The sequence below is a fragment of the Plectropomus leopardus genome, chromosome 5, assembly GCF_008729295.1.
Source record: "Plectropomus leopardus isolate mb chromosome 5, YSFRI_Pleo_2.0, whole genome shotgun sequence".
In the NCBI taxonomy this organism is placed as follows: Eukaryota; Metazoa; Chordata; class Actinopteri; order Perciformes; family Serranidae; genus Plectropomus; species Plectropomus leopardus.
This window is the reverse complement of record NC_056467.1, coordinates 22114563-22402920: the sequence shown is the minus strand read 5'-3', so window position 1 is coordinate 22402920 and position 288358 is coordinate 22114563. Positions and strand designations below refer to the sequence as shown.

At 38.8% G+C, this 288358-nt stretch overlaps 3 protein-coding genes across 6 annotated transcripts in view; 1 reads left to right on the top strand and 2 right to left on the bottom strand.

The window, feature by feature from the left end:
• Window positions 1-12023, bottom strand: part of ncam1b (neural cell adhesion molecule 1b) — a 96455-nt gene extending 84432 nt beyond the window's left edge. For all 3 annotated transcript variants that reach the window (XM_042486712.1, XM_042486714.1, XM_042486713.1), the window contains exon 1: window positions 11794-12023. In XM_042486712.1, coding sequence (XP_042342646.1) covers window positions 11794-11845 — 52 coding nt within the window. In that variant the 5' untranslated portion in view covers window positions 11846-12023. The remainder of the gene's footprint in view (window positions 1-11793) is intronic.
• A 46962-nt stretch (window positions 12024-58985) lies between these two features.
• Window positions 58986-224459, top strand: cadm1b (cell adhesion molecule 1b). Of its 2 annotated transcripts, XM_042486747.1 has the most exons (11): window positions 58986-59076; window positions 176421-176441; window positions 183508-183654; window positions 189961-190113; window positions 191781-191918; window positions 200148-200306; window positions 201570-201666; window positions 203197-203369; window positions 212639-212689; window positions 223078-223206; window positions 223358-224459. In XM_042486747.1, exons 1-11 carry the CDS (start codon window positions 59001-59003, stop codon window positions 223474-223476), a joined length of 1263 nt encoding a protein of 420 aa, XP_042342681.1. In that variant the 5' UTR covers window positions 58986-59000; the 3' UTR covers window positions 223477-224459. The 2 variants fall into 2 exon arrangements, with proteins under 2 accessions (XP_042342681.1, XP_042342680.1); XM_042486746.1 differs by lacking the exon at window positions 176421-176441 and having other exon boundaries at window positions 58989-59076.
• A 22484-nt stretch (window positions 224460-246943) lies between these two features.
• On the bottom strand, window positions 246944-280821 carry arhgap32a (Rho GTPase activating protein 32a). Its single transcript, XM_042487002.1, is given in 22 exon segments — window positions 246944-250119; window positions 250295-250966; window positions 251054-251128; window positions 251348-251496; window positions 252963-253176; window positions 253252-253397; window positions 253564-253671; window positions 254060-254142; window positions 254533-254677; window positions 255778-255880; window positions 258018-258279; window positions 258281-258361; window positions 260461-260538; window positions 260710-260832; window positions 262039-262131; window positions 262743-262880; window positions 262985-263071; window positions 268411-268495; window positions 268764-268855; window positions 270052-270157; window positions 270994-271107; window positions 280602-280821. Coding segments are annotated over 21 exon segments (5151 nt in total). The 5' UTR covers window positions 271083-271107; window positions 280602-280821; the 3' UTR covers window positions 246944-247897.
• Window positions 280822-288358: the final 7537 nt, after the last annotated feature.

The following is a 288358-nucleotide window of genomic DNA, read 5'->3' as shown; positions in this document are numbered from 1 at the left end:
CATTATTCTGCATCACAGCAAAAGAACACAACCAAAGCATCCCAGTTGAAAAAAACACTTCGCTCCTTATTGCTCCTCATTACCCTTCTGTGTTCTGCATTTAACAATGAACAAGTATTCAAATGGTTCTAAAACTGTCATATTTGTCTTTTAAAAATCAGCAATGTTTCTAATAAGAGCTTGACAACATCATTACAAAGCACTAAAATCGGATAAATAAATTAGATTTGTAAAAAATGGCGGCAATACTGCATATTGCCCTAATGAGACACCCTTGAGGCTCATTTATACTCCCTTTACATACACACAGATATGTCAGTTTCAAATGTTGGAAACGTCAATGCCCTCACTCGACCTTTATGATGGCATAAATATCATCATCATTGTCATCATCAGACGTAGCTCATTGTAACTACGCTACACCACATTCACAATTTCCAGTGGCATTTCTTCATTCTGTCCATACGTGTAAGTTTTCCCAAAAACATGCCGACAAATACCAACAAAATAAACGCAAAGTACAGGCAGAGCGCTTGTATGTAATGTTGAGTATAAATGAGCCCTTAATCACAGCAGGGAAACTTTACTACAACAGCCCCGCCATAAGCCTCTCCAGTCACTGCAATGGGAAATCCTCAATAATCTGTCAAAGGGTTAAAAGATGACCAACTGTTCCACATGAAGGCAAATCTGTGGTTCAACAAGACATAGGCAAGAGCACACTGGAATAAATATGGTTTCAAGAGGGACTAAACAGTGCAATTACACAGTAATTGTACATTCCAGTAATGGGGACGTGGTTGTGCACTGGTCCAAGGGTGCTCCTACCAAGCAAACCAATATCCAAACAGCCTTCAGCACTTCAGAACAAAACTGATTCACTGCCAGCACTCTGCCACTGAGGAGTAACTGTAGTACTCCAGTGACCTCTGACTCACAGATGGACTCTAATCCCCTCCAATCTTCCTGCAGCACCTCTTGTCTGTTGCATTCAGGAATTCTGCAAACTGCTCCACTCAGCTCCTGATGAGATTGCCTGTTAATGTTAGCAATTCAGTGGTCTCATTGAAAAAACACCTTCACATTACTCTTTACGGCCTCTAAAAATTCCGTGCACACCCAAGCTTTGGTGGTTACATATCAATGGTTGTGGTGTCTGTGTGTGAAAAGGGAAAGGGTAGGTATTCTGAATCTGTGTGTGAATATCCTCCTGGGGAAGCTACTGTTGGGGGGTGGGGGGTTGTCGTGACTTGATGTGGATTAGAAGAAATACATGGCTAAATACATTCCAGTTAGCAGTCACACCTCTCTTTAAAAGAAAACTGGCTGTCAAAATGAGAAAAAAAAGACATGTAAACATTAATGTCACAGTGCCATCTGTTACAAGGCTGCTGACAACAGAAATATTTCTCCACTTTCTGCTGGCAAATGTTGGTATGAGATGGTGTAACATCCTTAACATTAGTCATTACTTATTCATTGGTATCAACCACCACAGGCCTACATGTGCTGTCTGGACTAAAAAACACAAAAAAGGTTTCAGTGGATGTCAAGCTCTAATCTTGTACTATGTCACAATAATCACTCTGGTGTAATGCTCAAATCTGAAAAACAATATATTTCCAATATAACATGTATAATAATAATTATGTATGGATGTATAATATATAAAACAATATAAATTTAGCTGGTTATGTTTACGGTGTTTTGCTGAGAACTTTAATGCTGAAAGCTATAGAAAACGTCAATAATGATGAAATGAAGAGATCTGAAAATATATCAAAATATTTCATATTCAACAGAGTTTCCACACATTCACTTATTTCCGGCAGCCTGCCATGATTAAAACATATGCTGCCACACACAGATTTCCTATTTTTGGAACTGGACTGTTCATTAGGACCACTTCTGAAATGTATTTACCTTTCCATTCTTCATTGCACCACATTCACGGATAGGGTTGGGAACCAAAACTTGTTACTATATGGGCTATATCTACAGGACCCGACAATTAAGCAGATTTCAGTGTCTCACTTCGGTGCTAGATAGAAAGACAGCAAGTGTGTGCACCTGCCGTCTGTAGGTGACGGTGTCAGTGAGACCATAGAGACCAGAGCAGAGAGTAAAATGTTAAAGGTGGGAACGCAGTCTGTGTACAGTTGAGACTATTAGTCCATGAATAGCCTACATGCTACAACTCAGCAAGACCCAAGCTATGCTCCCATGTTTTGCTTTCCATCTGCTAATTAAAGTTGAAGAAGGTTACCTCCGAAGTTAGTAAGCCAAGTTAGCCTTACATTGAAAACTGACCAAATTTTCTTACAGTGAACTGTAAGGTGGAGCAGCCATTCTTGTTGAAATGATAATCTTAACAGATAATGAAGAAAAATCTGGCCACTGAGTCTCTTCTGAGGTAGGGAGACCATTATTGATCCCGATAATTTTGCTGTTAATATTACTGTAAATATTTCAAATAAAATTATTGTTGTTGGGTCAGGTTTTATTGATTATGTGAATGTGTTATATGACATTTGTTAGTGTTTTGTCGCAATTCATATTTATATATGGGAGTGTATTTTAAATAATCAAGAGATAATGTTAAATTTCAAGATCAAATTTGCCTTTGCAAGAAAAAAAATCCATTCTTTCAAGCTGCTGACGGTGATTTGGTGCTTCATTTCGAAAAATTGATTCACGCACCGTTTAGGCATTGGTATCAGAAAAAAACCTAAACAGTACCCACTGGGCACAGACCGAGCAGCAGAACGTCAGGTGCAGTGAAAATGAAAATCATCTGTTCATTCTGCTGTGTCTAAAAGTTTGTATTCACTTGCAGCGGCTGCTCTTTCATCCACTGATCTGATCTGATCAGCTCTGAACGGATTCAACCTTTGAGTCACAAACTGTATAATTCATGGAGAGCTCTACGTTTAAAGACCCACAAAAATCACTGAATTTGGAGAGTGGACACAGAATAACACAAAGGGACATACACATTTAGAAGAAAAACAACAATGCCCTCTCTGCCATTAGCTCCCGCCACACATACACTCTTATTCTGTGGGAAAAACTGTAAACCACATTACAGAAACAGGTCAGCGTGATCCATGCACTTGCATACAGAGAAGCAGCACAGTTTTGCCACAAAATTAAAAATAGGTGCCATGTTGCCATGTAGGTTTCTTTCTATCTTTGGACATATCTGTTACATAATTTTAGATTACTCTGCACGAACAAGGATTAAATGAGGTTAATTCCCTCCCCCGATGATATCACTTTCAAAATGTTTCTTTTCCTTCTAGTCTTCTAAAAATACTGAGACATGTACTCATAAAATATGATCAGTTAGAGAATTATGTGACAGCGGAGTGATCTCGGGGGCTGTAGGCTATAATACATTTATAAAAAGGTGATTATATATCACCTTTTCATGAGTTGGCAAATTTCCTTTGAATAAAGAGCCTTTGAATAACAAGTGTGTGAGGGTCATTTGTGTGTGATTTCATATTAAACACTTGTGACGCACTTCTTTCGCTGCTATGAATCAAATCAGAAAAAAACATTAATATGTAAAATTGTTTAATGGGTAAAAATATACCTGAATGACTGTTAAAATATGTCTGCTGGCTGCTCAAGTAGAGCCTATCTTTGAGAATCACTGACATCCTTTCAGAGTGGATCCTGCACAGTTAATGGATAAGAAACAGCTATAGCCACCAATGCTCCTTGGAAGATAGTGCCTTCTTAGTGTGATCTAATTAGAGATTAAAAATAACTTTTTTTTTTTTTTTTACCAAAATGAGTATCACTTTTCCACTTTAATGATTTTTTTTGTAATATTAATGCATGTCATGACTTTGTGTAAAAACAGAGGTATCTCCAAGTTGCCAGGCGATGACTAAGCCGGTAGAGGAGAATAACGTTATAGAGGAGATGGTGACACACTATGGTAAATGCATAAAAAGAAAGCCTGGGGCATAGCAATCTGAATTTTTCCTTGCTCCGTGCATGGTGATGCATCCTATAGTGTTTCAATAATGAATGCACCATGATGTGCATGGATGCATGAGAAGACACACACACATGCTGCTTCCCTTTACACTTTATAAAAGAAGTGGAGAGCTAAATCCTAGCTAGCGGCATATTGCTTTATCACGGTAAGATGAGACATGCACTCATTTTCTGAAAATCAGACATAGTGTAAAGCTCGCTTTTAGGAGTTTGCATTGAAAAGGCTCATCTGTGTATCGTGTAAATTGGGACACAGTTGCTTCCAGCATAGACAGCGACATAGCTGTAAGCTCATTTCCTCCTTCAAGGGCCACATGGGCCATGGACAAGGCTGTGATGACTTAGTTTGGGTCACAGGAGTCTTGTTTTTCCCCTGCATCTCTCACACCCAAATAAGATTGGGTAAGGCACAAAAGGAGCCAGGAGGAGCTCTCAGTTCATAACAGCCTGTGCAAGAGGATAAATCAGTCTCTGTTTGCAAGTGAATAGCTCAGAGAGTAAAGGTGATACATTTTGCCAAGTGCAGCAAGCATTTACATACCTGAAGGTGACTGGTCAGATCTGATCAAATGAGAATCAAAAACAAAACAGCCACATTTGAAATGGCTCAAAGTTGTTTTCACTATTGTCAGGAGGAGATGGTATCCTGAGCAAACCAGCATTTATACCTAGGAGATACTTTACAAAAACTTTGTAAAGTATCTTGTGCAACACCCTGTCACGGCTCCTTTTGTCCCACAGAGCAAATGCTTCAAAGCGGAGAGAGGCCACATAATGCCTAAAGGTTTGCCAATCTAGGGTTACATGTCCACAGGGATCCTGTGTTCACAGAGCTGGCCTCTTTTTTTATAATTTGATGAATGACAAGGACATGCTGTTCTAATTTCTTCATAGCTCTGAGATCTTAACATGTTTTCAATTTTGAGCGAAGCAGACATTTTGTAGTATAAAGCAGAGGTTCCCAACTGGTGGGTCGTGGTCCAAAATTGAATGAATGGCAAGTGACTTGTGAATATATCAAGTTTGTAAAAAATAAAAACATGATAAAAAATATATCTTTATTTGAAAGTACAGACGTATAAACATTGTTAAGGGACTCATTTATCACACCAATCTGTTTTTTCCCAGTACAGCAATGATTTATTTCTCCTGTTCTTGGTATTATTTGGCCTTTTTTATCATGTTGTGCCTTTGCAGTGTTACTGGTCTTGAAACAATAATATGCATTTTCCTGACTGCAGTGCTATCTATTTAAGTTTTAGGTAATTGCATGTTATTTTTGCAATATGTTTTTTTTTCATTGTGTTATAACTCCAAGTGTCATTTGCATTTTGTGAAATGTGGTCATTTGTCTTATGTGTGCACCTTGACATAATGACTGAGGACAAATCTGGACCTCGTGGCTTGACTAGTTGGGAACACCTGGTATATAGTGAGTAGGACTGCAATCTTAAATTAAAAAGCAAAGTGTCAAAGGCAGGTTGTCAGCACTCACGTACAGCAGTAACAAGATACAAAACAAGCTCGTCTCCCAGGCCTCAGTGCCGTGTTCAACCTGTTTTCTGCTCTTAAATTAACCCTGATTAATTATATAATAGCTCAAACCTCACAGGAATGACATAAGAAAGCTACCAACACAAAAGCTAATCACTGAAAAAACAACCACTAACCCTTATATCCTGTGCCACCTCTGAGCAGCCCTCAGGAAAGGATGTTTACGTTCCTCCCACAATGCGTTGAGGTCACATGCATGTGTAATGTCATCTTTTTAGCATCCTTGGGCAATGCAGCTCCTCTCAACTCTCTCAGACCTGGATCTGTCTGATCTACTCCCCATCACTATTAGAGTCAAGTAGTCCTGGCTGCAACAAAACCACAGTCTCTCTTGCTTTCCCTATGCATGGAAACCTTAGCATCTATGAGATTTAAAAAAAAAAATGGATTTGGAAGAGCTATGGGAGCTTTAAAACTAGTCTGCAGTGATTTATGGAGAATGTGTATTTCACTGACTGTTTCACGGTTAAGATAACATGAATATGTCGAAATCACTAGTCTGAATAGATAGAATATCCAAAACATGCATGGCTGACAGTTGCTTCCTAGAAAATGTCTCCCAATCCAGCAGTTGTGTTTTTCCATCATCAGCTCCTGTCTGAAACATATTCTGGTTCAATAAACATCCTCAGTGTCCTGTCAGTAGACACTGTTCTTGGCAGATTTGGTTATTTAATAAGACACAACTAAAATCACAAAAAAATGGGGGTGAAAAGATACACTGGTATGAGCACTTCACCTTTTTTAGCTGGATTTCCCAAATGGACCTTTTTCTAAATGTCTGTCTGGCTTTAATATGATTTTGCAGAGTACTGCTCGACACTCGAAGGCGAAGGCAGGTTCGGAAATGTCTGCAAATGCACATGACAGCATTTCTCTTCTGTTTATAAGCAATTACTACTGGTTCCCACACTAAGACTTGCTTTCCAACATGGTTTTAAACGAATGCTTAATTGTGTTTTGCATTACTGGACTAATGAAGCACCAAATCACCATCGTAGTGTTGAAAGGATGAACGGTCTGATGGAAAAATTAACTGGCAATAACGGTAAGAAACTGTTAATCTTATCAGTCATTTATTAAGCAAAATGCCAAACATTTACTGGTTACTGGCTGCTTTTCAAAAGTCATTTATTTTCAGTTAGATTTTGCTGCTAGGTGACAAAAGAAGAATTTTAAAAAATCAACAATAGAAATTGTGGCAGGCAATTTTTACTATTTTCAATTAGGGTTGCAGCAATATACTGGTTTCAAGGTGTATCATATTATGAAAATTGATGGTTATCATACCACGTACATTAATTTAGCTACGTAATTTAAAAAAAAAAAAACCCAACTGGACAGAAAATCTGCCATTTATTTGAGCTATTTTCAAAAGGGAGACTTTTTACACATACTTCCATGTAAAAAAATGGTTTCAAGTAGGGCTGGGCAATAAAAAGATAACTATAATTATCTCATTATATTTTCCTTGATATGGTTATATAACAAATATTTGATAAATCCTCCAAATAATGAAACCACCCAGACACTGATAGAGGAGGATGGTAATGCACCCTTGATGCCAGTTACCACCTGCCATTAATCAGGAGAAGACTGAGCAGCAACCGTAGTAAAAAGAAGAGGACTGGCTACCTCTCGACTACCACTAATGCGTACAGCAACGTTTCAACGTCACAGTACTCAACCTGTGCATTAAATAATTTATAACAGATTTTTTTGACAATGGATAATGTCTCAACATGACTGAATTCGCCACAGCTGCTATATATTTTACTAATCTAATGCTAATGGTATGTCACAAGTTAACGTGACTAACCAGCTATTTCATATAATGATATGATTTAATGTGACTAAAGGTAATGTGAATAAATAAAATATAACTCTTCTGTAAACATGAACTAAAAGGAAAAGAAACAGAAAGAAATACTGTGGGTGTAAAACTTGTGCAGAAAATACTGATCACAGTTGAGGTTTCTGTCTGTCCAAAGAGTTTGACATGCTGCTGACCAGAATTAAGATCTCTCTGTCTATTTTTACTGTTTAATTTAATAACATTATTGTGATTATAATTATATTTAATCTACCTCATATTTGTAAAACGTCCCACTGTTTGGCAAATGTTGTCATGTTCTGACAATGAATAATAGTTAAGTTGAGTTTTCAGTGGTTTTGAGTTTCAATAACAGTACTGAAACGTTTGATCAAATCCCTCTGTCTCAATTCATTTAAGGCTCATTGTAACTAACAATAAAAACAATTCTGTAATATCCTGATACCATAAAGCCACTTTGATTTCTGAGAAAGTTATTATACCATGAAAATCTCAAACAGTAACAACCCTATTTCAAGTCATTTTAAAGGCAGAATGATCAATTTACTAATGGAAGAAATAAAGACATTCATTCATTTAAGAAAAAAACATTTGCTGCAGCCCTAATCGTATGGATTTCCACTGCAGCCTCTGCGATCTATGATCATGGCCAAAAATAACTGTAAAGGTCTTTGCAATCAATCGTGCTTTATAAACTGATTGGCTGAGGTCATGCATGAAGAAAAATCATAAAAGACTTTTTGTGTCTCTTTTGGGTATAAGGGAATCTAGTTTGGTGGACCTCCTAAATAAATTCTAAACACGGGAAACACTGCTGGCAGTACACAATGTGAACACAGTGTTCTGAAATAATCATTCTATCAAGTTGGAGCTGTTGGACTAGCAGCCATCGCTTTTGGCGGTGTTGGTTTCCATCCTCATGAAGCTAAGTCAGACGTAAAACAAGTGTGGAGCTCATTGTAAGTCAGCCTGCAGTCAGCCACGCTTCCATCTTGCTTTGTAAATGGGGCAGCGTGGAGCTACGTCATCACTCCCACATGAGCTGACTGATGATGTAACACAGGCTATGTGAAACAATCCTACTGTAAACTACAGAGCCGCATAATACCACTGAAGACAGAGCCGTATGGTGAGATGAAGAGTGCAATTCATTCATCATGTCCCACAGGTTAAGGACATTGGGAATTTATCGCTTATCCCACCCAAGTTTGCTTCACTTCTCTCAGTTTGATTTTTGGAGGTTATATTTCATTTTATGTCAGAAACGTAGTCTTGAAATTCTTCCATATTCCAGTTATCAGTTCGAAGGGGATCAATTAATAATTATGTCAAGAGGCTCAACGGGACCATGGAGCTGAGAGGAAAAGGAAGATGGTTAATTCCTCCCAAATCTCAGTTCAGTCATAAAACTTGCAACGGTGCCATATACTCATCTATTAAAAGATTTACAATTTTCTTTGATATGCATTCAGCTACAGAGGTGACAGTAGTATTTCTGACATTTGTATAGCGCCAAACACTACAAAAGTAGATTTATTAAAGGAATACAAAACAAGCGTTTTAATTTTAGCCTTAGTGGAGGCGTATGAGTTATGAAAGAAAGTTATCAATCTACTAAAAGGTCATAATCATGAAGTTTTATCTTTGTTATATCCATATTCAACATAACTATAACACAGTTCCCTAACTATTGTTTATGTTGTATATTTGTCTGCAATGCTTGTCAAGTTGCTTGTCAGTGCTTGTCAAGTGTTTTCCTATTTAGGTAGTACAATAGAGTTAAGCTGATCGGCGAATTTAGCTTATCGCAAGTGATGCCCATAAATAACAAGAAGCTGCAGGGCAGAAATGCCAAGATACATTTTTTAAAAGGCATGTAGGAAGAGTGCCACCTAGGGTTGGGTGATGTGGAGAATATCAAAATATTTTGACCAAAAACCTCAACATCGATGTTGCTACGACTTTGTAGGAATAACCATTGGTAATTTCATAAAATACGTACAAAATTAGATTTTTGATTTTTTAAATGTGCATAATGACAAAGTGAGTAAAGGCAAATAATGGAAAACCTAAACAGTCAGGTCAGGTCAGTTCAGAAAAAAATTACACCACCTTACTGTAATGCAGCCTAAGACCAGGAAAAGACAACACTTATGATATTGCAAAGTCCAAAACATGAGACAATATAAAGTCTCGTTCCACGCCAGATATATTGTTAGACTGCCCAGCACTACTGCCACCATCACATTGTTTGTCCAAGTTAGATAAATTTGATTTTCAACTTGGAAAAAAAAAAAAAAATCAATATCAACCCCATAAATTCAATACTGACCACTAAAAAGATAGTTGTATAACCTTATTGCACGTTTGTTATATTATATTCAGATGTTCTGACAAGATTATGCAAATAAATAAATAAAATCAAAAAGATGTTTTCTCTCAAACAGAAACCAGAATTTTCAAAGGTCACAGCTTCTCAATTTATTCTAAATCATTTTTTGACTTCATCGCATGTTTCCATTAAACTGATGTTTACAGACAGCCAATAATTTTTAAGGGGTTAAGTGTAATTGGTGGTTGATATATAACACAATAACATGTCAAATGCATTGGAATTAAATTATAGCACAAGAGTGAATCCCATCAAAAGGGTTTTGCAAATTGACATTTTTACATAAAATGTTCCATCAAACCCAGGAGAAATTGCATTAACATTACAATGCAGGAAGGGCTACACTCGCTGTGCGTTTTCCTCTCCTGCCTGAGGAACACCCCTGCACATATTGGATTGTACATAAAGGATTAAAAGGCTATCCCACGAAAACCCTGAGCCTGAGTGTAGCTCAGAGTACTACTACTCCAACTGTAATCGCCTCACATGTCAAATTACTGATTTTAATCAAAAAATAGCCGTGCAAAGGCTATTAAAAATGTAATTTGTCACAAAACTCCCTCAATTAGACTTACATAACGACAAATTTCACCAACTTAGAGGATCTCATTTCAAAGCCTTTATCGTGGCATCAGATTACATAACAGATGATTCAGAGTAGAAGTTGTGCTTGCTGTGCATCAGTGTGCCAGAGAGACCAAATAAACCCACATTGTCCCTAAAAAAATATGTGGGCTCTTGTGCAAACCAGCATACATTGTTAATAACCTCTCCTTTGGCCCTTTAACGCCTGGATCCACATCAGGTTTTTTGTGCTGCATTCAGACGTTCTTCCACAAGTATTTAAACCTCTGAAACACATGAGAAAACTGCTTCAATTTCTTTCTTTCAAGTTCTTTTAACACATAATGATCAATGTGGCAAGAAACCTCCCGCAATAGGTGACAAGGAAATAATGCAAAAATTAGCATTTATTTTTAATTATCATTAATCTAATTTAATATTATTATTATTATTATTATTATTATTTACATAGATATTATAAAAAAAACAAGGGGAAATGTCCATAAAACTGGATCTACAAATCTGTTAATCATATATCTAATTTTTTTTTAAAGAAAGGAGACAACAAAAAAAAAAACCCATAAAGAATGAGATTTATTTTAGCACTTTATTTAGTCATTTTCTTGTTTGCTTTGTCTGTTTTGGCAAATTTCTTGCAAATATTTGGGCTGGTCACCCTTCCATGTTTTTGAAAGAAATCGAGCCTAATTATTCAGGTTTTAAAGGGTTAATGCCATCACACCTGCCAGGTGCACTCACAAATGTCACGTGCTTTGTTGTGCACAATGTACCTTTAACAGGGAGACCGTGACTCAACCCAGGAGGCTGTGTTTGTGTGTGTGTGTGTGTGTGTGTGTGTGTGTGTGTACAAATGCAAGGCGCTCAGCATCACTCCCCATCAACAACAAACACGTCCCATCCAAGCTGAGACCAAACGGCCGAGACCAACACGACTTCAAATGGGAGAGAAATTAAATCCCCATGTCACATTCCCATTCACATAATGCCCACATTCATGCTGATATAATTTTAAAGCTTGTCCTTCCTCAGTATCATGTTTAATTTAATGCACAATAACGCTAAGTCAGCGTGCAGGCTGGTCACGCAAAGAGTATATGCAGCCCGTTGAGTGTCTCCGGGGGAAGATGGTACCCTGACACATTAGCAGCAAGCTGTCTTTACTTAAAAAACACATCACCGAGCTCGCCAGTAAGCTAATTAGCGGCAGACGCAGTACCGTTACCGTTGCACCTTCTAAACAGAGCGCCTGCGGGCGGAGGGAGGAGGAGGAGGAGGAGGACGAGGAGGAGAGGGAGGAGGAAGACCAGGAGGCGAGTGGACGCCTGCCTGCCGTCCTGTGACCACTATTAAAAGGTGGCGAAATATTCAAAGCAAAACGTTAACATTTAGCTTAAGTGGTGAATGGGAGGTTCCTTACCTGTATAGCCCACTAGAAGCAAGGCTATGAAAATATCCCTTGACTGGACCATCGCAACTCCCGAGTAAATGTTAAACGGCGTAGCTAACGTTTAATCTCCGCTCGGTCCCTACGGTGTTGCCCTCGGGGTTTCCTGCCTTATCTCAGCAACTGCTCATCCTAATCTATATTGGTAAAGCTGGTCGGTGATGACTGTCAGCAGCAGCAGCGTCGTTGATGACAAGCAGCGGCCGGAGATTAGCAGTGATGAGCGCCAGTGCACTGTTCAAAGTCTGACTGACAAGCAGAGCCTGCTCACACACGGAGATCAATGCGCCGAGGAGAGGACCTCCTGTTAAATAGTGCGCGGATCTCAAAGGAGCCCAGTGTCACGGGGAAACCCCTGCAATAATAATAATTATCTAGAAATAACTATACTCATACTGTGCCTGCTTCATCTGCAATTTGGATTTTATCCACTCATATTGTGTAACTGTACTATATATTCTTAAGTCGTGCATGTTTTAACAGTATTGTGTGCTTTTTTTTTTTATCTTTACCCTTTAACAGGTAATGTAGCACGGCTGACATTTTTTGCAATCAAATTCCCTCACTAAAAAAATATCAAAACCCAATTTCATTTTATACACTGTATTTCAGTATTTTGAGTATACCTTAATTCTATTCAATATATATATTATTATATTATATGTTTTATAGTCTTTTTTACCATATATTTTAAAACAGATTTTGTTACGAGATTCTTTATTATTTGTATTTATTTTTATTTGTTTACTTTTTATATTTATGTTGTTGGTTTAGCTGTTTATTTTATGAAGCTACTTTTTATTTTCATATTTCTATTATATTACATTGACTTTTGCACTTTTATACATTATACTCGGAATTTTTCCCCCCTTTTCTCTTTGTCAATGCCTTTTATACTCCTTTCCACATGAAATTAGTGTATGCACGCGGGTTTTCCAAACACGGGTAAACCTGCTAAAAATAGGCTATAGACTGCTTTCCGATTACCAGGAGAGCAGAGCTTGTACACAGCCCTGCAGCAGACAAGTGTGCCTTTTGTGTGTGTGTGGCATATTGTTTTAGTGTGTCCATGTACTGTCATAAAAAACAATGTCAAAAAAAAGTGTAATTCTTAGTATATTCCCTTACGTGACATGTAAGCACAAAAAAAGAGATAATGAAAGATTGAACTTTCAGTTTTTACATTTTTTTTTTCTCTGTGATATCAATATGTGTTAGGGTAAGATAGTGTGAGATGCCACCACCCACTGGCACTAAATCTGCTCTCAACACATCTATTGACTGGTTATGCTACAGAGAAACTGTGACATTTACTCTGTATTCTTGAGATTTATTCCACCAGAACTAGGGATACACAGTAATACCAGCACACCATCAGTATCCGCAGATATTGTATTATATATATTTATTTATTTATTAGATTTTTTTGTTTATTTGTTTGTTTGTTTTTTGAGAACGTGAACATTGACAAAACAATACCTATAAATTGAGGTATTATTCTTAATTTCCACTATGAATGATTATTAAATACATTGAAAAACATTGTATCTGCAGGTGGGCCATACAGTAAAAATATGCATAATACGATGTTCACCACAGAAGAGCCTTGATGATCACTAAAACCAAGTGGGGAAAAAGTGAATATAAGGGGCAGCTTGCCTCAATAGTGTGGCAAGATGTCCATTTACAAGACATTCATTTTTGTGCTATAACATCAAAATCAGCTACACTTCCAATTTACCTCTGCCAACAGTGTGGCATATTCATCCTGCACCTGCTAAAGGTATATCCCAATATTACAATAATACAGTAGGGGGCATCTTCTCCCATCTTACCCTATGCTTCTTATTCAGTCAGAATATAACCTATATAGGGTGCACACTCGTAAGTTAGGGATGCCACTCCTCTTATTAACTTTTTAAAATTGCATTTAAATGCCCTTTTATAATGTGTTAGTTTTGCACGTCTGCATGTCTTTTGCATGTCTCCATGCGTTTCATGTTTTATGCACAGCACTTTAAATTGGCTTGTTTTAAAAATCTGCTTTATAAATAACTTTGCCTTGCCTCTATGAAAGTAGCAGATTCCTTTTATTTTGACAAAATTTAAGACATTTGCACCATGACTTGATGCAGAAAAGGCCTAAATTGGTACATAAAAACTCATAATCGAGAAATTATTTGATGCTCAAAGTTTTCTTGCAGAGAACCTCAACATCCCCTGTTTCGTGTATCCCTGCAATGTTGAGACAAAACCTACGCCTTTGATGAAAGGTTTATTATTAATGGCTTTAAAGATTTATTTGGACTAATTAAAGCTTCACAGAACTACCAGTATCTTGTTATAAGCCCTTAATAAGAACCACTTTGGGTAGTCATTTAATCGATTAATTGACCAACAAATACACAAAAATTGGCAATTATTTTGATAATTAAGTATTCACTACAGCGATTGTTTTTTGTTTTTTTGGGTTTTTTTTTGAGTAAATAAAAGTGCCAATAGCTCACCAGTCCCATCTTGGGATAGGTGAAGATTTGCTGCTTTTCTTAGTCTTAAGTGATGGGAGATTGCATATCTTTGGATTCTGAACTGAATTTAATGACAACACCTACAGCTTTAAGAAACTGTAATGATAGCCACCCCCACTATTTTCAAACATTTTACAAACTAAAATTGAGAAAAAAAACCTGCAGCTTAGTCAATTGTGAAAAGAATTGTTAGTTGCAGGTCACCAGGTCGTAAAAAAAATCCCTTTGAATATGACTACTTAGGAAAGGGGCTCAAGGAAACCTTGACCAAAATTTATTATTTAAAGCTTGTTAAGCATTTATTGATGGATACCAATAAGAACTCCATTATTACTACACTGAAGAGATAAACACAAATCAAAGGGATATTTTACAACAGGGCAACCCCTACTTGACAACCCAAAGTGGTACTTTGTAGCTGCTGTCGTGGATGTTTTACTGGATGTGACTACCAGGCACAGGCCCGGGGGCTCTGAGTGTCAGGGGCCCCTCCCCTGACCTTCAACAGCAAAATGTCACTCGAAGAGACACGTAGCAACCAGTAAGAGACTAAAAATGACCACAAAGACATTCAAGGGAACTGCAAAGACACAAAAAATAGCAATAAAGATACAAAAGACCATAAAGGGAGGCAAAACCACAAAATATGTATGACTACAAAGAGATACAGAAAAGGCAACAGCAAAAAAAAAAAAAAAAGTCTGTGTGTCTCGCTCCTATGTAGGTGAGGTGGTGGAGCCCTCTGCATATCTGTGCCCAGGGGCCCCTTGTGTCATAATGCGCCAATGGCTGCTATCATCAGTCATAATCAGGGCCATTGTCAGGATTTAAAAAAATACTGAGGTTGTGAATCCGTATTCCACCATGTAACCTGCAAACCACTTATCATCCCAACTCTTTTTTATCATGCAGCGATTTTTTCACGATTTTTTTCATTTAACTCATCAGTTATGTTCACCTCCCAACTAATGGTTCAAAGGCACTTTCAAAGCTTTTATCACACCGCCAGGAGTATAAATTTGGTGGAGAAAAATTAAATCCATCTATTTAGTGTTAATTTAATGATTTAATTTTTTCTTCCCTAAAGACAGTCAAAGCTGAGCGTGAAAACATTTAGAATCAGCCTTCAAAACCAATCAAGTGCAATTTCTTTGTAACGGCAGAATGAAAACTCCTCCACAGGAGAAACAATATGATGTGACCTCTGTGCTCTCAACGCTGTGTAGCCATGACAAACTCTGATGATAAAGGCTTTACACAATGAAAATCAATTGTGCCATCATGAGTTGGGGTACCAGTTTGAAGTGTAATCTATTATACTGGGTCCCCACACATTTTCAGGGACAAAATTTTCATACTTTTCAACAACTTTCAAGGACCCATAAAAAAGATTGTTTTTCCTTGCCCCACAGGCCTGGTGTTTTCAAACACACTAGATTCAAAATGATTTAAACTCGCCGGCTTAAAGAAAGGAAGAAACCAACCAACGGAGAAAATGACAAAATGAAGGTGATGGTAAATAAACCCTGTCACGCATTGATGCATATCTGAGCTACGTTGCATGAAGGGCTACAGAAAAATAATTTGCTGTTATGTTACATTATGTGGAAGGAAGTCAAGGAAGATTATTGTTACAATATGATTATATACAAGACAATTCCATGACTTTTCCAAAACTTTCAGGGTTTTTGACTACCTCCATTATTTTCCAGGCCTGGAAAATGTCATTTTGAAATTCCATGACTTTTCCAGGATTTTAATCATGACCATTTGAACCCTGTTTATAATATATTTATTGTTATTATTATCTATTGCATGTACAGTTTTAGAACAGATTTTCAGATCCAGAATACAGATCAACTGTTATACAGTGGAATTTGTAATAAAATACTTATTAATAATTATTATTAATATTTATCTTATTTACCTCTGTGTTGCAGGAGAACAAAGCGGTGCTTTTATCAAAATACTGTTAAACAGTCTCATAGAAATACAACACTTTAAAAAATGCACAACAAAACCCACACTCGTTGCCTCTACATACTTTTGTACAACACTGCTGTGAGTCAAATACTCCACAGACCCCCTTCAGCCCTCCAATCACCAAAGAGAGCCTTATGCAACACACTTTTATCTATGCTTTAAAGTGAATGGTACCTGAGAGAACAAGGATGCAAAGGGAAGAGAAGGTTGTTTGCTCGCACCGCGGGGAAGAACTGTAGCATTTGGCACCCTGAGAGGTCGTTTGCCTTTGATTTGCACTTTTGGCCAGCGGAGAGATGCAATGGGCCAAAATTTAATAAACCCAAATCAATCTGTGGGCTGGCTGTGAATGTATTGTGGTCGGATCTCGCTCATTTGCTGCAACCCATCCATCTACAGTAATTCTCTCCACACATACCACCTCAGGGAGTGTAGCCCCAAAAATGTTCACAGACATTTTTCTCCTTTCCTCTTTTAACCATCTACTAAGAAATAATCAGAGGAAGCAGGGGGGAAGAGCTAGATGGGTTAAGGGCACAGGGGTGGGGGGGTTGATGGGGTGTCTGACTGGCGTTTTTGCATCAGCATCATAGATAGGAAAAGTATGACTCAGCGGATGACTCATGCATATAAAGGCCCTCCGAAAAAAAAAAAAATACTAGTGTTTTATTCAGTGTGCATTGAAGTTGAAAAGCTGATGTGGCTTGTTTTGTTTGGGGTTTTTTTTTTGGGGGGGGGGGGGTATCTTTTTCGTGTAACCTCACGCTCACTCAACATAAACATTTCCAAGAATTTTTTCAAGCCGTATACTTTTAAAAGGATGAAAATCAGGATGAAGTGTAAACCTTCTGCTCAAGCAATCTTTTATGGTTATGAAATCTCACTGGAACCGTCAGCTAAATTCCTTGCAGTTAATTAATAAGAAGCTTAACTGCAGATATCATTTTCAATTAGTCTGTAGAAAACTGACAAAATCCTATCATCAAAAAAATCTCTCCAGCAGTTTAACAGAGCATTTTTAACTTTATGCAACAGTTTTATTTATATTCTTTTCATCTATTATGAGGCAGTCTAGCAGCGACAGAGTAAAAGTAGACTAAAGACTAAAGGGATAGTTCAGATTTTTTCATGTGGGGTTGTGAGGTACTTCCTATGGTACTATCCATAGTCAGTGTGTCACTTACAATATGATGTTTTGTCAATACACCCCCAGTTTGGAGATAAAGCAGGAAAAAAATGGAAGTTTGGCAATGTACTGCTGTCTGCTGATGGGGGTCAGTAGCAAAACTTAATTTTAACCACCTAAAAACCTTTGCATCCGACAGCCTGTTCCAACAGGACGCCAATAGTTGCATCAGTTCCACATGTATGCTCTACTAAAAGCCACCATCAACCATTAAAAAACAGTTATTTTAGCTGGCTGAGCATAAGAGCTGCTCATCTACTGCTGCCTTGATCAGTTCGTTCACGTTACTGTGTGACTTTGGTAACTCAAACTAACCCCTTTTAAACGCCACAGCTACAGAATAATACAAACGAAATAACTGATTGAGGCAGCGGCAGACCAGCAGCTCCTGTGTTCAGCAATGTTAAATCACTATTTTTCTCAAAAGAGATACAACAGCTTCAGTTTAGGGGAAAGCAGTGAAAATACTCTCAATACACTTAAAGTGATATTGATTGTTTTAGGCAGCTAAAATACATTTTGTTGTTGACCCCTTCACAGAGACATGGTTAACCCCTAACATGTCGGATCAAGTTGTTGCACTGGATGGGCGGACCTTGTTCAGAGCAGACAGGTCACAAGACTCCGGGACGAGGAGAGGAGGAGGGCTTTGTGTCTATATAAATGATGCTTGGTGCTCAAGTTAAAGCAGTTAAAGCAAATGGACCGTGCTCACCAGATGTTGAGGTTTTGGTGCTAAGATGTCATCCATACTATCTGTCCATATTATCTGTCCAAAGAATTCACCAGTGTTTTTATTGTTGCTGTTTACATTCCCCCAGATGCAAATTCAACAAATGCACTGCAGGAATTGTATGATGCCATCAGCAGCAACATCAGCAAGTAACCGGATGGAATTTTCATAGTAGCTGGTGACTTTAATCAAACAGACCTCAGATCTGTCTTACCTAAATTCCACCAGCATGTCCAGATCCCCACGAGAGGAGGAAATATCCTGGACCACGTGTATACAAATATTTCTGACAGCTACAAAGCCCTCCCACGCCCCCACTTTGGCATGTCAGATCATATTTCACTGCTCCCTCTGCAGAAATATTGTCAGCTGATTAAAAGGGTCAAACCAACAGTTAAAACTGTTAAAGTGTGGACAGATGAAGCCTCAGCAGCTCTACAGAACTGTTTTGAGCGCACAGATTGGCAAATGTTTAAAGATGCTGCCACTCAAGATAACAAGATCAATCTTGATGAATATGCATCTTCTGTCAGCAAATGTATTGATGACATGGTGATAACAAAGACGGTGAATTATTCCCCAACCAGAAAGCTTGGATGAATGGAGAGGTGAACGCTCTTCTCAGAGCAAAACAAGCTGCCTTTCAGTCAGGGAAAAAGGAGGCATATATGATCACCAAAATACGACTGAGAGATGGCATCAAGGAGGCTAAGAGGAGACACCAGCAAAGACTGAAGACAGACCTCAATAGCAACAACACTTCAGATATGTGGCAGGCTATTCAAAATGTCACAGGCCACAAAAGCAGGAGCACCCCATCATATGTGAGGCCACGCTGCAGCATGAGCTGAACACATTTTACACTCGCTTTGACCTCCTCAATAAGTACTCAGCTGTAATGTCTACTCCACCTCCAGAGGGCTGGCCGCTCTCAGTGACCACAGCAGATGTGAGAAAACTAGTGCTGAGAGTGAATATAAACAAGTCCGCTGGCCCTGACAACATTCCTGGACGTGTACTTAAAACTTGCGCTGATCAGCTTGTTAATGTTAACAAACATTTTGACATAACTTATATTTTTAACATCTCACTCTCACAAGAGACTGTTCCCTCCTGCCTCAACACAGCCAATGTAGTTCCTGTACCTAAAAACTCTGGTGTCTAGTCTTAATGACCACCGCCCTGTGGCTCTTACCCTCATCCTGATAAGTGCTTTGAGAAACTGGTTCTCCAGCACATCAGAGACAACATCCCTGCCAGCCTGGACCCTCACCAGATCTACAGAGGATGCCATATCTACTGCTCCTCACTCAGTCTTCACTCACCTGGAGAATAAGAATAGTTACATCAGGATGTTGTAATGCTGACTTCAGCTCAGCATTCAACACAATCTCTCATGACGCTGATTGGAAAACCTAACACTCTGAGCTTCAGTACAACACTCTGCAGTTGGATACTGGACTTTCTCACATGCATGTACAAGAACAATACATTCCATCTTCAATCTATTACTGTTTTGTGCATTACTGTGTGTGTGTGTGTGTGTGTGTGTGTGTGTGTGTGTGTGTGTGTGTGTGTGTTTACAGGTGTTTACAAACAATTTTACCAGACAACTGTGACATATCTTAATCCTCTTAATAGAAAAATAGTTCTGCAGAAAAAAATTGCATCTATGTACCCTACTAGGAGCCATCAACTCCTTTTCTATTAAACTAAATATGCTGTCTATTTGTGGTAAAGCACACAACACATGCTCTTTCATCTACTCAAATCAACCAGAATCCCTTTGAAAACATTGCCAAGATCTATTCGGCTGTATTTCTCATGTTCAATCACACATGAGTATTAGTGGTGGTAGTAGTAGTAGTAGACTGTCCATGCTGATAAATCTCATCTTCATTTGTCTCATTCTCCTAAATTCAACAAAAAGAAGTCATTTTAAAACCATGTACTTCTCTCTGAAACTTCAAACGTACGTTTTATTACAGACCAGATCTGTCTGAAGTTATTCCGTGCTCTCTATCTCTCTGTTTCTCTCTGTGCAATATATCTCCCCCTCTTTCTTCTGCCTCCTCTCATCCTCTCTCACCCATTAGAGCGGTGACCACACATGCATACTCTGTGAAGCTCACGCCTACATGCAAAAACACACACGTGCAGCACATCTACTTTTTCAGAGTTAAACACTACTACTACTGTATATTTTGTCTGTCTGTCTTTTCTATGAATTGTGAAGCAAAACTCCATCTATAGATCTATCATTTGATGTGTCTATACTGGCCATATCAGCATTTCCTGGAGAGGATACATGTGAACATCCTCCACTGTAGGAGGTTTTAAAATAGCTTCTCTTACCTCCTCCACTACAGTAACAGAAGGCACCATACAGTACTGGTATGAACATCGGTTTCCGGTTCATGGGAGAAAAGTAGAGGTCAGTTGTGCAGTGAGGGGGATGCATAATCATATTCAGCGGATATCACTGTGACTAATGAGAAAAATAGGGAAGCTATGGTTTGCATTGTTTAAGAAGAACCTCTCCCTCTCTTACTGACTCTTGCAGTGTATGTTACGTAATCAATTGCTGTTTAAATCAGGCGGAAATAAATCAAACACACTGTGTTGTTATTGTGCATCAACAGGCTAGTCTGAATGCAGCATCATGGCCTGGCAGTAGATTTGAATCAGGCTCAACTTTCTCATTTTGTGTCCTACCTTTTGCAACATATTCTGTTTTTTTTAAATAAGAACATAACAGTCCTTTGACCATAATGTCCACCAAAATACAAAAGCCACAAGTTAATGAACAAGCTATTGGCTCCTCTAATTCAATGTTCCACAGACTCGATGAATGACTCAGTGACAAGCTTCGAGAAAGCTTGGAGCATGGCTCCTACATTCAATTATCACCTTTAGTGCAGAAAGACTGAGCTCTCTATAATCTCAGGAGGACTAAGGGGTGCATATCAGTTAGCTTGAGAGGGCGATGGTGTTGTCAGACAGTGGATTCATTGTCCTGAGACTCTGTCCTGCAAGGCACACAGGGCTCCTTTGTGGACTGCAGATATTAATCTGCGTAGGCAGAGATCTGGAGGAGTCTGACTAAGCTCACATACAACCACACACATCAGCACACACAGAGACACACAGAGACAGACTCAGCCATATGCATATTCATTATGTAAGAGCAAAAAGAGAGGATGCAGTGTCCGATCCCATTCAGCATCCCCCGTCATAGAGATTTCATTCTTTTGAGATGATTTACACAATACATTCAGGCTTGTCGTCAGCGCTGCAGACATGAGGCGTCATTGCCAGATGTCACTGTAATGCTCCAACCAACTTTCATCATCAGCAAGCACAAAGAAGGGTTAGTTCCACTGATACTTCAGTGTTTGACAGCCAGACCAGTAATCACCTCTGCCTCATCAGTATAACCCAGAATGCAAGGAAAATACTCTTTGACCACAGAATGACAGTCAACAGTCACACAAAGAACTCTATTGAAATAAGCCAAATGTAATTTCCCAAATGAAAATTGTTAAACTGTTTGGACAGTGACGCCCAGAGTTCACACTTTTGTTTCTTTTCAATATTGAATATGTTCTATATTAGTCAAACTGCAAAATTCTCCAAACACAATTTCTGCACTTAAGTATTTTTGTTGGATGAAAGAACGCAATCCAATGCAAGAACACCACAAACTGAAGCTGTCTCAGCATCGTTAAATTGTTGCTGTATAAATCCTTGTATTTTTTTGCATTAGACTGTACAAGTGGTTGTGTTACTTTCTCAATCTCCTGAACATCAGCAAGAAAACCTAAAACTATAGATGGATTATTAAATGGGCCTCCAGGACACACGCCTGAGGGCCCAAAGTGTCAGGGCCCTGCTATGGCCTTCACTTTTTAAATGCCACTCACTACATACTGACCAGGAGGAAGAGACTCAAAATGAGTACAAATAGGCACAAAAAATAAATAAATGAGCAAAGCAACTGCAGGGGGACACAAGATAACAACAAAAACAGACTAAATTACCTCAGAAATACAAAAATGACCTCAAAGACACACAAAACAACCACAGAGACACAAATCAAGTAAAATCAGACACAACATGACTATAACAATACACCAATTAACCAAAAAGACACAAAATTAGCTCAGAGAAACTGTCATATAAAAATATTACGTATTAAAGTATATAAATGTAATCATGAACAATTATATGATAGTATGACTCATCCATGGTCACGATTCAGGTATCTTCAGGGGCCTCAGAGTCCTTCACTGTCTGCATGCAGGCATGTGAGGAGGCCCCAGGGTGTCTGATGGTTAAGCTACTGTAAGCTTAAGACCTTGCAGATTTTTAGAGTCCAATATTAGACACAGCTGTTTGACATATGAATTATAATTTATAAGAGTGAATCATTGGGCCTCGTGCAAGAAAATAGATACAAACATTTTTTCTCTTATTTTGCTTGTATACAGGATTTTTTTCTTATTTTGTTAGTACCCACTGTTTTTTGGGATTCACCATTGTTTTCTTATTTTTGTTTTTCTTTTATGTAAGAGAAAATTTTATGAGGGGTCCAGAGCACTCTTTCCAAGTTAAGAGAAAAACAGTATGTTTTTACTGTCCAGAAATTGTTGTCCAACACAAATACATTTTGCATTTGAGGAACATTCAAAAAATGCATGAATATCATTTAATCAAATTTAGATGAAGTTTTAGAGTAATCATTATGACTGGATTATTAAATTTTAGTGCAAAAGGGATACTACTATAGTTGGTGCTTTAATTCAAATTACTGTAATTTCACATACTCTGTCTGTCTGCTGACCTGTGCTGAATGTAATTAAGTACATTTACTAAAGTACTGTACTAAAGTACAAATCTGAGGTCACTTTTATGTTACTTGAGTATCTTAATCTTATGCCACTTTCTACCTCTACCCCACGACACTTTGGAGGAAAATATTGTACTTTCTACTCCACGATTATTATTTGACAACTACTCTATAAATTAAGATTTTTGTGCACAAACCAAAAGTATGAAAATATGCAAGTGCACCTTAAACAAGTAGCCGATTCATTAGGAAATTAATTGGGAACTATTTTTTTTTATAATTGTACAAGTCATTTTTCATTCAAAAAACGTTTTATGGTTCCAGCTACTCATATATACTATATGTATGAGAAATTCCTGCTTTTTCTTTTAATCATTTTAATTACTTTGATTTCTTAAATTTTTAAAAACCTTTTTATACGAATACTTAGTCATCACATTTACTTTATTTAGGTTTATTTCAAAGTAGGCCCATGTCAATTTCACTGCTGCAGAAGTTCTTCTTACAACCTTTTATGGTCTCTCTGGTCTTGTTCATGTGCCAGAGTCTTTGCACACGGCACAAAACCTGCCCTTATATAGTGTTTAGGGGGCGTTACAATGCTATTAGGTGACTTATGATGAAGTGAGAGTCATCATTGAGCACACTATGGTAAGTGCAGATTTGGATGGTTAAGAACATTTTGTGCATCTGGAGTTGACTCCTTAAGCGAAGGTTGCTGCATGAGGCCCATTGTTCTGTTTCTTTCAGTTGCTGGTGTGTCTTTGCCCATGTTCATGCTGTACCAAGTGCTCTTCTGATCCAATTTATGTTGTCACTAAACCTTTATATTCATGTAAGATCAATTGTGGCTGATCAAGTTCATTCTATTATTCATTAAAATAAAGTCTGACCATTTTTTCTACATCAGACACAAAAATTACCTCAAAGAGACAAAAAATTACGACACACTAATTGACCAAAACAACCCACAAAAGAGAGACAAGGCAACTACAAGGTGACACAAAGCAACCACAAGAAAACCCCAAATGACTACAAAGATAAACAAATTGACAAAAAAAGACACAATTGCCTCAGAGACACAAAAAGACACAAGATGACTACAAAGAGACACCAATCAACCAAAACAACACACAAGATTCATTTAGAGACACAAAATGACCATAAATGGGAACAAATCAACCACAAGGAGACACAAAATTACTACAAAGACTGACAAAAAAAGGCACAAAATTACCGCAGAAAAACACAAAACAGCTACAAGGAGATACAAAACAACCAAGAAACACACAAAATTCAGTCAAAGAGAATAAAAACAAAATCATGCCTAAAAACTTCAAAAAGACACAAAACCACCACAAGCTCTGTGTTTTTTGCTCCTAGGAGAGGAGGTGGGGCCTATCTGTTCCCAAGGGCTCCTTATCTCATAATCTGCCCATGTTTAAGACAAGTATAAATAATTTGTAGGATCTAACTACTTTCAGCTTTTAATGTTCTGTTTTAGCTTGAAATTAAATTAAGAGATACACAAAAGCACCACTAAGCATAATCACTTCAGAGAAATCACATACTAAGTCAAACAAAACCAGCCAAAAGGATGCAATTGTACAGATATCCTGGATATCTGCTGCCACCTGGTGTTTTAAAAGCATTAAAACATGCAAATGGAAGTTTTAGAAATGATGGCGTCACATCCTGAAGCAGCACTTTGTGTAATGTGGCCTCTCCAACATGTGGGGGCAGCATATCTCTACTTTACATAGGCTCTGCAAATTTCACCTCGCCATATAATTAATGCATGGACAGTGTACAAACGCAATTAAGAATTAATGAGAACTAATGTTGATCACTTTTATACTGTAAAAGTGGTGTAATTTGCTAAATAGAAGATAATAGATTTTCATCATGTGCCCATGGTGTCTGGCCCCCAAAACCTGACTGTTTGACTCTGACCCAACACTCCAGCTGGATCGGAGGTTTAGCACACTGTCTGACGCAACAGCAGTGATATTTATTAAATTTGGTTGGACTGGGGTTTGATTTTTTTGCTTCTCAGTTATTTTCTAAAGACAGTCACCTGCACAGAGTTCATTTTGTAGTGGTCTGTCACTATTTCTCACACATCATTTGCATGTATGTTTTCTCATCTGACAGCTGTGGTACATGAGGCTGTTTTCATTCATACAGCACTGGTTCTCCAGGCTATATTGAATAAAACGTTTTGCAGCAGGTTGTAAAAGCTCAATTTCCAATATATTTTACATGATCACTTAAGTCCATCACTTGTGTTTTAATTACTTTTAAAATCCGATCCAAATTAGACAGAATACAAAATACTCAGAATTTGTTTTGTATTTCTGTTAAATGTGACCGTTTTAATGACATTTGACCATGGTATCAGATGATTAAAATTCACTCTGTTTTTGGTACCTTAGTTGTAATTGAAAAAGAGCCTTCACTGTAATCATCAGCGACACACGCTGACACTTTTCCTCATTTACACGACACAAACAACAAATTGCTGTAATTGATTCCTGAAATACACCTAAATAACACAAGCAAGCAGCCTCCTCTCCAAATGCACTTGTCGTTATTTACAGGCTAGAGGGTATTAACAATAAGAGTAACAGACTCATTTTAAGACTTTCACTGCAGACTACTCAAACATCCCGTAAACCAAGCTTAGCATGCACCCACTTCTGTAATGTGCAGTGACAGTTCGCATCAGATCCTCAGTCTTTCAAGAAGCCTGTCACTTTGGATTTCACTCAAAATGTATGACAAGCCTCTAACATACTCAAACCCCATTCCAAACCCGAGGCTATGCAGAACATCGCTCTCAGTCATCAAACTGCCTTCAAAATGCTCTCTGCGATACTGAAACACCAAAGAGCGCTCAAGTGAAAAGATGAAAGATGCATGAAATGTGAGATTGATCAAAAGGATAATATATTTTACATGTATGGTATGAGATCAATAAATGACTAAACAAACGATACGTCAACAGGTAGATGTATGATTTGAACGAAAGTAGGTCATTGCTTTGCTTCTTTGTGCACCCTGTATATAGGTGCTACACCTTTAAAAGCAATGTTTTATTTTTCACTGTATGTGTTAGTAAGGACTGGGGTGACGCATCAACGTAAATGACAAAATCAATTACGTAAATACGTCGATTCACGTAACGTGCGTCGACGCGTTGCACCGTTTCACACAGCGCGAGTAATGAGAGCGTGAGCAGCGCCGGCCGTGTTGTTTTTGTTTTGGCGCTCATGTTATCAAGGTAGAGCGTGCACACTGCTCGCCTGAGCAGCGCTTATCAGGCACGTTTGTTGACTCTATACCACTTTATACTGCAGTTTAAAGTCTCTCTCTGTCACAGAGATGAGGAAATACAAAGATGTTTGTCTTACCTCAACTTCCTTGCTTCCCTTTCAAAACAAAAGCTATATGTCTGTGTTTCTGTGGACAGAATGCCATAAGTTGCTGATACAATGCATTTTATTTTGAAACACAACAGGGTTGTAGGCTGTGCAGGAGTTTGTTTAACTTCATAAATGAGTGGAATATGTGCTTATAAATATGAAAATACAGCACTCATATCAGCAGGCTGCGGTTTGCCTTAAGGCCCAGTTACGGCTGGAATATTATGATGCAGAAAGAATGTACCAGTTATAGTTATTTCTGTCAGAGAAAAGTTATTGTGTTATACACATTGCATTCATTTTAATGTAAGATGTTTTGCTGGACTGCTACATTTGAGGTTTGTTACTGTAACAAAGACTTAACTGTTTTGTTACTCCTCCTCCTAAAAGTAACATGAATTTTACATTGTTTTATTTATTTCGCTGTTGGATCGCTAAATGTAGATTTCACTACATTCCTTTTACTTGAGTGGAACAAGCTCTTGCATAAAATTTATTTTGTAGAGTCTTTATATCAGACTGTAAAACACAGATTACCAGTCAAGACTGGGCTATTTTTTGTAGAGGAATAATGCCCTGCAGTGTATGACAAGTTTTAAAATGTTATTTTCAGTAAATTTGTTGTTTTATTTATTGAGTAATAAAAAAATTAGAGTTAGATCAATTAAAAAAATAATCGATGGATTAATTGATAAAAAAAAATAATAGTTAGGTGCTGCCCTAGTGTTACTACCTACTTTGGGACTACTGGTGTTATTAGGTGCCAGGTAGGAGCCCTCGAATAAGAGCTGGCCTAAGAGTGTTTGCTCATTCCGTCTTCCTCCAACAAGGTTTTCAATGTTCATGTGAATACTGTTAAATTAGCTAAATTCTTTTGCTCCCTTCTGCATCCTGCATATAAGTGCTAGACCTTTAAAAGCAATGTATTATTTTCTCTGCATGTGTTAGCACCTTCTTTGGGACTACTGGTGTTATTAGGTGCCAGGTAGGAGCCCTCGAATAAGAGCTGAGCTCAGTGTGTTTGCTTTTTCCGTCTTCCTCCAACAAGGTTTTCAATGTTCATGTGAATACTGTTTTAAATTAGCTAAATTCTTTTGCTCCCTTCTGCATCCTGCATATAAGTGCTAGACCTTTAAAAGCAATGTATTATTTTCTCTGCATGTGTTAGCACCTTCTTTGGGACTACTGGTGTTATTAGGTGCCAGGTAGGAGCCCTCGAATAAGAGCTGAGCTCAGTGTGTTTGCTTTTTCCGTCTTCCTCCAACAAGGTTTTCAATGTTCATGTGAATACTGTTAAATTAGCTAAATTCTTTTGCTCCCTTCTGCATCCTGCATATAAGTGCTAGACCTTTAAAAGCAATGTATTATTTTCTCTGCATGTGTTAGCACCTTCTTTGGGACTACTGGTGTTATTAGGTGCCAGGTAGGAGCCCTCGAATAAGAGCTGAGCTCAGTGTGTTTTGCTTTTTCCGTCTTCCTCCAACAAGGTTTTCAATGTTCATGTGAATACTGTTAAATTAGCTAAATTCTTTTGCTCCCTTCTGCATCCTGCATATAAGTGCTAGACCTTTAAAAGCAATGTATTATTTTCTCTGCATGTGTTAGCACCTTCTTTGGGACTACTGGTGTTATTAGGTGCCAGGTAGGAGCCCTCGAATAAGAGCTGAGCTCAGTGTGTTTGCTTTTTCCGTCTTCCTCCAACAAGGTTTTCAATGTTCATGTGAATACTGTTAAATTAGCTAAATTCTTTTGCTCCCTTCTGCATCCTGCATATAAGTGCTAGACCTTTAAAAGCAATGTATTATTTTCTCTGCATGTGTTAGCACCTTCTTTGGGACTACTGGTGTTATTAGGTGCCAGGTAGGAGCCCTCGAATAAGAGCTGAGCTCAGTGTGTTTGCTTTTTTCCGTCTTCCTCCAACAAGGTTTTCAATGTTCATGTGAATACTGTTAAATTAGCTAAATTCTTTTGCTCCCTTCTGCATCCTGCATATAAGTGCTAGACCTTTAAAAGCAATGTATTATTTTCTCTGCATGTGTTAGCACCTTCTTTGGGACTACTGGTGTTATTAGGTGCCAGGTAGGAGCCCTCGAATAAGAGCTGAGCTCAGTGTGTTTGCTTTTTCCGTCTTCCTCCAACAAGGTTTTCAATGTTCATGTGAATACTGTTAAATTAGCTAAATTCTTTTGCTCCCTTCTGCATCCTGCATATAAGTGCTAGACCTTTAAAAGCAATGTATTATTTTCTCTGCATGTGTTAGCACCTTCTTTGGGACTACTGGTGTTATTAGGTGCCAGGTAGGAGCCCTCGAATAAGAGCTGAGCTCAGTGTGTTTGCTTTTTCCATCTTCCTCCAACAAGGTTTTCAATGTTCATGTGAATACTGTTAAATTAGCTAAATTCTTTTGCTCCCTTCTGCATCCTGCATATAAGTGCTAGACCTTTAAAAGCAATGTATTATTTTCTCTGCATGTGTTAGCACCTTCTTTGGGACTACTGGTGTTATTAGGTGCCAGGTAGGAGCCCTCGAATAAGAGCTGAGCTCAGTGTGTTTGCTTTTTCCGTCTTCCTCCAACAAGGTTTTCAATGTTCATGTGAATACTGTTAAATTAGCTAAATTCTTTTGCTCCCTTCTGCATCCTGCATATAAGTGCTAGACCTTTAAAAGCAATGTATTATTTTCTCTGCATGTGTTAGCACCTTCTTTGGGACTACTGGTGTTATTAGGTGCCGGGTAGGAGCCCTCGAATAAGAGCTGAGCTCAGTGTGTTTGCTTTTTCCGTCTTCCTCCAACAAGGTTTTCAATGTTCATGTGAATACTGTTAAATTAGCTAAATTCTTTTGCTCCCTTCTGCATCCTGCATATAAGTGCTAGACCTTTAAAAGCAATGTATTATTTTCTCTGCATGTGTTAGCACCTTCTTTGGGACTACTGGTGTTATTAGGTGCCAGGTAGGAGCCCTCGAATAAGAGCTGGACTGTGTGTGTGCTCATTCTGTCTTACTTTAACAGGTTTTTCAATGTGCAGTGTTTATGTGAATGATGTTATGGCCTCGACAAGCCTCTCGAGTCCAGCAAGGCTGTTATCCTGCAAGCCAACCTGGTAGTCAACTCTGGCACGGTTCGTTGGCTGCAGCCCCCGCTATAACTTCAGCAGAGGTCTGAATGTGCCTTTAGATTGATGCTGGAAATAAGGTGTGTGTGTTTAACATAGGCAGACAACAGCTGAAATACAACTGAGGTTGCATTCATGTCACACTCAGGGCAGTGCAATAGCACCATGCTAGCAAATCTCTCTGTGTGTTCCAATACCCAAAATCCAAATACTATTTAGTATGCCAAAAAAAAATAGTTGTCCAGATACATAGTATGTCAAATGCAGTACAGTGTCCCACAGAAATCAGTCAGAGTTGATCAGATCAGTGAACAAGATAACCAGATATGGCAGAAGCGGAAATGTTAAGACCAGCACAAGACCGGTTAAGTTTCACTTTCACTGTGTCTGGCATTAGACTGCTCCATCTGTGCCCAGTATACACTGTGTGCTCAGACAGTGTGCAGCAACAAACAACCAAAAGGAAGATATATGGCCACATTCTCACTGCAAAAAATGCCCACTAATACCTGCTAACACTTGGCTTTTTAACGCAATGAGAATACATATGATCGGCATTCGCACCCGGGTCAAAAAAAAAAAAATTCAATTTGGGGGGGCAGATATTATAAACAAGGTAGGCTGCCAAAACTTAATGAAAGTGTGGGAAATCCTGCAGTATGCCAAAAATACCAGGATGTTCTACATCATCTGGTCACATTTTGCAGTATTCAAGCCAGTGTGCTTCTCCAGGTTATCTGAGCCACAATTCTCTGTGCAGAATTACGACCAGTCAAATAGCAATAGTGAGTAGAGTATTCAATGTTTAGGTGAATAAAATAATCAAAAAGATTACTAACAACAAAGGGTCATGAATATAAAAATAAAAATGACAGAGAAATGAATAGCCTATGTAGATTTAATGTCATGAATATAATTTGTTATAGTCTGAAATGCATGTGGTTAAAGGTTAAAGCTACATTCTTTGTAAACCAAAAACATCAGTGCTCTCTGAGTCAACCTTAATTTCTGGCGTGCTTGGCGAATGGCGTTTTGTTTTATCACCAAGAGGGCCAAAGTTCAGAGCAGACTATAATGACAATGTCATAAGAAGTATGTCCAGATTGTGTGCATACTGCATACAACAATATACCTATATACTTTGTAAGGGCAGCTGCAATACATATAAAAGTTTTTAAACAAGTATGCAATTCGTAACGCAGCTTTAATCTCTTAAATAGGATTAGAAAACATACACATCTGAAAGTTTAGACAAGAAAATCAATTTTAAATGAACTGCAATAAGCGCAATCTTTTTGAAGAATAGCCAATAAATTGTCACGTAAAGATTTAAAGAGAGAGCTGACGTAATTGCATTTCAAAGACAGCTATTTGCCAGCAGCTAATTTGACAGTCATTTGCTTTCTGTTCGCCAAATATGAGGCCACATCCAGCAGCCAGCTGGCTTGGCTTGGTTTAAGTTAGCTCAGCTTAGCTTAGCTTAGTTTAGCTTAGCCAGCTAGCCTGGCTCTGTCCAAAAACAACTAAATCCTTTAACCTGGCCTGGGTTTTAAAAAAAGCTAGGCACCCACCCTTCCAAATAAATTATGTGTTTCAGCAAAACTTGTGTATAGGAGGAAATAGCGTACTGTTGTAACATGCTGCCATTAATGTGTCATCCATAAACAAACCCTTTTAAATGTCTGTTGTAGTTATCACTGAAAAAGATACAAATGAATCATATTAAGACCATGGTAGAAAAATTTATTTGACACAGTTTGTTTTTCTTTATATTTCAAACGTGCTACTACAATATTGCATTACTCTAACTTCAAGTCCAACAGGAGCTGAGGGCAGAGTGCTACCTCTGGCATTCTCATTTTGAAGTACAATATGGACTTCAAACAGAATAAGGTGGACTTTGAAGGGGAGGTGTTCAAAATTTCCCCCCTTTTCACTTCTATTGATTGTGTGAGAAAGATAAGAACAAAGAAACGTTGCCTGTTGCTCATTTCCTTTGACCCCACTCGCAATCCACTGCCTTTCAGTCATATCTTGTCTTTGCTTTTCATCTCAAAGTTAGGTAAGAAACCAGAACAACTTTGCTCCTGCACCTTAGTCTGAGGTCAGAGATGTTATATGGTTTATTTTTAATCTCCAGACTACAACACTGTTGCATTTTAACTACACTCTCAAACACTATGCTCCTGAATTTCTTGTAATTGTCTTCACACTGGACTTTTATATCACTACACGGGAAATGTGTCTACATCAATGGGATGAAAGGAGGAAATCAGGTGGAATAACTAAAAAAAGACGCCATGCGCTCACTTGCAATGAATCGTTTTGAGACTGGGTGCTAAATCCTCAAAGTGGATATCAATGCAGTGCTGATCTTGACTATAGAAATGTAATATAAAATAATAAGCATGTTTTCTAAAGTTTATTATCGCCTGAAAATGAGAATAGTTGTTTTCCTTACCTTAGAGTGTACCGTTTTCATCTACATAGAGAGCTGGTCATCATCTACGAGGTCCGTCATGTTGCACCGCCATGTTTCTGCAATAGCCCAGAATAGACAAGCCAAAAACTGGCTCCAGATAGGGGGATTCACATTGTCTCATCGGCCGTTGTGGTTAATAGCCCCTCTGCAACAAGACTGTTGGAAAAACAGAGACTTTTTTTTAGCAGGATGCTGGATGCCAAGAAATCCCCGAAAAATCTTACATGTGCACAAAAATAACATCTACACTTAAAACATAGACATAGACATAGACACACAAAATATTTACACTTAAGAAAAGCAATCACAAGTGTGAACGCAAGTACAAACTTTTAAAATGTCCAATTGGAATAACAGAACAAAAAAAAGACTTTCTTTTGAAAAACATTTGACTTAGAGGTTGATAAAGCAATTCCATCAATTTTCAACCTATCTAAGAGAAACGTGAAAATATGAAAGCATATGCTATCTTTGAAGCGATTCCATAAATGTTTCATGCCATTCTTCATTACACTCTCTATCATGTGGTGAGAGGGAGGTCTGTCTCACTAAAGTCTATTACAGTGGTATTTCTTTGGCACTTTGAAGTTAACATGTTATTTTTTTACTCCAGTGAGTGTGACTGAGAGACAGGATCATTAGCATCAATTTATCTCTGAAGTCCACTTAAATCCCATGTGTCATGTATGTGTTTCATGGCTGTATTTGAGTGTGTGGGGGCCAATTTATTGTAAGATTCTTTGGTATGTATTTAGTGTCAGTAATATTTCTTTTGTGATTTTCCCCAGCTGTTTCAAATAGATAATAGATAACCACTAACTTTGATTTAGATTTTAAATAAATATTTTTAAAAACCCAGAACAAATGAAAGAGGGAATTTGAGGCATCTAGCTGAGTTACAAAACTGTTTCATCATATGATTGCTATTACAGGTGTGAGGGTGACTCATAGTAAAGCAGTAATTGCAGATGGTGTGACAGGGACTGGGATAATCTGTGAAATTGTGAATACTTTCAGCCAAATATGGTGCAAAGACGAGCATATCCAAAACAAATGAATATAGTTAGAAGACTGACGACATCCCTCTCAGAAAGGATGAAAGCCCTCATATATCCCTGACAGCCTGACCTTCATTAAAGCGACATTTTGCTGATTTTTATCCAGCGCTGTAATGTAACAATGAGTAGTACATGTGTACATGAACTATGGTTCCCTTTATTTTACAAGCGCCCAAATCTTCCTGCTCATATCATATTCCTGTCTCTGTCCAAAGACAGACTAACCTGCCTCTCCGGCCAAAGACAGGCTAGCCTCTCTCTGTCCAAAGGTGACAAAATCAGCCTACCAGCTCCTCTAAAGCTCACTGATTAACACGTTATCAGGCACATCGAACAGAATCACAATCCTTAAATTGCATTTTCGATGTGACAGGAGCATCTGTCTGAGATCATAATGTTCCTGTGTTTTCAAACGTCTCGGACATGAAGAATCAGACTTTCTCTTGTTATACTATCTTGTGATGAGATGAGAATCAATAAAAGAGCGCCAGTCAAGACAAACAGTGCATAATAATGATATTCTGTAATCTTGGTACCCATTTCACACTGCAAAAATGTCCTTGTGTCACGATTTAGCCCATTTTGACGGAGAAGAAACAAGAATGCAAATGCTTTGTGCTAATTAATTACACTGTGTGATGGCTCGGCTGTCCGATCGTATCCACCTGGCCCATTAACTTTCAATTCAGGCAGTGGAATTTTCCACACCATTTATACAATTAAATATGTCAGTACATATACTTCTCAATTCATTCTGCTGACAATTCTCAAAACTGATTGCCCTCATTAAGATATTTAATTGCCTTTTTTAAAAATCAAAAAACTTTAATGACCCCTGCAACAGCAAGTCAATACAGAGCGCTTTAACTAAGCTCGTTGTTGATGCTGTGGGTTGAAATTAGCCCACATCAGTTCGATTCTTTTTCCAAAACAATATTCATATGCATGTCACTTCGGCCTAATTCAATTCATCACAAGAGGAAAAGACAGAACCATCACACTGGGCCCTTTCTGCCAGATACTTACATTTGAGTCATGGTTAATACCCAACAGAACAAAGACTGACATGGCATATGTCAAGCAGAAAAATAGCCCAAGTGATGGTCCTAAATTTAGCCGTTGCATAGTTTTGTGCTGCCCATCACTCACACAGGTTTCTGTTTTTTTCATGAATGAAAAGGCCAAACTGGTTGTACAGGCAACCTTTGCAAGGTTACATGAGCTGTCACGTTAAGGGCCACATCCAGAACTGCCAGAACACAGTCCACAAACAAAAAGTCCACTGTAGCTGTGTTGTTGGGTTTTACTGGCCCCTGTTATAAATAATAAGACAGCTTACTGCCCTATACCTAAGCATGTGAGGTTATTTCTAGCCCCAGTTTACATTTGAGACTTCTGTGTTCATGTTTATTTCTGCAAAAAAAAGTGGACTAAACGATTTCCGGTAGGTCTAGGTGTTAAACTGGTGCTGACAACAAGCAGAAAAGTTCCTAGTAGACTTATCACCACCGGGATAGAAACTCACTAGGTTAGCCGCAACCACAATGCAATCTTTGCTCACAGACTCCCTAAATGCAAGAGATGACTTAGGCTGAAATCTTTGCAAAACCCCGACAGACAGACTTTCAACTTGACAAAAATAGTTAAAAATATTCCTTACCCGAAACAACCAGAACTCGTAACCTGGACGTGCCTTTAAATACTAATAAAAATATAATCCAGAAGATACTTTCAATGTAAACAGTGAACGTTCACGGTATTATGTCATTGATTCAGTGAAGTTTTCCTGACTTGAGCCTTATTTATGTTATGCTATATTTGCGAACATTTTGGCAATTTGCCATCGCCACAAGTATGCCGATTTAACTATTAGCATATCTTATTTGCAATGTATCAGTGTATTCACAAACGACAATCGATTTAGTACTTTAACACGGACAAAAACGTAAAAACGCCATGATTCTCAGGCGGGTTCGGTAGTTGTAGCGTTTCGGTTTTATTGCCGTCTATTCGCGATCGACGTCGAAGATAAAGACAGCCGCGGAAAGTTTAGTTCATACCGAATATAATACATGTATGTTTACCTTACCTGCCTCCATGAACATTGTTGCACAGCCAAAACCCGAAGGACTTCAGCTGCAGGACGCGCCGATCAGCTGGTGATATTAGCGCGCCAAATTACAAAAAAAGACAACTTCCTGTTTTTGGAGCATGCGCCTGAACTTTCACCTCTGTCAAAGGTGAACGGGGCCCCGCCCAATACCCCCGCCACCCCTTAGAGATAAATTGGAAGTTTTAAGTTCCCGTACTTAAGAAGAAGTACTAATACTACACCATAAAGATACTCTGGTAAAGTAAAGGTCCTACATTGAAAATGTTAAGATTAAGTAGGTATAATCACAAATGTGTACATGTATTTGCAAAAGACGATTCTAAAACACGTCCCTGAAGAAATAAATAATTTAAAAATTAATGAATAAATGTCAGTCAAAATCGTTAGTAACTCATTTTCTGTCATTTAGTTAATTGATAAATCAAGTAATCGATTCAGCTGTACTTTTATGAAGCCACAGTGGGTTTCATTTATAGGGAAACAAAATATTTTATAAACTCTTCTCATGCTTTTATGCAAAAATCCTAGTTTTAGTTTTAAAATAAATTTTATTTAATTAAAAAGTACAATATTTACCTTTGAAATGTTTGATATTGTGATAAAAAAAAAAAAAGACGAGGTATGAAAGTACAGCTACCTCAAATTTGTACCTAAGTCCAAGTAAGTTAGATTCACAGCTCTGGAATATACGTTGGAGAATATGAGAGCTTTAAACATGTTAAACAGCTTATGTTTTATGTCATATGTTTTTATGACATACTCCATCTCTAAAATGGCATTTATATTATTTTAATCGGTCAATTTATGTCCTACCCATTCATGCATATTGCATATGGCCTAATAATCTAATGCTATGTGCTAATGTATAGCATTGGTAACTTTTCCTTTTAATGTGAGCATCACCTGTAGACTAAAAATCCCCAGAATATGGAGTTCTTCATCACATATGGCTGTGTGGTTGGTATTTGAGTTCCTTTACCTTTTATTAAGTGCAGTGAAGCGTAATTAGCATAAACAAACATCATGCAGCATCTTGTTTTCTGCAAATGTTGCGCCAACTGCCCGAGGACTTTAAGTGCTATGAGTCATTTTTAAGTTTTTATTGCTTAGAATAAAAGACCACAATAAGTCGAACATAAACACACACTTCAACCCCTAATTGTCTTTGTTCTGCTTGTGCATGGGTAGTTATCAGTGCCCAGAGCCAGACAATGTGACTGGCAGCGCTTATGCAAGCACAGACTTCTTGTTCATAAATTTTATGATTAATACAGACTGTGTTGTAATCTGGAAAAGCATCCTGGCATGAAGGATGAGGATTATATATTTTTCATCTCAGAAACTAATTGAAAAGGCCCATGATGGTGCTGTTATCACTCATGTCCCCAGCTGAGTTATGGCCAGGGTGAGATATGACTGACAGAAAAAAGGGAGACTTAATGAACAGCATGTGACTGTTAAATAGGCAGGTGCTGGATTGTAGACCTGGACATGTTTTAATAAAGATATCTCATATGAGTCAGTATTCAGACATTCAGATTAAGTGATAATACCTGCAGTGTGTTGCGAGCACCTTTGTAATGGATGAATGAGCAGGCAAAATCATTCTTTTGCTAGAATATATGAAATATTACTCCATATCAGTAACATTGGCAGCACAAGAAAATGTAACCAGTTTTATCAAAATTGAATTATACATTTGTGCTGGAAAAAAAACATTAATTATTTATCTCATTATAGTAACGAAGAACATAGGGGTTTAAGTTAATGATTTGGTTAATGTAACATTCATTTCATGTACCTTGATAATATTATACAGCAGCAGTTTGTATATTGACGCTCATTTCGTTAGCTGTAGATGGACACAACTATCATCTGATTCCAACCTGTAATCACTGCCCATTGTGTTGAGCAGGATGTTCTCACCCAAAAACCACCATTTATTATTGTAAGGCGGCACCTTCTAGTGGCCATAATAATTATTAAAGCAGCAGGGGAGGAAGAGATGTGGCATGATATAAAATAAAAAATGACACAATCTGCGTAATGTTGTACAAATATCGAAGAAGCCTGTATTATAGAGTGGGCAAGAGGAGTGCTGGATGGGTCACATAAACACAGGACTTCCACCTCAGAAAACAGTATTCGAGACCCCAAAGTCAAGGTTGACTTTTTTAAATAATAATGAGCCTAGTATGCTAGTGAGTGTAGCATGCTTTACGAGTGTGATGTGTCATATATAATGTTACGTTACTGACAAAACTACTTATTTAATGCCAAACCATGATGTTTTTCTGAAACTTAACCACATGGTTTTGTTGCTTAAACCCAACCAGGTATTTTTGGAGCAGAAATGTGATCATTTCATAATGTTAGAGAAGAATTTAAAACTCTGAACACTAATTATTAGCCTAAATGTTGTTTGGAGACTGGTCATACAGCCAAGTTGTATAAAGAGTCAGTGGAAACCGACCTATTCAGAATATAAATATGTAAAAACGCTTGTTAACTTTCTTTCTGAGCGTTAAATGGGTAGTATAATGCACTCTTTTGTTTGTATGGTGAATATGAGCCAGTGGCTGGCTCCCCTAGCTAAGCATAAGATTAAATGTTTGTAAAAGAAAAAAAATTAATTAACTAAAAATGTCAAACAACTGTCAATACCTGCTTGTGACCCATTACCGCAGGTTTTCTGGCCTTATTCTGTAATCTATTGTACATGAAATTCACTAAAACAAACAAACAAACAAACAAACAAACAAACAAACAAAAAACCCAACAGGGAAAAATGCAGTGGAATGGTACCTTTTTTTTCGGTACCTGTTGACACAGTTTTGAGCTGTTGTACAATATTTTTATGAGCCCAGATGAGCAAGACAGATTTCTGTTAATACGTCATTTCTCTTAGCCAATGTTGCTGTGGTAACTGTTAGGTCCTCTGTAGGCACTTGTGAAGCTTAGAGGCTTGACATGAAAATATACATTTGCTGTGTATGTTCATGTTTTCTTTGACAGAGAAACTGAGATGCATTTTGACTGAAGTCGAGAATACCAGCAATTATTGACTTTTGACTTGCAATGGATTGCACAGTTAATATGGATGTCAGTTATGAGCAAGTATCCAGTATTTTCAAGAAAAAGTTAAAAAAAAAAAAAAAAAAGGGAGAAATAAAATAATTTAGTGTGACAGAAATCCGCATTCTCTTCTTGTCTCTGGGATTGATCTCGAGACCCAACCCCCAGTTTGGGAAAAAGAATAAACACCAGTGTCCTGCTCTGGTTACGCTGTTGAATGATCTTACATAACTTTACCAACCCTGTCCAGCTTGAATTGCATTCTGATGTGATGTAACTTGGAGAATCTTTGAATACAGTTTAGTAGATACTCTGTGAAACTGACTACAACAAGCAACTCAGGCCTGAATCTCTGACTAGCTGTTGAAATCATTAACACTTACAGATTGCTACAGTGACTTATATATATCTGTATGTAAAGGCAGGTGCTGAGGCAGGCGTTAAGTCATCTGCATATCAATCATCCATGAACAAACGCAGATGAGGGAACGTTTCAGCCGCGAATAAAGTGTCATTTTCATCATTATTTCTCACAGTGACCTGTTATCTCACACAGAGGAAATATAAAGCAGAATGCATCCCCAGCTGAGTGTTCATTGATGGCGTGTGAGCCACTCTGATGGCTTTTATTAAGTTCCACTGAAGAGGGAAGTGCATATTTAATTCAATTCAATTTTCTCACTTAGTGTGGATTAGAGTAGGTTAGCTCATTTACTCCTTGTCAGACACAGAGGCAGAGCCCTTATAGGCCAAGCGTTGGTTAAATAAAGTCAGAATTAAGTATTTATTTATTACTGATTTTCAATATGGAAACAGATAAACAAAAGACAGTTGATCAACATGCAAGTGAGTCCTGCCATTTCTAATCCCCTCCTTATCAACTTATAAATCTAAAGAAACTCTTTACCAATGTACCCCACATAAAATATTGGTCATAAACATGGATAGATTTCTGAAAGGGCCAACCAGTCACAGGCCCAGGGGCCCAACGTGTCTGGGTCCTCCTTGCCTTCACATGCATAATGTCACTCAAATTAACAAATTAACAACCAGGAAGAGACTGAAAATGACCACAAAGAGATGCAAGCAAACCACCAAGAGACACAAATTTACAACAAAAAGGGGCAAAACAACCACAGAGACACTACTACAAGGAGACATAAAACAACCACAAAAAGACACAAGCCCACCTTTTTTGCTCATACAGAAAGGCAGCGGGGCCTTAATTTAATTTTTCAAAATTTAATTTAATTCATTAGCACACAAGATTAGGTAAAAGCAAGTAGATAATAACAAACATAACAAGAAAGCGTATAGTAAAAGCTTACAATAAAAATCTATTAAAATACTAACGGTCATTTTCTCCTTACCATGACAATATAATAAACTACAGTAAACATAAACAGAGCAGACGTATACACAATAAACATCAGCACAGCTAATACATTAATAACAGCACTGGTGTTTTTTCATGTAAGACTTAAATGAAAACAATGATGGACAAGTTTTAATAAAGTGAGGACTGGTGCTCCACAGTAGCGGCTCTATTATATTGTCCGAGAGTTGTGCTGTAGTGGGGGAGACAAATGTCCTCTGCTTGGCTTGTTGGATATGAATGAATATCAGAGGTCATTATAAATAAGTTATGAGATATATCTGGGAAGCTGTACTTTTGAAACATATTTATACATAAAAATATTTGTTTGATATATATTAATATTCGAAATGGACAGAAGATTCTAATTACTTGGACAGAGGAGCCGATGATTCCCAGCAATTTGACGCAGGACTGACATTATTTTTGCAGGGAAGAAGGATATGTACCGGCCCAAACGATATTACAGTATGATATATATGGATGCATTAACTATAGTACAGTGTTAGTAGATTTGATTGATTCAGTACTAAGCTAAGTTTTCCTGTGATACCAAAAGACTTTTGTACTTTTTTTTTACACACAAACTCAATGTGGTCTTTCCAAGACAGCTGTTCATCTTCATTTACATATCATTTTTATTCATTTGACCTCTGTTTAACCAGGTTGGTCCCATTGAGATAAAGAATCTCTTTTACAAGGGAAACCTGGCCAAGACAGTCAGCAGTGAAGACACAAAGTTTCAGACAGAGACACCAGGGAGACAAAATTACCATTCACAAACACTAAAACGTGAAATAAAAAAGAAATTTCTATTAATCAAGGAGAACTGTACAACTGATTGTGAGTCAGTTGTACAACTAGGCAACATTGCTCAGGGGCCCATTGTCTCATTTTACGCCCATGATCATAGGAACTGTTATTTTGCTTACATTTTCTCTGTATTTTCATCTTACGGCACAGGTAACATTCTATGCTATACAACAGCACTGACAGAAAAAAACAGTAATTATTAAATTTGTTTAGATTTTAAATTAGAGTATTAGAATTACTATAAATAGGCCAATCTAATCCCCCGTCCTTTTTTTGCCTTCCTCTCCATTTAGTGAGATTTGGTACTTTCAGCTGTTGTCCATGTTTCAGCTGACAGTATTCTGTCTCTTCTCTCAAAGCTTGTGTCATATTTTCAGTCAGAGGACCAGAAAGATACCAAGTACTATAAATGTGACTTAAAGTAGGTGGAATTTCTAAAAAATAAATAAAATAAAATAAAATGTGCTTTTCTCTCAGTTGGTCCAGCAACTATTCAATAAGTATAAATGGATTGCCCTAAAATTTTGAAGAGATATTAGTGGTCCTCAGACATTGAATCCTATTGACCATGAAGATCCCTTGACCTTTTCTCTGGCACCACCACAAGGCAATTGACAATTGTGGTTTTGAGTGAAATACTGCATCTCAAAAACTATTAGATGGATTACCTTGAAATTTAGCACACAGATTGATGCCGCCTTTTGAATGAATAGAAACTTTTCACCAAGCTGCAGTTTCAGGTCAAAAAGTGTGTCCAATACTTTGGTTCAAGACCAAATCCACAAATGGCAAAGCTGTTAACATGATGGTGAACTCTTAGTTTTGATTCTACACTGTCATTATGCAGATATTCTGTAGCCATGTGCTTGTATCAAGCTTACACAGAATGGTATATTCAAACCAAACAAACACTTTTTGAACCATTAAACCAAATTAAATAAAACATTTGAGTGTCACTTTTTCCTAGAACTCAACAGCTCAACAAGATAGAGCAGTAGTTCTCTTTTTGTAAAGCAGCAGTCTTCATACTTGTTGGTGGATTTGACATCATGGTGACTGACCTTGAGCTTTACCAAAAACAGCCTGGTGGAGGAGTGTATCTTTGCCCCTCATCAGTATGAATCTACTGAAGCATTTGATCAAGCCTAGCCATGTGAAAAGTACTATTGAATGGAATAATTGTACAAAGCTCCATCACTGCAAAAGGGACTCAAGAAAAACTCAGTTTTCACAGCAAAAGTCAATTCAGGTCTGCCAGCAGCATCCACTACTTTATCTTGCCTTTAAAGCCTGCCACTGGACATCCAGCTGGAAGACATCAAACCAAAGGTCAGGTCGAGGATGAGTGCAGGAGTATCTGGAGGCCGCGCAGAGAATGAGAGAGCTGAGCAGAGGCCAGCTCGCATCACCATGTCAATGCAGATGACCTCCCATAATGTTTAATTTTTATTTTGCAGAAGAAAATGTTTGGAGAAATATTTTATGATAAAACTCGAGAACACAGAAAAACAACCAGTAAGTGTTAAGGCGGTAACTGTTCTGGGACTAAAATTATGTACAGAATAAAACACAAGCAAAGCGTTTTGATTATCAGGTTTTGGCTTATGCAGTGCGTGGTTGTAAAGCAGAATATTTTATGACTTAAAGCCAATTCCCCTCCATTTGTGCTGTAGTTACACTAAATAAAAATATGTTTTCCCTGTTAAAATTTGGTGAAAACATTCATGAAGCCACTAGATTTTGCTGGTTGTTTTTTTTATTTACACTCATTAACGTGCAGATTAGAGTTGTTCCAGTACCAATGCCAGTATCAGAAAAACCTCCAACAATGCCCAAAATGCTGGATCGGGTACTGGCTAGTACACAAGTCCATGTATTGATTTGTGACTTTTTAATAAACGTTATCCTCCTCAGGTTGTGGATATTGTACATAATAAAAAATAAAATAAAAAGTAAAATAAAAAATGGAACAAATTTGCCATTTAACTTTGATCTTGATTTCTTTTTTCAAATTTTTCAAAATAAATACATTAGAGTTGTATTTATAGTAAAACCTTAAACATTACATTTTGTTATATATAATTAAATAAATACTCATGTTTTGAACAAAATAAGAAGCCGTCAACTAACATTGAAGTAGAAATATTATGTCAACGACGTGGAGTGTAGCCTGTTCATTCAGCTACTTGCCGATCTATAACACTTTTAGATGAAATGACTCTACACACATATCAACATACGACTGTCTGTGGGCTTGAAAGCAGGGGCAAGAAATACTCTTTGGAGGTTTAAAAGATGTTATTATTCATGTCATCATTATAGCACCATGATGTCTGGATACCAGGGGGACTGTGTCCAAACTGCTGAGGCTTTGAGAGTACTGAAAATATGTGAACACAATTTTAAAATGCTTAATTAGTGTGTACTCAGTCAAACACCGGGGCATTATACATGATGTTATTCTGATAGAGCTCACAAGTGTTTATTTTGCCGACATGACAAACATGATGAGGCCAACATACCAGGACAGTGCATGTTGCTAATGAAGTATTTTGATAATTAGGGTCACTGTATAAACACAGGCCATCATTCTCCCCTGCTTGTGATTTGAATAATTCAGTGTGCAAATGAGTTAATGAAATCTATTGCATCGCCTCAGCAAACTGTACCTCATTTTTAATGTGGCCTCTTTTAATTTACAATGATTTCCTGTCTGCTCCATTTTTATTAACGGAGTGATAATGAAAAGGTAGCACTGCACTTTTTAATATTAGTAACTTATGTGGGTCGTCATGATCCAGTTGTTCTTCACAGAGGCCCTGCAGAGATCACTCTGCACAGAGAATACTTGCTTATATATACAGTGGGTGAATGTAAGTACATTAACTAATGTGCGGTACTTACAAATCTGAGGTACTTGTACTTAACTTGAGTATATCCAAGCTTTAGATGCTATGGTGTTCAGATTGCAGTTTTTCTATCTCTTCCTTTCCAGTGAAAACCACATATTCCAAAACTATAGTTATTTTGCAGCCCAGCCTCCAGAATAAAATGTTGGCATTGTACACTTCTGCAAACCATAGATACATTATATTTGTATGTTTCAGACATACTGTTTCAACATTTCTAAAGTGAGATACTTCAGATATGAGCTGTGGGAAGAGGGGATGTGTGAGACCGTGGTGACATGACTGCCAAACAGCAGAATGATATCGGAGACCAGTGATATTTGCAGCTGTGTTTGTGGCGACCGGACCGATTGCTTTTAAATAAGATGTCAAGACATTTTCAGCCATGTTTGCGTTGACTAAACCTGGTATTTTTATTAAAACATCTGGACATTTCCAGCTGTTTATGGTGACCAAACTTATTATTTTTTTTAACTAGACATTAGGACATTTCCAGCAGTTTGTGGTCGGTAAACCAGTAATTTTTTAACAAGACTTTAGGACATTTCCAGAGGCGTCATGAGGCCTAAACTGGATATCCTACAACGAGACATGGATTTTTCTGGCTGTTTATGGTGACCAAACCAATTATTATTAAACTAGACTTTTAGACATTTCCAGTTGTTTTGTGGTGACCAAACCAAGTATTTTTTGAAGAAACGTTGGGACATTTCCATGGTGACTAAACCGAGTATTTATTAACAAGACTTCAGGACATGTCCAGCCACATTTGTGTCAACCAAACCTGGTATTTGGGGACATTCCCAGTCCTGTTTGTGATGACCAAACTGGGTATTTTTTTAAGAGACATCTGGACATTTCCAGCTGAATCTGTGGAAGCAAGACCTGGTATTTTATGCCAAAGGATGAAGTTTTCCTTTAATGTGAATTTAATGCTTAAACCTAGTTAACGGAGCACTATAACAAGATAAAATTATAAACTGAAATGTAAACATATCTGCTACATATAAAACACACAAATTCAACATATGAAATGTACAAATTTAATTTACCATGGTTTGCGGAGATTTATAATGCCAGCATTTATTCTTGAAATTTGGTAAGACATTGAGTTTGAATTTTTCTGATAGACTGAAGGGTTAAAAGTTGCTTTAAATGTTGAAAAAAACTTCTCATTTCTTAAGTTAAGTAAACTATTAAAAATGCACTTGGATCAGCTGGAAAATGCATCATCAGGCTGAAAATGGAGCTGTTTTTCTGACACCATGAAATATATTTTTAAAGATTTGTGGTTCTCACAGGAACGCTGCAAACATATGATGATCTTATGAAAATGATGAATTGAAGTAGCTCAAACTGCAACAGTATATAAAATTGACACAACCTAAAACATCCACCGCGGTAAAATACAACATAAACATTCATGCAACCGTGATATGAATTCAAACACATTACATATAATAAATGATAAATATTATCATTATTATTATTAATAATGATAATAACTTTATTTATAGGCCCCTTTAAAAACAGTTGTTTACAAAGTGCTTTGACAGACAAAGCAAAAGCAGGAGCTCAGGGAATAACAAAAAAAGACATCAACAATCATGCCAAACAGAGAAAGCAAAAAGGCCAGACCAGAATACATATTCAAAGGTCAACAAGAATAAAGCAAATTTTTAGAAGTTTTTAAAATAATTTGACAATAAATGCAATTAAAGATGATAAAAATTATAAAAGAGGAAATCTAAGAAGACGACAAGACAACATTGCATCATGGGGCTAAAATAAAGATAGGATGATACAAACAGATGAATAAGAGATAGATGAGCAAGTAGATAAACGAAAACGTGACAAGATGGTAAAAGCAGGCTATAAGAAGAATGGGGTACGAGTAAATAGTGTAAGAGCACTTGAACAGAGAGAGATTTAAAAATAGAATACAATAAGATAATAAGTAAATAACGGTGACATTAAATAAAAGCAAGTCTGAAAACGTGTGTGTGTTTTAAGAGGTGATTTAAGTAGTGAGTACTGGCTGAGTGTTTTTGCTTTTAATACTTTAAGTGCATTTTGCAGATAATAATTACATATTTTAACAATATTTTAATGAAGGACTTTGACATTATGAAAACCTGTTTCCCATTGGCATGCAGAAAAAGGATTGTTGAATCAACCTTCATGGTGATTCTGGACTATGGAGATGTAATATACAGACATGCTGCAGCCTCCACACTCAGGTCTTTAGACTCCGTTTACCACTCAGCCCTGAGGTTTATTACCGGTGACAATTACAGCACTCACCGCTGTGTACTGTATGATAAGGTTGGCTGGTCCTCTCTATCTGACAGATGCAATAATCACTGGTATCTGTTTATTTACAAAGTCTACTTGGTAATCTGCCACTTTATCTCTCATCTGTGCTCCTCTGGAATACTGGTCCACGCGTGACACACTCCAGTGAGTGTTTAGTTCCTCAGGTTCCCCGTGCTCAAACTAATCTTGGCAAGACTGCTTTCTGTATAAGTGCAGCAGAATCCTGGAATCTGTTACAAAGTGACTTAAATCTAAGCACTCTTGTTTCTTTTGGAAATTTTAGAACCTCACACAATAATCGTCCACTGTCACCATGTAATTGTTTTTGCCAATAGCTCTAATTTATGAACTGCATTTATTTATTCATCTGTTATGATTATTATTTTGAATATGTATTGGTGCTTATTCTGTTTTTTTAAATTGAATGTGTGTGCCCTGTCAATGAAATGCCATGTACACTCGGCGCCATTGAAAATGAGGGTCTCCCTCAGTAGCTCCCGAGTTTAAATAAATAAAAAATAAAATAAAAATTTTCACTTTGTGGTTTTTGCACTTTTATTTACGTAAATGTTCTGAATACTTCTTCCACCACTGCTAGTACATGCATAAATATCAGGCTGAGCCCATTCATCTGTGGAGGCTACGGTATACAGTATGAACTGGCAGCATGGCTCTCCTGTCGATCCTCTGTTGTTGAAACAAGAAAACAGTTGAGGGGACTGACTCATTCTCTACATTCTGCTTCTCTTACTCTGGGTTGCTTACTGGTGTGTATCCTCTTTGCTTACAGTATGTGTCACCTGCCTCTTTGCAATGCGCCGCAAGCCTAATGACACACAGGGCTCTGCCTATGGAGACCGTATGTTGTGACTGTTCTTTTAGCAGCCGTCTCCCCATTTGGAGCTTTTACGACAGTGTGCCTCACTACTCTTTCAGTGTTTGTGGATGCAGCATTTGAGATGCAACAGTTTCAAGGATTTGAGTAGACCATGTTTCACACCCTCCACGTGCATTAGCTAAGGCTGTAAAAGAATGTTCAGAATGAGCTAAAAATGACATTTTATTCGAGATACTTGACTTTGTCTTGAATGTGTTTCAACTTGTGTGAAAGACTCAAAGCTAAGATGCAAAATGCTGAAAGAAATAATTCTGTACCGATCACAGAAATCCCACAAAGGTCTGTCCTCGGTGGAGATGAAGATGAGCCATTTGATTGGAAAACAACCATTCATGGTGCAACTTTCCTGAGTTGTGAAAAAGACTGTTTGTTAGTGCAAAAACACTGTTCGAGCATCTGTAGAAATGAACACGACACGAGTGGTTTTCTAAATGGCCTTGAGATCTGACTTGTAAACTGTGATGTATTTGGTACAAATGTGGTGGGGGACATTTTCTCGAACTGTTTTTGCTGCTTTTGACAGTTACATAATCTAATTTAACAAATAAGGAAAAAATCCACCGCAAAGCTATTAGTTTGACAATTTAAAACGCCAGTTTGAACATGAAGCACATCCAGATTAACTGATAAACCTGAAAATGTCACTGACCAGTTCCTTGGCATGATCTGTAATCAAATCCTCCTCTTTACTCATTTTAGTTAATACAGTGTGTAAGTCATTAATAATGCATACAAATATATTAATATGGAATCGTCTGTGCTCAACCATGTTTCTTATCCAAAGCCATTCTGTTCTGTGCCTTTTTAATGTCGTCTTTCTGTTTGTGTTCTGGGATGTTGGGGGGCCTGGAAAGGGGGGGTTGGTTTATATGTTTAGATGTTTTTTATGTTTTTAACTTGTGAAGGACTTTGCGCTACATTAAATGTACGAAAAGTGCTCTACAAATAAAGTTTGATTTGATTTGATTTTAAACTAATTAGCAGGCACAGTCAAAAACAATATGCTATTTCAGTGACAGAAACTTTAACCTATCAACACAGTGTAAACAAACTACAAATGCAGTGTTTAGTAATATATTTGATAGTGTGTTAAAAGTTTTGTTGGCTTTATACTGTGCTATATGATCTGATAATTAGTAAAAGTATTTCTTAGAGAGAATTGAATCTCTTGTCTTGGTATAAGAACAAACATGATTTGAACATCATCATATCCATATCATGTTTAACACACCACTGGTTAAATTATGGTACATTATATTGGAGAGAAAAAGACATCTGTTCGGCCGATATCTCAACACTAGATAACTCAAAAAAAAAAAAAAAAAAAAATCCACTTTGACAAATAGCACTACAGGTGAGAGTAAAAATGTTTGTTTTTTATTTTGGGGTGAACTGTCCCTTTAATACACCCTTTACCGACACAGTGCAATAAAATATGAGATCCAATTAAACACGGCTGAAATACTCCCTTTCACACCTGATGAAATCCTGTCTGTTTTCATAAAGAACCCCATACAGCAGTTCCAATTCATTTGTTAAATAAGGGAACTTTTTAAACAGCGGGGAGGAAAAGTAATCTGTAATGCTAAGACTGTTGCTCGATGAGCTGTGTCCTCCACACACAGGAACTGATTTAAAGAGTGAATAACAGCAGCCTTATAACACGGGGTGCATTATTGAAACTGGATTGTATATTGTAATTTATTGTTGAGTTCATTTAACAGGGACAACACAAATAAGGGTAGATACACGGGAAAAATTAATGCAATGGTTGCAATGTTTATAGGGCATCTATCTGAAGCTAATTTGCCTTCCTGGTTAAGTCTTGATGTTGAGTGTAAGCCGCAGAATCCAAGGCTGAAGAAATGAAACCATGGAAATACTAAAACGAACTCAAGTTCCTCTAATGGCTACCTAAGGCTGGCCCCAAGGCCAGTTAAACCCCATAGACCCCTCATTTCAAAATGCTTAACCCTTACAGTGGAAATAAACATGTTAACAGTATACAATTTTGGTCTCTATTGCTAATTTCAGCATTCATGATAACTGTACTGGGGATGATTTTTTTTTAAAAAAAATAAACCTGTTTACATTTTGTTAAGGCTTAAACTTATGCAATATTAAGTATGTGGCTCCTTTTGTTAAAAAGCATGTGTGTTTGGGTGTTATACATGACAATATATGCATTGACATAGAAATATCACACAATAAATCACTATGCTGTCTGGTTAGAAGAGCATAAGTAAAAGCCACAAGCAAGTCAGAAAGTTCAATTAAATACACATCTAAAAAAACAATTCCCTAAAATATCAGGATATATATGAATTTCAACAAAATATAGTGTGTAATAGAGGATGTTCCTGTTGTTGTGGTTTCCTTTCAGCCCTGCTCAGACATCACAAGACATTGCAGTGTGATATTATCATAACAATGAAGATTTACATACAAATTAGGACACTATAAAGCCCACTTGGCAGTTTACAGGCCACTAACTATCTAATTAAACCATCAAATTAAAGCTGAGATAATAACTCATATAATCTTTCTTCCATGATACCTACTCAGCAAAATATTTAAAAAGAAATCATAAATAAAGAAGGAAGCAACAAGGTTTCAGCTAAATGCAAATTAAGGGGAGACACCACAGCTGAGTAGGGTACAACTGTTAACTACTATCACCATGAAACTTGATTACTTACATTAGACAATTATTTTTTGTACTACAAGATTCTTAAAATATTATGCTTGTATATGCAAATTAGGGCATTACCTGACTAGATTTGTGCTCATTTGCATATATTTCCAAAACAGAAATCTGAACACTGGATAATTTATAGTCAGGTTCAAAATTATTTTCAAAAATTATTTTCAAAAATCTGTCATGTAGTTGACATAATAGTATCAAAGATTTTTACAAAAGGGAATTCTGGATATCTCTGTCCACAGTGATTAAAAAAACAAATCATTTTTTCCCATTATTTAGGAATAAAATGTTATATAATGAATAGTATTTGAACAAAACTTCAAAATATAGTCAGGAATGAAACTGGAAAGGTGGGTTTATATTATTGCTGCTGCATGGCTCAGTATATGAGGGGAAAAAACCCTCTTAGCATGAATTGTATGTCACAGTGAAACTTCACCCGTTGATTACTTAGAGTAAGACAATTCTTTTAAATTACATGTTTTCTGAATATCATGTTTAAATATGAAAATAAGCCATTATTTAATTAAAAACGCAGCTTTTGCATTTGGAACTATTATGAACACCTAAATATGTATTTTGGGTGTTATTTTGTTTTGTTTAGTTTTTTGAAGGAAGATTATGCAAGTGATTTAGCCTGAAATCTAGAAACTGACCAGTGCATGAAAAAAAAACATGTTTTCACCAGTAGCAGACGATTCAGAGATTTGTTATCACATCTTGTTATCTTCAGTTTAAGGTACTTGAGTGCAAATGCTCCATCACCTTTTGTCTTTAGGCAGGAGACCTTCAGGCTTTCTGGATCGGAGAGTTCAATTAAGCTCTAATGTATCTGAGGTTAAACAGTCAGCGCTTCGGAGGCAGTCAATGAAATCTATAGAAAATTAACCACAGTGGAGACAATAAAATGATACGATCTCTCTTTTTAATTACAGTTGACAGTCTATTGTTTCTTTCTGCGTGCAGAAAATTGAAGTTGTGTCTCTCACTTGAAAAATGATAGTTTGAATATGTTGAACTGATTAAGTGATGCACTGACACCAGTTTGACTCTTCTATGAGCATCTGCTGTCTTCTCAAGAACAGGTTGAGAGACATTAACCTCTCCCTGTGTTTCAAAACATTTTCAGTAAGGGTTAGAAAAAATATTAACAGGTGATTGGATGTTCCTAAGCCATTTTATTGTCTCTTTGATTTCAGTAATTGAAAAATGAAATCATTTTGCTGTGTGAAGGCATATAGTCTTAGAGACTAATTTGTGTATCCAATAGGATTATAGATGATTGCTACATGCACTGTCAAGGTTAAAGCATTTTATTGGATTTTCCGAGGTTTGATTCCTGCTCGGTTGGTCTTTGGTGTGTCTCTTGCAGTGTAATCTTTGGAAATGAACAGTGCAGACCTGGGGAAAATATTGGTTTAGTTTGTTTTGGATGGTGAAAAAAACAGATATAATGAAGTAATAGTGATTTTTACTTCATTTTTGATTCAATTTAAGTGTCTGACAAGATGAATTAATGTGTGCACAAGCAGATCAAGAGTCCTAATCCTGATCTTAAATGGCAGAGCAGGTTTAGTTCCTGAACAGCACCTCCGGGGCTTTGGGATTTACCTCTGGGTGACTGCTGCTGACATGGGCTTGAACCCACATATACGGTCAGGGGTGGATTATGAGATAGTGAGCCCCTGGGCACAGTTACGCAAAAGGCCCCACCACCTCTCCTACACAGGAGCAAGATACAGACTTTGTGGTGGTTTTGTCTCTTTTTGTTGTTGTTTTGCATCTCTTTATATCTGTCAGCATTTTTTTTAAAAATGTTTTTGTGTCCCTTTGCGGTACATATGTGTTTTTGTGGTTGTTTTGTGTGTCTTTTTGTCTCCTTTTAGCCATTTTTTGTCTCTTAGTAGTATTTTTGTCTTTTTTGGTGGTTTTCTTTCTATTTGTAATTGTTTGTTAGTCTTTTTGCAGTGTTTCTGTACATGTTTCTTTGCACCTCTTTGGGTTATTTTGTTACTCTTTGAAGTCAGTTTGTGTGTCTTTAGTATATTTGTGTCTTTTTTGGTTGTTTTATGTGCATCTGTGTAGTCATTTTGTTTCTCTTTGTAGTTCCTTAGCATGTTTTTATTGTTGTTTTGTGTTTCTTCAAAAGTGTATTTGTAACTCTTTGAGGTATATTCATATCTATTTTGGTCATTATTGTCTCTTTACAGTTGTTTTGGGTTTATCTGTAGTCATTCTTTGTCTCTTTAGGATGTATTTGTGTCACTTTGTGTCTCTGCAGTTCCTCATGCAGCTCTTTGTAGTTGTATTATGTATCTCTGGGGTCATTTTGTGTCTCTTTGAGGTTAATTATTTTTTTTGGTTGTTGTTCTGCCCTGTTGTTCCTTTGCATCTCTTAATATTCGTTTTGTGTCTCTTTGTTGTTCCTTTGCATATCTTTGTTGTTGTTTTGTATCTTTCTGATGTCAATTTGTGTCTCTTTGATGTATTTTTGTCTTTTTTGGTCATTTTGCATCTTGTAGTGGTCATTTTGAGTCTACACTTGGTATGTATGTGTTAATTTAAATGACATTTTGCAGGGGTATCCTGGATACTTTGGACTGCTAGACCTGTGCCCAGTAGGCCTGGTCAGTAATACACTCATACATATTTAGTCTTAAGTGGCCTCTGTATGTCAAGCCAGTTTGGCATATGTATCAAATCATGCATCTGGGAGATAAATGCATGGTTTTTGGGATCTTTTTGCCTAATTAATATACAAATGTGTCTTAATCCATATTTGATTCAATGTTATTCTGAGGAACAGCAGTAATATTTTTAAATAGACTGAATCCAGGGACTTCAACATTACACCCCAGGTTGAAATTCCAAGAAAATGAAGGGTTGAAGTGGTTTGGCCATTCTGAACCTAGTGCGGAGAATAAGCAGCAGAAATAGTCATGGACAGTTTAATGCTAATGACCCAGTTCCTGCATTATGCTGCCCAGTGTACTGCATCAGTATTTTCAGACATGTGCCCCAGCTTTTCTTATACTTCCAGTGAAGTAGAGCTCGCAATACTGTACGTCCACCGGGTGCTATGCTAACATGAAATCACAGAGCTTTGTCCTGTTTTCTTTTTTATTCCCATAATCCCTGTTAAGATGTTTTTTCATTGTGTTTAGGAGTGTGTCTCTGCTTTCCATAATAATGAAAAAGCATTGTACGTTAATAGTGTATTATCCCAGGGGTAAATAATCCATGTAAAGGTCTACAATCCATCCTATAGTATAATAGTGGAATGCCCTCGAAACCCTTTCATGCATGAATTATAACCTGCTCGGTCATGATTTATACACACACACACACACACACACACACACACACATATATATATATATAGATAGATAGATACATATATCAGGTGTATTTTGATGCCCTGGGAGTTATACCAGGCTGAGCAGGATGCACTATGGTCCACTGTAGTAGCTTTTGTGCAACTATAACAGCATCAAACCCATGCATATGCAAAAATTGGCTTTTAAGCTGTCTGCTGCAGTGATCACCATAGAAAGAGTTTAACAGATGTTTGTGTGTGGGCTATGTGCTGTAAAATTTCTGATGTGATTTTGCAACTAACTGTACCACAAGAAGCATCTGCATCCAGGAGATTTATTGAAAGATAGACAAATAAAAAGGATTTCAATCTGACTAGAAATATATCAATCTACAGTTATTAAGCTTTAACACCTGAACGCCAAAGTTTCAGTATAGATTGTGTAAAAACTAGCAATCTATCCATTCTCTGGGTTAAAAGTAATGGATTAAAGGTAAAAAAAAAAATAATTAGTTAAAAGTAATGAATAAACAGTTGAAATAATTAGCTAAAAGTAAGCCTAATGGATTAAAGTTCAATATACATAGCGAAAATAAATGGTTGTCATGTCAATGTTATGTTGAAGGAGTAATGCAAACTTGAGCAAATCGATGGACAGTTCAATTGTATATAAAAAAAAAGGTAACAATATACAATTTCTTTACAAAATCACATTTGGAATATGGCCCATGTTGCTGTAGGCGCATGCGCGTTCCTCTGACTGAATACAGGTTGAGGGGTAGATCAGACAGAAAAGATGCCTTATGTGTTGGATAAGATCTTAAGAACTTAAAGCAGATTTTTTAAAAAAGGAAGAAATGGGTCAATACCATCCTTTCAAGGTCCAAAAAGGGGGTTGATGTGGCTGAAAAATGCAGAGAGCGAGGGTCTTTCAGAGTTCAGACTAATATAAATGGGAGGACTGAAACAATATTTCTCTTCCACACATATATAGACACAAGAAAGGCACACTCAGGCCCATCCAGCCAACTTGACATACACTATACCCTGAGAAATTTATTACCATTAAGGCTCTGTAAGGTACCATGTGACTCGTGATTTATTACAATCACCTGCTGTATGTCTGTGGGCTTGGTGGCATGCAAAATTGACTGTGCGTGCATTGGCTGATAAAATGTGAAGCATGTGTCTGACAATTAACTGTTTACATGTTGTCTGTTGGGGAAAAGACCGATAATGATGGAGATCATTAGTGTATGCCATTTACAGACATTTATTGAGTTTTGAAAAAAAGCCTGTTGCTTTAAAAGAACAGAATACACTATTATTTGTACTGTGTGTATTTATGCATGTCCATAATCCATACATGCCAAAGTCTGGGGGAAGGGGGGTCAGTTGGTGACAAAAGCTGCCTCCATGTCACATGGCACCAGATGAGCCAGTAGCACAGTTCTATTCAATGCAATAGCCAGGTTTCAACCTGTAGAGGGAAATTATTATGTATATTTATAATACAATATGTACAATTCAAATACTTTGCACTAAAATGGCAAAATTTGTCCTTAAATCTATCAATAACACCAATATATATCCACATTGATTGCAGCCTTCCAAAATACTCCATTTATGCACGGATTTCTGGTTCATAATTACACGGAATATGCACAAATTTTGGTGCATTAATTATTGAAGGGCACAAACAGTGCATGTTGGGCAGTAATGCATTACTAGTAGCATGTTATAGTAAAGTCATTACTTTTCTCAGTAATGAGCGGTGTAAAAAATTAATACAATTTCAGTAATAATAGTACAGTTACCCCTAAAACAAACAACTTACAACAACAACTACAATATTACTTTTGTTGTCACCCCCTTATTGATTTTGTCAATAACATCCCAGATTACTTTTCGTAATTATTGTGCTGTGCAAAGACTTACAGTCAGCAGTGGCTGGAAATACACAATTACACATTTTATGAGGCGTAAATAAAAGGCAATATAACGTGTAGTGTGAGAATTACTGCAGGCAAGGAGAAATAAGTAAAGTAATTCAATTACTTTTTAAAAGAGTCATGATTAATAAGTAATATATTCGAATTTTTGAGTAATGTGCCCAACACTGATAACAGCCTGTTTAATTGCACATGTTTTGAATATTGAGGGGAACATGTCTCCTGGGTCCCCCCAAAATCTACACCTGTTTTGGCAAATCATGAACTCAATGTAACTAACTGATCTAAATATCAAGAAAATAAGTTGAAACATACTTTAAACCATCATGAAACAATTATTTTTGTCACTGATCAATTTCCTTTCTCAAAAACGTGTAAATGTGACTCATCAACGTGTCCTACATGTATATAAGTGTAACAAAAAATAAATAAATCAGGAAACCATCTGAGAGCACATGTTTCATCCCTCTAAGGCATTAAGAACTGATGACCTGTGGTGATATATTTGGAATGTAATTTCCTCTAATAATTTTCTATGGGAAGGGATAGAGGACGGAAATTTGCTGTAATACTTTATAAATGCTGTTGTGATAAAAGAAGTGAAGTAAAAGAAGAAGAAGAAATGTGACTTTGGGCACATGTGTGACCAGAGCAGAGGCTTGCAAACACACATCTTCACACATAACTGCAGCCAATTATTCTCCCCTGGGCTCTATCTTGCTACAATATGTTACATATCATACGCATGGGAATCTATGCAACACATTATGTGTGGTAAATGGAATTATACATAGCCCTGCCTTTTCGCTTACGTGTCCTAAGCATGAGAAAATCTACATTTTATTTCAATATGCCTTGTTCTTGCTCAGCCATTGGGGGTCACTTACAAGGGTCTGATTCAATTATTCTTCCGTTCACAACAGGAGGAAAACATTTTCATGGTGAATGGTTTGCCTAAATAGATTACCATCTCAAATAATTCAATTTCCGTTAATTTGATTGATTTCATACCAAGGGGGGGAAGAAAGCTTAATTTAAAACCATTGCATTTCTAATCAAACATTAACTGAGAAAGAGGCCCGGGTGAAAATCTTTTATTACCACGTTCCCCACTAATTTAAATAGAAAATGCTGATGGCTGTCCTATTAAATGGCACCAACAGTTCGCAGTGTATACACAAAATCTCAAAAAATAAACTAACCGTCTGCAAGCTGCATGACCATCCCTCGCATGATGCACAGATTGAGCAAACACAAAGATATATAGAGAATCTATGCCTGTCCGTTACTACAGAGGATCCAAATGAAGCAGTTCAGTCATCTGATCCATTCCCATCCATTATTCATCCTGCTTGGGGAGACAGAGACGCTGGGCTTCTCTTCTCAGAGAGACCCAGGAACCCCATCTATTCTCATGAGCAAAGGAAATGCCATGCAGAAGTGAAGTGAATCACCAGAGAGTGAAAACAAAAAAAAGTTGTGAGTAGTGTGGGGTATCGTGAGTGCACGAGAACTGAGATGAACCACCGGGCGTACTGTAAATCAAATTATTACAAATCCCACAAAAATACAAAATGTGGAAATATTATTTATTGAGCACATCTCCACCAGGTGCAGCCGGCTGATGCCCACCGATGCTATGCTGTCGGAAAATAAAGCAGCTCGGTCAGAGCTGTGAGGGGAAAACACCTTGTGGAGACATTGTGTGAGTGGCAGGCAGAACTGGCAAGCTGCCACAGATAATAACATCTGAAATAAATTTGATGTGTGGAATTCAATCTGTAGTGATAGGGACGGCTGCAGCATTAGAGTGAAGCTCTAAATGCTATCTACTCATCCATGGAATGAGGACTGACACACAGTCTCAGAGAATAGATTGTGCAATTAGCAGCCTTTGTGCTGTTTTGACACAATGAAAAAGGGAAATGAGATTCAACGTTGTCATGCACGGTTCTCTCTGCAGCCCTGTGATTCCCAGAAGATATTCCAAATGGACTGTTTCAGGTGAGGATAAGTTGGAGAGGGTTGAGACATTAAAAAATGCAGTAAGGCACACACACAGAGAGTGGAGGAGAGAGTTGGACTGGTTTATAATAATCTTTCATTTCCATTCTAGAAGTATGATTTTAAAATGTAAAATTCAAATGTGATTTCAACCCCTAATTTTGAGGAGCTCTTCAGCACCGTCAGCTTTATATTGTAATACACCATTCAAAGAAAAGGGGGCGCTCTTTGTGTAGACATTGAACAAAATGGCTTGAGAACTGAAACTTAACCAAACTTTCCTGGTTATTCCTTAAACATACTTGTCAGCCAAACACTTCTATATAAAAATACATTGATTGTATTTCCTGGTGGCACACTATAAAGGGTACAAATGTTGTACAAACCTGCAAAGCACTATAAAAAAGTAAAAGTAGAAATACCACAGTCAACAAATGCAAAGTATAAAGTACAAAGTATTATCTGCAAAATACACTTAAAGTAACAAAAGTAAAAGTACTCATTTTGCAGAATGGCTCCTTTAACAGTGTTATATTGTCATAGATAGTGATGGATGAAGTACTGAAAAGACACACCAGAGTAAAAGTACAGAAATCTTATCAAAAAATTACTCTGACAAAAGTCATAGTCACCTATTGGAATATTACTGGAGTAAAAGTCTGAAAGTATGTGATATTTACTGTACTCATATAGCAAAAGTAATATATTAAATATACTTAAATATTAAAAGTAAAAGGAAGAAGATGCTGGTAAAAAAAAAAAAAGCTGTCGGAAATTGGACAATTATGAAGTGTTTTTTTTTTGGTAACCTAAACCACCTTAAAAATGTATCCTACATTACACTTGAAGAAAAATTAGGTCTTTTTTGAAGCTTTTCTTCCCTCCCTATTGCTTCATTAGACCGTCTGTCCTCTCCTGCCTTCCTCAGGTCATTCCCTGTTTTGTGCATTAACCACTTCAAACATTTTATTAAGGACATGTACTGGAGTACAAGTGAAAAAGAAACGTAAAAACTCAACTAATGCACAGATACTCCCAAAAATACTTAAGTACAGCCACAAATCATCACTACTTCATTATATTAGAATTAGAAAATCAGAATTAGAGTTATTCTCTTTGTCTCTTTTTCTATTACAATTTTGTACAGTACTGGCTGCATTATATTATGTAAGCACGCCATATGTCATGTGAAAAAAAGCAATTATTTTTGTCAAATAAATGCAATGGAATAAAAAGTACAATATTTCTCTCTATATTGTAGTCAAGTCCTCTTTCCTCATTAAATGGCCTTAATTTAGTATTTATTTGATCTAATTTTAACTTCTTTAAAAAAATCAGTTCTGACTCACTTGTCTCTGTATCTCTTATTGGTTTATTAGTTATTATTTTATGAGTTTTTTATTTGAATAGATTTGATTGTTATTGTGTGCATGCAACTTGCTGCACTTTGTGCATCACATTGTGCATCCACCTGGAATGAAAATAAAGTTTTGCTTGCTTGATGTAAATGTGTACAGTTGTATAAGACAGAAGAAAGTACCTCAAAATTGTACTCAAGTACAGTACCTATAGTAAATATACTTTTAACCACTCTAAGTAACATGGCTGAGCAGACATTGCCCACATATTATTATTACTATTTTTTGTTATTTAAACCTCAGTGAATACATTTTTAACTCAACATTTTTCTGTTTCATTTAAATTACCTTCACAAAAAGCTGCATGCACGTTTTTCCACAAAAAGTGTGAACTAGACGCTTCCCTTCTTTATCTTCAGCCTTTAAAGTGTCCTAAAAAGTGCAAAAAAATGAACTCCCCGTTTAACCAACACTGCTATCGACTTACAGTATAATAAACATAAACTAAATGCTGTTTTTATCTCGTTTGTGCTTCAGCTATAAAACCAAAGCGCAGCAGAAGAGTATAGGTTGGTCTCACCCACATGAACTAACAGACTATAACCATAAAAGAAAATTACTATAATATTCCTATAAAGTGTCTGTGGTTCTCGGTGGTGAGTTTATGGTTACCTCACCGCACTCCATTGTACAGTATTTTACACTTCCCATGGAATCACTATAACATCCTTTCTATATTCCTACTGGGAATAACACTGTGACTTTGGCATCCAGTGGGAATCTATGCGCACAGTTTTGACATCTTTAAGGTATCACTGTAATATTCCTACGTGATTTCATAGGCCTAGGTGTCATTGCAACATAATGTTGCCCAATATGATAGCAGGCTCTCTGTTTGAGCCCTCCCTCCGCCTCTCATGTGTCTACATTTTCATCCCATGGCCGTCTCTAGGTGATTTAGCGCCGCCAGTCTCAAGCAGGTGTCCAACATGGCGATCACGGGGAGCGGATCTCTCGCTATTTCTCTCTCTGTTTTTGTGATTTCAGCGGCGTTTCTTCCTAAAGGTAAGTTTTCGACTGTCTTGTGCGCGCGCGTGTGTGTGTGTGTTTTGCTGGGATGCAGAATTACCCCCTTCACAAAGCCAGAGGAGTACCGGGGAAAGAAGTTGTGGTGCGTTTGCGCGCTAGATGCGCACAAGCTTCCCCTTAAATCTCAGCATCACTTTCTAATGATAACCGACTCAAAAACGTGCACGCTGTTACTCGACACTAAAGGGCTACTTGTGTGGTAAATTGAGCTGTGAGTGAAAGGGTGTTGTCCTGAGATGTGCTGCAAAAGGCTACAGAGTAGTGATACATATATAAAAAAAAGTAGTGTTGCACAATTGTAAAGGCGGCGAGAAAGTGTTAGCAGTGATAATAGACTGAAATGCTCCTACAGTATTTAGACGTATAGCGCAAGTTGGCGCACAGTGGCTGTTTATTGCGAAATAAGACCGACTCTCCGGTCACTAGAGAGCACGCACAGTATCCTTTTAGTCATACCGCATAAACCATCACAGTCCAAACTCATCACTATCTACAAATCTCTCAAGTCTGCGCTTCAGGTGCGCTTTGGAGGAAAAACACGCATTGCAGCTCTAGTCTCGCACAGTGTCCTCTGGCCGCACAACTGCAGCCTGTGATGCCAGTGTGTGTTCCAGTCCGCAGTCTTCACTTCTGCTGCTGTCAGAGAGTCTGGAGATGTAAATCTGCCATGTCTCTGGCTTTTTTGTCATTTTTTTAAAACTGCACGAACCACCTAAATGTGCACGACCATTGCAGTCCCACAGTCCAAACACCCTTATTCCGCCGCGGTTGCATCAGAGTTGCATGCGTCAGTGTTTTTTTTTTTTTTTTTTTCTTGGAAAACGTATCTGCTGACAATACTGACGCATGTGAAGCGGTTAAAATGTCAGCTTGCAGCCGCTTTAAATCCCTCCCAGCGGTAGGATGGACATGTTGTTGTGTTGTCAATCCGCGGGGTTGTTAAAATGGCAAGCAACAGTTGCGATGACAGGTTTACACGTGAAGTCTACTACTTACTGATTTAATTTCGGTTTCTGGTGTTGCCACCTATCTGCATCAGCCATCAACAGGTCTGCAGAAAGTCATCAAAGCCTGTGTGTGTGTGTGTGTGTGTGTGTGTGTCAGAGACAGACAGACAGTGAGAGAGAGAGAGAGAGAGAGAGAGAGAGAGAGAGAGAGGTGTGATTGGCACCCCGCCCCCAGAGGGGGGACTCGTTATAGTTTTTATTTTTTTTTTTTTTAACTGTGGGATTTTTTTTACAGCTCACTGCTTATAAGGCTTTCATTTAACAGTTGTTGAATTTATTATGGTCTGTGTTGAATAACAGTTGAATGACATTTACAGCATTGTCTAGCGTCTCCTTGTCACATTAAGTTAATTAACCTCTCAGTCAAATAAAATAATGCATCATGAATGCGCAATAACCTCGAGCTCAAAACGCCGAGGGTTGTAGCAGCGGGAAACTCATGCTGTCTCTCGGTTCAGGTAAAAAATCCCCAAAGCCAGAGGAGGTCTGATCTGACCTCAGGCTTTTCATTTGTTTGATTGTCTTTGTGCCAGCTGCTGCTAGCGGGGAAAGAAGGCCCGAGCTCTTGCTTTGTGAAGTGCTGACAGTCTGTTTTTTGACAGCTCACAATTTTTCTTTGTTAATAATCCAGGATCGGTGAGTTTGAACTTTGTCTCTGTATCTGGTGAACGGAGAACAGTCTCACTGACTGGATGCTTCTTGTAAGTGTAGGTGTTGAGTTTGTTATAAAGACAAAAAGAAAAAGGGCTAAGTTAGGAAAGACATCTGATCCTGGGCATCATGTATTTTAGGCCGAGAGATACCAAACTGACATCGAAGTCGAGCAGCAATGAAGGCGGCATCACCTCACGTTGCCTGTGTCTTGGCCAAAAACTTGCACTTGGAAACACTGCAAAGACTACAGCCAACAGACAAGTAGCACATACGTGCAACACATTCTCATCCCAACTCGTCAAATATCACAGCTTGGTCCGTGGACTTTCATGACGTGCTAGGTGTCCTGCTGTTGTTGTCGTGCCAATCTATGCCTGTTACTTTGCATGTGTCTTTTCAAAATATCCTTCCATTTTCACATGAAATGTACAGTTTGTGCTAGATGCATAAGGTCTTTTTTTGAAAAAATACACTTATGAGGTCGAAAAAAACACCTCTTATTTACATATGGCTCCTTGTGCAGAAAAAGCATGTGGCTACGCTTAGAAAAAGAAACTCATGGTTTGGCTCAACATTCACAGAGGAAGCGAAAAGCCGACACGTTCTCTTCCCAACTCATCTTGACTTCTGCGTCTACAATTCATACTCTCGGTGTCCTTTTGCGTGTGTTCTTTACTTTCCAGGATGCTGCTACTGTGATGTCAACAAATGCACACAGTGGGTTGATGCTGCATGTGCTTATGTTTAGGTAACAACAACACATGGCAGCCAACGCAGGGATGTCATAAAATGCACATGTTAGCACAGGTGGTTAGAATTAGGGGAAGGAGGCACATGGTAAGGCGTAGATAGTCAGACACCACACTCCCACATGAACGTCCATTGTTCTGGCCACATTCTCAAGTGATGCGTGTCATGATGCCCTGACTGGTTTTGTCCGGCCATGTTCTCAGCTGACACCATCAAGCGGTGTTTGATGAGCATGTGAAAGGTGCCTTTTGGTATCACGCACTTATGTCAAAAGCATTGACAAAGCAGTCAGAATGAGAACTGATTGGAACAGCTGACTCCCAGGTGAAAGTCCACCTGTCCCACCTGCCCTATGGGGACTTTCCAGCTCCTTATATCACGTTGTTGCTCGTGGCATTTCAAACTGATGCTGCCTGGTGGCGTTATAAATGGACTCTATCCAGCAGCATATCATACCGTCATGAAAGGTGCCTTTTTGCTTTGGCGTCTAGCGCTGAAATCACTGGCCAAGTGGTGATACTTGACAACTGGGAAATGAGACGGGCTGGTGCGTTCTGTGCCTGCGTGAGAGGAACTAACTCTCCATAACAGCTGGTCGCAGTAGTGTGTATTCAGCATTCAAAAAGGCGATCTGGACAGGATGGATTCAAGGCACTAGCAAGCCAATTAGCACATTCACAACACAGCCACATGTTAAAGGAAATTGTATTTATCGTGCACTAGCAAACAATAACACAAACAATTTATGAGCTGTTTCTGCTAAAGAGCTCAATGACTAAAAAAAAAAAAATCCAACCTAATATAACAAGTTTGTTTCCATCTCATACCCTCTGGACTTTGTTTGCTGTTGTCACTTTCGTTTCTCTTCTTGTACACTGAACTGCCAATCAGAGTGATTTCACTCATCAACGGGCTCTGCTGTCTCAGACACTGATAAAACATGCTGAATCTACCAAAAAAAAAAAAGCCAACAAGAGCCAAAAACTAGGGAGACAGACTCTCCCCAACAGATGACCGTGGGCTTGGTGTGTCAGGGCCCTCACAGTGTACAGAGGGACTGAAAAAAAGCCTCCTGATATAAAATGCTGACACTTTGCAATTTAACAAAGAATCTGTTTAGCAGTATTTCTCTCCCTGCGTCTCCCGGGGCTCGGCCTGGTGTAGCATATCAGTTGGTCGAATTTCAGAAGGTTGCATAATCCCACTTATTGCCATCTTAAAGTCATTTACCAGGGCTGAGTGATGGCAAAGTGGATCAATACGAGCTGTCATGAAGCCTCAAGGCGCCACTGAAGGACGGGATCTCAGAGAAACAAAAGGAAACATACAGTTGTTAGGGTGCTCTTGGTTGCCAGTTGGCACATGACAGGGTGAGTAATTGAAGATGTCCATCTTCTCACTGCTTATGGTGGGGTTTGGCTTTGAAACAGATACTGCTGAAATCTGCTAGCAGTGTGCTGCTCTGCCCTCAATTTGTGTTTGCTTACAGTGTGTGTGTTCTGGTGGTTTGGCAGTTTTTTAATGCCTCGCAAGTGTTGATCTCCCTGTGCTCTTTTTTTCCACTGTCAGTGGTGCATTTTGGAGCCTACAGACAGTATGTTCATACGTATAAATGCATTAGTTGAGTGCTAAAGATGAATTAATCTAGGGTAAGAGGTAGTAGAAGTATTCCGAACCTCTACTTAAGTGTAAGCAGAGATACAACAGTGTGTAAATACTTAATTACAAGTCCTGCATTAAAACATATACATGATAGGAATCAGTAAATATAAAACAGCAAAACAGACTTAAACTCAAAAGATTTTAAGTAAAAAAAAATGTGAGTGCTTTATTATTATTGATTTATCATATTTGTTGTTAATATTATTATTATTATTACTCTCTAACAATTTACTGGATTATTTTCACTGATGCATAAACAGTATGTGTAAGTATGTGCAAGCAGCTGTGCCAATTTTTACCCATTTACATTTTATTAGGGCTTAAAGTTACACATTTTTAAAGGCATGGCCGCTTTGAGTGGCAGGCGTCACCACAGTCTATGAGTAAACCACCCTCTCATCCAAATACAGTCACCTCTGGCTACAACATAGCAAAGGCTGAAATGCTGAAATCGAGGCTTTGAAACAGCAGTCCATAGACCAATAGATGACATCACAGTCGCTATGTCCGGTATTTATTGTTTATGAATCAAATGCATCAAAATGCCGTTAAGCTGAACTTAAGGCTTGAAAACCGGAGGTGGCAAACCAACGGCCAATTTCACAGAAGTTACCTCTATTATTTTCAGTCTGTGCATGGTACTCTTTGGGGCCAAAAAGGGTGTAATTGTACTTACTCACTTAGAACTATTGTTCTCAAAATGTGTCAAAATATTGTTCATTATGAGTTTTTAATATTAAAGATTTAAACAAAGTCACTTTGTACAGCTGAGGTGGCGCCTCCAGATTGCTGTTCTGTTTTGTTTAAACTCTAACAGCTTTCTATCACACATAATTATTCAGAGACTGTTTGGCATTTTGCTGTTTAATGGCTGAGCGAATAATCGAGTAATACCTGCTACATATATCTTCTCTGAACCTCAAGTAGTACATCAGTTCTATCTCTGAGCTAACTGAAGTGGCCTTCTCTCCACGATCTGTATAAAATAGCACTTACCCCACAGTACCATGTTTCAGGATAAATTTAATACCGCACTTAATGGCCCATTGATATGTGCCCGCTTGTGAAATATTTCATCACCGGTACGTTCGAGATCACCACAGTACATCATTTGTAACAATAATAAACTCTTCTATTTAAAGAAATTGAATTTATTGCTCATTAAATTTACATTAAACTCTGCTTAATAAGCCTCACTCTAATTGCCAGATAATGCATGGTACTACTTTATGCAGTGGCAGCTAATCTTACTGTTGGAGAGGGAGGGGCTGGCAGAGAATTGGCAGCTAATGCAGGGCAGGAATTTAGCCACTGTTATCAGATGGGACAATGAAAGTCATGTGGCCAAAAGTGCATCACACCTCCAGGCTGCAAAATAGTACTAACCTGTCAGTTTTAAGTCAGCACATCGGTCACAGCCTTTCAAAATTTGTGGGATATGTACAAATTTGGGTGTTTTACTTTCGAAGGAAAATGTACCAACAGTTTGTGAGAACAGACTGCATATGTTGTTGTAAAGCCCTTTGAGGCAAATTGTGCTTCTTGATGTTGGGCTTTATAAATGACACTGAATTGAATTAAACACATATACAGTATGGCAATAAAAGAGATACAAGAGGATGAATTTTCATTAGTTTCCTGCTGTTTTTATGGAAATGTGGAGCTTTCAGATCAATTTGAGCAGTGCATTGCTCCATATTTTATTGTCATGAAGTATGGGACACACATTGCTCTGGTCTTGGTCTTGACTTGTTCTGGGTTAAGGTGGTCTTAATTGCAAAACTGGTTCCAATATGTGTTTTTCTGCTGTATCTGCTTTAAGTTGCATATGTGAGAAGTTCTCGTCTGTTAACAGAATGTTTTATAACTATTTTTTGTAACTATAGTTGCAAGTGTGTAAATGTGTGTCCACCATAAAACGCCACGCTCTCTCTTGAGATCGCTTTTATGAATCAGAGCACAGCGGGTCCTTGCAGCTCCAACTGAATAGACAGATTTCTATTGAGTATGTGTCCTTCCAAGTTAGAGGTTAGGGCAAGTCATCCAGTTTACACAGAAAGTGGTTGGTTATGGAGGTCCATGTTTTAAAAAAGTGAAAATCCGTATCCATCCTTGCTTCTTTTCAGTTTATGAAAGAGCCCAATCTCTCTTTAAAAACATCACCTTGGGTGCTAGGTACAAGGGTTTTTGTCCACATGTTTAATAGTGGGACCTTCAAGTAAGTACTGTGAGGTTGTTCTGTCAAGGTCACATGAGTGCTGCTGTAGACACACTATCACTTGGAGTCATGTAGTAAGAAGAAACATTTCTCTGTAAGGGATTTGTACTGCGGTGTCAAACTGAATGACAAACTGAGGACGATGAAAAATATGTCAGTCTGTCTGCGTGTCTGTCGATCTGTCTGTGTTGAAATGTAGTAAACAGTCAATTAGCAGAAACAGACAGATGACAGGTCCTTTCATGATTGTGGGGACAGAAGCTTCCATTCATGACTGCTGTGGTAATGAGGAGGAGAGCTGATGTCTCCGCTTATGAATATGACATTGTTCTCTGTTCCCTGGATCTGAGAGACCTCACTCTATTGGCTGTGATGCTCAGACAGTAACAATCAGGTCCACAATGGGGGGAAAAAAGGAAATGCAATGTTTTTGTTTTGAAAGGGGCATGGAGTGCACATTAGTATGGGTGATGGAGCAATTACAAGCCGCCATTAAGGCCGAAGAGCATTCAAAGCACAGCACTTTCTTTGGCCAGATATCCTCTGTAAACCTGCACAGTACTGTAGTTCAAATAAAAAGTTTAACAAATAAGAATCCAGTGCAGTAATATTAAGTAATATGGACCATTCACCTGTCTCTCACACCACAGATGCCAGTGATTGAGCTTTTTTACGAAGGCTTTTTACGATAGACGAGATTCAAACTTTGATTCCTTTAAACCTTCCCTAAATTTTACTACAGTGTGCTGTATTGCCAAATAATTTGGAAATAAGGTTGCTCAGGGACTGGAGGGAGAATCCATCTGCTGCTATGTGCTGAATTCACTAAATGTTGTCAGTGTTTGAGAGTTTCTTGCCACACCAGTCACTCTAGAGGTAGTTATGACGGGCCCTAGTGCATGCTAGTCACTAGTTATTAAACACACATACCATTAGGAGTTGATATGTTGGATTTTACAATCGAACAAGTTACTTTGGCTATTTTGCTGTATTGTGACTTTATATCTAGCTTTCTCTCCAAACGTTACCTTTGGCATGGTTGTTGGCACACCACTAAGGGCAGCGTCAATCCTGATGCCAGCTGAACTGTGGCATAGCTGCTCAGAGGGGAGGGTTGTCCGTGGGCTGGCTACTGTTTATAAAAAAGCCAAAGAATCTTATTTAGGGAGCTGTGCTACCTTATCTTCTCCGGCTCTTTTCTCTCTTGTCTTTCTTACTGCTGCTTTTATGTTTGACAGGCATGACTGCTTCCTGGGCTTCCAGATGCGCTCAGCTTGCCAGTCTTGACAGATTTTGCGCCTAAATTAGCTACGGACAGTATACTGTCATTGTCTGATCACATGATCAATGGAGACTTGACATTGGACAATATTAACATACATATTTGTAATTACCCTGCAACTGTTGTTGGATATCTGTATTATGTTTTGAATTCCCTCTTTTGTTAGATACTGCTGCTGACACCCCACAAAAAAACAAGTAAAGACAGCCACAACAGATATGTTTTTGCCTTTTAGCGGGCATATATAGCACTTAAACACGAGTTGTGCTTTGAACACAAGAGGTGAGGTGATCTGAATCACTTACAAGTGCCTGTTTTTCACCCCATCCGACGAGCCCCAGTGCAACCATACTGCCTGTACGGTCTATGTTTACGCCCTATGCCACACTATGACAATGAAATCTAGGACACATATTCATGGTCCCCTCAGGATGAACTGAAATAACTTGGGAGATTCCTCAACTTTTCCCGTAGCATAATCATCAGGTTTGAACAAATATCAGAAAAAAAAAAAACAAATCACAACCTCAGCTATACTTTTGTTTAGCGCTACTTAGCAAATGCTACCATGCTAGCAAGCTAAATGTAGGTGGTAGACATGCTAGCATTTAGCTCAAAGAACAGAATCATAGAGCTGCTAGCATGGCTGTAAACTTCAGAGCCCTGTTCCCACTCGACAAAAACCCACAAACACCTAATAACATCTGGCTTTGTATTTAATGATAAAGATTACAATCTGCATTCACTCGCTGGTAAAATGATTCTGCAGATATTTATCAGCTCCAGCTGATACGAAAAAAATATACAGTATATAAAAAAAAGTACCCCAAACATCTTCACTGGCATCCATGCTGCTTTATACAGTTTATTAACCTGTTTTTGTTTCTTTTCGGCATGTCTTACCTTGAATGTGACACACCAGAAAAAAAAAAGAAAGGCAATAAGAAAGGAGCCTATTTGCTATTTTTAACTGCTTATTCTGTGTGTAAGAAATATAGTACTTTGGTGGAAAAGGGTGTTATTTTGTTTACTTGTCACTGTAAGTTCTTCACAACCTTAATTTGAGAACGTAAACAATGGGCATTTGCAGAATGTGTATCTGTTTTCATGCAAATCGAGATTTGCTGGCTCTGCCGTGTCACATAGTACAAACTCAGAGCTAAGGAGCATTTGCTCAACTGTTGGCTTTTGTCAGAAGTTGGGGAGGCATCTCACATAATAAAAAATTACAGTGATCAGCCCAAAGGGGCGCTCTACATAATTTGCTCACTCATCCATGTGTCATATGCAATATCTGAGACACTAATGACCTGATTCCCACAAATATTAGACAATGTATTTCACCAGAGTGTTGCAGCATTCAGAATTACACTGCTAGCAAAATAAGCATTTCTGACTGATGACAGCCCAGACAGTGATGTTATCTTTTACTGTTGCCTTGCTTCTTCAACAAAGTGCGGACCACCCAGAATATATAGATAATATTTTTGAGAATTCAGATCAGTCACAGCCAAAGAAAAACTGAACAGACAGGGAACCTCAAGAGTGGATGAGTCTCAGACCAGAAGTCACAACATTAAGACTAAATAACTGCTGATCAATGTGGAGGAGAAAGGACTCTCTCTGAGAGAGAAGACTGAATCTCTAATCAATAAATTCAGTTATCGAGCTCCCGCTAATCCACTGCTTGAATAGGAATGAAAAGGTTCAGCTGCTTTAATCAGCAGCTGCTCAGGGTTTGGCTTCAGTGAGATGTTTTTGTTTGGTTTACTGAGAAAAATGAGTCGCCTTATCACAACGTAGTTTCTTATTTGGTGACATTTAAAGATATTTAGGTTAGGAGCTGGCTGGCCCACGCCCCTCTTTGCACCAATCCGATCTACATTATATCTGCTGTGCTTCAATGGCAGGCCATTCACTTCTTTTGAAATCTGAAGGTGAGAGCTTCTCTCTATCTGGCAGTTGCTGCACTGTGCATCTCAGACAACAGCAGAGGAGCAGCACCTTTCTGTCTCCTCTCTGGGCTTGTCTGGGCAGATCTGAGCCTGATAAAATAAGCACTGTGTACTTAGAGTCCTCTGTAAGCAGCGGCACATAGGTGGAAGTAATGCAACCCCACTGGAGGAAAAAAATCTAAAGTACAGGTATGTACAAGCAAGTGCCAACAGAGTATTAATCAATAAAACTTGCATCGCTAATAGAAAAAACAATGCACTGCTGATGCCATGCTTTCCTCTGAGATAGAACAAAATGTAAAAAAATCTAATTATTGCTTATGTACAGCGAGATATTGGGACAGGTAGCTTACTTTCTTAACAGCATCCCCTGAAATGGGCCCATTCCTTTCTTGTTGGAACGCTGTTTGCAAATGCATTTATGCAGACTGAATGAAATATTATTCCCTTACACAGCAGGATGTAGCCAGACTTGGGGACAGCATTAGAATAGCCTGGTCCTTCCAACTGTCTATGTTTCTTTTCAGTAGTGCCTCCGTTGCACCCTAATGTTCCTCTAATTTTATTTGAACAGTACACTCAGGGATGCCAGCTGGAAAGAACAAACACGTCTTAAAGAAACAACATTAAATACACTAAAGGGAAAATAGAAACTTCCGAATAATGTATTCAGGCATAAGCCCTGAAATACATACTTAAATGTTCAGTTTTTGATGAAACACCACTTTTTCAACTTACTGATTCATCATTTCAATGTCTGACAAACAGTCCAAAACCCAAATATATCCATCTTACATGAAATAAAACAACAGCAAATCCTCACATTTCAGAAGCTGTTACCAGAGAAGGTTTGTTGTTTGACTAATCGGTTAATTGACATTTTAGCACCACTGCTGCTTTAGATGTTTGTGTGCTGACTTCAATGCGATCTATTTAACTATCTGATGAAACTGCACTGGAATGCATTATGTTGATGTGTTTCTCATTAACATGTATAGAGAAGCAAGTATATTGGAATCACCTGACAGTTAATGCTAAACCATATGAAAGCACCAGACTTCAGAGTCAAGGAACAGTTCAACATTTTGAGCAATACTCATATGTGCTTTCTTACCAAAATTTAGATGAAAAGATGAATACCACTCAAGCCACTAGTTTAGCATTAAGACAAGGGGGAATAGTAGCCTGGCTCTGTCCAAAGGTAAACAAAATCCTCCTACCAGTTCCTCCAAAGCTCAATAATTCACATATTATATAATGTTAGTTTAAGGGAGACTAAAATCTGGGTGGCTTGGACCAGTTGGTGCCTACCACTTAACTTATTACTTTTTTTCTGGTCTCATGTTACCATTAAATTCTTTACTGTATTCTACAATATAGTGTGAGGTTTACGGTCTACTTTTGGTAAAATGCTAAATACCGCATAGTCATAAACTAGCCTACTGTTTACATTAACTTTTACAGTATTGTACTGTATTTTGGAAAAAAACAATACATTACTGTCAGAATTTGGCCGTAGTTTTACAGAATTTTGTCACAGTGCAAAGTCTCTCAAACAGCCCAAGTAGCCTGGCCCTTAATTAGGTGCAACTTTGAGCCTTTAATGTAAATGGGTGAGTTGGGTGTTGGGTGAAAAAAAATCACTCCCCGTACAAATATCATGAATGGGGAATTTTGCTATAGAAACCAAAAACATGTTCTGTTCCATGCTGTGCACAGGTTTATTTCCCTTGTAAAGTAGAGCATTTTAACATGGAAGTCTATGGGGATTGACTCGCTTTCCGAGCCAGCCTCAAGTGGCAATTAAAAGAACTGCAGTTTTTGGCACTTCAGTGACTTCCGCCTCTGAGATAAGCACTTGGTGTTTATTTGTGGGCTGCACAGCTGCCTGAATGTGGATTTTGTTACTTTTGGACTGAGCTAAGCTAACTGTTTCCCCGTTTCCAGTCACTGTGCTAAGCTAATATACCCAGCTGCTGGTTATAGCTTTATATTTAGTGTTCGGACATTGCAGTAATTGTTAATCTTCCTATGTAACTCTGGGTAAAAAAGCAAAAACATACATTTCCCAAAATGTTGAACTACCACGTTTTCTTATACTGTTTAAATTATGTAAAAAAAAATATTGTTGGATCCATGGGATTAAAAACTAGAAATTCTTGTTTATTTTACATCGACATTTACTCCAGGTAGCAGAATATACTAAGTGAATGGTTCAGCATGGGAGACCTTTTGAGAGAAAAATGTGTGCATTCATATATGTTCATTTTTTGTAGTCATAGTAATCCTAAGTAAGGCTGAGGGTGTAAAGCAAAAGATAATTGTTACAGAATTTACAGTCGGCGCAGAACTTTTTTCCTCTTCACAAGGTGAATCATAAGAAAATGTTGATGCTGTTTACACAGAAGAGAGCTGTTGTCTGACAGGTTGGTGCTGCATGCCTTGGGGGCATCGTGCTCTTGAGTTATCAGCGTGACGATAGACCCATCTTAATTACTCTCAGATACAGCACTATAATCTGTCATTGTCAGACTGATCAAGACTGTGCAAACCAAGCACTACGACTCATTCACCCAAACCAGAAGCGTATTGATTACTTCTCATACTTGAGTCATTGCGCTGCGGAGAGACATGGGAGGCAATAGAGCTAATGGAAGAGGGAAACTCAAAGTCACATTGTTTACATCTGAGATGACAGGTAAATGTATTTGAAAGGAAATATGGGCTTGATCCATTGGCTCCCAAATAGCAGCCTGTCTGTAGCTAACAAGGAAAGTAAAGCTGCGTAACGATCAACTGGCCTGCAGTTCAGATGTGGAGCTCACTGCACAGCAGCTTTTCTATTTCTACATTAAATCCACATCTGTGCTTAGCATAACTGAGCGCTTTGATTTGCTGTAAGTCTTCGTACTCATTGATAAAAGGAAGCTCCACACACACACACACACAGAGCTTCTGTTATTAGGTTTCCAAGCTGATACATGGGTAAGCTTTTAAAGGTGTATGTGTGTGTGTGATTGTCTGCGGATTGTAGATATTTGCTCTTCAGTTTTCGGTATTATTGCTATATCCCAATTCCATACTACGTACTGATACAGTGCTGTAAGATTATGTTTGTAGTGCAACGTTTTTGCAATTGGCATATGAAAAATCAACCAACTTAACTGTTTTATAGTAACAGGATATGATACAGTGATATAGTACTTGTGCTTTCAGACCCCAGTCACGGTTTGCGTTGGTTCAGGGGACTCACTGTACCCCCTGGTGGCCGTTATCAAGAATGCATGTTGGGATTTAAATATTATCTATATATTTTCTTTTACAACAAAGAAGTAATAATTTACTAAAATAGAGGGTTGCAGACAATTATTATAATCTATTAACATACATAAAATACAATTATTAGGTAACAATTAACTTAAACATAATTTTTTGAACATTTTAAGCCAAAAACGAGTCTTTTTGCTGTTTTTCAGGCATTAGACAGGGCTAGACAGCATGCAACACCATTTTCAACACCAGAAAATGGGCATTCAGCATCAGATTTATCATTATGGGTTCACTTTTTAAAGTCTCAAAAAAGACACTGCAAGTTAAGGCTGGATTGCAAAGCTTCTGAAAGGGATGCAATTGTACTAAAGCCCTTGTTAGGTTAGCTTCTGGGCAAAAATATATATTTACTCTCTCTCTCTATATATATATATATATACACACACACACACACAAAACACACACATATACATATATATATATATATATATATATATATATATATATTTTCACTTGCACGATCAGACAACTGTTTGAGGCATTCAAGTTGATCAAATAAAGAGTTTACTTGGCCAGGGCACGCGTTAATGTCCAGCCTTGACGCGAATAGCTGGGATCTAAATCTCGTTTACAGCCATGTTTTCCAGCTTTTACAGATTTTGGTGTCTGTGGTAATTCTTGAAATATTCCATCACTCAGTGAGCATATTAGTCGGAATATGAAAATGCACCTGCTGGTATCTTAGTTATTAATTTTCGGGTAAACAAAGCCTCTCTAGTACACATTACATTTCCTCTGAATTTTTTTTTTGTTTGTTTTCTGATGTCAAACTTTGAAATGCCGCTGCCAATTAAACTTAACAAGAACGGAGCAAAATGTTTTTGTTCTTTTAAATTTAATGTTAGTTTTTGGTTTTGTTCTTGTAGCTGTTTGTCAAACAGTTAGTATTTATTATCCCTTGAGAATTAAATTCTTGGAGAATAGTCGTCACTGGCAGCACCTTCAAAATCAAAGTACCTTTTTAAGACTGTTTTGTATACACTTTTTCAGTGTAAACAACAGAAAATCTGATTAGAATTTGCATGTTTAGTTGGATTTGAGACAGCTTGTGATTCTGTATCTCCTAATGAAAAACATCTCTTTGTACCTGCAGTTTTTTGTGTCTTTGGTAAAAATTTCAACATTTGATTAACCCCATTAAATCCATAGTTTCGCTAATAATACAAGACTTGAGGTCCACAATACAGATTTCTGCTTCCAAGAGCTTAACTTAGATGGAGAATCTACATTTGTGCATTTCATGTCTAACTGTATTTTAGAATGTTGGATTAATACTAAAAACATCAGTTCAAAACATCAGCAAAATATCACACATCATTTTTCACATAATATCACACATCTTTTTGGACGTAAAGCAATCTCTGATCAGATTATTGATAAAAGTGTCTTATTCTTATTTGTCCAGCTCTTTGTTTTTTTAAAGCACAATCAGTGACAAAACATTTAAAGAGATGTATTTGCAAATTTTGTATCTTTGCTCTTTTTTCATTCAACTAATGCCTTTGTATATAGTTTTTGTTTTCTTCCTGTTATGCAGGAATTTATGTTTTTTCCCCGTTTTCCCAATGGGGTCTAATAGGGGTGTTGATGTTTGTTGACTCTCCCTTAATGAGCTGTGGGCCTTAATGGAGTCAACAGTACACGTTTTTCCCTTTTTTGTAGCATTATGTGTTGATGTTTGTTTTCTTGTGATTCTCTTTTTGCAGCACTTTATGGCTTATTTATTAAAAGTCTTGCACAACTTTCATTGTACTGCCAAAAGTACTCACTATGGATGGATCTCAGTGGCAGCCCTTCATTAATGCTATTCATTTGTCAAGATAAGCCGATTCCACTTGTCAGATTTTCACTCAGAGTTAATTCTTTCATCTGTCCTTTGTGCTTTGTTCCACCAGCATGTGGATAGAAAAAAAAACAGAAGAGCAGTCATATTTTCATATATAAATATACTCGAAAGTGTACTATTTTTGATGCTGCTTGGGAATATGCTCTGAAGTTTTATAGCTTTTTAGTGCGAGGACACACCTACTGACACAAAACATCTTTCCAATTTTAAAAAATTATCTTTCTTGTTGTTAACTTTTTAAATACTATTTAAAGGTCAACAGAAACAATCACGCAAAGACATTTCAACTCCATCCATGTTGAATATTTTAACCCTGTCTCCTATGTTACCAAACTGCTCTCTAATTATGTTGTTGGCAATGTAATCGCTGCCCCAAGTCGATGTTTCTTTCGGTCAACAAAACGCTACAGTCATTTACCCAGCTGGCTACAGAAGGAGGTTGGTGGGCAGGTTAGTGGGCGTACAGAGTGCAGCACCTTGGTATCAGCATAATTATAAATATGTGTAACTTCAAGCCTTGATAAAATGTAAACAGATATGTAAAAAATCACCCCGTAAATGTTGAAAATAGCTATAGAGGCCAAATCCATGTTTTGTTCTTGTCTGTAAAGGGGTTAAGGGATCTAATGGTTGTGACTCACTTTTGCAGCCAGCCTCAAATGACCATTCAAGGAACTGCAGGTTTTGGCGATTCCACGTTTGTTAGTTAGATTTTTCATCCTCGAAGATGTCACTTGGTCCAGAGATTTTAGGCAACAAAAGTACTTTAGTAAAGGTTATGAAAATATTGTGATATTGGTTACATTTTTTCTACAAAAAAAGTAATACCAAAGCTTATATTTAATCAAAAACTACACTTCGGTTAAGATTAGGGAAAGATTGTGATTTTGGTCAAATGGTAATTAAAAAGGTAATTGAAAAAAATGCTGTAGTCACTATGAGTGGACACTTTATTACAAGATAGCCTATTTTGGCAGAAAAAAACCCTCGAATATATTGCCTCTAAGCATATTGCCAATACGTTAAGTTCAGTATGAACATTTAAAAAAAAATGAACACATTAATTAGCAACATTTCCTCATTACGTTAATAGAGAATGTACTGTGCTCTGCATCATGTCTCCCTCAAAACATATGTGCTGTCTTAATTTAGTTGGATAAATGGTTCTCACACATTTTAACAATGAGTTTGCAAGTCTTTTCATAACTTTCCCATAATATTTTCCCCCATTTGCATGATTATATTTACATAGTTTAATATGAGAAGACCTATATAGCTATACAGCCATACATTATTTGACACACTTCCCAGGCTTTTGCCGATAAGCAAACTGGTAGTGCTTGCTAAGTTTACTCCTGCCACCAACTAACTGCGTTTCCCAAAAGGCCAGATCAGCACATATGGGCGTGTGTATCATGTAATAAGAATGACATTATATCAGTCATACAGTGCAGCACTAGATTTTAAATATCAAATACAAGAAACATTTTTTGTGTAGCGTTAGACATGTTTAAGGATTTTTATAAACATATTATTAAAAAGTAGCCAAAAAATAAAAAAAAATCAATTACATTATTTTCCTAAATCCCAGCTAGTTTAAGTTGCAGTACACTCCCTATTGGCTACAAATGTTTCTTTGTGAATTCACTTATTTGTATATACACAAGAAGCTGCAGCAGCATTTTCATGACTAACTCAAGAGAATACGTTAAATAAGATATGTGCATGCAACATGACAGCACACTGACAGAATGACAAAGTGACACCTCTGCACACTCAGGTACACTTTACGTGGTGACAGCTCTTGATCAAGAGGGACCTTTGTCTTTGTGGACGGCGTTGTGGTTTACAAGCAGAAATCCATACTGTAGTGTGCACACAAGCCGAAGGAACAACCAAAGTTCATTCTTTCTCACACAGAAGTACTTCTAGTGTTCTGCGGTCTTTTCTGCAGTCAGCTCTCATTTAGTTTTGACAGCCCATGATGCTCTCATAAATTTAATTGGTCATTGTAAAGTGTGCTCTCTAAAATAGCGTTTCAATTGGTTTGCTGCTCTCCTCCAAGGCACAACACATGCCAGCCCTCATTAGCACAGAGCTTCTGTTTCACCTATCTGCTTTGACTTCTTTTAATGTGTCTCAATATTACAGCACAATAATGATGCGGTTTTGCAACCAGGGGGTTTACGGATACAGGAGAAATGTATGGGCAAAGCAGCTCCACGCTGAGCCTATGTGCACTGAGAATGAACTTTTTGAACTCCTTTTTGTGTGTGTGCGTGTGTGTATATAGATTTTCTTTCTGGTAAGCTTTGACTTTTTTCAGTGCTGTGCACATCCTCTCTTGTGAGAGCTGTCAGACAATTTAATGGAAGTACAGTGGTTGCATGTATGTTATAGCCATTTCCTTGTGTGAAATGAGAGGGCTCTATTTCCATGACGTAAAGCACAACTTTGCACTCTCATTTTCTCGAGGCACAGTGGTTCATAAACATGATCATTATTTGCGAGTTGTAAACAGGATAATTACTGGAACTGTCGGTTTCTGCAGTCATAAAGTCATTCCCAGTTAGGCTGCAGTGACTCAACCAAATCTAACTGAACGCTCCTTAATATTAATTTGAGCAAAAAATGGAAAAAACAATATAAAATTACATATAAATATTTATTCTTTATTAAATGTGAACATTTGAAATGGCAAATCTGGTTTGTATGTGTCATGGATCGGAGAAAACATGGTGACCTTTTAATAACTAAAATTAAATAGAAGCTTTGGCAGTTACACTTTGCTTGCTATATATTTCACCTCCTGGCAGAGTTTCCTCTCGAGAGAAGCTCCTGTGAATTATCAACACACTCCTAAAATGTGCGTCATGATGGTGAGTGCTCTGCTTTTAAGAGAGATGATGTGATTGGCCCTGATTGTTTCTAGCTTCAAACACTCTCACTGATAATATGTATGATAAGAGCTTCTGTCCCTAATTCCACCCCGTTTCCCGACCACGAGCCTGAAATCATCAGTTTTTGATTCAAATGCTAAATCCTGGTGCATAGAAATATATGATATCACCTTTTTGGAACTGAACCAAGCCCATGTGAAACCAGTGATGAGCACAGACAAAAACACAAATATATAATTCTTTCATGTGAAATAACATAACTGTTCTAAGTAGTAAGAAGCTGTTTGAAAAAGTTTAGTATAGAAATATGGAATACAATATAATAAGTATCTTTTACTTACTGTAGAATTCCCTAAAAATAGGAATTGTTGCTTTTTTGTTAACTTAGAAAGAGCTGTTTTTTTTTTTTTTATCTACAAAGGGATCATGTCATTGTCTATGGAGTCCAACATTGCCTTGCATGTTTCTACAGTAGCCCAGAATGGACAAACCAAACCCTAGCTCTAGATAGGGCCATTTCTGCCAGTAGTTAGCAGCCCCTTGGTGACGAGCAGAACAGTGTCATAAAAACATCGATTTCAGTGTTTTTACAGGTTTTAATCACCTGGAGCCAGATGCATAAAACTGTGGAGATTCCCGATTCAAATTGTGTGAATGTACAGAGGCAGAAATATACATACACATTTTCTTTGTCAGATTTTTAAAGCTGTGTGTATGCCTGATTCTGTTTTATAAATCTTGATCATTGTGGCACTGGGCGCACGGGCACAAGCCTCATTTCTACACCTGCAATTGGCCATACAAGCACTTAGAAATGCCCGTAAACATCTGTTTGCATGTGTGACTTTGTTATACAGGCGAGGTTTTCCAACAATGCTAGAGCAATCGTCAGTATTCATGGCTGTGTATATTTGTAATGTCCATACCACTAATTCATCACATTTCTGCAAGTCATCATGGGATTATTTTCATTATTGAATGTCAGGAGGACAATCAATTATTCATTCATAGCGCTTATGTGGAAACTAACTTCACAAAATGCTCCAAATGATAAAGTTAAACGATCACTAACAGGGAGATGAATTTAAAATGCATCAATAATAAATAATTTAATGGATCTTTGATTGACAATTTAAAGAATGCAGTGTGAGCTGCAAATAAATAAATAAATAAATAAAAGAGTAGACATTGACAGACTTGCAACATTGTTTTCCATCTCTCAGCTTTACGTGATCTCCTTATCATATTATTCACAGCTATCTCAGCTAAAACCGTTTCTGACTGCTCTGAAGAATGTATGAGGTGCGCACATTGTCACCGCACATCCCTCCTTTATAAATACCAATTTACGTGTGTTAAAAAGACTAATTCATCGTTTATGCATCTGGCCCAAGGTTAGTCTGTTTTGAAGAGGAGGACTTCTGCTGAGGACTTCCCGCTATAAACTTCCTGAACAATGACCACTGAAGAAATCTTAACTGGGAGAGGTTTCAGCTGGTTGCAATCTGCCACTAAATCCCCCCAAATTTTAGCTATACTGCTCCTTTAAGAAATTATGGTGCACCACCAACAAATAAACCTGAGTCCAGCTTAATTTGTGGCGTGGCTGATTAGATTTAAATGTATTTACACTTAGATTTTATGTTTTTCTGTTTATTAGCTTTCACCCAATACAATATATTCACCTTGTGTATATGCCAAAACGAAGTTTAAAAGGATATATAAATCTGCTGCTGTTAACTTGAGTTTTAAAAGGACACACTGGAGTGGATGCTATTTGGCATCCCCAATAAAACTAATAAAACAACACTGTAAAGTTGCTCACATTTTTTTTTTATGAATTTTCAAATATAAAGGAAATGTACTGTAATCTCAGAAAAAAACGCATCTCAGAGAAATAGCCTCTGCAAGAGCAACATCTTTTTTTACAGCCTCAATCTGTGGTCTTAACTCACCAAATGAAAAGTTTTGTTTCGTCAGCGTAAGTCAACGTTAGCTCTGCATAGGAAACCTCTGAGGAAGACGGAGTTGCTCTCGTCTAAAAACAGATATCAATAAATGTAAACAGCACTGGCCTAGGGATGTCATTAAAAAGAATAGCATGTCTAGACCTCATAAAACCAAAACATATTGTTATATTGAAGCAGCAGGAGTTATTGCCTGTGAGCACTAAGATGACATCCATCAATTTAGGGTTTTATTGGAAAATGTAGATAGGCTGCTTGGGAGATGTAAATGATTTACTTAGCATAAAGTTTTGCTTGAACAGGCAGGAAGATAGTGTAGTTAGTGAGGGCAGGGAAGTATGCGTGTGACAAAGGCGGTATTGAAGCAAAAGCTGATTTCCCAAGCCTGAGAGAACCGCGATCTTTGCATGAATAAATAGTCTGGACCTGCACGACGTGGATTATTCTGCTTCAAATATCAGTAGACTTAAGGGTTGTCAAATGGCATACATGTGTAATAGGGCTGTTGTACATGATTTCATTTTTGTCACTTGTACCCAAATGTCATATCTTCTAAAGGTTTGCGCTGATTGTTTCTCACTGTGTGCACAAATTGCTGTTTTCTTCCCTCTGCCTTTTTGTATTCTGCGTTCAGGCCAATTTAACTGAACCTCTTCACATTTAAAGCTCTTTTCATTGAATTTCTAATAATATGATGGCAAATGAAAAACTTTGGCTGTGATGAAAACAGTTTATTCTGCAGATCTCAGAACGCAGACAAATCACTATTAACGTCATTACTGCCTGTCAGTGCAATATGACAATGTGCAATATGTGGTGTGACAGCAGCCAAAATGAAATTAACGTGGAGAAACAATTTAGATTTGGCGCATGGAAGTTGGTAAAATTCCACACCACATTTTTTGAAATGCTACAGCTTCAAAGTACAGAGCATTTACATGCAGTTGTGTATCACTTTGACATGTTGGCCTCATCTTTCAGTAAATCTCAAATCTACATTTATTCAAATGTGTTCAGTGCAGTGAAGGTTGACACTGCATAATCCATCAAAATGTTCCATTTGAAGAGAGGGTCTGGAATTATTTGAATCATCAGAAAGCAGCCTCGCTTGTGGTGGAGCGGCAGAGGATGTTGAAAGTTTAAAACCAGGGAACAAAAAAAAGTAAAAATATAAAAATCAGTGGCATGGAAGTCTTTTCTCTAGTCTGACCTTGTCTTTCTTTTTTATCCGGTGCGTTATGTGTGTTTTCAGCAACATGTTATAGTAAATTATGTATTTTATGTCCATTGTAGTTGTGAAATAAAAAGAGGGCATTACTTCTGTAAAGAAGTGAACATTTTGATTATTTTGATTTCAAATGCATCTTTTTGGTGAAAAAAAGACAAGGAAATTCCTCACGAGGTAGTATGAACCTTCTCATTACTTGCCACATCTGGCCTGAGACCATTTTTAATTTTTTATAGCTCTCTTTTACATTTTAAGTGAAAGACAGATGTTGTCCGCAACAAAAAGGTAACTTCTTTTTAACAGTTATCTAATTTTGTCATCTCTGAGATTCAGTTCAGTTTGAGTTCATTAATTTTCATGTGGAAGTTTTTTCTAACTTATTTTCTTTGTGCTTCTTTAAAACTGATAGATGGATAGATAGATACTATAGACAGATGTTTTGCAGCTCCAAAAAATATATATATATATGTTTGTTTGTTTTTTTGTTCATTTGTTTATTTAGAGCCAAAAACATCCTTTTTTGAAAGAAAAGGCTGCAAACCCCTGCTCTATGGCATTTCAAAAAAATATGTATTAGAGATAAAAAAAAAAAAAACAAAACACTAGGGCAAAAGTAACCTAGAATGTAATATGTGTACGTTTCCATCATTTATGCTGCACTGCATATGTAATTTAGACAGTAGTGGCTTTCATTTATTGCACGCAATGTGTAGCTGTTCTTGCTTCCTATAAATAATATAGAATAAAGGCTAAAAGGAAATTAGTTTTTAAATCTTGACTCCATACCTCCCAGCAGATTTGGTCACACCCTATGGTGACTCCATGGCTACGGCTCTGCTTTGCTGCACAGTGATTATACACACAGATTTATCGTATCGTTTTTTTCCTAATTCTTAGCTTAAATCTTTGATTAGTGTTATTTAAAATTTCTAGCAGTAAAAGGAGCGACTTTCAGATCTTATATTGCTCAGTGTAAAATATCTGCTAGGCAGAAATGTAATATGTCACGCAGCAGATAGGAGAATTAATCTTCTGATTTACAAAAGATGGGTAAATGTGGACATAAAGGTAAAGTCTGCTACTATTCTGGCTTGTTAATTACTGTCATATCTCATCTATAGGCTGTGTATTCAATTACATGTAAAGGTGGCTTAAATTCCCTCGTCGTACCATAAAGTGTAAAAAACTGTACTCGTGTCCCGTCTTCATTTGTCGCAGTAAAAAGTGCGCAAGATGAATATTGAGAGAACAAAGAATATGTTTTCAATAGCCGTCCTTTCAGGGACTTCAGTCAAGGTTGCAGTTCAGTCCAATGTATTATGTGATGCTTTCATTTACACAGATCTCGGCTCCTCGCTACATGTGTGTGTGGGGGGGGCTTTAAAGCTGTTTTTTTCTCCCCTTTGTCCAATCTCAAGGTTGGAATGTGTGGTAAGGGACCAATGTGTAGAAAACGAATTAAGCAGCATTTTGCTGTGCCTCCGTTAAGGTCAAAACTGTACCCTTAATCTCAGTCACACTTCTGTGGCGTTTTATAGATGGAAAATGGAATTTTATTGATTGAAAACAACTTCAACAGCTTTGAAGCAATTACCACTCTTTACCAATATGCCACATGTTTTGTTTTTGTTTTTTGTTTTTTTTAACCACAGTTCAACCTTGCGTTTTCATTATCATTTGACACGAACAGCAGACACCCTCACACCAAATCCAATCGGATCAATCAAGCAAACAAAACACACTTTGATTTAGTTTTTTCTTTGGGATCAAGCATTCAGTCAAGTTGAGTCAGTTTTATTCATTGATTAGGATGAAAAAGAATAAGAAAAAAAACCCCACAAAGTTTTAAGGAAAATGATTTTGGAAAAAAAATTTTGGAACATTTTGGAAAATATTTCTAGCTGAGAGTGTGCTTAGATTGATACCACTCTCATGTGTTTACACTAAAACATGAAAACATGTAGCCAAAAATCAAAGGGCATACATATGTCTTAATATATGTATATATATGTTATATATATGTCAAATATTATAGGGGCCAGAGCAGGCTGCTGTGAAATCAGAATTTCTTTATTTACTCTACTGTTTAACCCTTTGAAACCTGGAGCAACTTCACTTTTCTTGAGCTGCTTTTAGACCCCTTTCACAAGTTTTTTAACCGTTGAACCCCGAGCAAAGGTGCGACTTCTTTCAAAAACATGGGAAAAAAACAGGCAATGACCGACTTGGTAATAAATGTTCCATGAATTGCAAAAAATAAATAGATCTAAATAATTATTTTTTAAAAGCTAGGTGAAAATGTTTAGGGAAAAAGGTAAAAAACGCTATAGGGAAAAACTATATTTATAATTATCATAATTACATATTGAAAATTATGTTATAGAATTATTATAAATTTTAAAGCTCTTTTTCCAGGTAATTTCCTGATGTAAGTTTTTTATATATTTGTGTTCAGGCAATTTTCTTGTAACTTTCTGCAAATTTATTTATGTATTTTTATATTTTTTGGGTCATTTCTTCTTTCTGTCATTGCTCATTGTTTTCTTCCCATGTATTCGGAAGAAATCAAGTAAATGTTGATTGCACAATGTATTAGCTATGGAATAATGACACCATTAAGACTGGTTCCTTATAAGCTTCACTTTCAGCGTGCAATCCTCGGGTGCAAAATGAAAGCTCAATTTTACGACACGAAGGAAGTGAATAAACCACCACCCATCCAAAACAGGAAGAGAAAAGCCTTTTTGTTGTTCCCAGTCGCTAGGATTGAAAGTTACCAAAGAGTATCAATGTATATTTGAACAACCAGGTCTCACTGACAGCTCGTCAAATAACAACACTTTGTCAGTGGCCCTCGGAGTCAGATACTGACGCACAGAGGCACCTTTTAGGGGAGGTATAGGATGCACTGGGTAGTGGCATATTCTGACACTCCAAGCAGTTGCTGTAGTATAATGAGTGACAAAGTCTGCAAGTTGTGGATGAGACTGGAGGTGGATGGGTCAAACAAACCCCAGACTTTCACCCAGGAGACTTTAATGGAGTTGTTTTAAGAACATCACAAAGGGTGCTATGTGTAGAATGCTACTAAGTCACATGACATTACATTACATTAGTAATGCAACATCGTTTTTTTCTAGACCCAAACACATATACGTTTGTTGTCTAAATCTGGGGAAGTAAACCTAAAAATTAAGTTTTGCATAATTCTCTTTGAAATAAAAAAAATCAAATTATCAATGTAAGGTGGGCAGGATCTATGTATGACATTTGTGCTTTTTGGTACCTTTTGTCTTTCTTTTCCCTTTTTTCTCTTTCTTACTCTAAAGTCAATTAAAACTATTTTAAGTAAATAAATAAAAAATCGCAAAATATTGCTTTTGCTAATAGTGTCACAATATATCACAATATACTGCCTTGTAACTCCTGTATTTTGTTTTGCAGTGTATTGCCAGATTCTTGCCATACATAGTCGCACTGGTGTTTGTTAAACACCTCATTATCACTAACAGGAAGGAAGTTAGGTAACTTGTATGAGCTGCTTTATTTTGACACTTATATTTCATTCCTTTGACCTCGTTGTAAACATCACTCCTGCAGAATAAAGAGATACTTTTTGTCTCTTTAACTTGTTGATTAGCAGCACAGATAGATGAAAAGACAGTGAAGGGAACTTTCACGGTTACTTGGATGACACATTGAGCCCATGGCTTACGAGGTGTTAAATGACAGTTGGCGGGGCCCTCAGGGAAGCACCTGTCAGTCAAAAGATATTGTAAGTGTAAGTGACAGTATTAGGAAAATGCTGTCACCTTGTGCTTATGCAATTCCTAAAGTTTGAACTGATGTATTCATAGTAAACAAACTATTAGTGTGATGGCTGACATGTTTTGTCCGGTGATTATGCATAATTATGTTTAATAATTCCCCTGACACACAAGCAGACAAACCAACTGCATGTTTGTTTTTGTCCCCGGTCATCGCTCTTTGTGTTGAATAGGACACCTCCAAATATTCATCACCCCTTATGTCATCAAGGCTGATGCAATTTGTGGCAAAAAACATCTCACTCTTCACTCGGCGTCCTTGTATTGCCAACCCGGACCAGCTCGACAATCAGGCATTCACAATGGCATAATTATGGAGTATTAAACCGTCACAATGACATATCAGTCAGACAAGATATGCAAAAGGCCTACTTGGTTTACCCTTACTCTTGTCAGAATGGCCTGAAAAATGGAGATTTGTTTGCTGGTGGATCATAATTACAATTGGTATTTATGGGACCCATCAAGCCTTCAAGAGGAGCTGAATTTGAAGGTGACTCTGGGATGCATCACATCAGACTGCGGACACAGTGAAACAAGGCTTTCAGACAAGCTGTCTCCTCTCACCAAGCCTTTTAAATCATCATCACTCCAGCCAGCTGTATGATAGTTCACATGATATATCATCTGTTAGAGCTGCAGCATACGCACCACCAGCAGACAGTGACAATGAGTCTGGCAGCAAGCCGTCGCTCGTTTCAACAGCCGCAGTCGTTTGATGCTTCTGTTTCCCGTTATTAAGCTATCGCTTCCATGCTGTTGTGTTAAGCGTCACTTAAACTGCCAGTTATGTTTAGGGGATGTTTCTTTGGGCCCCCTTTTTTTTTGTCCTATGTGTTGTTTTCAGTTGAATATTTCATTTCTTCAATCGGCTCAAAGCAGCTTGTTAGACTGAAGATCCTGACAGTGCTGTGGTTCTGCTGTCCGTCCAAATGTCATTCAGCTGAAGCTCAGCTGTCTGCATTTATACTGGCTGAGTATACCTTTGGTGATACTTAAGTTAAAGAAAAAAATCTTAACATTGTTTGTGTAGTCACAGCTGCCATTCCTAACGTACTCACAAGCTGCGACATATATGGACACAATGACATTTACAGAATTCATGCAGAAATTACATCAGCACTCAGACAGTTTTTTAAATAGATTTTCTTTGATGGCGACGTTTTTGTCTTCTTTGATATTTGACAGGAGAGAGATGACAATAAGTGGAGAGAGAGGAGGGATGGCTTGCAGCAAAAGTCTGCAACTGGGCTCGAACTGGGATCGTTGCAGATAATCAGTATCTCATGCCTTTTTCACACACGCGTTTGCTGCTGTCCACTGAATATGTGCAGTAGTGTGTCTGCTGCTGGACCTGCACAAGGTGGGCCTTGTGTTTGTTTGTTTTCCTGTCTTTTTCTTAGATTTTAGCTACCCTGCCCCCCCCAATAATTTCCCCTTAAAACACGGAAAAAGGCATTACTTGACTGTCCAAGAGGTCACGAAGAGGACGAGAACAATTTGCACTACTTTTCCAGTCCCATTGTCCTCGCCAGCTTATACAGACACAGAAACACGAGGACAACTTCACATTCAGATTCTTACCGTCAAAAATCAACCAAAAACTAGTCTGAACTGACATGATGCTGTTTTTAATTACAGCTGACACAACAAGAGATTTATAAGTAGAGATGTATATACCGCAAAACTGGAGAATATTAAGGTTTACATTTTTTTCTTACACATGTGCATCCTTGTTGATGCATGAAGGAGAATGTACAAGATAAAATAAAGTGAAATTGTTTCTTTTCCAATTTTGCTTGCTTTCATATATGTATTTCTCTCTCGGTCACAGGTTTTTAAATCACTTTTCCCGGCTTGAGGGAAATTTTTACAAATGTAAATTTCCCCATGGATAAAAAATTTTGGGAAAAAAGAGTCATAATTGAACTTGTTGGTAGTTAAAATGTCCTATTAAAAATTTTAGCACTGTCTCTTTTATAATGGTGTTCTATGGGGAAAATGCAAAATCCATTTTGTTATGTGATTTTGTCGATCACTTGTGACCACCACCAGCCATTTAGTTTTGAGTTTGAAGCCTGCGGCCAGTGAGGGGAATAAAACGTTCAATAAAGCTGTTTTTTCAGCAACTGTGAATCACCGCAACTATGAGAAGTCCTTGAGCTTCCAATCATAAATGCGCACAAAAGATATTAGCCTGATGGATGAGTAGTTTGTGAAATGAGTTGCGGACAGACAGACACACACACGGCAGGGGTAGGTATTTGATTACAAGTAAAGCTCATACCTAAAAGAGTCGTTTTTCAATGGAGTAATTTTCATGTTTCTTTTCTTGTACTGTACTTCTACCATTTAGTCAAGTATATTTTTTGGAGACAGCAATCTACTTTTTACATCACTTTTTTGCCATTTATAACTTTGTTACAATACTCTGCTCTATGCTGGGATTGAGAGCATGCTAGAAACACCAATACTGCATATGCCAAGTTGCAGGCTGAAAGAAAACAAAGCATCTTTTGAACAAAATGTGATTGTGACGGGGCAAAACCAAGAACACGAGGCAGCCTCCAGCGACTGCGTTTTACACAAAAATCTAAAAAAGATGACCATTATATAATGAAGTGCTTGCATGGTGGGAGTAATCAACCATTTAACAGAAATATGCATTTCTATTAGAAATTTTCCAAAGAAAGAAATCACACTCTGCTACTTAAAAACAACAATGAAAGGTATCATTGCCAGCTCCTAACACAGAAATGATTATCTCAGTGGATCTCAATAGTAACAGTAAAACAAACTGCCAGTTGTTTTTTTTTTTGTTAACAACACCTTGTTTTTCATTCTGTGTGAGTTTACCCAGGTTATTCTGAGCAAGTTATGACATCTGCATGATAAACTATTACTAAGACAGCAGGATCGCCGGTTCATGTAAAAGCAGCCGCTCTGCTCATGCAGGGATGTCCTTGTTTTTTCCTCCTTTGTTTCTTCCCTCTCTCCTCTTTATGTGACACAGCCACTTATTACAGTCAGAGGGCAGGTGTGTGTCTGGCCTCAGCTGGGCATTATCCCAGCCCAGATTGTCCTTGGACCCCCATGTCTGTCTTATAACCTCAGCTACATCCCCGGCTATTCTTAAATCTTTCCTTAACCCTTGATTAATCCACTTTAGTCTGATTCAGATATGATTAAAGGCAAGGCATCAAAGCATTTTATGGTGGTAATTACTCACTCATTAGCCATATGTTTGACAAGTATGCCCTCCTGGTATTGGAAGCGTCTCTATTAATCACAAACAAAGATCTGACAAAAGGCGATGATGAAATGATGAAATATATATACTGACTCAGAATCAGTGAGATTGTATTATTGATGGATTACACAGAGCGAGCTGTCATAAAATAGCATAGTCGTTACTTGATGTATGACTGCCAAGAATATATTTTGGGTCATCTCTGCCGCCACCATATTTCTTCGCAGATCGTGTTGCAGTCATCATTATCAGTCTGACCTGCTCGGGGAATTTTCTCTCTCCCCATTCAAACACCCACATGTCAACACATACAGCTTGTTATAGCCGAAACAATCTAAACAAATGATCTCACTGGCCACCTAAACATGTTTTCCTTGACATGATATGAAGATGATACCCCACTCCCACCTCCAAACCAGCCACCCACTCTCCTGTCTTCCCGGGCGATCTCCCGAGGCTGCGAGGACACGACAGGACAGGAGAGGATAAATTACAGCCACACAGCCGCGACTATCTCTCATGCTTTCATTTGCACCAGCAATTAATCAGCCATCACTGGAGAGCTCTTGCATGTCAGGCTGAGGATTTTATTAGGGATGTCCTTTATGGGCCTTAATGAGACTTATGTCTTCCTTGAGTATTTCATTTGCTGCACATAGCCTGGCTGCGTATAACCTTGAGGTGAGGAGCTTTTTTTTCTTCTTCTCCACAACAGTTAAAGCTTGGCAGAGCTTTGTTTCTCACCTCTCAATGATCTTGCCTTGATTCGCTCTTTCATCCACTGCCTCCCTTGCTGCTATACACCCTCCTGTCTTGCAGTTATCTAATTTTAGATACAATTAGGCCTGATTTGTTTTGTTTATTCTGACATTCCTCCTCGCTCCGGTTTTGAAACGCAGTGCTGAGTGAGCTATCGAAAATGTGGCAAATCACCTTCCGTTTTTATGAAATGCAGAAGTAGACAGTTATGCATCTCAATAACTGCCTCATCATGATTGAAATAAAATGTGTAGGGCATTATCAGTCAAATACAACACACTGGCTGCCTGGATACTTGTTAGCATTACTTGTATTACCACTACATGAGGACCTCTACATGAACCCCCTGTTTTGTGCCTAATTTAAACAGCTTTGGTTATTTCACATGAAAGATATTGTGTTTTTTGTGTTCTGGGCTGAATTGGAGACACAATCCCAACAATGCAGCTCTCTTTCTAAACTCTTGGTAAATAGTTGGGGCAAAAGGAGATTTTTTTGTCAGAACTTCAGCATAAAATGCTGCACATTTAGTCGCGTGTATTGGATTTTAAAAAGAAAACAAACAAGTTTTTGGGGGGCTTAAAGGTCTAGTGTGTAAGATTAAGTTGGATTTAGTGGCATCTGGCAGTGAGGATTGCAGACTGCGACCATCTGAAACTTCTCCCAGTTAAAGTTCCTTCCGAGTTCATTGTTAGGAAGTATTTTTTACTGGGAGCCAAATTTGGTCTCCTCTCCAAAACAAACAGACCCCATAATTTAAAATGGAAAATGGCCAGTGTTTGGTATGTCTGTTCTGGGCTATAGTAAAACAACATGGCAGACTTTATGGATGAGGACCACCTCCCTAAAATAACAGCTTATTTTAAGGTCATGAAAACATGCTGATTCTTTTTTCAGGTGACTACATACTAAAGAAAACATACTTAATATTATATATTTCCTTTCTGCCAATATATCCCCCTAAATCCTACACACTGGACCTTTAAGCACCTAGATTTTCATTAATTCAAGGTGATCTTTGAGAAATTCAGAGGGTGGTTCAATACTTATTGCTTTTCTGAGAATATCTTCACATTCCGCCGAAGATTTTCCGATATCTGGATGAAAAAATATCCCTTCTGTTTCACAAAAAAAAAAAAATGTATTAATCTGAAATCGTGCCTTTTTTCCTAATCTAAAGATAGCCAAAAATAACCAATTCCAAGCTCAATTTGAATTAACTAGAATCGAAACTTAAAACATCATTGTGCTAGCATATATCAGTGTTTCTTGCCAATATTTTATATTGCTTGGGTTTCACAAAAACACCAAGAACACATGTTATTTCCAGATTAGAAAAATCAGTCGCAAAAATTATTTTCTTCGTTCAACAGATGGAATATTTTGTCATCCAGATGGCTAGAAGAGTTTGAGGATTTGGGGAAAATCATTAGAACAAAACCAACTGTTTTTAAATGGCCATCTGGGCTTTTTCAAAGATCTCCAGGTATTTATTTTCAGACAATAGGACGCTTATGATACTTAAAGTGATGGTACAGTAAAACAAGCTGGGGCTAGCAGCAATGTAGCCAAAGAGCAGATTTACTGCTAGTATTTATCACTTTGGATAAATTACAGTTTTTAGTTTAATTACAAACCAGTGCTAACTTGGCCACTGTATATTTTCTGAAGATAATGCTTGGCAACAAATGAAAAATGTTCCTCTCCTTTGGGCTATATTCTCCTTTTATCATTGTACAGTTGATTTTGAAGCTGGCTGCACTGTTTTGTGTGTGCCCAAACAGCACCAGCTACAATCACAGTGAAAATATTCACAGTGGGCGTCTCCCGGTTAACCCGCTGTAACCACAGAGTCAGCCAGAGAGAGGATATGGAGGCCATCTGGTAGCATTTTTACAGTATGGTGTGGCAGTTTGCCCATGTGTGCTACAGGAAGGGTCGTATGACGGTCATGAAAGAGGGAGTCTCTGGAGAACGCAGACATGAATATTCTCAGTCCAATTTTCTGGGTCAGACGGAAGCTCGACCAAAGTACACGACCTGATCACATCTGTCACCGGTTTGTGCAGCGTCAATGATCAAACTATTTGACCTTTAAAAACTTAAATGATACCTTAGCAGTTCTTCAAGCCACATGTGCAGTATGTGATGAAGCCATTTGGGGGAAGAGGGTTTGAAATTACAGCGACTGTCCTCTTTTTTTTTTTCTCAAAGGCACCATATGTTAATAAGTAGGACATTTTACTGGGCTGCTACAAAGTTTGGAAAGGGTTTGAAGCACTGAACTGAAACTAGGAAGTGAACATCATTATAACGTAAATCAAAGACAGAAAACTGTCAGTAATGGTTCCTAACATAAAGATTACTTTAAACAGAGCTGTGTTTACTCCAGTACTGCACATAACTACACATTTGAGGTAACAACTGTAAATTTACAGAGCATTTATTTTTTATGTTTTCTTTACTACATTTCAGGCATGGTACATGCCTACAGCTGATTTGAACATTAACATCAGTGTAAGTCAGGGAAAAAAGATGCAGCCTTTTTCCAAACAGAACTTCCCATTGCAACGCCTACAAAGCAACAATGTGGTTCAACGGAAAGAAAATGTGTCTCTTTTTGAAACAAAGCAAGAAAGAAAATAAGAGGCAATAAAATTCTATGAGAAAATACAAAAGCAAAACTCCCACATGGAAATCGATATCAGTGTTGCATGCCCCACTTAATGAAATATTTTTCGGCCTTGTTATACATCTTGTGTACGTTCTTTCATTGGCAGCAACTTCTTCCTAACTCTACCACCCAGTCCGTTAAAGGAGGCTCCCGAAAAGTCTCCAAGTTTCTGAGAATAAATTGATGTCCAATCAATATCACAATCTGGGATTAACTCATTCAGTGATTGTGAAAAAAAGTAGATGACAATGTTGTTCTTTATACTTTAATATATTTCAGTCAGATTTAATCTACAAAATTGGCAGTACTGTTGCATAATATTCTCATACAACGGTTTATTCGCATATCTGACTAGTGTTGTCAAAAGTATAAATAATCCATAGTTCTCGCTCCCTCTTATTGTCAATGTTCACTTCAGTCATTCTGCTTTTTTCTGGTTCTTACCAAGAAGAGAAAAGTTGCCGTTGTCATGTTATATCTTTTCATAAAAATTTTAAATTCTATGTCCTCAATGTAATTTTTTCCCATGGTATGCAAAATGGTATTGAATATTAATGTTTCTCAATGTATTGTATTGAAGTTAGACATTCTAGTATCATGACAGAACTATATCTAAGGTTTAGGCAAGTAAAGTTCAGCAGGTTAGGTTTAGGAAAAGAAACATGGTGATGAAGTACCTTAAAGAAGTAATTCACCACTATTAAGAGAGTCCTCAATGAAAACTATGCTGTCTATACAGTAGAAAGACGCTTCTGAACACTTTTGAAAATTGGTGCCACATAACCAGGGATTAAAGCGAAAAAGGACTGTGGTATTGACTTTTGCTCAAAAGGTAGAAAGCCCACAACTACAAGCATCAAAACCAATAAAACCTCCCGCTGATGGGCAACGTAACTTGTAACCTCTTCTGTTCCACACCATGACGCCCGTCTTTACGTTAAACGGTAAGCTACAACATGTTAGTGAAAACATTCGAGAGAAGGACTATGATACGCTGTAACAGAATCTTGATTTGCATTTGATCAGCATTGCCTGGTTTTACCGAAAGACGGGCAGGCATATCTCTTGATCCAGCTCTAAACTCTTTGTGTCATTGGTGGCGACATGGTTGGAGGACAATATGAAAATGTGGACATGGAGCCTTCAGTTTGAGAAACAGCCCAAAAGCCAGGGAAACATCGCCAAATGATGTAAAATACACAGGTTTTTTTTTAACCTCAGTTTACCACATTTTACACACACTACCCACATTGTTTTGATAGAAAGCTTGAGTAAAATCTGCGAGGTATCTCTTTAAATAACTCAGAATTCATTTAGTTTCACACAGAATGCAAAGACCTGTCTCCTGGGGGAAAGTCCTGTGTTTTTTTTTTTGCCCATCCACCACCCAAACCTTGCTCTTTATGCTAACTTTTGCTCTTTATACAACCTCCTTCTTTACTTTAATTGGTAAGAACAGCACCTGATCATGAGCCTCCAAAATATAATCATTTTTTGAACCAACTACAACATTAAAATGCTTATAACATTCTTCATAAAGAGCATTTTTACTTTTAACACTTTGAGTACCTTCTGCTGATAATATTTATGCACCTCTACTCAACTTTACTCTAAATATTTCTTCCACCGCTGATTTTAGACAACCTTTTGAGACCAGCTTTCATTCCTTTTCTGTTTGATCATAGATGCCCGAAATACTGCACATGCTTCAGATGAAGGGAGAAGATGTAGCCCTTTAGGCCACACATACAGATGTATGCAATTATCTCCATTATTTTGAATAATATGAATATTGTAATAAGAAGCTTTAGTTCAAACAACTTCCTCTCTCTCTCTCTCTCTCTCTCTCTCTCTCTCACACACACACACACACACACACACACACCAGAGTCCATTTCTCGCTGACCACACATCCATGGCCAGCTGTGTTCCCTGTTTGACAGCCAGGTGGTTCAGACTTTGAGCGCAGCAGCTTCGGTTAATTAAGGTTACCCATTTGGATCTTGTCAATGGCTAATTTGCAGATGAAAAAGAGTCAGAAACTTTTTCTTACTTCAGCAGCCTAAGCATTGTGGGTTTTTTTATCTTGCCTAATGGCTCAAGCCTGTCAAGTGGAACAGGACTGAGAGGAGCATGCAGCTCACGCTTCAGATGCATACATGGATAGTTTACTCTGCTGCAGCCCAAAATCAATATTGAACTTAGACAAGCTATTTACAGCACCTAGATAATGTTTGACAGAGGCCATATGAGAAAATCACTGGCCAGTATGCAATTGGACAAGAGCTGCAATGATTAGTAAGAAAATTAAATGGTAGCTATTTTGATAATTAAATAAACATTTCATTTGTGTCTTTACAAGTAAAAAAGCAAAACAGCGTCTCTGGTTTCAGGTTCTCAAATGCAGAAGTTTGTTTGATTTTTTTTTTGTCACATGTGATTGTGAAGTGAATATCTTTGGGTGTTGGACTACTGGAATAACATGAGCTATTTGAAAATATCTCTTTGGGCTGTGAAATTCTTTTATCTTTTTTTGTTTTACTATTTTTTGTCATTTTATAGACAACATGATTACTCTACTAATCATGATCAGATTAATTGATAATAAAAAAAACATTGGTTGCAGCCCTAGAGATTTGATCAGAATAACTACATTTGTATGCTTAATTTCACCCAGCTACCACCCAGCTACAAGGGATGACCAGAGAATAGATAAACAAATGGCCCCATCACCTTTCCTACGTAGGAGCAGGACACACAGACTTTGTGATGGTTTTGCATTGTTTTGTAGTGTTATCTGTGTCTCGACGTGGTCATTTTGTGTCTCTATTTTGTAACTTTTTGAAGTCAATTGGGTCTCTTAAGTAATTTTGTGACTTATTGCTGTAATTGTGTGTGTTTTTGTCATTTTGTAGTAATTTTGTGTCTCTGGGATAATTTTGTGTCTTATTTTTGTCTTTGTGTCTCTTTCTAGTAGTGGTATTTCTTTTTGTAGTTGTTTGGGTCCTTTTTTGTTAATTTTGTGAACTATTTATGTCTTTTTAAAGTAATTTTGTCTCTTTCGGTTTTTTGCCTTTTTGTAGCCATTGTGTGTCTCCTAGTGGTCATTTTGGTTGTTTTATGTCTTTTTGTAGTTGTTTGGATCTCTTTTAGGTAATTTTTTGATTTATTTCAGAAATTCTGTGTCTCCTTATGGTAATAGAGTGTCATTCTTTGTCATCCTGTGTCATTATGTAGTCAGTCTGTGTCTTGTTGTTGTTGTTTTGCTTCTCTTTGTGGTTGTTTTGTCCCTTTTTGTAATTAATTTGTGCCACTTTGAATTTCCTTTGCATCTCTTTGTGGTCTTCTGTGTGTATTCATTTTGAGTCTCTTTCTGATCGGTATGTGTGTTATTCTGAGTATCATTTTTCAGGTGAAGGCCAAGGCGGCCCTGACATTTTGGGCTCCTGGGCCTGTGGCCAGTCAACCCGCTCAGAAATCCATTCATGACTATGATGTAGCTGTTAGCAGATATTGAGTCTGTTTTGAAGAATTTATCAATGTATTTCTCACTTCAACGCCTGTGAAACCTCCATAAGTCCTGCAACTGGTGACTGACACTGTAATGCCATAAAATAAAATAAAATTGTTAACAAACACACATTAACAAACACTTATAAAATTTCCCAGGGTATGTTATGAATAATGCATTTTCTATGTACTGCTCATAAATGCTAAATTGGGCTGTTAAAGCCAATATTAAGCTTCAAAATCATTTAAAAATGTTATTTTTAAATATGATGCTTCTTCAGTCTATTTTCTTGCTTACTGCCATAAAGCACTTAAAAATATATGCAACTTCTCAGATAGAAAACAACTGACATGGACATTTCTCTCCTGAAACCACCAAAATAATATAATCATATTATTAAATCTTTAATATTAAATCTGGAGCTGACTGGAGTGACTTTGTGAACCCATAGAAGAATTTATATCCCCACACAAGCCTCATATTCTGTGATATTTATTGTTATAAACCACTTAAAATATACCCTTACCCCTGGAGATTCTTCCCAGATGCCCTCGCACACACAGACTATATTTCACAATTAATTATCTATGGAGAAGTGCCACACATTTATGCTGCCTGTCTCGAGGAGAATACAAATCATAAACATATAAATCCATACATTAACAGGCCTGGATCTAGTAAATAAAGCAGTTGTTGAAAATCAAATGATGATTTTTGACTTACCAAGACTGTAGGCTTTTAGCCTGTGCAAAATCTGGCAGAAAATGAGGTGCAGCCCTTTTTTTTTTTTCATTTTTAACCCAATTAATTTGTAGTTTGAGGTGTGACAGCAGTAAGAAGCACAAGTGGAGGAGCAGAATAATCAAATAACTCTCTCCCTGGGATTTAATAAACCAGAAAGTGCTAATTTCACCTTTGATTGCGTGCGGTATTTAATGCCTAAAGAAAGCATATCTAACTTCTCATCATGTGCCCAGTGTGCCTACTGTTTTGTGCTGCATGCATTATACTGCACACAGTGCCCTTGGCAGCAGAGAACAGACGAGAGACTGAGGAACATGGTGACCCGCGATGTTTAGACATTGATCTTTGATAAACAAAGACAGGAAATCTCTGCAAATATTTTTCTTCTACAAAACAGAAAGGACCAAAGATCTTAAATGTTCAATAGTTTACTGAAAAATTGATACTCTAGTCATCACGTACACCTGTGGAGCACACATTAATGCCTGAAGTGACTTGCAGTTCTTCTTTGGTAAAATATTACAAATAAATTATAAATAAATAAATATTACAAATAGATAACTGTTACTCAGTAACTATTGAAATAAGGACGAGAAGACGGAAAAGTAGAGTGAGTTAACATGTCAGCTCTTAGCTTGTAATACATTTTTTGACATTAAAAAAAAAACATATGATAAAACATAGTAAAAATATGAAATACATATATTTTTACAACAGAAATTCTGTTTTTGAATCTAAAACAGCCGCCATGGTTTGGGCTGTGGTCGGGTTTGGACAGATTCTCAGGTTCCTGTCAGATCAGGCCTGATTTTTGGGGTCTGATCAGAGCTCCCTACTGTATGACTGTACTGCAGCAGCCTCCCACTCAAGCTCAATCCATCAGCCAAAACCGTCAGCAGCATCATTTGGCCATTTACCACACTGACAGTGAATATTCAGTGTCTTATGTGCCCCAAATCTCAGTGTGAAAGCCTTGTTCAACCTGCTATACAACAACTTTTCAGTATTTTCCCATTTCTCTCCTTATGTGACAGCATATTTCTTCTACCAAAAAGGGGGCGTGGCCTTGGCAATGGTGTAATACTGGTCTGGTCTCTGTATCATGAAATAGTGACTAGTGACATTTAAACAGTCATGTAGCACTGCACTAGCTTTTAAATAAGTAATACAAGTAATGTATTATGCGTAGCATTAGACATGTTTTGAGATTTTTATGAAGATGTTTCAACCCATTGAAGCCTTGATGGATATCAGTTTTCTTGTGCAACATTTACACGTTTTTCACAAGTTAAACTTGTGACCAGTGGTGTGGGGACTTTTTTTTTTTTGAAGAAGAAGAAGCCAAGTGAGAAAAAACCTCTAATATATTTGCTTTTTAGAGGGTGGGGGACAGAAAAGAGTATGTTGCAGCTTGTACATAGCTATTTCATGTAACCGAATGACCTATTAGAGCGCCCAGTATCATTTTACCGGGACTTACACACGTCTGTTATCTAACCGACACTTTGAACACCGACACACGGTCTTTCCCTCTCCCTCCCTCAGTCACTCATTCACACACACATACATTGTCTTCTTGACGTGACTTGACTTAAACATCTTATTAAGTTACTCAACAGCCAACTCAAATGCACAAACCGACCTCTTAATGCACAGTGCAGATTGGATAGTGAAAAAAATGGCATTCATTCACATACGCAATCAGAAGACGTGAAGTTTTAGGTCCACATCATACACGACTTGCACGCTGTATGTGCTTGAGATACACAGTTTCCACATTTCCTTATCGTCCAATAGCCCAAATGTTCATTTACCGCATGAACCAAAAGACAGCAACAAAACAACCCAGTACCAATGACTATAAACAGCGCACCTGACACGTGCATCTATTCAGGAAGGCCGCTGTCTGTGGTGCTGATTTTTTTTCAGCGTAAACAACTGCAATAAACAATAACTTCAGCGGAGTGACACATGCAGCTTAATCGATGTAAGCGAGGCATATAAAATATATAACCACAACAAAATTAACATTGCTAAATAGGCAGTTCAGTAACCAGTAAAGCACAGAAAAAGTGTGCATTTTACTCACCCTGTTTGAAGAGGAACGCCATGCTCCTGTCTTTCATGGTGGCAAAGTGGTCAATAAACATGTCGAAGAATTTCCCACTGGCCTTTAGGTCCTCCACAAAAACAGAGTCAATGGATATCTTGGCTAAGTTGACAAGTCTGTCCTTTCCACGTGTTTCTCCCTTATGTTTTTATCCTTTAAAACAAGAAAGAGCGCTCTGCTGATGTGCTGGTGGCGGGTATCGTGAACATAAGCGGCAGCAGTTTGTAAACCTCAGAGGACGTCAGGAATCGTTATCAAAAAGAAAACAGGACCAGCGAAAAAACCGCTGAAGTTTAGCTACCAGCTAGCCACTAGATGCGGAGGTAATTCTTCTCATTGAAAGTCCTAAAACTTGGCTTCCTCTCTGTATGCAGCTCTACTTTCAGCGTTGGTCTGCCATCAAATTGTATCTTAAGTTGTTGCTGTAGAGATGTTTAGTAAAAGTTTTTTTACTAAATACTCCAAATCTCCACCCTCCATAACTGCACTTGCTAATTTTGCTAACGAGATGTCAACACAAACTTGCTAATCTCCCGATATTTCATTCAGTGACGTTAAGATGACCATACTATGATTTGATTGGTGTGCGGCCATAGGGTGGGCGGCTTCCCTTGACCCAGTTGTGGCTAATCCAGGTAAGCAGTGTCATGAGGGCAGCCTCACCTGATTGGTTAATCATTATACTTTTTTTTCACTGGGGGACGTCAGCTCGGTCTGGCCTCGATGCGGGCAGCAGTGTGCAATACCGTATTTCACCACTCATTCGCCACGTAACATTTAGAGGGGCGCTGTTTTACACATGGTGAAATGCTCAATAATTAAAGGAGTGAAATAAGGGAGAGATGACAGCGACACAACACAGAAGAACTACTTAAACTGTTAATAGGAGTGTTTTTATTTAATGACAGCTACAGTCTGAAAAGAGAGAGGAAGCATGGCTTTCCTTTGCCTTACTGCTTATAACCAAAATGTTGTCACATAAACACACTTATTTCTATTTTTCAGGACTTTTTAAGTTTGCTTGTTTTGTTTTTCTTTTAACTTTTTTAACTAATTGCCTGCCAGTTTTTTGCACATATCTTGTTAAGTTGCCTATTGCCTCTTGCCCATGTTTTGAAAGAAATCCAACCTATTTTCTCAGGTTTCCAAGCCCAAAACAGCAGCCAAAACAATGCATATTCAAAACTTTTCCAAAACATTCAGTTAATTCTAACTTATTTCCAGTCCTGGAGAACACTTCCTCTAAATGCTTCCTCTAAACTTTTTCCAGGAATTTCATGATCTTCTTTTATTAATTTCTTATTAATCCATAAAGCAAATCAATTATTTTCTGAATTCATCATAGTATTTCAAATTCAAAATTGGCATCCTCAAATTAATCCCAATACCCAAAGATACTCACTTTACTATTTGACAAATCAAAGAAGCAAACATTCACTTTTGAGAAATTGTAACCTGCAGAAAAAGACTGAAATGACTGATTATCAAAATAACACTTTAAGAATACGTCAACCAAAGACTTATCTGTTAATCACCTAATAATTACAGCTCCACTTCAAACTCTGTCCTCTCCAGTGAGTTAAAGAAGCTATTAGTCTCTTTGCAACTTTGAACATTGACACACTGAACTGAACAAACAACTCTTCATGAAGAAGTAGTTTACATGATGAGCATTTTTTTCAGTCCCAGCTCCAAAATACTTGGAGCCATCACTCAAACTTGTAAAAGGAATTTACATCTGAACTAAGAGAAGCATTCATATAAAACTGAACCTCGGAGTGCCTTACAAGATTCAGGGTGCAAATAAAGGAGGCAGACTGAGTGACTTTTCAGCACAGCCACCCACCAGCTGCCGGAACATAAATAGTAATGTATCATTATGGCTCCGCTGAGGGAAAACACCCTGTGTTTTAGTTCTTTGCGGAGGTCATGTGGCAAACGGTGGGTGTGTTCATGCAGCTCTCGCTTAGAAAAACAGGCTAAATTAGACCTTTATGATGCAGCCACGTCGACCCTCCAAATCTCACAATGGCAGTTATAGGGATTTCAGTTTTTACTTCTTTTTTTTCTTGAAGGGAACTGTGTTTTCACTGCCATTGATTGCAATGACACTGAAAGCTGATGGAATTGACCCTAAAATAAATTAGATTTGTCTACTTTTTATTTATGTCCGATAAATATCACACAGGAGATTTTTTTTTCTTTTTGTTTAAATGAGGTGATGGGGTTGGAGAAAAAAAAGATCAATGAATTTTTCTGTTTTGCTGCACACACTCGGCTGCAGGTTTGTCTGGAATGAGCTCCATGGCAGATGACTCGGCGGTGTGCCCCCACATGATGCAATGCACCGCAAGTCCATATTTCTTTGAACTTTCATGGCTTTCATGGTAGTCTACCAAAAATTTATTTATTTTTGTTATTGTTTTGTTGCTTTTCTTTTGTTGTGAAGTTTAGCAGTTGCCACAAATACACTGTCTGTAGATAAAAGTCAGGAATTGTCAGCGTATTGCTTTTCTAATTAGGATTTGTATGATTTTCTTGATAATAAGATAAGATTAAATCCTAAAAAAATCCCGATGTATGTGCAGAGAATTGTAATGTGCTCAGAAACAACGTAGTATATTCTTATGTTATCTCACTCTCTGCGCTTTAATCTTCAGATCTAGGCAGTGAGAGAGAGACTGATGATAAAACTTGACAGTGCAAAGAGAGGAAGTCATCTTCTTAAAAGGAGATTGCATGTATGGTGGTAAGGGGATTACGGGTTGTTTGTTTCTCCTTTGAATATATAACTTTTGGATGTGGATTCTGCAGCTCCCAAACATCTGAATGACTGCATAATGTGACTGATTTCTTTTCTAAGAATTGCTCCTTTTTTGGTGTCTCAAGCACAGTTGATCATCAGTATGTCCTATTTCCTTACAGCTTTTTTTTGTCTTTCTGGCCCGTGTATTACTGACATAGAAAGATTTGGCTGCCATGTTCTCTGACAGAGTGCTGATGAATTCCTGGAATGAGTTCCATGAAGTGGCCTGTTTTCCCCCAAGTGAGAGCAACTGTTAAATATGCATGGCTGAAAAATAAATGAAGCCGCCTTCTAAGGAAATCTTGATGTTTGTGAGGGACTTATGTATGATGTACGAGCCTTTTTTATTTGGTAGTTTCGATTTGGATGAAGCAGATTCAGAGCTGTCTTTTACTGTAGGTGTGTGCCTCTCACAAAATGGAAGCAGCTATTCCTGCGTGGGCAGTGAGTTCTATCTCAACTGACTTTCGATGTGTTTAATTATAGATTTATGTACTGATTAATGCAATTGGGTGGTCAGAGGTGATGGGATGCAGACAGTGATTTGTCCTTGTTTCTCTGCCAGCTGTGGCAACCCCAAGGGGGGATGCATTTGCCGCCGCCCCCAGAAAAAATAACTGAAAGGCTGACACTATCTTTAAAGAGCAATTAAACCCCCAAACCATTTTTTTTCAGTTGAAAAGCAGTACAGTATAAGGCTACTTTGTAGTGTTGCTGATTGATTCCAGTTGAACCTTTGACATTTAATTCAACATATTGAAATATGCATAATTAGTGACTGCCCTTTTAAAATTTTGAAACCTGGCTATTGAGCCCCTGTGTGTGTGTGTGTGTTTTGATCTAACACAAAAGTAGTGGCATCTTGTGAAACTAGACAACCTAAGGCATCCATTGGTACCAGCCATAGCAACATAGCTTGTCAGCAAGCGGGGTAAAAATGCCCTGAATTTAGGCAAAATTTTGGCCATTCTCAAAAGGGTCCCTAGAACTCTTAACTCAAGATATCTGAATGAAAATTGGTAATGTGCATGGATGTAGAGATCTGGATACAGCATTCAAGGTGTGGCCCACATTCATTCCTATGAAAGTTGCTCAGTGGCACATAAAGCCAAAAATGCTGCATTTCTGTGGTATGGAATTACCCAGATATTAGACATCATGGGCATGTGCAATAGAGATTAAGTCTTACTTGCATTGAACTTCTAACAGGCACTAAATAGAAGGACCACATTACCCTTGTGCGGCGTTCACTTCACTGGCTCCCTGTTCACTACAGAATTGATTTTAAGATCTTGTTGTTAACTTTCAAAGCACTAAATGGTTTGGCACCGCCTTATTTAAATGAACTGCGTCATGTTCATGCTCCAGCCAGAGCACTGAGGTCTGCAAACCAGCTGCTCCTGGATGTGCCTAACACCAGGGGAGATTGAGCTTTCGCTGTAGCTGCACCAAACTTGTGGAACAGCTTGACATTTAAAATAAGATCTGCCCCTATGCTAGAGCATTTTAAATCCTTGTTGAAGACACATCTTTTCTCCCTAGCCTTGTTTAAAATGAAAATGTTTTTATCCCAACAGATTTTACTGTTATTGTTGATATTGCTGATAATTTTGACATTGTTTTAGGATGTGTGATGTATTCCCGTGTTCATGAATTTGCCTTTTTACCCTGTAAAACACTTAAGTCAACCTGGTCTTTTTAAACGTGCTATATAAATAAAGTTGACTTGACTTGACATGATTTGACTAGACCAAATGGCTCACTTTGGGTTTAACACTGTGCTAACTTGGATAGGGATAATATGATTGAAGGCTTTTGAAATGTTACATGACATATAGTTATGACGTTAGTTAATGACATAAGGTTGTTAATTTTTCAATTGGTATATAACAGCATAAATTAATTTCTAAAATTCATTTTGGTGTGACACCCCAAGATGTTCAGTGGCCCTATCTGGCCAAGCTTTTTTTTTTTTTTTTAAAAAAAAAAACACCTTGGGGCTGCCACTGCCTGCCAGGGCAAGTTATGAGTTATTTCCTTTTAACGCTTTTGATTTTTTTTAAAAGGAAATACATTTCAATGACATGTTTGGCTCTTTCTTTACATCAAACTAATTGTTTTGAACCAGAGTTTTGCTCATACTGACCCACTCTGCAATGAACATATTAGCATATCCACAGTGTGTATGTCATCTGTCTGCAGCTTTACATTAAAACCATGCATTCAGAAGCTACAAAGAGATTTTTTTAATGTGATACCACAACTGCTTGCTTTTTTTGTTCATGGCAGTACAAACTTGTGTTAATGATCTGGATGATTAAAAAACAAAAGAATCAAGAGCTCTGTGGGTGATGCAAGGGCCAAACACTTGTCCACCCCTGCAGAGATCCTGGTTCAATTTCTGGCAGTGGTATCGTCTGCTACACCGTGTGATCCAAGGTACACAGTTGTCAGTGTTGGTGGTTGGGAGGTCTTCAAATAGACCTGATTAGAAGTGAACCCAGAGGAACACCTACCCAAATCTGACACGCATAAATTAATTTTCAAAAACAAAAGGACTTGATCCCACATGTCCCAAAGACAGTCAGACCCTAAGATAATTAGACCGGATACAAAATGAATAATATATCAAAAGCTATTGAGTTAATTTGTTGTGTACATACAGAGGATGCAGCCCACTAGCTTTGGTGATACTGACTGCTTTATTTTAAATGAAATGTCTCAATTATTTGATGGATTGCCATGAAATTTGGTTCAGATATCGATTGGGCCCAGAGGATATATCCTATTAACTTTAGTGATCCTGTGATTTTCATCTAGCAACACCATCAGTTTAAATTAGTCCAATATATTTGGTTAATACCCAAAGACCTACAGAATTAATGACATTCTCATGCAATGTCATCTGTACTTTGTACTAATTAGCAAAGAGCTGATGATGTTCAAAAATTCACTTGCGTGTCAGTCAAAACTGAATTTGTTGCCATCCCAACTCATAGCCTGAATCCTTGCTGTTTCTCTACTTGTATGCTGCCGTTAGTATGCCTACTCCTTAATGTAACACACTACACTTATTTGCATAGTGCGTAAATTTTAACAGGGTGGTGATGTCTCAGATTGAACATGGCTTTTGTGCACTTAGCCTACCGTAAATGAAAATTCAGACATCTGAGCTCTTCTGCTTAGGTAGAGCCCTATAATAACAACCAGGGTAGCCTTTTGTGTTTTTAATACAGAAGAGATTTAAGGTTAGGTTCAGGCAACAAAACTACTTCGTTATAGTAAGAAAAAGAAAAAGATCACAAATATCTCTAAAAACCAAACTGTGGTAAGGAAAGATTGTGGATGTCACTGAAAAACATCCAGCTTTGAGTGGCACAAACATGTTTCTAAAGGCAGCAATGTCACTACAAGACTGACTACTACCTGACATGAGTTGCACAACTGCTACAATCGATGTTGTTTGTTGGTCTCAAACATCAGCCTCCTTAGTCAAAGTCTAGTGTTTGATGTTCCATCCAACACCCCTCTCACCCGCCCTGACTGGACTTCCATGCTCTTTAAACTATGGGCTGAGTGTGCGAGGACACCACCCAAGTAGCACATTTTGACACCCCGGAAGTTTGACCAGGCTGTACCTCCAGCATTTGACCCTGATTATTGGTACGGAAGAACATGAATTTCGACGCAGCATGTGTAAGCAATGACAAAGAACAAGGTAAAGGCAAACTGAATAGTCTCAATCGGGATTGAGCTTATTGCTGACAGGATGTTAGATTTTAAAATCTGTTGTGCAAGTGCTGCACGGAGCACCTGGAATTTGATGATTTGAAGTGCAGGTCCATTCTTCCCCCTCCGTTGCTTTTATTCTGCAATTGAATGCCCCTCTTATTGCATTTATTAAATGTTCCATTGATTTCCACCAACACTTTCAAAAGATAACACTCAGTAGCTCGACACATTTGATGAAAAAAAAGCGACACAAAGTTCAACACATTTTCATTCACACTTGAAGCTGCAGTTCACAGCTGTCAGGGTTAAAGACACAGTTCAAAGAGTCATAGTTTTGGACATATTCACTGTTCAAGACTACTGTGAACAACCAAAGATGAACTCATTTCACACCTCAACCATCACGCTGAGCATCAACTGTCATGAAGTTGAAAGGACAGACTCAAAGGTATTCACAAATTTCATATAACTTCTCTAAAAGGAAAGTGTTTTTGGTTAACTTTTGCTTTGCTTTTTTCTTGTTTTCTCAAGTGATATCCAGAGCACTGAGTGGCCACAATGTAATTTACAAGTGACCAGTTCTGACTTGCAGTCTCTTTGACAGTATAGTCATGGCCTGTCATAACAACAACATCGATGTGTGTTTGTATGCATGTAGGCAAGCAACAGCTCTTAGGGTAAGAGCTGTTGCTTGCCCCCCCTCGTGTCAAATTGTTGCAGGTTAATTTTCTGTCAATTCACTTTTTAAATAACTGACTATTAATTTCATCTTCATATCACACATCTTCCACTGATGTTTCAACAGTGTTGCCTTTTTTTTTGGAGAATTGGTACATTAGTTGAGAATTAATTGACAGTAAAATATTGTGCCTTTAAAATCATGACAATGACATGGTTTGGGGGATCTGAATCTGGCCAGCAAGAATAGACTTGGCTGACTTATCAAAGTGATCAGCAAAGTTATTGAGGTGAGTCAGTGGCAGCTCTCTCAGCCATACAATATGCAGATCCTGTATAAGGCCCAGGCTGTATATACAGAGTCCCTGCTCAGAGGACAAAAATATACAAAGTCTCCTTTGTTTCTAGAGCTATAAGTAACCTGAATTTTCACATGTAATCTTGGCACCTACGTCATGTAGTCAGTATTCACCTGTTTCTTGTACTCTCTTCATTCAAAGTGATCCTATATTTGTATTGTTTGTTCTTATTTGTCTAGATTGTTGCATTATTTGATTGTGATAACTTTCCAATGTTAAATGTGTTTGGATACCTGGTTGCAACCAAATTTCCCCCTGGCAGAATTGTAAAGTTTGACTTAACTTGACATGAAAATTATGATTCATAAGTGTCTGAAGTTGTAATTTACTGAACTCTACAGAGAGAAAACTACTGAGTGTCCATAGTATATTACAGAGGCAGAAACGAATTACTGTAGTGAACAAGGAAGTGATGTTGAATACAGCTGGTGACTGCCAGCAATATCTCTAAGCTACATTCAAGACCTGATTAAAAAAATGAAAACTAAACTCTAATATAAAAGATATACATTTTTGGTTAAACTTCCAAAATGAAATGTGTGAAATTTCATTCCAAAACATGATTTTTTAATCAATAATTTCTAATTGAGCAGGCATATTTAAAACATGAAATGAACGATTTTATAAGTTGACGTACAGTCGAAAAAGAAATACTGAATACTAAATACTGATATTAATGATGTCTGAATTCCATTTAGCTGCTTCAGTGTCAGGGTCCTGGTGTCATGCACGCTGGCTCACTGTCACACTGGGACACTTGAGCAGAACGGAACTAATGTAATTAGTAACACCTGTTTTTCCTGCTATGACAAGTCAAACTGTATGCTCGAAAAAGCTACTTAACCTTCTATCATGGGTGTCTCATTATGGTATAAAAGCCTTCATATCTATATTTTTTTACAGAGCATTTGAAAGATGTATTTTTTCAAGTTTCTAGATTTATTTTGAAAATATTCCAACAAGTAAAACATCAGAAAAACCTTATATTTATTATATATTTCTGGAGCTGCAGGTTGCTTTTATGACTCATCTTGGCACTATATATTTAAAGTAGTTGGCTTTACTTGAGCATAATCTCATACAAGAAAAAAAGTAATATATACAATATGTTATCAAGTGTTTAGGAAATCACACTGACAGACTTTAAGCCAAATGTGTTATCCTTCATTTACACATGAAAAACTGTGAACCATAATATCTCCATATAAGAATTTCTTCATGTTGTGGTAATATGGGGAGACGATAAAGAGTAATATTGAAATATTGCCCATTTTCTATCTTACCGCTCTCATTTCATCTTATTGATTTTAGGACGCTGTTTGCTTTTTATTTCCGGTGGTACAGGACACTAGTTGATGCTGACGAGGATGGACTCTTCTGCGGCTTTAAACTCGCTCCTTTTCAGAATCACCTCATCTGATATTCGTCCTATTCCTTTTTCCCCTAGATTATGAATAAAATTTGTTTGCTCAATGAAATTTCTACCCCACTTCCCTCTGCTGATGATTATCTTGTTTAAAGTATATCAGCTGGAAAATATACTCTGTAATTTGAATGCCAATGATTCCACCAAATATGTTGGGGGGAGAAACACAATATTGTTAGCTCTTATTGCTTTTTTATCTTTAGAAATGCCTTTGCGGTTTCTATTCAGAGGCTCAAGATTGTATGAAATGTGCAATTAGACAATCCTTGCACCGGTGAATATGACCTTTGTAGTATGAGAATAGACTTTGACAGTGTGTGCATGTCTGATCATTGTTTCCTGATAAAAAAAAGTGTATGAATGTGTGAGCTTGTAGATGTGTGTGTGTGTGTGTGTGTGTGTGTGTGCATGGGTGTGCGTGTATGTGTGTATCACATGTGTGGAAGCCTGCTGGTTGGCCTTGCTCTACTTTAGCATTGGCCTATAGCTCCCTTTGCTCTCCCAGAGGCTTTAATGAAGATGGCGAGGAAGTGAGGGTCAGCCACCCCTCTCCTCAGAGCTCACAAAAGCTTTTGCCGGCCATTATGTTTCTCAAGGGCTCTATTTTGTAAACACATATTACTCTGCTTGTGTGTGTGGCAAAATGTGTGTGTGTGGAGGGCTCTGGTTGAGGTGGCCAGCGGGGTCAGTGGATGTGTGAATTGAATGACTGTCAGGTTTCAGACTCCAGCCTTTCTTGCTAATGCTCAGCCATCTGGCCGTGATGCAGAAGCGAGGTATTGAACTCTTTTCAAACACAGAGTTTTCCAAACATGTGAGAGCGAGCGAGAGAGAGAGAGAGAGACAGGGAGAGAGAGAGAGAGAGAGAGAGAGAGAGAGAGAGAGAGAAAGAGAGAGAGAGAGATGCTCTGTGAACGCTTTCTGCTCCCTTTCTTCCTGCTCCCTTTCTTCCTGCTCTTCCTCCTTGCCCATTAACGATGAGCTCTGCAAAATGCTCCGGCAAGCCTAGCATTCCCTCCAGCCCTGTTTGGACTGATATCTCCCCTAAAGGATAATTAAGCAATATTAATATTCAATTGTGATAACTTTACGTTTATCTCGCTTCTGCATCAGTGTGCTGCAAAAGATATGTCTTATAACTACAGTGCTGCGTCTGCTGTAGGAGTTAAAATGAATAATCTCTCGCTGCTCCTGCTGGCTTGAATTTCTGGAGTGAGTTAGACAGATGGTTATAGCTGGGATTTCAAAGTGATGGAGTAAAACTAACATTGCCTGCCTTCGCCAACTCTAATTCTTTCATCCCAGTGAGTTGCACTTAACGAAAGCAGTCCCTTGTTGCCTAAATGAAAGTGCACAACAAAGTGAATCTGCTGACTGTCACTACTCAGCACATCAGCCTGCTTGGGTGCCATACCATACTGAGCAGAGCAAAGTGAAGCAGCTTTCTGTACTCGACTGCTTCTTCCTTCAGGCTGGTGGAGCCCAGAGTCCTGAGAGGTAAATGGATGAATTGAGGCTTTATGGAGATGAGGAAGTGTAATGGTACCCTCTTCTCAATCCCGGTGGCTGGAACAGTAGCTCTCTGTGTCTTTTATCAGAGACATGAAAGGAGGACAATAAGCCTCTCTGCTATCAACAATATGGTGTCATTTGAAGCAGATTATCCCTCTGTTGAAGTAGAGCAAAATAAAAGACTAGGAGACAATGGAGAGAGTTGGGAGCCAAGGTTTCTCCTCCCATGAGGAAATCCTCCGTTCTGCTTTGTCTTATTTCAAAAATCTAATCTGCCAAAGTGCCCACTCATTGTCATGTGTGAAAACATTTCACACTTATTCTCCTTACATAAATGCCAATTTTAAAGTTTTCTAGGGGCATGAGAGAACTTAAAGCTCTCTTATTTGTCCTCTGTCTGAATGCGCCTAACAGCTTTCTCATATCCTATTAATGTTATCTGTGAGCCCACTGATAACAATTTAGCATCACAAAATAAACATAACTTCTAAAGTGACATTAATGAGTTCAGTTAGTTTATATTAACTGTGCATTCCAATACCCACACTACCATACGATATAGTATGCCAGAAAAACGATTAAGTATGTCCCAATACATAGTGTGTCAAATGCAGTATGCCAAAAATACCAGGATGTTCTATTACAGCTGCTCAGATTTTGCAGTATGAAACCAGCACGCTTCCCTGGCTTTTCTGACCCACAATTCTCTGCGCAGCAGCAAATCTGTCACATCGACTGAGCCGAAAAACAAATGACAGCTGATTGACAGCTGACAGAAGCTGCAGTGATGTCTGACAACGCATTAAAGTGACTGATGATGAGGAGTCGAGTAGCAATATAATTTATTAACGGTAATTGTTTAAGTGAACAAAATAATCATAGATATTACCTACAAAAAATAAACAAAATAGCGATAAAGAAATTCCTATGTAGGCTTATTTTAGTGATATAGAATGTTTGAATCCACAATGTATGCAATTATAAATAAAGGGTTAAACTGCATACAAGTAAAAACAGAGCAGCAGAGCTTTCTGGGTTGATCTCTCTCTCTGACAAGCTCTGTGAATGGTCTTTTCTCTGATCTCCATGGTAACAGATACATAAGCATGAAAAATAAGCATTTTTCATTTGTTTGCATAGGCCTACCGCATGCAGCGGTTGATACTATGTAAGGGCAGCCATTGTACCAAATGAAAGTAAAAAGAATTAGTATACAATTCAGTACGCACCCTTAATGTTTCTGTTCTATCTTAAACAGGCTCCGCCCTCTACTGGACTCTATTGGTAGTACTCTCCTCCAGTCACTCGTATGCATTTCCCTTCTAACCAATCATGGCATGCCGACCTGAATACATGTGAATCACACTGTATATTCGGCAGTACATGACGCTGTCTGCTATCCTTTTTCTCTTTAGCAAACAGGAATTTTGCAACTAACTACCCTCTGGGCATGACACGCCTACATGTTTCTTTGCTCTTAAATGATCTAGAAAATATAGTGTGCAGGATGTCTATTGCTTGTCTTTTGACCCCTGCCGGGTTAAACCATGGCTCCACCCAGCTTGGTTGGCAGGGGCCATCTACTTCACTGTCGCAGTGACCCAGGTTAGGAAGAAGTAGGCAGGCTGCAGCGGCTAACCTTTAGTTGGTAAGAATCAGTGTAGCTGGGTTGATGTTATGTTGTGACAGGGCGGTCAGTCATTAGGCTCCACTCACTGTACCCCTAGATCCAGTAGAAGGTGGTGTGAGATAAAAAAAAGTTTCGGATACTGTAACCCTACTTCTTCGAGCAGAGGTGGAGCCCTTTAGGGGCAATGTTGCTTCTACACCACAGCAGACAGTGGTGTAGCCTGCCTTATATACCATGGGGTCCACACATATTTTGGATGGCACATCCTAGTTAGACGGCTACATATATGCACACTCCGGCAGCCGAATGTGTACTCATGATTACAGAAGTATTACCCACAGAGTCTAGGAGAGGGCCCTGCCTTATGTTATAGAACGAGGGTTACAATGTCAAAACCTTCATGATACAGTATGTCAAACCAGTTTGTGCCAACACTGTAAATTCAATTGCATGTTTTTTAGGAAATATTTAAGTACTCTATTTTTAGGAGAGTCCTGCATCACTGCTTTAGGAAAGGAGACGTGATGTTACGACATGTTGACATGAAGTGCCGTGACATGACATGATGTGACATAACGTGAGGTGAGGTGACATGAAATGACATTTGACCTCATAGACCTCATAACAGTTTCTAATAGGCAAGTTACAAACCTGTGATGCAACTAACTTTAAAAAAACACAATGTTGACTTTTGGTTTCACACAGGACACAAACCCTGGTTTTCTGGGTCAAAGTCCTATGTTTGTTTAACAGATCTGCCACCCTGGCAAAAGCCTGCAGTGTATAAGCCTCGTCACCACAGCCTCCTGGCTCACAATTATATGGTATTTATACAGTTTGTAGTGTTTATTACATTTCATGGGTATACGTACGAACAGTGCATAAGAACGGCCTGCTGATATTGACCAGTGCAGCAAATAATAGCAAACATCAAGGCACATCTGAACCCTCAAGTTGATAAGTGAACTTTAATCTTGCCTTCATATGAATGTCAGGGCGACCTGTCTTCACACAGTTTACACTGTGTTCTGTTTTCCTTTGGGTCAAATATAAAGTTCACCCATCTATCATCCTCTTCTCCTTCCTCCCTAAAATCAGCAGTAAAGAGGCTGTTACGACCTCCTCCATCACTGCTTTGAAACAAGCCTCAGGCTTTAAAAGGTGTTGCTCCATCATTGTCCAAACTGAGACTGAATACCTTTGAGTGGCACAGTTTGCCACTTAATGCCATTACTTATCCTCCTGTACACTTTCCTAGCTTGAAACAAAGGTACCTGAAAACTACATGAAAGAAATAGCATGTGAAGAAGGTTTTGCATTTTCAGTATCTGTCACTCTGCTGAGTTTGGCTAATGTTGCTTTCATGATGGTCTGGTTTGATGGTGGACAGCAAACAGTGACAGATATATTCCTATCTGCTGAATGATGTATCACATCAGTAAATTGTCTAGCTTTACAATTTCTGACATTAGTTTGTTTTTGTAAGTATAAAAACAGATCTAAATCTCATCACACAGTGTTTCTGGGTGATGTGTTTTTACTCAGCAAAATAATAATAATAATAATAATAATAATAATAATAATTTAACATATTTTATACAAACTATATAAATATATTATATAAATATATATTGTGTGTGTGTGTGTGTGTCTGTGTGTGTGTGTATATATATATATATATGCTTAGTTTTTATTTACATCTGCTTGACCTCTGACATAACGTGATGGACTGATCCACTTGAAGCTGTGGGGGGAGGTAACAATGGCCGATACCACTGCACCTGCCTTAGATACATAGACTATTAACATTTTTGGGGGCCATGTAGCCCCAATGGGCTGTTCCAGTGGCCCGCTGCCGGCAGAGCTTTCTGTTTGATAGTTTTTTTTCTCCCTACATTTTTTTTAACTGTGTCATTTCAGCTGTTAAAGAGGGCTCAGGGTACCCAGGACCCAGAACACAACATCAGGGTTAAAGAAAACTTTAAAAAATGTACTTTGGACTAGGTGTGATGAAACACTGTGATGTTTGAAGAAAGGCAGCGATTATAATCAAACTTATGAGTTGTGTGTCGTCGAGGGGATGCGTGCGTGAGGAAAAGGGAGTTTTCGTGTGTATAAACTTGAGAGGGAGAGAGAGAGAGAGGCAGAAAAAAAGAGATGAAGACAGCAGAGAACAAATTATTGGGATCAAGCCAGATGCTTCAGGTCTCCATAGAAACTCCCCACACTTCACACTCGTCTCCATTTTCTCTCCATTTCTTTATTTATTTTGTTGTCAGCAGTTCCAGAATAACTTAATTAAAGCCAAGGCAGGCTAGCATGCTGTGTGAGATGACAGGAGGCCTGAGATGATTTGTGATGGATTACTGCATTTTATCTTCCCTTTATTTACTCAGTAGAAACGCACTGAAGCTTGCTATAATGCCAAATGAATGTGTGATAAACAGTGTTTTTGTGTTTGCTCAGAATGATTTAACAAACAAGTCTTTGCAAATATGGATGAGACTTTTTCCCCCCCTTTACTTTATACATAATCCATGTTTTTGTTTTGAACTGGTGTCCTGCTGTCTGTGCAGATAAAAGTGGTGGCAGCAGCAGTGGGTACCTGTAAAAAGCTCTGAGACAGAGCTCCAATGATAAACACAACTCTTAATTGGACATCATGGCGGGAGTAAAAGCACATCATCTTTACTTGAACTGATTAACTAGCAAAGTTTTCTGTTTATTTTCTGTTTATGTAACGTTGTGCCAATACTGCCATGTGGTACAAGGTCACAGAGATTTTTGGATGCACAAATTAGCATCAGTGATAAATTCAAAGTCAGGCATGATTTAACACTTGCAGGGTTTTAAAACAGATACAGAACAGCGGTATATGTCTTAAATCCTTCAAGGTTAGGTCCTCCAGGCAGAAAATATATTATATTTTTTACCACCTACGCACCTTTCTGAAATCCAAAATATAGACCTAGTTTCAGTCTGTCTTCATGGAAAAAACTTTAACTTTTGACTGATATCAAATACTAACTGAGCTGTCACACACTGTCAATCAATCTACTGTATCAAGAGCGCCGTCAATCACAGCTGAGACGTTTTTATTTGCTATTTTGGGGCTAAACTATTGAACATGTCTTGGATTTTTCGTGATTGAAGCTTCAAAATGCAGTTTAGAGTGGATGCACTTTCATCACCTCCTATTCTGTGATTGTTGCCCCAAGTCAGAATAATACTCCCACTGTTGAGTCGAGAGTTACTTTCCTTTAATGGCTGCTGAGCTCTGTGGCTGTGGAGCTGAAACTCTGCAGGCTCAGAGTTTAATACTCTGTACCTATGAGGACGACTGCGATGGTTAACTGGGGTGGACGTTTGTTCAAAAACATTGTTTTTTTCCTCAGTAATGTAGTATACAGAGCTGCCACTACCTCTGCGTTGCACTAAAGACAGTGTAACTGGGCTTTGGCTTTGTGGTTTTCTCTTCCTACTAATGGACTGTCCTCAGCCAGGGGTGCTATCCATCACATGCACTACCTGAAGTCTGGAGCCTCTATAAAGATTAGGACTGTTAAGAGAAGATGGATGGCCCTTGTCTCCGCCAAGCATCATCCCCAAATGCCTAAATTAAATCTAGAAATTCTCATGGGGAGTTTAGATTAGCCGAGTAATAGCAGACACGAGGCAGGGCTAGCCTTGCCCCGGCTATCATTACAGTGGCATAACTTGAAATATTTATGAAAATTACCTTAAAGAGTCGTTTTAAGGTGAGTTGAAGAGGTGGGAAAAAAATCTCACCCTGGCTAAATTCCCAGTGGCATCGTTGTGGTGTCAGGCCAACTCTCAATAGGCAGAGAGGAGCAGAGACAAGCTAACTGGCTCTTTCCTTTCTTCCTCCCTTTTTTTCTTTTTTCGCCTCTGGGAATTAGTCAAAGAGCGAAACAATCGTTAAAGAAGTCCATATTAGATTGACCTTTGTTTCTCAGCTTACACCTCTTTTGGTCTTTTAAAAGGTTTGTTGGTCCTGTGGCCTTTTAAAGCCAGTGGTTATGGATTTGTTTCCTCTCATTGAGATGGCTGACTGAGGTGGCACGGTTTTAATTCGCCGTTGGAAGTCGTTAAACAAAACACAAGCACACCCGGGTTTATAGACACAAAGTTCCCTCCAATTTTTTTTTTACAGAGAGGAGATGGGCAGATGATAGTGGTATCATCTGCTGACACCAGCATGCCTTTTTACAACCACAGGGTAGATACGGTGAACGATTTAATGAATAAATGACTGAATTAGTTTCTGGATCCATTAGATGCTTCATATAGAAATGTTGTCAAAGATGCACAATTTTCCTTAAATGCAATACATATACTCATCAAAAAGTAATCCCTCTCTATCACCACAGATGTGTGTGGTGGTGTATTTTCTGCTGTCTCTGCCCTCTCCTTATATTTTCTTATTCTCTTCTTATTTTCTATCTTCAGGATGTTTATAGGCGTGTACCTCCATAGCGTCCTTGTGAGGTCCAGGTAGCAACCAGGTGCCAGACAGTTAGAAGCCCACATTCAAGAGATACAGCACCAAAAACACACAAATATAGCAAAGCGATATGTCAGCTTTTACTTCCATTTTGGGCTGCAAGTAAAGTTGTTTTTTTTTAATCAAAGCAAAACTTAAGACTAAATGTTTTGCTTTCTGTCGAGTAACCCTCAAATCCACATCTCAAGTCTCCTTCACTATTCTATAAATTCTCAAATAATAGCCAACATTAAAGTAATTGTAGAGTCTATAAACAATAGCTGGAACAAAGGGGTGGAATTACTATAGCACCAGGTAAATTTAACACGATATCCATTTCCACAGCACTAACTGTTTCAGAATCAGAGTCCTCAACAATCACTCTGGGATTCAGTTTTCACTCACTAATAATCATTGCCAATTGATTTCATTATGACTACTCAATGCTTCCTGTATATGTTACAAATGAAACAACATATAAAATAAAAATTTGAAATGAAAAAAATAATAAAAAGTAATACGGTTAAGGACATAAAAGCAATACAAGGACTGAAGTTATTATGCCTTTTGAGGCAATGAAAGGCTTTTAATGTGAAAAATCTGTGCACTTATACTGCAATAGAAAAGCAGAAAAATTAAGCAACTGGAAATATTTAGTAAATGAAAATGGTAGGGCTTCAACTAATGATAGTTTTCATTATTGATAATTTTATCGCTTGTTTGGCCAATAAAATGTCCCAAGGAAATGCATATTATACTAAATTTATGAAGCCAACAGGTGGTCATGGAAAACATTTTCAAAATATTTTCACATTTATTCTTTGATAGTTTTTACTTTTTTTTTAAAACAGCAAGTTGGTCAACATTTTATAAATAAATGTGGTTTGAATTTTAATTAAAAAATAAAAATAAAGGAACAAAGAGTATCAATACGTAGCAAATTAGAAAGCTCAGATATTTCCTTTCTCTAAAATATTATCATATAACAAAAAAAAGAGAGAAAGAAATTCAGGGGGACTTAAATAGTCATCCATTTTCTACAGAAGCCTCAAACGCAGGCCCACAATTGAGGTTACTAAAGGTCACTATGTTGAAAATGAGCAGTCAACAATGTTTGTGCTGCCTAATTTCAGCACAGTCACACTGCTGAATTTTGCTGAGTAAGACCACAGACTGCACAGGCTTCCAAGTCATTTTGTATTCTCTTAAACCCAGTCACAATGTTTTCCCTGCTATTTGTTTACTAATCAAATGGCTAATTGTGAACACTGCAGGCATTATGGTACATTTTGCCACGCTTTTGGTAAAAACCCATTACATTGACCTAAAAGCTGTGATTGGTTTTTTTGACAACCAACATTTTCGATATTCTGTCTCTCATAAAATACAGTAGTCTTGCCCGGGGGAGACTCACTGCCAGTCATTTCCAGTTTGAAGTGTAATAAACTGCCACCAATCTTCCCTCCGCAGTTTCTACTCTAACATTCAAATCTAGCATCAAGAATCTCACGCTGCCTCTGCTGCTGCCGCTGCAGTCAGCGGTAAGTGTCTCCCCTCCCCTTATGTCAATGTATCATGAAAGGTTTTTGTAATTTTTTTCCCTCCTCCTGGTAGCAGTGTAAAGCCCCATGTGTATCATGTCTGAGTGCAGCAAGGGTGGGAAAGAGTAGCTTTTCTCATTTCCTCTGACTGTTTTGGAACTGAATCACATTAGCACAGTGACAGGGAGTATGCCTAGACCATAAAACATCCCGCTTTGCCTCTGTCCAAATGAGAGATGTGTCTGCTCAACACTGCAGGTGCTTGCAGGAGCTGAATGATGCAACTAGAATATTGAAAATTACTCTCTCTGGCGTTTTCTTTTTAGGCCACCCTCTCCGCCGCATCTCACTCTCGGATGCTTCACATTTACCAGCTTTATCGGATTTAAAACCATCATTACTTCACCGAGCACTCGCTGTTTTATGGCGCTTGGACTGTGAGGTTGTTGTGCATCAACTCTTAGGGGTGGGAGACACTGTTGAGCAGAGGCTAGTAGACCTGGGTAGTGCCAGTTGTGGGTAACAGGCCAAGATGTGTCAGGGGAGCAGACTGTTATTATCTGCGATGAAAATCCATGCCATCCTGACGGCTACAATTAGTGTCAGCTGGGGTATTGAGTCTTTAAAAAAGGACTCCTGGCCTTTTGGCTCCCAGCCTGTCTGGCTATAGATGTCTCTAATGAGTCATTAGCCGCATGGCCTCTCCTCTCATGAGTCCACCCCATAATGGCACACCTTTCATCTATTTTACAGAGAGGCTGTCGTCGGTCATTAGTACAGCTCTGAAGTCCTATTACCTTTACGTCAATGATGAATGAATAGAATGCGCCTGCCAAGAACAATATCTCTTCGTATCCGGTGGTCAGCCATGACTCTTTTTTAATTCAATTTCTCCTCCACCATTAAGTGTAATTGATAATTGATGTGGTCTAACTCCATTGTCAGAAGGTGTTAAATTTTTTAACCAATACCACAGGGCAGTTCGTCATTGCACTCACCAGAGGTGCGTTTTGCTGTCTTAAGCAGCGACAGTTTGCTGTTACAGATGATGACTTGACACTGATGTGATCCACGGGGAGCTGCCGCTCCGAGAAGGAAACTTTATAAAATAATGAAGCTGCTTCGAGTGGTTTAAAAATGCGGCACAATGGCCCGAACACAGTGCCATTGTGCCCGTGCCACTCAGTATTGCCTCTGTGCCCTTGTCTCTCGGTGAAAATTATGCAGCTCCAGATTGTTATTTTCTCCTCATGTCTTTGTTTTTGACACAGGAGCAAATTGTAAGTGTGCGCTGTGGATTGACAACCCTGGGCGAGCTCAACGTCTTCAGTTCAAAACTGAGGGCAGTATCGATAGGGTTCAGAGGCATGTTTTGCATAACACCGCCTGAGGAAAAATCCAAACAAGTGCTTTTTTGTTGCTACTTCAATTGAATGCATCTCCTCACCAGAGTGTCAGTTTAAACAGATGTGCTTGTACTCACACGCCTACAGATTCTATTGATTAACTACAACATGTGTACTTTTAAATACAGGATAAACACAAGACAGCTAAAGAGGTACCAGCTGAAGTAATTGCTTTAGGCTCTGGGTTATTCATTTAATCAGCTGATTTATTGTAAATCAATGCTCTAGGCTGACAAATGTGGCTTTTTAACTTAACAGCCATTTAGTGTTTTGCATTATTTATCCAGAGATGAAACTATTTATAACTATCTGATTCCAAAGCAATTTTGACATTGATTGTTGGACATCAGTACAATTAGTAAATATACACAATTGCTGGAAAACTGAACTTTATCCTGTATTTGTTTATCTGTTTATCTTTACCTATTTTATAAAAGTTGAGGGAGCCCTAAATTAAAAAGCCATTAAAAGGGAACTACATCCACTTTCAAAATCCTTACATGTTAAAAACCAGAGCACTTCAGGTTAAACATGTAATGTCATGGGGTGTGAGATCTGGAGCTGCTCCATGGACAATGAATAATGAAAGATGCTGAAAATGGCACTGTGAGCAGCCTGGGGGAATATCCTGAGTATTTGTGACCATTTTTTGTTTCACAGCTGACAATATTTCAAAAGAATAAAGCTCATTTGGGTATAAAATAGAAAACACACATTCTGTGGGTCCACAAAATCAGTCTCCCATTCCTTGTCGACGAAGCAGCCCCAGACTTAAATTCTATGACATCACAAGTTTGAAAATATTTTCTATAGTTTCTGGCTTTGAGAAAGAGTAGTTCATGTTCACAAATATTGATCGAACTTTCTATAGGCCATGAAAATAAAACTGGAATTCCTTATTTAGGTGGTGTTCCCCAGTAACTAACACACCCTTAAACAAACGAACAAACTTTTTTGTCTTTAATGGCAGGACAGATAAGCATGAAAGGGGGAGAGAGAGGGGACGACATGCAGCAAAGGGCCGAGGCTGGAATTGAAACCGCAGCCGCTGCAGCAAGTGCTTAGCCTCTGTACATGGGCCGCCCGCTCAACAACCGACTGAGCTACTGGGCATCCCAGCTATAACTGTGCAGCAGTCGCATTACTGCAGATACAAAGGAGAAAGATAAGGACTAACACAACAAAGTAGAAAAGATATATATATATATTATATATATATATATATACTTTTATCTGCTTATATGAGCATAACTCTCTTATTTACATTTTGCTTATTTATTTATGAAAATTGTACTGGCACCCCCATCTGTTCCTGTATGCAGTACTGTTTAATACTTGTGCTTAATGTTCCTAATGTTCTTAATTTTGGTTATGTCACAAGGGGGGCAGGGGAGTGGCTACGTTGGTTTCTGATATTTTATTTTTATTTTGATAATATTTTAATGTGGGAAGCATTTTGTGCTGAAGCTTGAAAAATGCTATACAAAACTGAAGATTATCAAGATTATTATTATTACATTATATCAATACAATATATAATACATTAAAACAAAATGCAAACTATATATAAATAAAGTGCAAATATTAGAACTAGCTCAGAGTAAGGTTCTCAATATGAAATACAAAAGCTACGAGTAGGTGGAAAATATAAAACTACCTAACAGTTGCAACCTTTAATACCTTGTAACCATTAGATGTAGGTGATACAGATAAAATACTCTAATATACTATATATTTTTATGTATGGATAAAATCACCAGCCCTTTTGAAGTTTCTTTTCAGTGAAGAAAAACAATCATAAACGTGACTTGTCATCTATCTTTACTTTCGTTAATCAGGAAGCCATACTAAGATCAAGATCTCCTTTACAAGACCTGAGCACAGAGTAAAAACATAAAATACAATAAGATAATTATCATAATGGGAATGAATTACAAATATAGCAATGGAATATCAAGGACAGAATATACATACTAAAATATCCTTGGAGTAGGTGTACAAAAAGGAGAAAAAGGGAATAAAATACAGGCCTATAACAAAAATAGATAGAGATATGTAAAAACATGCATTTGTGCAACTACATGACAAACTATGAATTCATGCATTTTAAATATTCTTGGCAGAGGTGTAAAATGGAAAAAAAAAATAAGCATACATCTCATTATTTTGGCCTATCATCATATAATTGTTACTAAACTTATTTCTTTGCCTTAGACAACCTTTCCCTATAAAGTCAGAATTATGACTTGCTATCTCTTCCTTTTTCACAATTTTGCATTTACAATTAGGATATTTTTCATGACAAACCTTTTTTTCAATCAGCTTTTGGACCAGTAAAACAAAAGCCTTACATATAAAGGTATTTCCTCACACTGATTAAAAAGAAAATCATATGGTGAAACAATGGTGCCATAGAGCAATTCTGCTTATTGATTTGCAAAATTTCTTTCAGCCCGAGATATGAAAGTGAAAGCTGTGAAGTTTAAATTTCAGACACATTTATACCGTCTAATTTTATAAATGATCATATCACTTAACCCTATTAATCTGTATTAGTATATAATCCTCAGTATACTGTATTTGAAATAGCATTTGCAGATAAAATCTCTCTAGCACTTGTGTAACTTTGTTTCAAGTTGTGACCTTGGACCGTCAGTTCAGCTCCCGGTTGCAAATTCATGGCTCAGAGCTCTTTGTGAGGCTGGAAACAATCTTTGCACTTAACACTGCTCAAGGCTGGAAAATTAGAGTCTGTCCTTCTTTTCGGGTGTTTCGTCAAGGCCACAGAACAGCAGCGCAGAGCAGGGCTGCTCTGTGAAGTGTTGACATCAGTAAAACTATGGTTGGAAGCACTGGAACGAGCACTGAAGTACACAGATAACTTGCTGCTAAATGTACAGTAAGCTCTTCTAGCAGATGTGTCTGCATAGATATCTCGTTATTTCTGGGTAAACAGAAAGTGAAAAGCTGTCTTGTTTTGGAGATAGGCTGTGTCTTTCCAGGGTTCACAGAAAGCCGATGCTAATTGTATTGAATGGGCAGTTGCCAGCTCCCACCGAGGGAGACCCACTCAGGTGGACAACCTTGAACTCCTCCGAACCATTGACCCACCGATGCATTTTGACTGATTATCAGGAGCAGTCTAGACAGTGTGCTTTGGCCTCATGTCTCCCAGGCTTTGTGTGGGCCAGTCTGTCGGCGTGAGTCGATCTTTGTCGTGCTCTATTGGCTGTCACAGCCCAGCCAATTTAAGAAAAGAAAAAAAGGCATCTCTGAAGCACCTGGGGTCCACAGTCCAATGGAATGAAGGGTGGAGGCCTTTTTAATGATCGGCTCAGATCAGCCTACTGGGTACCAGACCAACTTGACCCTGCTCTCACTCTGAGTGCAAAGCTAACAGCAATGCTTTACTCTTATTCCCACCACAGAGTGTGTAACCTGCAGCTTATCTTTCCATTGTTACTTTGTGCCAATGGATATTTTCTTCACCTGTTAATTCTGTTTTGATTTTTTCTCTCTGAGAACCTTTAGTGGTAACCCTTTATTTTAAGCCCACAGTTTTGCTATTGCTAAACAGTAAACAACTTGTATGTGGATATGAAACCTGAGCATATTGGTTTAATGTCTTTCAAAGACATAGGTAAAAAGCAATGAGTAACTTAAGAGGAAATGACACAAAAATTGCAAATAAAATTGTAAAAAAGTACAAGAAAATGTTCCCCTTTCTAAATTTAATGATTTCTTGCAATTCGGGGAACAGTCCCTACCAAGTTGCTCATTACCTTTTTTTCATGTATTTGAAAGAAAGGAAACCGATTTACTCAGATTTTGAACGTTTTAATAATTGTAAAGGTGTCTGAAACACAGAACACGTCACATTATGTTGATCCAGGTTTCAAAGGGTTAAACGCAGTGGTGAAAAGTGACAACACATTTATCAAAGTACTTTACTTAAAGCTGGAGTAGGCAGAGAGCTAGAAAAGGCAAAATAAACAACAGAATTGGAAAAATACACCCTCCGTCTGCAGCTTATCCTTCTCTGTCCTAACCCCTCCCACTAGATGACAATGGGCACATGCAACTGTGTCATATGACATGTCATACAATAACCAAGCATTTCCCATACACTGATTTATTTAATCTTATTTCATTGTATAATTACATGTAACACATCTGCACAAAGCTGGAATATGAACTTTCTCTGCAGAACTGAATCAGGCTTTCACCTAAGGGATGTGCACACAAATCTGTATTTGTAGAGCAGCCAATAGGAATCCTGTCTCTCTCTCAACTGACCTGTGATTAGCCAAAGTCTCTCATCATGGCCCACATTTATTAATGCCTAAAAACAAAGCCATGGGAAGTTGCAGAAGTCTGATCTTCTCTTAGCCTACTTGAATTGCAATATACTCAGTTTTTGTTATGGGATTTTTGCCCAGTGAAGCTAAAATTATACTGCTACCTGAGCTACTTTATACTTCCACTCCACTATATTTTTGGGGGAATATTGTACTTACTACTAATAACTTAAGTTACTAGCAATACAAAATCTCATCAATAAAGATTTTGATTCCTAAGCTACCCAGCAGTGCAGTAATTAAAAGTGTCCCCAACTTATAACAAATTAATATACATTAATGATATACATACTCTGAAATGGGACATTCTGCAGTACTGATTTGTACTTCCACTTTTAATGCATTTTGATACTAATACTGAGGTAATTTTTTTAATGCACGTCAATTACAAGTAACTTGTATGTAGTAAGTAAAATTTATATCACAGAGTAAAATCTTTTTTTTCTCTGTAACTGATGCAACTGGTGATTGACAATGTGTTACAATATAACTGTATATACTATAATTCAGCTGTATTCATACATAATGTCAATGTTCATAAGATTCCTGATATACTGGTATTAAAAAAAAAAAAAATCACTCAAATCAGCTTAAAATTTAAGCGTCTACTGCTCATAAATTCCAACCAAGGGGGTTAAGTGAAATCTTAACCCTCATTTCAACGATATGCATAATTTATGGCTTCACATGGAAAAATCCTGTTTCACATCTCTGTTGTCTCTTAAGCACAATAGCCACTTGTGCTTTCTTAGTTTTTTGTTTTTTTTTTCTCTACTCTAGTATGTCAACAGCAGGCACTTGATTGATCAAGATTCCATTCACTGAAGTCCTCCACACACACAGGATGTATCTCTGTTTATTTTCCCTCAGTAGTCTTGCAGCATCTTTCCTCCTATTGTTCATTAAGCCTCATTTGTGTGCCTGCTTGGCTTGATGGAGGGGTTGTGAGGTCCTTGGACTTAAATGGGTACAAATAAGCAGAGAAATGGATAAGAGAGTATGAAGAATCAGGCTGTGTGATGTAACATCCGGCATTGGAAGACATCCTTGTCTTTTGATCAAGCCGAGTGAAAACACTTCACACAGGGCAGTGGACTGAATGCGGGGCTCGGTCCCTCCCAGGCTTAAGCACAGAGTCCTCTTCACAATCTGCTTTTGCCTTTTCATCTCCCTGCTTGGGCTCAGTACAGTAGCTTCTGCTCTGTGAATGCGCAGACAAATAAGATGGCAGACCTAAGTTTGTGATTAATTCTTGTAACATTATCGCTGTATTTTAATTGTTCCCTGAGAAACACACGAATATCGACCTCCATTACTGCCTGTATTTAGCACACATTATAAAAAGCAGAGCGGCAGAATATATGGGATAATCTCCCCTCTCTCCATTTCAATTGAAGCCAGAGAGGGTTAAAACTCTGTGGCAGTACACTGTGCAGAGGAGAGATTGGCTAATCTGTGAAAGCGAGTCCGCTGCTCACTAGAATATTATGCTCACTGATTTAATGTCCTCTCTGTCTTTTTCTCCTAGGTAAGCACTTTCTCGCTGCTGTGTCGGGGATGGGGGTCGGGTCGCTAGTGGTGGTGGCTGCCTACGAGGGCTGGGATGACTGATTGAGGTGATGTACTGCAGTGTGTCCGCTCACAACAGAATGGCTGGTAGCGTTGATTCTTCAGCACATTGACAAGCGAGGACTCGGGGCCCGGGAAATGTAAAGCTTCAGGAGGAACCACACTGCTCACACACAGAAATATGGTCTATGCAGTCAGGTTTCTTAAAGGGAAATTATAGTTTCATCCAACCTGGGTCACTGTTTTGGCAGTCGTCCATATTGTTAATTAAAATTGACCATGTAATTATTGAGATCTGGGAAGGTGGCACTAAAAGGAAGTCCAACAGGGTGAGCCGCATGAACGAAGAGCTAATCAAAACTGAGGGACAGACAAAATGATTTGAAAGAAAATATGGAAGATGGTAAAATTATGACCCAAACTGTCAGCTGTAAACCTCCATCATGTCTTTGTGCCAATGAGGAAAGTCGTCTTGCAGTCATCAAAGATAAAACTTATACAGACTTCAAATCAAAATATAAATTAAAACAAAATACGAGAAAAAGAAAACATCCACGCCTCTACTTACAGCAGTAGTTTCTGTACACAGTTTTCTTGTGCAATGCAACCTTACTTTTGGGTGCGCTAACCTTAAAGCTTCTATAATGAATACTGTCATCGGTCTACAATTTGAAAAGGGTCTGGGTTGTTTTGTCCGCAACTGTATGGGTTTGGTTCTGTTTCACTGCTCACGTTGGGTGCATTCAACAACAGCAGGAAGCTGTTTTCAGCGAAAAAGCTCTGATAAACACTCTGTAAATGACAGCACCAAACAGCAGACAAAACCCGCTCTCAAACTGGGGCTGCAACGTGCAGTACTGCACCTGCACATATGACCAATTAGTTCCTCGACCTGACTAGCTGGCACAAGATCTGCAGTCCTACGGCACATTCTTCTATTATTCAGTTAGGCAGCATGGCTAAAGAAAGAATTTTGGGACATTTCATACAAGTGAAACTTAGAAAATATTTTGTAAAACAAAGGAACTTCAGGAAATACAATATAAATTATTTTTTTTTTAAATTTATTCTGATGATATTAAGCCATCCATCTCCACAATTAATGTCCCTGTTAGTGTGCACCTGATAAAGCTTCTCTAATATTTTAGATGGCACAGAGGAGAGAGCTGACACGCAATGTCAGTAATCAGAGGATTAAAACATTAAAACATGACATAGAATTATTATTGAATTCATATCCACCACCCACGATCTGAACTGCGAGTTCTTTGTTTTTCACCCAGAACTGAACCTGAAGATCAAGTTAGATAAAATCAAGACAAAGTATCCCTGGAAAATCACCATTTTTTGTGGGGCATTCACTATACACGACCTGATGCATGACTCTGAGACAAAGTTAATGGATATCAGTGAACCTACTGGAGCACCTAGCAGCTAAAACTTCAGATTTCTCCTTCAGGAATTAGTGGAGATCACAAGCAGAGCAAAAATAGAGTAAATATTAAACTTATCTGGTTGAGAGATACATGACTCCTAATGAATCTGAAGCCTGCTGTCTGTTGGATATGTAAATACGCAAATGTATGTCATTGTTGTGTTTCTAGTTTCCAGTGCTCCCAACTGGTCAAAACGAACCAAACTGAAATGAACTGAACAGAAACAAAACAAGACAAAACTAAACTAAACTAAACTAAACTAAACTAAACTAAACTAACAACAAGAACAAGAACAAGAACAACAAAAACACAACCACAAAATAATGCCATGCCCAACTATACAGTTTCTTTCAGTGAGGAATCAACATTTTCAGTGCGCTCTCTTTGTACCACCAAACCAAGTGGTTTTGATGAGTTAAATAACCTGTTGGCTTGTTGTCTGATCATCTGACTCCAGATAATTAGCTGAGTATGACGTCGCCATAACTAGTAGAAATTATGGTAAAAGCTACAATAACAAGACCCAAGTTGTTATCAACCAGAGGACATTCTGTTAAATGGAGTCAAATATCAATCAACCCTGAATAAAACAACCATCTATTGGCTTTTACGAACTTTAAATCATCGTCATGTAAAATGCTGCTCATAGCGGGGTGTAGTCTTTCAACAGCAGTTAATATTCCAGTAACCCTGCAGTATTGACACTGTGATGGAACTACTTCCACATCAGTGCAGCAGTCAGGTTGTGGTGTGGTCTGCTGAGCCTCCATTATGCATGAGGCCTGACCACCCTTCACCAGCTGTCACCGAGCTGACCACTGAATCCCATCTGGACCCTGGGGGACGTCACTGTGGTCCATCAGGGAGGCTGTAAGATGAGCCCACTGACACGGAAACTCCCACCCGGATCCCACTTACTGCAGCCCTCAGTCAATAGCAACCCCCTCCCCTCTTCCTCAGAGGCTGGGTTTCTCTCGTTCGGTTCAAAGGTTGGCCTGCTGCTCTCATCTAGTAGCTCGTAAGCCATTTTTGTCTCTCCAGGCACTGGTTGTTTGTAGCTTGAGTTAATATGAGGCCTTAAACATACTCTGGGTATTTCATGCTTCATTATTTTGGAAACAGTGGTTTGCACTTTAATCTTTTGAACATGCAATAATAATGATGATGATAATTAGCTTCTATCAAATTGTTTCAAAACATCTGAAACATTAAAACAATTAAATACATCATTCACAGTCTTGTAAAGTAGTTAAAATAAGAAACTTTTAAAATCAAAGGGAGAGGAAGCCAATGCAAACATGGTAATCTGGGGGTGACACGCTGGCTTGCAGCTGCATTTTTACAAGCTGACGTTGATTTACTGATTCTTTTAAGCGTAATCCAGTTTAAAGAGCACTGCAGTAGTCCAGAGATGGAGAACAAAAAGAGGAATCAATTTATTCTCCATCACACAAAGAAACCAACTCCTTCTCCTAATTTATCAATTACCTATGCCGAGTCAGTGGCCCTACACATCAAACTGTGACGTTATAAGTAACCCTCCAGCATCAGCTTTGGAAGCTTAGGGATAGAATGTCAACTTATATTTGATACATTTTCAAAGTAAACTTAGCTTTTCACAGGAAATGCACAGTTTCCACTTGTTAAATGCATACAGTTTATTTTTAAAAATAAATACAAAATTCATTTTTAGGTATACTTCCTTAGGTTTAGGCAAAAGAACTGTGGTTAGGTTTAGAGGAAAACATTGTGGTTTGACATAAAATGAGAACAGCTGTTACTAATGTAATGTAACGTCACATGAAATATGTCACTTCTGAAGTATGCTACACATACTGGCTCACTATGTTGTTATTAAAATTACTTGATTGACTTGGTTTCACACGAGACACGGACAAAGGACTTACAGGTGAAAGTCCAAAGTTTGTTGGACCCATCCAACTTGAATCCCACCTGCCTCATGCAGACTTTTTTGCTCTTTCCTGCTGTTTTTTTAAAAACGGGTAAATCTAAACAGATTTACAATCTCAACGTTGTTTTTTCTAACAAGCAGTCTGGCTGTAGATGGGGTTATAGGATACACTGATTGTATTCAAGCTCAGTTCAGGGTCAGTTATCTCTTAAACAGTCAATAGACCCTGTGCTCTGTCTGTATTGATGATGTCATGGCTCTGATAATTACCGTCTGTGTTTGCATGTACAGTATTGTCTGTTCAGCATGTCTAAAAGTGGCCCTTTGGAGCAGATGGTGCTGGAGGCAGGAGACCAACCCTTCTCTCACCTCAATCTGGATAACAGGGCTCATCTCTCCCAACCTGGATGGGATGCAAAAGAGTTTGCTAGAGGCAAAACAAGAGGCAGCAACCTTGTGAGACGAGCAATTGTGAAACTATGCTTCATTTGTGGATATGTAAAACTGACTGAATTCTAACACTTTACATAACTGTCAGCTGTGGGTTTAGGATGGTTGTTATTTGAGAGGAAGTAAAGCGCTTCCCCCCCCAAATCCTTTTCCAGGGTGCCATATGCCAAATGAGAGACCCATCTAATGTCCTCAGGAAGTCCATAGATTAGTGTTAATAAGCACATACCATACTGCAAATGCACATTACACACAGCTTGTCATCATTGAAACGTCTTAGGAATAATCCTTATCAGACAGCCTTTGTGTTCCAACATCTGATTCAGGATAATTGAAGAGGGTCTTCTTTATCTGTGCTGCACTGCAGCTGTGCAGCTAATTAGAAATGTGACCAGTCCCTAAAAAAAAAAAAATCTCCATTACGTTCTGAACATTTAGCACCACAGAGGCTGTTGTTGAGAATGTATGCATGTGTGCTAATGTTTGTATGTAAAGTATATGTACCCCAGGAGGAAGTAATTGATAGATTAAACATCAACATTTTTGTTAAACTTTATGTTTTACTCTATATATAATCCACTTATATCTGAAGGCTGTGTTGTGCTGCCAGTAACCAGTAACTTTGCAAAATAAGATTTAACATGGGTAATGTTTGATTGGCTCATAAAATTTTAATGCATTGTTAGAGTTTAAACCAGGCAGCAGCGTATATGGAGTAGTGAAGCTATAAGTGGTCTGAGATTTAATCACCTTTGTGTTGGATGAAGAGTTTATGTAATGCAATTACAGTATGTTAGCATAATTCGTATAAGTTAGGAGCAAGAACGGTCAATTTAATGCTGATGGACAGTCATGAACACATTTATTTTACAAATTAGTAATAAGTAGCAATAAGTAATATTAACTGTAGTCAACGCGTTTTTGTCATTCTTCGGTTATGTTATGTCCTAGAAAAGTGTCAATCAATGTCGTTTGTGGTCCACCACAACATTGCATGTGTAGCTATTTTGCTACACATGCAATGTGTAATATTGTGCAACATGTTTACCCCTGCTTTTTTGCAGAACATTCAGTAATTGTCTTGTAGGGTCTTTAGCAGTCATTTTTGTCAGTAATTGTGTGATGTTGGTGTCAAACTTGTCTGCACCTTTATAACCAGAAGCAAGAGACTGCATTCTATGACCTGCGTGAAACCACAATGAGTCAAATTTGTGGAGAATTTGCTTTGATTGGACAAAATTGCAAGGTCATGCAGAATACACAGTGAGTTTGCATTTACTGTTACATTTGCAACATCCTGGAGGGGCTGGTTAAAAAATAAAGTCAGCCTTTGGCTGACATTAATTATATTATGTAAAGATTGCAGAATATGAGCATGTCTTCCACATCTGATGAACCCTTAAATTGCTATACTATTTATCTAAACCTGCCTGTATGGTTCTAGTGAAGGCTTTAGTGAATGGTGTATCTTTCAGTATCATTTCAGTTGAATTAGAAATGACCTTAAAGCAGTCTGTGTACTTTGCAGTACAGTATATCTATAACCTTTTGTGTTTAATGAAGTGGCATATCTGAGCACAAACTTGTATCATCCTTCAACTCTACATTTGTCCTCCTTTGTTAAGCCAGGGATACGTACTTTTTCTCAAATGGACTAACTTCCATTAACCTACAGCTCTCTCAGAGCGAGAGCTTTAAGTTCATGTCGAGTGAGAGAATATGTTTCATGTCTGCCAGCTATTGAATTTGAATCTCATTCATAATTTTGTTTCTGATATTAAAGGTCACATTAGCATTTGTGTTGATAAGCAGTTGGTATGCGGGGCCTATAGCACTCGCATCTCTGCTGTTGTTGCTGGGTAGGACAAAGTTGGGTTGGTTGCTGAGGCTCCAGAGTACAAGAATGAGCATCACATTGTGACCTAGAAGGGCACTCTGAGAGCGCACACCTCTGGCCAATAGTGCAGTCCTCTATAATATGCAAATCTATCAGTGCAACCACTAATCTTGTCTGAATATATTTACAATATAACTACTTTGTAATTGTTGTTTTCTTTATGAATCTTGAGCAACTACATGTGTGGGCTCCCCCAGAGGATTACTGGTACCCGTGACTGTCAATTGTGATATGAAGTCATAGTATTGCTTCTACTGGCTCTGTTTTGTCACTATTGGGGCTTATTTATGCTGAAAATTAGATATGTACACAGAAATGGGTAGAGCCTTCTGTCCATTCTTTGCGTTCATTTTGTCCATACTTGTGCATGTTTTCTGAAAGCTTACAGATTACAGACAAATCTGGGCAGTACCACCTGAGATCGTGAGGGCAGTGTAGTGTAAGCCAGGTGCGATACGAGCTTAGGAAACAACAAAGACAGCAGAAAAAAAACCCAGCAGAATGCAACAAATTGTTAATATAGTGAAATTATTTTTCTGTTGACATCACAATGTATTCAATGGCCTCACAGACCATTACCGTCTACAACGGCACCTCCATTCAAAGGTAGATTATTGACCTACACGACCATTGCCTTGGCTTCGACTCTACCCTGTAGTGCCATCTATTGGCTGTATTTATGCTAATATAAAGACCACATGGAACTGTGTGGGCAGTGATGTTTACAATGTTTGAAATGGACATATCTATTTTTATATGAAAAGGGAATACAAATGAGCTACTGGATTTGATCAGTATGGCAAATGCAGAGCAGTGTTAATGTAAGTGAAAAATCATTCCTGGATCCATCCCGCAATTTGGATCTACTTAACTACCTGGGTTCTTCCTTGGCCCCTGCTACACCTGAAACATGTAATGAAAATTGGCCCTGAAGTTTTTCCGTAATCCTGCTATCAAACAAACAAACCAGACCAAAAACATAACTTCCTTAGCTGAGGTATTTATAGGAAAATATGCTTGTGTTCCTTCATGGTTTCAATTATTATTAAGAGCCGGTATTATTAATTCACTATTCAGCTTCACAACATTCACATACTTGTTTATTATATGTATGTGATAAGCACATTAATAGAAGCTCACTTCTATAGTTTCTTTAGAGTTTAATTGGAAAATTCGTCATTCTTTTTTTAATAACAGAAGAGAAATCATGCATTTATTTAATGTAGTGAGTCATTATGTAACCGCAGCCTCTAGCTGCTGAAAAATCAAAGTTTTCAGGTGTACAGGTATATTTTAAATAAACTATGAATGAACTTAAATACCATTAGCAAGCTTTCCCTGGTACATGCCAGTATCTTAGGAAGCCCCTTTTTTAGCAGAATGCGTCAAACCTTTTTCTGGTATATGACAGTGAGTGGTGAGTTAATGCATGGGAATAAAACATCCATTCATCCATTTTCTATACCCTGCTTATCCTGTGCAAGGTTGCAGGGGTCTAGAGCCTTTCCCAACATACAAACGGTCAGAGGCAGTGGACACACTTTTAGGCTGTTTCCATACATTGTATGTATATATATATATACAAAAAGTAATGCACTGAAATTTGTATATAACCCATGTAATCAAGGTTGCAATCACATAACAACTGCGCTGATGGGAGTACAGAAATAGGTAGCATAGGGACAGAAAGTCCATGTAAGGAGTCCAGTTGGGTTGTGGATGGGCCAAACAAACACAGGACTTTCCCCAGCAGACCAGCTTTGTCTTTCTTGTGAAACCAGATGAGCTTTGAGCTATTTTACGTAATGTGATCATGTCACATTAAGTACCTAACTTTATTGGGGCACTAAATTGTCAACTATTGTTTGAACCACTGTATGAGCATAGCATACACTGACCCTATTTATGTTGCCAATCAATCACAGGGCTGAAATTTATAAGTAGAAAATCATGTATTTCTTATTTATTTCATTTACTTGCAAGGAATGATATAAAGTATTTAGCAGCAATGAATTTAAATGAATTTGTTATATCTTACCAGAATTATAGCATTAAAAAAGGGAGTCTTATTGGTAAAACATGATACTCATTTCAGATGTAATAGGAAAGAACAAACAACAAAATATATGCTTTACCATGCACTCCCATAATGTCATCTAATACAGTTGGACAGAACCAGTGACAGGCGCATACTGACATTAACTAGGGCAGTTTTAAATGCGTGCGTAAGGTTGTGAAACAGTTGTAGTTACGCTCCAAAACTACATTTTTAGGTTCATGTAGAATAGCTTATTGGTTGGGCTTTGAAATAAGATCCTGTTTTGGCTTAAATAAGTACGTTTGTTATATAGACTTTTGGTTTCACAAAGGACACTAACGAGGAGACTCTTCAGTGAAAGTCCTGGGTTAATTCGGCCCATCCATCACCCCGATCTTTCTACTATGTCATCTGACTTCATCCTTTGCCCCGGCATTATTACATCAGCCACAAGAAGTGGCTGCCTAACAATAAGCATCACATGGGCTGTAATAAACTGCTTACACAGATGACCTTCATGGCTGTTTTTTGGGTGCAGGCATGCTGAAATGTACTGCAACTAAATAACATATTGACTGTAAGGTGTATGAAGAAAAAAACAGATAGTATTAAATATTTATAAAGCAAAAGAAATATAGATTTAAAAAAGCAGAAACCACAGCCTCATAAATTAAAATATCCCCCAACTAATCTGAGTACAGCCTTACTCTGTACAATGACAGAGCAGCAAAACAGTATTTCACACACACCATGTACAGTACTGTAGAAGTGTATGTTAGACAAATTAAAAAGAAGGACACCTACGGGCAATTTAAAGTATCTAGTTCACATCACCTGCATGTCTTGATTGTCAGAGGAAACTTTTGTGTGAGATGACAGTTAAGTGCCACCCATGAAGAAATAAGAAGCAATATATTAACTATCACAAAAACACTGTAGATTGACAGCTCAAAGTGTCCCACACATCCGTCTTGCTGCTCCATGTTGTTGTTTCTTTTTTTTACTTTGCCAGTTAGGACTTTATTTGTGCAACTGTGTTGTGCAGATCTAGTTGTACTCCAATCATGTCTTTATATATTATATTGAATGTGGGTGTTTGCACTCAAGAATGATGTGCCTGCAGTATATGTATGTGTGTGTAAGCCCTCTTACCGTTTTGTGTCAGTGCATTGAGCATCTGTGTTTTTTTTTTTTCATAAATCCATTTTTGTTGGTTGTCAGCACTAACGCTACTGTCAGCAGCATTTGATGGAGCTCCACTCTGCTATAAGACTCTGATCTATCAGCTGTGACGTAATGCTCTCCTCAATCACCAGCCCTGGGAACAGTAAATCAGAGTGCTGCTGCTCTGCATGGTGCTAATGTTGCGTCCCTGCTCCCTGCTCAACCACTGAGCTCATCTACAGTCCAAACAGCAAGAGAACACCAGGGATGATTGCTGGAAATTTAATCACCACTAATGACCTCACTTATCATGATCACATTAAAAGCATTTACAGTAAAAGAATAATAATACGGGATCAAGATTTTACAGACCCAACCACTACAGTAGCTCTGAAAATAGATATTTCTTGTTTTAAATTCCATTTGGTTTTCTTAACAGTATTTGTTGCAGTTATTTCAGAGAGAAGGCTGATGATGCAGTACACATAACTCGGCACAGACAGAGGCGTGGACTTGAGGCAGGGTGAAGTGTTAAAGAAAACTTGATGATGTTCCATATTCATGCAATAGTGTTCTATCAACAAGTCTTCCAAATTAAAGGTCCAGTGTGTTGGATTTAGTGGCATCTGGCACTGAAGATGAAAGTGTGAAACTTTGAGCGTGCAGGAGAACTAAGGTGGCGAATCTTAAAAAACAAAAGGCCCTATCTAGAGTTTGATTTGTCCGTTCTAGGCTACTGTATAAACAACATGGTAGTCTCGGTGGAAGAGGACCCACTTTTATGCGGATATAAACATCTCATTCTAAGGTAATGAAATCACAACAATTTTTATTTTCAGGTCACTGTGAACTCATGAACACATTTTTTAATATTATGTGGGGATGTACCACATTGCATAATTCATGACAATACCAATATCATTTCTAATATCATGAAAAAAATTCACATTGTGATTATGGCAGTATTGTGCCTTGTTGGTGTAAATGTCTGGGTCTGATGGTCAACACTGAGTGACACACAGCATATGTATATTATTCATAGATTCAAGGGTAATTATATGTATTATGGCAACTGTTAAGATGTAAAATTTGTGGTGGATTTGTTTTTATATTTTAAACAGAATCTGAGCCGCACTATGAGTTACTGCTGCTTGCAAAGAAATGAGAGATAGTTTTTGTTAAGTTTTTAATAAATATCTGGAGTCAAATGTTACATTTACTGTATGTTGACATAGAAAACTATAACACTCATTTTGTTGCAATTTTATGATCTTGACATTAACAATATAGTATTTTATTGTATTTTGATATTCATCAAGAGTATCGCTGTCAAAAAAATTATAAAGAATTATAAAGATATTATTTTAGGGCCATATCGCCCACACCAATATTATATGCCATTTTTGCTAATAGATAATCCAAAATCCTACACACTGGACTTTTAAAGAATAAAACGTGCTGTTTGTAACTGCCTGAAAAGACACACGTGCATTTTGCGATCGGATCTATTGGCAGGACGACATCCTTTCGTCTGTGTCGTCCGAAAGCTCTAAAAAGCACCAGTGTGACTTGGTTAGGTTAAGGCACAAAAATTACTTGGTCAGGCTTAAGAAAGCATTATTTTTTTGTTTAAATTTGCAACTGTATTGCTGTTGTCAAAACCATAATTAAATGGTTAAAAAGCCAACAGAGGACTCCCATTTCGATATCTGACTTGTCGTTGCCCTATCATCCCTTGCTGACCTCCTCGGTTTGCAGCCTTTGTGGCTTCTTGTGCTCCTGATGAACAAGTCTCTGTTGAACTGTGTAATCAGCTGAACCATCAATGAGACATAGTGGAGGGCCTGACTTATTGTAGGTGGCAGTTTGTTCAATAAATCCTAAAGAAGTGTGCCAGCCAGGTTATTGATTAAATCATGGATGAAGAGGCAAAACCTGGAGAACTGGTAATTGACATATTTGTGCACTGATGGCACGCTGACCCCCTTGTCTTTGTCAGGAAAAGACTTGACTTTAATAACCAAGAAGAAAGCCTACGGTCTGCTTGTTACACTTTTGTTTGATTGTCAGTTGGAGGGTTTATTTTAGAGGACACACTGGTAAAGGATGAAACTTGGAGAACTATTGAGTTAGCACCAGGATATCTCCTTCCAAATCAGGAGGGGATGAACAGGTAACAAACCCTATATAGACTGGTGACATAGGAGGTAAGACAAGGACAGAAGTCAACAAATGGAGCTTTGCAGGGCAGGTGCATCATTTCCTTCATGAAAGGGAGGCTATAAGCATCGGCACAAGAAGTCCGAGTGGACAAAAAGACAATAGATGACATTTGATGTGTGTCCCCACTAGAGGAACAAAGAATGAACAGAACAGGAGGATTGTCGCCAGGGTCAGGATTACAAATTTGTTTTTGCTACAAAGGGCATGATCCTCTAAAGTGTGACAGCGATCACAGCTAGGAGGCAGGAAGGGTGACGTCAGGCCGCTGGCCATGAAGCAGAACTGACGAGACAGAGGCTTAGTATTCTGGGACCCAGGATGATAAGAGAACTGCATGAGGAAGAAGAATATCCATCTGGCTTGACAAGAATCCAATTAAGAAGGCAGGGTGCTGCATCATTTTACAATCCATCCACATTTATAAAAATACTTTTTTTTTTTGTAATGCAGTTTGCTTTGTCCAAGCAGCTCTTGTTTTCAATTGTCATAGCCTCTCTCTGTTGGTGGACAGCTGGTGGTAGAACTTGGGACCAGGCTAGAGTTTTTCATATAGGGGTTAATGTTCAGCCTCAGCATTAATAGAAAGTGATGGGCTGGAGTGGATTTGTATAGGCACTGAGGGAGATCAATGCCTGGGCTTGAGTAACACTCTGCCCTAGAAGTCCAGGTGAATGATGTGGAGCACGAAGTAAATTTGTTGAGAGAAACTGTCATAAAAAGTTGGAAAAACTTGAAGAAATGCTGCCACTGCTGCTGTGACCTGGTCAGGATCCATCTAAAGAGGTGTCAGGTGCGCTTTCAAAGGAAATGCTTTTCACATCATCTCAAACTCCCTTTTTTCCACAACTAGGGGCATGCATTGCAAACTAGCTTAGGCTATGAATGCTGTGGTATGTGGCATTGGTTCCTACTACATATATACATATACTGGTCCCTTTCAAAACAACTTTCTGATGTCCAAATGGAGGGCAGTTTCTATGTTATGAATGTTATGTAAAATCTGAGCAATAGATGCCCCTAAATTCTACACACTGGGCCTTAGAAATGATAAAATATGTTGCTTGTAAATGCCTGAGAGAAACAGATGTGAGCATTTTTTTGTTTGTTTGTTTGTTTGTTTGTATTTTTTTCTGATCAACTGGCACCCATGCCACCAAACACAAAGACTACAACAGTGGATCCAGAGACAGACCTGCCCCCCTTTTTTTCTCTCAAACTCAGATCAAATTTTGTCAATTATGTCATTACACTGCCTATTTCTTACTTAAAAATTCTTCTGACATATTTTAGTGAGCCGTATAGCTTTAATAGTGAGAGTTTGTGAAGAGGGTGCGATACTATTTCTAACATGGTGAAAACTGAGGCTGAGCTTACAAGTGTGGCCTTTTCCTCTGTATTTCTCTCTCATCGTGCAAGCAATTCTATGCCAAGAGCCGGAAAGTTAATTCTATCAAGCATGATTCTGAGGTAAAAAGCTTTATCAACATTTCCTCAGGGCAGCAAGGTCAGATGCATCTTTACAATCCAAAAGATAAATGGATCAGGTTTCCACGCCACATGTAGTTCAGGGCCCAGTCTGCCAGCAGCCACATAAACATAGGCTTTCGGCCTTAAACACAGGGTGCTCAGTCTAGTGAGGCTTGTCAAAACACAAAATGTCCCCAAGCTAAAGGAGTGGTTTGACGTGATCGATGGACACCGAAGGGGACATTACTGCGGATTCACTCGAGTGACCTGCAGATTTTCTCTGCCCTTGCTTTGTGGGATAAATGCACTGTGTTTACGTTGAGATTTGAGAATCAGCGATTGTAGAATTAGATTAAATTGCAGCCTGTGGTGGTTCTGGTTTTGAAGGAAGCAGTTGTTCCACACAGGTGTTCACAGAGTGAGGAAGACTGTTTGCAGCCACCAAGTGACTTTGCAAAAATTTGCACATCAGAGTGTTGATTTTAAATGGGATACCATACATTCAGTGTGGCTTCATTTTCCTGCCCTGGATCTAAAAGGATATTGGCAAGTGAATACCCCTTATGTGTCTGTATCCATTTGACTTGTTGTTATTGCAACAGGTGTTAACCACAGATAAAATGTGGAGTGAGAAATATGATTTTCAGTTGAAGGATAGACATTTCTTATCTCAGATAACCACTTTACTTCTGTCATAACCTGTCTCTTCCTCTCAGTTCAGCTGTTAGAAATATTCTGTGTGTGTTAGTGTGTGTACATGTTTGACATGCTTTTGCTCAGGCTGCATTCGTGTGTGCTGTATTTACTCAGAGATGTACATGTGCACAAATATTGTAAAATGAGGTGAGGGATTTTCTGATTTAAATTCAATTAAAATCAAACAATTTGAATTCCTTTCAATTTTTTCGTGACAAATTAATTTACAGAATTATTTATTTCTAAAACATCACATTTGTGTCATTCTTCTGACTGCGAATTTTCCATGGCAACAGTGGGTAAATTGATTTGCATTTGCATTGCTCCTTTCTAGTCTTCTCACCACTCAAACCACTTTCACAGTACATGTCACGCGTAAACTTTCTCACACACATTATTACTATGGTGGCCAAGGGTACCATATAAGGTGCCTCGGCAGTATGTTGTCATGGACACTTGACATGCAGAATTTTCCTCATTCTAAAAGCACACATAAGATATGTACTATCAGTTATTTAAAATGTCTGTCTTTTGGAAAATGGCAGCTAGCAAGCTAGGCTGTCTAGCATTCCCACCTTTTCCAACAGTGCAAACCCGAAGCCAGGAGAGTCCAAACCTTTTTTTTTTTTCAAAGGTGGGCCAGTTTAAATAATGCGAAATTACCTGGGGGCCAGCTGTTTCTGGCACCATACGGGTTATTTTGTAATTAAATGGTTATTATTATTATTATCATTATTATTATTATTATTATTATTATGATTACTATTTTAAATTTTTAAAAAATACAAATAAGACAAACCAACTGTTTTGTTTTCAACTTCCCACAGCTCCTGAATTGGTGTCCCTTGCTGTTGCCTTTAACCATCTTTACTGTGGCTATATCTGCTACCAAGCAGGATATGTCAGCTGCTAGCTAAACATCTGTTTGCTTCTTCATCATCTCTTTAACATCTTTGTTCAGCCAGTATATTTTTGACTTGGTGCATTTCTACACACTGTATGATAATGCTGCCATTTTAAGGTAAACAGAAAAACTGCAAAGCGAACTTGCTTTATCAATCAAAAGTGTGTGATGGGCCAGGCAGGCTATATTTTGAGAAGAAAGCGACAGGCAATGATTAGCCCCCAGGAAGGACTTTGGACATCCCTGCCATAGACAAACCTTCTATTTTTATTGTGTAGTTTGTAGACCAGCTTCATTAAAGCAGCACATTAGTACACTGCATAAATTCTAGCTTGTTAAAGGCATTATTGTGCACTTGACGCTGAAACAGGAACCTTCTTAAGATTTAAATCTGCAAACATTTGGTGGTAAGCTTCCAGTTTCTTTTAGCAATAACTGGTGATTTTTTCTGTTATTACTGAACTCTTGCTAAGAGGGATTTTTGTCTCTCTCTGCCCCTTACTTATCCATCTGGTTGACCTTTTGTAAAGCATTTTGTTCCCCATATACAAAACAAAACATTCATTCAAAATAACATCTATTATAACATCTATTTGTAAAAACGGACTTTCGACAACCTAAAAGCATGAAAGACCATTCACAAATAAAAAGTGGTCCTTTCAGTCATCTGACTGAGCACAATCAAGCTTTTATGGCAGGAGATTCAAAACTAATGAACAGTAGTCTAAGGCACATATGATAATTAAATATATATTAAAAGTCTCAGCAAGGATAAAATTAATATTTTGCCCAAATAAGTTCGGTGATATTTTTTCTGTGACTCATTTATGTGTTTTTGAAACCCTCCTGTGTTTTTTAACACCAGCTGTTGCCAGCAATTGTTTGGATTCACAACTTTCCTGTGAACGGTTTAGCTTTCCAATCTCTCCCTGCTCCGAGCCACCAAGGCCTGAAAGAGATTTGCTCCTGAAATCTCAAAATCAAGCAAGGAGCAAAACAGAACATGAAGACGAAGTAACCTCTCAGCAAGATATTTGGAGAGGCATGATCTTACAGGCTGGTCTGTTGGTGCTACTTATAGAAATATTGGCACCGGTTCCTCTCTGTTTATAAAGCTGGCGGGCCCGGAGCATGGGGTGGAGACTGTGGAGATCTCTGATATTTGGCAAAGTCAACAGTAGTAACAGGAGGATACTTCATCATAGTCACAGTCACTGTCAGGTACCTGAGACCTTGCCAGCTTTTTCAATTTCTCCTGGCCCTTATAGCAATTTGCCAAGCGGAGAAATAGCAGTTGAATTGCAATCTGTGTGTAATTTTATTTGTATAACACAGTGGAGGGAGTGACCTAAATGGAGCTGAAGGACACCCATAGAGATATAACCAATAATACAGTCTGAGGCGTTATTTTGCTCGGCTGCCACTGGAGAAATGTCTCCTAGATGCTTTGAGGAGGTCACCAGATGGTATGAAAGTCATCAGCCTTTACCCCCGACAAACTGCAAACCTATTTAGTGGAGACTGTTAACTTTCTGTTGCAAAAGTGTCTGCAGAAGTAAGGAACAAATAAAAACCAAAACTGCTTGTTTAGATACCACAAGAGATAACTTCTTCATTTGGTTAAACCAAATCTTTAAAGAGTTTACGGATGATGCAGTACATTAATTCAGCCACAGGACAGCCTCAGATGGCAGCGCATCAGGATAAGTGCAGTTCACTTAGAGCATGTCAAACAGCAGTATTGGGCTAATGGATTTCCCACGTGTCCCTGTGGGTTGTTTCTCTATCGACAGGAGAGTGGCTCAAGTCCTGCCATTCACGAACCTCGGAGCTGATAACATAGGAAAGGGAAGCAGACACAGCCACAGTTCACCTGTCACTCCAGCTCCTGTTCCAAATGGTTGGTGTTGATTTAACTGATTGGAGACAGGCCCACTTAAACAAAACAGAGTGCGGCCATCCCGCTGAGAGTGTTAGAGAGACAAAACGCGTCGGCAGAAGCGGCCTCTTGTTTACTTTAACATGGCAGACGTGACCTTTCGTGAGCATTTCAAATAACCGGGGGGACCTGACAGAGACAAAGTTGGGCTTGGGAGAGGAAGTTCCTGCTAGCGCTGACATTACCGGCCATCTGCTTTAACGGGTCAACCGGGAGAGCAGCACAGAAGCAGGTGCTTAAAACTGTGCAAGCAGCTTTACAATTTATCTTTAGTCACATGGGCTCCATTGAAAAATATTTAATTCTTCTTGTTAATTCTGTTGGACATCATTTAAATGTGTTCATTTTGTTTTTTGCCAGCGCTACTGAACAGGTACAAACACATCTTATTATTCTCTCAATTCTCTCAGGTTTTGTTCACCCAAATAACAAAACACATGCAACATCTTACTCACTTTTATGGTACATTGTAGCCTTATTAGTAGCCTACATGTTGTTTTTTTTTTAAACTATGACTGCTACTAACAATTTCATTATTGATTACTCTGCTGAATATTTTCTCAATAATTTATCAATACTGAGAATTTATTAATACAGAGAATACTGAAAAAATGCCCATCACAACTTCTCACAGCCAAAATACATCTTTATATTAAAGTGATTCTTTAACTACTGGATTTTTGTGTTTCTGACACTTGACAACAAAGGGAACAATCAAACATTAAATAAGAGAAGTGCTCTTTAGTTAGGTTTTTGCTATATTTTCTTTCTCCTTGAGCCAGATTTTGGACATTCAACTTTGCTTAATTTGGAATTTAACATTAATCTAATATTAACTTTAAATACAAATGACACCCTTTTAATGAAATGTGTCACATTTTATATATATCAGTAAGATATAAAAAAAATAGATATCTAGATAGAGAGATAGATACACACACACACACGCACGCACGCACACACACACACACATTTTCTTGTATGCCTTTATTTGCTAGCAGACAGTAAACTGGCCAGGCATGTGTTGTTTTGGTTGATCCATAGTTTATTATTAAAGATTAAGTCAGGCATTTTTTAGTAGAATTTTATAAACTGTATCTTTTGGAGAATACTGACACACTAAAAACACCAAATAGTATTTACCCTCTACTGCTGATAAATGCTGACCAGGTGGTTTCAGGTGATACTGTTGTCGTCTAAATGATGTGTTCATAACACATGGCTCACTAATGACAGAGAAATACAGTTTTGTTGCAGTCAGACAGTCAGATGTTCTGTAATCTTTGCTGCTGTTTGATTGTGAAGAAAGTAACAGATTGCAGCTTTAAGACATGTTTTTATGACTGCATGCATTGGATTTCCTGGAAATTTAATTGCACATATTTTCGGTGCTGTGTTAAGCTTTTCTTTATAGGAGCGCGGCTAACTCTCAGTGTTTTGTGTTTTGTGACTCGGTGTCTTTTATGGCTGTGTGTAATCAGACTGCTGTCCTTCTCTGGATTAATAATAGCTGTGATTTCACGAGGTGCTACTGTATCAGCGTGGCTGTGTTCCAAGATGTCATTTGGCCAGAGAGCATGAACCAGCAGCAGAATGAATGGCTGCATATCCCATTACCCCCAGTGCTGGGTTTGCATTTTGTCCTCTCTCTTGGAGTTAAACTGAAGGGTATTTCTAGAAGAAAAAAAAAGCCTGGAGTATCTTTGGGAGCAGAAGGAAATAGTGTGAGATTTCTTCCCCTCAACACCCTGCTGATTTCCACGTCGCCTTGTCCTTAATTGAGAATAAAAGTGCTTGTTGCATAGCTGGCAGCAGGAATAATGTAACAACATGTTAAGATTCAGAGTGAAGAGTTCGGACCAGCATGATAGCAGAGCGACCTCTGCCCGGCTAAGTGATGGTTTCAGCTCGGCTCCATCTGCCCATTGTGTTTGCCCTTGGCAACCCAACATAGTTGCTGGTGTTGGTGAGTTAATGAGGACTGCGGAAAGGTTAAGTAAACAGGAGGGGCCGGCCTAACAGGAAAATTACTACTGCCATCATCACAGACCGTAGCTGAGCAGAGCTCAGGCTGCTCTCATCATTATGTCATTTATCAGCTCTGATTTTAATGATGCGTGGGTAATATTGAACTGTGGATTACAGCAGCATGCCAGTAGTACATATTGGCACCCCTGGCAGCTGAAATGCTTTGGATTCTAATTGAGGTCCGCATTGCCAAGGAAGGTGCACAAGTACAACCCCACTATTTTGTTCTCTTTTAAAGAATGTACTCTGTGTGAAGCAGAGTGAGAGGAAAGTGGCCGTTTTCAGTCTTGCCATCCCTCATGGTTGGGAACTGCTCCTTGGAGCTTCTCCTCAGGACGAACACAGCCTGCCGACTCCCTACATACCATGATGGATGACGGGATTGTTATTCAGCATTCCTAGGCTCCGCTTGGCTGCCAAGCTGCTGTCTCCTCCGATGGTCATTGTTCTCTGGTCGGCTGGAAGAGTCACCTTTATCCGATTGAAATAAATGAGATATACTCAAACTGAGACATTAATTACAAAGTTTATCTCCCGGCTAAAGTACACTAATAAAGGTCTCTAATAAGGCATCCATCATAGCTAGACTCTGTGGATGTGGCTAAGGGCACCGGCCAGAGGTCACACGGTTTGATGAATGGCAGTCACGTATGATGCAACAAAAGATATTACAGATCTCTCCCTCCACACACCATTACCAACATGCAAACACACAGACATTCATGCTTTTTGATGAACTTTAAATTCAACTTCAAATGAAAAAACTGTACACGCAGACACACAAGTCTCAGCAGAACATTAGTATTGTCAATATTTGTATGTTTTAATTCTTTAACAGCGAGATAGACATCCGTTTTTTTTGTGCTACATTCAGACACCTTTCAGTCTTGGCAAAGTTGTTTTGATTTCTTTCAAAAACATGGGAAAATAAATAATGAGCAACTTGGCAAGAAATGTTGTGCAAACTTGAAAAAATATGTGTAAAAGGTGTAAACATTTGTTTATTATATCTATATTACATATTTAGAATTAGGTTACAGGGGGAAAAGTATTGTTCTTTAATGACTTTTCAAAATAAACTTAAACTTTTGACTAATTTCCTGCTAATTTTGGGCCATTTCTTGTTAAGCTGTCTGTCGCCCTCTACCCATGTTTTCGATAAAGTTAACCCTATTTGCTCAGGTTTCAAGGTTAAATCTACTTTTCCAATCAAATGCTGCACACCAAACTATGCAGATACAATTCTCAGTATTAATGATACAGAGATCCAGCTCTGAGCTTAATGCTTCCAGCCAATAGTAGATTCAGGTGTGTTCTCCCACAGTGTGTTTGCTTGTCAAAGCAGAAAACCTGCAACAACAACTGTAAGTACTATTTTTGTGTGTTTGCCTGCAGACAATTATGACAAATGTGCAGTCTGCACTGCCGGCACTCGCTGCTGACTGCTGCAGGCCAGAAATCGGTCCTGCTGGCTCAAAGATAAACTCAAAGAAACAACCAATGCCAACAACTGATTAAGCTTCTCTGTACACTAACCCTTTGGCACAGGATGACCCCTAAAGATCAGCTATAGAGTTGGCTTTAATACCTGACTTTTTTTTAACCATCACATCATATCAGTGAGAGTAATTTTTCTCAACATGATGAATTACTTTCAACAACAGACTTAGAGCGATAGCTAGAGAAACATGGCTCAGTTGTCTTGTTTTGCCTCCTCTGTGGAATCGTCTCACCCCCGGAGGTGGACCTTTGCGAAGGCTGGAGGCTGGAGTGTGTCCGATCTCTGCCACCCGCCAGATGAAGCATTTAACACAAAGCTTGGAGAAATTCTATGTGTTTTCACACGTGGACCACAAAGTGTCCTTTTAAACATTTTGCAAATGGCTCTTACTCAGATGCTAACACAGACGTGGTGATCGTACTCCATATTCAAGACAGACTCCTGTTGTGTTTTCAGTGCCTCTAGACATCAGCTTCTTGTTAAGCCGAATGTTAGAGTGAGACCTCTGGGTGTTCAAACACTTGGATCACAGGTGGAGTTCAAGGTGATTACAAGTGTATTTCACAAGAGTGAAAAAGAGAGAAAAAACAGACGTGAAGAATAGTTGATTATTCTTGTTTTTCAACGAGTTATATTTTTATGATTTTACTGAGCCTATCAGTGATATAAAAGTAAAGATGTTTTTCAAAAGCATCACTATGAAAAGAATTCTTCTTATGCTCCACTAAGTCTTCAAGAGGCTTTTTTTTTCTCGTACAGAGAAGCAAATTGTCCATGCAGCGCAATTTTAGTGACCATATTGTGGCTTTTGGCAGCGACTCAGAATGACTGTCTGACATCTCCACTGCTGCTCTGCTCTGCTTGGCTAAGATTGCACCAGCTGTCTCCCGTTTGCTTTCTAATGTCTTCTTTGTTAACATTTTATCAGCCCTCTGATAACGGCGTGACTGGAGGGCAGGATGCCTCCAGCACTGGACTACAATAGCACAGAGGACGCATGGCAAAGATCTGCTGTATGCATGAGTCAAAGTGGAACAGTTAGGAGACAAGGAAATGCTAATTCTACTGGGGATCAGTGCATGAATGAATGGCTGATAATAGAAAAATTGTTTAATTAGATTCAAATAATCAGAGTTGGTCAGCACAATATATTCTCATCTGTGTCTAATACAAAAAAGTGACGCCACATGTAAGTGACACAATTACAGAGAGAGAGAGACGGGGCATGAGCTGCTAATAAGAAACATAAGGCACTCCTTTTAACAAGGATTAAAGCAAAAATATTCGTGTCTTTTAATCATAAAACAGGTGTCCTCATGCACATCATACATCATACAAACATAAAAGCACATTCATCAGTGAAAGAAAATGACCAGCATCCTCAAGTGTACTACTTACAATATGCAAAGCAGCAGCTTCCCCTCATATGCAAAACAGCCCTTTTACTCCTTAAGATCTATTATTCACTTTCTTGCTTGCATATCCAATTACTAAATGAGCTCTGCCTCATTCCAACAACCCTAAAAAAAAAAGAAAATATAAAAAAAACCCTCTATGGTAGCAATTAGTAACACCAGAGGGTAACGTGGCTTGTCTTTTTGTTGCTCTCATATTGTCTCCCTTTGGTGTCATTAATCACTGAATCTGTGGACTGTGATCTGTGCTGATTGTCTAGTTTAATTCAAACGTGTCTCCATCCACGTGCAGGATGAGGCCCCATGCACACATTTTCTATACAGGTGACGACTTCTTGCGCATGGAATTGTGTCAAATATGTTGCCAGTTAATGTCTAAAGTATGTTTTAGGCACTATAAGCTGCCTGTATTATAATGATATCCCACTGTTGAGCTGCACGCAATGCACGCTGTGCCTGGTGGTGGGTTTGACAGGACAGTGCCATATTGTAGAAAGAAAATAATGTTACAGGAGCTTGTTTCTTCCCCTCACTGCAGCAGAAGTTCACCCCTGCAGGCTGACCAAAGCTCCGTGGTTTTCCCAGGGCAAGCTGTCTTGCTCCTGCCTCTGCGGCTCATCTGTCATTGGCCAGACCTAAAGCTGCTGGATCTTTGCCTGAAGACTTTTAAAACTCTCTGGCGAGAGGTCATACATTGAATTAGAAAGCCAGTGGGGGAAAATATCGTGGTGCAGGAGCAAAGGCAAGTATTAAACTTCTGTTTTTTTGTGGCAGCAGCGCTTCGAGCATTGCTTGCCCTGTCAGTCTGGACGCGGCCTGTCATGTGAAGTAGCAGTTTATTTCTAAAACGCATTTAAATATCAGGGCTGAGTTCACTGTGCAGCTGATCTCTCAAATTTGTTATCGATTTTGTGGTTTCACCAAGACGTTGCATTCCTTTTTTAAATTTATTTAGTTATCTTTTTGAGAAATATAGACATAGTGGTAACTACAGTATGTACTATATGTGCACGTGTGAATGCATGTGTTGTTCAGCACGTGAGCAAGTATTGAGATGCTTTCTTTAAAAGTGCCCTGAGGAGTTTTCATATAAACAAACAAAAATTATGTTTCCATCCAGTGTTACTCACAGACACACACTGTGTGTATCCCTGAGCTCCAAGACATGTGAATACAATTCCTTCCTCATAAAAATATTTGGTAAAACAAAAAAGGTTTTAAATCCAGCATTGTTTACATCCATTGTTTACTTGCTGGCAGCATTTTTCCTGACTATATTTCTGACTTACATCTGTGGATTTTATAGAAAAATATACTGTATATATACACACATAAATATGCAACACTGTATTATTATTACTTATGCAGCAAGGTCTAAGACGTATGTTAATATTGTAGATAAAAACTCTGAGCAAAGTTAAACTTGGGTTATATTGCGTTGAGTAGTTAAATCTCTAACAATATTTTATACAATCAGCCACAACATTAAAACATCCGACAAATGAAGTGAATAACATCGATCATTTTGCTACAATGCAATGTTCGGATGGGAAACCTTGGGTTCTGGCATTCATCTTAATGCCACTTGATATGCTACCACCCATATAGGGCTGGGCGATATGGAAAAAAAGTCTTATTACCATAATTTTTTTCACATCAGTCAATATCAATATCGATATCACAATATAATTAAATCAATATGTCTGTCAAGCTTAAAGGTTCCCCTTAACTCTGAAGATTAGGTTAATTTTCTATTTTCTGTCACACATTGAACATGACAAATATACAGGCATCACCAACTGGCGGACCTATTCAACTAAAATTTAAAGAGGTCCAGTTACTAAAATTTCCTCCTAGCAAAGGTCCGAGCCTCATACCTATGATTTTTTTTCTTCCTTTCTTTTTTTTTAGTGGTTCTTCTTGTAAATTTAAGCACACTGTGGTGATAATAGGCCAACCTCTCCTGACTGCAGTTCTCTGACTTCATCTTCTGTGAAATTTCTGTGCTTATTAATCATTTTACTCAGGAAAAAACAATAACTTTTGAGTAGGCCTACTTCAGCCAACAGCCTGCCAACATTCCAAGTAAGAGAAAGGGTGAAAATAAGGTAATGTGCCTGTGGCCCCAGGCCCCCAAAACATTACAGCTGCCCCTGGTAATAATAACGAGGGGCAGCCCGGACCAGGCGGTGGAAGCAGGGAGGAGCATTGTGTTCTTTTTTTTTTTTTTTTTTTTTTTTTTTTAATAATTCCATCCAAAGTCTGATTAAACCTGAACCTATCACAAAGTTGTCTGCAAATGTGGCTGTTTCAGACATTTCGGCGCAGTAAGGAGAAGCTCCGCTCTGTTTGTCTGTCTCACTGCGCTGCTGTGAGACCATCAGCTGTTTGATCCACGATAATGAAATGCTGTGGAAGCACATACGACTCAGCTGTCAAACATTCAACTGTATTCTAGAGTCAAAGTGGTTCCCTGCATTTGGTTCCCTGTAGCGCTATTCTTACTATCATTGGCTGTTCGTGTTGTCTGTTAAAACATGGCTGGAATGCTTTCTATTGACTACGTCTCATATTTCAATTGAGGAAAAGTTATTTCACGATTGATATCATTAGCATTTTATTGCCCAGCCCTACACCCACCGTAAACACCAGTGCAGATCACGTCCACCCCCCCACTCACCTATGGCAGTAGCCCCCTTATTGCACCGGGCCACACTGCAAAAATTGCTCAGGAATGGTCCCAGAAATGTGACAGAGTTCAAAGCATTGACCTGGCCTCCAGATTCCTCAGATCCCAGTCTGATTGAGCATCCATGGGATGTGCCAGTGATCCACATGTCCTTGACAGGTCAGAGCCAAGTCTGATTCAAGGAGGCACCACTATTGCGGCATGGACACTTTACGGAGTCTTGTGGGTGAGGAAGTTGGGCTTTCATGGATCGGACTTGCTCTGGGACTTCTCACAGATGCCAGATCAGATTGGGATCTGAGGAATTTGGAGGCCTGGTCGATACCTTGAACTCTTTGCCACATACCTCAAGCCATTCCTGAGCAGTTTTTGCAGTGTGGCATGGTACATTGTCCTGCTGGTGGGCCACTGCCATTGTGGAGTGCCGTTGCCATGAGGGGGTGTACTTGGTCTGCAACAGTGTTTGGTTGGGTAAAACATGTAAAGTAGCATCCACATGAATGCAAGGACCCAAGATTTCCCAGCAGATGAGTGTGTATTTGTGGGCTTACTATATGAAAAATCTTAACATGCGAATTAACTGGTACATGGCTGTCTAATAAAAGTAGCAGAGAAATATTTTCCTCTGAAATGCAGTGGATACAAATAATAAATTAACATGTATATAAGTGTATAAATAATATATAAATGTATACTGATCAGCACTTAAGCAAATGAACTTAGCGCGGTTACATTCCACCAACAGTTAAACAGTCTGCAAAGTCGATGATGTCTGAAAAGGCACAACAGGATAATAAAGTACGCTGGAAAACTAACAAGCAACTGAAATGTGGGAAAGCACATACGCCTCCTCCCCAGCAGCATCTCTCCACTCCAAGTGCTGAAGTGTTTGTCATTCAACTTAATAAGGTGGCCTCAACAGGGAACACCACACCAGCAACCTCAGGGATGGAGAGCCTGGGTCGGGGTTTTGGAGGGTTTCTGACTTCATTTTGCACCTTGAGATCGGGCAAATGGATTTGCATAGGCTCTGCTCATGAGTGGAGTTGTGGGAATCAGTATTTCTACAAAAGCTCTCTGCAGAAGTTACTTGCACATCCTCTATGCAGCTCTAAAAACAGAAAGTAACTTTTAACAGATTCTGTGCTTGATAAAGAATGAACATGTTCAGTTTTACATGCAACCTCCATATATCAACGCTGAAGACATGAGTTACATTGACATGCTGTACAACAAATAGACATTTGGGTTGGGTATGGTTTGGGTATTTTTTACGATACTGGTGCTAAAACAATACTTATAAAATGGTACCTGTGGCCTAAATTGTGCCTAAATTTTGCTAAAACGAAAAATAAAGTAAAAAATGACAGTCAACAACATTAAAGAAGAGGGAGCTTTTTTTTAAATTGCAGTGTTGTTGAAGCTGTGCCAATCATGCAGGTAATTTTATATGCAGTATTTTAACATATTTAGTTTCATGTCACTTAGAAACTTGCTTAGGAATGAATGGGATCCTCCCTCCAATTCTCTTTATATATCCATGCATGGCCCCCTTCAATTTAATCTGTAGGTGGCAGGCATGATGCAGGAACTTGGCTCGGGTCTTGAGAAATTGGAACATTTATTTACTGACAAATAGCCTCAACTGTATATACAATGCACTGCTATGATCAACTTTATACTCTCTGCTTCAGCTGTTGCAGTCTCACTAAAATGCGTCACCATCACAGCGTCACAGTCTGGCCCCCAAATGACGCACTGTTGTGATTCAATCCAGGAGCTATCAGTTGGGACAGGTGTCATAGTGGCACTCGGATTTGGTAGCCAAACCTATAAGCCACATAACCTAATGGATATATATGAAAGCCAATTTCCACAATGAGAAGTAAAACAGAAAATTCAATATTCAAAATTATTCAAATTTTATTATTCATATTCAAATTCAAAATTATACATGATGAAAACAAGCAAACTCACGTTGGGTAAAAATATGAGATACTAAGTCCAGATTATTTGAGTTACTGGGATAGAGATGTCTTTTTTTCATGGAAAGAATGTGATACTGTGATGACTCCCTTTTCATTTTTTTTCTTTTCATGGTGTAAATGGGCCTCTACAGTCACAGTCACAAAAAAACATGGATTTGTTTAAAAGAAAGCTACAAGTACAAAACTATAAATAAGTAAAAGAAAGGTTAAAAACAAGCGTTTCTGCAGCGGAGGAAGACGCCTTACATATTATTTTGTTTTAATTATTTATCTTAATCAGTGAATTGTAAATATGCTTGAGTAAATTATTTATTAGTGGCTGACAATTAAATAAAACTCCTGTAAGGTTGTCAGTTATTAAAGCAGCTCCCCACTTATTATTAAGACAGTGATGTTGGGGTCAGCAGAGTTCAGGGTTCAAACCTTCAGCTCTGTTTGCCTGAACCTGAAGTTCATCCTCTAAGTTGAATCGCCTGCAGAAAAACTTTAAACTTTAGAAATTAATTTCTCTCTCCGAGTTCAAAGCCTCGGTATAAGATGAATCCTGCGGGACGTATTGTTTTGCATAAGTTGTTATCATCCAGGCAGTGGCACTGCTCTCTCATCTCTCTCTCTCTCACTCTGTCTGTCTCGCTGTTTTTAGGGCTGTGAGACTGTTTATGTAATATGATAATACATTGTTTGTCTGCAGCTTCATATGTGATGCCCTCTTGCCCACATCTGGCTCACAAAAAATCTTTTTTGATCTCGTAAAGGAATAAATTAAAAGATGTTAAAAAAAAAAGAAAGAAACCCTCCTGGTGATAGTCCAGTGAAGCTCTTAGTGCCAAATACTACCAAATGGCCCGTCTCACAGTAAACGCTGCCAGCCGTTTGTTTCACGCTGTACCAGAATTCACAGTGTACAACCTGCACAAATCATACACTGAGAACAAGTTCACTGCAGAGGAAAGGAAGATAGCGAGGTGATGCTGATAGGAGGTTAGAGTTAGGAGCATTTACTGCAGTTTGATATACATGACACACTCTAGATGGCCAAAAGTATGTGGACAAACATTACAGTCATAAGGGAGTGAATCTCGGCCATTGTTTTGCATATTAATACTGATACAATAAAACATTTATTTTAATTTAAATATCTAAAAAGTATATTAATAATATACTGAGGTTAAATATTGTGGCTGCTCCTTATACAGTGGGTCTCAATAGCTGCAGTCTGTCATAGAATGCAAGTTTAGTTAAATTGAGAAAAAAAAATGAAGAAAAAGGCATTTTTGCGTTTACTGAACAGTGGGAGGTGGGGGATGACAGGACAAATGTGGAATGTGGAGAGAGAGAAAGAGAGAGAGAGAGAGAGAGAGAGAGAGAGAGAGAGAGAGAGAGAGAGAAAGGGATGACATGCAAAAACGGTCCCCAGCCGGCGTTTCTAAACCCAGGATGTCGTGGTTAAACGGTGTCTGCCTCAGACCCTGCGGCCAGCAAGATGCCCTGCGAGCAGCTTTTCTCACATTTGATGAGTGACTTTTTGACATGAAAAATAGCATGCGGTGAAATTCAAATAGCATCACAATCATGAGGAAGTAGTTCATACTGGAGATGTTGACAAGACAAATGTTTGTTCATTGGGTTGTAATAATCTGTAATCAGAGCACAGCAAATGCGTTTTCCATCAGACTGTTTTGTAGTGCAGATAGATTTGAAAAATTGCCTTAGGACTGTGATCAAACACTGGATTCACATCATCTCAAACAGCCAGTATTAGAACATTTTGTAAACAGTGTTTATCTGTAATCGCTGTCTTTTTTTCCTGACATAGTAAAAAGAAAAAGACATCATCTTACCCCCTTTTTTTTTTCCTTGAGTGGAGGTTGGCATTTAGAGTGGAGATGAGTCAGTACAACGTTTTATACAAATACTGTTGACTTTAAAAATCAGACCTTTGGGAGTAAGTAGTTCCTCAAATAGCCGTAGAGATGGGCAGTGTTTCCCCTGAGTGAAGGTGTGTCCTACTTTGCACAAGAGTAAGAGAGGCAATTTAAATGCTTTGATGTGCAATGCAGTTTCTGCTTTTGAGAGTTGGAGAGAGACGAGTAAAGTGTTGAATCTAGGAATTTGTTTGAAATAGCAGAAACAAAAGTTTATGTGGTTTATTTTTGCCCTGCAATATATTTGGAAGACAGTGTGAGAAAACATTTTTATCCTCTTTATCGTTCTAGTCCAAAAGGAGATACCCAAAATAGTTTGACTCCCAACAGCTTTAAGGATCAACAACACCTAAACATGCATTGGCGTCATTAGTACTGCCTTATGATTTTGAATTATAAAAGTATCTCTGTGTGTGTGTGTGTGTGTGTGTGTGTGTGTGTGTGTGTGTGTGTGTGTGTGTAACCTCATTAATGTTTTCTGCGATAATTCCAGACTTCTATTGATTTCCATTCATTTTGCATGTTATGAACATCAACAATCAGACTCTTAAGACTTGCTTGAGTTGTGTCCATCTATCACATGTTGCTTTAGTTTTTGACAGTGCTGCATTATGTGTTAACGTTTTATTGTAAAAAAAAAAAAGTCTGCACTGCATTACGTCAGAAGAAATATGTAACAATATAACATTAAATGGAAATCAATGGCTGACTGGAATAGCAGTAAAATCTATTGCAATTATGAAACAGTAGCTAAAAAATGCAAAATGGTTCACTGTGGAGGATCGTAAATGGAGTAAAACATGCAAAAACCAGTGGGATGGACCTTACAGCTGAGGTAAAGGCATTGGTTTTTTGTTATATATAAACGAAGAAAATACATCCCACCTGGTGCTTCAAGTCGGCATTGACTATTTCAGTGTTAAACCTAGAAAACAATATTTTCCCAACCTTTAACAAGTGCTTAACCTTGCCTGAGCATAATCTTTAAAACATCAATTGTGCCTTAGTTGCCATGAAGTAGATATTGCAGGGCAGTGGTTTTCCAACTGGTGGGTCGCATTGCAAGGGTTGGTCACGGGTCCATTTTGAATGGACTGCAAGTGACTTTTGAATGCGTCAAGTTTGTAAAAAACATACTTGTTTTTAAGTACAGTGAAAATTTGCCACAGAGCTTTTATTTTAAAGTTTCTGTTTATTCTTGCAATATGTTTAATTTCATTGTGTTCTAAGTCAACATGTTCACATTTTGTGAAATAAAATTGAATATGTGGTAACTGCTGTTTTAGGGAAAACAAACATTTTGCAACTTTTTAGACAGTTCAATTAAAGCATTTCTCTCTTCACTGACAGAATGTAAACCAGGAGGCATTAGGTTTCTCTAAAAATTCATTTAGTGTTTGAAATTGCTGTATTATTAGTATATAAATGTAATTTTTTGAGGCAGTATTGCTGTTGGATGTGTGGAAAATGACTGACATGTTACCTCTTGCTCTTAATGATAATTATTTTTTCAAAACGTAACTTAACCATTATTTGCAGAATTATTTGCAGAAACATTTCATGTTGTTTCTTTTAAATGACACCCGAAAAGAAGCACATATTTTCATAAATTATAAAATGTCAAGTCGACATCCACCGTCGCATCTAAACACTTTGGTGGGTTAGGATTGCTGCTGTGTGAAACCAGGCATCTGTAGCCGAAAACTTGTGCACATCTGGTGCACCATTTTGTAAGCCTGACAATAAACATGAACTTTAACAGCTTTTTTATTTCTCTACATAAACATTTTCATGATTACATGTGTTCCCAGACTCCTACACACTGCAACATGTGCAGTTTTTAACTTCTAACTCAAAGCCAAGAGATTTATTTTTTTGTTTTCTTGTGACAACATTCAGGTACGGCACTGATAGCTTTGAATGGGAGCCAAATTGTTCCCAAAGAAAAGCTGATCGATCTTTTCTGTCAGCTACTTCAAGCTAAAGAGGTACTACTGCTTAGAGTAAATCTCACAATTAACACTAATAACTGATTTGGTTATTAAAGTTATTAAACACAGTGTTTGTTCGTACACTTACATGCAAAATCTCAAATGAACAGGTTTCCTTGAATTATTGGTGCATATATATAGTAATTTAATTTTGAAAATTTACTGTTTACCTTCAATTAACGTCATGCCTTCCAGGGTAATAATAACACTCTTTTCTCTGTGATAATTGAGGTGATACAGCATTTTCACAGCAGCATTGAGATCACAGCAACAGTGAGCAGCACGTGTATTTAAAGAAATAATCCTCTCAAGTGGCATTAAGAGTTTAACACTTGTAAATAACAGCATATTTGTTAGAAAGATTCATGTCAAGGGTTATACAGAGCACATGATGACTGATTCATAGTTTGATTGTATTAAGTGAAAGACAGGGCATGTATACGCCTATTATGGTTTGATCTGTTTTGACATGATGCAATAATAAAATAATAATGAATATGATAGAGCTGAATCGTTAAAGCTATTTAAAAAAGGTGGGTTTTTTTGGCATTTACCTCAAATCTAGGAAACTACTATCACAATTTATTAGCCACTAGCAGCATGGATCTATATTGACTAAAGAAACATTTTAACAATTATTTGATGTATAGCCATGATATTTCATACAGACATTCATGGTCTTCAGAGGACATATCCTACAAAGTTTGGTGATCCCCTGACCTCTCCTCTAGTACCTCCATGGGGTTAATATTTGTGATTTTAAGTCAAAGTCTTGACAATTTGATAGTTTGCTAAAGGGCTGTGCGATATAACGAAATATGTCGTCTGACGATTCAAAATAAGTCTATTGTTTCATATAATACATTGTTTAATTCATTTACGTCATCTGATGATGCTTTGTGTCAATCTGCGTGGCTGAGGAGTGTGTCTACACAATACAGAGCACCAAAATGGACAAACATGGAGGAGCTGGAAAGCGATACTTAATGTTGGGATTCAGCAATACACTGACTATGACCGGCCTACTTAAAACCAAAAAGAAGGGTTACTTCTGTTGTCAGGAATGAAAAGTCAGACACAGCATGACTTGCAAATACTACTTATATATGAACATAACAGCTGTTTGTTTGTTTTCAGCTCACAGAGAATAAATCATCATGTTTAACAGCACTGAGGTAACAATGGTAGTGGCGGTAGTGTTAGCTGGTGAGGCTTTGTGTTTTTGTATTTGCAGAGCTCCAATCACAACTATTTAGACACATTTTGCAACCATGGAACACCAGTGCAACTTGAAAATCTTGGCAATATATTAACTGGAGAGCTGTTTTGTTTCTTGCTTGCAGTGGATAAATCCTTTAACCGTGGTTACAGTTTCATTTTCTGGTAACTTGACTGGAAGCTTAAAGTCCAAAATAAAAGCACCATGGGCTCTGCTTTGAATAATGTTATTATAACAATACTTTATTTAACTCAACTATGACAGTGCATTATTAAAGTTTATATATTTGCTTTAATTAACATTGTAACAATATTTTATAAAACTTTATTGTAACAGTAGTTATGTAACTTTATTTCATGGCATTAGATACTGTATTTGTAACTGTAGATCATTTAATAATTTTGTATTTTAGTAGTTTTTTTGTTTAATAGTTTAGAGATTTCAGAATATCGAGATATATATCGTGTATCTTAATATAGCCTAAAAATAGGATGATATTATTTCAAAGTCATATAACCCACCCCTAGTTTAGAATTTGGTTTCAGTCATTTAAGCTCCCTTGAGGACTTATAGCAATAACATAAGTTATCTCCTTACTTTTTATTTTGTGTCATCATCTGGTCAAAACTTGCATATGTCCAATACCTTATGACCAAACACTTGCAAAACTAATGACATCAGCCTTAGCTATACTTTGTGTTTAATGCTATTTAGCAAATGTTAACATGATAACTTAAACTATATCAGCTTAAAGCTGCAGGGTGTAACTTCTGTATGAGAAACAAATGTCATATTTGCAGAAACTGTCACTATATTCTGACAGTAGTGCAAATGACAGATCATCTGTGAAAAACATTGGTTCCTTTGGGTTCTCCTTGTGCTCTTTATGGCATTTGCAAGAATTCATTGCACCTGAATGAAAACATCAATTCAAACCAGGAGGCGTCTGTAACAATGTCGATCACTGCTCCTGCACATGCTGCACAGACTGTTGGTCTTCTTCTGTGAATTTGAAAGCAAACTTTACTGTCAGTCTTCTTCTGTTTACATGTTTTTGCCATGTATGCTGTTGTTGGCAGCACACTGTGTGCATGAGCAGTGATTGACACCATGTTAGAGACTTACTGGGGGAAATGCCACCAGGAGCACAAGGAGGAACCAGAGGAACATGATTTTTTTTTTCAAAGATTGTCAGTCTCATGTACTACTGTCAGGATTAAGTGACCATTTTAGCAGACAGGACAAAAAAGTTAATATTATCGAAGTTACTCTCTGTAGGTTTGACTTCAGTGTGTTAGCATTTTCATTGTGAGCATGTTAACATTTAGCTCTTACTGCCACTGTAGTATAGTCTCAAAGAGCAGCTGCATTAAAGAAAATAAGTACATTTACCAAAGTAGTGTGCCTAAGCACAATTCCGAGGTATTTGTATCTCAGTATTTCAAATGTGTGCAATTTTACACTTGCAGAGGTAAAAATAAGTAGTTTCCCACATTGATTTGACAGCAACAGTTATAGGCATTTTTTGAGCCTTTAATGAGCATATTTAGTATGATGTGATGGTATACAATATACTTGAATACCAAGCAGTATATAAAATATAAAGTTTTATCTTAAAATAGCTCTATCATTAAAATGCTGAATACTTTTAATAGTTAGGGTAAAATATGATTATTGAGACTGAGAGTTGGTCTACTTTACAACTGAAGTACTGAAAGTTACATTTAGCATCACCCCGTCCTTAAAAATAGATGCATAATGAAAGTCAGTGTTTCGGCAAAAAGCAGAAGACTTGAACTTTACCTCGTGTCATTTATTTATACAGCAAGATGGACCTTCTTTGCAGGCAAACCATTTCTAGTGAGAAGAGAGTATATTACATTAATCTGACTAATGAGCTATCACATCGAATAAATAAATCTACAAGAACAATAATGTATTTTAATAAGAAATGCTAAAGGCCACCTAGATGAAAAATTACCTCTCAGAAGGGTTAGCCTATAGAATAAATCTGACTTCCCCATTTTGTTGACACGTACGGGCCATGTGAAGTTGATTTTAATAATTGATTACCAGAAAGTGCTGGGAGAGAGCTTTGCTGATAAGCAAAAGAATAGGTTTTTGTGTTTGAATCACAACATCCTATCGATCCTCTTTGAATAACGCTTAGTGGAAGAGTCACAGACTTAGGGATTATTTATGGATCCCTCTTGACCTTAGCATTTCCCAGGGAGATTGTGTTTAAGGCTATGAAATTGACTGCCAAATCTGCACGCATACAATGGATAAATCTAAAGTGACAGCAATAATCAGAGTGGAGAGATTAGCAGTTTTCAGCTTTATTTTTTTTCTTCTTACAAAGACATACATCATCATCAGCCTCACCTGCAGTGTGGTCACTTTAAGCCTGTGTGGTTTTTGAGACACTATTCTCATTTGTCACTTTTGATCCATCAACAATTTGCTTAAAATAAAGACAGCACTGGAGTCTTTTGCTGATAGATTTTGCATCGGTGCCGTACCTGATTCCTTTTCTATCTATGTTTAAAGTGACATTAGGGCCATCTCTGGATCCTGATTGTCTAAGGTTAAAAAAAAGTATAAAATTTTGGTGGAGAATAATAATCTGCTTGCAGCCTGAGGGGTTTTTATGCTTTCCAGAAACAAAACAAATGAAAAGTAAAGATGTTTTACTTTATAGTGGCCTACCATGGAAATATTCTTCTATTGTATCTGGTCCACAAAGAAATTTATCTTGTCATTATTTTTTAATTTCCTTTGCTTTCTTCACTTGCCTGTTCGCACAATCTGCAAATTTCTGGGTCGAAGTGAAGATGCCCAGAAACAAAATGGTTTAAAGATTTGTTTTATAGAGTGGACTTTATCTGCCCGCTGTGCCAAACTAATACGCAGCAGTTTGAGAGAGCAATCAAATGGAAATGGAAATTTGAGCAGCTTAAAGATGAAGCTCATTTTTCCCTTAAGAGCTTATGAGTGTTCTGCCAAAATGTGTGATTCTCTTTTTCACTGCTACTGCACCGAGGGTATAGTGGCTGATGTTCACAGCCTCCTTCTGTTATACATTGTTTACACTTTCACTATGCCTGATGCCTGAGATTACGTTACACAACAATAGTGCTAGTGTTTCTTTGCTGTTTATTCAAAACAACACAAACATAATACAACTTCCTCAAAAGCCCGTCCTAAAACAGTTCTTAAGTTTTAACTATGGCTTTATTAACCGGAGGTGGGAGTAAGTCACACATGTGCAAGTCTCATGCAAGTCCCAAGTTACTGTGGTGAGAATTAAGCAGGACATGTCATTGCTCAGAAAGTCACAAGTCAAGTCAAATCAAATCAAATGCTGATGGTCTGTTCAAAGCTTTCTAGCTATTGTTTGACCAGCCAATTAGCTAATAAGTAACCTAATAACAACAATCATGTACAGTCTTTCTGGGTTTTGAAGTGATGCATGAAACTAGATGTTGTGGTGGTCATGTCACTGATTTCTGAGCTTCAGACCTTTCATACCGCTGATGTCGTCTTACTTTTATCATTGTAACACATTCGCATCCCAACTTGTCAAATACCAGCACTTTGTCAGTGGACCTACACATCTAAATATGATATGATGAATATAAATTTCACATGGGCCACAAATAGCGGGTTTCTGAGTGAAAGTCCAGAGCATGTTTGACCCGTCCAGTATCCCTCCCACCCTAACAATAAGGTTTTCTCCGCTCTTTATATTACAGTGGTTGCCAGTGGGTTTACAAACTGCCGCTGCCAGTTGCACATTATACCGCCTAAAATTGTGCTTCTCTGCATTCATGTCCAATGCTGATGTCCACTGACAAAGCCACAGTTTATGATTAGTTTGGTTGCTGTCTGCTGCCTCTAAATGTGATGGACCAGATACTATCATTCTGTTGCAAAAGGTGCCTCTGTGCATCTGTTTCTGACGTCGACATCACTGACGAAGGTGTGGTTTTTGACAAAGTGGGCATGTTTGTGACTTATGTCTGACCCACTTAAGTCATGTAATTTAAGTCCTCCATCCTTGTTATTAACATATCATACATATTTTATTTAAGACTTAAAGATGGAGTACAAGCAACTGAGTGCTAAACCTTACCCAAAACAGTAATCAAAATCTTATGTGATGACATAATTAAAAGTTGCTTATTAACAACCTAATAATATTTATAAGCCCACACATGATGAGTAGAAGCTGCTCAGACTCCAGTGATGGATCACCAACATTTATTACTATAATATCACCACATAAAAAGGAACAAGACAAGCAAAAGCTTTTGACAATCTGGCAACCCATACTTTGTTCTTATTTATCCAAATAATAAATAATCTGTAAATCACTTAATTGATGAAGTATTACAACTGATAAACCTGTTTTTAGGAGCCTGTTAGAATGTAATACCCCAAATTTGCCATATATATGTGTGTGTGAATATCCCACATATCTTTCATCTAACTTTCAAAAGACTTACTGTGATCACAAAGCATTTTGTTTAATGCTTCTTTGTGCTGCATCAAACATTTAATGCAGTTCTCTGAAACTTTTAAAAAACTTCCTACTTCCTCAGTAAAAAAAAAAAAAAAATGGAAACCAACAACAAAACCTTTGAAGGTACAGTTCCTTCCCCGGTTTATTTAGAAGTGAGGTAGTTTCTCTTTTTAAAGCTACACCTTTCAACACAACTGACTGAGGCAACAAATTCAAAGAATGTGGAGGCAGAGACAAAGAGCTGAAGTGATGAAAGAACGAGACACTGAGAAGAAAAGAGACGCACAGGATAGTTGTCACTATAAAACAGCCACTGATCTATAATGACACTGATATATTCACGATATAATCCGTGTATATGCGTAGTAGATCCCTCTTCTTGGCATGCTGAATCAATACAGACAAAGTAACTACAACTACAAAATCAACCTGAGACATTTTTATTGGCGTCCAGTCAAATATTAATGACACATTCGTTGCCGCTGTTCATCTGTATATTCAACCGGGGTGTGTGTGAATGGTGTGAATGTTAATATGCAGTTGTGGGGACTAAGTATTAGCAGTGGATTACAGGTGACTAGCAAGCTTTTGAATCTCTTTCCTGTGATACCCTTTGAATGTGTTCACTCCCTTTGAAGTGATGTCAGTTTTAAAATATCTCAGCCCTTTTATGTTTAACCATGGGTGTTTGCGTTCAAGGATTCTTTCTTTTTCTTTTTTTATATTAGAGGGAGGAGATGAAAGCATCACAACATTCAGCATCCATCAAGGAGCGGAAAAAGTCTGGGAAAAGTCCCGCACATAACGAAGCATGACTTGTTAAAACACAACATGAGGCTGTTGTTTCGTCTGCGCTGGGTGATTAGGGTGCAGCAGCGGGTTAAAGAGTTGAATGACAGGCGGATCCTGACAGAGCTCGCTCGCCGCTCTGTCGCTGAATTTGATCAACTGATTGTGTGTTTTGCAGCAGTAATGAGCTTTACAGTATGTGCGTAATGTGCCAGGAGCTGATTCGTATGCTGAATGAGTTGGCTAATTGTTCACAGTGCACATTCCCCCAGTCCCATGGCTCCTCTGATTTGGATTCATTTAGCCTTTATTTTACCTCATTATACAGTCCTGTGTTATTGCCAGGTTGTATGTGAGGTATTTTGCAGTGTTGAAATTGACTCTGGTAATTGAATAAAAAATTTTTTAAAAAAAAAGCCCTTTATATACAAAACAGAATTTCAAACTCATCTGTTTTTGAGTGAGGAGCTATTTTGGAGAGTTTTTAGACCTGAAAAAAAATCCTCTTGTCACTTTATTTTATTGCACTCAACAACAAGCTGCAAAAAACAGCTTTATTAATTTCCCAATATTGCAACAAAAAGCAAAAATCCCAAGCTGAAGTTGCCAATGAAGTGTGCTTCCTTCAACCTTGCACACAAATCCAATGTGAAGAGCAGATGTGGGGCCATTTTTTATTTCAAGGAGTAAAGCTGGCTCACAGCTAAGAGCAGTAAGGCTAAGAAGAGGATGCAGAGCTGCAGTTCAGTAGGTCTGTAAGCCGAGGGATGAAAATGTTCTCTGATGCTGATCCTGCGGTTGCTCTGGATCCCAAACAGCAGCACAGAGAACTGACAAAACCGGGTATTTACTTTGGCATTCCAATGGCAGGCTCGACTCTGCACAAAACAAAAAATACTCCATGCAAAGCCCTGATGTTCGCGGAAAAACACACTCTCACCAGTGTGTTTAGGGAAAAAAGACTCCCTCAAATGCCATTTTTCTCCTCACCAAAGCTCCATCAGTCTGTGCTGCTATATTAGCAGTATGGTTGAGATATAATAGTTTTGCATTTAAATGTGACAGAAAGGGGACTCCTGCTGGGGGAGTTTCCGTTCAGACTATTTCTGCAAAGATTTCCCTGAATTTTCCTTGTTAATCATCACATGCGATTCATCTCTATCTCACTTAGCATAACCGCGTGAGTGAGAAAGTTCATGTGTGTGTGTGTGTTGGTGCTCTGCAGCTTGGCACTCTACTATTGTGTGGGCAATGCACCCCTGAGGGTAGAATCCCACAAAGCAAGTAATGACGCTAAGCATGCAGATAGAGGACTGATTTAGACTGAGAGGCATCTCTAATCTTACGAGGTGTCAGCAGTGTTGTGCCATAGATTAGCCGGCTCTCTCTCTTTATTTCCTCCATGATCATCATATCCTCTGTGTTCATCACCTCCTCCGGCAAGGACCACTGTGCAACACCCTACACTCACATTTTATGATTGTTATTAGTCGTAGTAATAGCAGCTGGATTATTGTTGTTCTTAGCAGCACTATCAGAAGCATGGTTTTGGTATTATTTCCCTTGACAGTGGTGTGAAACACACTAACCACAAGACCTCTTACATTTCATGGTAGCTCACTACCCCTATTTGAGCTTTTCTGATTTAAATTTTAACAGTTTTGGAGCGATTTCTTTTAGGTAACAATCCTGTATGACTGCAAGTGTTTGGGCAACTTTTAACCTTTGAGAAGAATAGTTTTTTAAATGCTTTTTTAATGAAAGCAGCTCATGAACTCATGAGCTGCTCACTTAGCTGCTCACTGGTAGAGCGTGCATGCCATGTACAAAACAGTTAGACCCCACCACAGCGGCCCAGGTTTGATCCTGACCCGCATCCCTTTTACCGCATGTTGTCCCCTCTCCCCCCCTTTACATCTTTAACTGTGCTACCAAATGCAGCCAAGGGGAAAAAAAAGTTTTATCTCAGCTAACAAACAAAAACATGCTGCTTATTCATCCTCCCATTAGTAATAAGAATCCAACAATAATACTGTATAATAATAAAGCATAATACACTGCATAATAAGTGGTTTTAGTTTTGATACTATTGCTACAAACATTTTACTGGCAATTTTAAATGCATCACTATAACTTGTATTTTTCACATTATAGTATGTTATAAATACTTTTATTTAAATTCTGACCTGAAAACATCCTCCAAAACTGTGCATTGCATTAATAATTCAGCATTAAATGATGATCTTAATGTACACAGGCAGCTGAGGCAGTGACATATATACATCCAAGGTGAGAAGTGCGCGGGAGAGATAAGCTAACGCCATGTGATGTGATCATATTAGTATGTTTGTTAAGATACAGAGACATGGTGGGCAATACAGCCGCACAGATGCAAAAAGCTCCTGTGAATATGTGTGCGTCTGTCAGTCTGTTGGACTCTGGTTTGCTTGGCATGAGGAGTCTTTGATGTTGTGCTGCAAGATCTGGCGCTCTGATCTGGAGCATGACAGAGATGACATTATGGGAGACTGCATGGGAAGATTTGGCTTATACAATATAACGTCTCTCCGCACGACATCATAGCCGCATGTTTCCTCTGTCCTCATATTCTCATTCTGCTTTCAAAACAAATTGGCTCATTCCCATTAGAATAAGCTGCAAACATTACCTTTAAATTGACAGTACAATGTATGCTAATGGTGTCAGAGCTGCGATCGCGCAGTGTATCCCCAAAGTAGTTACAGAGGTGTCTTAGCTGTTTCTGAGAAAGATGTGGAAAAGCCATTACAACTTAAACTGTGTAAATTGCTGCAACCAAATGTGACCACCCTAAGCCATGTGGGTGGTACACTAACAACGAAGTCGAACTCGCCTGAAATAGAAACACAGCAAAACACAGCTCTGCATATAAATTTCCTGCTGCATTATATCGTTCATTTGTTTACACTCAGTGCCAGTTGGGGGCACATGAAGATTAAAGAGGTAACGTTAACCTATGGAAGCTGGAACCAGCGGTGACAGAAAAATCAAAGAACAAGAATAACAGGGACCGTGGTGAAAAGGCGTCAAAGGCAGCAGAGGGAATAAGGCGTTAGAAACTCTTTGATTGATCATAAAGGTGCAGATATTCCCCTAACAAGCTAAGCGGACTGAGCTCATAAAGGCGTGCTTTTGAAAACGTCAGCCAACAGTTGTTAACCCACAGATACAAAGGCAAAACAGACGGAACAGTTAGAGTATGTTAGGACATTTTTTGACAGTTGCGCATCAGGAGTCGGCTTGCAAAGTTAGTTTAGTCAAAGCCAGCACGTCTCCTCACAGGATGGAGGCACAAGCCAGTCTTCCTGCTGATTCTAGTCTTTGGAGAAGAAACAAAGCCTTGAAAGGTCGGCTCACGCAAATGATTAAAAGACCACAAAAAAAAAACAAAAAAACCCATGTTCTTATTTACAAATGTTTTCTGACTTTAAGATGCCCTGCTTTTAATCCAATACGATGGATATGAATGTATTTGTGGTAGTCACAGAAATGTTTCCACTGGAACGTATTCATACATATGTTATTTTTATCATTTTTTTTTAATAACGCACATTTTCCAAGCTAGTATCCCGTTAATGCCATTGACATTGGGCAAATCTAACAGTTTACGGTCCATGGCAACATCCATGGTCAGTGCAGTAGATGGTGCCCTTTATGTAGTGTAGTAAGGGTTTAGTGGATCGAGGTAATGAATAGGTGTGCAGTGCATTAGACGTAGAGTGCCCAAGGGATAATGTTTTTCTGTTGGCTGACACAGAAGTTAACACCCTGGTTCCCTCATCAAAATGGGGTTTTTCCATTGGATTTTGGATTACTGAAGAAAATAAGCTCTGCAGACAAAAGTTTTTGACACTTACACAATTAGATGATATAATCTTCACAAATGAAGACCACTTTTATGATTTTTCAGATCTTTAAGCAATCGCAGCAAATAAAAAGCTTATGTTTGGCTATGAACAATATAGACAACAGCTGCATGATTTCACATCACCAACACAATGAGGCCATCAAGCCGTGTTCAGTGTGATGATGTTCTGTACTCTCATTTAGCCTCTTGTCAGCAACCCCCATTTTTTTAAGCCACATAAAAACTTACAAGAGGGGTATTTACTGACAAATTTCATGTAGGGCTGTCCGCTGAAAGTCGGAGATTTGAATTATTAGTTATGAGGAGGGTTTTTTGCTAGTCAGTGTGCTACACAGTGTGCCTCTCGGGACATCTAATTCCATTGATAAAATTCTGAGTGTCGGTACAGCCCTAACTCTAGAACAGCTCATGAAAGTCTATTCAGCTTGTTTTATCCGCAGACCTTATTTAAGGCTTCTAACCAAAAACCCATTCAAAAAACGTACTGATTCTGAGACAGGGCGGAAAAGTGCTGAAATGCTAGCTGATATCTGGGTTTTAGGACTCTGCATCCTACCACAGACCTTTTATTAGTTGCCATTCTCTAACCTCAACCAAGAGTTGTAGTTGCCTAACCGGAGCTACACCTTAACCGTTTATTTGCCAAAGATCTTGTCCTAATCCTAACTACACCACACTTGCAGTGAGCAGGTACTGCAGAATTTAAAGTTCGCATTCCAAGCTTAATGGTTTTCTTCTCTAACTGATCATACAGAAAAACTTTATTTCTGGCACTATAGCTCTTAACACACCATAACACACCATTTTTTTTAAATTACAATTCTTTAATATCCTGATGGAAAATATCACTATAATGTAGCATTTTAATTTTCCAATAATATATAACCATGACTCAAACATCTTATTATAAAGTTCATACTGAAAATGAATTCACTTTATAATTTTCTCACAACCATGAATTTACACCTTGTAACCCTTTATGATTAACTTAATGACCTCTCAAATAGTGCTAAGATATAGGTAAGCATATGTAACTTTAATTATTCATTCACCTCCAGGCTACAATCAATATATAGCATAGGAAAATAGCTCAAAAATCAAACATGAAATGCAGCTTTAATACTTCCTCTAGAAACACATTGCAGCTACTGTAAAACAAACTTCTAAATGCCACGCTTAATTTAAACAAGGAACGTCAAACCACTTATTAGTCATGACACACGTTTGGCCAGGTGCTTACATTAGGAAAACAAGACTATGCCATTTTCTGTTTTGTAGTATTTTCCCCACTACCTTACTGGCATTCCTGGTACCCTTTCAAAACAAAAGCACTTGCCATTATAATGTCACCAACAGAATAAAAACAGGTGATACAAAGGTCATCTGAGTATGTCAGTGTTCATCTGGAATGAGAATTTCGAAAAGTGATGGCATTGAATGTAATTAAGAGTTTAGCAGATTCATTCAATATTTGGTGGCACTCACCAACAAGCCCTTGTACTAGAACCTAAATCTAATCTAAAATAAACCAAAATGAACCAAAAGCAGCAAAACACAGCACAGCATTTAGTTAAATCAATATAAAATAAAATGCAGTTGTTCTGGTTAAGTTAAGTCTAGTTGTAGTTAGTTATTGAGCCTGTTTAAAATGATAGATTTTAAGAGTCCAGTATGTGGATGTGACGGGGATGTGAGCTCTCAAGTTATAAGTTATATAGTTAATATTAACTCCCTAGACAAGGTTGAAATTTTGATTGCTGTGAGGACCTGGAATGAAATTCCATTTACCTCTTCTGTATTGTTGTGTTAATTGGGTTGAACTGATGCTTTAAAGCTGTTTAAGGACATTTTACTTCTTACTGGTGTCTTTTTTTTCCTATTTTTGGACTGTAGGCCCTATAGTTATAGCAACAGTTTTCACAACTGCTTAATTACTGCTATGTGAGGATGTTGCCACTTTTCAAGACACAGCTTTACAACAAGGTCAAGTACGGCGAGCTACGCTAGTCACACAAGCTGTGTGGGAGAGGGGAGAATAAAGTTAAATCAACAGAAAATGCTTTAATCCAGCTTTTTACAAAAGGTCACAGTAAAAATGAACAGAAAAAGACACTAGGTTTCAGGTATAATTTATAGGTTATCGCTGAAAGAAGGACTCGAGTTCCCCTCACAGTGTTGACCCTGTCTATATGCAGTTCCCATGTCTTCCTTTTTGTCTACATATTTTCTCAGCAGGTCGGAGGATATCTACTGTAGAAGCAGTATGTCAAACAAATGAACTTCGAAAAGCTTGTTTGCTTTTGACTCACAACTTCTAGACATGTTCTCCCTTTGATCACATGGGTTTCTGCTTGTTTCCTCCTACTCTCAACAAACATACAATCACGGGGAGTGGAGACTAAATTGCCCGTCGGTATGAATGCGAATGTGGACCCCGGCAAGACTTGCAGTCACTGAGGCTAATTGGAATCCAAATATAGAATAATAAACCTGCACGTTGCCCACACTACTGGTCCTCATTGTTATACATCCTCGGGGATGAGTTTGAATGCCGGCACCAGTCAGGCTGATAGCGGTGCTGCAATTTTTTATTTATTTTTTTCTCAATGTGTTTGAGTTTGCGCGTGTGTTTCTGGCCTGTCAGTGCAGCGCATCAGCAGTCGTAACAGGCGGTCCCTGTGGAGGGCAGACTGACAGGTAGGTAATGATCAAAGAGGCTGTTTCCTGTGTTTCATGTTGGGCTCAGAGAGAGACACATCTGTACTGCCAGTGCCTTTTCTTTTTCATGGGCTCTGGTTGCAGATAGCACTCACTCATTTCTCTCTCACACACACACACACACACATACATGCGAGCACAAACTATAGTCATTTTGAGACTCCTCACATTAACTGCCACTAACACATTTCTCAGATTCAGCCTCGCTCTCCCCTGTGCCGCACTCCCCCCCTTTTCTAATAAATCGCTGAACTCTTGCCGCCTGCATGCCGACTCTCAGTCATCTCAAACTGTCATCTGAACTGTATCGCACATCCATAAAATATTAACCTGAAGGGGGGAAACACAGGCAAAGCCACCCAGTCTGTCTCCAATTTTGACCCCCCGCCCGCCTTCCTCCCCCAAGTAAGCAGGACTATCTCTCTGACTCAGGTGCCAGGCCACTCACAGATATCTTACCCTCAATCTTGTGTCCACAGTTGCCAGTGGCTTCACGGACGGGTTTGTACTCGGCTCTGCTCTGTTCAGCCTGCCAGTTTCTGTTTAATCAATTGAAGCAATTCAGATTGTATTTGAGAAAGGCCAAATCTCATCTCAGGTTGGATGTTGTTGGAAATGAAGTGCATCCTTGAGGATGGGTGTAAAAACAGCTTCACTTTATCTGGAAGATTAAAACTTCAGGGTCAGGGTAATCTGTCTTAATGAAACTGTCAAGAAATCCAAGAATCTGTAAACTGTGATGGTGTGTGTCACGCCTGCATTTTAGGGCACTCGCTTGTGCGTGTGTTTGAGCTGACTGAATTTATACCTGATTTTCAAATTACTGATTGGCAGACTAGAGGGTTACGTGATTGCAATGAGAGGTAAATTAACTAGCAATTAACCAATGTTAAGGTAATTATGTAGCCAATCAAATAAAACTACTCAAAGCAGGTAGGGGAAGCATGAAGAGCTCATTTAATCATCTATAAGAACTACTCCTTTATGCACTCTTAGGTTTGATCTCTTAGCCCTCTTAATTTAGCAGTAGCAGAAGGTTTTTTTATTTACTTTGTAGAGGAGGCTCTATTTATTTGCTGGATTCACACTTTCGCACACTGCCCTTGGCTCAAGAGGCTTTTTCTTCGTACAGACTTAAAATTTTAACCGGAACTCTTCCTTTTACACCTGAATGTACAAATGTACTATTGAATGGACTATTCTGAAAACCATGGTGGCTGTTAAAGAAGAAGAAATCTTCCGAATAGAAAATGTCACGCAATGCAGAATGGTGCTTAATTGTATATGCACAAAAGACAATTGTACAAACACTTCACTTTATAGCACTTACTTTAGCTCTTTAACATTCAGTTTCCTAAGGTTGGAATGAATTCTACTTACTCCACACTCTCCGACACTATCATGCATATTCTTTATCAGCTTCTTCAAGCTGTTCATTGGAGCTATACCTTGTTTACACCCAGTGAAATGGCTGCACCACTCCATCAGACAGAAATATTCTACATATCTGGTGCATCATTTCATACAGACCTTATATAAACTAAATTCAGTCTGACATATTTGGTGTCTGTGGAAACTTTGGGGTCTTCTCTAGAATTTGAAATGAGTTTCTATAATGCTGAGCTGCACAGTATGGGTTTGTGTTGGCTGTCCTGGTAGGTAAGTGGGATTGAAGAGGTTAGAGTTTAAATATCCCGTACATATACATGGTTAAACACTTTTTTTTAGTTTATGTTTTCCAGAGTTTTGCAATTGCAGTAAAAAAAACAACCTCACAAGACACTCTGGAGTCTGTTCTGGACTAATGACTAGCAACTAGGACAAAACCTTAGTTTTTTTTCTGTTGCCTCAAAATGATCTGCTGATAGCGCCTGTGTGATCACAATTCCAAAAGTTCATTAAGGGTTGAGGGGGGGAAAAAAACAGCATATAATTGCAATATTTTGCATGGCAATATTTTATCCATACATGGTCATCAAGTACAGATTTTTTTTAAATTATATAAATCATTATCAATGTCAACAGAAATTAAACCTTTGGGAGCCCACTAGAATGATGAAATCAATTTGTTATTTCATCCATCAGACATTTTGCTGAAAAAAATTTAATGAACACACTGAAAACCTTATTGAATAAAAACAGATAATGACAAAGTTTTTCTTTGAGGACATAATTAACATTAATTTGTAAGTATAAGCATGGACTTACAAGAGGGATGAGTAGGGGATGAGTAGGTTTACGATTAGTTTGTTTGTTTGCAATTATATCTATGTATACTTTTATGTATTGTTTGCTGCTTTCACTGAGGACCACTTTGAACATTTAAAAGTGTCTTTAGTGATGTTCTGAAGTGCTGCTCTCTGGGATTTTTTTATGTCATGATATTCAAGCAAGTTGTGCTGTATCAAACAGTTAAAAAAGGGTAATAAATCACAATAAATGTAATCACAGTATTCAGCATATCACAAATAAATAAATTCATAAATTGCAATGAACACACACAATGTTCTCTGTATGTTATGGCTTGTCTTACAAAGTTTTGATTGCATTCTGTGTTAGACTGTGATATTCTATAAAATTAGCTTCCCACAAATGTCTTCTTTAGGTTATATATTTAACATAGGTAATAAAGGTTAGGCTTAGGCAAGTACACTTATTCAGGATAGGTTTATGAATAGAAACATGATGAAAACATACCTTAAAATGTAAAGTTTTACTTGGTTTCACACGTGACACAAACATTGACCACCTGAGGGAAAGTCCTGTGTTTCTTTGACCCATCCACCAACCCAACCTACTTACTTACAGGGACTTTCCTTCTCTATTCACGTCTGCGTATTGGTCATATTATTGAAGCCTTCCCCATTACGTGGGTTAATCACTGTCTCCTAATTACATGGGTTTTATACAAATTGTGGCGCATTAATTTTCATAGGTATATGTATGAACAGTGCAAGAGCCTGAATAGAAAGAAAAAATAGAAATAGATTACAAGAGCAATTAACAATAAACTTACGGGCAAAAATTATGCGCTGTATACACTGTGCACTAAACTACTATAAAAAATCATTAAGTTAAAAAAAAAAAGACAAATAGTAATATTATTAAGTGATAATACTGGTGTTTGTCTACAACCAAGGCTGCAGATTGTTTTAAAGCATGAAGAGTTAAAACATGTTAACATAATTGTATTCATCTTTACCTAAAGCCACAATAGGACGATTGCCTACTGTAACATGTCCAGACTCTATCCTTCTCTTCCAGAGAGGGCTTGTCAATTAACACCAGTGAACTCCAGGCTGACCCTTTTTTTACACACCCGCGGCTGGCAGCTGATCCCGCTGAAAACCGACTGAATCTCTGTAAAGAGGGGGAGGGATGTGTAGCTGGCAAGCATGGAAAGCTTCAAATGATTGATAGCCATTTGTTTTGCCTGCTTAATACAACATAAACTCTCCAGCGATTCATCACCAGAGTGAGGGTTTTCCACGGTGCCTCTGCAAAGCCCGCTAAAAATAATTCATTTTCTGCAAGCTACGAGCCAGGCACTAATGTTAAATATTCATGCGGGTCCAGTCTAAATGATGTGGCCATTGGCACACAGTTAGAGCACACTCTGCGGAAGGGAGGAAATGTCAAGCTGTGAATAAATGAAAGCAGTGAAGCCGTATATTACCCTGCCATTGTGAATTTACTATAGTTGCCATTTTGTGCGGCCACTTCAAATAGATCTCTTCTATAATCAATACACTCAGTAAAACATCCAGCATATTGCCACGTTGGCAATAATCTGACCTTGTTGTGTTTGCTCATCATTTATTCACGGTTTGTGTTTGTTGCCTAATTTGTTCCTCGTGAATGTTAACAGAGGTGCTATTTCTGTTGTAAGAGTTGGCGTGTTCAGTGAAACAGACTATCAAAGGGAATAAGTTGACTCTCTTCAAAGATGTCGATGCACTGCGAGCGCCTCCCGTCACATGAGATCAATATGGCTTGTGCCTATGCAGCTGTTACGGTTTGATTCGTATTGACTGCCACATCAGTCAACCACATTCATTTCTGAGACGTTTTTTCACAGCACATGCATGCTGATACAGAGACGATGTTGTCATGGCTGCACATAAATTGTTTTCTGAGACGTTATAGGTCATCTTCTGCCATGATATCAGTAAGCACAGTGGAGGGAAAGGGCAAAATATAACAGAACATACTGGGTTGAGTATCCATTTAGAGGAGAACTCAAATAGAGAGTGTAATGTCCGCTGTGCATCATTTGGGTGGAATGGGGAATGTTAAATGGCCTCATATTGACAGGAACACTCTACCAGTATTCATTTTTATCACACACACATACACCGCTCACATTCACATGCACATTTCCTCCTGCAGTCTCTGACTAATGAGGCCTAGGGCTGGAGATGGTTCCATCAAGGAACTTCCCCCCTCTTTCTCTCTCTCTCTAACACACACACACACGCACACACACACACACACACACATACACACACACACGCTCCCTCTCTCCTCTCTCAAACATGCACCTGATTGATAGCAGTGATTTGACTGAGAAAAGGGAAATGGGAAATTGAAAAATGGTGGAAGAAGATTGGAAACAACGCGCTGATTATAAACTCTGTGAGGAAACAAAAGGCCTTCCCTCTGCCTTTTTTCTTAGCGCCGAGGTAGCAGGTGTGTGTCTGACAGGTGCCTGATTGAGGCGCACAAAAGACATTACAACTGCAAACAAATGGACGTGTTTAGCGTCCCCGGATGCAGTTAACGTTTTGGGCTGATAGATGTGATTATGAGTATATGAGCGGAGGCAGCCACAGAATGGGCACAGGTGTTAGCGAGAGTGGAGCAGAAAAGGATGCATGTTATTGTTGTGATGATGATAATCCATCTATACAATTAATGGTATGTCATCACCAAGGTCATCAGCCTTGAGGGATGTATTTAATATGCCTCATATTGTAATAATAGATCCCCTCTCTGCTGAAGACAGATACACAGGAGGCATGGGACCACAGAGATTTGTCATTGCGAGGATAAAAAAAAAAACCAAACAAAAAAACAGCAACAATCATTGTGTTCCAAATTCACTGATTTACAAAATAACCTCAATTACCTCCATGCCATCATAATTTATTTTGGTCCTTTTATGTTCTCATGTTGCAGGATAATAAACAATAGCACTTTCATAAGAGTGAGAATAAATTAGTGAAACAGCTTTGTGTATTCCATAAATGAGGGAGCGTCTTGGCCAGGGCCCCAGTGGTTTAATATTCTCTGAGAGCTTCCAGACAGTGAGTGGTGGTGCAGCAGCTGTCTCTTGACCCTGCTGGACCCCCACTTACCCCTCTGACCACCTCCTTTCCACTGGGCAGGCTGTGGCGATGACAAGCCTGTCAGAAGCTTCTCCTAATGTCCTAATTACCCCTCACACACACACACACACACACACACACACACACAGTGCAGATGTATGCACATTCATAGTGAGTAAGCAGATATGCTGGCAGACAGGCTAGAAAGCACAGACACACCGAGTCTGTGAACATTGCTCATGTGAGCTTTCCTGGCATGAGACCATACTATAGGTGAGGCATTACAGCATCTCCAGAATAGCAAAAATCCCTCCCTCAAGACTCTTTGGAGGCTTTGATTTGAATCGTTCTGCGTGCGTTTTGATCCGGGCAGGGCTGCGTGTTGAATCAGAGCTTTGGTTTCTCTCCTGTAGTAACAAACGCAGCACTCCTGCCGCAACTTTTTTCTCTAAAAAAAAAAAACAGTCTGGGGCTGAAAAGAGGCTTCGCAGCAGTGCCTGCAGCCTCTGAGGAGAAAAACACAAAAAGATGCAGCGTCACCCAAAATAGACAATCCGAATGAGATGTGATGTGTCACTTTGCCAGAGGTTAAGCTTTGCCTCGGCTTTAAGCAAGGATCTCTCTCTGCTGCATTGGTTTTTGGGTGCAGTGCACACTGTCGCTGCTGCACTTAAGTCCATGCTCAGTCAACCAGTCTTGTTAACATAACAGAGTGAATGATTGTGCCTCGTAGGAAAAAGGAAATCATTGTACCTCCCAGCGAATGCAGTTGGTTGGTGATTTATAGACCACTGAAGTTACTGCATTTGTCACAATCAGCATAACTTAATAGTGTTACTATAATGCTCTTCCTGCCTTATGTTATGCTGATTTGAGACATCCTGCTTCGTAAAGTCATCCTGATTTATTATGCCAAATTACCTTTTGATAGATGTGTCACTGTGATATTAAGCAACCGCTGTCCTTTTTTTCTTTCATTTTTTTTCCTGTCTTTTTTTGCATTTTGATGCTGTTTTATTTGTGTAACAGAGAGAGCTTGATGTCTGTCATGTGAGGCTGTTTGGAACAGCAGCCTGGCATCTACAGTAGTCAGAGATGTGTTAGTGCTCTCTTTTTTCTTGACACGGCTGTGAGAGCCGAATGCTACCTGAGTTGTCATTAAAGCGGCTGGTTGCTGTTTGCAGCCTCTCTTTTGTGTGTGTGTGTGTGTGTCAGCTGCGGAAACATTTTCATGTGTGTAGTGAGTGACAGGACCCGGTCAGACACACCAATGAGATTACACACCTGTTTTTTGTTTTCAAAGACATTACTGATGCCGAAATGTCTTAATTTTAGCCTTTTATTCATTAGAACATGCAGCTATTGTTATTTATATGCAATTGTAGCTGCCCGTAGCACTTGACTGAGAGGAGGCAGGGCCTCAAATTCAATATATCTGTTTTTTATCTGCCAGCATTTCTGAAGGATTATCCCTTAATCTCTAAGTAAAAGCTGTCTTCAGCTACATGTGTCCTCCTGGATTTTTACGGGTACAACACAACATTCAGGCTATAGACTGGACCTTTACAAAGTATATCCCATTAACACTGAGCAATTAACCACCATGGTGGGGATACTAACGGAATCTCCTTATAACAGTTTATCGTGCAGGAACATGCTTTGCATCTCCTGTAAGCCGACCTGATTAATATGTTTCAGTCGACTCTGGAGAGAATTAATCGGGAGTATTCCCAGTGGTGTTTGCAGGTGAGCATTTTCTGATATCTCACTGAAAGGTTGGGCTGGATTAAGCTGTACCTGAGAGTTGATAATGATAAAAGAAGGTCTGTAAATAAACTGCAACTCAATTACTGAATAATGCACAAAACTGCAATTTTTACAGGATAGCAAAACAAGCCGTTAGAGGCACAAATGTGTCATCTGTTACAGTAAATGCCTTTACTGATAAGCATGGAAGAGAATTATTTACCTTGAAAATAGTAGTTTGGAAAAACAGTCACAACTCAAGGTCCTTTAAGCTTTTTTCATTGCTTTATATTGTATCATGCAGTATTCATTATTGAATTGGCTTTTCTCTGTTGTCATTGAGGACTTCCCTTTCTCGCTGGCTTCAAGGCTATTAAATAAAGGTTCTCTGACCCCATGCAAGATGTGGGGTATTACACATGCGCAATGAAACTTGAGCTGTGATGTTGGAGGATTACAGCAGGTGGAAACAGAAATAAAAGGATGTTTCTGCTAGGGCACTCTCTGGTTGGCCTGACAGAGGTCCTTGGGTACGCTTGAATGGATCATACAGAAAGCATTTGTTTATTGTCTTTTATTAAGGACCTTTTCTATAATTACAGAATTGTCAATCTTACCCATTCCTTTAAATTTGGTATAAAATATATTACACCACAAGGCTCAACTGCAGATAAAACAAATCATCGCAATGTTCTTTGACAGTCGCTGGCTGTTGAGCCTTTTGTCAAGTTCAGACCACATTTCATGTGTTGTACCCCTGTGATATGACGCTGTGACCTGTAGAGCTGGACCCAAATATTGGAGTATTTATTAATTGGGCATTCGGATATTCTCTTTTTTTTTCTTTTTTTTTTTCAACGCATGGTCAACCTGCTAACTTTTTTAGAGCTTTTATCAGTGTGGTACTATCTTTGTTGCCATATGGACTTAGAGTTGCATTAAATATTAATTATTATTTTGATTCATATGACAATTATTTTCCCAATCATTGATTAGGTCTACAAAACATTTTTGAAAAAAAAAATAATATTAGAATGTCACTGTTTAATATGCGGTCAATTTAACACAATCATAGTAATGGCAATATGTTCTAACTTCTGTACTTTTAGCCTCGGACAGTGGTCAGAAATGATCCTTGAAATCCCGGATGCAATACATCCGTAAACTCTCACAATGTTTTTGCATTGTCCCTGACAAATAAACAATTAATCAGAATGAATTAAATAAATTCAATTTGCTGTGATAGTAGAAAAAGACAAACAAGAAATAGTTACAATCAAGACACTGGAGTGAAATGACAAAAACAGTTCATGGAATATTAGAATTGTCCATCATTTCAGCTGGAGTTTGCTCAGTTGTAATGATGATAAATAATGTTTAAATGTAATCATTGCATCCAAAGGTGCAGATTTCAGGGGGAAGCAGGGTACGCTTCCCCCTCAAAATTTAAACAGGTGTATTTGTCCTGCCCAATCAAAAGATGAAAGCAGCAGAGAACTTATATTTTGACGACATGAAAGACATTTACAGCATAAATTCAAAGTGACAGGGTTGAAAGCTTTGGGGATCCTATTTAGTGGACACTGAGTTAAGATTACTTTTTAATTTTTTTTTCAAATTACCAAAAAAGCGAAGTGCATTTACAGTAAAAGATATTATTCAATGTGGATTTGAAAACAACCACGCCTGACAACAAAGGCGTGAGTGAGGTATCGGGCACTGTTTTTTTTTTGGGGGGGGGGGTCCTCTTCTTCTTTTTGTGAGGAGAGATGAAACGCTTTGATCGGTTTCTTTTGTGAAAATCCTGACCTTAAAAGTCGCCTGTGTTTATTGGGTCCACTCTGCGGGAGCTCGTTTCTCCATCCGATTTCCTTGAAGAGAAAAAGTTTGAAGCCCACCTCTGATCCCTCTAATTAAATGAAAACACAGTGGGCTACACAGAGTGAGACAGCATCTCTTCCCGCACACACACACACACACAAAGGTAACCAATGTGGATCTCTATGGGGAGCTACACAGAGTTCCAGCATCCAACTCTGTTATGTTCTCTTATGCAGTGCGATCACACACTAGGTTGACATGCAACACGCAGCAGATCATGAGCATAAATAAGCAAGGGAATGTTTTACCTGAAAGGAAGAGCATTAATTCAAAGGCATCACACTAGTACTGAGAAGAAATGTTGCCTCATTAGTGTTACCCCACTGCTTTTAAGGAGTTGCAGCGATAGAAGGAGCGAGGGGCTATGTGCCACTCTTACCACACAGACAGCCGGTCTCCCGAGATCTTAGTGTGCCTCAGTGACTTAAAAAAACACTGCAGATTATTATGGATTCGTTGGCGTGGCACTGGGGTTGAACACAGATGCCTGAATGCCAGAGCACACGGCTTCTTATAGAAAACATAACTCGGTGCAAGAACACGCCCTGTCAAATGTTTCCAGCAGGATATGTAACATCATTGTAGGTGGAAATGATCAACTCCCCTGTTTTGGAACACAACGCTCCAGATGAAAAGGAGGAGAGGTGAGGAGACAAGGACAGACATTATTTGGAGGATGGTTGGCCTGCCTGCTCTCATCCGCCGTGATTGACAGATTGGTGCAACGGCTGCACTCGCACGAATGCCATCACACACATTTCCCCAGAAATCTGTCTATCAGCACTGTCTAAGCAGAGCGACAGCCATGACATCTAATCACAGGCGAGCTGGCACCTCATAACTTCTACCTAATGTGCTGCAGGTACATAGGAGAGAAGGGGGAGCACGGCACAATGCTATTTATAGCCCCTTCAGAGGCCACCAGCAGGAAGTGGATCATACTGAAGGGTTAGGGAAGGTGTCACCGCACTATATCACAAGTCTCTCTGTTTAGATATAGGTCTCTGCAGACAAGATTAAACGCAGAGATGCCCTGGTATCAGGGTGATACATTTTTCTGGGTTACACTTTAGTAACATAAAATGAGGGCAGATATACTACACATACAAGATGATAATGAGTCATTTACATAATGTTGCTACAACATTATAATTACCTGGCAATTAAAACAGCTCAAAAGCCTCATTATGGGTTGTCCTGAGGGCTGGGTGGACTGGGACACATACAGTGTGCTCATTCAAGCTCGAGTTGGAGCCTGGCTATCAACCTCACGGACTCTTTTTGTTCAAATCACTTTCAGCCAAAGCAGAATTGCCCCAGAAGCCTCATTGTGCTGCGTTATCGCATAATAGAGATGAAGTTTTTGACTGACACTTGAAGTTTCTAAAGAAGCAGAGGCTTAAGCCGGGCGAGATACTGTAGCCGACTCTTGGACAATGTTCAAAATTTGTTTCCCATCCTGTGTGATTTGTCACTCACACGTCTTTTGTCCTGAGGGAATTGCTGACACGTTAGAAAATGCACAAAGGAGTATAACAAGGACATGTGTCATACCTTACACCCTTATTACGCCGGCAATGACAAGTGAGACAAGCAGTCATTTCGACATACTGTACACTCGGCACTGGAGCCCACATTGCTCACAGCCAGAGTAAAGAAGCTCCAAAGTGTGTGTGAAATGTCAATATAATAAAAGATGTGAAATATAAAAATGTAGATATGGATGTGCGGCAGAGGGCAGAGGCGGTGTGTGTGTGTGTGAGAGAGAGAAGATGGGGGGATTTGGGGGGTGTTGTTTATGAATAGCAGACAATGAATGATGGAAGCTCTCCCAAGGGTGCAGGCCCTGAGCACTGCTGCAGGGACTTGGGAACATGCCAGTCTCCCATGCCCTGTGAGATGCCAGTTTGGGTGGGCACCGTTCCGAATGGGTGCTCTCTTCTCCAGGATACACCACGGGGTCCTAGGGGAGCGCCTCCAGGCAGTGGCTGCTCCAGAGCGGCTCTGGCTGGAATCTCAATCAGGGACACAAGGGGGGAGAAAACAAAGTCCACATATTCCCTCTGTTCCTCCATATTAATGTAAGGCTGGATGAAGAGTGTAAAATGGCTCATTATGTCAGGGATCGTATTTATAAATTGACCGCATTGTAAAAAAGGCTCATTGTATTTCGCTTAATTGGTGGAAAATTACACAAATTGCATATGGAGCTTGAATTTCATGGATTTCAACTTTATTGCTTGTGAATACGTTTTTCTAGCACTGGAATATGGCTCTATGCTTTCATCCTGTCTGCTCACAACCTGTCTGTTTTCTTCTCTCCTGCTCTCATCCTGCGCTGCTGCAACAGGAGCTGCTGAAACCGTGACAGGTACTCTTTCTTTTTTTGCTACCTGCTGTTCATTTGGAAGTGCTTGCTTCTGTCTGTGTCTGCTGATTGGCCGTCCATCGCAGTCTGCTCATCTGTGCATATTTACATGAATGGTTGGTTATGTTGATGTTTTCTTTTCAGGAGAGGAAGGAGACAAAGAAACGCACTCACAGCACAGAGCTGCTATATTTTACTCTTAATTCTCAAATTAACAGTTTGCCACACGTAATGGCAGTTTTCGTGTGTTTTCAGAGCACTTGATTTCCACTTAAGTTTTTCTGTTTTTCATTAGCTTTTTACTGACTTCTACACTATGTGACAAGATGCACTTTACCAATGTAATCACATGGACAGCAATAATTAACACAGTTGGCTATAACTACTGCTCTTAATGAAATAGGACGTTTCTATAGTCATGTGCACCTCTGTGATCTGTACTTAGACATAACTGTGTTTTCAGCTAAATCCTTATGCTAACATGCTGATGTTTAGCAGGTATAATGTTTACCCTTTTCTCTATCTTAGCCTAGCATGTTAGCGTGATTCATTCATTCATTTATTGTCTGTAACTGCTTGTCCTTGTAAGGGTCGCGGGGGTGCCAGAGCCTATCCCCACTGTCACTGGGCGAGAGGCGGGGTACAGGTCGCCAGACTATCGCAGGGCTATGTTAGAAAATAAACAAAAAACCATAAGTTGGCAATAAACAAAAGTGTTGAAAAAATGTATAAAAATTTAGAAATATATGTCCGTATTTCTATAAAAAATTATCCATAAAAGTTAGTTGTCACACAGGTTCCACCCTCCAATGGACTATATGGGTAATACACTCCTTCAATTATGAGCATCCAATGACCCACTGAAATTTGCATAAGTAGCTGGTTAATCAAAATTTGCCTTCATTGATCTGTCATCCTTTTCTCTTCAGAATAGGAATTAGCTACTTGTCTGTCCATCCCTTCAGTTTGCGCCAGCCCATTCAGTTGCATACCACCTGGATTGGTTGTCCCCTATACTTCTCCACTGTGGTAGCCAAGGTTATAAAGAAGTAGGCCGGCTAAGGTGACTAACATTAGCTAGTCAGGATCACAGTGGCTGGGTCGACATTACAGTGGCACAGTGCGTTCATTCATTGGGCTCCACCCACTCTACCCATAGAGACCAGCAGAGAACGTAGCCAGCAACAATTATAAAAGAGATGTCTGTTAAATTGTTAACAGGACACCTCAAACCTCAAACAAGGTCAATGATGAATCTTTCTATTCTGCAATTTTTGAGGAGGTTTTATTTTTTGTAAAACTTCCCCAGAGCCAAGAAAAGCTATTTAAATATCTATGATGTCATTACAATAGAAAGTTTATAAGCTGAGCTGGAACTTGTGGTAGGGGTTAGATGGCGAGACCCAATTGTACATATTCAGTTGGCAGCATACCACGGAAATAAACCCCGGAAGCTAGAAAAATTTTTGTCATATGCACCAGGCTAGCAACTACATTGGAATGAATAGGCGCCATCTTTGGTCTGGTATCCAGGTATTACTGAAGTCTATGGTCCGCATGTATTCAGGTAGGCATGTCTTGACTAGCCAGCTACTGTTATGCAAAATTCCATGGATGAATATATGCTCATAATTAAAGAAGTATTACTCACAAAGTCCAGTAGAGGGCACCCGCATTGCTAATAGAACTAGGGTTGTAACACCATAACCTTCGATGGCTTGACAGCACATATTGTTTTCTCTGGGAATTTCAAGTTGTGAGTTGTGTTGCTCTTTTCTCCTTCCTCCGAATGCCCACCTGCTAACTAACACTGCTCTAGAAGATGTGAACTAACCCTGCAGCTCTTTAAGTGATTTTCCTCTTAACATGATGCAATATTACTGTGAATTATCAGGTTTATTGCTCGTATTTGTCGGGGAGAAAACACATTGCACGTACTGGTGAGCTACCACTTTAATATGAATAATCAATATTGAAAACACTTAATTAATTACTCAACAGTAAGTTCAAAAAAATAAAACTGTGTTCCAACATCCCAAGGACACTTTAAAAGCACTGCCCTAAAATATTTTTATTTTATCATATTAGTCAGGTGTAAATGCGGCTTGAAAAACTGTATTTTTCCTAATGATATAAAGTAAAACATTTAAAAGAGAACATTAGCTGCAAGTCCTTGAGAGCCTGATACAAACTTTTAATGAGGTATCCTGTAATAAGGGTTTATAATTGTAACTAATGCTTTATAAATGGTTATCAGCCATTAACGGTTCCTATTGTAGATCAGTCACTAATGAGACTATTTTGGGTCGTCAGGTTGTAAAAAAAAATCCCAAGTGGTATCTTTATAGTGTATCGATAATTCTATGCATATCAGAAAATTCTACACACCTTTTAATATTTAAGCTGGGGAATTTTTTAGATTGAACAGTCCTATTTTCAAGTCATGTTGCCTCATCATTATACAATCGGCTCCACTGAGCTTTTAAGAGAGCTTGTCTTTGGTACAGAAACTAAAAGGATGGTCAAATTAGTGGGTATGAAATTTTTGAAACCTTCCCATGCAAAGGGTCTAGGAGAAATGGCACGGCACTAATTATACCCTGAGACAGAAGCCTTCTTACTTGTGAACATCCTTAAAACAGCATTTCATCATGAGGATCAGGGTTTAATGACTGAGCCGGATAAAAAAAGACGAAACGCAGCAGTGAAAAGGCGGCATCAGAGAAGGAGAGAGAGAAACTTTTATTGTTAATGACTGGCTACAGTCCTGGTTGTTCCTCGAAAGGACACGACTGCTGCAGACAGCGGTGACTCAAGAGAGAGGAATCAGGGGGGCTGGCTGTCCTGCTTTTTGCTACCCCTTTCATGTCTTTTGATGTGAAAACAAGAGAGAAAAGTTCAAAGAGGAGAGCCAGCTTTATTCAAAGGTGCCTGTCTCCGAACTTCTGCTGGAGGAGCCGGTCTGCTAATATTTCCTGATTTCGTCAACTTTTGTTAAAATTGGGTGGGGGGTGGGGGGGTGGGGGGGGGGGGGGGTTGTTGCTGTTTTGCATTTTGAGTACGACTGATGAGGCGAGCCTCCGTGCCAGACACTTGATGCCAGATTGTACATCCCCTCCGAGAGCGCACAGACTTTTGAAGGTCTGTATTTCCCTCTGACTGTTTCATTCAGTATGTTGTGATGCAGGAACAGGAGGGCAGCCATGTGTAGAGATACAGGCACTTTACTCTTCCAGACAGCTGCTGGAATGAGTGTGAATTTATCAGCCAGTCATCTGTGCCATGCCTCTGCCCACTCCCCCTCTTTCCCCACCCACCACCAAGAATTAATGACTGCCTCTCCTCATTTGCACCCAATCATGACCAGGATGCCGAGGCAATTGAAAATGTTTACTCCAATTGCAAAAACCCTCCATGTTCCACAAAGTGGCCTGTTTTCACTTTGATGGGATTGCTAATCACAGCAACGTTATTTATGTGTGTTTTGAATTGGAGATGAGCCTAGGCTAGGATATTGGAGGGGGACCAACCTTGCTTGGGGCTGCTAAACCTTATGGAGAATTTATCTATCGCGTTCCCTTTCTCTTAGTCCAACAGATTGGGAGCAGAATAACCTTGCTTTGAGGCTGCTCTATGTTGCTGTTTTGACTGCCAAATATATTACTTTTACAGCGATGAAATAAAATAGACATCAAAACACTTCACATTGCTTTTGCCTCGTCTTGTGCAGCACTTAGTGCGCGTGTAGAGGAGCTCCAGCAACACTTGATATCATTACAAATGTACACACTTTAGCTCTCCACATCAAGATTATTTTGATTTGGTGCCCATGATCATCTCTCACTTTATTTATTTTATTTTTTATGCAAGGAAGTGACTAATCACTGGCTCTTCTCATTCCTAAATTCATTCACCAACCCAGTGGTTCGCAATCAAGTACTTGGCTGCGTTGCTACCTGATATATGATATGATTCAGGAGAAAAAGATTAATTCATATTATATGGCTTTAAAGCATATTATTAAATCCTATCATGTACTTAATAATATAGGGCAGTTTGTCTACGCTTATGTCTGTCTTCCCTCATCATTTTCTGTTCCAAGAACAGGATATTGATTTGAACTATCACACCCAAACAAGAATTATTTAAACATCTGATGATTCTGCACGCTAAGATTTACTGACAATGCAAGCGCAGGAAATATTGTGCCTTAAATTAAAGGTGAGGAAGTCAGGGTTGGATATACGTATATATGACTGGATATCATGTCACAGACCTGCAATTATTTGTTTCATTAACTGTAACCACAATATTTCCCCTGACCTTACCTAGTTTTAGATAAATGCAAATTAATTTTGTAAAATGTAAAAAATAAAAATAAAGCAATGTTCATCATATCACTTTTGAAACTAAATTTTTGGGGTGCCCAGTTGCTCAGTTGGAAGAGTGGGCACCCCACATACAGAGGCTATGTACAGAGGCTATGTCCTCGCCGCAACGGCCACAGGTTTCAATCAAGGCAAAAGCCCAAAAATAATCTTTACATACACACACACACACACACACACACACACACACACACACACACACACACACACACACACGCACACGCAGACACATTCATAGATATAGGCTCATGATATGCTGGGCAATCCAAGGTTACTTGTCAGCCATATGTGGCCGCAAATTTGCAAATTTCTTTATTCTTCTTGCAGAGAGTTAAAAATAACACTCCCATGTCAACTGGATACCTAAGTGTAGGAAGGGCCTCACTTGTCCAAAGGCAACAAAGTCCACCTACCAGCACCTCTTACAGTCATTAACACATTATATCTGATTCATACAATTTGTACAACATAAGAAGTATAAAAAGGGAACAGCCTGTTTGAGAAATGAACACAAGGCTGTGTTGCCTTTTATAAGTGGCCAACAACCATTAGCTTAGCCAGATAGCTAAGCTAACCAGCTAAACCAACAGGCTGCTGGCTGTGCCCTTATGTTTAAACAGACAGATAGCAAAGTGGTATTGATATTCTCATAAAGCTTTCTGCAAAAAATGTTTAACTGTTAATCCAAAGATAATTTGCTTTTAAGTTTATGTGCTATAAATACAATATTTCCCTAAGTTTAACCTTATTGTTGATACCATGCACAAATATCCATCGTCACTCATTTACCTAGTTGATCTGCATGTGCTGTGTTCCTCTTACTGATACAACTAACAAGTCGAAATGAATAAAAACAGTTTGAGGGAATATTTGAGAGTTTTTACAAAGAAGGCAAGACAAGACAAAGGCATAACGTGTAACATATTATCCAATTATTTGATGTGTATTTTGGACAGGACGAGAAGCACAGGTCTGCCCCTCTGTTTGCTTTTATCTGAATAAATTGTAGGGTTGTACCCAACACCGGAATTATGTCAATGAAATCAGAATTGGCTGTTCAATACAAGTATTTGATGATTCATTTTGTTTTCCATACAAAGTTTTAATATCTGAACAGGCTCCACTGGGACGTTCAGTGTGAGTAGTGTAAAAGTCAAAAGCACTCACTCCGCAGCAAAATCTGAGGACCAAAACGTCCCAAGAAGTAAACTGCACAGAAAAAATGACTACTCGACTTTAAGCAATCTCAGTCAACTGAGGGTCTCCGACTGATGATTGTAGTCTCCAACTTTCAAGGGGCAGCCCAAACTAATTTATATTCACCCTCGTATGTACACTAATTCCCTGTAATTCTGCCCCTAGTGGCTCTTGGGAAGAACTCTCCTGTTTACGGAAAACACTGAAACAGAATCATAAATTGTAACCTTCTGCTGTGCTGTTTAATATGGTTCATTTGCCATTTTTCTCAATTTAATATTACATATTGTCAATGCAGCAAATATAAACTGTTTAATGGACCTTTAATGGGCTGCAGTGTGTACGTTTTGGTCAAAATCTGTGTCTGTTTTTACCCATTACCTTCCCTTTGTCCTGAACCTGATCCCTGGCAGCAGAGTGGAATGAAATGGGTAGTTCATTGCATCAGACAGGTCTGAGGAGCTTTTTCTCCACAGGAGGTTAATTTCTTATTGCTTGCCGCATTCACAGAGTTCATTTTGAATCATGTTAGTTTGGCTGTCTATTCCCATTATCACTATCTGAAAATGCAGGTGTTTTTTCTCCTCCACTTTGTAAATGTCAGAATGCAATAGAGGTGTCTGACAACTCGGGCATGCAAATGTGCTTTTGATGTTTTCTTGGGGCTGCGGCTGGGAGTGTTGTTCCTCTGCTAGTGTGAATCTGAGGCATTAAAACGTATTCACCATTCTCCTTACACTTTTTTTGGTTCCTACCAGACAAATATAGCACAAGGTGACTTTTGATTCCCTTCCTCTTTCTCTTGGAAGACGGTGGGGAAACAAAGCCGGGCTTTTTGTGTGGGGGTTTGGTGTGCGAGGTGTGAGTTATGATGACAAGGTCCAGGGCCTGTCTGTGGCAACAATGCCAGTGTACAGAGAGTGACTCAGATGCTTACAGCACTGTTATTCCTTGAGATACAGAACAGCTGAGCACACGGAGCACACATTGGTCACATGGAACCTCAGATGGAGGGCTCTGATAAAGCTCAACCATAAACAGCATCCATCCCTCTCTCCTCTCTGTTTAACCCCCCCCCCACACACACACACACACGCGCGCACGCACACACACACACTCCACACACCAGCCCATATCTACTATTTGCCACTTTCTTACACTCTTTGTCTCTTTTGCTTGCTACCCTCTCCTCTCTCCCTACCTTCGTGGGCAGCACAGCTTACAGCCCATCTGGCACTGACTCACAGGGCCCACTCTGAGCTGGGGGAGATCAATAGTGACAAACATTGCACATGGCTCTTATATTAAAAGGATTATGGCAGCAACCAAACAATCTACGCAGCCTATTCACATATCTTTACACTGTGCATGTGTTTACATGCAGTCCCTGTTGTAGGAAATATAAATAAGCTGTAAATATCCAGACAGGAATGCTTGCCTGCCATCTCAAATGTAATTTTTCCCTGTCTGTATTTTTTGTCAAGTCGAAGGTCAGAACCTGGGGACAGACAACGTGTCTGTGATCGAGGGGGAAACTGCCACCATCAGCTGCAGAGTGAAGAACAACGACGACTCTGTCATTCAGCTGCTCAACCCCAACAGACAGACCATCTACTTCAAAGATGTTAGACGTAAGTGCTGGTGCCTCTGACACAATGTTAACCATGTTTCCTGAAATCTTAAGAAGTGTAAGCATGAAATATGAAAACACATTAGGGTTACTTAACTATTTCCCTGTAATGGCTGTGGGAAACAGTTGTTTGCATAATTCTGTATATCTCAATCTAAAATAGAAACAATAATAGCTAGAACTTTCATTTTTTTGCAGCAGAAAGCCAAGGCTTCTGCCTTCCTTGCCATTACAATGTATACTTGCAATGATGTCAGAACATTATGCTACTTGTAGTGCAAAATCAAACAAAGTCAAAATGCCTTTGCACTCTGCTCAGTAAAATCAGCATATCTCAAAAACATAATTATGTAAAAAGTCCAAATAACTAATGAAGTGTTTGGAAATATTTTGTTCATGTTTCCACACTTAAAACTTTTGGATAAATGCATTTTGTGTGTTTATTATATATTATATGTTCAATGAAAAAACGTCAGACTTTTGTGGGGGGTTTTAAAATTTTGACAAAATTTCAATACTGTAACAATTACTATGGTTTATTGACTAACATACTTTTCGCTGAAGTTGTATAGATTTTAGGAATGTGAAGCATTTGAGGATACTGCAAGAAATGACACCAAAATATAAAATATGCAAGCATTAGTGGACCATTTCTATTGAGTTCAAAGGGTTAAAAGAAAAGTGTTTGACTCTAATTCTAATATATTTTTGCTTCACACCTAAACTACTTCCACAATGACTTTAAAGGGAAATTAAGGACATTGTTCCTATGAGTTGTAGCAAGTTTTATTGAAGATGTATGGACGCAATAAAATGTAATTGAACGAGATTTTAAAAAGATAGTGAAAGCTCTAGCACTTGCCCAAACTGAGCTCTATAAAAGTCCATTTTACCTTGTAAAACATATACTTGGTGCAGTTAAGCACCAAGCTCCAACTAACATATCATTTGTTTAAATTCATTAGCTGCTTACTCACCTCTGGAGTATTGTAGAGCCACAGCCTATGCTACACCAAATCTAAACTGATACTGAAAGTTTGAATATTTATTTATTTCCCATGCTCTTCAAACATTAGTTTGAATTTGGAATAAAAAAAATGTTTCAGTCCTATTTTGCATTCATATCTTTATCATTTAGAAAATGTTTTTTTCAAAGTTTTTTCAAAGTTTTTTTTTTAACTTTGTTCACTACGATATACAAAGTCTTTTCCCAAAACATAAGCAAATGATTTAAATAGTTTAAAATCAAACCAAAAGCTTCACACTGAAATATGTCATAACTGCCTGACTGCATTTGCTCTTCAAATTCCAATTTTTATTTGTTAAAGCATATTTCTCACATCCCCGTGTCCACATAATCTGTCTACTTTTGAAAGTTGTGCAAATTTCATTACATTTGTGAGATAGTGGTGCACGTTTTACTGTCAGCTTTTAGGGCACCCTGTACTAGAGGAATCTCTCAGGTATTGGCATTTACAGTTCAGATATCACCTCAAGATCAGCTCCAGCTTGAGGTTAAATGTGATTCCATCTGCCCTTGACTTTTTGGTTCTTTTGCACAAGTCATTAAGCTCAGAATGCGGCAAGATTAATATGAGATAATACACAGCGCTACCATAATGGGAATACTTCTGTGTCCTTGTCACTGTTCGATTTTACGATAATCTCTTAGATTAGGATATTGAACATTATGATTATGCATGAGCATATGGGCTACTCCTACTTCTACCGAGTTTTTGTCTCTGCTCTTTTTTTTTTTTACTTGTTTGTATGTGGGATCTGAGCCAAGACTCAAGGTGAACGAGAAACACCCTTCATTTCAGTCTATATTGCATCCCAGCTGCTATTTCACACGTCGAGGTAGCGAGACGTGTGTTCCATTTTCTCTCTTGCAAAGAGCATCAGGGGAGTTTGAGTACACATCTTCGTCATATTTGCACAAATACCCAAAGCTACCTGAGAATATGACAGAGAGGAACAGATTCCTAAAAAGCAAAGGTCATGTTGTGTTCTACATTTTAAAAATATTTATTCGGACACCTCAAAGTAGATGGAAACTGGAATTATGTCAGTTTAGAAAAGCAACTATGCAGAATTAGCTCATAAATCCCGGTAACGATCAATGTTAGCTCAGTACTCATAAGGAAATCTTTCCACTAGATTCAGACAGCCTTTTTCTTTTTGTTTTTTATCACGCTGCTCCAAAATGAAAAACACATCACTGTATCCCCCTTAGTTAATGCTGTTCCATCTCCAATTACAAAACACAAAAGGTTTTGTTTTTCTGCAATTAGATCTAAATTTATGTCAGATTTCTGACAGGTGGATTAAGTGTTATTGTTTGTGGTCCTCTTAACGGGGTCCAGCAAACCCCATGGCAGCCCTATTCTCGGCTCTGTTCCTAAAGGACTGCTGGATCTGCGGGGACCCCCCTCAGCCAGTGGCATTGTTACCTGTCAACAGGGCCGCTCGACACAGTGGCACATCTTTGTATACAGGGAAGTAAACAGCAGCAACATAGAGACACACCAGGAGCTACAAGAACAGCAGCTACAAGCTAAGCGGCAGCCATGGAAACAGATTCAGACACACAAATACCATACAAAATGCACCTTTACAGTAGCAGTGAAGGCCAAATAAACAAATTTGTATTGCAGCAAATAAAGATGAATTATGTCGTAGGTATGGAGGCTAAGCGAGTGTTGTTGGGATGAGGTATTTATTCTGCCAGATATATGCGAAATGACATGTAATTTGGCAGAGTTGTCATCTGAAATGGGAAGAATGAGCTTTTATCAGCTGAGGTGGACCTCTATAGACGGTGCTGCAATATCACACCATTACTTATTCACTGCATCTTTCCACAGGAGTTGGCTGACTTTGTGCAGCAAAGGTTTAATGTTTAAAGTGACACTCCGCCAAAAGACTTTCCTTTTAGCATCAAATGCATTCGGTAAAAAAAAAGCTGAAAACTCTGTTTCAAATAAAAAAAGTATTTCTTTGCATAACTTTGAGTCATGACTAAAAAAGAGACATCAAAGTTTTCTGTCTTTAGATATTATTTATTAAGAGTTTAGCACTCAAAAACTCGGCTTATCTGAGCAGATTTGATCAACAGCAGTCCTGCGATATTAGCTAATAACTCCACATCAGTCATCACATATTTGACTGGTACCTTTTCTAGCTGGCACTTCCCACTTCAAACCAGTATGAAAAGTCAAAACACAAATACCGAAGTCTCTCATGTGAAATAACCCAAACCATTGTAAATTTGGCAGAAAATTGTGTTCATGTAGCACCCAATCAATCGTAGTGAGAAGCTGATTGAGAAAATAGGTTTTTAGGGCCTTTTATATGATTGCAGAAAGTTCCATCATGAAAATAATAAAAAGCTACTTCACGAAGAACAGTAGCTGTGCAGCCTGAATATACACCAGCTTTTGTTGGTTACAGTGGATTCCCACAGTGGCGAGGTTTCACTTCTCTGCCCGGTCAAATGCCCAGTGGTTCACCCTTGATCTGCTCTCCTGAGGGAGATGTCTGACTAATAACACGCTATATCTTAACCACATTTACCAGCAAGGTGCTGCCTAATTATAAAAGATGATGTAAGAGTGGTGACAGTGAACCTAAATGGTAAAGTTGCACCCAGAAAACAAAAACAAAATGATGAGCTTAAAGTCACTATACAGCTCCATAGAACTGAGGTGAAATGCAGAAGCAGGTGGTTTTTAGTGGTGGGATTGGGTGACACCTTTTTACATACATACAAATGACTACATAAATCATGTGATTTATTGTTTTGTTTTGTTTTTTTCTAAAATTAATTAATTAAAATATGGCCAGAAACATTTCTTCCATGGGATCTTCAGAGCTTTAAGAAGGGCAGAACAAAACAAGCTAAAGGCATTAGTTCATTTAGTTACTTGACAGTTTCACAATCCATTAATCCAGGGTTTGTGCAGAGCCTTAAATGGTCTTAAATGAGGTATTAAATGCACTAATCTAAAATAAAATGTCTTGTATCACTTTTTCAAACACCTAAAATATTTTATGAATTGGTGTTTTTTCTGACATTAGATTGTACAATCTCAAAAATAGTGATTGGAAGTGCATATCCAAGAATATTGGCTACTTGCAAAAACTTTTAAAAATTAAAGTCAGATTGGAACTGAGGCAGAAGAATCCCACATGCAGAGTGAGAAACGCAAAATGGCCAAGAAAACTCTCCAACAAATGCCAGGTATTTCCCAGTTCTGATCTACACTGCCATGCTTAGTTAGTGTTTTAGATATTCTAAAAATGCTGCCGAAAAGATCCAAGTAGAAGACCATGAGAAAACAAATTAATATTGATAATTGGATTGATATGGATTATTTGTGACATAATGTGTAGATAAATGAATATAGATGTACCTACAGATCAGAGAGTTTTCCAATCAGAAAAAAACATGTTTCACTTAATGGGTAAGACTGAGCCACATTAGAGCACAAAACTAAAATACTTGAAGATGATAAAAAGACAGGCCAAAAGGAAAGTCCTAAAGTGTGAGGACCCATTGACCAGCAGGCAACTTAGGTAAAAGAATACGGCTCAAAGAAAGGCTGTTCATAAGAGGACAAGCATTACAGCTGGATCATCAGCCAAGTAGATCATCTAAATTTTTACTGGACAAAATATGAAATGTTTAATGTTAAAGAAAGTCTTAAAAACCTTAAATCTAACATGCCTATAAGCTGTAGGAACACTGTAATGAATTACAGGATTTCCCAGAGATTCATTTACTTGTGGTGGGCCACCACAATTAAAACATGTGCTCCCACAAATAGATTTCTATTGAAATATATAAACCCGTTATTTATTGCACGACACTCTAGGAGCGCCGAGCATACTGTAGTTACCAGTGTGTTGTTGCAGAACACCAGGCGCAGTGAAAGTGAAACTTAACCGTTCATTGTGCAGGGTCTAAAAGTTTGCATTCACTCACTTCTCAATCTGCTTCTTTATCAATGTGATCATCTCTGACCGGATCAACTGATCAATTATCCATGCCGTGACTCATACTGCTGCTGAGATAAGAAATTACTCATTATGAGTTCCTCCTGTACTCCATTCAAAGACCCAAAGCAAAAACTACCAAAAAGTTACTAGTTTCAGCTTCGTGAATGTTACTATTTTCTAGTTTTGTTAGTCTTATGATATTTTATAGACCAAATTATCAATGGAGAAATCAATAAATAGATTAATCTCTCATGAAAATATGTCTAAACACTGACTTATGAATACTAGATACGATGCCCTCTTCATGCTGTTTTGTAAGCAGTCAGCTGGTTATGAAACTGCCTTGTATAAACTCTGCTGAGTGTCTCAGAAGTGAAGGGTTTCCCTCCTTAGCAGGTGCTTCGGCTCTCAAAGTGCATCAGTGTCATTGTTTCCCTTTGAGGAAAGACTTCCAAAGAGCTCTCAAATTATATCGGGGGATGAGGTTTCATGTTGACACTGCCCCGAGACCTTGGGTAATGATCATGATGCTAAGTGCAGAGCCTGAAGGGAATAACAAACCCCTCACGCTTTAAACAGCGGCTGAATAGAGTTCGTTAGCTTGACAGATGCGGAGAGAGAACTTGATAAAGAAGGCAGGTCAAAACATCAAAAGGGCTCCCAATCAAATCAACCAACGCTGTTTATGTAAAAGAGTGCTCAGGGATGAGGGCTGACCCAAATGAAAAGCAGAGTAAAAACTCAGAGAGAGATGGTTAACCTAGTTTGACGACATTAAAAGAAAAATTCAGCCAATCCATACTGGCAATGGTATACAGATTCGCGACTACTTTTGATTTAGAGTTTCAGGCATCCGACCCTCTCTACCTCTGCACTGTGATTTAATTCATTATGTATGTTTGAATGCTTTTTCCCTTTTCTGGAATATGTGAGTTTGATCCATCCATCCATGACCAGCAGCAGCCCATTTTAAGAGTTCCTAGCTTGTTAGGAGTCCTCATGAGCACTCTTCACACTTTCCTGTCTTTGCGAGTGCTCCGTGGACTGTAAAGCTACTTTATAAATCAACTTGTATGAATCATTTTTGAAACTCACTTTTCTTTTACTCAATTAAGGAGAAAGCCCACAAAAGGGCAGCGCCACTCTCCCCTGCCTTATCTCTGTCTCATTTTCTCCTCGCCTCTCCTTTGTCTTCCTCCATCCCCTCTCTCATTCTCACCCCCTCTTCTTTTCTCACCCCGTGTCTCACGTTTGTGTCCCTGTACTCTATATCCTCACTGTCTCTGTCTCACATGTATCCCCACAGCTCTGAAGGACAGCCGGTTCCAGCTGGTGAATTTCTCTGACAACGAACTGCGGGTGTCTCTGTCCAATGTGTCACTCTCCGATGAGGGACGCTATGTGTGCCAGCTCTACACAGATCCTCCTCAGGAAGCCTACGCAGACATCACTGTCCTGGGTAGGTGTGAGGGTGCATGTGCGAACCTCGCACGCACACACATCACACCCCTCCATGCACACATTTTTATTGTATTTCACTCTGATGGTGAATATGAAATAATAGTAATCTTTGATCCTGTTATCTTTAGCAACTGAAACAAAATGTCAGCCAATTAGGCTCTCGCAGTGCTCAACAGCATAACGAAAAGGAGCAGATGCTGAAACCGATGGCTCAGACCATGTTGGTTTTGGCAGCTGTGTTGACTCTGTGAATCCCGGTGAATGTTGACTTGGCTGCTCCAAACGATTCCCTATTGAGAGTCAGCTGTGCCACACTTTGATGCTTTGGAGTGAAATTACTCTAGTTAAGCTTTATTATACATGCAGACATCCTGGGGGATTGAAAGGAATTAAAAGCACTTTAAAGTAATTACTCTAGTTGTACAATTGAAGCCTAGCTGCAGTATTTTCTGAACCAAGGGTTGAATTGAAGAGTTCTTGAAATGAACACCCCGCTGACTTTTCTGCTTTCAAGAAACTGGAGTTCAGCAAGTTTGATGCAATGAGTAATGAAGGACAACTGTGCCTTATCCTCCTCTGTGTACATTTCACACCGATGCAACCATGGAATGTAATCACATACTGTATATTTGTATAACTAGCATACAGTGTCGGGTAACACTTATAATGAGGGTACGAAATACATGCATATCTGATGAATAACTCACAATTACTTAAAGGGACAACCCCCAGTTACTCAAGATAGTCCACAAATCTTGCTGTGAGCAGTTAGGATCTATTTTCTTATTAACATCTGCCAGTTAATATTACAGCTCAGCCAAGGAGGACAACATTAATGTTTTTGTCTCACGCAAACCTCCATGACAAGATACATGTCCATTCTGCACATTAATACATATGCACCAGTATGTTTACCTCATTATTTGAAACTTTGGCCAAATTTAATATGAACAGCTGACATTGTGACATTTCATACAGAGTATGAGAGAAAAAAAGCAAGCATAAAAGGTCCTCTTTAACTATCAGTCCAACTACATGATGAATTAGTGCATTAAATGTATAGTCATTTTAATAAACTATGATTTGATCCTGGTCACAAAGATATATCAAAGTATTGATCAAAACATTACCTTTTCAAATAGCAATATGAAGTCATCAAACCAGTAGTCAGATGCAAACATCTACATGTTGTTACATGAGTCTACAGCCCTTGTTTATGTTTATTTAAAAGTCTTTTTTTAAACAGCACCCAGCAGGTGCCAGCTGACAAGTTAGGGAAAAATGGACAGACGTGTAAAAGCTAACAGAAGGGCCACAGGCTTACCTATTAAATCTTCTATTTCGTATAAATTAGGCACATGAAGAACTTTACCATCATTTCAAACATGAAATCAAGTTACCTCAAGTTGTGTCCCCTCAAGGAAAGTCAGGTTGTGATGCTAATTATTTAAATGAATTGACATTTGCTCTGCCTCAAACATTCATTCATGGTCTACTAAGTGTTAACTATGGACACAAACTCATAGTAATTTGATCATTTCTTAATGGTGAGAAACAGGAATCCATGCAATACTTTAACATTTGTTTTGCATCCTTATTATTAGGTCTTTTGTGTATATAAATGTTGTTTTGGTGTTTTTCTGAATCACTGCTGCCGTGGGTCAGTCCCGCCAGGCAACCCAATCATTGAGAGCCGCGAGGATGTGGTCAGTGAGGGGAACGAGACGGAGCTCACCTGCACAGCCATAGGCAGCAAGCCAGCTGCCTCCATCAGATGGATGAAAGGGGAGGAAGAACTGACAGGTCAGTAGAATAACAGCCTTTCCCAGTTTGCTTCACATGCTCCAGGCCTGTCCACTTCCCTACATGTTCTGGTCTCTGGAGGTGCTTCATCTGAGAGCAAAACTTAGTTCTCCTTTTAAACATTAATGTGTGTTGTACTGATTATTTTACTGTATGGGAAGTCCTACAGAAAATAATCATGCTTGGCATAGCCTGCTTTCTATCTTTTTTTTTTTTACACGTGAAAAATCCCCTGTTCATACGGCTGAGCTGCTTGTTGAGCTACAACACGTAATGATCACAGTATGCATTAACAAGAGCTGCAATCCAGGCTCATGTTATGTCTCATATAAATTTGATAAGGCATTTGCCTTAAAGGCACTAATTTACAAAAATGCGTGTTTAGATTCAAAATTGCTTGAATATTTCATGTGGATATACATACATACAGTACATCTCAACTCCTGATTGAATTCTGTTTTTAAAACAACCCTAAATCTTTTTCTGGTCACCTTAACCCATCAATACATGGTAAATTGGTAATGAACTTGCATTTTGTCTTCATTTCTGTGCCTTGGGACGACTGTAGGCTGCTGCAGAGAGGGGTACATAATCTTGGGTGGTGAAAAATCCTTATTACCTCTCAGTTATGATTAGGGGTCATCAATTATTCATTACATACTTATTGTACAGCAATGGGGGATATTCATTTTAGTCATATCGTATTTACGCAAAGTGGATATCTCTGGGCTTGTTGTCAAATTATATATGTATTAGAATAGAGAGGATTCATTTGACTTGTTGAGAGATGAAATATTTAGACAAGAGCGAATCTGAAGCTAAATGCCATCTGTGCCTCCAGTGCTCCCTACAGGAGTCGAAGTCAATTTCTGTTTATGAGTTGTCGAGTGTTGTGTAGGGAGGAGGGAGAGACAGCAGGATGGTTAGATCAGCGAAATGCCACTGACATGCTGAGTAGGGCTAATCCATAGTGGCAGTGGATACATAAGGAGAGCCAGAGAGTCACGTCCTCCTGTACCCCAGGAAACACAAATCAGTACTCATTATAGACACGCTAAACAATTCATTAGCGCGAGCACGCATTGAGATTAAAAGGCACACATCACACTGGTTTTAAAGGATCTCTGTGATCATGTTTGTCTTAAGTCCATGTAAAGCCGAGACAGCCGTAATGGCAAGAAAGAAAATGTGCTGGCTGATTTAAACACACTTTTAAATTGGCCGAATTGGTTTTGCAACCATTTATCATGCTGGCAGGTAGAGGACTGATGGGCTCCGGCCTGAGAGCGAGTCAACACACAAGGTGGCAAAATGCTTGTTAGCATAAATGACAGCTGCTATATTACTGAAATGTAGTGGAGCACCGCGCTCGGCTGCTACTGCTGCTTGAGTGCAGGAGGAGATTCGTTAAAATTTGTGCATGATCTTGTAAACTGCATGCAGAAGATGTTATCAGCAGTTTTAGTGGTTACTAGAGCTTGTTCATTTACAAATATTTAGTTTATATATGGTAGAATGATCTTGAAAAACACGAAACCTTTTTATAGCTCTCCATCATTAAAGTGATATTTAAAATTCATCTTTGAAAGATTTTAGATTATAAGAATTAAAAAAAAAACATTTTCCCAGCCGCTCCACAAATGGCGGTGTTCATATTTTTTTCCTATAATTGTCCAAATAACATAAGAGTTTGAGCAATTTTATAACATAATAATAAATAAATAAAAATTCTAAATTGAAGAATTACTTACTTGCTTTTTTCCTGAGCTTTCACTCTTTTTCATCAAATTCAATCTTCTCACATCCAAGCAATTTCCATTCACTAAAATGGCTCTGGATGTGGTCAAAATGAATAATTAATAATTATTAATTAAACAATTAATAATTTTAGGATATTTTATCACATTATAAGAGCTGCGTCTGTAACATATAAATAAATCAATTTTTATAAATGTAGTATCGGTACCACTTTTCTCAAAAAAAAAAAAGAAAATGTAAAAAAACTATCCTTTATAAAAGATTAAATAAGCTGTAGTCCATGTTTTTATTAAAAGTTAACAAATCATTTACTGATGCTTTATAGATAATCCAATAATAAGAAAAAGGTTTAGGTTGCCAGACTGTGGAAAAAAGACACCTCAAACATGACACACAAGCTCTTTTATTCATTAAGACTTTCCACAACCTGGCAACCTGAAAGCTGATCTTATTACTGGTTTATGACTAATTACTAAAGGATTAGTAAGTTATTCAATACCTATTAATTCAGCCATTAATCACAGAGTATAAACTCTCTCTATAGGATGTTAGATATTGGTACCAGATTATTTAACTTTAATATTACACTGAAATTTAAAACGCATGATTAAAATCATCTAATGACACAACTGTTTACCCATGCTGAATTAGCGTGTGGAACGAGTTTAGCCTCTATATTATCTTAATGTCGAAGTCAGTTTCAAACAGTTTGATTTTCAGTGTGATGGCAGGCAGAAGACTCGGGTTAGAGACTGACTGAAAGAAAATGTCACCCTGAGAAGAGGCTACGCTTGATTGCACTGGGATTGATCAGTGGTTGATGCTCACAAGAGCGTTTGATTTGACATCTCTGCTGCAACACTCAAATCTCCTCTGCATTCAGATTCGAGTCCTTCCACGACCTGATCCGCAGTTGTTTTCCTCATCAGGGCTCGGATGACACTGATAATTGACAAGCGTTGGTTGGCCTGTACAATGATAATGGCTCCGTCTGTATGAGTCTGATCTTCAAAACATGACTCAGGACTTTCAGAAGTTTTTTATAAGAACTGTTTTTCATATTCAAATTGTTTTGGAGGAAAAATCATGACCAAAAATAATTGGCACTAGAAGTCAAATTAAGGACTCTCTTTTTTTCATAACAGCTCAGAGACAACAGCAAGCAAAGCTATTTTTCTGTCCTTGAAATGTGTTTTGCCGATCCCTTTGGTATTTTGTATGGTGCTGAAGTCAAATGAGAGGCACGACATCATGGGACTGTTCTACCTTGTCATGCAAGCAGGGCAGTGTGAGGGCTGCTCCGTTTTTTTGCACGAAATCAGCAGTGATGGTAGTGTTGTCCAGCGAAAGTCACTTTGAAAGTCACACATGTAACTCTTCTGCCGTTTCTCTCTGAGGTGAGATAAACACACTTCCAATACAGACTGCAGACAGACAGTGGATAGCTTTTGCTAGGAAACTGTGAAAAGAGTATTCAACGACAAAATTCAATAGTGTTTAGAAATCAGAATATCATGACAATCCATCAACAAAAGTTATACCAAAAGTATTATAAAATGAGTTAGCACAGTAACAAACTGGATTTAAAAAATGTGTTAATTAGCTGTCAAATTGTTGACACTGTGCTTCATGTCAAGAAAAAACAAAGAATTACCAGTGAAAGATTATCATTACGTTCTCACTAGAGGGAAACACAGCAACAGTAACGCAGCAGGGGTCAATACAGCATAGCATTGCAATATTTTGTGTTAAAATATTGTATTAATACACAGATGCAAAGTATCATTTTTTCATTGTATAAATTATTAGAATTGAAAATACATCTTCAACTTTTGGCAGCTTACTAGAATAATAAAATCAATTGATTACATGACTTTGGTATTTGCTTATTATCTGTACTGTAGTGATATTCCTTATGAGCCTCTAGGGGTTTGTTAATCTCACCTGCCCAACTATCCTCTTTTGTTGTTGTATTTTGGTTTTCTTTTGTGCAAATAAATCCTAAATCTTAAATGGCCTTTTCAGTTTACAAGATACATTTCTGCTGCAATAAAAAATTCTTTAAGTGAGAAACTATCCTTTAACCTTTATCTTATTAGATTTAACATATGTTGACAATTTTTTCCCTTTGGAAGCATAATTTACAGTTGGAAAAAATGGTTATAAATTGCAATACTCAGCATATTACAAAATGTTTAAAATCTCGATAATACTGTGTTGTGACTTGAGTATCACTATAATATCATACTGTTGGGTCTCTGGTGATTCCAGCTTCTACAAAACAGCTGTGATCAGCTGGAGCAGCTGTAGATAATGCTCCAACAAGCAGATAAAAGATGCCTGTCAATATTTACTTGCTAACAGATCTGACTAAGTGACACATGATTCAACTGGATCATTTATCAAATTTCAGTAAAATTATGGTGATAACAATTCTACAGGTTTCTGATCTGAATGATCCTGAACAAGCTGTGATTAGAAGCTGACAAAATTAGTTTTGTTTGACAGAAATGAAGACTCTGATGTAATTTAATGTGCAACAGTGGATCACAGAATATCCATTTGATTAGCAGTGTATTTGAATGACATCAGCTAACAGGAAGTAAACATGAACTGAGGCTAATGTCTAGCAATGTAATTCCATTGAAACGGTCTATAGGGGAAACGTTGTAACAAAGGGATGTTTGTAACAGCGCCACTTTTACAGAAGAAGGATGGCCTTGTAGGAGAGCCGTGTAATTGATTTACTCATGACCTTGCACAAGAAATTTCATAGCTTTGTAAAGAAGTGTGCAGATTTTACAGAACACACACTGGGCAGTTTATCAACGCTGTGATATGAGACTGTACTGCATAAATTTGGATATTGTAATACTGTAGGGATCATCTTTTCCTGTTTTTTAAAGCTACATTAAAGTAAAATGATGTGTTTCTTAACTTATATGACTAAATGTTTTAGGTGTCTCTACTCATTTAGTCACCCACATTACTAATGATTATGAATGAAAAATATCAATGTGCAAATATTGAGTAAAAGGACCATTTGTCAACAATATATCAAACAACATTTGATTTGCACCATATCACCTGGCCCTTATTTTGATTAGTGCTGATGAAGTTGTTATTATTATAAATAATTAAGTTGTTTCTTAGATGTGAAGCATTTCATCTCTGCTCATTTCAAACCGCTGAGCTGCCGAACCTCGCAAAACAATAGCTGACAGGGGCGGGGATGGTTGTAACACCTTTCTTTAAAAGTGTTTCAACTAACCTCAATGACAACTAGACACATTGCATCTATCTCTCTTAACTCATTTTTTTCAGCAAGCCAGGGTAGTTGGTGAGAAAAATGGATAGGAATGTGCTCTGCTTGCACACGTACTAAAATCTGCATCAGATGAGGTGAGGCAAGGAAAGGCAGTAAGGTCTGTCCCAAAAGAATACTGTGTGTGACACTGGGCTGATACTGCAAGAAATTACAAAACCTCAGAAAAAGAGGATCGACACAGCTGTCCTGTGTGGGTTATCACAGCAGTCAAAAAGTCTTCTGTGTGCAGCAAGAGGAGGTCTTGACTGGTTACTTGACTGAGACAATGGACTTTTAAACTCACTACATGTGAGGTGCATGCATGCTATCATCTGATAGATACCTGTTAGTGAGTTGGACCTTAGCAGGAATTAGTTAAGTATATGTATCCGTTTTTTTATGTCTATTTTTTCTAATTGTGTAATATTTAATTCCTCACTCTTTTTGTTACAACTTACCCTGGTAGTGGGACAGGTTGTAACACTGGAAATCATTGTTTTTGACAGTCATCAGTTGTCCTCGTAAGGGTCCAGGGGGGGCTAGGGGGGCTATCATCGGGCGGAAGGCGGGGTACACCCTGGACAGTTCGCCAGACTATCGCAGGGCTGACACATATAGACAGACAACCATACACGCTCACAGTCACACCTAAGGGCAGTTTAGAGTCACCAATCAACCTGAGCTGCATGTCTTTGGACTGTGGGAGGAACCCGGAGACCCTGGAGAGAACCCACGCAGACACGGGGAGAACATGCAAACCAGGGACACACCTAAGGGACCGAACCCAGTTGGACCGGGTTCGGTCCCTTAGGTGTGTTCTCTTGCTGTGAGGCAACAGTGCTAACCACGACGCCACAGTGCCACCCATTGTTTTTGACATCAGTTAACAAATTATGTGATATACTTGGAAAAGTGATAAGCATTTGTAACAGACAAATAACAGATTTTGTATTTTTTAAAAACCTGCACCAACTTGGCCATTTATTAAACATATGTGTTAACCAGTGACCCAAATATGACCCACAAACTGGAGGTGAAAGTTTCAGAAAATGACCATCACTAATAACAACACACATGCTGCTGGACAAATTGTTTTCTATTTTCACCAATTACCATAACATATATTATGCATTTTCTACGTAAAAAGTACAAGATAGCCATCTTTGAGTGGTTACATCTTAAGAATGATCTTGAACACACAGCTATTATAGGTGGTGTGTGTACATGAGCACTTAACTGATGTACCAGAAGTTCATATTTAAAGCATGTGGACAGAGAGACTTTTTGTTGCTTGTCGTTTGTACATGGTGTTAGGCCAACATATTCACAGAGGGAACTATTTCTAGCAGACATTATGACCGGAGAGTTTTAAATAGGTCGGCCTTCTACAGATTTTCTTGGTCAAAAACTAGATAACAGAAACCTGAGCACAGCAGCAGTGTAAATAGAGCTGCTTGCTGTGTGAGAGGGACAGAGTGCAAGACAGAGAGAGAGCGTGGCAGGGAGGGATGAAAATCAGGTGGAAGGTGGGCTATTGTACAATGTTTCTTTCCAAACCATCTGAACTGCAGGTCACCTCGTGGGACCTTTGGGCGGCTGGGCAACAAGCGCTTCACTATTACTTTGTGTCAAAGTTTGAGAGCGCTAAAGCAAAAATTCAGCAAGTTATAGATGCTGAGACAAAAAGTGTTACAACCATACCCAGTCTCCCTGATTGATGTTAATGATTTCAGCATTTTCCCCAAAATTGTTTGCTCTATATAGTCTTTTCCTGCACCATTTCAGTAACAGTACTGTGATTGTAATGAGACCATTATTGTGACTGTCTGAGAGGATAATGACGCATCATCACTCCCCTCCACTTCATACTCCACTTTGGCGCAGGTGCCCTCAGAAACACCCTCACTGACCTCACAAATGTGACCCAGTGCTCCGCTTAAGTCTTTGTGATTGCACAATAACAATAGAGCTCTTAATGTGAAATGTGTGTCATTATTTGGCAACAGAGAAGACATCATTGTCCTCTGAGAGTTGCTTCTGATCATCAGGCTCCACTTTAACTACAGATGGTTGGGATTAACTCATTTAGTGTGTGTCACATTAATGCAGAGCTTTTTAGAGTGAAGTCAAACAATAAGTAGACACTTAAAGGGGCAAAAGACATGTATAATAAATATTTTTAGACCTACAGTACATTATATGTTCTACATCCTGAAATGTCTTGACTCATTTTGGGCTTCAAAGTGTTTATAAATAAACTGTTTGCCAGCCAGTACTTTTTACCATCTGAATAATTCTGCAGCAAGATAATCAGTGTCTGAATGAAAGCCATTTATTTTTAATGCACTCCCAACACACTGTCACACTTTTCATTCCTGCTGTTATGATGTTAGTTGCTCTTCTCCAACAGTCAGTGTTCTTTTCAAACGGCCTCTCCTCTCACCGCAGTTGGCGGAGTGGTCAAATTTAATACTCTCATGCGCACTGACCACATACCTATCCTAGTGCTTTAAATTTTATGTAGGCAGGTCTTGAGTGGGTGAGTGTGTGTTTCACGGGGTTAATATCCATCAAGAGGCCACATATGTGTGTATTGGTGATCATCAACTGTGGAACAACAGTGTTTTGCCCTCCCTGAGTCCAGCCGGGCTCCCCTGTGACAAGGCTGAAATGGAAGTGTGCTGCAGGTCAGAGTGGGGCTGTAATTATTTCCTCACTTCATTAAGTGCGAGTAAACCATCACACTCAGCACTGCAGCTAATGCGATGCCCCTGTGGCATTGTAATGCTCTCTAAATGAATGCCCCTCTGACAGCCTAGGGCCTAGTGGGCAGCAGATTACTGCAGGGTTAGCCCCAACAATGCTCAACCCTCAAGCTGTAGAGGCATTCATTATCAGGCTATATGACCCGGCCACTCCTCGCTGCTCTCGTCAGAATTGAAGGCCCCGGGCCCTCCTGATTCCTCTAAAGTCTTGCTCGGGCGCCGCATCACTAAATCATAAATTAAATGTAAATGCCATTTGAAACTACTCCACTTTGACAGGTAATGTACTCTTAATAGCTCATTATGCTCACTGCAGCTGCAGGATTTGAGATTTTATTTTTAACTCCTGAGTTGTGAACTTTTTTTTTTTGCTCTCTTGTGCTTGTGGTGTTTTTCTAGGTGAGACAACAATTGAGGAGACGTATGACAGGATGTTTACTGTCACCAGCCGGGTAAGATTTTCTGTCACCAAAGAGGATGATGGAGTGCCAGTGGACTGCATCATTGACCACCCAGCTGTAAAGGACCTCCTGGCTCAAAGACACTTGGAAGTGCTATGTGAGTGACCTAAAACTGTACTTTTTCAAGCAGTGAACAATCCCATGGCCCCATAAACAGTCACAGAAATTGTCACTAGCTTTAGCTATTTAGGGCCACTTTTTTTTTTTTTTGGATAGGGCTGTGGCATTTGTTGATGCTTTATTCACATCAGGGTATGTGCATGCTCTCTCTTTCTCTCTCCAAGTTTAGATCATTTCTAAGATCATGTGGACGCATTTTTCAAAACCATTGTGCACAAAAAAGTGTGTTCGGTGGTGGTGGTGGTGGTGGTGGGGGGGGGGGCATTATGAAACAGGCTACAATTTTGAAGAGTGGCAATAAACAAAATGTTTATTTTTGGGTTTTAATACATAACGGTGAGTATTTTAGTTAAAAAATAAATTGAGGTTATTATGGTTTATATTTACAATCAACAAAATTATTGCTGGTCTCCATGCCTGCCTGGTGGCAAATCCCCTCATTAGCAATAAGATTGCTGACAACAATAACAAAATTAGACAACAGTACAAAAGTCAACTTTAAATTGACAAAAAAGTGCATAGCTAAAAAATGTAACAGCTAACATCTCAGGAAGCAAGCTACATTGACAAGATTCTCTTACATTCTCAAGGACCAGACAAATGCTGCTTGGAGAGAGTTGAAATCCCTTGTTGTTATTTCTTCTTGGAATTTAGCTCAACTGACCTTTCAACTCCAAGGACACCAAGCTTCCAGAATAAACTGCTTTTTTTTCTTTAAAAGTTATGTGTATTGTTAAACATGACTTGTATTAAGTTTTCTAACGAGAATGTAAGTAAATATATACAGTCACCACAATGGACTACAAACTTTTGCTCAGGTTCAAATGATGTTTGCGTTTTTTTAAATGGTGCATTGATTGAAGAGGTAATACAGGCAGCCTTACGCTGTTAAACATCAATGAAAGGTTAAGGTACCCTTTTGTTCTCTGTGTAGAATATTAATTTCTTTTCAGATAGACTACTGTTTTGTCTGACCTTTCAAGGAAAAAGAGAAAGCTTGACTGAAATCACTTGACATTTTGGTAATCTTTGGCTAGCATTGATAAGAAGAAAAAAAATCTTTTTTGCTGTAAGGTACTGCAGACTTACTGGATGTCTACTGAGCACATTATGGGATCATCATTTCATCCTCCCCTATGTTTCACTTCTGGCTGTTCACTTTTGCCTTAACTAGAGGCATGGGGAAAAATCCTGTTTTGTTAGAAATTCAACACTAAAAATACTCATCTTTTCCTTTTAGATAAACCAGAAGTGAAGATTGTGGTGACATATCCTGACGGTTTAACCAGAGAGGGTGACAATCTAGATTTGACATGTATCGCAGAAGGAAAACCACAGTGAGTATTCACACGGATGCACTTAAACAATTTTTTTTCCCGCAGTTTATTAGGGATTCACGATATATATCTGTCCGATAAATCATTGGATGATAATGGGAAATTTTAATCACGATTTAGTAATCAGATCATTAAAATTACTGCAGACAAATAGCGCAGAAATGCCAGACTGCTTCATTGAGAAGAAGAACAACAACCGCCAAAAAGACTCAACTCTTAAATTCATTCATAACCCCTCGCCATGTGACGCTACAGTAAGCTCTTAATATGTATCATTACCTGGAGACTCAACGCAGAGCACTAAGCCCTGCCTCACTGCGCTCACTGGCCACAGCCCGTGGCCTCGGACTGACTCTCTCTTGCTGCGTGCATGTGTGTGTGAGACAGAGCCGCTTGTTTGTTTGAGGTGAGTGTATTAATGTGTGAGATGAAACTATAGCGCAGTAGTACTCTACTTGATAGCTGTAGGCTAATTTATGGTGGGACGATGAGACGGTGCCTGGATGTGTTTATAAACATGCAGTGTGATTATACAGATATTTCATACATCAGATGTTGCGTGAACCTGCAGACGTGTTCATGAGTCTCTGTCACCGTTCATAGAGACTTCAGTCTGCCTCGTAGTTTTTCACATTTCACTGATAAACCAGACTGACACAGTAACACCGGGCTTCATCTGTCTCTCTCTCTCTCCCTACACAGTCGTTTAGGCTACTACACATGAAGCTTACAAGCCACAGCAAAAAGTAACACTGAAGCCTAGATTTGACACTAAGTTTAAACTTTTTAATAAACTTTTTTTTGTTGAGTATTTAACTTTAATCTTACCAATAGCCATGATTTTAAGAAAGAAATGACTTCAAAGTCATTTTACTGTCACATATTGATATTTATTATATTTATCTGTCATGTAGGATTACATAAGAACAGGGACATTGACAGCAGCCTTTTTGTCAATACCCCAAGAAATCTCCTTCTTTTTCACAGCCTGATGGCAGGCTGGAAAGATTCAGAGCTGCACTTTGTTTTTGTTGTGTTAATAGTAGTGATGTCAGTTAGATTTGCTAAGGTTAGAGCTATGGAATATTAAATCATGCATATTTTTTAACTTCGCCTGGTCTTTTTTACCCTCAGGTGTGCATAAACTATAGGTACAACTTTTTAAAGTTTAAGCAAAATTAATCAAATATAAATATAGGATGGAGGTGTGCAAAATGAAATCAAGTGAAATCGGTAATAGTATCGATTGTTGGCCCGAGGAGCACGCAGTTATCAGCATCAGCGGAGAACTTTCTGTATCGTCCATGCCTACAGCATATCCGTTTTCTGCCAGTCCGAGCACCCCCTTAACCTTCACATTCCATTGTACCATTTAAATGTTACCAGTTGTTTGCATGCTGTATAAAGCACATCATTAGACGGGGGCTGCCAATGGCCCTCCTCAGACAATCTCAGATTTGACCTTTATTTCAGATTTCTAGCATGGATAGACAGCGCCTGAGTGATGTGTGTGGTATTTATGCTCTCCAGTCCCCATCAGATCAACTGGCTGAGAGTAGACGAGGATGTGCCTCCTCATGCTGTGGTCACTGGCTCTGATCTGTATATCGAAAACCTCAACAAGTCCTACAACGGCACCTATCGCTGCGTGGCGTCTAATGCTGTGGGAGAGGCCTATGACGACTACATCCTTTATGTATATGGTACGTATTACTCTTCATTGCACTTCATGGTTAAATGCCAACATCACTCTTCTACACCAGGATTCAGTCTGTATTGCTGATATATAAAAGGTTTAAGACATAACTGCCTACAGTAGCTTTGGCAGTTGGGGGATTGTATTGGAACTATAGGGATTTACTACAGCGTTTGTGCAACAAACAGAATCATATTTCAAACGTATATGGATGTAAGCCATTATTGAGAGAAACAGCAAGCTTAAAACCACAGAAGGTGGCTGCAGTTGACAAATCCACAGAGCTCTGAATTTATGTTGAAGATTTGAGCTGCCGCTGTGCTATTAATGCATGACGAGTTTGAATCACATAGAGCAGAAAGTAAAGTGGCTGTTGACTTTGGAGCGGTGTGTTAGAAACCCAGGAAGTGAAATTTTTGATAGAAAAAATATCCGGAGGCACATGTTGAACAAAATCAGCCTACATTGTCATATACTGTGTGGTCATCAATTGCTGTGAAAAATATAATCGATGTGGCCACAGTGACGTCGCCCATCGGTTTGTGGATTCCGTTTTAAAGCCTCAAGTTTGGCTTTGTGGCCGCTGAAGCAAGAAGTGACCAAGTTTTGAGTGGTTTGAGCTTTGGAAAAACAAGGGGTGGATCTGACTCACAGCTCAGACAGCCTATCACTCAGAGCAGCCATTCTCTTAACTATTCATAACTATATAAGGTGTAACAAGACTTAAGTGGGTGAGTCATAGAGGGTTTAGACACATTACCAAGGACAAATTTTTAAAACTTTTCTATGCCTTTTCAAGGACCCATTTTTATGTTTTTCTTACCCCACTTGTCTGGAATTTTTGGAACATATAAGATTCAAACTCTATTCAAACATAATTTCAGCATCCTACATGATGTGCTAAACATGTTTTAACAGTTTCTGGCTGTAATAAATGGTGTCATTTGGCAATTTTAAAGAAAAACAAAAAAAAGAAATTGCACAACAGTTTTCTATAAAAACTGCCCAAAATTTTGTTTCTGAAGAAGAAAAAAATGTGCCAATTACCTTTTTTTAAAGAAAACATGCCTTCTAAGCCCTTTTCCTAAAAGAAACAAACAAACAAAAAATCTCCAAAAATATTTTTAAGGGTTTTTTTTCTGGCATTTGCGTGTTTTTAAGCCTGGAGGTTGTCACTTGATGGTCATAGAGCACACCCAAAAGAACCTGATTTTGTTATGCTCTTGAACTACAGGCTAGCTGTTTCCCTGTTTCAAGTCTTTTTGCCAAGCTAAACCAACAACCTGCTCACAGCTTTATATTTACCATACAGACGTGAGAGTGTGGTCAATCTTCTCATCTAACTATTAGCAAGAAAGCCCAAAATCTCACATCGTCCTTAAAAAAAATTTAAAAAAACAACACTATTGGCCTTGACTTTTAGATCTCATATCAAAAACTGAACTTCATAATTCTACCATAAAGACGGGCTCTGGTTCTGTTGACTTTCATTGAAGTGGGTGGAATTCCAATGTGTTCTGCAGCTAACCAGTAAAGGGCAATAAAAGGACCATCTCTCCCAGGACTTGACTTTAAATGCAGCGGACAATTTATTCCCCTCTGTTTGAACCTCAAATGCAGCAACCAGTATGAATCTCTCCTCACTGAAGCTTCTTCATCTTTTTTACCTTTGCATGGCTGTCAGTCATGACTGAGGCTGGGTTTCAGTACTCTAAATACCTTCAAGGTATCAAACAAAATAAACCAATACCAAGTATCATCAAAACTTCTCCAGTTAAATGATGCCTGGATTTGATTCTTGTTGTACCTAATCTAGCAAAAAGCAAAATGTGAATTCTCCACTACTTCCACAGCTACAAACCATACAGTCCATGGTGTGGCGATTTCGACTGTGGTGTATTTAACGTAGTTGACAATTCAGCATTCAAGTATGCTACCAAATTGTTTGAAAATATGGCTACTTCACACTTGTGGCATCTGGTGGCAATGCATCGGTTCACGTGGTGGGTATTGATTGAGGTGCTCTATTGGTATAATTGTTTAGCACATCACAATCCTCTATGCATCAGTTGATACAACACAAAATAAAGCCAAAAGCACAAAATAACAGAGGCTAATGCCAGTCAATTGACTTGGCTGCAATGCTAAAAAATCTGAAAAATATGAAACTTTTTTGCAAACATCTCTCTCTGCTGTTTAAAAGGTGCATTGGGCATCTTTGCTTGCTTGAATCCCCAAGGGAGAACAGCAGGGAGTACCTGTTTGAAGTTTTGAAATCATTTAGAAATCATGTAACATGACGTCAGAGAGTACACACTCCTCGGACCGTAATTTCCTATCTTTGGTGGCTGGCAGGGGTGATGAGGATGAGGGGGAAAATAAAATTGCAGCAGGTGCAGCCATTGTTGGTGAGTTTAGCTTTCTCTCCTTGGAGCGCTTGCTCCCTGCTGTTCAGAAGAGCGTTTTGTATTTTGCTCCCAAGTTTCAATTTGTGTCTGCCTGTGTGCCAAGAACACTGCGTGCCAGTGACCATACCCAAAATCAGGAAGGGTGAATCTGCTGTGTAGACTCTCAAGCAAAGTGTACAAAAAATCATTTCTGTGTTAAAATGGAAGTGGCTCGCTAAGCCTGGTTGTTTGTAAGGCTTTATGTTAGCTAAATGTCAGTGTAAGCAATGTTTCCAGATGTAAAGGTTAAGGTTTCTTGCTCATCAAACTGACTAAATGTTTATTTCTAAAAGCCTGACGGCACATTTATGATGCATAAACTAAGGCTTAGAACTTAAAGCTGGTGGATGGCAGCTAACCGTACTAACTCCAGAAACAGCCCTAAACAATGGCAACAGTGCTGACAGTGGTAAAAGTGTTAACATGAGGGAAACCGGAGGGTGGGCGCTATGCTCTCGTCCAAACATTAGCTGTAATTGCTGTAAGAGCACAGTGCAAGGCGACAGTGATAAAATTAGCCAGTGAACTACACACATACACCTGCAGCTAGATCAGCCTGCCACAACAAACCACAGAGAAGCTCAGAATTACAGCACGCACAGAGATCGTGCGATGCCTTGACTGCACTACTAAACATCTATACAATGCAAATAGTGTTTTGCTGCTATATTTATTCTCTGAATGTCACATATAGAAACTTTAAAGTCACCCTCCTCTGAAATGCGTGTTTGACTGATTGTAACTTATTGTAACTTTTGTGCAGTTTGACGCTAGACAGCTTTTTTTCACACTCATCAAAGCTTCTCTGTGCTCAGCTCAAATCTCTCTTTTAGACACATGTATGTAAGTATGATATTGTAACATCACAACTAGTTTGGAGGCCAATCACATCAAGTATACAACTTAAACAAGATGTGATGGATTTTTAAGTCAAGTAGGGTACATCTTGGTCCAAGAGTTAAATTTTTTTAAGTAATAATGTAAACAAAGTGCCAAACCTAGCACATTCGGCACCCTAAGCAAGGCAATTTCCCGGTTATAGACCACTGTTGCATATTCATAAAATTTGTTTTGTTTTTGTTTTGTTTTTCAGCAAGAAAGTGTAGATGCAGTTTAAATAAAGTATCATCATTATTCAGGTCTTAAGACAAAGTATTTAAGGGCTGTTAGGATGTGATAAATAAGTGCGTCTCAGCATTACCTTTATACAATGTACATAATACTCTCCTTTACTGATGGGCTTCAGAGATGTTAAAAAGATAATTTGGGAAAAAATAGTAATTTATGATTATTATTTAATATTTAAAATAATTATTTTCATCTGTTTTTTGCATGTTATCCAATCTGTGGGGATTGATTTATCTGGCCAGTAGCTCAACGCTCTGTGTTCATTGTCAGGTCCCATGCTCATAACATTCTACAATAGACTTTTTGTTGATAACTACAGCCAGTTGTGAGGAGTCGTGCTATTTAAAGAACAATAAAAACAACTGAATGTTATTGAAGTGAAATAGTCTAATCTGTATGTGCACCATTACAAAGAGACCAGACAGTTCTGTCTTTGTTTTAAACGTCCAAACCCCAGGTGGGTTATGTTGTGGTGCAAAGCACGCCATTACTAAGTTATTCACTACACATTAATGCAGATTTTTAGATTTGCCCACTTAAACCAACACTCGTGTTTGAGCCTAGCATGTTACCACAGCAGCACAATCAAGTTGAGCAGTCATTGTGGATACTGCGAGAGAGCCAATTGCAGGATTCAGAATGGTGATATTGTTTTGATTATTTCACAATCTGTTCGTTTCGGTCGTATTAAAAGCTATGAACTGTGTGTCAAAAACCAGCAATGTTACATTGTTTTTTTTCTGTCTGGTTGGCAAGTACTGGCAGTTATTGAAAAATGTGCATTTGTGGAAATGAATGCATCTGTAATGGATTTAATGTCAATGCCATTTCACCAATTGCAGGGCAAGTGGTGAATAGGATTTTAATGGAGGGACAAGGTCTTGGGCAGAGGTGTCAAAACCCTGTCAGTCAGGACGAATTACAGATGGAAAAAATAGGGAGTGTTTTTTTTTTTTTGTTTTTTTTTTTTACCAAGGAGTGAGTTTCTACACCTTGAAACTTTGAAAACTTGCCTCCTGAGTGGTTTAGGTGTTGTTGGTGTTTTGAATTTGCAGGAAGAATAACCATGTGGGGTTTTTATGAACATCTTACAAAATTGGCTTTGAGCACAGCAGAACTTCACTAATCCAAAATCTCTCAGGTACAAAACATTCAGAGAAGCATGAGCACTCCGATTTTCATTGCTAAAATATCTTCAATTGCACGAAAATAAACACCGCACAGTTAGTGGAACATATACAGATTTTCACATATTCATATGTCTGATGCTCATGTGTTTATTTCACCGACTGACATGTGCGACTTTGTCACTGTGACATAGGTTTCTTGTGACTCTCACAACTCTGCCGCCCCATGGTTATTCATCATTGTGCTCTGCCAGGCAGATGATGACATCTGCTTGTTCCCAATGGGCCCATAATGATAACTCCCAAACAAAAGGACAGCATATGCCGGCAAATAGCTCACTCAAGGCAGACTTATTCAAGCTATCATGACTAAATTCTTAATTGTTGTGTAAAGATTCCTTTGAACCGGAAATTTGCCATGCTTCTGCTCAGATTGTCTGTTTTAATTGAATGTTATGTTATTCTCTACCACAGATCTATAAAGTTATAGTGTAATATTATAATAGTTCTACGCCTGCAGGCATTTAAGAGCTCATAATGATGTCTACTTGTGTTAAATTCATGTATCCTTTGTTTCATGCTGCACATCTAACACACATGCATGAATGAATGAAAAGAAACTGGAGTCAAATATTTTCTGGTCCAGAATAAGAATCATCTCTACCTGCAGTATATTTGCTATCAGTGTTTGTGCCTTTGGCTATGACATCTTCAATTAGCAACTTCCTATCCACATATTTTACCAATTTCCATTAAACACCGTTTCTCTAGTGTACACACGTTGGAAGCTCGATGACTCCAGCTTGCTATAATGAGACACAGGAGATTGGTAAAAGGTGCTCATAACCGCGTATAATTATGTCTGCGACTCCCACTCCTCTTTTCTGGAGGATTTAATGCCAAACAAAATCATGTTGTGGTCCATGTGAGGGTTTGTTGCCCCAGACTAATCATGCTTGCTACAGTGGTTTAATTAGTGTGTTTTTGCAGCGTAGATTGGTCTTAGCATTAGCAACTATTTTTGTTTAACTCTCAGCAGCAACATGACTTCAAACTGTCCAGCACTGTTATCCAGCCCACTAACTTCACAATTTCCTAACAAAATTACCATTTTCTTCTCTTATCTGGTATTTTTTCACTGTTTTGTTTTGTAATTTATGAGCTCTTGCTCCTGTTAAAGCCATCACACACCTGTCAAAAAACAACCCTTTTGTCTAACCAACTGCATGCAACAAATAGCTTCACTTTAATGAGCTGTTTTTGTTCTTGATAAATATTTGCTTGCGAGCATTATTGATAGAACCAAGCTGGATTGTCCATCAATTCTCTTTCATTCCCTGCTGCCACCCTCTACCGCTGCTAGTCCTTCGAGCTCTTCCTATTTCAAAAAGACTAATGACCTTTCACTGTGTGACAGCCCGGACAGGTGTGAGGCTGATGTAAATCCACATCAAATCAAGTCCTATTGTGGAGCGTGTATTGTATGTGGCCGGTCGAAAAAAGGGCTGAGAAAGAGGATTGTCATGCTGTTCTCCACGTGGGTGTGTCTGCAGCAGGCTGTGAATTGTGCCCCCCGGCTGGTGTGTGCTCGTGTGGGAGAGCGCTGACCGGAGAGAGGCCTGTCTCTCTCAGAGGTGACCTGGTGCTAGAGCTCACACATACTGTCTGTTGGCAGGAGAACAATGCTGCTTTTACCACTACGGTGTAGCCCACAGTTGACTTTTCGACCTATGAATCTGCCATGGACAAGAGGTCAAAAACTCACACGCCACTGGAAATTGGGGTTTTATCTGGGTTTTGACATGACATGTGCAGCCAGGACTCGTGGGTCTCCCTGTTCTTATGAAAGGCTGTTGCGAAACTGTCCTTGTGAATTCATGCTGATTTGCCAAATGTGCAAGAAAGTGAGGAACAACTTGCAACACATCAACTTGTAGATTAATTTTTCATGATATAAATTCGGCAGATAAGCTACAGAACACTCTCTTGCAGACATTTCCCCTCTTGTTTTTTGTAGAAAACACCTCTAAAAACCTGATGAGAAAGTAACTTTTAAGCAAAAAGAAAACAAATGGACAAAAGAAAAACAAAATCTCCTCCCTGCTGTCGTGTTGGCAGGCAAGTTTAAGCAGGCATAGATAAACAATTTCTCCTACATTGTTTCACTTTATGGTTAAATTTTCTCATATCAAATTCCTCACTGATACAAATGCACCCTGAAAATATGGCCCCTCCAAAATACACTCATATTTCAGCCCTCATAATGCTGAGCCTAGAGTCATCCAGGCTGGAAATTGCCCATGGAGAATTCTTGTTCGCCTGGATATTATATGTGCCACATCCTATCCCGGCCTTTGTGAAGACCCTCTTCCCTGAATGGCCAATTTCCCTCTTCCAGACACTGACATTTCAGCTATCAGACTGCCTTCGGTCACAGGGAAAGAAATCTAGCCCATCCCCCTCTTCAAATACTGTCAGAGGAGAGAATCTGTGCCTGATACCCCGATACCCCCCTACCACCATCAACACCACCTCCGCCATACACTCCATCCCCAGCGGCAACATTATGCTGTCCTTGATGTTTTATCATTAGTTTGGGAGTGTGTGGTCCCCCACTGCTGTCTTTTGATGGAGTGCAGTCAGTAAAGGCATGAAGACAGCCAGCCAATTTCCCCTGCTGTGACTCTCCCACAGCAAGGGGTCGTACTATCTTTCCCCTGCACCACAGCCAGGCATATATTCCCCTGATGAGGAAGCTTTCAGCCCTCCTTAGTACTGTAGCATACCTGGATTGCCCTCTATTTTGTCTTTCTGATTATTTTGTTTGGGGGTTAGTGACAGGCCTAATCAGTACAGTGTGGGGTGGATGATGCTGCTCAGGGCTCCGTTGTGCTGCAGCGGGAGACCACCAAAGTGGTTTAATTTGCAGTTTGACTTAATTATTGCGAGAGACTAGAAAAGAGCAATACCTTTCCATGATTGCCAGGCATTATTATTCATAGTTAATTAGGAAAAATAGCAAAAAAAGAAAAAAGAAAATAAATGCAACAGCTTACTATAATAAAATAAAATAAAACCGCAGCACTGGGAAATAGTGTTTTCTTGTGTTTTTAGCCACACTAGTGGGTTCAACTTGATCCACACTGAAATATCTTAACTGTTGGATGGAAAGCCATAACATTTCAGACAGATATTCATGGTTCCCAGAGGATATAGGCTTATGACTTCAGTGATGCACTTGGTTTCCGTCTAGCACCAGCTAGAGGCTAACATTTTTTGGTTTCAATGAAATATCTAAACAACTATTGGATGGATTGGCACAGAGGTTTGTGCAGATACTCATGGTTTCCAGAGGATCAATCCTAACCCTCTGGTGATACACTCACTTTTTGTTCTAGCACCACGTAGAGGTCGACATTTATGTTTTTCAGTGAAATATCTCAACTAGTATTGGATGGACTGGCACAAATTTTTTGACCGACATTTGTGGTTCCCAGAGTATACATTCTGATGACTCTGGTGATCCCCTTATTTCCCATAGCATCACCATGAGTTTGTCTTTTCTGATATTAAATTAGAGATCTTGTCAATGACTTTAAATATTGCCATGAAATTTGGCTCACACATTCATGTCAGCCTCAGTATGAATTGTTATAACTTGGTGACTTCTTAGTTTGTGACAAAATTAAGTAAGAATTTTAATTTATCCAACATTATGGTTTATGACCAAATACCTGCAAAATTAGTTACATTCCAACCTGGTCTCCCTTCTGATTCGTCAAATACCAACTCTTGGTCAGTGGCCCTTAGCGTCTGATACTGATGCACTGAGGCACCCTTTTAGCAGACACACCAGGTGGTAGCATTTTTTGACACAACAGGTAAGTGCCTAAGCCTAGAAAGAGTGAGTTTTTTAAAAAATCTTAGCCACCTACTTTTGTGGCCTTAACCTGAAAAAGCAAAAATTGAGTTTTTACCTAGGTTGTACATTTATTTTGACAAAAGACTGTATACATTTAACAAGTAGAAACTATACATTTCCCACGAAAATGGAAGTTTATTTTGAAAACGCACAATGCCAATAACAAGCATACATTAACACGCCATCCCTGGTTGTCCAAAAATAATGTTGAAGGAGTGACAGAGCATCACAGTTTGACATGTAGGGCCACTGTCCAAGTTGTCAGTATTTGACGAGTTGGGAGCGAATATGTGTTGGACTACCCCACCAGCCTCGGCTGTGCTTTGTTTAGCGCTAATTAGCAAATGTTAGCATGCCTACAGAGTACTAAGCTAACATGCTGACGATGCTAAACAATACAACTGTTAAACATCAGCATGTTAGCATTGCCAATGTGAAGATGTTAGCATGCTGACGTTAGCATTCAGCTCAAAGTGCCACTGTGCTCGCATGAGCTCTGTCTCTTAACTCACCACTGAAACTAAAACGTGCGCATGATATGATTTTTTTTATAGCACAGCTTCTCATCTTCAATGACTTTTGTCTATTTCTTTACTCTTGTCTTCCTTTGTTTCTTATACATGTTCTTTATTTTTTTACTCTTTTCATCTAGATGCTCCCACTACTATCCCCACACCCACCACCAACCCAGTCAACACGCAAGGTACTGTATGCCCCCACTACTGTCCCTCTCAGCAATCATGTCTGTGTGTGTGAGTGTGTGTTGGAGCTTGCATGCACTTGTGATCAAGCGACTGGGGTAGAGAAAGAACGAGGGCATGTACCTAAGGTTAAGAGAGACTGTGGATGGCCAGTTTTAATCAGATAGTGCTGCTGATAGGTGACATTGAGGACAGGCAGCGCGGGGCTGTCAGAGACACCTGTCATAGCCTTTTCCAGTCACATGTTTGATCTGAGAAAACGAGGAGACTCTGCTTTGCTGTTCTGCTATCTTATCAGCATCTGCAGCTATATCTCAACTGGCCCATCCATCATATTATAATGCCCTTTACATCTCCCCTACAAATGCCAGTCACACCTCGTCTTTGCGAGGCCAAAAAACATCAATAACTATTTTCTCACAGACTTACAACATGAATGAAAGGCAGTTCATTCAAAGCGTTTATAGCAGGGCAACCTTTTGGCATCTTCTATACACACTATTTCATACTTTGATTAAGCTCAATTGCAAAAGTGTATTTTAATATTAACCATTTAGAAAATAAAAAAGAGCTATTATTTCAAAAGCACCACTAAGGCTAGACAGATGGCGAGGCAACCTTGGGAGCTGACATTTGGATATGCCAGAATGTGACATTTCAATACAAAAAAACTATCCTTAAAGAATAGATCAGTTTATCAATAGCTGCTTTAGAGATACGGCAATTTTGGCCCTTTTGTCATGACCAATCTGCATCTTAAATGTGTGGAGTGGCAATAAACACATAATAAGTTTGAAACTCAGTGGGAGACTGCATCAAAAGCTCCACTATTCTAATGTGGCAGCTTTCAGATATCATTCATTTACACATCTATTTGATGAAGTAATTGGCTTTTCAACAATTTGTTTGTGCATTATGTGTTTATCAGAAAATAGGGTCAACAGTCACATAAATGGCACTGTCTGTAGTCACATTTGCTCTTCTCCATTGCATGTTTTAAATTACTCCCTCGTGTTTGAAATCCCTACTTCAAACCTGCTTTTTCTCGCTCTTTCTCAAATGAAGTTATCAGCAGTGTGCCAGTGATCATGCTGCATGGATACAGCCTCATTTCAGCTCTCTGGCTCTCTCTGGGTGTGGCTCAATCAAACAGGAAGTTGCTTCGCCAAAGTGTGCATTACTCTGCATTTTTTCCCGCCTAAGCTTTTCTCTTCTAAGTTACACTGATGCAGCCGTCTCCGTGTTTTCTGCTGTAACATTCCAGTAATTTCCGAAAGACAGGCTTGAAAGAGGATTTACGGTGATTTATGCAGTACATGCTGGGAGGATGTAATTGAGCTTTCTTGCAGTTCACTACTCTTCTAAATACCCTGTCACAGGGGCAATGGTAAGCTGGCTTGCGATAGATTGCTTTGCACTACCTTAATCAGCATAACAGCACAGTATAGCGTTTCCTCCAATAAGGAAGTATACAGCACAATTTCTTATTCATTCATTATAAGCAGAGTGTGAACTAGCATGGCCACCTCCACCACCAGCTGCTGTTTTTTGGTGTAATCACAGTGCCACTGGGCTACTTCTGTATCCTGATTTCAAAAGGAGCAATCAGTACTTGTGTGGATGCATACATTTCAGCTATTGCCACATATAGATTGAAAAGTTCTCGATTTTATTTCAAATCAAAGCTAAAAATCGCCCCCACATTACAGAAACAGGAAAATCAGGAATGATCTTGCAATATAGTTACACCGTATCTTCATATCCGCACTAAATCTGGTTCTAGTTTTAAATATTCATGTAATCCATGTATCTGTTCTTGCTCGAAGCACCTTCATTTTTTCTTTAATGTCATATGTGGTAATTTGAACCATTTTTTGACATTATTGATGGTTGCGTTGCATTGGGATCAGTTGCTTGTTTATCTGTTTCAATTTTTGTTTTTGTTTTTGTTCTGACCTTTTTTCCATTATTTTATTTACAGGTGACATTTTTCTTTTTTTATAAATTAGATTTTTATTGATTTTGAATGGGTTGGTTCATATCAAATGAGACAAAATGGCTATATGTACAAGAGAGTGCACAAGAAAAGTCAAATGAAGATAAATATATAATAAATAGATAAATAACATTAAAAATAAATAGGCAGAGGAAGACAGAGCTATAGTCATATTTAAGGGTTTTCAGACAGTAATATAATTAAAAAAATAACTCATCTGATTCACAGAGGCCGCCAAAACGACTGTCAACAGACTCTTATTTCACTGAAAACACAACAATGTTCATGATGCTAAGCATCTCGTCTGTGCATAACTTGAAGACCGAGCTAAGCTAGACAAAAGCTGTCACTTCCAGCTGTTGTGGAAGTATTTTTGTTGGCGGAGCCAAAAAAAATCATTAATTAAACAAACAAATCGTAATCTGCTGTGATGTGGCCTCGGGCCTACGACCAAATCACAGCCATGATGATATACGGCTCAACATTCCCACTCATGTGATTTTGCTTAAATAAGCCATGAGTGCCTCATATGAAAATAGACAAAACGTGCATACAAAAGGACAACAAGGTCCTAGAAAGAGGAACATCTGTATTTATGACAGAATTGAAATTCATACCTTCAGGACTTCTAAATACTAAATACCCTAGTATATGCTAATACCGTAATACGACCCAAGTTTTTTTTTTTTTAATGTCAAAATTTAACTGCATTTTTACTGCCACTTCTCTGGCAGAAGCTAATTGGGATCCAGTTTTGAATTCTTTGTTTTGGGTTTTTTTTTTTTACATCTGGATGACTGATTGTAGTTTAAGATGTTATTTTTGTGCTGTACTTTGATAGCTCCCTCTAGATCTGAGTTTTTTTACAGTGTAGTTAGAAAAGTTGTAAACTTACTGAATGCATACACGAAGCTTTCAAGTTGCTGTCATTCATTAATTCACATAAGCAGCAGGTACCATGCGGGCACACTATGTTTCTTTCTGTAGTATAAACGAAAACATGAAAGGTGGTTTCTGAATATTGTTTGCCCACTGCGTCCCTGTTTTCTGGTTTATAATAGATGTACAAATTTGAAGTTAATTTCCAAAATTCGATGCTTTCACTTGCTGTATTTTCTCCTCTCTGTTAAGTTGTTTTTTATTCTCTCTTGTTGTTTCCTTGCAAACCAAAGCACTAGTTCAAGGCCTAAATGCGGTTTTGTGCAGTGGGGGACGTTAAAGCACAGAAACTCACACTTGTTTGTTTTCAATGCTGTTTCATGTTCAGAGAGATTCACAAGAGTTCACATTGTCAGGTCTTTTCAGTGTCTTAAAAGATGGAGAGAGCGTGTTTGTGTGTCTGTGTGGGGGGGGGGGGGGGGGGCCTCATGGGGAGAGATAAGTCACTCTTTCAGAGGAACATTTCTTTCCTGCGTTTGAAAGTTTTCAGACCTTGTTTCTCTCCATGTGTTTTTATTGCATATTTACACTAAAACAGAAAGCTTTTAGTTGCCAGATATGCGTGACCTTCTTTCTTACTAAACCTACTAAACCTAAACCTAATACTTGATTCAAACATACTGCGCCAACATGGACGTATGCAGCTATTTCTGAGGAACAAAAATTATTATGAATGAAGCAGAATCTTCAAGATGGACAGTTGATGGTTCCAGTATCACATAAAAAAAAAAGTACTCCACAAGTTCTTTGTCAGTGGCTGTATTTCTTTTGGGGGGAAGAGGGTAGAATTTACCCAGAATCCCCAGCTCTGAAGGAATAAAGAGAGTCTGTGGCGATAATGCTCCAGCTCGTCAGATGCTCAGAGATGATCCAAGGCAGGGACATGATATCCCGGCTAAGCCTTCAGTAACCCCCCTCTCCCCCTGCTTTTGAGAGCAGCCAGAGGAAAGACACGGAACAAGGAATTATGTTGTAGACTTGATTAAAAAGACCCTATGTTTCTGACGATGTGCAGTCCAGGGTAAATTGTTGTTTAGCATGCTACAGGAGGACCTCTGCTGAATAATCTAAAAGCAAAAACATCACAGAGGCTTTGGGGTGTGATGAATTAAAGGGTTTCTAAGGTCAACAGCCTTCCGCTTTATGCATAGTACAAGTTGTAAATTAACTGCCAATAAGAGCTTTGCAAGCAAACATTACACCACACACGAACCTGAGTCTGGCCTCTATACTGCACCCTTAAGACCTGATAATACTACTAACCATAATATAGTTTTCATTGCTTGCTTTGCTGAGCCGTCAGGGATTTGTAGCCGTGCATGACTTTTCACATGAGGCGCACAGAACACATACATGACGTCAGGGTTATTCCCTTCTCTTTGTTCCGACAAACACATGGATTTTTTTTTCCCCAAGCGAGATAACCATGTGATTTTGCACCAGATGGTATTCTAGGAATCCATTTCTGGCAGGTTTTCATACATGTTTTGCTGTTTCCTCCCTCAGCACTGGTACATGTGAGGGTGTTGGCAGGTTTCCATCCCTGTTTAGTCTTGGGATTCAAGCTTCAACTCCACGCACGCTATTGACTTCACCAAAGACTGTTATGAGTGGATTTAGTATTCAACATAATTGGCCATTAAACATTTACCAGCGTTGTTTTAACTCTCACATGTATCATTTCACGTTGAAGTATTTCATTGGAAAAATTAAAGAATCATTTAGAAATGCTAATTACCCCCCCCCCCCTCCCTTCACATTTGTTTACTCGGATTCCCAGTTGAAATTTTGTTTTTTTCCTGACCTGAGGTTTTTCCTTTCTTTCCTTTAAACAGTTATTAAAGAAAGAAAATATTGTAATGGTCCATTTTAATTGGTCTCCTGGGAGTAGGTTAGTAATGCCAGCCCACCCTGAAGTTAAAAGAGTGTTTCATTGCAGTAATATTGTTTTTTTTCATGGAGCAGTAGTAAATGATTATGAGAGCTCCACTTAGCACATTAGGGTTTGGAGATTGAATGTTATGTGCCAATGAATGCACACTGTGTCCTCATTTGCGGCTGATAAGGTGTACTTTTGTGGTGCGTCGCTGCGAGCAGCTTTGGGAAGGGAGCAGTGATTTCCATTATTTTGCCAACCTTTTCCCTCACCTTGATCTACATTGCTGGGAAAACACGTTGAAGGATGAAGTATGAACCAGGAGATGGGTGCGAGCAGCTTTTGTGCGCAGAAGTTTGCCAATCTCAAAAGACACAATAAACTGCCACTGAGGAGTTCAAGTTCGCTGTCACAATTTCCATTCATTTGCTATTTTATTAGTTGAACGCTGACCTTCACTTGTATTCCAGCACCTCTGTTAAATGTCACCGCTGTATTTGTACATCTTCAAATCACTATTTGGGCTATTACAAAGGGCTCAGGAAATCTATTTAGCGAGCAAGCAGTGGCATTGGAATTCAACTGCGGGCAATATTGTGCTCTGTTGATGGTCTGCTGCAACAGCAATACAAAAAATGATTTGGTGGAGATTGCCCATGTATGCTCATCTCATTACGTTCATTTCCTTTTTTCCAACAGCAACGAATACAAAAGCCGTGGATGTTGGCGGTTCAATGCTGCAAAATGGGTATTGACGGTGCTCAAGTTGATTCTGCAGCAATGCCCGATTGTCCTGTCACTGTCCAGGAAAAGGTTACTGCGGGAGTCTATTCAGTGCAAGTGACGGCTCTGCTCTTTTAATGCAAGAGTCATTGTTTCAATTATATCAATGTAATTACATCTATAAATTGTAATGTGTTTGTGTGGAGGCCGTTTGTGTGTGTGTGTGTGTGTGTGTGTGTGTGTGTGTGGCATGCAGAAATCTATTAGAAGAAAAAATAAAGATGGGAAAATGATATTCCATGTTATCAGCCTGGTGACAAGCCTACAGCTCTGACAGATAGTATGGCAGGATGCTCTGTTGCTGACCAGAGCGGCAATTAGTCATTCCAGTACAGAGATGGAAAGGTGCGACTGTAAAACATGCGGTACTGGGAGTTCAGCGGAGCAGATTTCAGCGGAGCAGATTTCACCGTCGCGCAGACACGGGCATCAGTTGCAAATCCTCTTTATTCCCCCATAAATCCCCACAGCTGTGCACATCCTGTCAGGACGCCGGTGTGGGCATGTCAGCACTACCCCCGTCAAGCTGCAAGCAGAGCTGTGCCGGCAGTACGGACACCAGCCACATTACAGACATAATCAAATTCTACTTATTTCAAGTGTGAGGCCACAAAGGCTGCTGTAATAACGCTGTCTGTCATTTGGAGGTTGTTTCGTTTTCTCTCTTCTAAGCACTATGTAGCATTACCAGTGCATCTATATTGAACATATACGGCCTGAGGGAATCAAAGCCTTGGTCCTGGGTGTGTTTGAGCACTGAATGACAAACTTATCTAAACGAGATGAGGGAGGAACCAAAGTAATGACACTTCTGTTCAATCTGTTTTTTTTGAGGTCAGAGATCTGGGTCAGATACAGATCAGCGGTTCTGGAGTCCCTAACCTCCCTTTTCACTTTGTTACCCAAATGCAGTTAGTGGAGACACCTGCTACAAAAATGGCACACCAGAAAAAAAAACAGCCCATGGAGGTGTTGCTTTAGCTGAACATCATTGTTGTTGTGATCATATTGGCTGTTATAATTATTTTGTCCACCTTATGAGCAATAAAATATCTCACAGCAACATAAAAAGGATAGTCCAGCACTTTATGATCTGTGCAGTTCAGGAACTCACAGGTGACAGATTTAGGGGTGGCTGTAGATCACTAAAGTGGGTCACTCAATGATCGTAGGGTTGGGAGTCGATCACCCACTCCTAGTGTTTGGTTTTTTTTTTACAGATCTGAATGAGTCAGATATTCTACTGTGCTTTAAATACAAGCTAGAATGCAGAGTCAGATGATTTTTTTTGTTTTTAATGGTCAAAATTTCCTTACAGAGTAGAGGCTGAAATATCCAGACTTTTAGTCCTTAAAGGGACATTTTGCCGATTTTCAATCAGCTTTGTACCATAACAATGTGGGCAGTAAGTGAAAATGAACTGTGCTAAATTTCACCCCATCTTCATCATCTTAATGGCTCAGGTGCTGTTGCTTGAACTATAGACTGTACTTCTGCATTTTCATTTTTCCAATACGGCGTACACAAAGAATACAGAAGTGAATTGAGAGAGAGATCCCACTCTCCTTTTTAACTGTAAAATTGTGCAGTCCATATTTCAGTGCACTGTTTGGCTATAATGCAAGAGTTTGTGAATAGGAAGTGGGCACCATACCTTTTTACTCTATTATAAATATTGGAGCTAAAAATACTGAGATTAAACATTTAAACAAGGCAGCACTGATCAAACATATACCAAGATAATGTTCCTGAATTGCCTATTTCTCACCTAAAATGTCTTCAGAGACATGTTTTAGTTTACCATTTAACTGTAATTTGAAATTGCTTGTTAAGAAAAGACTTTATTAATCCCAACCCAGGGCAGTCCACACATTACAGTGGCTCAAGACCCAGAAGCAAAAAAAAAAAAAGATTGCATTCTCAAAAGGATGAAAATATTACAAAAATGAAAATAAGATAAAAATAATATTTAATCTATATAAACTACTTCACCTTTAACTTATATAGGTACTGTATGTTCATGAATGATGGCTGCACAGGATAACTTAAAATACACACAGTGTGTTGTACATTTAATATAAATATATAGAAATATATTATTGCACCATAGGAAATTTCAAAGTCATGTTACACAGTATAAATATGAAGAATGATTAGGATACATACATAAATGTGCGAGTATGTATGATTATCAATAAATAAATTAATAGGATACAAAATATATATAACTTGAGGTGAAAATAGTACAAAACAGTCCAACTCACAATGTATCAACCACCAGTGGAAGTGCTTTTCAGTCTGTTGCAGTGCAGTGCATTCTGGTAGTTTTCTACCTCTTGAGCAGAAGCCACAGCCCTTTTTCTCTATCTTCTCTAGTCATGTAGCAACAGTTTCAGAAGTATCTGCAGCTTTCTATTGCATACACAGTCCAGTTTAGTAAAGAGACCATCTTTCGAGCAATGAAATAGTTCTTTAATATTGGTTAAGGTCCAAAAACACTGGATTTTACAATTCCAGTTTTTTTAAAAAAAAAAGTTAATTACATTTTTTGTCAGTCCCTGCCTGCCTTATAAATACCTCCATCTTCCGAACTACATATACCCAGCGTGCAATGCTGGCTCTCTGTTAAAAATGTGTGAATGTGACATATCTCTAATGACATTTACAGACCACTCCAGAGCCACAGAATATATTATACAACTGTTTTCACAGTTGAGTAGTACACCTCAAGACTAGTGACCTTTATGTATAAAATCAGCTCACAATATGCTTAAGACCTCTGTATTGCATTGCATTATGTAACATTTCTCATAATATCCTTATGTTGTAATGCAGGCTGCTGCAGCAGCACCACAAAATGCAATGAAAATGAGCACGGGGTAATATTTATATTGAATCTGAGATCATGTTTCTGTGGCCCTGCCTTGTAATAAATACAGAACTGACAAACAGAAAACCAGTGTTCAGTAGTGTACTTAATGCAGGCAACATGATATGCAACCAACCATAACAGTTGATACTGTGGGTGTTATGGGATTTTTTAGTTTGACATTTTTGTGATAGAGTCTCGGCGCTTACCCTGGGCGAATTTTTCTACCTGTTAAATAAAACTCTCCCTCGGTGTGCAGAGGCGGCCGAGACCCTGCATGTTTCCTTGCGGATGTGTCAAACGGAAGACAGCGGGGAGCAAGGTGAGGGCAGGAAGGTGTAGGGAGGTGTGGGAGGGGGGGGAGACAGGACTGCACACAGGCCATTTAGTGGTGAATGTTCATTAGCATGGAGCATGGGCCGTTCCCCCTCCGTGGGGGAATGAGCTGTGCTATCTGACATCGGCGATACAGTAAACAAACGGCGCCTTGCACATCCCTGCTTCACATAGACCGTCGCACAGCAACGGCTCGCTCCGTGACGAGTCCATTTTAAGTGGGCGCTCAACTGAAACAAAACTTTTCTCATTAATTAGTTTCAACGCACTCACACTTCCAAGATGTCCTCACACTGAACTGAATGCAACTTGAATACGGTTTGGGTTTTCGTTTGGTTGAGATGTGAATGTGTCACTTGTCTCAGACCCCTCAACCCGACTTATTACGCTCTCACAGTGTTGAGAAATTCTGCACCCTCCGCTCGTCTTTTATCAGAATCATTCAAGTTCAGAGCATGACTAGTGAGATTGATGGAAAATTGAGCTGCTCTCTCATGCAGCAAAGAACAGTGCAGCCATTCCCTCGCCTGCCACTCCTCCATCAGTCCAAATGTGCACAGATATAGACTATTGATAAATGCCTCTGAACTATTCTGAGACTGGAAATTTAAAGGCTTCAAATTTTGCCTTGTTCTACTGTGGTGCACGGATAAATCTGGCTAAATGCTAGACAGTGATACTCTCTGACACCTGAGGCAGCCACGTATTTCTCTGCATGGGGACACTGAGCGCCAATTTATCTCCAGACTTGTGTCTATTTCTGATGATTGAGCTCTATAACTTCCAGAAATGGCCTCTTAAATCACAATGTATTTTACAGTGTGTGAACTCTCGCTGAAATTGCAGACTGTGTCTACTGTTTCATGGTGAAATAACTGTCTTAAAACATTTTTCAACATTGCTCACTCAAGGGGCTAGAGCAGCCATTTCAGCTATATGAAGAACAGAGAACGCTGGTGTAACGAGGCTGCTTCAAGCCTCTAACATCACAAATGTATGGTTTATAACTTAGGGAGACATCAGAGTATTTTTTAACAGGCTCAAATAAAAGATAGTTTTATTTTATTGAATGAGTAGTCCAATATTTTGGCAAACATGCTTTCACTTTTTTGCTTTGACTTAGATGAGCAGATCAATACCACTTAAATGGCACCTGTGCATGAACTAAAGCCCTATCGGCATGGCAATAGTATTACCAGGGGCCCTCATTTGATTTAGAAATTCGCCCCCATGTCTGCATTTTGCATTCAGACAGGATAAGCAAAGTCTGCCTTTTACTTAAATGTATCTCCCTGATATGCACACAGTCATTTCTAACTCCACTCTACACAATACAGAAACACTACACAGCACCACTAGCAGATATGTACAGCATAACCTGGCATTTTTTTCTCAGCAGCCTTTTCAAGTGTTTCCTCTCTGGTTAAAGGTCATGCTAAAATGAGAGAAAACAAACCAATTTAGTTTATTTTGGCAGCATGATGATTTAATGGCCGCCGCTTCCAGTATGGTCTGTACGAAGGTATTACTGACTGGCTAAGACAGCTTACTGATCATGTAATTATTTACGGTTATTGTCCTGTTTTCTTAGACTCCAGAGCCGGCGAGGGGGCACCGCAGAAAATTGACCATGCTGTCATCGGAGGAGTGGTTGCCGTGGTGATGTTTGCCATCCTCTGCGCGCTCATTGTTCTTGGTCGATACTTTGCCAGACACAAAGGTAAAGCATCGGCAGTGCAATCATACTTGATCATGAACACATCTTACAGTTCAAGTGTTTTTTTGTTGTTCTTTTGAGTGGAGTGCAATACGATTGAAGTGGACATGAGGTGTGGGGGCTAATTTGTCTGCACTCCTCTGCACTTTTCCAGGAACTTACTTCACACATGAAGCCAAAGGGGCGGACGACGCAGCTGATGCAGACACGGCCATCATCAATGCGGAGGGTGGACACAACAACACAGACGAGAAGAAGGAGTACTATATCTAAACTGGACAGGCCAGGAGAGACGGGTGGGGATGCTGCTGGTGGTGGTGGTGGTGGTGGTGCTTTAGGAGCATAATGTCTAACTCTGATTGGTTATGAGAAGGCTTGAGGGCGGGGAGGGTGAGATTTAAAGAGGAAGCGAAGAAAGTGGAAAGTTGGGACTGGCGTGGCCAAGTGGTAAGAAGAGGCGTTTGCTAAGTCTCCTATCCGACCCCTCCTGGACTGCTGGGGCCTATTCTGTACAGTTCAATTATTTTACAGACAATTTTGTGCCTTGTTCTATTTCTTTTCTTTATTTTGTTGTTTTTTCCCCCTTCACGTGCTTGCTGGATTGGATTTTTTTTTTTTTTTTCAATGTACTCCACTTGATCCTTTGGCTTTCGGAGATCAAATGGGCCTGGTGTTTGTCTATGTGTGCTGCAGCTAGCTTTTAGCTCACGTACCCAGATCCGAGGAGCCAGCTCATACCAATTTCTTTTTTCTTTTCATTTTCTGAATCATCTCCAGAGTTCAGTAACTGGAACACAATGTCAACACATTTCTCCCTGCTGGGTCAAAGTCCAATGGTCCCTGCAAATTCATCACAGATTGGTTTTGACATATCGCAGCGCAAATTTCACTCATCCCCCCCCGTCACCCCTTTGAGGTCAGGTTCACTGTGTTAAATACTAATGTAACACTTGTGAGTAATCATGCTCATCATAGAATGTATTTGTTCCTGAAAGTGAAGTAGGAGTTCTGCTAAGTATCATTTCACACCAAGCCGCAGAGTACAGCTGGTCCCTCGCTGGTTTCAAGAAAACGTCCAATGGTTAGTAGATGTGAGGTCAGTTTAGTATTTGTTTAGAGTACTGTGGAGTTCAGTCTATGACATCCTGACAGCTGTAATGTGCCATGATATAGAGTTAAAGTTTCTATAGAGAATCACTTATTGTTTTTTGGAACTCTGTATCAGGTTTGTTTCTGCTGATTAGGAGGACGGCAGTAAATCAACAATAGCAGATAACCTTTTACTGTCATCTGCTTTCTTTTGCTTTTGCTCTTCTGTTGTAGTTAGCTGAAAGACTAGTTCTTAAAAAATCTTAAAGGAATAGATTGACAGGAAATACACTTGTTTCTTTCTTTCCTCAGTGAGGAGAATATCTATATCGCTCTCAAGTCCAAGAAAGAAAGAAAGCAAGAACTGTCTTTAGGACAATGTCCAACTACTCCTTAAAAAACACCTCCAGAATCTAGAATGATTTTTAGGGCTGGGTATGGTAAAAAGAATTGCAGTATAACCATCTCAGAAAATATCACGATTTCGTGGTGTCATGGTATTACGGCATATACTATTAATTACAGCCTTTAAAGCAGTAAAAACTGAAGATTTTGCTTTTGGCTGGACAAAAAATTTTGTTACTGAAATTAAAACATTATATAATGGAGGAACTTGTATGAAGTCTCCCTTTTAAAAATAACTAAAAATGAATGTGAGATTCTCCATTTAATTGAATTTTTTCCAGTAGTCTTAATAAGCAAATGTACACGGTATGATAACCATCAATTTTTTTTATCACGATATACACTTAAACTGGTACATCGCTAACACTGCATTTAAAAAAAAAATTATACCAGTACCAATACTAGTACCATTAAAGTGACACCAATATCAATAAAGTACTTAATTTGATACCCATAATGTAAATGGAGTGGTGTGTAGTATAGCCACATTTCTGAACCTTTTTTGCAGCAAATCGGTTGACACTTAAGTGTACTGCAGAAGTGTGAGCTCTGCACCAGGGGGGAGTTTTGAGACTCTGCCATGTCACATACCCACACAGTGACAGGGCTAACTGTTAGCATCACATCCCAGATGTTACTATTCTGCTATTAACAGATTTAACGACAAAGTTAAGTTGTTCACTGCTTGTTTGTGCTGCTGGATGTTAGCTGCTCCCGTTGTGTTGGCTTGTCCTAACGGGGCAGACAATGAGCTGACCATTCACTGAGGAGAGCAGCTCTGGAGACAATAGAACGATATTTTGGGACAGCTTAACCGCTCAGTGTTGGACGTTGACTGCTGCAGCTCATACTAACTGGCAAACTGACCATATGCTGGGAAGAGAGGACCCTTCAGCAACAAAAAGTTTGCTGATTTGACAGGGATTTGGGACAGCAAGGGATCAGACCCACGGCGCAGTAAAGGGTTGAATACCAGTATCGTTTAACTGGAGAATTTTTGATATTACATGGTACTGGGCCAGTCAATATCCTGGGATCTAGAACCAATACCCAGCCCTTATCATTTTAGTTGCTGTTTTGTCTGGAATATTTTTCTTTTTATCCTTTTGATGGATGGACCAAAAACATGGCGGAAAATGTCGCTCTGATAAGTACAGAGCCAAAACAGTTGGCAAATATGATGTATGGTTTTAGGCTCAGTCTTTAAAGTATATACCTAAAAGAGCAACTATTCCTGCTGCATTGACATTAAATATGATTAAAATGTATTATCTGTTATTGGTACAGCGTGCTGTGTGTACTTTAACTTACTTTTACTTAAAGATGAAATTCTTCACATTTTCATACCACCCACTCAGTCGACCCTGGACCAAATGTAATCTTGCAAGTTTGCGTATATACAGTGAATATTACTTGTATACAGCAAAGGCTAGAAGTCCACTGTGCAGAGTGCTTCTCTCTAAATGACAGATTTTTTAAAATCTGATCATATGGTACATTGACCATTTAACTGGAAAAAATTCCTGGACATATTTTTTTCTCAAGGTTTTACAATTTTGCTTGATTGTACTGTGTTGAAAGGAAGAAAGATTGTTGCACCGTACCGTTGCAAGTAGAAAAAAAAAAATCATTGCTTATTTCCTGGCTTAGAAATCCTTGCTACACACACACACAACTGTCATTTAGAGCACACACACACACACACATATATATATATATATATATATATATATATATTTTTTTTTTTTTTTTTGCCCTTGCCCATTCTCGAGTATAAAGACATTCAATCACTACAAACATGAATCAGTTATATTTCCTTGCTGTCTGTAAAGACATTTTACCTTTGGGCTGTCTTTGATAACTTGTAAGGGCTCTCGGCCTTACAAGTTATCAAAGATTTGCGTCGCGCTTTAGACTTGGTTTGGGGAAAGATCATTTTCTTACTGTCATCCTGCAGGCTCAAACCTTCACACAGGAGCCGTCTACTGTTACAAATTTATTTATTTTTTTCCCCCACCTACACAAATCAGAAGATCCTACGCTCGCAGACAGAGACGCAGCATGCACACCGTGCATCCTTCATGCCTCTGAGTCTATCACAGCTAGCAGAGTAAAAACCTGTTTGGTAATTAGTGAGTGATTTCATTGTATTGCCTGAATAAGACAAAAAAACATCTGTAAATGTATTATGAAAAAGGATAACCACTGCCTTAAACCCACTTCTTGATACTTATCATTATATAGGAAAAGACTGAAGGACTTATTTTAGTGCCTTCTTTGATTTTGAGGCATATGGTTAGTATCTTACAGTATCCTCATGTACACTCTTACAGTATATCTTGTATATTTCTGTCCTTTCTAACTCACAGGGACCGATACTCATCAAGGTTGTCTGTATTCACGCACCATAGACATGCATCACGATCGAAGCATCAAAAAAAGCTGGAATGCGTGTTTTTAAAAAAGAGTATCTCTTTGTTTATCAGTGTGGTGTGGCAGCTTCCACTGACTAGAATGTCGTATGGATGTAGTATTTATTGTCTTAATTAGTGATTGCAAAACAATTTCAATTTGGTCATAATTATTTTCTCTGCTTCATTTAATTTGTTATTTATTTGGATATCTTCAAGGACAAGGCTGGTTGGTATCAGAGAGGAAGGCAGTGTTATAATAAGCTACAATAAAAGTATGGATTTTAGAATTTTTGTTGTCATGGAAACATACATTTTTGTTTGAGGTCTGATATTTATCTTATATGATTTTAAAGTGACTGCTGCTTTTAATCGGAGGACGTAAAAAAGATTGTCGGAAGCATCATTCTAATCCAATTATTTTGTTTTAAATACTTGATATTTAGTATGTTTGTTTTCACTCTCTCAGGTTCATGAGTGTTAATAGTTGTGTTTTTTGCATCTCAGGTAGAATGCAAATTAAAAAGGCCCCAAGTATATACTGTAGTACCACGGCTATTCAAACAGTGAAAGAAAAAACCACAAGGTGTACATGTTTCTTCTCATTTGTACATGTTTATGTGTTCTTAATATGGTGCACTGTTACAGTAAACGTTGAATATTATTTTGCATAGACCTAGTTCACAAAGAAAGAAAACTAGATTTGTTAAGCAGACAAAAATTATGTACAGTCAGTGTCAACAAAATCACCGTGATGTTCATGAAACATTTTCTTCTTTCACCACTGTAACACTTTGCTCATACAGTATCGGTTATTTAGTAATTATAGGATGTGACCACAGACAGTCAATCAAGCATCTGTTTGCATTCAGTCAATTTTTCATAGATGACAAGATGGTGTATTTACTGTGACATGAAGTTTTATGAATGATCTGTAACATGTCTTGGGTATTTGGATGAAACTCATGTTTAAAACCTGGGGAGGGAGGGGGAGGGTGGGGATTGGTTGTTTCATTACCCCCAAAAATGGTTGTTTTAGTTGTTAAATCTTAACTTTCTCTCTGTACCCAGGTGACATTTTTTCTTTTGTGTAGTGTAGAGGATGTTTCTCATATGACCATGCATATTTTGTATTGGTTCACACCAACATTTTTACAAAAGGAAAAAAAAAATCAGAAGAGTACTTGTCTTAATAAAAAGATATCAATGTTTAAAGTTCTGCGCTGTCGTGACTTGATCAAAAAACGTGCTTTCGCTTTGTAGTCCCGTCCTGCTCTGAGACACAGGCGGCAGAATTTATTAGCTCATATTTGTTGTCACAATCCACTTCGCCCTGTTTTAACATGCGGAATACATTAGCTGGATTGAACCTGTTCACTTCATCCTCAGCTGCTGATACTTGTCAAACTCCAAAAGAAAAATGATCTCAAGGGGAGGCAAAAATACTGTACCGACGTGAGTTCGATGTGCAGCAGCAGCAGAAGCAGCAGCAATCTGAGCTCCCATCAGTGACTGACACATGCACTGTGCTAGAGATAGAGGCGAGACACGTTTTAAATGACACAATGACTGACACCTACAAGCTCGGGGGCCCCTGTTAAGATTTCCGGCTGAACACGTGGATGTTAGTGATATGACAAATTGATAGGTATTTCATGGAACAAGACCTAGTTCATAACCATAAGCAATTCTGTCGCCATAATTCCGTCAGTGCCACCATTTCCCGTTACTTAAAGTGATCCATTCCAGGTAAAGGTCAATAACATAATTCAAAGATTAATGGTAATAATTTATCTTCAGAAACCGGCCACTTTTCTCCCTTACTCATACAATCATCGGAATATAATGCTTCCCTCAAGGAACATTAACTACCTGCCTAATGCATTTCTGAAACATGAAAATTTCTCCACATTTATTACTTATAATTATTATTATTATTATTATTAATTTTTTTTCCAGGGTTAAACTCGTGAAAACTCTGAATTAAAATCAGCTACAAGGCATTGGCTGTTCGGCTGCCCTCCATGCATCATGAAAGCCTGAACGTAGAGGGATGATGTTTCAGTTAGATAATACTAATCCCATTTAAATGTTCAATTTTAATTTGGAATGACATGTTTAAGTGTAATTAGCACAATGGGGAAATTGAGAGTGAACGAATGTCTGAGCATGGCTTGTTTAGTCTGCTAATTGATTGATTAAGATTGATGGCATGTAGCACTTGGCTTGGCTGAGGTATAATTAAATGATGTGGGAATAAATAGTGGGTGAACAAAGGCAAATGCAACAAGCTCTGTCTGCACACTCTATGTTGGCTCCTGTTTAGCACCAACACTAAAGGACTTGCATAATTGTTATTTATTTATTTATTGGCTAATTCAGTAGTTAACAAGAGGACAAATCCCTCTAGCGTGTCGCTTTTCAAAGTACATTTTTATTTTCTAACAGAGAACATCTCACAGCTTTTTGTACAGAAGATTTACCCTGTTTTAAATATAAGATTAAACAAAAGCCTCTACCTGACACTCAAAATGCCTGATGGCAGCTTACAGAGCAATTGTTTATACAGTATTTGTCTCAATTTTCACTTCAAGGTGAAATTTGCAAAAGTCTGAACACAGAGCATTTGCACTTCTAATTTTGGCCTCCTGGCACACAAAATGAAAACATCTTTATCAAATTAGGTCACAACATTGTACATATCTACCACTGAGTTTCAGTTGTTGATGCATAAAATGGTCATCATTACAGCAAATACTGCTGTCAAACTTTTTTTTTTTGGATGAACCTGCACAGCCCTCTCTAATTTGATCTCTCAAATTTATACGCACATTATTGATAACACAAAATTGGCTAGCATTGAGATATATATATATATATGCTGAGATCAGTCTGATAAAGTTTTGCTTTTGCACTGTAAGCTGATTATTTCAAGTGATAATCCTGCTTAGACTTTTTTTTTTTAATTTCTATTTTTCAAATTATATAATTGTAGAATCATACAACACAATTATTTCAAGTAAGTTTCAAAGTACTTTTCTAAGTACCCCCTTGGCAGCTGTAGAAATATCTGTTATCTGTCATTGACTGCAGTTCCATGGACATGAATAACCTTTTTATGAGGCTTATTCTGGTTATGATCATATTCAGGCTATGGTGCATGAGCACAGTTCGGGCTATTCGCATTCTGCATATACACCAGAGTTCTTCAACTAGCATATTCTGGTTACTGATAAACAGAATATGTGGTTTACATGCTCAAACATGAAACACAACTAAGAAATACTCAATACTATAACAAAACAATCACAAATTAGTTATTCATGTCTATATAAACACACTGATTATGTCCACAGCTATCAAAAATCATCAGCATGTTATAGCCACGGACCTTTCCCCTACAGAATGCCGGGACAGCCCAATACAGATAATTTTTAAAAGACCCCCTAACTTCAGAAACATGCTGACAAGGGTGCACTGTCCATCTATACTCAACATACCCCACCTACGTTTCCGAATCCTGTGGAACCGCTACAAATGTTGTGACTGTCAACAGTGTGTTTACACTTTTAAAACCAAAAGAATCTACACCCACACACAGGGAAGGTGTACGACGTTTAAGGTATCATCTCAAATAAAACTAACAATGCAATATACATGCTCAAATTCCTTTGTGGAATTGCAGGCAAAGCTTGCAGACCCCTCAAAAACAAGTTTCTCAGAACACAGAAGCACCATTAGAAACCATGACCAAAAGAGCCCGTTTGGGCCAGACACTTCAACTGTCAGTTATGTTGGAATCAAACAAGGCAAATCTCCAAAGGGGGGGGGGTTCCTTAAATAACCCTCTCTTGAAAATTGGATTTTTCTGTACTTGTCCTGGATAAACACTGTGTCACCCAAAGGCCTCAATGAGGAAATGAACACTCCCCTATTTTCATAGTACTCTACCCACTCTACTTTAATTAGTTACTTGTTATGTCATCTGTGATTTACTTGTCATCTGTATGGTCTTTTTACTGTTGGTCCCTGGTTGTAAATATTATTTTATTATTGCATTGGACAAATAGAGGCACCTCTTTAGTATTTTCCCTTACTTAATGATGACCTACAAGCCCGACAGTGGTTCAGGACACCACCTTCCACTTTCACTCAATACATTTTTATAAATGTCATGGGTTTTTTTTTGTTGTTTTTTTCCTGGGGATGTTTATGGAGTAATACTTTACACAAGGGTTTCCAAACTTTTTTAAAATGAGGGTTTCCAAACTTTTTAAAATGGGGACCAAATTAGATCATGTTAAAGTACCTTGGGGCCAGCTTTTTTTCCCACATCATATGGGTCATTGAAAAATAAATCCAATTTAAACAAGACAGATGCGACTGTCATTAAAAATGTTTTCAACTTACCACTACTCCTGAAAGCAGCGTTTCTCCCTGTTCCTGCTTTTGTTTGCTTTGACATTGTCTGCTACATAGCAGGAAATGTCTACTTTTAGGTAACCATTCATTTGCTTGTTTACCATCTATCTACGGAAACACAATAGATCCACTTCAAGCTATGTGATGCATGTCTCAGAACTGTATGAGGTACATAAAAAAAAGAAAATACAATATGAACTTGATTAAACAATATTGTGTGGAGGGCCACAAATATGATTCATTTTGAAAGACACAATTGGCCCTCGGGCCGAACTTTATTGGATTAAGGGCTTTATAGTTTCAACCATTGTACACTAGTTTGACTACATACATAACCAACGTGTAATGACTAAATGATCATTTTAGCTCTGCAGTGTGTAAGCTATTTATTGGTTTATTTCACAAGCTGGAGATTCACTCTTTGGGGTAAATACCTCAAGAGGTAGCTGAAAAGCTCTGATATAGATAAAAAACTTTAGAAAACGTCACAAAATGAATGCTCTTAAACTGTAAATACATATATGCAGTCTAGTATAGGATATAACTTGTAAATTTTACATTGAGAGAAATGAGTATTTCTCTTATTTTCACCTTAAATATTTCAATTACTGTCAATCACACAACTAAAATACAGTAAGCTACAGTCATACTATAATGCAGCATGGAAGGCATATAACATTAGAGCAAATCAAAATTTACTCCAGTTTGACAGTAAATTAATCGCAAAAGTTTTGACAGTAGTTGTAAGACAAGAAACTGCATCAAAAGAAACACACACTTAATTTTGTGCTAACATACGGTGAATGCCAGCAGTGGACTAACTTAGATCTTTTATAAAAGTAAAAGTAGCAATGTACAGTGTACAGTGTATGTACAGCACAGTCTAAAAATACTGGGGCTGCACGATAATATCAGCACATTGTCAGTATGTGACAGGCCGACAAGATGACGCGATAATTAAATTATTGATTTACCTGATAAATGTTTACATTTTTAAAAGCATCAAATTTCATATATGAATCTGCCGCCAGTGGGCCATCACAATAAGATTAAGGAGTGACATGACGTCCTCTGCAATTATGTGAAAAAACGTATGTACGTATTCATCTTTATCGGCATTGCCATCAGCCAAAATGAGTCCTTGTGTCATTTTCAAGGGGGACTCAAGGAACATGTCCCCCTCAGTATTTAGAACATGTGCATTTGTCTCCCCCAATAAAGATGCAAGAGAAGCAGATAACTATCTTTTGGATCATATCAAAGACATTTACACCATAAATGATGCAGAAAGACACAAATTGGAGAATTTGACAAAACGCATTAAATAAAGTGTGTGATGCTCAAAATTTCCTGACAGAAGACCCCCAACCCCTAGTTTCATATGTGTCCCCCGAATTTTGACACAAAATCTATGCCACCGTATACAAGGACTGCATTTTGTGAAACTGAACCTCAGCAGTTGTTAATTATTGCAAAAGGTGTTAAGTATTTTAAAAAAAAAAAAGAACAAATCCAAATCAAACAAAATTAAGCTGCAGCATGCAAAGAGGTTTATAGAAAACATCACCTGACTTATTTTGGCTTGTCAAAGTGTCTTTTATATGTAACTCTGAATGCTGCGATGGGAAAATGCCAAGTCATTTTCTGTGGAACAGATGAGCTAGTTGTTTCTAACAATGATGAAGGACAAGCACCTGAAGCCTGTGATAACCACAACACAATTATCTCAGACTGCTACAGTATGACCCAGAGAAATCTGCATTAATTAAAGCACACACAACCGGCCTGTTAATCCCGTATGAGAGTGTCAGGGAGAGGAGACGTGTGTTTGTGAGGTGATTAACTCCAAACCTGAAAGATGCTGTGAACAGCACTAATGTCAGCGATGTTGCCGCTTGATGTTTAATACTCTGATACTTAATCAGAGATTGATGTTTACCAGAGGGAGGAAATGTGCAGGATGTTGATGTGGAAGTTTTAGGTGTGATTAATTAGAAAAAGCTATAAAAAAAAAAAAAGGGGTTCGTCCAACCCCCCCCCCAAAAAAAAGGTTAAGTGTTTCAGACAGGAAATCTGTAATTATCTGCTGAGCCTAAGCTTCAAGCAGCTTCCTCTGAAGTTCCCTCGACCAAATCTCAAGGTGACTCCTTTCTGCAGGAGCATAGACAAGTTTTCTTTTTGCCAAATTTACATTGATGTTCTGCTTCATAGCCACCACCCAGATACAATAGACAAGGCAAACATTTCCCAATCTTCTCCTCTCATCTTTTATTGTGCTACGTCTGCATGTAATCTTTCTATCATATTTGGCATTGTTGATGCATAATTAATTTTCATTTAAAGTCGATTTTTAATTTAAAACACTTCGATAGCTGTTCCTGATTATCTTTTTGAGATAGCCCTAAAAACACTATTGTTGCATTACAAGTTTATTTAGTCACCCAGCTTCTTTCTGATGCACCGCAATGCCTCAGTGGATGTTTTCCCACTTACGTTATGCGTGTTTCTCTCGTCAGCATATGAAAGTGTTCTATTTTTGTGGGACAGCCTGTTACAGTCTTTTTAAAAAAAAGTGTCTGTACACAGCCTTGAAGTCAGTCACAAGAAGCCTTGGTGAGCTGCTGCAGGAACATTGCCACCTCAATAATTTATCGCTCTGAGTCTATTTTCACTTATTAAATTAATTAGGTAGGTAATTAAAAGTTACATGTTTTAATTAAATTTGCATTGAATTCAAACACAGGGCCTCCACCTGGAAAGAAAGGCATCATGGGATGAGGTTCATCAGCTTGAATGAGCTTGAACTTAAAATTCAATTCCGTTTGGGAAGATGTGGATAAGTTAAAAAATTATCTGTTTCATGCTCTGTGACCATTGCAGTCGCTCTCTTTTGAAATAAGAGTGGAAGATAGTAACACTACGCTGCCTTACAAAGACAGAGAGCAGCAACTACAGAAACACTAAGTTAATTAAAACAAAAAAGGTCTGAAGGCTTTTCCAAACTGTGTGGTATTTTAAGTATGAAATTTCTGGTGGTGCCACACAGCATTCATACAAGGAAATTGGATAATGCAATCCAAACAAACTATATATAGATATTACTGTATATTGGAGCACACTGGCACAACCAATAAGTTGTGCAAAAGTAAGAGAGGAGAGACACCGCCATTGCTGTGACCAGTGGATCACCAATACCAGTGTTGACACAATTCCAGCTGAATAAAGCCGTCAAAATCACACAAAAAATGAAGATCTGACCACATCTCTCACCATATGACCACAAAAAGATAGTGTTACAAGGATGCACCGATTTACTGGCCACATATATATTCGCCTTGCTGACTGCCATCAGCCAATAAGCAGATATGATGAAATTCAACAATTGCAGTAGCTGATATTTTTCTGTTGTGTCACAATTTTGCACAGGCTAAAAAGTAGGGCTTGAAACTATGGACTGTATAAAATAATCCTAGCTACTGTGACATAATTCGTTTAAGGACTCTGGTTTGGCATTGCAGCATCTTGTTGAACAAAAACAGCCTGTATTGTCATACTATGTGGTCAGTACAGGCTGTATAAAATAATGGATGAGCTACTATAACTTCATACTACTATGATACTACTACTATAAACTTCCCTGAGGAAATTTAGACACAAAACTACTTCAAAGAGACATAAATCACATAAAGATGCATTACTTAAAGGCACAAAAGGGGGAATAAATAACAGCAAATAGAAAATAAACAACAAAACATCAGTATCAGAATCGGCTATTAGTCAAATTGTTATTTTAAACATCAGTATTGGCTCAGAATTTCATAATCTCTGCATTCCAAAATGACCACAAAGAGATGCAAAGGAACTGCAGAAACACAAAACTACAAAAACAGGCAAAACAAAGAAGTCACCCTCAAAGACACTACAAAGAAATGCAAAATAACAGTACAAAAAGAGGCTAAATAATAATAAAGCCAAATGTCTTACTTCTACAGAAGGGAGGTGTGGGGGTTAAATACCTGTGACTAGTGGCATATTGTTTTATAAACCGCCCAATAAAACCACAAAGCAAAACATATGCAGGGAACAGCGCCCTGTTTGTACACGTCAGTCAACACAGCAATCAGAATGCGGACAAAGAGAAATAAAACCACAAAAAGATGCATCACAACTACAAAGTGACACAAAAAGAGGCTAAATATCGTGTGTGGTTGTGTGTGTGTGGGGGGGGGGGGTTATATATCAGTGCCCAGGAACACATTGTCTTTGAATTCGGCCCTGATAAAACCACATAGCATGCAGGGAACAGCGCCCTGTTTGAACATGTCAGTCAACACAGCTATCAGTATTTACATAACACCAATAGGAGGACAATAAAAACACAAAGCTGCAGCACTGTCAAACTGCCCACTGCCAGCAGATGTCACAATGTCACTCAATTCACACTGACCTGGAACAGATTCCTCATGACCACAAATATACACAAACGAGAGACGCAGAACGACCACAAAGAGAAACAAAACCACAAAAAAATGATGCAAAGCAACAACACCAAAAGAGGCTAAACATCGTGTGCGTGCGTGCGTGCGTGTGTGCGTGTGTGAATTCGCCCCTGACAAAACATAGCATTGCATGCAGTGAGCAGCGCACCGCCAGCACACATCAATCACTGAAGAATAACATCACAATAAAGTTGACTCACCGATGAAGTTCACTTCTTGAAGAGGGATGTCCTTCCTGTGTGCAAACTTCTCTCTGTCCTTGCCGTTAAAATCCATCAACAGTCCGCAGATTAGTTCACTTTCAATAGAAAGCCTCGCAGGAGCATTCAAACTCTACTGTCCTATTGTATTCCGTGTAAATGTCTTACTTTCTCTCAGGATGGTAGACGTTTCTCTCCGATTTAGCACTTGTCATTGGTGTAATAATGATTTGAAAAAGTGTCGGGGTTTGTGTGAGGCCTCCTGGATGTTGTTTTCAGCAGAGGACTTCAACAGAGTGCCTTGGCTTAGTTCATTGTGCTGGTAGAGGGAGCTCGACTTGGTTTTCATCTTTGCTTTATTTATTATTTTAGAGTTTTACAGCACATTCCAGTTCAGCTCTAGAAATATTTGATACACTTGGGGAAACGTGTGCATCGATGAGTTTTGGGTCAAACAGTTTTGCAGATGGTCATCACATCCAATCCTTCCTGAGTGCGAATATAGTCCAAACAGATTTCCTCGCGGCTTTCCCACACAGCATTAACAGACTTGTCATGTCCAGGCAGGTCAATTTCGCACTTTTTACTAAGTTTCCTACAAGTTATAATTGTGCCGAGACCATACCTGTTTGCGCTCTGTCAAGCTGAAAGGTAACTTCGTCTTTCCCAGAAGGCCAAACTCCACCTGCGATGCACAACCCTCCTGTTTTCTCTGCCTTTCTGAGAGATTTTTTCAGTCCACTTGTTGTCCAGTTTCCCCATCGACGCATGATAATCTTTTCCTTCTTGGTATATGATCAAGTCATCCGGTGGATGTGGTACCAAACGTTTTATTTCAAATGTTTTTTCTCAAATAAATAAATAGTTATCTTGTCTGGCAGCCAGCAGGATGTAGACGCCCTTGCACCGTCAGGCCTCAGTCGCAGCGCCATACTGATTGTACGAATTGAACACGCGCATGCGTAGCATGGTGTCGGTCCAGAACACTGCAGGTGTATGTGCAGGTACATCCATGCTGCAGGCGCTGCAGGGCCAGCTCTGCCACGCCCCAAAGAACGAAAACAGGCCAGCAGCATCAGACACAAAGACAAAATTTACACACACTAAAACGCAACGTTGTAAAAGGAGAAATTGCATTCAGAATATGATGAAAATTGCAAATATTTCATGAAGTAGACACCGTTTAATTTCATTTCTTTGATTTATAAGGACAACACACATTAATTTCTTTGTGCCAGTGTCAGCCAGCTGGCTAATTTTAACTGTGGTCTGCTGTATAACTGGTGGAATTGTGCCCCATGGGCCCCTAATGCCAAAATGCCAGAGGGTTATACAAATCAATAAAAAATACTGATGTTATATAAAACCTAAAATGCACTTAGACTAGATCAGATCAGCACTTTGTTAAGATTATCTACAAGGCACAGGATAAACAAAAGAATCTTATATTGTGTTCTTGTTTCTTCTTCAGTTTTTGTCCACTGGTGCTAGGAGCTTGTTTAATTAAATAAATACATTGTAATATGTGATTTAAAGTCAGGGTGAGAAATGCCCAGCACCTCATGATTTGATTCCGAGAGCTATGATACCTTTATAAAAACAATTATTGATGCTTTTATTTTAATTTTCTATGCAGTATTTATTTGTCCTCTCTGTGTAGCTAGGCCTATTTGTTTCTTTTGTAACAGAGCATATTTATTCATTAATTCATTGGCCGTAACCGCTCATACTCTTAAAGGTTGCAGGAGGGATGGAGCCTATCCCAGCTGTCTCTGGGCGAGAGGCGGGGGAACACACTGGACAGACTATCACAGGGCGAATACCGTTGACACCTACGGCCAGTTTGGATTCACTAATTAACCTGCATGTTTCTGGAATGTGGGAGGAAGCCGGGGAGGAGAAAACCCACTCTGACCCTGGGGGGAACATGCAACCTCCACACAGAAGGGCCCCCCCAACCAACGTCCAAACATCGCCCTAACTGTTAGTATCTGGGCCCCCCTTGCTACATCACAGTGCCGCCCGTCTGTATTTCAGTTAGTTTGTGTTATTGTGTAATTTTGGTGTTTTAAAGCATTGGCTCGGATTCACTAAAGTCACACAATAACACAAACAAGCTACAGATCAAGGCAAAGGTAGAACAGCAGCTCCTGTGTTCAGCTGGATAATACTACTATGTTTTTGTGAATGGAGTCTGGTGAGTCTGGTGTGCTGCGGCCACCATGCTAAAAACAGTCATTGTGCTCATTGGCTTGCCTGGTGGACCAGACGCCCCCATGTGCTGGGGCTGTGTCCTCACCATGGTGGTTGTGGGTTCAATTCCAGCTTGTGGCCTTTTGCTGTGTGTTGTCCCCTCTCCTCCTTTCACGCTTGAACTGTCCTGACATAATAAAGGCAAAATGTTCATATAATAAAACTGAAAAAAAAACAACAACAAACAAACAGGAAAAAAAACAGTCAAGCTAATAACGAAGCACCATCTACTGGCCAGAGCAAAATTTCTCATTTTACAGCCAAACAGTATAGTAAAATATGTCTCTGAAAACATTTTAAGTGAGAAATAGGCAATACAGTGTTGATTTATATTGGATCAGTAATGTCAAGTTTGACAGACTGACCGCAGTTCTGACATGACTGACAGCTGCATTAAAGAGGAGCATTTTTTATTTTTTTTTTACAGATTATCTGACTCATGTACGACTGTATATAAATAGGGTAACAGTTATAAAAAATAATAACTTTGTCATATTTGCTAAAAAAAAGTTATCTACTGTAGCCTTAACCTTGTTAGACCTCACTTTACTCATTAACTGCCTATTAGATGCAGTGCATGCATAATAATAGGTGGTCCCATATGGCGACCTCTGAACTCCCATCTATTTTGAAGCCACCAGGATTTTGCTATCAAGCAACTTTCGGTTATCAAAGGGTACGTTTTAAAAATTTAATTAAAGTCACTGTGCCAAGTTACTGATATTATTCTGGCGGCTGCCTCCAATGTTGTGTATGTTACTGTTTATTTGCAAAAACGGTCATTAATATGCACATGTTGCTAATGCTGGCTGTGTGAACACTGTGAGGTGTGTAGGCTTGTTATATTTTGTTGGTTTAGTGTGGTAGGACAGGTGGCTGTCATGCACCCATATTCTGCTGAAGTGCACACACAGCTTGTGTGATGATGGGACTAGAAGTGGGGATTTGCATTTTGCTTAAGAAATTAGCTGTTTGTTTTGGTGATGACTCGCATTCCTTCCATGCTGTTGCATTGGCTCCAATACCTTCATTTGGTGTGGAGATTAAAAAAACAAAAAAAAAAAAAAACAAAACGCTAGTTATTTATGGAGGAGAGAGGGACATGCATTTTCCCCCAGTCTGTCAGTGAGGCTCAAGCAAAAAAATATTTGTAGCTTTAGGAAGGGGCCAACATTAAAATAATTAAAAATAAGGCACTCTCCAGCCACACCTCCTTCTGTGATAAATGATAAACAACTCCTAATCTTCATGTGAGTTCCACTAGAGTCAGAAGCTTCACTGCCAAGCTACAGTTAGTGTAAAGCGGGACTAATTTTGATACTTTTTGTCCTAGAAAAGAAGAGTAACAATTACTTTATTTCCTGTTTTTTTTTTAGTCTATAGCTACTTTACACATAGAAACAATGCACACAATGAACACAGATACAGTTGGAGAAATGTTCCAGTGGTTAGGGGTTTGGAGCCTTGTTTGAGAGCACTACAGCAGTCTCTACACATGCTGCATGCTTGACTTGAATCAACCACCCACTGGATCCCACAGCTGAGTTACTGCCACCCCCAAATAAAAACGGTCTCCCTTATAATTTAAGATTTAGCGAGCATGCTATTCATGAGGTTTAACGAACTTAATCGTTGTAGCGTCAAAATATGTTTTTCAAGTGCATGAAATTGGTAAAGTGTGTAAAAAAGGTTAAGTTAGCCTTAAAGGAGGAGTGTGTAGGATTTAGTGATATCAAGTGGTGAACTTGCAGATTGCGACCGACTGAAACTTCTCAAGTGTGCCAAAATGAATTTTGAATTCCTGGTTAGAATTTCTTTAGTGTTCCTTATACAGGAGGTGTTTACCCAGAGCCAAATTATCCGCAGAGGTCTCTCACTCTCTAAAACAAACAGACCTGGTGATTTAAACTGTTGAAAACACTAAAGTAAAAGCAGTTCTAAGTTAAAAATCTGTGGTTTTCAGACACTGTTTGCCTTCTCACAAACGATCCACTGGCCCAGCAACTGCCAATGGGTGTTCACAATGATTCTTTGAAAAATTAAAAGCCAGACACTCAGGAAGTTTTTACAAGGAGCTGGATTATCTGCAGGGATCTCTTCCTCCCCAAAACAAACAGACCTGCGCATTTCAACAGAACTTTTAATAAAGCAATCTCACATAAAAAAAAGTTAATGTTTTTCCTACACTGTTTGGCTTATTGTAGAGGAGCAACTAACTGCAGTGGGCAACACAAAAACATGAATATCCCAATTTAGAGCTGGTGTGTGGTTTATCTGTTCTGGGCTATTGTAGAAACATGGCAAATCAGAATAGGAAGCTCTGTGGATGAGGACTCGCTCCCATTGTGGATACTGCTCATTGTAAGGTAGCAAAAACACAACAATTCTTAACCTTTTCCATTTCTGCCAATATATCCTAAACACCGGACCAAGCTGGAGTCACTGCAAGTTTTTGGGGCCAAAAATGACACATTTCTATGGTATAATATTAAACATGGTAATGATCAATGAGTCTAGCAACTGTGTTTTGGCTTTGTAGGGCAGCACAGCTTAAGAAAGATTAAATATAGAGGTTTACAGACAAATACAGAGAAATGTTTGGTATCCATTTCATTTGTTCAGCTGTGCAAAGGATTCAGTTTTTGCTTGGTAAAACAATGCTGAGCAGAGCTGTTTATCCAGTTTGCCTGTGTGGTCATCTCTGCACATCTGCACTGAGTTTACGTTCACAGTTCAGTTTAGTACACACGCAGAGTGACGAGGAAAGCCATCATCTGAGGCATAATTCTTGTGCTATCACTGGGTATTCATTTTAAGACATGAAAGCCTGAGCCTGTGATTTAGTAAGTACCCAGTGTTAGCGCACTCTTACCATGTCATTGTGATGTGAACAAAAGAAAACTGAGCTATTGAAACAAGAAAAATGTGTACAGAAAGAAGAAAGGAGACAAGTTAATGGAAACAAGATGGAACACACTTAATGCTTAATTAGTATTTTGAGGAATAGTAGTAGTACCAGGAATATTGTGTTATTTTAGGATTTTTCATTTTAGGCCCTGAGTAATTATAGCAAATGTGAGGGTGAACAACGTCTTGCAATTATGTCGATAATTACCTTTAAACACATCATTAGACTCATATTGAAGACAGTTTGTCACTTCCTGCTCCATATGGTTAAGGTTTGTTTTGCTCTATATGAAAGAAAACATGCAGGAAATTTGCTGCATCTATGTGTGAAATGTATCAATGCCCACATAATTTACCTCTAATTAATAGTTCAATAGATTTTGTATTGAAGCTGGGTAAACTTCTATTGGAGCAGTAATTCATTAGACAAAGTTTAGAAGATGAGCTCCCCAAAAACTTTAATTTTGTCATTTAAATTATGAAGAAAGTGTGAAACATAAACACCAGAGAGGGAAAGTCATGGAATGAGTTTACTTTTAAGTTTTACATGTGCTTGCAAAGTGATTTTGTCATTGCTGTGGGTCTATTTTATTTATTTATTTTTTTTAGAAAACATTTCTGCCTCCACCATGAAGAACTTTAATGTATGTCAGAGAGATAGATTATAGGCATGCATGCTTTATTTCGTAACATATAAATTAAATGCCTTAAGGTCCAGTGTGTAAGATTTTGGGGTATTCAGTGGCATTTTAGGATTGCAGATTGCAACCAGCTGAAACTTCTCCCAGTTAAAATTCCATTTTACCTGCCTAATTTTAGGGTCACTGACCAATCATAAATCAAAAATTAAAACTGTGTGCACCTGCAGCCATGGCAACAATTAGCAACAGTGAGCCCTTTCAGTCTGCACCACAACTGGGCGTGAGCTGGTTTACTCTGGCATCTCATCTGATGGTTTCACTAAATGCTCAGTGATCCAGATGGGGAGCTTTTTTTTATTTGATGGGGAAAAAAACACTCTCTGTTGCCTGGAAGCATTTGAATTCAGCGGCTTTTGTTCTTATTTCCTCATTAGTAATGCCTTATGGTTTTAAATTTTTTGAGAAAATTCAAAACCATCGAACTGTACTCGACGCTGTAGAACCATGCCCCAAAAATAACAGATGTATCATTTACAAGTAAATGCCCCAAATGGATTCACATGGCTAAAGCTTATTCAACTGGCGGTTACCTTTTGAACCAACTGTAATGCCTTGGATAATTACATTCTGTTTCTGCGGCTATTATTCATCAGTTAAAGGTCAAGAGCATTATTTGCAACACAAACCGAGCCTTGCATTGTGTGGGCCAGCACTCAGTCTTCTGGTTGTTTAGTCACTTTGATATGCATGTGAATGTCAAATTAAAAAACTGAACCTTAATAGGCAGCCATTACTACGAGTGAGAAGGCTTTGTGTAAACCTGAGGTCTAATCACTTATTCAATCACAAAGCGTTGTGTCCCCGCTCTCCTCCACCGCGCCACCACTGCTCCCTCTAAAAAGCAGCTGATTTTCTATTTTAAAAAAATCCCATGGATACACTTGAATAAAATATATATTTCTGCCCATAGCCAGGGCCTAATTGGTTGTCTGAAGTACTAACAAGGTTCTCTTGGTGGCTGTAATTAAATTAGAATCCATTGTCATGTTAACTAGGTGATTAAGTGAGCCATAGATGATCTCTAAGAACTTTCTCTCTCTCTTATCACTGGCAACAAATGCACCTCATAAACAACCACTGGAAGAATGCAAAATCTAAAATGCACCAGTGGTTATAGCACAGAGGATTGGAGCATCTCTTAACTGCATGATCAGTGAGATGTTGAAAAAGATAACAGAAACGTACCTATAAGTAGAAACCGCCATCTACTTGTGAAGCTCCTGTGAAACTCATTTCCTTGCCGTCAACACCAAGGACAACATGGCACCTAGCCAGAATGCTTCACAGTGCGGATCAGACTCTTCCTCTGTCTGAATAAGGAAAAGCACCAAAAATGGATTAGCTTGTAATAAGCTGAGGTGCAGCTTTATGTGCTCACAAAAAGATCGATTTTGAGGCACAATTTCAGGCCATCACAAAGTGCTATCTACATACAGTGGCAGCATTTTAAAACACTTCTTTATACATATTCACAAGAGGAGAGAAAAACTGTTCTGAATTCCTGAATATGCCCCAACAGATTTCATATCAGTTTAGACGTACTGCAGCATTTTACTATTTAAATATGCTCTGCACTTCACAGTCAAGATCCATCAAAGAAACAATGAGGAAGTGTACATTCATAAAGTTCCAATAATGTTTTGTAATGGAACATTAGACTGTAATGAACAGCCAAAAATGGCTCTTTATGGCACCACTAAAGTGCCTTGAACCAGAGAAACACAGCTCCTGCTATGTGCTATATTACTACTAGATCTGCAGCATGCAATCACAGAGAGAAACATTAAGGATTTTAAATTGTTCCTCCAGAATGTAAAGAGTCTGTAACGCACAATTTTGTGCAATTCTAAAGCGTAATCTCCTCAGGCGTGTAGAGCAACTATTATCCCACAGATCACCTGCCCCTGGAGAGGTGGCAGTCCTTTCACCTTGCACCTGCTGGTGTTTGGCACCACGCGCCTCACACATCCCATCTCTGCATCTGGACGACACCAGATGTTCTTGAATAATTTCTCACACAGGTGAAAGTTTTTCCCCTTTGCAGCTGAACCTTGACTCGCTCACCCTTTCTTCAAATTCAGACACGTCAAGACACGTGCACGCACTTTTCTGTTCAGATATTTCTTACTTTTAAACCTTTGCAGCAGCGAAGGGAGGTGGAAACCAAAGAGGAAGTGGCCCCGGAGAGCCGTTTTCCCACTCTTTTCATTTGCCCCCTGCTGAAAAATAAGACTTTAACTGGATCCTGAAAGGTAGCATGTCTCGAATGCATCGCAATGTCCAAAAAGCAGATGGCTGTCTAGCAGGGCAACAATTCTTTCTCTGAAACGCTGAATAATACATGCATATCTTGCTGTGATCCGGTGAATTCAATAGCCTATAGAAAAAGATTGCTCTCAACGTAAACCATTTTGCTAGAGGCCGTTCTCTTTCCTCAGGTCCAGTCTCCCATAAATAATTTGCCTTCAACCTTCACATGCATAAAAATTGCAACTTGTTGGTTATGAGAGAGAACAGTGAGGATGCACTTTGAATGCCAATGCGGCGATGAATAAACAATGGCTCAGTGCTCCAGGAGCAATGCAGAGCTGCCAGGAGACATTGCTTTGAGTCCACAGGCTCTCTTAATGGTTTTCACCACAGACCAAGCCTTTCAGTCAGCTGTGAATGGGAGGCTGTTTTGATCTGGTGGGGGAGCACTTTAATAATTTCTAACAAAGCAACAAATCCCCAAGATGCTTCGGACAACCTTGGATGCTTCCTTCTGATTATCCCCCAGCCACTCAAACACACTTTAGACCATGACTGCATGGACTTTTTTTCATGGCAACAGGCCTATGGTATATAAGGCATAGCCTTGAGCTTGTTTTCAGATCGTTTCATTTGCAGCTGAGGTCACTGCGAGTCAACCTGAGAGATCTCTTACAATCAGTGTTTACACATCAAATCCAGGTAGTTCTCATAATAACCTCCGCTGAAAATTCAAAAGCAATACAAACAATGAAATAGTGAGGATCCTTTGCAGTGTCTCTGAACAGATATGAGGTGTCTAAGAGGCAAATCAAAGTCTCTGATCTCCCCCAGAATGCCATGGGAGCTTTGTCATTTCTGCAGTGCTACAGTGCCACCTAGTGGTGAGTAGGAGCCACTTTGGGACTGCATGGACTCTGATTAAAATAATAGCTCCCAACCTGGAGGTCAGGTAACAAGCTAATCAATAGGAAGAGAAAGATTTTAATTAATCTTTTTTTTAAATTTGCGGAATCCCACATAGTTTTGTTTTTTAAGGCCTCCAAAAATCTAAAAATCTCAGAAAGAAAGACACTGTTTATAGTCAACTCAACTAAGTTATTAGCATACACTGGAGGTAAAACAGAGGTCACCATCATTTTCTCTGAAGGTAAAAGAGTGCACAGAATGTTAAGTCTACACAAGGATTACCAGTGATAATTAAGCCACAAGAGATTTTAAAAATATTTACAGTTGTTCTGTCTGTATTATCTGAATTTTCATAGACTCTTCTAACCATCCGATTACCACAAGTATTTTTTTTTTTTTTTTACCTTTATTTAAAGTCCAAAAGTGTTTGAGTTGCAACCTGGGAAACAAGTTTAAACAAATATTCGAGATGATGCAATAGGCTTTTTTTTTTCACTCAGATGTAGGGGGGCCTTTAGGGATTCAGAAAATGAAGAGGAATTACAACTTTAATATTTCCTATAGACTTAAATTGTGAAAGATACATTTGTAAATTAGCAGTTAAAACCCCCATAAAATGATCTATGTAATTTGATAACAATTGAAAGTCTAGAAGAGCTGCACGATTAAATCATTTTAACCCCATTCAAGTCAGCAGAGGGCTCAACTGTAAGTTATTCACCTTCGGGGGCATAGCACTTGCTCTATGGGCCCCACAGTTCAGAAGATCAGATTAAATTTATATGCAGGAAGTGGAACTTATCTGGCTTCATCCACCACTGAACTTCATAGGAATGCTCGTTGCCCCACCACCAACGTTCTCCGACTACAACCATGGAAACATCTAGCAAAATGCTATCTTATTTCTCATATCTTTGCTTTTCCTGTAAAAACAGTAAGCAAGGGAGGGACTTGTGATGGATATTGACTGGCATTTTAGCCACCAGCACTGAATGTGCATTAAACCCCACGTCAAATTTCAGATTGACTGTAGCAACTAGCCCAACATGGAGAACAGCCATGAGGACAGCATGCTCTCTGTTGTAGAGGACTTGTTGCCTCCACCGTCCCCTACGTCTGTAGGTTTTACCGCCAAATCAGAGAGGGATGAATTGGAGGAAGAAGACGACCATTTTGAAGGTATTTTTTTTTTGACTGATACATGTTTGAGCCACAATTTGAAGCCAGTGTTGTGTCGAAGACTGTTTTCCCCATTGATATGTTTTCCCCATGAACCAAACTTTATCCCTAACCCTATGGAGGGGAGCACATTTTTACAGGAGGAAAATACTTTGAGGCTACATTAGCTCCACTAACTTGGCACACTTGAATCTCTAAATTTACTGGCAGTCGAGATGCATCATGGTAAATGTAGGCGCCAGGTTTTGACAAGAAAGAAAAATACATGGCATTAAATCATTATCTGTGGTTCCGCTGCATCTGTATTGGTCTTACTTTTTCAAATTTGCAGGTCAAGTAGGCTTCTCTTTTAAGGGGTGATAACAAAAAAGGTAAACGTATACATCTCCTATTTTATCTTACATATGGCTATGACATAAGAGTTCAACAAACTATAATCATTGATAATATTTCTTTATTTTTTAAGACTCACTAAAATAACGCATTTAACATGTCTTAACAGAATATCTTTGTCTACATGTTTGGATTTGAAACAGCTTCTTTAATGAATAAAACAACATCATATTTCATGTAAAACACCACATTGTTAAAAGTTCCCTAAAAGAGGAAAGTAATGTTCATTGTTGTGACAAAACCACAATGCCATACAAAATACACCTTTTCACCTAACTGAAGGAGCTAATTTGCATTTACTGAATAAGTAGCATATTTCACCATGGTAGCTTTGAGCTTAACAGAAATCATAGCACGCATTGTTATTTTAAGTTTGCATTATACAATGTGTGATAAAGAGAAAAAAAGTTAGAAACTTTGAGGTTATCTTCCATTTTACCCCCCGAAAGTGCTAATTTAGTATTTAACGATGATTCAGAGCAAGCTGTTTCTTACAGAAAAAAATATATACTGTATATCAAGAGGCTTCATGTACGTACACCACGTTAAGACAATGTGTTTCATACACAGTTATCCTCAAAAGTGCTTGTTGAAGTCTGAGCAGACTAGAATAGAAAATAAAATGTACAGTACATTGGCCACATGTTAGCGGTGTGTTATTTATACAAATATAATACATTTAAAATGAAGGTTATTTTATACACATTCCTATAGTGAAATCATATTAATAAAACCAGTTTAGCTTGGCATCTCTTGTTGTTTAGACATTAAATAAAATATATAAGCCATCATTTTCTCAAGCATGCCTCTCATAGTTCAAATAAAGTTAAGACAATATCTGCACACTTGTTCCCTTTGAGCTCCCTCAAAAGCAAAAATATGAAATTACCAGTGATGGCGACAGTATGATCCCCAGCAGCAACCTCACTTCACACTTTTTAGCAGCTCCTGATGGTTAAAACAAACACACTTTCAACACAACAGTCTGTTGGTCTGGCAGAGGATAAAGTGCTGTTCTCCTTTGGCCCCCGATGTGGACAAAACCAGTGACCACTGGACAAAACCAGTGGTCAGAATCAGTCGTAGACACCGGCCTCTGATCTCAGTGCAGCATGATAAAAAGCCTCGTGACCCAGAGCCTTGGACAGCAGTCTGTGCCCGCGGGGAGACATGCAGCCCTGGCCGGGCAAATATCCGGCCACGGCTTTAACAGATCTTGTGGGTTTGGGTCTGGGCGCTGCGTAATACCCCTCCTTGTGATCATATTGTGTGGGCCTGACTTTAGTGCTCTGAGTCCTTCTGTTAGGCTGAGTGGAAAAAGATCCCAGATGTTCGGGATCCTGAGGGGATTTGGCATGGTAATGATAGTAGTGGCGATTTTCTCTGGTGCTCTGCGACCTCCCCGGCCTCCTGAGGATGCCGGGTTTTGCAACACCGGAGTAGCTGTTGACAGCGTTGGTCATCATGAATCGATCCTGGTCGTGACCTCGCGCGTGGCTCCTGTTGTTGTGCTCGATGCTCTTGAGGTTAGGACAGCCCCTCTCTGGAAGTGAGGGGACTTTTCGAAGCGGTGGTTGCTGTGAGGAGCTCTCTTTGATCTGTATCCGCCTGGATGGTCCCAGCTCAGCACTCGAGCGGTGACCGTACTGCTGCCTGGTGGCCTCAGAGTCTGCCTGCTGTGATCTCGGGGAAGTTGGGGATGTAGCTACCACAACATTTTGGCTTTCTGTCCTGTTGGCGGAAAGGAGACAGGCGTTTCCAGGGTCTGACTTGCTTCTTGTGTGCACAATGTCTCTGTTTCTTGTTTCAGTCGGTGAGATGGGACTTTCGTAGGGAGACACAGCTGTAGTTTGACACCTGGATTTGCTCTCCTGCTTGACCGGTTGATACACAACTCTTTCAAAAACTTCTGAATCTCTAGCCTCGTAAACGACAGTGTCCCTGCTTTGAATGTAAAGCTCCCTGTTCACAGGAGGGACGCGATGAGGAGAGTAGTTGTAGTAATCTGATTGTCCCCTCATAGAACGCATGGTGTAAGACTGACTGTGTCGGATGCCGCTTTGTTGGCAGGGCTCCACATAATAATGGGAGCCATCTTCTGGGTTCAAATCAGAATAGGGGCTGTAACGATACTCAGCATGTGCGCTCTCAAACTGCGGACGAGCGGGGTGGATGCCGGTCTGAACCAGCCTCTGATAGGGCGCCTCCTGACTCGACGCCTGCTCGACATAAAACATGGTGTCAGGGGGCAAGACTTCTGTCTCCGCCAGCTCGTAGTGACTAATCTGAGGGGCGTGGAAGGAGCGAGCCCTCCGGATGGCCGGGTGTCCGATTATTCTATCGTCTGACCTCTGCCACTGGCCTTGTTGCCTGTGGCAGCCACTCATAAGGTGCTCATCTCTGTGGTAACGTCTGTATTGAGGAGACAAAGGGTGCCTTAACCCTAAACTGCTGTAGTGGCCCTCAGAGGACTGCCTGTATATGCTTTTTGGCCCCAAAAGGTGAGGTGGCAGAGCATTGGGCCGTGGGCAGTGAGGTGCGGGCATTCGTCCTGTTGGAATCGGCCGATGATGCTGATTGCTGTAGACGTCCTCAACGAGAGGTCTGTCCTCCTCTGGGCTGTAGTGATGGGTTGAGGAGGGCTGTAATGGATGTGGAATGACCTCCTCGATTGAGGCAGGCATGGAGGTCTCCGCCAGAACAGCGCGGAAATTAAATACATTGATAGAGTCGGTGTTAACATATACAGGCGAAGTTGACGGGCTCTGAGCGGAGCACACAGGCTGGGTGGGTGTTGAAACGCCAACACTGTGATAGGTGGGCTCTGCTTGTGTGGCATCTCTGTCCTCCCTGCAGTCTCTCCGCTCCGCACTGCCTTCATCCAAGCTCCCTGACCCCAGTGGGCTGACATTAGGCGTGAAATTGCACATGCTTTCCTGTCCGTCGATGACCTGCGACGGCTCCGAGCCGAGGTGCGCAGGTAGGAAATGAACAGGATGAGGGCAGCGGTGGCTCTCCACGGGGCTGTGAGCTGATGTTTGCCACTGGGAAACATGCGGACCGCAGTACTCCTGAGGGTACACTTTCAGATCGAGAACAGAGGGCCGGGGCGGTCTGTCCTGGGCGTGAGGAGCTTCTTGTCTCTGGTGAGGGTGCGGTGGGACATTGTTTCTTCTCTGGGAGCCACTGCTGGCCTTCTGGGCAGATTCAGCTAGAGCCAGAGCCAACTTGCGGGCAGCACTCGTCAAGGGAGGGTGAGGAGGGAGAACAGACACTGAACTCATAAGTCTATCTGTTCCTGGGGAGGGATAAGACAAACAACGCTACAGTATGACAGGACAAACAAAGCTATGGTAAGACATGATGGGAAAAGACAAAAAAGCTTTCATAAGAAACTACGGAGTGCATTATTATTTAAATAGATGCTAACTATATGAATATTATGCATGATTTCAAAGAGGAGTGGTACTGACCTGGATCGGGGAGGTTCTGTGCAGACTGGCTGAGGTCTGTCAGGGCTGACGCCTGGCTCGCTGTGCTGAGTGGGCTGCAGTGTGGGAAGGGTACCCTCGGCTCCTTTCCATCTGCCAGCAGAGCCTTGCACTTCTCCTCTGGGGGGGAAGAAGAAGGAAGAGGTGGAGGAGAGGCGGATGCATTCTGAACATCTGCCTGCGTCTTAAAAGATTTCTTCCTGAGTTTAGGAGACAGCAGCTTGGATGTAACCTTCTTCCCACCTTTAGCGAGGACAGGACTAATGTCTGGAGACTGATAGCCGCTAATGTTGTTGTTAGGGGAGGAGATGGGCTCTGATTCACTAGAGCATCCTGCGCTCTTCCTCCATTTATTTCCATCTTTGTGTTGCAGCCCAGGCGTTGCTGCTGCTGGGCTGCACTGGAAAGACATGGGGTCAAAGTCCAAACTGTAGATGCCTGCAGCTGGAGGGCAAAGATCAAGATCATCCTCCTGGTGTGGAGGTGAAATGCTTGCTGCGGTGTGGACACGATCAGCACCATTATGATTCCCGTTCAGTGGGTGTGTTTTGTGTTCGTCTTTACTTCTGGGGTTGCGTACGTCATTTCTACAGACGCCAGAAATGGCCTCACTGGTAGAGCGAGGTCTGCGGGGGCGGTAACTCGGAGGTTCCCCTAAGATGGAGAAAAAACCCATGCATATTTAGACAGAGGAACACAGAAATTGAGATAATATGAACCGTGTTTTTAATAAATTATTACCTTCCACATTGTGCAAAGAGGTGAGAGATTCCTCGCTTTTTGTAGAGCGCAATGTGCCGCTATCTCCTCTTCCACCTGCAAATTTTTTCACAGCAAATTATTCTCCTCCAAATAATGAATTATCACCACTTCATAGGAGAATATTTCAACACATCAAAGTGACAAAATTATATATTATATATAAAAATAGAGAAACTGAAGAAAAAAAAATCTATTTCATTAAAACCAAAGCTTCAGAAAGGAACAGGTACAGATTTATGTTTTCTAAGCGTGAAACAGCAGATGTGATCCAACCTGGCAGTGCAATGCTCTTTATCTCGTTAGGCTCGCTGGGGTGTCGCTTCAGTTTACGTTTGGACACAGAGTGGGACTTGCCCAGGTGGAAAAAGGAGAGCCAGTTCCCCACAGGAGACTTCTTAGCCTTAACAGGAGGCCGCTTGCCGCTACAAAACAAGAAAGAAAATACTCACTTTCATTTAACAAATGTGCCAGTTACATCATACAAGCAGCAAATATTTTTAATCTGATTGTTTAGTGAACAAAATGTCAGAAAATTGTGAAGAATTCCCATTACAATCTCTCAGGTTTTAAGGTAACATCTTGAAATACTGTTAGCTGTTTTGTCAGATCAACAGTCCAAAATGCAAAGCTAATTAAATTTTGATAATATGAAATAGAGAAATGTAACAAATCCTTACATTTGACACATTTTAAAAACTGTAACCAGCATGTTTGGTATGGTGCATGTGTTTTACTTAAACAATGACTTTAAGGTCTAGATTCAGCAGATTTGACAGTGTAAAATGTCTCTCCAACCTAAAACATTGACTAGACAGCTGCAGCTGATTCTCAACGCTGCTGCTCAAGACAGAGAAAATGGAATCACTCCATTTCTGAGGTCTCTACACGGGTTTCCTGTTTCCCAGAGAATACATTTCAAAATACTTCTGTTGGTTTAAAAAGCACTGACTGATTATTGGCGCAAATATATTTTTGACCTTCTGCTACACTATGAACCACTGAGAACTCTCAGGTCTGCTAAGACAGGTCTGCTTTATGTCCCCAGATTCAAGACTGAATATGAGGAAACGGCTTCTACTTTTTTTGCACCACATATGTGGAACAAACTCCCAGAAAACTGTAAGTCTACTGTTACTCTAGTTCTTCTAAGTTAAGGTCAAAGACCTTTCCGTTTGTCACAGCCTTTAAATAAATCAACAATTTATTACCTTTTACACTTTACTTTAATTCTCATATTGTATACCTCAGTGTACTTTATTTGTTTGCATTTTTAATTGTAATTAAATATCTCTATAATATTTCTTTTGCACTGTGTCTCAGTGCTTTTGATGGTTTATATATAACCCTCTGAATTGCCTTATTGCTGAAATGTGCTATAAATACCTTGCATTTAGTGGCATCTAGTGTTGAGGCTGCAAAACTGACTCATCGTGTGTGCAAAGCATGTAGAACTACGGTGGCCGATATGAAAACGCAAATGGCCCTGCCTAGAGCCGGTGTTTGATTTGTCCATGTTGTGCTACAGCGTAACAGCATTGTGGACTCTGGAAAAGGACCCGCACCCTATGTTGACAAAACCGGCTCATTGTAAGGTAAAAAAACAAACCTTTTTTTTTTTCAGGTGATTTTAAGTTATGGAGAGCATAATATGAATATTATATACCATTTCTGATGACACCAAAATCCAACATACTAGACCTTTAATGATTAATAAACCACCAAAGTTGTTTTGTTAAAGCACTACAAAAACTGACTAATCACTTGCACTACAATTCATTAAAACTGAACAACTCAATCACAAATGATGACATGTTCACTCGTGCTTGTGAAGCAGAAGATTTCATATAATCAATAAAAAGGAGGACTGATCATCAGTCCATGAAACTACCTCTCCATGGGAAGCTCGATGACTGTGTGAAACTTGCCAAGCAGCGCTCCAGGTCCCTCCCCAACCTCAATGTAGTCGCTGTGGGTGAGGCAGGGGGTGGTGGCTGGGGAGCCCAGCTGTGCCTGAGTGCGAGCCTGGGCCTCCTCAAGAGACAGTAGCTTTGTGGATGGGGAGCAGACCAGCAGGGACTTGGGTCTGGATAAGGTATTGTTACCTGAGGTATTCAGAGTTAGTTAGAGATACATTTTTAACCTCAGATTTGACACCACATGTTTCTGTTTTCACCTACCTGTGCTATCACGTATGATGGCATTGAGTTTAGTGCTGAAGAGAGCCTCAGTGTTGTTCAGGATGAACTCCACCACCACTGACTGGATACGCACCTCCATGAACGCCGCCGTGCCGCTAAAACAGGCCGACTCGATCTGTCTGGACCTGAAACACAGATACAGAACAGCACAACCTATTTCACAGCTCTGGACCACGGAGACATGCCCCAGTTCACTGTCACAGAAAAGGAAATGGCGATGTTGCCGCTATCGGTGCCAGTTAGACAGTTTGAATGCGGCCATAAACGTGGACTGATAGTTCAAAGAGTCACCTGAGGAGGTTAGGCGCCCAGACGATGGCCAAGTTTTTAGTGTGCATGTTGGTGATGGGACTGAAGGTGGCAAGGTGGGAGAGGTGTCTCATGAGGTACTCCAGAGTCCTGTAGGAAGATAACAAGATAGGCAAATATTTTGGAGACTTTTACAGGATTCCTACAGCTTAAAGGAAGTGGGATTTTTGGACTTTTTAAGACTGTTTTTTCCACACCACTTGGAATTAAATTTAAAATTTTAAAAAATATAAGGTTAAGACAAAAATTTTACCAATATCAACTAGTTAGTGTTAGGAAGACTTTTGTTATTGTTTGCCTTTTTACATTTTTAAGGATCCTCAGGAACCCTGGTTTAGCCTGTCAAAATATTTAATTTTAACACTAAAAAAGGTCATCATTAATATTGAAGCATCAAGTTTGTTTTGATGCCGTTTTCCAGAAATCAAACATTTCCACATCAGGCCACCAGAGCGCAGCAGTGAGCTTTAGAGCTGACCTGTAGTGTGGAGGAGGCAGCTGCTGGATGACATTGTGGATTTTAACCAGCCTCTCCTCATCTGTGGCTGCAGACACGGCCTCCTATGAAGACAGAGGATAAAGCGCACATCACTGCGAGGCTGATAACCACAGCAGAGGGAGTTGCTTTAATAGTGCCGCTCTCTTTTCCCCTTCTATATCCAGAGCAGCCAGTGTTTCTGCTCACTTAATCTGCTATTCTGTTTTAGCGTGCACATCCCCTGCTGTTCCTAGAGAGCTCAGCAAAATGCAGTGACCCCGTTTTTGAGCTGCACTTATACTGAGCAGAACATTTTGCATTGTTTCTGCATTTCTTTGATCGTCACTAAGAAACAGGATATGTGTCCTCTGCAGCCATTTTCCCCTCACAGCGCTTAACCATCACGCCAGTTTGCATCCCCATATTTATCCCCAGCGTAAGTCGTTGCCCCAGTTCCACTGCTCGGTCCTTACTGAGAATCTGTCGTAGAGCTGGTAGGTGAGCAGAGGGTTGGGTAGCTCTCTGAAGTACAGCTTGCAGAGGGAACCCACTGAGTGGATGTCCTGTCTGAAGACGTCCCTGCTCAGGTCTGGAATCTGCTCTGAGTCAAACTCGTGCCTACACAGAGACCAAAAGAAAAAGATAGAACAGAGTGGGATTCATCCTACTGCCCATCTGTCAGTATGAAAACTCAAAAAAACCCCAGTATATTTTAACATTATTTTTATATGACTATTTCTAGTTTTAATTTAACAGTGAAACGTAAAAGGTAAAGAAGAAGATCCTTAAATACCCTTAACTCTGGCTGTGTATTGGCAGGAATCTGGTGTTATGATAAGCATAGATACAGGGGTTACAATTCAATTGTTGCTACCAACAACAATCACTTGCGGGTAAACAGCTGGCAATTAAATTCAACTGTGGAGATACTTGAAATCTGCAAAGTTGTTTCTGTGTGATTTTCAGCCATTACTGCAACAATTAAAAGATAAAGAGTTAAACACAGGAGCTATCTGACGTTTCTGCTGTGCTCATTTTATGCACTATGTTGCTTTGCTTGCATCTTTGATAAACCAAATGTACAGGCATGGAAGCTAAAAAATATACTCATCAACAGCAAAATAAGACCTCAGCATACTCATACTTTTACAGCATGCTATGGTTTTATCATTCTATTGATATATCTCTCTTTCTTCTAGTGTGGAAAGTGTATTGCTGTGTTTTCACTGCTCCTGCGCAATGGCTAAATAACTTGCTGCTGTAAAGTGATAATTTCTTGAGTTTGGGATCAATAAAGTCAGTCCGTCTGTCCATCTATCTATCCAGGTAATTCCGATTTTCTTAAACACCTAGATGTGATGTGGCAACAGTCAACTTGTTATTCATGTGAGAAAAATTTCTTCCAATTGGCTGTCAACACCCGCATCAGATTATGATTATGGTCTTCACTATTTATCTACTAGTGAGGTTTTTTTTTTTTTTTTTTTATGAATTCCCCCTGACAGACACAGAATAGATGAGACAATCATGACAGCCATTCAAAGCTGCACAGCTTGAATGAAATTGGACTTGATAGATTTCAGAGGAAGCTCAGAAACGACAGCTGCAGAGCAACGTCCATAATGTTGATAGTGAGCTCTTTACAGCTATTCTATTGATAATTTTGCCATATTTTACTCACATATCGAATTCATATAATGAGCAAAATTGGTACAAACCTCAGTTTCTGGATGTTGGAGGAGATCCCAGACAGCCTGTAGATACCATCCACAACGCCATGTTTCTCTATGAAGTCAGCACAGCTCTTAACAACCTGCGGGACTACAGGAGAAAGGAGAGGGTCACGAGAGGCTGAATCATGCTCAAGATGTAGCTCTGCGATCACTCCCATTAAGATAGGGGGTTCCACTTTGCATTTGGCAAATGTCACAATACAACAACCTATGTGTAATCTCTACTATTTCAATTTGGCTCAAACATGTTCAGAGAACAAAATCAATTATGTGTGCAGCAGTTGTTCCTTGCCTAGGGTCGCAAGATAAACCTGAGGGGTCATGAGATGATTAATGACAAGCATTTCTTCTACGTAAATTGTTTTCCGTTAAATAAACTTTTTTTCCAATAACGCTTAACCCCAAATTATAACCATTTCATTACATTTCATTACCGCCAGCTCGTACACACCTAAGCCAAGAAAACAAACTTAGCTAATATTTAACAAATACTGAGATCATAAGTTCAAGTCACAAGTTAAAAAAATGTGTCGTTTGGGACACCAGGGGCTCTGTAAATTCCTTTATTTAATTTTTTCTTCTCTTAAAATAGTATAATCTAAATTATCTAGACTAGAAAATACTGGATTTATGCAATTTGTTACAAACTGACTCAGTCAATGTGACAAGTAGGGGAGTCCACACAAGAGATTTAATTAAAACAAACATAATTTATTAAGCTAAGATTAATGCAAATGAACAATGGAGAACAGCAAAAGTCCATAATAAAAGCCAAGCATGGACATGTGTCAGGTATACTGTGGAGGTGTTGATGGTGCAAAACCAAAATGCAAACGGTGCAGGGTGGGTGTGTGCTTTAGGAAATGGGAGAGTGAATTAACACATGGGGCAGCTTTCACAGTCTGGAAGGCCCGGGTGATCTAAATCAAGCCAGTGACCCTTCCATGCTAGCCAAAAGCCTGATGAGGCTGGCAAAGTCACCCTGCAAGACAGTGGGAGAGTTCCCCTCAGTGTCCTAAATGGTAGCTACAGCCTGGCATAGATACTTACAAGAGCACATGTTTCAACAATGGGTGACATCAGGGTTTCCCACACCTTCATTTATTTGTGGCAGCCTGCCACAATTAACATATTTGCTGCCATGTACTAATTTTTCTATTTCTGAAGCTGGACAGTTCATTTAGGAGTGCTACTATGACATATATATCTTTCATCTATTCATGGCAGCACACTGTTGGAGCGCAGAATGTACTCTGGGCACAGATGGAGCAGCAGAACGCCAGATGCAGTTAAACTAAAACTTAACCAAAGATTGTGTAGGATCTAAAAGTTTGCATTCAATCATCATCTCTGCAAAAGCTGCTCCTCTCATCCATCAGTCTGATCAGCCCTGATCGGACTGACTGATCAATTATTCACCCCACTTCTCAACTCAAACTCGACAAACTGCTGCTGTGGAAAAAAAGAACTTCTGAGAAATTACACCTGCGCTGAGTTCAGGGACCAACGAAAATGTCCAAATTCAGAGAGGGCACACAGAATGATACAAAAGACACACACATGTCAAAAAACACAACAGAAATGGGAGGTTTGGGGATTCTCCGCCAGAAATTGTTGAGTGTAAAATGGTTATTTTCTGCATTCGAGTGAATTCTTGAATCTTGAATTTTGGTTGTATGTCTTTGATTTCCTAAAAATAAAAGCTGTCTACTTATGTCATGTTTTAATTGGAGGGGGACAAACGTACATGTTCTAAATATTGAGGGGGACGTATCCCGTGTGTGTGACCCCCCAAAATCTCTGCCTATGGACATATACAACCTGAGACAATGTGTCGCAAGTACCCATGTAAATTTTAATCCAGTAATATGTATAAATTAACATAACATAAATGGTTGATATTAATGTCAGCTTTGCCTCTGTCACCGGAGGAATTACAACTTGTCAAAAATAAAAAATAAAAATAAAAATAAAAAACAGCTTTTGGCAAATCTACAAGAATCAATGCAGAACCACATCCTGCTGGCTGGTTATTCACACCAATGACTCAATACACATCCAACATCACAGAAAGGTATCACAAATCCCCTATACAGGCAGCAGATTCACTGGGTAATCCCTTCTTAGGGTATTTACGATTTCAAAATGTGAGACATTTCTGTGTGAACTGCCAGCAGGTCGGAATTATACGGCGGAGAAAAGAAGCCATTGTAGGAATAATTTACCCTCATGTCCTGAGTTGTGGAGATGTTCCCCCAGGTCACAGCCAAACACTCTCTCTCTGAGGATGCCGCGCTGCCGCAGCTTCTGAGGTGGGGGTCGGGACTTCATAAAAGTCCTCAGGAATGTTACCAGCTTCCCATGCTTCTTACACACTGATTAACATGACACACACACACAGCAGCCACTTTAAATCAATCCGTCTGGCATCCTGGGAGCAAGTGTTAAATAAATCATCAAGCAGAAGGACAGACACATTGAGGAGTACTGGTTTTGGCACCGAGCTTTGAACACTGGGGGGGATCTTGTCATTTATCAGCTCAACACAGTCGCAGGGGAAGAAACCAACCTGCAGGTAGAGAGGAGAGGATGAGCGGCGTAAAGACGAGAGAGACAGAGCGGGTGATACACTTGTAAGTTCAAAAGGACCTCTGGGGTGTTTAGTGCTGTGGCAGTCTGCAGCGGGGTGAAGGTGTAGAAATAGGTCAGTAAGCATGAGGATACAAGCTGCCTCAGGCTGAAAATAGCTGGTTTGCATTCTAATTGTTCAAAACATCTCAGGAAGTACCATCTGCAATGACAAACAAGCTTCTTTCTGCTATTGGGATTTTTTTAAACAACTTAAATAATAAAAATAATATATAATAATAATAATCTTTATATAAGCAAATATGAAACCAGGCGATGTGTCTTTATCTCTCAGTATAAATTCCCCAGACTCTAAAATGTAATTAGGATGAAGAAATGTTTTACTTAAAGATGAAATGAAATAAAATAAATGATGCAATTTCCAAGTTCCACTCCTGTGATTCTTGTGTTTATTTTTTGCTACATATTTGAGTATTTTCTATTTAAAAATAAATAAATGAATTATAAAAAATTCTTTCCTCTTCCTATAAAACTGAAAAATAACTTAGTATCAGGAGCAGTTACAAATATCCAATCAAATCTGATTTGGGACAACAAGCTAACCCTGCCCATCATGCCCATTACATCTAACAGCACTAGGCCATTAGCTGTACAGGTGTAGTGATACATCGATGTGGATCAAAATACCAGTGATCAACAATCCAATCTCATCGATTTAAAGTGAAAACATCAATCCATATTATCATATTTAAAGCAAAAGTGAGAGTAAAAGCCAACACCCAACCCTCCAGATCTCTGTCTTCACTAAATTTGTGTTTTTTGGTGCTGTGTTTCTTGAATGGCTGCTGCTTATGGTCTGGCACCAAGTTGTTCCCTTTTTATAAAGCGCAGACCTCACCTGAGTGCTCTGGAGCTACATACTTATACATACATACAATTATTTATGTCAGGAAGCCCACACATTTTCATAGAAAAAAATTTCAAAACTTGCATGTGCTTGTTCGTGTCTGTGGCACCTGCCAGCCTCTTTATGGTACTTTTCCACACACACGCATACAGGAGAGTCTTGCTTTCCATAACAAATGCTGCCACACTTCATCATATATGCTAATTACCTGTGACCTTAAAGAGGAAAGCTTGGGCGGTATGTGTCATATTAAATTAGAACTGTGGGTATCTCTATCTCGCAGCATTTTTTTTTTTTTTAAATCCCGTCATTTGATATTTCGCATCATTCAATACAATGCAATGTCAATGGTGAAATGATATACTGTGCTGCCAAGTCAGATGTCAGATGTCTGATGTGTTACATTATGTGGAAGGTTATCCACAAAAGATTACTATAACAATTAATTTTATTACACACAAAAAAATCCATGACTTTCAATGATTTTTACTAATTCCATGACTTTTCCAGCTTTTTCATGACTGAACTGTTATGTGTTGTTTTGATCTTTATGGCAAAAACGAGAAAAAAGGAATAAAATAGTGGCAGCTTCTTCTGTAACCAATTGTGTTAAATTTGCACATTATATCAACTTATATCGATAGCAGGACCCTCCAACTGAAATCGTATTGCGGCAGACTTTGCGATATCAGCAAATATTGTATTGTTGTCTGAAGAAAATCTATATAATATTACATCGTGATTTAACTGACATTGTTAGCTAGCAGAGAAATATCTTGGCAGGAGGTGTGGGTTTAGATTTTAGCTGACAGAAACTTTGTTTACATTTTCAAATAATGTGGTTGAGCTCTAATCTATTCCTCCTCCTCCTCCTCCTGGACTAATGACATGTGATGAGATCCTTAGCTCTGTTTCTCTCTACAGCTGGACGGTGTATTTGCCCACTTTTGAGCGTTTCAATTAAACCTATAGGATTAGTCTTAAATCCCGCTCATCCACACACACACTGATTTACTTGGAAATGCGTCACATAACTGAAGCTTAAGACGCTATGACGGCGGTTTCGCTGTGACTGAAATCGCTTCTTTGTCATAAGCGAAAAAGAAGACAAGTTGTTCTTTCATTGTTCTCTGTTAGTCATCAATGTGAATGAAGCACAGGAGATCATTAACCTGAAAGCCGTGCTTCCCTCTCCACCAGCCTGTGTCTTCTTTGGGAGGCATGTCTATCACTGACACAATGTCCCCCACCTGGGTCACAGACAGTGAGATGGTTAGAATAAAGTCTGATCGCAGCTGAGCTCATTAAAAAAGCATTATGATGGGATCAGAGATACACATATGCAAAACATCCAGTGAAAGTCATTCTGCGCAAAGATGAAAAAATGATTGATTCGTGTGAGATTGTGTAACAGAGGTCACCTCAAAGGTCAACTCGTCTGTGGCCTGGGCCGTGTAGCGTTTGGTGACGTGGGCAGCAGCGATGGCAGGGACGTTGATGGAAGCTTCTTCAGACACCAGCAGATGATTCCCCTTGTTGTCGATCTGGGAGAGGAAAATAATGTTAGTCAAGATATTTCTTGTCTAAAGTTAGACACATCGGCCAAGCTCAGCTCAAAGACTACAAGCAGCAGCTGTTGATTTATTTAAAATGACAGAGGAGGACAAGTGATTACGCTTTTCCTAACATGAGCAGTAATACAATATGTTACTGTGGCATGGTTTTCTAAACATTATCAATTAGTTTATTTCCTAAACAAAAGGGCAGGAACTATGTGAGCAGATGTAAAGTTATACACAGTGTCTTTTGTGATTAATTTAATGTATCTTACACACATACCTGTGCACATGATATGTTGATATGAATATAATGTAATGAATGTTGGACTCGGGAAGATTAACTGGTGTCATTGGCATCAGCTAATGAGGATCCTTTTAAATAAATATGTAAAATAAATTAGAGATGCAAACTGAGAATTGGTTGCAAATTGTCCGATCTATCGGAACTGTATGCCTGAGTTTATTCATTCCTATTATTCCTATTACTATATTATGCCAGTATGTTTCTCTGACCATTGCACATTGCAAAACAATGATGTAAGGCTCATGCATCTACGCTGATGGAAACATGCATCAAAAAGGAGTCATGGTAGAGAACAACAGGCTCAAGTGCTGCTTCATTTCACAAAAAAAGATGCCAAAAGTGCTGCTTGTAATATCTGTAAAATAATAACTTCAAGCAATGATGGAAACACCACTAATATGCTGAAACATCTTTCTATGCAATACGGTATTAAATTCAAGAAGTGCCATGTATATGACACTCCATGCACAAGCACCACGACCATTATACAGTCATGCTGAATACCTGTAAGCCAACTTATTTTCCACAAAGAAATAGATCAGAAATCAAAACTGGAATTGATAAAGAACCAGAGTGATAAGCAGAATTGATTATGGCTCTGGTATCAATAAAACTATATCTATTTCCATCTCCTATACCTTATTATTTAAAAAGCACACAAATAAACATTACACAACAATACACCACAAAGTAATACACTTTTTTTTTAAATCATTTTTTTCTGAACAATCAACTGTTATTTCCAATAAATGCCTGACTGTTCCTTTAACTTAACTACTTAAACATTAATAGTGAATATTAAATATTGAATTCACTTAATGGGGTCATTTCCACAGAGTGAATAACTGATAGGAGAAATGAGCAAACAGCTGATAAGAAGATATTACCTCCATCCATGTTAGCACTGGACCACAGTTTATCTTGTTGTCAGCGATGGCAGAGAAGCGTGACAGGTAGGTCGCCAGCATCTTGGTCACAGACTGAGAGGAGACAAAAGATTTTCAATATTTAGTAAAGTCTGACAACATGCAACAGAACAGACTATTTCATTACCAGATGAATCCTAAATATTATTGAAACTTCTTTACTCATCTATAGCCCCCTTCACACTGCCTGTTCAATGCAGCAGTTTTATGCCGCTATTCTGACCCGCTGTTCTCCTTAAAAGGATTGCCGAATAGGGAAACAGAGTTTTCTCGCCTTTAAGCTGGCAGCGGAGGTAGTAACAGCATGGACATCTGTCTCAAAGGGACAATCGGCAGGACAAGACCATGAATGAAATGGATATGTTTTGACGACATGTTATGTGTGCAAACAACTGCCAAGAGTGGAGTGATGCCGCTGCATATGTCATGTGTCACACAACAGGCCTGAGCTGATGTCACACCTGTTATGTGCCTTTCTTGAACACCAGCGTGCTATCTGAAAATCACACACTGGAACAGCATGATGCCTGCATTGTTCAGTTGTGTATAAAAAAGCAAGGGCTGCGTAATGCTGGTACTTCGTAGCCGTCCTCTCACACGATCTCCGTGTAAAAAGGGCATACGAGTCCTAACTGTCACAGATCAAAGTCGTAGCTCTGTGGTACCTCAACAGTGTCCTTTAATGTGTCGTATCGTGGCAGCTCGGTGAGCTGAGAGTAACGGCGGTCATAGATACACAAGTGCAGGTGTTTGTCGAGCACCCGGAAGTCTTCGTAGGATCTCTTTACCAGCCAGTTTCGACCCTGAGGAAGAGAAAAAAGCTTTCATAAAACTGTGGAAAATAATCGCAATAATGTAATGTGAGATATTATGAAGTTTGTTTTCTGAATGTACCAAATAATTTTACCTGGCAAGTGATCTGGACCAGAAAGACCAGCTCTTTGGAGTCCAGACCAGGCTTCGGTCCTTCACTCTGCCCCTCTGCGAAGGCCAACTATAAGGGAAAAAAAAGAGTCAGAAGAGCTAATATTGAAACATTCTAAATAATGGATGCGTGTAATACAACAACCTCTCTGTATGTGACCTGGTATACAAGAAGAACACCACGTCCAAACCCCATTTTTCCATTAAATAGTAAAACCACTTTTATATTGAGCGGTGAGTTGTAGTGAAAAAACCTTCAAAAAACATCAGTAACAAAGAACTACAGGAAGTAATACATGGAAAAAAGCATGCATGTTAACATTTTTAGAAGGATTTTTATTGAAATATTAACTTTAGAAATTCAGAGTCTATGTATTTGACAGCTCACTTAATAAATTGGGAAATATGTGCAGCATTTCTCTGCTTTCCTCCGCCACCAACACAGCGCTGATTCATATTCTCACTTCACCATAAATCCTGCAGTGCAACATATATAATACATAAACTGCTCAGACATGAGTGCTCGTAGGTGGTGTGGATTTAGCACATGCTTATTCTTCATCTTCCTCCTCGCAAATATTCTATATGCCCCAAAAATGAGGAGATCAAAGGCTTGCAGGATTTTGGGAATACATTGATCGACATTACTGTAGAAGAGACTTCAAAGGCCTCGAAGCCGAGGGAAGTTCTGGTTATTTATAACTGTTAGCAACTCATCCAGATGCACTGTTACACAACACACAGCGACCTAGTTACTGCTCAACAGTAATACAGCAAACCAGACTGACAAAGGACACAGAATGAGAGATATGTTCTTGAATAAGTCATGATGGAAGGGCGAGGGTTTGTTTGAAATAAAAGCCTAAAGTACGCATCTGAATTACACTGATGGAGGTCAGGAGGCCAAATGCATAAGGGAAGCAAATGCATACAAAGAATTGCATACAATCAAAGATCTATTTTTGATGCAACAACAAACAAGCTTGATAAAAATTCAAAAATAGGTAATAAAACAAGAATTGTTTACACTGGAGGCATACCTGAGCATCACTTCCTCTATGATGCTCACACCTACACTCCCCCTCTCCACTTCAAAACAAAACGTGCCAACACAGCTCAGACTTCCACCATTTGTGCAGAGACATATCTGCATTATGACATTTATTTGCAAAATCTGGCAGCAAAAGCTCAAATTTATACAAAACATGCACACACTCAGGTTACCTGCCACTAATGCATCTCAGATATCCATCCGCAGCTGGAGGAAGTGGCTCCCTTTGTGTGCAGCCGCAGTCAAAGCTCCTCCAACAACCCAAATCCTGGCTGAGGGGCAGAGTTTAAACGCCGCTCCTTACTCCCCTGCCGCCTCACGTAAAAATGCTCATTCACAGGGCTTTGGATCACCATGCGCTCACTGCTCCATTCAAAGTAGAAAATATGAAAAGAGGATGCTTCCCACTGTGTGTCTTACCCCCCCTCCCTCTTTCCATCTCTTCCCCCTCCTCCCTCTCCTGCCTCCGTCGCCCTCCCCCCCTCTCTCAAGCGCTCTCCTTTCTCCAGTGACAAAGGGGAGGTTTGCCAGTAAACGGGCTCACATAAATGCACACACTCATTCATCATACAGAGGCAAAGCTGCACACGACAGATAGACGACCCTTCTTCATTTCAAAACAATTCTCATTCATTGCACTCTCAAGGCAAGACTGGAGCTAATCTGGGGAGGAATCAGTACGCAAGGCTGCAGACAGAGGCAGTCTGCTGTCCTTGTGCTATTCTGTGATTAGGATACATGAGACCTGATCAGCACCCTCCCTCCCTGCCACTACAGTCTGTGACTACAGAGGCACACAAATGCATCATGGGAGATACAGCAAGAACAAAGACTCATCTGTCAGATTAAGTAAGAAAAATGATCAAAAATCACACAAAGAAGTAGAAATAAATCAGTTTGCACAGTGGCATGCGTCCACCTGTATGTTTGTCAGAGTGCACAGTGTCTTCCAGGACTGATATTTATCTTCCAGCTCAGTTCGGCTTTCCTTGTCCCTGTGGAGCTTTTTCAAGGTCACTGAAACTGTTGTGCTGCTTCACTTGCCTCCACTCTGCTGATGGAGCCCGCACAGTCATGGTAACCAAAGCAGGACGTTTACCCAACAGAGGGAGAGCGTCCTGGGATTTAAGTCCCATCCAGCCCAGCCGCTCTGTAGTCCATTAACGCTACATGTAGAGATTCAGCCCCCACAGCATGCATGCACTGCTCATGCACTCTTTTTGCATTGAGCTCCACTAGCAGCTTGTATTTGTGGAGAGACGACTGCTGCACTCTGCTGGCAAGCAAACTGAACTGCACCGAGGTTAACCAGGCGGTTCACAGCCGCTTCCAAACTAGTCTGAGCAGTAGTGCTTCACTGCCTCCCATCACTGCTCCAGACACACTTCTTTGACTAAAAATTCAAATCTGTTGGCTGTTAGGAGTCATCATATGCATATTAATAACTTCAGTCCATGACAAAGGATACTCAAATCAAGACTTTGCAGCTGATAGCGCAACTTGCAGGTATTTATGAAAAATAGGTTCAAGACTCTACACCATGCTAGTGGCACTGTGAGCTATGCTTTGGCACATGTGGAAGCTTGGAGCTAAATGCTAATGCCAGCATGCTAAAATACTCACATTGACAATGCTAACATGCTGATGTCCAGCAGATGTACTGTGAGCTCCAAGACCAATAATACCGCACTATTTACTATGCCAGAAAAAAAGGTTTAGTATGTCCCAATATGTCAAATGCAGTATGCCTAAAATACCAGGATGTTCTACTGCATCCGGTCACATTTTGCAGTATGCAAGTCAGCATGCTTTTCTGGCTATTCTGACCCACAATCCTCTGTGCAGCGGAAGACATGTCACAGAGCTACTAAACCAAACAGCTGACGGCTTGACAGCTCAGTAACAGCTGTCAGAAGCCGCAATGACAGATGGCAGTGTATTCAAGTGACTGATGTAGATAGAAAAGTAAACAAAGTAGTAAACAAAACAATCATAAAGATAACCATTAACAAAAAAAAATTAATATAACAATGACAAAGAAATTATGCAGATATGGTTTTACTGTCTTGAGTATAACATGTTAGAATCTCTAGGGTTACCTCCGTCTCTTAAGACTTCTGCTAATTGCACTTCATTTTATATCCAAGGGAACGGATAGCCAATATGAGCATGAGGGTCAAAGTTCAGGGCGCTGTGTTATGATGAAGTAGTACAGTATGTCTGGAATGTGTGCATACTGCATGCAACAGCAAATACTTTATATGAGCAGCTGCAGGAATCAAAGTAAAAAAGTTTGCCTCCTCAGTTGCTCTTCCTAAAGTTTCTACAATTTTTCCCCCTTAAAAGGGTTTTTTTGGGGGGATTTTTTGCTTATCCACAGTGAGGGTCCATGGACAGAAGGATGTGGTGTGTTGTAAAGCCCTGTGAGGCTACTTGTGATTTTTGATATGGACTTCATAGATCAAACTGAAATTGAAACTGAATTGAAATGACTATCGTTCAGTTCTTTGGGGCATGCTTTGTGATTGACCTATAATGAACTCTGACTTGACTAAATTGTAAAGCACTTTGGGTTGCCTTCGTATGAAATGTGTTATAAATTAATTTTCTTGTTAGTTTAGCATGTTAGCAGCTAACAGTCGCTTATAAGCAATAAACATATACTTAAAAATAATTCCTAGATTGTATGGCCAACTCATTTGTCGGCTGGTGAGAGTCATTATATCCATAACAATTAGGTCCATAAGACAGAATTCTCAAATCAAGTCTGAGCAGCTAATGGTCCAACTAACAGATTTAAAAAAAAAAAAAAACCAAGACCAAGAATCTACACCACCGAGTCTAAATCGCAAGTTTTTTGCAAGTTGCTAATTAGGAGTAATCAGATACTTAAATATACATCTTAGGCTATAAGGCCAAATCAATTGCACAGCTGAGTGTGATGGGAATGCCATTCGTTTTGCAAGTATTTTGAAATATCAAAACTTCATGCAATTCATCCTTAGCTGGACATGAATATCTGTAACCAAACTTCATGGCAATCCATCAAAATTAAAGACATTACACTCTATACCAAAGATGTCAGCCTCATGACGGTGCTACGGGAAAAAGTCAGGGGATCATTACAGTGACAAAAATTCATCTTTTGGAGCCTAGGTCTGAACAAATTTTAATGGGAACCTATCCAATAGTTGCTGAGATATTTCAGTCTATGGAGGACTAACTGACACACAGACAAAACGACACTGCCATCCTTGGAGCTGTGCTGCCTGCATGGCTAAAAAAAAATCCCCCAAAAGTTTTGACATAATGTCATGAAAACAGTGTAAAATATAACAGTTAACTCCAACTACATTCAACTGTAACCATTATGTTTCCACACCCCCAATTATTTTGTCTCATGAGTCATTATCTACTATTCCTGGATAGACTGAGCTGTCTGTCCAGGAAACTGCTGCATCTCATTTACTCACTGGTTGACATCATGTGCTTAAGTTAAACTAATAAGGATCACAGGTTTACAGGTCAGATGAGTCTGACACTAATATACTGTAATGCAGAGGATTAGCACGCTGCTGGAGTCGGCTCATGTCTTTAATAGGAATGGGACTAATAAAATCTGTAACAGTGAAAACATAATGATTTGTGCATGTCGGGGTATTATTCTGGACAAATTCAAATGTTATCAGGGTTCCCACACATTTTCACCAAGAAATTTTCATAACTTTTCCAAAAAAAAAAACATGCTCCTCCCAGGCATTTGCAAATGAACAAACTGCTAGTGCTCGCTGTTTTTACTCACAAAGCAGACATTTCTGCCACCAACCAGCCTCAAATGCCAAAAGATCAGACCGGCAAAAACCGCTACTTTTCAAAACATCAAGGCCACGCCCCCTTTTTGGGGGACAGATAACTGAAAATCCAATCAACAGTCACATGGTGCAGTAACATATTTTGCATAATCTTAGACATGTTTTGGGACTTTTATGAACATATTTTAAAAATAACCAAAAACAGTTTCAAAACTTTCCCAAAAAGTTCTGGCCTGGAAACCAGTTTTCATAATTTGTAACTTTTTCAGGAACTTCATGGCCATAGGAACCTTGTATTATAGGTCTCCTGATAAAATTGACACACTGACCACTCTGATAGGACATTTAAGGAAAAAGAAGGAAAATACAATGAAGACTAGAAGAAACAAATGAGGACATTGACTCAGCTGCCACATTGCATTTCAGAATCGATGCATTTCTGTAGCAATTCACCCAAAATGGCCATTGAACTTCAGCCAAAGACAGAATTACTTAACGTAGTAACTCTGCTGCAGAAGTCACTGTGTGATTATTTTTAGGGCTCACCTGAACATTGCCAAAGTCAACAGTCTCATAGTGGAAATGGGCGCACTCTGCCAACCTGGGGAAGTGACCTCTGGGGAACGTCAGCCTTTGAAAAAAACAAAAAAAAACACACAGCACAATAGCCGCTCATCAGTATTCACCACACTGACACCGTGATGGAGAGAAAAGCAAAGCCAAAGAGGGAGAAGAAAGAGAGATTAGGTCGATCGGTGAGGGAACAGGGTTGGAGATGCAGCAGGCTGACTTGTCTGTCTGCGCCGCCGTCATTTTATAGGTCCTCATTTCACTGGCCTGGATAAGAGCCCTGTTTTACAGCCCATAATAGCAGCAATGCTGTCTCGGGGAGCACCTACTTCTTCATGTTCTTGACCTTCATGCTAGCTGTGCTGACGCAGGAGCGCAGGAGGGGCTCGGCTGGGTGTTCTGTGATCTCATCAGTCTTCACCTGTCAAACAGAGAAAGTAGACATCAATAAGCGTCAGTCAGTCACAGGACGACTGATGGAGAGGTGATTGCAGTCAGGAATGGTTACGCTGGTCGCTAAGAAGCAGTAGTTGTAAGACGAGAGACACAAATTTGAACATCTGATATTAAAATAAAAAAGGGGAGCCCGGGATATGTTTGTAACACTTTTAGCTGACAAAGCATGCTCCAAAACGAGAGTGAATCTGAGATTGGCTTTCACTTTTACTTTTACTCATGTTACTGTTTACAAACAAATATATGTATGGTATAGTACACCTTTAACCTATATTATGTTATTGAATGCTCATATCATGTCTTCTTATGTTATGCAATGCTATGTTATTTTTTGCTTATATAAGATTAGCGAAGCTATTTCTATTTCATGTTCATGATATGCTATGCCACTACTATGTTATTTCATGCTAAGATTATGTTTTTAACTGTTTCATTATATAGTGTTATGTTTTGCTTATATATGCCATGCTAAGTTACTTCATGTAAATCATACGTTATGCTACTGTTATGCTTTTGCCAGTTAAGGTATGTTATGTTATTTAATGCCAATATTATATTGTGCTACTGTAAAGTTATGTTACGTTTTTATGCTGAGATATGCTCTATCATGCTATGTTACATTATGTTACATTACATCAGGCCATGTCATTATTTACACAAAATGAATCTGCAAACATTAAGGTTGCTCTTAAGACATTTCTGTCTATGATTTATAGTTATAAATATCATAAATAATAAAAGCTGCAGGAGTTTTGTTACTCATCCAAGAGACGTTAACCTCAAACACAGGAGGAGGATGCAAAGAAAGAGCCACTGTGGAGGATATTTGCATAAAACTGGAGTAACCAGTAGAAAACTCAACAGGAGAGGTGACAACATCACTTGTCCGTGACAATATTGTTATAAGCACTTTTATTTAAACGCACCCTCACATACAGCTGTTCACCTGTTCACACCTTCATCACTCAGACTGCTGACTCCCACATGAGTGCCATATGACCTCGGTGACATCATGATGTGGTGACATCATGGTGTGAATCACCTACACAATCAATGCCGCCTCAGGGAAGAAGTGAACTACGTGTCCATTGGTGTGTATTTGTGTGTTTGTGATGAGTCAGAGTTGTGTGTGTGTGTGTGTGTGTGTGTGTGGGTGTGTACCATGGCAGTGGATGTCTCCTGTGGCTGTTTGTCTTCTGGAGGATTACTGTTGGTTGCATGAGGTAAGGCATCGTCTTTGTCCAGGTCAGTAGATGGTAGCGCATCTCTGCAGACACAGACAGGCAATGCAAGAATTAAAACACAACAAAAGTGGCATTTTTAAGGCTAAAATCCATGCAGTCTGAGGTTTACAATAAGACGTGCAGTTATCAGAAAATACACCAGAGGGAGCAAGTGTGGGAGATGAATTCACAATATGTGGTTTGGGCTCAAATCATGACATTGCACCAGAATGGCCCAAAAAAAACATGTATTAGGTCTGTGGTGTTTAAATGTCTAATATCCAAGAGGAAACGCATTAACAAAACATGAAAAACAACCATTTTTTCCCCATCAGAAGTAGAACAAGTCCTTGGTACAGATGAAAAAAAGGAGCATCTCTTTCTACGGCAGTGACAACAAAAACCATGGCGTCTTTTATGCACGCTCAGGAAAGCAAAGCTTGACTATTCAGAGAGCCATAAAGGCAATCCACCCACAAGGGAGTGCTTCACAAAACCTTCACTTGAAATGTGACTCAATGTGCTTGGGAGTGAAGGGTGAGGTTCATTCAGCACAACTTTTATGAGCAACAAAGACAGGGAAAGACAGAGACAGGCCTTGGATTTGTCACAGTGATTCAGCGTGATGAGATCAGGACGTGAGGCAGAGAACACGGACACACAGTGTAATTTAATGTGATCCACAGTGACACACCTAATGACATAGATGAAATGTGAAATCATATGAAATACAGTGAGCTTTGGAACTAATGGAGCTTTAAACAGGGACAGTTTTCCTCTGTCTGAAAAAAATGAGATTGGCTTTCAAATGCAAATACACAAGCTTCTTCATCATTCTTTTCAGCTTTTATGAAACTGCAGGAAAAAGAGTGTAACTCACCCCTCAAGGACGTCACTACTTCCTGGTTCACCCTGGGGTCCTGAGGCAGCATTCTCAATCACCGCGGCAACCACACATCCAGCCTCCATGATGCTGCCTGACTGCAACAGCCTGCTGTACAGAGTGGGAGGGAGAAGGAGAGAGCAAGAGAGCGTGGTGTGGTTAGAAGAATATGGGAGGAAGAGTCCGATGCAATGAAGCCGCCAGACGGCAAACCCACTTGAGGCTGCAGAGAGCGCGACTCTAAAGGCTACGATCCACAGAGCCCAGACTGTAATCTGCGATGACATCATGCTACAGTGCCGGGAGCTGGCTCGCTGATAATGCATGTCAGGCTGCAAATTGAAAGGATGCTTTCACGAGAACATCAGCTTCTTTTTAGCAGAGCACTGACAGGTTTTAGCTGGGAACAAAAACATACTCATATCTTTGTCAAGGAAATGTCATGATTGTCAGAGCGCCTTCAGTCCATGTCCCTGGATAACATCTGCAGTTGAGGGTTGTTAGTTTTGAATGTTTCTATTTTGCTCACTTCAAATATGTAAGCAATTGAAACTTGGACAATGGGTTTTTGCCTTACATAATAGGAGCTGGTTTTCATTTCATTTCATAAAAACCAATGAGATTCATATAGAGCAAGGCAATATGGAGAAAATCAAATATCACAATATTTTTGACCAAATACCTTAATATCAACATTGTGTTGATATTGTAGGGTTATCTTTTGGTGCTTTCACAAAATATTCACCCCCATTATCAATAGTGAGTAAAGGAAAATAATAGAACAGCTAAAAGAGTCTGGTAAGTTCTGATAAATTGCATCACATAACTGTAATGCAGCATTTAAACCAGGAAAAGACAACACAGATGACATTAAGATACCCAAAATCTAAGATCACATTAGTCCCATATCATGCCATTGATATAATATTGATATATTGCCCAGCCCTAGGTTTATATTTGGTAACCAAATACAATAATTTAGCACCCTGCCATGAAACACAGCTTTCTCCCAAATTATTCAAGATGGTGGTGATGTCAGAAGCTTTCTGAACTATACATGTATATCTAAAAAAAAAACCACTTCCACTGTGTCAGCTAGCACCACCACCACTGGAATATTTCACTGCCAGAAAAAGTGAAGTAAAAACCAACCCCAGATCCACTCTTGTTTGGCATTGTGCCTCACCATATTTGTGCTTTGTTTTTTTGTTTTTTTCAATGCTGTGTCTCTAGGATGCCAGTTCTTGCTGTCTGATCCCTGGTTGTTTTTTATAAAGCCCTGACCTCACCTGAGCGTTGTGGGGGTACACGGCTATAAAGGCCTCAAACACAAAAAAAATAAGAAAAGTACTGGCAGAGTATTTGCAGAAGAATACACCACCACACACTTCATGTGGGTCATAAGTGATGATTAAGAAGGATTACTTCTGTGTGTGTTTTTACATTGTTTTTAGGAAAATTTTGCATGGTATATCTTTGAATATAAAAAAAAAACTAAAATGCGTCTTGCATCATTAAAAAAATAAAATAATAATAAGATTTTGAGTTTTTATGGCTCTCAAATGATGCCCATCCATTATCTATTATCTATTCATTATCTATGGTGGTTATCTATGGTTCACATTTGGCAAGAGGTGGAGTGGCTTACACATAAAGACAGACAACATTCACAGGCAATTTAGAATCACCGGTTAGTCTAACTTGTATGTCTTTGGACTGTGGGAGCACCTGTAGAAACCCACAGAGAGAACATGCTAACTCAACGCAGATAAGCCCCAGCTCCCGTGCTGCACTGCTCACATGATACATGTTCCTGAATACTGTTGTTTTTAATCACACTGCTGCAAACTAACCGACACACACAAAATCAGGGGTCATGTAGCACACCATCACATACTACCTTTATGAACCTGTTCAGGGGCACTGTGGTGGGGGGGTCCTCAAAATTCCTGGAATTAGTACCATAACTAAATTAAAATTGGCCTGTTGGTTGAAAGACTTACTTCAAAAATAGTAGGAGCTCCCAGGCCCCACTCAACCCATAAAATGGTCTAGTCCGCCCCTGAGCTACGATTCATCTCGAAATGTAGCTAAAGCTGAGCGATTGACCACTTTTGCTGCTGGAGCACCAGCGTGCACTGTCATGCCTTTTACGAAGAAAGGGAAATTTGGTTTCCAAAATAGGAAAGAAAAAATTGTAGAGCAATTCCACGGTGAAAAAACAAACAAGAACTCTCTCCGATAGCATGTTTAGAAAGGGCAAAGCTTACCAAGTTACTGATTAAAAAAAAAAACAAGTACTATAAAATAAAATGGCCTAAAGCTGGAAAAAGTTAGAAAACGAGCAGGAGCGACTTCAACAGTCTGCATGCACGTCTGCGCATGTGCACTACCATACTACTGTACTGCTACTACTACTACTATTACTACTACAGCAAACTAACTAAAAAAAAAAATAAAGGTGCACAAGAGAGATGTGAATGACGAGCTGAGGGATGAGGGGACTTACAGACACTGCTTACGCATGGGGACCAAATTTGGTGCAACAGTGCTGGACCGGTTCATATGTTTTTGTGTACTTTTCTTCAATTTTTCGCTAAACTCCTAGTATTGGTTCAATTCCTTTTCTCCCTTGATATACTATTACAAAAAGTCCAATGTATTACACAGGAAAAATAATTTGCAATACTCTATGTGCAATACTTTCACTTTGATATAGTGTATTTGTAGATACTGTGTATGTATGCTTGAACCAGTGTGTGTGTATGGGTATGCATGTGAGATATAACCTAACTATTCTCTTTTACTGTCTATTGATTTATTTTATTATATTGAAGCCCCCGTTTTATTCTATTTGAGCCCCGTTCAGGCAGTGCAAATGAATTTCTGCATTTATCTGTACAATGCCAATAAAGATACTCTATTCTATTCGATTTTGATATTGACCAACTTTCTTTTTGTCATAAATATATTTCTTTATGTGTCCATATTCAGTCCATGAGAAGACTGACACTGTGACAGCCGCTATCACTGTCACTCTGTACCAGAGTCCATTATCACTGCTCTTGTCTTTATGTGCTGTAAACAAACAGAGGGAAAGTCCTGATGAAGCGAAACTAGACTCTTCCTAACGTTCCTCTGCAGTCTTCCCATAACCAGCCTCCTAACACATGTGGGTGCTTGGCGTTAAACAGTAACTTCGGGCATGAGTGCACAAAAACAGGTCTCACCTCAGAGGTCCTGCCACATCATTAAAAAAATCCCTCCGATTAACAAGAGGCACTTTTACCTCTTCCCTAAGCAGGTCTGCTAAGCAGTAACATGTACATTCATCCGGCCCGGCCGCTGCTGTAGTAGCAGTTTCCCACCAGCCCCTTTGGCTCGTAGCCTCACTGAGTTGACTGACTTCCACAAAACCTCCTGACTCAGCAGAATGTGAGCAGGCAGGAATACAGGCCAGATCAGACTCCCCTCTATCCTCATCTCATGCTGGATCTCCTCTCTAATAGACACCATAACCTTGCCAGAGGAGAGCCAGTGCATTACACACACACACACACACACACACACACACACACAGAGCAAACTAATTTAATGTGGAGTAGTGTAACATCATAAGTGCTGTTTTGTGAGGGTCACTTGGGGAAAAAGTGTTTGGAAAGTCAGAAGAATGCAGAACTGGAAGCATTAGGAATACTTGTAGTCTAATTAGTGGCTCTTAAATAAGTAGGAGAACAGAAAAACAAAGCACCGTCATCAAGATGTGGCCATTATCTTCACTGTGTTAACAATATTTTGACTATGTGGCGCTAATGTAGGGCAGAGATTCCTTGCGACTGCATTCCCCCCGATAAAAAAGAAATGTTGCATGGCACACAGTGCAACGCCTGACCTTGTTGATTGTACCACATCAGACATCAGCGAGTGTTGTCAAGTGTAGGGACATGTTGTACTTTACTTTGCAGAGGAGGCTCGCTGGCTGCGTGCTTTAAGAGCTTCCTGCCTGGCTTTTCGTTTTGATGTGATGACTTTGCGAGGAGACGAGTTGAGGACAACAGAGAGCTACACAGGAACAGTGTTCTACTGTAGCAAACACCACAAAAGAAGACTATTTTGGAAATGCCCCAAATAGACTGAGCTATAAAAAGATGAAGCCATCACTTTTTTTTTTTTTGTAAAAAAAAAAAGGTCATAATATTAGGAGGTGATCTTGCTCTGCATGGCAGAGAAAAATGGACGACACATGACACATTGTGCCATGTCACAGGAGAGAAAAACAGAGCAAAGTCAAACCAGGAGCCATTAAATCCCCAAATTTAATGTTAGAAGGCTTAAAATCAACTGCTGTAAATGAGGCAGAAAACATCTTTTCACCACTTCACATCAGGAAGTATTAAACAAAAATGATTCATCTACCTGTCACACTTAAAAGAGCAAGACTTTGCTCTGATGTCAGGAGACTGAGGCAGCACAGAAGGAAGTTGCCCTGGTATCTGATGGCCTACATGCCATTTCTTAAGAAAAATAGGGCAGCCTACACAATCTTGTGCACTGTTTATGAAGCCGGTATGAGCCGGTGCTCGGACATGAAGAATGGCTGCCTACATACTGTAGTTGTGGCTGCAAACACACAGCAGATGCGTCTGAGTGAGTCACAGCTTCTTCTTCACATATAAGAGGAGGGAGAAAATAAAGGAGAAACTGCCATTTACCCATTTTCTGTATCACAAATACAGCTTCTTTTATGAACATCTACACCTACGTTGTTTAAGATGGGCTATAAATGACACACATTAAGTCAGATTGTCACAATAGAAATGTAAGCTAGCTAATTAGAGCATGTATTGTGGCAAGTAATAATAAGGTGAGTAATAATATGGCTGCTTTGTCATTATCTCTGTTGGTTGTCCTCTCTTATAAGGCAGCTGCAAATGCCGTGCTGTGCTGGGAGAGATGAGGAGGGTGTAACATAAATTTCTGAACCTTGAAGTGTTTAGTTTTAAATCCCTGCAGGTTACTTGCAGACTTTTTTAAAATATATTTTCTTTTAATTAAATAAAAAAAAGGAAATCATCAGGTATAAAGCCACTTACACTGTATGCTATTTGAAAACTGACAAAACAAAACCCTACATTCAAATAAACAAACAATAAAAAAAAAACCCCACATAAACAAATGAACAAGGCCATGTAAAGAAAGTTAAGAAAAAAAAAAGGTCCATAGGGTCCAAGTGTAGTTGGTCAGCAGGGGTAGTTACAGTAGTGCTGGGTAATATATCAAACAGCATCAAAACACTTTTTAAGATTTTGGCAGGAACGCAGTGCATCACAGCACCTCTTTTAGTGACTGGTTTGGGCATTTTACAAAAGTCTAGCAGCTCATTGCATGTATCACCACCAACAGCACACACATTATGAAAGCATCCCAAAATCACCTGGTATATAACAAAGGCCTTGAATATTGTGTTGACTTGCAGTCTTAATGCAAAACAAATGACTTAATCCTGAAATAGCAGATTTTTTTTGTCCACTTGTGGAAAACACACTGTAAACACAGTTGCTTATTTACACATCCAGCAGATACGGAGCAACATTAGCATTCATTTGGAGATGTGTTTGAGTCCAAAAAGTGAATGTAAATCCAATATTTGTTCTCCTTTTAGCTTTGTTTTGCTCTCCATTAACTAGTGAGGAAAATATTTGACTCCTGAAGAAAATATTTGAGCAAGGCTAGTAAATGAAGGCAGGGACGTGGTTTCACATCATTGGGGTTTGTCAAATGCGCAGTAAAGTTTGGTCTAGTTGTACTATGATAAAAAAAAGAGGATGATTGATTCTTTCACTGAGGCGTCTGCAGTAAGCCTTGGGTTGGAATATATTTAATATGAAAAAAAATCTAGATGTTGTTGAGAATACAAAGTCTGCAATTTATTTAAAAGACCATTAATAATATACTATGAACAAATGCTTTCTATTTGAAAATGATCAGAGAGCACCTGAGTGCACACCATCCCTTTATTTCCCATCTGCTGTAATCCTTCGACATGCGTCAGACCCCATAGATCCCCATTGGGTCAAAGACCATGTCCCAGCCTCAATTTAATGGCATTTGTTCAAAGTAGAAGGCCTACAGTTGATTTACAGCTTTTTCACTGACAATGCAGATGAGAGCTGCAACAGTAAACCAAAGTTTACTAAAAAAACTAAAACAATTAGCTCAAAGACCATATAATGCTCTACAGAGCAGAGGAGAGCTCACGCGTTGGGTGATTATCAATTATCAAATGAAATACAAATGATATCAGCATCTTTAATTGCACCGTTAAAGCTATAGTTGGTAACTTAAATACATTTTTTAAAAAAAAAACAAACTTTTTGTCATATTTGCTGAAACTGTCGGCCATCAACTACAGCCACAAACATTCGAATTCTGTGGGAAACACTGACGAATATGACAAAAATGATTATTCTTTTATAAAATGTATGTACCGTAGCTTACACATGTCATGATTCTGAAACACAAACATCTTCCTCCCTCAGAGGATGTGACCGACCCGTGTAAAGTTGGTTTCATGCTCTCATTCTGAGCTCTGGAATGCAGTCAACACAGGCGAGGGAGACGCAGTGGAGAAAGGCCTGTGGTTGCCATGGTAACCTCTCTCCTGTCCACCGTGACTTGAAGCTCCTCCAGAGTGAGGATGAGTTAGCACGCGGAGGGAGAAAATGAAGCCTTAGAGGAACCTCTGACCACATCTTCTGACACATCGTCATCATCGCCATCAGACTGACAATCTGCCCGAAGCAATGACCTCGTCGCTGCTTAAATCTAGCAGGACTGAGACAGCAGCCGGTGTGCTGCGTGCGCTCTCAGCGAGCCACAACGCAGACAATGGTTCAAATCAAGCATATTTACTGGAGCTTTGTCACTCATTTTACTTTTTGAGGGAGGAGGAAGAGGAGGAGGAGGAGGAGGATGGGTCATGTGACCTTATAATCTTCTTGAAATCGACCAGAGTGAGATTAACTTTATTTCATCTCACACTGAGTCGCTGTCTGAGCTCAATCTTTGTCCTGCAACCATCAGGGTCACAGATGAAGGGTAGAAAGCAGGGTGAACAGCAGGGCGATTAAGTTGTAGACAACAAAGACCCAAATATTCATCAACAAGCCGATCTGTCACCTAAGCCTTACAGTGGAGTACAGGCCTTTCTGTTTTTAAGTACAAATTCACTTCCTCTAGAACAGACAAACGGCAACAAGAGAAAGAATAAGAGGAAAGTGGGACAAATATTTTAGGAATATGACCGTAATGCTGGAGGATGAAGCGTCACCGCTGCGCTGCTCGCTCACCAACGCGATGTTGGTTGTCACAGAAACTCCCGCAGAGCGATACTAGATCACCTGCTCAGTCTAACGCAATCCATTACAACTTCCCTGCAACAATTACCATCTTTGTAAAGCTCATGTTCTACACTGTTGTACTTTTTGAGGCTGTGATTGTGTTATTGTATTGCAATACATCATATAATATCAAACATGTGCCTATTATTTTGTCCCTACACACTCCTACACACATAAAAGTACTTCACAGTGTAGGTACAGGCTTTGCAATATAACAGAGGTATGAGTTTCTGTCTTTAAATGTATTATTTTCTGGATTTATTTTACCATTTAAATAGTGAGAAAAAATATGAAAAAAGTCCATCCTAAAACCCTGTATGTCATCAAGTAGCTTGTTTTGTTGGATTGACACGGAAAAAGGCAGAGATATTCAGTTAACTGAAACATATGGCAATGAAAAGCAGAAAATTCTCACATTTTATAAAGTGGACCCACTGGTTTTTTTGGAATTTATGGTTTAAAAATGACTGAAACTATGATTTGATTGCAGAAAGGTTTACTACTTTGAGGGCTTTTCTGTCAATCCTTTACGACTAATCATTTCAGCTCAATATGAAATGCCTAATGTGTACATATTCTATTATCCTCCCATTTTCTATTTAAGGCTTTACAGTATGTTGTGATGCAATAGTCATCAATATTGTTAATCAGTTTCTCTGAAGATTATTTTGAATGAATACCAAACTTACAAAAACACAAAATATCCTTATCAAGCACTGATATGTTTCATATTGAGAGAAATTATGCCATTTTAAATAATGCAAATGTATAGTTTGTTGGTTTTTAAGTAAAAAAGGATGTTTACTTTAAAAATAAAAGTGTCTTATTTCTGTAATGCATAAATAAGTAAATATTGTATCTTAACAAAGTGTAAAGTGAAGTTATTCTACTATGTTTTAATGCCATTTTATATATATAGTTCCTAAAGTGCTACATTGAGCGCTGGCAAGTCTCTGCACTGATCAAATATCACGCAATTTAGCCATAAACTATAACGTAGTCTCACACATGGTTAAAACAGAAGATTTCCTGGAAATCAATAGTTGCCCAACAAGTTGCGTTGTACAGCCACTGGCAACTACAGCTTTTTAGAACCTAGGATTTTAGGACATTTCTGCGACTTTAGAATGTTTCTAAGATTTTACAACATTTCTAGGATTTTAGGCCATTTCCAGGATTTAAGCATGTTTTCTAGGATTTTAGGACATTTCTACAACTTTTAGATGTTTCCATGATTTAAGGATGTTTCCGGGATTTTAGCACATTTCTAGAACATTAGGACATTTCTAGGATTTCAGAAGGACTCTATGAAGTTCCTAGGAGTTTGCGGCATTTCTAGAATTTTAGGACATTTCTAGGGTTTGGGGACTTTAGGGGCTTAGCTGACCTCAGTCTGGCATGAAATCCTGCACTGGTACTTTTTTTTTTTTTGATAAACAAGCTCTATTTTTGATACTTTTGTATGTATTCTGGCACCTTATGCATACTTAAAGCACAAAACAACAGATATGATGTTTCTCTGCATGAAACACTTGATTTTTATTGTGAATTAGAAAATGGTCAGGGGGGCCACCCTGCACCCTATTGGGGGCCAGCTTTGGCCTACGGGTGGTGCATCACTGGGCTACAGTAATACATTACATATGTCATACAGTAATGACATTCAGCAGAGCAACACAACAATGTGCAGCCTCAAAAATAATAATAGCTTCATCATAAAAAGGTACAAACATGTAAAATTATAAAATAAATATGTACAAAATCCCATACTGTTGGCAGCACTTTAAGCAGGGCTTGTTACTCCAATAGATTACACAGGCCTTTAAAATGTTGTGCCCACCCACTGCATTCGTAGAAAAGCAGCTCCAAAATCCCCTTGACAGATAAACTCAGATTTGTTTTCATAACCTGTGATGCAACCAAACACACACCACCAGCACACTAAACTAAACTGGGAACCAGTATGAAAAGTTTACCACCTGTGTACTCTGACCTGTTGGGCCTGACAGATCTCCGGTCAGCCATAAAAAAAAAACCACACATGCAAACACACGCGATGTTTTAAGCAACCCAATGTTTATTGGCTGATCGATGAAAAACGAGCCTAAATCGGGTGTTGAGATGACACCTTCAGCGCGACGGCAGAACCCTGTAAGATGTGACCAGTACGTGGTGTTCAGTGACAATCCCAGTTTAGCAGCCTACCTGTAAGTGTGCACGCTGCTCCACTCTGCCGCCTCCTCTATGCTGCACAGCGCTGAGCTTCTCGACGAGCAAACATGTTGTCAGCATCGCAGTGCAGAAACGCTTTTCTCGGACACACACGCGCGGACTCACAGCTGATCATCTGAGGTAGATGTTTTTTAGGATAAAAACTGTTCTCGGGTGCGACATCGCTGAGGCAGTGTGGGAGTCATCGCGGCTGGCCGGCTGTCTCTCTGTCTGTCTGACTGCTGTGAATCTGCACTCGGCGCCGGGAGCGCGCACAACTGGTGTCGTGCCCGCGCCTGGGATATTTTAGCCCCAGGGGTTCCCAGACCTTTTCAATGTCAAGGACCTGAATGTGAAGCAGGCGTGAGGGTATATGCATGAGCCCCCCCCCCCCCCCTCTGTCTGATGATATTCAGCAGCCTGAGGAGCCCCATCTGGCAAGTTGTGTGGTGTTAGGTAATGCTTGGTACAGAATTACATAACCATGTAGTGTAGGTGGGGTGGTAACAGTGAGAGGAGTGAAACCTGGTGTTCAAATCACTTCATCCAAATACATCATCTTATTGTGCCTGTCCACTAAAGTACACACTGAGAAATCCATATAGTGCTCTTTTTGCTGGGGGGCCACAGGGACGCTTTTGTGGTCCCTGTAAGAGCCCGTAATTACATTTTTTTGGGATCCAGAATCAAAAGATTAAACATTTATTAAATTAACAGAAGATTCATCTCTAAATATTTTGACAATCGTTCAATCGTTTGTGTTTTTAATCAAGTAAATCCCCCTTATCATTGGTTGCAGCTTCTTAAAGCAACAGTCCAACAATTTTTCAGTGATGCAAAAACTCAATACACACATACAGTACTAAAGTCTAGTGTATAGGATTTAAAGGGATATATTGGTATATTGGCAAAAATTTAATGTAATATAATAAGTATGTTTTCTTTAGTGTGTAATCACCTGAAAATAAGAATAGTCGTGCATAATTATCCTAGAATGAGCTGTTTACATGTATCTACATAGGGAGTCCACCATGTTTCACCACCATGTTACTACAGTAGCTCAGGACGGACAAACTAAACACTGGCTCTAAACAGCACCATTTGCGTTTTCGGGAAAACACTGGCTTGTTTCTTGAAACTGCTTTATTCAGTGTGTTTATCGGTTTTAATCCCCTAGTACGTTTGTTTTGGGGAGAAGGAGACCGCTTTAGATAATTTGGCTCCCGGTAAAAACTCCCTGAACAATGAACACTGAACATGAAGTTTCAGCTAGTTGCAGTCTGTAACTCTCCCCACTAGATGTCACCAAATCCCCCTAAATCCTAAATCCGACTTTGAGTGTTATTTTGAGGTATCCTACTTGTACCTGAGGAATTCCATTTTTTGTCACTTTATACTTCTACACCTCTGCATCTCAGGGGCAAATATTGTACCTTTTACTCTTCTACATTTAATAGATCAAATTAGTCACTTGTTACTTTACAGATTCAGATTATTAATACAAATCATCAAACCACACTGCACTTTATAAAGTAGCTCAATTAAAATTAGCTACACTTTTATCAATTGTACCAGCTATAGGACTTGGACATTTTGGGAACATATGCTTATATCTGTTTGTTAAAACATGAACCTAGAGGCATGAAAATAGCTAGTTTTGTTTGGCATAAAGTCTGCAAACAGGGGAAAAGCTAAACATGTATTAGCATCTCTGAAGCCAAGTTACTGCTCCCATCTAATAGTAATAATTATAATAATAAAACAAAATTGTGAGTTTCAGCCTGAGATAAAGAAGCTTGTAGGAATGAGTTTTTGTTTTTACCTTGAAACATGTAATATAATGGCTTGTGGAAAAATACAAACCAATTCAACTTGATTTTTAAAAAGAATCTGCGGATAATGCAGCCTTTATGAAACTCAGCCTTTAAAGGTTTGTGTGTTTGACCGGTGGATTAACCGCTCCTCATCAGGTGTATGCTGATGGCTGCTCATTTGTTTGTTTCCCAGCCTGCCAGGGGGAATTTGAACAAAAGCACAAAGGTCATTCTGACAGACCTCATCCTCTTTCAAGTTATTTGTATTCCTTGTTCTGGCTACACAATTCATTCCTGAACATTTGGGTGGAGACAGCAGAGCTGGGGTCAATATATATTAATCATTCAACAGCATTCACACATTTAAACACAGCTTTTGATCTGACATGAAGACATTTTGTTATAAATTATGTTGCACGTGTCAGATATGCGACTGAGGATAATTGAGGAAGAACTGAATTTGAAACCTCACACTTTTACTTATGGGCTGCTGCAAGTGTGTCCTAGTATTAAAAAACCAACAACAAAAAAACACTTGACCTGATTAGGCTGTTCCTATCCCCACTTATCTTCCCCACACTCTGCCCAACACCTACACCCTGTGTCCAGCATATGAACTACACCTTCTTTCTCACAGCTGCGAGAAAACAAAAACACAAGCAAAATAAAGCCTCTTTTGATTTTTTTATTATATCAAAATACAAAAATTTGAGAGGAAAATTTTGTATGGGACTAAGCATTTGAAATGATATGGTGACATGAGTACAACACTGCTTTCATATTCTCATAGACATGCCATATACAGAGCATAGATCATGTGCTAGGCCCATGTCTACGTCATGATGAGCCACCAGGAGTGAGCCTGTGCGTTTTTTCCCTTAAAGGCTTTTGATGGCGACTGTCACCATATATCCAGGGCCGGCTGGTAACAGGCCAGAGTGTTTTTATTTTTACATCATAGTTCATTCAGGTTTCCGTTTACTCGATAAAGAAACGAGATCCATGGCAGTTGAACATGAAGAGTGAGTAAGACATGATCTCAGACGATACAGAATTCACTGGACAGCAGTGGCAAATGAGAGAAAAGTAATACAAATATTATACATAAGGCTTTGGTACAGCACCATACAGTATGAGTTAATTGCTCACAAAAAAGTTAAGTGAAGCGTATACCTGATGTAGTGACAGAACAGAAAGACAAGTCTTAAAAAGAAAAAAAAAAGGGAAACATCAGGTTATCATTTTAAAAAGTAAAAAAAAAAAGATGTTTTTGCTTTGAAATATTTACATATGGACATTGTTGACTTAAAGAATGGAGACATATTATGTACAAAAAACCAAAACAATAATCAACATATAATACATGTAAACATGTGATGCACAGCACAGAGTTCAGTGGATGGAAATGAAATGAAATGTAGTAAATTTTCTTCCTTTTTAAGCACTACTTGGTTTGCTTGAGTATGAGCATTAGCTAAAACAGTCAACGATGTAGTGCTTATTGTAGCCTACGATAATAATACATTCTAGTTTCTCAGTGCTGGTACACATGAAAAAACAGAGAATATAGAAAATACTACATATTTCTATTTTCCGTCCAATAACAACCAGCTCGGATGTCCATGAATGATTGCTAAATAGGCGTTTTTTTGTCTTTTTTTGTATTGTCTCTACATGCAAGATTAATACAATAAAAAACCAAATCGGTTCTAAGTATCATCCTACCAGCACCTAATGATGCACTAAAAGCTGTAAGCAGAAATAAAAGAAATTTAAAAGAAAACAAAAAAAAACCAAAAACCAAAATGAGCTAACAGTACGTCCAAAGCAGCCCTCTTAAACGCTGTACATGTTTCTGTTGAATATGCAAAAAAGAGCCCGGAAGACGACATCCATTCGCTTTAATAAACCCACGGAGAGTTTGTATGAGCTTTCCTTTCTACCAGGAGATATAAATACAAATGTGGTGTCATGGCTATACTGTACAGTACTAGTTCTACCGTCAAATGAGATGACGTGAGACGGTTACGCCCCTGCAGTAGTGTGCTTGAAAAACAGTGCTGTTAACCAAAGATGGCAGACCTAACAGGAAGTGTGTAGAAAAGATCCCCTCGTGAACCTGACGATGCTCTTGGATTTCCCTCCCACATGTTCCTGCGGTTGTGTACTAATCTAAATCAGGTTATGTTTCTCCTTTTAGGCTGGGTTAATAGTCTCAATATCATCACAAATATACTTTAGAGAGGGTACCTTGGAAGCACAGACAGACATTGCAAACACACTATAGAAAACAGGTCATCTTGAGTTCATCTGTCACAAGTCTCTATTATTCGAGGTTATACTACTATTTTTCCAGTATTGTCTATCACTGTCATCACACCATGTTATGATAAGGACCTATAGTGTCTACCGGAGCTAGTTTAGTTGCTCAAACACACAGGGCCGAAAGAGTTGCTTGTGAAAACAGAAACAAAAATGAAAACAAAACAAAAAATCTTTAGATCTCTATTCTACAGCACCACAAAGTTAAACATAGCACCAAGTCGTAATGTTCAAAGCAACTATGCCCTAACACACTTTTTCTTTATAATGTAAACACAATTTCCTCCACAGCACGTATTGTACATGACTATAGCATGTCTGTGACTCTTAGAAAAAAGTTTCCTTCAGTTTATTTGCTTTGGACACCTGAAGGCGAAAAAGAGTGAATCTACATGTGAGCTCATGAACGGGCAAAGTACAGTATTACTTTGTTCCAGGGATATTATTATTATTATTGAGGGCAACACACTTCTGCTTCTAAAGCTTTTTCCAATGGGCATTCACGTACTATACATCAGAGAAAATACTACTTTAACTTGTGCAGCCAGCGGGCTATGGCAATAATACATCGTACGGTACTAACATTAAGGTTTCTTTTCTTCTCAGATAAAATAACATCTGCTAAAGTATGACAAATGAGGCACCTTAAAATGTTTTAGAAACATTATCCACTTAAAGCCGTACTGTAAGCAAATACTTTTATATATAATCTAATTTCTTTTCCTTTTACGTCTTTTCATACATCCTCGTACAAGAACGTCTTCCTGTAAAACATGGTTTGATTTATCTTTACAAATACAATACATACCATGTACAGTACATAACAAATATAGATTTTTTTTTTTAAATTGTATCTTACATTAAAACCAATTTGTTAAAGTAGAATATGCACTTTGACGCTCACTTTCAGGCAATCATCACTCTCTCACTTGTTAAAAGAGATTTCATTAAGCAGACATTGAGTCGATTCATTCGTGTGGATATTTGCCGGAAAACCTCTGATTTGTTTGCTGCAGATGGAAATATATCTTATATGAGTTTGGGAAAGTGCTGCAGGGATGACGTTGTTTTTGTGGGAAGTTAGCATCGCCGTGGTTCCCTCCACAAAAAGCCAATGGGATTTTTGTCATTGGATTTTGAATTATTGCAGAAAAAAAGCTCTGTTGCGGACAAAAGTTCATAATGCTTGCATGCTTTGTTTAGAAAGATAACCTTCACATTTTTTTGAAATGTAGATGCAATCAACGGAGAGCTAAAATTAGGCTTTTAATGAACTACACCACGATCGCATCACGTCAACATCGCCACCACAACAGGGCTGTAAAGTCTTTTTCAGCGTGATGATGCTCTGTAGTGTCATTAAGCCACCTGTAAGCAACTGTTTTTTTAAGAGGCTTAAAAGCTTTAAAATTCACAAAGGGGGCATTTACTGATGAATTTTACGTCAAATAACAAAGCATTAAGTTTTTTGTTTTGGTTTTTTAAACACGTGTTAACCACAGACCTCATTTCAGGCATCTAACCAAAAACCCAATCAAACAGTGGCAGACCTTCCTCCGTGTTTCCCACTCCTTCATGTATTTGTGCCAACCTGCCATGATCAAAACATCAGCTGCCAGGTATTGTTTTTATATTTTTAGAGCTGGACTGATTTATTAGGAGTGCTAGTAGAATATACTACGTTAAATTCACACCCCCAAAATGTCCCAATTAGAGAGGGGACACAGAATGATAAAAAAAAAAAGGCACAGCCACACACATAAGATAAAACCGAACAGGAAGTTTGTGCTCCAAATCCCCCACTAAACACCCCAAAAGTTTGACATTTGAAAAAATGTATTCTTTTATTGTTTGATATTTATTACAACTGATAATTTATTTGTGCTGATTTCTAATCAGCTGTATTTTGTTGTAATTAATCCAATAGAAAACAGATATCAATAAATGTAAAATAAAACAAGTTTGTGTGTGGGACTTTGCCTAACGTGCTGAATCTCCTCGGTCCAGCTCTGCATTCAAAAACCTGTTGACTTTGAGGTGAGGGAGCTGGGAGCGCTAAAATGTCGAGGTTTTAGGACTCATTCCTGCAGCACTCTATTGAACTAGCGTTAAAAGGACCTCAGTTGTTTTGGTAGCCGTCAGAAGAAAGGGAGCTTGGCTCAGAACCTGCGTGAGGCCCGTTGGTTAGTTATTACCTCATACAGGAATAACACACAGAGAAGTTAAAGAGTTTGGACTTCATGTGCCAGCTGGTCATCTCACCAATCGCAGCTGCACTATAAACAACGTAATGGGTCATTCAATGTACTGTGACATCGGGACATTCATTTCCTGTACAGCAAAACATACATTCATTATCGGTTAGTGTTGACAAAAAAAAACAAACAAAAAAGAAACATACAGAGTAGCTAGCAAGTAATATACAGTTGTTAAACAGTCAGGTTGGCCATTGTTTGAGTATTTCCCATTGCTTGTTAACGGCTTTATGAAGCGATCACATTCTCCTCTAACAGCTGCTGTTAAACATTAACATCCTATCTCAACTGGTTTCGTCTTTCTGCATGAAAACTCATGCACAGCTGTACTCTTCAACTGAAGTTATTGGATTTATTTGCCTTTTTTTTTTTTTTTTAAATCTAAGCATTTTTTTCTTTTTTTTTTATGTGTATGGGTATTCTGTCCTATTACTTGGATATACACAGTTGAAGCAGGTACCCATTTAAAATAGAAATGTAAAAAAAAAAAAAAAAAACAACAGCAAAACAAGAGTTATGCATTCTCTGTAGCATTTTCTCTCATGTGTCCTTGGCAGAGAAAGTAAAAACACAGAATATTTGAGTCCCTCACTCCCGCCCCCAGAAGAGACAAATATGAGAAGGCGAAGGAAAAGGCAGTTTATGTTAGAAAAAACAAGAGAGAAAAGGCAAAAAAAGGCACCTCGAGATGTGCCATGTTTCACAAATGATTCCTTAATAATGAAATACATATTACAGTACACTTCACAAATCATCACCCTGTTCTTCTAACCCTACGAGTCCAACCTCTGTTGAGCGTGTAAGTCCCAAATTATTTTGAGAGTTCTCATGAAGGCTATGATCTTAACGCGGTGCCATAATGATGAGCCATCAAGCACTGAAATTAAGACAGTCCTCTAATGGTTGGCATTGGATCATACATGAAAAGAAATACAAGATGCCTGCAGTTACTGAGAGTAGAAAGCTTCTAAATTAGATAAAGTTAGGCCATATTATCTGTCTGAATGAGTGTGATATAAACCTTTTTATCCATACGTTTCATATGTAAAAAGGTCAAGTACGTACAGTATACCACAAGAATTACAGCAACTCTGCGTTTACTCTGAGGTATATTTTGTGGTAAGAACCCTGTGTTTAAATACTGACACTATTTGTATTGTAGGAAAGGTAGACTCATGTCCCTGTCCGAGGACGCACCAGGCTTCACAGTACACTGTATCACTGAAAAACCTAAAGAGATGGACCCCTCAATGACCAGTGAGTGAAAAATCTTTAACGTGTTGTGACATACTCCACCAACACATTTTTATTACTGTAGGAGGGAGCTTAATTCCCTTGTTTTTACTATTTATATACATTA

What these genes read in the sequence shown, in the direction of transcription:
- cadm1b (XM_042486747.1), top strand. Translation starts at nt 59,001, where the DNA reads ATGGCGATCACGGGGAGCGGATCTCTCGCTATTTCTCTCTCTGTTTTT. An exon ending in CTACTTCAAAGATGTTAGAC is followed by an intron (nt 183,655 to 189,960) that starts GTAAGTGCTGGT and finishes GTATCCCCACAG; the next exon opens with CTCTGAAGGACAGCCGGTTC. An exon ending in CAACCCAGTCAACACGCAAG is followed by an intron (nt 212,690 to 223,077) that starts GTACTGTATGCC and finishes CTGTTTTCTTAG; the next exon opens with ACTCCAGAGCCGGCGAGGGG.